Source organism: Rana temporaria, chromosome 3, assembly GCF_905171775.1.
Source record: "Rana temporaria chromosome 3, aRanTem1.1, whole genome shotgun sequence".
Classification (NCBI taxonomy): Eukaryota; Metazoa; Chordata; class Amphibia; order Anura; family Ranidae; genus Rana; species Rana temporaria.
In genome coordinates this window covers 222,451,496-222,715,294 of record NC_053491.1, presented here as the reverse complement: position 1 = coordinate 222,715,294, position 263,799 = coordinate 222,451,496, and the positions used below count along the sequence as shown (strand labels likewise).

At 43.1% G+C, this 263,799-nt stretch overlaps 2 protein-coding genes across 2 annotated transcripts; one reads left to right on the top strand and one right to left on the bottom strand.

Annotated features, from left to right (window-relative positions):
- Window positions 1-32,219: 32,219 nt before the first annotated feature.
- On the top strand, window positions 32,220-149,938 carry UTP20 (UTP20 small subunit processome component). Its single transcript, XM_040344316.1, has 63 exons — window positions 32,220-32,424; window positions 36,326-36,406; window positions 37,876-37,942; window positions 43,272-43,404; window positions 44,596-44,784; window positions 46,124-46,205; window positions 47,242-47,379; window positions 48,410-48,565; window positions 50,129-50,275; window positions 50,357-50,491; window positions 51,145-51,222; window positions 52,001-52,179; window positions 53,931-54,068; window positions 55,953-56,041; window positions 58,994-59,099; window positions 60,162-60,312; window positions 61,577-61,639; window positions 61,711-61,866; window positions 63,669-63,745; window positions 63,991-64,070; window positions 65,783-66,029; window positions 70,209-70,409; window positions 72,664-72,754; window positions 77,718-77,803; window positions 78,515-78,640; window positions 79,645-79,811; window positions 81,635-81,843; window positions 90,136-90,279; window positions 90,532-90,611; window positions 90,755-90,981; window positions 91,066-91,210; window positions 93,629-93,716; window positions 94,838-94,981; window positions 95,087-95,140; window positions 95,225-95,377; window positions 96,512-96,667; window positions 97,733-97,873; window positions 97,990-98,127; window positions 98,934-99,073; window positions 100,472-100,554; window positions 103,103-103,359; window positions 104,736-104,875; window positions 106,781-106,937; window positions 107,044-107,142; window positions 109,687-109,854; window positions 111,928-112,094; window positions 112,227-112,374; window positions 114,476-114,592; window positions 122,580-122,750; window positions 122,842-122,970; window positions 124,531-124,641; window positions 125,270-125,349; window positions 128,450-128,519; window positions 129,242-129,424; window positions 133,175-133,306; window positions 133,392-133,524; window positions 135,794-135,978; window positions 137,529-137,600; window positions 140,457-140,702; window positions 142,985-143,111; window positions 146,573-146,713; window positions 148,969-148,973; window positions 149,660-149,938. Exons 1-63 carry the CDS (start codon window positions 32,380-32,382, stop codon window positions 149,813-149,815), a joined length of 8,304 nt encoding a protein of 2,767 aa, XP_040200250.1. The 5' UTR covers window positions 32,220-32,379; the 3' UTR covers window positions 149,816-149,938.
- A 5,354-nt stretch (window positions 149,939-155,292) lies between these two features.
- ARL1 (ADP ribosylation factor like GTPase 1) lies at window positions 155,293-168,368 on the bottom strand. The gene is made up of 6 exons (XM_040344315.1): window positions 168,261-168,368; window positions 164,310-164,447; window positions 162,270-162,351; window positions 160,286-160,397; window positions 158,721-158,899; window positions 155,293-155,741 (listed from the first exon to the last, which is right to left on the bottom strand). The coding sequence occupies exons 1-6, from the start codon at window positions 168,262-168,264 to the stop codon at window positions 155,711-155,713; spliced, it is 546 nt and encodes a 181-aa protein (XP_040200249.1). The 5' UTR covers window positions 168,265-168,368; the 3' UTR covers window positions 155,293-155,710.
- Window positions 168,369-263,799: the final 95,431 nt, after the last annotated feature.

The following is a 263,799-nucleotide window of genomic DNA, read 5'->3' as shown; positions in this document are numbered from 1 at the left end:
TAATTCTTAGGAATAACTCACCTAAATCTGTCCAAACAAGAGTCTAGTAGACATCCCGGGTATGATAAAGTTTGAAACACAAAATTATAAATTATAATATAATAAATAACTATAAATAATTATAACATAACATAAAATGTAATTAAACACTGAAATTTGCTCAGAATTGTTGCTGTCGTTACTTTCAGTGTTTGATGACGAGTTTCCCCATGAATCACTATCGCTCAATTCTGCAAGTGATTCTAATTTATTATCGCTGTTTTCTAGCTGGGCTAAAACTGCTTTTGATGTAAAGGGACACTTTTTTGGTTGCTATGGACAATTACATAATTCTATCCCCTATTTTGCAGACACTATAACTTTTGCGCAAACCAATTAATATACGCTTACTGTGATTTCTTTTACCAAAAATAAGTAGAATACGTATCAGACTAAACTGAGGAAAAAAACTTTTTTTATATATATTTTTTGAGGATATTTATTATAGCAAAAAGTAAAAAATATAGAATTTTTTTCAAAATTGACGCTCTATTTTTGTTTATAGCGCAAAAAATAAAAACCGTAGAGGTGATAAAATACCACCAAAAAGCTCTATTTGTGGGGAAAAAAAAGGACATCAATTTTGTTTGGGAGCCATGTTTAATCGACGCAGTGCCGAATCGCAAAAAGTGGCCTGGTCTTTGACCAGCAAAATGGTCCGGGGCTTAAATGGTTAAGAGCTATGGGCGGAAGTGGCGTTTTTGACCTTGCTTCCATTCTGCAATGGTATGGAGCTGGGTGGGGGCCATATTCCCCTCACTCAGCTCTATACCACATAGGGGACAGGATCCAATCGTCTCCACCACTGTCGGCAGTTCCACTAAGCTGCGGAGGGTACTGTAGCGCGGCGGAAAGGCCCCTCTTCCACCACCAATAAAAGTGATCTTGCAGTGAATCTGCCGCTGAGACCACTTTTATCTGAAAGCCGACCGCCCGCTGAAGAAGTGGGTACTGGGGATATGGCAGCTAGCTGCTGCCATAGCAATGATATTCCACTTCAAACAGCAGACATATAATGACAGCGGGCGGTCAGCAAGTGGTTAGGTAATCTCTCCTCAAAGCATGGCTTCACCCCAGCCCTTATCAGGGAACACTATATTAACCCGTGCACTGCAAGCCAGCCCTGCTTATCAACATGGTGTGTTTGGCTTCCGCGTGCTCCTTGCTGTGTGTTCTACGTCTGTTTCTAGTTACCGATCTTAGCTTGTTCTTGACTGTTCTTGTCTGCTTCACATCCCGACCTTGGCGTGTTCCTTGACTAGCCTTTGTTGTCGCAGTCTGCTGCTTCCTCTCTACCTTCCTGTAGTCTACCGTGAGCGCGAGCTGGGAGCCCTGGGGGTCGCGACCTGGAGCCAGACTGCAGCTAAATCCATCCCCATCACTAGGGGCCTCTGGTGGCACTGAGATTCATGCTCTAGATCCCAGTGTGATCTGTGTTGGTGCTCCAGAATACCTGCTCTCCTAAATCACCTAGAGCTCCATCCGCAGCAGTCAGCCGTAGGGTCCACTACCTTGCGGTGCACTCCTGACCCCAACTGGGTGCATCTGTCACCTGGACTCAGGTGACCTGACACCATACATGAAGATATTCCAATCTCCAATATTCAACTTTCTATATATATCCTCTACTGCGTGCACACACTGCATGCAATTGAGTGCTCCCTCCACCATATGGACTCTTACCTTAGGAATATGACCCCCCGCCTAAGTTGGGGACTAAGATAACTTTTATCTCGTTCCCAGGTTTGCGATATGTCTGTAGCCTTACTCCATGATGTTATTCCCGATAATGCCTCTATTCTGCTATATATGTAAATAAAAAAAACACTGCACATAGTGTTTTACTGCTTAAAACCATATGTTTATTTATAAAACTTTAAAAAAAATTACTCACATGATGAGGGTGCTTCCACCACACTGTAATCTGCATCAAATAGTGGGTTTAGTCAAATTTCATTAACAGTGGGAGGGTCTTAAAGGAGCATTAAATATCAGGAGTGCATTACGTGCAGTGTTTGTGGGGGGGGGCTACACAGAGTGCAGCTTTCAGGTTGCGCTAGACACAGAGTGCAGTATTCAGCCTTCTTCCACAACTGCTAAGCTCTGCATTCCCCAACCATCTCACTTTCACCCCTCTTCAGATCTGATCTCTGCATGCAACCTCCTCTACTCCCCACATATTCTCCCTCCTTCCTTAAAAGCTCCTTCATCTTCCACCTCTCTTTTGTTGCTGTATTACGTTAAAGCATGCAGCTGGCTCTAGTACCCCCCCCCCCACACACACACACACACTGTAGGTGGCTCCACCTCTCTCACTTGCAGGGAGATCATCCATTGGGGGTGTCGGCATCCTCATTGCACCCCAAGCACCTGTATCTCCCTTGTCCCCATCCTGCATTCAGTGGTAGCCATTCAGGAGATAAGATAAGATAAGATGTATGTATACATTGTAACGTTCGGGGCTATAGCTCGGTGGGATTAAGTGCACAAACCGTTCGACCTGAACATAAAAAGGCTTTTATTCATAGGTCAACAAAAATTAAGGCTTTTCTCAGCACACAAGGAAAACTATAAACAAAAAGTCCGCTTAGCTTCAGCATTAAATAAAGTCTGCTTATCTTCAGCACCAAAAAGTAAGTCAAAAACAAAACACATACAGTTCGTTGGTAGCCGGGTCTTCACCCCCTGTATTCCAAAAGTCCTCACTGTATTGTGAACAGCAGCTATCAGACTCCCAGCTTGTCCTCACAGGTGCAATCTCCACACTCCTCCACACACCTCCACCATCACTTCCTGTTTAAATGGGTGGTTCTCTGGGAGTGTTAACACCTTGTGTGCTGGCTCTTCAGTGTTTAGGAGTGGAGGCTCTTTCCCACCCAAATAGCACTTTAGAGCCTCCAGAATTCCAGGTCCCAAATTACTCTATCAAAACAGACAGAACTGCGAGCCAGTCCTCTCTGGATTAATTCTTACCTGGAATCCTTCACCCACTTTGGGTGACCCCCTGAACACTCTTCCCGCTATTTAAAGGGACCATAGCCCAAATAGTGGTGCTGTATAGCACCCGTCCAGGACCCAACCCTGGCGTCCTGTACATATCCCCCCCCTCTGCCTCAACGCGGAGGTGTTGGAGGCACCAGTAGACACCATACAATGGACACGGGAGAGGGCATCGGCATTCTGATGTTGTCTCCCGGGTCTGTGCTCTACCACAAAATTGAACTCCTGGAGAGAAAGGAACCACCTTGTTACCCTGGCATTGGTGTGCTTTTTTTGTCTCATCCACGTAAGGGGAGCGTGGTCTGACACCAAGCGAAACTTCCTACCCAGGAGGAAATATCGTAGGGAGTCTAAAGCCCACTTGATGGCCAGACACTCCCGTTCCACCACTGCGTAGTTTCTCTCAGCTGATGTCAGCTTCCTGCTAAGAAAAACCACGGGGTGCTCCTCTCCATTGATTTCCTGAGACAGGACCGCTCCCAACCCTTCACTGGAAGCATCTGTCTGCACTACAAAATCTTTTTTAAAATCTGGAGCTACAAGCACCGGATCTTGGCACAAAGCTGTCTTAAGCTTTTGAAAAGCTGTCTCGGCCTCGGCGTTCCACTTTATCATCACTGACTTTCTACCTTTGGTCAAGTCAGTCAGCGGTGCAGCAATAGTGGCGAAGTTGGGGACAAACCTCCTATAATAGCCAACTATGCCCAAAAACGCTCTGACCTGCTTCTTGGTTACGGGACGGGGCCAGTCCTGTATAGCCTCCACCTTATTCATTTGGGGCTTCACCAGCCCTCTACCCACAATATACCCTAGGTATTTTGCTTCCTCCATCCCAATGGCACACTTCTCTGGATTGATGGTGAATCCTGCTCTTCTCAAGGAGTCTACGACTGCCTGAACCCGGGGAAGGTGGGACTCCCAATCAGTGCTGAAGATGACTATGTCATCTAGATAGACCGAAGCGTACCGTTGGTGTGGACGCAGAGTTTTGTCCATGGCCCTTTGGAATGTGGCGGCGGCTGAGTGTAGACCAAACGGCATCCTTTTATATTGGAAGTGGCCTTCCGGGGTAGAGAAGGCCGTTTTCTCCCTGGCTTCCATAGTCAGGGGGATCTGCCAGTACCCTTTTGTGAGGTCCAGCGTGGTGATGTACCTGGCAGGACCTAACCTCTCAATCAGCTCATCTACCCGTGGCATGGGATATGCGTCAAACTTGGAGACTTCATTAAGTTTTCTGAAGTCGTTGCAGAAGCGGAGGGTGCCGTTGGGCTTGGGTACCAACACGATTGGACTTGACCACTCGCTCTGCGACTCTTCAATGACTCCAAGCTCGAACATTCTTTTAACCTCTTCTGACACTGCCACCCTATGAGCTTCTGGGATACGGTAAGGCCTTAATCGGATTTTTACATTCGGCTCGGTCACAATGTCATGCTCGATGACATTGGTGCGACCGGGCAACTCTGAAAACATATCCTTATTTCTTTGTAAAAATTCTTTTGTTTGCTGGGTTTGGGGCCCAGTCAGGGTAGCAGCAACCTGCACCAGGTCGATCCCTGCATGGTCCCCTGACTGTACCCCTACTACCGCGGACACTTGTTCTCTGTCTCTCCAGGGTTTCAATAAATTAACATGATAGATCTGGTATGGTTTTCTTTTTCCTGGCTGGTGTACCTTGTAGTCCACCTCACCGACTTTCTCTACCACCTCAAACGGGCCTTGCCACTTGGCCAAGAATTTACTCTCTACCGTGGGTATTAGAACAGCCACCCGGTCTCCTACTTGGAACTGTCTAATTTTAGCCGACCTGTTATACACTCTTCTTTGGGCATCCTGAGCCTTCTGCATGTGCTCCCTCACCAGCGGCATCACCTTAGCCACTCTCTCTCGCATTTGAGAGATATGCTCTACCACCATTTTATGCGGTGAGGACTCACTTTCCCATGTCTCTTTTACCAGATCGAGTAATCCCCGGGGCCTTCGTCCATACACTAATTCAAATGGTGAGAAGCCCGTGGATGCTTGTGGAACCTCCCGGATAGCAAACAACAGAGCAGGGAGTAGCATATCCCAATCCTTACCATCTTTCTGGACTACTCTTTTCAACATGGACTTTAGGGTTTTATTAAACCTCTCAACCAGGCCATCGGTCTGAGGGTGATAGACGGACGTCCGCAACTGCTTAATTTGGAACAGTTTGCACAAGTCCGCCATCACCTTTGACATAAAAGGGGTACCCTGATCCGTCAGTATCTCTTTGGGGAACCCAGTTCGTGAGAACATTTGAAACAATTCCCTGGCAATGGCCTTAGAGGAGACTTTCCTCAAAGGGATGGCTTCTGGATACCTAGTTGCATAATCTAGGATTACCAATATGTATTGGTGCCCCCGGGCCGACTTTACCAGGGGTCCCACCAGATCCATAGCGATTCGCTCAAACGGGACCTCAATAATTGGCAAGGGTACCAGAGGATTTCTATAGTGGGACACTGGGGCGGTTAACTGGCAAATGGGACAAGACGCACAATACCTTTTAACCTCGGCTTTCAGCCCTGGCCAGTAAAACCGGTCGGTTATCCTGGCCTCTGTTTTCTCCGCCCCCAGGTGTCCTCCCAGTGCATCGTTGTGGGCCAGATCAAGGAGCATCCGCCTATACGGTTGGGGAACCAGCAACTGCTCTACAGTTTCCCCTCGGCTCTCAGCCACTCGATACACCAAGTCCCCCTTCAATGCAAAGTGAGGAAACCTCTGATCTGCGCCTGGCATTTGTGAGACCCCACCAATAACAGAAACCTGCTCTCGAGCATTGATCAATGTAGGGTCCTGTAATTGGGCGGTGCCGAACGCACCCCTGGATATATCCAGGTCTGGATGTACTGGCCTTGAGGATGCTTCCCCTTCCCCCTCCTCAACCTGGGAGAGCTCCTCATCATCCTCCCCCAGCATAACTTGCAATGGGAAGACTTCCCCCCCCCCTCAGAGATCAACTCGGTTTCTAGACCTGGGACAGGGGCATTATCCTCCATATTAGCATTCTCTGCAGTTTCATTATTGGTGACAGGTGTCTCCATATCGGAGGGGTATGTTGGGGAGGTTTCAGGTTCGGACCCCTCAGACCCTGTCCCTTCCAGGTCCAGTGTCCCCAGTTCTCCTGGCAGCCCCATCTGTACCTGGGTCCATAGTTCCAGAAATAGTGGACAGTCCCGCCCCACTATGATGTCATGAATTAAACTTTTTACCACCCCAACCTCCTGTGTAACTGAGGCATGGCCATAGGAAACAGTCACCGGGACCAAGGGGTACTCCTTGGTGTCCCCATGGATACACACTACCCGTAGTGTCTTGGTTACTGGCCCAAGCCTCCCAAGTACCCTGGCATGTACTAGTGTTACCATGCTACCGGAGTCCAGTAGAGCCCTGGCAGGAAGGTGGTTCACCCACACTTCACACTCAATCCGTCCTGCAGCCAGATCAAGATGAGTGGCACACACACTTTGCACATAGAAGGAGCTTCTCCGACCAATCCCGCAGTCCATAGGCTCCTCCTGCAGTGGGCATTGTGCCCGGGTATGCCCCCAGGACCGACATCGCCAACATTGTATGTCTCCCATCTTTGGTACAGGAACCGACCTCCGTGGTTCTAGGGCAGATGGTGTAAACCTGCGGACGCCAACATCTGGCAAGGCTTCTCTCCTCAGGTTGGTGGCTGGTCTGGGTGTCCTTGGCGTGGGTTCTCGACGCTTGGCAGGCCCAAGCAGGTCCTCCACCACGGTATACCGTTCAACCAGCTCGATCAGCTGGTCAGCATTAGTAGGGTTTCCATGGCTTACCCAGCGCTGTAGGTCATCTTGTAGGGACCGTAGGTACCGGTCCATCACCACTCAATCCACCATTTGTGGACCTGACAACTTTTCTGGCTGCAGCCATTTTTTAACTAACTGAATTAGTTCATGCATCTGGGACCTGGGTGGTTGGTCCGATTTGTACCGCCAGCGATGCACCCTCTGAGCCCGGACAGCTGTGGTCACTCCCAGGCGGGCCAGGATTTCAGCTTTTAGACGTTCATAGTCTTTGATGTGCTCAGCTGGGAGGTCAAAATAGGCCTTTTGCGGGTCACAAGTGAGAAAAGGCAATATAATGCCGGCCCATTGGTCCCGGGGCCACGCTTCTCTCTCTGCTATCCTTTCAAAGGTGGTAAGAAAGGCTTCCACGTCATCGCTGGGTGTTAGTTTCTGCAAAAAATGGCTGGCTCTAACAGACACTGGGTTGCTAACGGCAACGACCGCTTGCGCTTGTCCCTGAGCCAGCTGCTGTACGGTCTCCTGCAAGGCAGCCACCTGTGCTTGAGTGGACTCCTGCTGGGCCGTAAACTGGGCGGATAGCAGCCGTGTATTTTCCTGCTGCGCAGCTATAGCCTGTGCCAGGGCCTGCTGCTGCTGAGCCATCGCTTCCTCATGGCGACGGTTTGACTCTGCTGACGCTTGCTGCTGGGCCACAGTGGCTTGTGCCAAAGCCTTAACGACCTCCTCCATGCCTTTGTCTGCTGTTTGTAACGCCTGGGCTGACTTCACCCAAGACATGCCATAAGTATACTGTCTCTTTAAATGTCAGTTTTAAACGTTTTTTGCGCCTGCAAATGCACTTTGCCCGCATTCGACACCAGTTGTAACGTTCGGGGCTATAGCTCGGTGGGATTAAGTGCACAAACCGTTCGACCTGAACATAAAAAGGCTTTTATTCATAGGTCAACAAAAATTAAGGCTTTTCTCAGCACACAAGGAAAACTATAAACAAAAAGTCCGCTTAGCTTCAGCATTAAATAAAGTCTGCTTATCTTCAGCACCAAAAAGTAAGTCAAAAACAAAACACATACAGTTCGTTGGTAGCCGGGTCTTCACCCCCTGTATTCCAAAAGTCCTCACTGTATTGTGAACAGCAGCTATCAGACTCCCAGCTTGTCCTCACAGGTGCAATCTCCACACTCCTCCACACACCTCCACCATCACTTCCTGTTTAAATGGGTGGTTCTCTGGGAGTGTTAACACCTTGTGTGCTGGCTCTTCAGTGTTTAGGAGTGGAGGCTCTTTCCCACCCAAATAGCACTTTAGAGCCTCCAGAATTCCAGGCCCCAAATTACTCTATCAAAACAGACAGAACTGCGAGCCAGTCCTCTCTGGATTAATTCTTACCTGGAATCCTTCACCCACTTTGGGTGACCCCCTGAACACTCTTCCCGCTATTTAAAGGGACCATAGCCCAAATAGTGGTGCTGTATAGCACCCGTCCAGGACCCAACCCTGGCGTCCTGTACAACATATATCCCTCTGATGAAGCCACGTAACCCTGTGGCCTAACGCGTAGGGGATAATGTGTGTGTGTGTGAAATGGACCTAACATATTTCTGGGTTCTTTTGACTATTTTTACTGTGCCGTTGTTGTTCCGATTCAATTTGGAAACATGTTAAATTATTTTACACTTGTTTGCAGTGTACTGATTGAAAAAGGAAAATTGTATCCTATGTGTTTTAAAAAATGTCAGTTCACAGTCCTACCTATGAATAAACAGCCCAAGACTACCATTACAGTCCTCCATCTGCATTCTTGTTTAAACATTAATTGATTTCCACAGTAATAAACGAATTCCTAAGAAATGTGATAAATAATGAATTGTACTATTTGTCTGCTTTTTGCTGCTATTTAATAAATGATGTAATATTTTTAAATAATAGTTTGGTATAATTTAAAAGTTTGACAAAATGTTAGCACTAATTTACTACTTTGTGCCTAGTACTGCCCTTTTTTCCACTGCTGCCTTACCTATTTTATTCCCAGATGATAGGGCCCTCTGTTGATTGCCCTGATTGCTAATTGCTAAAGACTGCGAAGGCCTAACCAAGTTAGGCCTTTATAGTTATTCGAGAATTCCTTGTGGAAGAACCTTACAAGGCTATTAAATTTCACTTTATGACACTTTCAGGTCACATCCATAGGATTTGTCTCACAAGCAAGTGCCGGTGAGGCAGCTTACTGCCAAAGCAAATAGCTGACTCATTAGGCAGGATTATATTCCAGAAACAAAGACAGATGATGGCCAGATGAGTTCCAACAACATAGAAAGAAAATAAAGGCAACTGGCATTATGCCCGGCATGCTCACCAATGACCGGCACCAGGCGAAGGCCGAAATCCTGTGAAGAATTGAACATTAAGGCAATCCCCAACTCAGAGATGAGCCACTTGTGTGCAGCAGTAATGTACAGAGTTACTATGTGAGATGTTTTGTCCCTTGACACTACACACTTGTAAATGATGCATGTTTGCACTTGCAGAGCCTGCACCCACTCCACCAGTCTAGCACCCTCTTTTATCTCACTCCCAGTAACAGAATGATGTCCTGCACATAGCACATAACAGAGCCCAATGCATGCTCATCAGTGGCAGTGCGTCCATTAGGAGCGCACAGGCGCCATCCCCTCTGTCACGCCACCCCCCCTCTATGAATAATGGATAGATTCATGAAACAAACCTCTATTTCTTAAGAACAGAAATCTGCTACAAAGTTTGATAAACCTTTACAAAGTACATTGATCATCATCCAGAGGAGATGATTTCACCTACACAGGTTGAACTGGATGGACTGTTGTCTTTATTCAACCTTACCTACTACAGTATGTTACTATGGGCATTATTTACAAAAAGGCAAATCCACTTTGCACTACAAGTGCAAAGTGCACTTGAAATTGCACTAAAAGTGCACTTGGAAGTGCAGTCGCTGTAAATCTGAGGGGTAGATCTGAAATGAGGAGAAGCTCTGCTGATTTTATTATTTATATTTTATTTATTTATTTATTTATTAAAATTCTTAAAAGTACAAAATGGTACAAAACGCAGTCAGTTACCCGTAGGCCTTGATGCGCCGAGAACAACAATACAGCAACAACCAAAAAAAACACACAGGCAGCGGAACAAATCAAAATTTAAAACAGTTAGCCGATCAAAGAACTATAAAAACCTATGTAATATCCAATCATGTGCAAGCTAAAATGCTCATTTTATTTTCCTTGCATGTCCCCCTCGGATCTACAGCGACTGCACCTCCAAGTTCACTTTCAGTGCAATGTCAAGTGCACTTTGCACTTGTAGTTTGCACCTGTAGTGCAAAGTGGATTTGCCTTTAGTAAAAAAAAAAAACGATGTTTTTGTGTTTTATGGTAATATCAATGTTAGGATGAAATTTAGGTTGTATATTCATGGTTAAGATGGCTTCATAAAAATGCTATACAATGTTATACTACATTCAATTACTTCCAAATTCAGTGAGGTATATTTTCAAACATAATACAAAAACAATAAAAATGGATGAAGAGAACTAACAAGGATGAAGATTTAGGCTAGGTTCACACCACGATTTTACCATCCGATAAACGGACCGTTAAATCGGATGGAATCGTATGTGACAAAATCGTATGTAATCGTATGTCAAAATTTTCACTAAAAAATCGGATCCTGATTTTAAATAATGTCTGGGAAAAAGAAGATTTTTGAAGTTATGGATATTCAGGGGAACCCCGCCGGCAATTTAAAACAAAAATGACGTGCGGTTCCCCCTAAATATCCATAACCAGACCCTTCAGGTCTGGTATGGATATTCAGGGGAACCCCGCCGTCAATTTAAAACAAAAATGACGTGCGGTTCCCCCTAAATATCCATAACCAGACCCGTTATCCGAGCACGTTGACCTGGCCGGCCGCAGAAAAGAGGGGGGGACAGAGTGCGGCCCCCCCTCTCTCCTGAACCGCACCAGGCCACATGCCCTCAAAATGGGGAGGATGTCCCCATGTTGATGGGGACAAGGGTCTCATCCCCACAACCCTTGCCCGGTGGTTGTGGGGGTATGCGGGCGGGAGGTTTATCAGAATCTGGAAGACCCCTTTAACAAAGGGGACCCCCAGATCCTGACCCCCCCCTGTGTGAAATGGTAATGGGGTACACTGTACCTCTACCATTTCACGAAGGAAGTGTAAAGTATTGTAAAAAAACACACTGACACCAAAGAATAAAGTCCTTTATTAAAAAAAAAAAAAACATCCAGCGGTGACAAATCCACTCGTTCCCGGCTTCCTGCGTTGTCCTGATCCAGCGACGGCTGCGGGTGATCTCTCGCGATGAGAAGATCCAGCGTCGGGTGATCTCCGCTCCGGCGATGAGAAGATCCATCCATCCGGCGCAGCAGCATCCCGGACCTCCTCTCACCGCTGGGCACAGCCCAGCGAATGAGCGGCTGAAGCTGTGACATTTCTTATATAGAGGAGGCAGAGCCACCCGTCACGTGACCCCGCCCCCCTCTGACGTACCTCTGCTACGTCACTGGGGAAGACCAAGAAGAGGAAAGGTCTTCCCCAGTCACGTGACCCGCCCCCTCTGACGTACCTCTGCTACGTCACTGGGGAAGACCAAGAAGAGGAAAGGTCTTTCCTCTTCTTGGTCTTCCCCAGTGACGTAGCAGAGGTACGTCAGAGGGGGCGGGGTCACGTGACGGGTGGCTCTGCCTCCTCTATATAAGAAATGTCACAGCTTCAGCCGCTCATTCGCTGGGCTGTGCCCAGCGGTGAGAGGAGGTCCGGGATGCTGCTGCGCCGGATGGATGGATCTTCTCATCGCCGGAGCGGAGATCACCCGACGCTGGATCTTCTCATCGCGGGAGATCACCCGCACCCGTCGCTGGATCAGGACAACGCAGGAAGCCGGGAACGAGTGGATTTGTCACCGATGGATGTTTTTTTTTTTTTAATAAAGGACTTTATTCTTTGGTGTCAGTGTGTTTTTTTACAATACTTTACACTTCCTTCGTGAAATGGTAGAGGTACAGTGTACCCCATTACCATTTCACACAGGGGGGGTCAGGATCTGGGGGTCCCCTTTGTTAAAGGGGTCTTCCAGATTCTGATAAACCTCCCGCCCCCATACCCCCACAACCACCGGGCAAGGGTTGTGGGGATGAGACCCTTGTCCCCATCAACATGGGGACATCCTCCCCATGTTGAGGGCATGTGGCCTGGTGCGGTTCAGGAGAGAGGGGGGGGCCGCACTCTGTCCCCCCCTCTTTTCTGCGGCCGGCCAGGTCAACGTGCTCGGATAACGGGTCTGGTTATGGATATTTAGGGGGAACCGCACGTCATTTTTGTTTTAAATTGACGGCGGGGTTCCCCTGAATATCCATACCAGACCTGAAGGGTCTGGTTATGGATATTTAGGGGGAACCGCACGTCATTTTTGTTTTAAATTGACGGCGGGGTTCCCCTGAATATCCATACCAGACCTAAAGGGTCTGGTTATTGAATTTGCGGGGACCTCCGTTCGGGTTCGCTCAACCCTAGTAATAAAAAATCGGGTACGATTTATCGCACAGTCATCCGATTTAGTACGATTTACATTGACCACAATATAATAAAAAAACGGACACGATTGTAATACGATTTCAAATCAGGACCAAAAATCGTGGGCAGACACGTTTTTTGATACGATTTTAAATCGTATCAAATCGTATGCGGATCAAATCGGATGCACTTGGGGACCTAAATTAATGAATGGCAGTGAATGGATCCGTTTTGCCATACAGATTTGTACGATTTTAAAGCTAAAATCGTGAGTAAAAAACGGATGACAAAATCGTGGTGTGAATGCACCCTAAGAAATAAGCTTGGTTTGGATGTTTGAAGGGAGAGCACCAAAGAAAATTGTTTGCATGGACTAGAGGGGTGACTAAAGCTGACTACACATTGTACAATTTTCTTGTACAATTTACTTTTAGATTTACCAAAACATATAATATGAGGTCAAACCATAACACTTTCAACCGGAACCGCTGTACTCACTATGCAAAGTAAGTACAGCGATCTCCCCCGCTGAGCTTGTGTGCCCCCCCACCCCCCCCTAACCAGAACACTCCATTCAGCGCTCCACCATTGGCTGAGAGCACTGATCAGGAGTCGGACAGCTGCTGGTTTTCCAGCATGCTCATCCGACAGAGGTCGGCTTCTGTCGGAGAGACCGACATACACACGGGCCGAATGGCGGCATTTTTTTTTTTAACCGGCAAATGTCTCCCGACATTTAGCCTGTGTGCACCCGGCTTTAGACAAGAAAGATGTTAAATGTGATAGATACAAGATATGATGATGATGATGATAGAAGAGTCAAAGATGATGGAAAAAAAGTCTGCTGGAAAAGAAAAGAATGGAAAACTATCCCAAAAGATGCCAAACTCTACAAGGACTATGCAATACATTGCACTTCACATACCTGATTAATCACTTCAGGTTTAAAATGGTTATATGAAATACGCATAAATTGTTTAGTGCCCAGTACTGCCAGTTTTGGTAAGATAAAAAGGCCATCAGGATTTCTTTCGGTGTTCTGATACCTCATTAACTAGTCTAAGACAATTTTTCCAATTTCTTTTTTTAATTTAGGGCCCTTTCACACGTACGGACCATATGTGCGCATTTTCATCCGTCCGTTTGCGGATGAAAACGGGACATACATGGGTCCCTATGTGATTACTGGTGTCAGTGGATGACCATCCGCTGACACCCGTAATTGTCCGCCTCCGCAAAGATCCACATTTGCGGACGTAAGAAAACCCTATTTTTCTTCCGTCTGCCGGATCGGATCGGATGAACACGGACATACGGTCCGCGTTCATCCGATCCTCCATAGGGGAGACAGTGTGCGGGGACCGCCCTGTCAGCTGCCAGCTCAGCGGGGATTTTACGGAGGATCCCCGCTGAGCTTTTGAGGACACACGGAGCAGATCATTACTGATCCGCCCGTGTGAAAGGGTCCTTAATGCTACTTGCTGTGTGTATATTCTCATGACTTTTCAGTTTTTATATTACTCTCAGATCCACAATCAACTACTTAGTAACTTACTATATTGGTTTAGAACATTTGACAGTAATAAAGTGAGGAATATGACATCACCATTACCCTTTAAATATTTAATTAAAATGACTTGTGTACAACTACTGGAAGGTTAAAGCTAGCAAGACATTAGATGGTAGTCAAGTGGACAGGCGCAAACTGATTGCTAAAAGATTTTTTACAGATCCATGCATACAAAGCCATACTTGAATTACATAAGCAAGTATCACTATGCTATGCCAATGGACGAGCTAGATACCTCCTTCACGTCTCAGTGAAAAAAATTAAAACCTGATAATAATATCCAACATGACCATCTGCTATCATCTGAGGTACCCATAGAACAAGGTTTCCTTAACCAACCCAGTCAAAATCAGTAGACAACCATCCTATGCCTATGGGTACCATTTACAGTATATCATTGTTTTTTTTTTACAACATGATTCACATAATTGTCTATGACAGCCCTCAAATTTTCCATCGGCTACTCGCATTTTGCAAGTGGAAAATGAGGGCTGGCGAGCCTGGGATGCCTGGAAGTGGGGGGGGGAGCACCGCCTGCATGCGGGATTGAATGGGATGAATTGAATGTCTGCATGATGGACATAGACAGGCTGAATGATGGACACAAGTGGGCTGCCATGATGGACACAGGTAGGCTGCATTGATGGACACCGGTGAGGCTGCATTAATGGACACAGGTGAGGTGGCATTGTTGGGCACAGGTAGGCTGCAATGTTGGGCACAGGTAGGCTGCATTGTTGGGCACAGGTAGGCTGCATTGTTGGGCATAGGTGAAGCGGCATTGATGAATACAGGTAGGCAGCATTGTTGGGCACCGGTGAGGTTGCACTGATAGGCACTAATAAAGTTGTTGTTAATATTTATTTTTTATAACTTAATTCTTCATAAAACATTTAAGTGTCATTTCATGAGATAATTTATGAGGGTGTGTTTAGGGGTGGAATTAGGCAGGGTCAGGGATGTATTTAGGTTTTGTGCTGCCCTAGGCCTGGTGAAACTCGCGCACCCCCTACTTTATATATGACGCACCCCTTCCTTTTTAAGACCCGTTCTGTCATTTTCATGGGATGAGGACAGGGGGACAGGGTGGGATGAGCACAGGGGGACAGGGTGGGATGAGGACAAGGGGACAGGGTGGGATGAGGACAGGGGGACAGGGTGTGATGAGCACAGGGGGACAGGGTGGGATGAGCACAGGGGGATAGGGTGGGATGAGCACAGAGGGACAGGGTGGGCTTTTTCACCGCCCCCCGCAAAGTGCCGCCCTAGGCCTGGGCCTTGTCGGCCTAGGCCATAATACATCTCTGGGCAGGGTAGGGGTTGGGTGGGGCAACTGGTGGCGAGTAACCCTTGAGGCCTGGCTAGTAGCTCAGAACTTGAAATTTTTAGCCCAAGTCTATGATAATGGAGGAGAATTGTATCACATAGAGGAACATTAACATAGTGTCAGAAGCACTCATCAGGCTACAGAGAAATTTACAACTTGCTAAAACAACTCTATGTGTGATGGCCAAACCTTTTACGTTTCCATATAAAATGGAAGAAGTGTAAACCATGCATGTTTGACTAGTCTAAGCTAAGCTGGTAAGGTCATACAGATAATCATGACTCTTCACCCATTGTTCTCAATCAAACATCAACCTGTTTAATACAATGTTCAGCCATCCCAAGAATGCAGGAGACAGATAGATGAGTTAAGAAGAAAGATATTGAACTGATTATATAATTCCTTGACAGTGTTGTGGATGCTGCCCATTCAAATGAAGCTGACCAGAAAGTCACTTTAGCTGAGCATCATTGTTCTGCTATCAGACAGAAACCAACTTTGTGTAATGGATAGAGTAATCTGATATTAGGCTACTCTGACAAGTAACTGATGGATTTTGGACAAGTTTCAAATCAATTACGTCTGCTCTTATTTACTTGAGAAAATCATTAAAAACAGCTTTACATTCAAATGTTGATTGTATGATATTGCAGTCTTCATTACAAATGTCAATGTCAATATCAATAATAAAAAATAAAATAAAACAGCAAACTGTTCACACATTTGCACAGTTGTGGAACTAAAATGGCATTTTTTTTTCTAAATCTTTTTTATTAGAATGAAATTACAATTTAAAGAGTATCCGAACCCAATAACAAAAATGTTTTAGATTAAATGGTAGCATTCCTTACAGCAAAACATTTGCATTTCCCCCCTCATCCCAATATCTGGATTCTATTTATATAGCATAAAGCATTTTTTGTGTGAGTGTCTGAGGCCCCATACACACGACCGAGTTTCTCGGCAGAATTCAGCCAGAAACTCGGTCGGAGCTGGATTCTGCCGAGAAACTTGGTCGTGTGTACACTTTTCAGCGAGGAAGCCGACGAGGAACTCGTCGGGCCGAAAAGAGAACATGTTCTCTTTTTCCTCGTTGTTCAATGAGGAAAGTCGGCCCGCCGAGATCCTCGGCGGCTTCCACACTGAACTCGACGAGGAACTCGATGTGTTTGGCACGTCGAGTTCCTCGGACGTGTGTACGGGGCCTCATGCATTCACAGAGCTGTCACAAATCACTGTCATCATTTGTGTAATATTTTTACTTTCTATGGTTGCCTGCCCTATCACAGACAATGATGGCATTACAGTGAGTAATGCACTTTATTGATTAATTTTGCACATATCATAAGAAACATGTAATTTCTTTTGCATTCATGTATTTACATTCCTTAGACACACTATACTGGTAGTCAGTGCTTGGTATTGGTAGTCAGTGCTTGATAAGTAAACAGGCAGAGGAGGCACACACGTCATATTGAGTAGCATACATGTTAGCTAATGCAAAGTTAATTTATAGGAAGACAGAGGTGACAACACAGCCATATACTACACAATGGGAACATTTGTGTTTACCATAATATACTCTACAGTGGCATAGTGAAATGAATGGCACCAGTACAATATCCACTAACCTATTAAAGTAAATGTGAGACCAACATTTTGACCCAAATGAGTTTTACTGGCAAGGCCACAAATATATCTGCAAGGTGGTGACCTTAATTGTGACAGCCACAACTATTGCTTGATTGGTTGCAACCGGTTTATTACAATGTTCTAAATGACCTAGGGCATCCTTGGGCACCCTGAAGAGGGAAAAGCTAAAGAGTGCAAATGGTGACATCATGCTGGCTTTTGGGTTATGTATTCTAAATTCCCCCCTGATGAAGGTATGTCACATCCCAGTATCGACACGCGTTGGGGAGGGGACAGGGCGTTGCAGGAGACAGTTGATCGGTAGCAGCACAGAAAGGACACACCAGTTCAGCAGTCACAGCGTTTTGGGCTTTTAAAGAGTGGTGCACTAAAGCACCCAAGAAATGTGAGTACCCTATTAAAGGGGCTAGTGTTTAATAATAAAAATAGTTTAAATGATAGCACACTATCTAGTTTCCTTTGTTATACATGTATGTGCAAAACGTGCCAGCATTCATCCCAGGATCCCATCACAGATACTGAACCTAGAGGTGGTTCATGTGCGTGTATTGACCAAGCTTTTCTGCAAGGTCACACGCTCTAAGGTGAGCGCATATACTGAAGGGGGAAGCACCTGACTGGACAAAAGAACACGCTTGTTATCACCATTTTTTGATCTGATTATTGTTTTTTGGATTAGATTGGATTTTATTATATCAAAGCATGTCTCCACATGAATTTTTCAGCAGAGAACTTTGCACTTGCCACTTTTTTGTAAAGAATTTGAGCTCTCAATTAAGGACTTTTTCTATACATGATATATGATGATAAGAGTTTATACGTTGCATTATATTGTTGCACAGAGTCATTTTTTTGATAAAAGCATTGTCACTAGGGCACTTTATGAATTGTTTATATTTGTAGCACTTAAGATACATTTTGAGTATATGATTTACAGTGATTTGTGTAAGTTTACAAGAAAATAATAATTTATTTTGGTTATCACATGCCAATATTAAGATAGCGCAGCACTCTCCTTTATATTTATTACTTTTGCACGGTCATATGGGATGTGATCAGTGCTAGCAGCTATCCAGATAAAAGTCAGTATATGTTTATGGTAGCACACAAGATTTTTATTGTTTAGATGTATTCTAAATTGTTTTTATAAATTAAGAAATATTTGTATTAATGAACTTGTAATTTTTTTTTTATATTAATTGTAATGTGTAGCATTTTGTTAAAGCAAACACTTTATGGCATTGGTTGGTTTATTGCTCTAGACCAGTGGTCTCAAAACTGCGGCGAGGGGGAGGATGCGGCTATTTGCTTGCCTTTTTCCGGCCCATGGGACACTTGTTCTCCCACTGATTTAAAGCACTATTCCTCCCACTGACACCACTGATAAGAAACTATTTCTTCACTGATGCCAATAATAGGACATTATTTTTCTCAATGATACCATCGATGGGGCATTATTCCTTTCACTGATACCATTTTCTACTCCCACGGGCCACAGTTCAGTCCACCTAAGGTCTAAAGGGCAGTAAACTTGTCCTTTGTTTAGAAAGTTTGGAGACCCTTGCTGTGAACTAGCATCCAAAAGTAGTGAATAGCTCTAGTCTACTTGGTAAACTTTTCATACATTTCTACATGGAAACCTGATAACTGCAGGATGTTTACGTGAATGGATTACAGTCGTGTGAAAACAGCAAAAGCAGTGGTGTCCAATTTTGTGCCTGTTACATAATTCTTCACACTGCACTACTGAAAACAGATGACACCAAACTATGCAGTGGAATAACGTCCTTGCAGGATGTCTCCAATTTACAAGCCAACCTCAATGCTCTGTCTAATTGGGCGACTGAGTGGCAGATGAGGTTTAATGTTGATAAATGTAAAGTTATGCACTTAGGGAATAAGAATATGCATGCATCATACATGCTAGGGGAAGTACAACTGGGGGGATCTGTAGTGGAGAAGGATCTGGGGGTCTTGGTAGATCATAAGCTCAATAATAACATGCAATGCCAAGCTGCGGTTTCCAAAGCGAGCAAAGTCCTTTCTTGTATTAAGAGAGGTATGGACTCCAGAGACATATAATGTTGCCCCTGTACAAATCATTAGTAAGACCTCATCTGGAATATGCAGTTCAGTTTTGGGCACCAGTTCTCAAAAAGGATATCGGAGAACTGGAGAAAGTGCAGAGAAGGGCAACCAAACTGATAAGAGGCATGGAGGAGCTCAGCTATGAGGAAAGATTAGAAGAACTAAATCTATTCACTCTTGAGAAGAGGAGAATTAGGGGGGATATGATCAACATGTACAAATATATAAGAGGTCCATACAGTGAACTTGGTGTTGAGTTATTCACTTTACGGTCAACACTGAGGACAAGGGGGCACTCTTTACGTCTAGAGGAAAAGAGATTTCACCTCCAAATACGGAAAGGTTTTTTCACAGTAAGAGCTGTGAAAATGTGGAACAGACTCCCTCCAGAGGTGGTTCTGGCCAGCTCAGTAGATTGCTTTAAGAAAGGCCTGGATACTTTCCTAAATGTACATAAAATAACTGAGTACTAAGATTTGTAGGTAAAGTTGATCCAGGCTAAATCCGATTGCCTCTCGGGGGATCAGGAAGGAATTTTTTCCCCTGCTGTAGCAAATTGGATCATGCTCTGCTGGGGTTTTTTGCCTTCCTCAGGATCAACTGTGGGTATGGAGTTGGGTGTATAGGATTGTACTGTGTTTTTTATTTTGTTTTTTTATTTTTTGTAGTTGAACTGGATGGACTTGTGTCTTTTTTCAACCTGACTAACTATGTAACTATGTAACTATGTAACTATGAAAACATACAAACTGGGTGTAAAACTGGTTTCATTTATTAAAAAGATATGGCATGACACTTTCATTAACCTACTGCACAGAGGAATGAAAGTAAGTCAAATTTACACTTCTAATCTTTGTGCTCCTCCTTAGGGTCCTTTCACACTAGCGGACCGTTCGTCCGTTCATTACAAGTCCGTTAACGGACTTGTAATGCATCCCTATGGGAACGCGTCCGTTAGCGGATGGAGCATCCGCTAGCGTCCGCGTCAGTCGGGATCCGCTTTTCCGAACGGAAGAAACCCTATTTTTCTTCCGTTCGGCGGAACGGACCGGATGCAGACGGACAGACGGTCCGTCTGCATCCGGTCCCCCATAGGGGACAGCGGAGCAGAGACAGGGCGGTCCCTGCACTGTGTGCGGGGACCCCCCTATCCGCCGACAGCTCAGCGGGGATCCCCGCTGAGCTTTGGCGGACACACGGAGCGGACCCAGAAACGGTCCGCTCCGTGTGAAAGAGCCCTTAGAAATCCAGTTCACTGTACCTCTTTCCCTGCAATATTTTGTTTTGCTTAGATTTAGAGATTTAGCCATGTAAGTGTTAACTTATAGTTAATATATGAAAAAGATCTCACAATCATTTCTAGAAAAATAAGCATACATACCACTTGCCATCAAACTCCTATCTGTAAGTTAACAATTAACTGTTGGCTATAGATTGGCAGATGATGAACAAAAGAAGATGATGCATCTGCATATGCTGCCCAAAGCCTCTAACTGCCTTTTCAACCTTTTTAACCTCCAAAATAAATTTCAGGTTGTGGGGAACCCTCACTAAAACCAATTTATTGGAGGTCAATAGCAAAAAATGCCTCTTACAACAGTTGTCAATAGAAAGAATGTAATTCTTGCAGCAGTGGTCAAAATGGGGGGTGGACGTTTGGAGCCGTCCTGGCCACTGACAATAATCGCATTCTAAAAATCAGACATGCTGGTTATATGGTTGTACACAAGTCGATAGATGAATCGATTTGGGTACACTTAGTTTGAATCTCAGCAAGTCCTTGCTAATTCAGCTGAGATTTGATCTGTCTATGACCGGCTTTAGATACTGTTTACTGACTAGCTAGATAAAAGTAGACAGAATCCAGGTCTGCTTGAGAATGGAAACAATCCCAGGCTCCACAGTCACAGAGGAGTCGTCAGTAATAGCAAGTATGCTTCAAAGTGCTTCCACCTCCTATGCATGCCCCAGTAATGGCAGATTTTCATTTTTTCAAAGCCTTTTATTCCACAGAGACAGTCCTGATACCTTCCTCCCGCTCCATACTGATAAAATAATTTCCCCTTCCAGTTCAAGTTGGACAGCATGGAGCTGACTACTTCCTGGTTTTCCTGAATGTACAGCGATTCAGCACATCACACCAGAACCTTTCCCAGCTACCCGGATCGTGCAAGGAGCCTGTGGGACACAGTAGAACTGCCAGGACTACTTACTTATGATGAGTATGACTCCCACTTATATTTTTTAAGTGTTTTTAAATCCTGTGCAATAAATGTTACTGTTTTAATACAACACTTAGAGAGACGCCCCTCCTTGTTTCTTTTATATGTTTTGCAGAGTTGCTGGACACACTCTGAGGATGGCTGCCCCTTTTTAAATCACCCCCTTACCATGGTTCAACTTTGTTTTTACCTAAAGACTGACTAATCAAATGTACATTATTACAAACCAAGGGCATTGCCTCCTGGAGCGTCAAAAACCCAATTTACATTCAAATGTAATGGCAGATGATCAGCCAGCTGCTGCAACTGTATGTCTGGGGTGAAAAAAAATAGCAATTCCACCCCCCCCCCCAAAAAAAAAAAACAACTCTGTGTAGCGCCCCCTTTACTTTCAATAAGGGCACTACGCTAAAGTTAGTGGGAGAATGAGAGAGATAAGTTGCTCTCATTCTTAATTTTGTTAAATTTGGCTGTCGCCAAATTCTGGATTGTCCTGTGGGTCAGTCTGTGTGTCCAGAGATACGGTCTCATCTCTGGACGGCAGATGGCACCAGAGGGGATCCAGGCAGAGCCACTTCTTCCCAGCAGCCAATGAGAGGAGTTGAGCCTTGCTGTGCATGCTGGGAGGGGGTATTTCTGTGGCAGAGGCCGTTCTTGTTTTTTTTGTGGGTTCCTGGTTCCAGGTGCGGCACCCACCTTTAGGGTGTGCGCACATCGCGGGCCCCACCACTATGGCCTACCTAGCCTGGGGTCGCGGAGTTCCAGACTCTGGGCCCTTCTGGCCTGGAGCAACTGATGCCACAAAGGGGCCCCAGTGACTTACTGGGTCCCCCTTCTACTGAGAAGATCCCAGGCTTTATGCCGTTCGGTGGGGGATCGGCTTGAGGAGAACCTGGAGGCAGGTTATCCAAAAGGGCTTGAACGAACCATCGGGGATCTGGTGACCGGAGCATTGACATGTACACTTGCACTGTCAACCGGTGATCCTGACGTGATTTATTGGGAGGATTCGCTCTGCTGTTCACATTGTCAGCATTGAGCCTGTGGCAGAGGTTTCATCTGGCATCCTAATCAAATCAGAGCCAGGTCTGTGGCAGAGGCCTGTTTCTCCCAGCAACCTTAAAGTGGCACTCCGGTTGCCAGGCCTGTGGCAGGGGTCTGTTCGGGGGCACTTCACCCACTCTGACTGGAGTGGCGACGAACTGTGTTACCGCAGAAAGCAGGATTGTTTTCCTACCATCCAAAGCCTGATACCGCAAAGTTCCTTTACTTCATCAACCTTTTCTGTCTACCTCAAGTTGATGTTGGTTGTGATGGGCCAAGAAAATAAAGCATTCAGAAAACCTTATCTACGGATTGGACATTCGCTTATTGCTCTACTCACTACCTTCACCCCTAGACAACACATAGAGGTAACTTAATACACCGATCCCAAATCAATCAGCGGCTCCTGAGGGGGTAGTGCTACATCTGTTAAATATCCATCTTCGAAAACTGAAGAACCTGAGATGCTTCCTGCGGCCCGTGGACTTCTCCTGTGTATCAAGACAACATTTTCTAGTTTTGGATTGAGTAGGGAAAGATTAGTATCCTATTGGGTTTGACTGCTATCCAGAGGTGGGAAGTATACCTTTTCTCTATTTCCCGGCTGACAATGGTTTCACCAAACAGTAAGTGAGGGACAATCTACATCTAAGACCCAGATAGAAATACCAATCTGACAGGGGTTTTAGTACTCCTCATATTCTTCTAAAAAAAGCATTTTTTATGTTTGTGCTGCTGTTGGAGAGTACCCCCTCACTTCCTGTTTCATAGAATGTTGCCAACAGGACAGGAAATGTTTGAAATTTTCTCAAATGTAGCCCCGAGTAGTAATAAAAATGTGATGGGGGTTTTAATCCTTCTCCACTCTAAATCTAAAGCTAAGAGTAAAAAATATTTTACTAAACATACACATTAACAATTATTAAAAAATAGAAAATGTTCCTGTCTTTGGGTCCTTCATAATCTATTTACGTTTATTATTTTCTACCTCAGAAATACAGATTTCTTCCCAAGAAATGCATCCCTCTGGATAGTGAATGTCAGTCCAGATCCCTAATTAGATAACAACACATTAAGGGCTAGTTTACATTAGCATTAAACCAGGGTTCGACAAAATCTGGGCGCTCAGTCGCAATTGCGACTAGAATTAGCGACCTGGCACCCGGGGGAAGGAAGATTGGGCCTGTGTCTCCGTGCCTCATCCTGTGTCTCCGTGCGCCCCCACCTACCCGACGCACGTTCGCGGCGGGCCGCTCCGGCTGGTAATTGAGGCCGCGGCTTTGCGGCCTTCTGCAGGCCTAAGCTTCCTTCTGTGATCTTGCGCCATCTTGTGGTGGCCGTTGGCATGACAAGTAAACCAGCAATTCTAATGGAGCTTCCCCAGTGTTTTCACTGCCATCTCCTTCCCTCTAATTAGAACCCCCAAAACATTATGGCCCAGATTCACGTACAACTTACGCCGACGTATCTTCTGATACGCCGCGTAAGTTCTAGGATGCGCCGTCGTATCTAGGCGCCTGATTCAGGAAACAAGATAAGCCTGAATTTTGGGCGCATATTTACGCTGGCCGCAAGGGGCGCTTCCATTGATTTACGCATCGAATATGCAAATGACCGTCGCTGTAATCTACGCCGTTTACGTAAGGCGTACGTCCGGCGTAAAGTTAAGCCTCATAAAGCAGGGGTAAGTCAGGTTAGGGTATGGACCAGGGAACAGCCGTCGGATTTTACGTTGTTTGCGTAAGTCGTACGTGAATGGGGCTGGGCGTAGGTTACGTTCACGTCGAACGCATTGAGCCGTCGTATCTTAGGGCGTATATGCAACGTGATTCTGAGAATGCGAGCGCATGCGCCGTTCCTTCGGCCCTTCATTTACATGGGGTCACGGTTATTTTAAATGTAACACGCCCACTACCTTCCTACTTTGAATTAGGCAGGCTTACGTCGGCCAATTTACTTTACGCCGGCGCAAGTTTGGGAGCGAGTGCTTTGTGAATACTGCACTTGCCTCTCACAGTTACGTCGGCGTAGCGCATATGAGATGCGCTACGCCGGCATAAAGATACGCCGATCTATGTGAATCTGGGCCTATATATTTTTTTTATTCTAACACCCTAGAGAATAAAATGGCGGTAGTTGCAATACTTTCTGTCACACCGTCTTTGCGCAGCGGTCTTACAAGCGCACTTTTTTTGGGAAAAAATACACTTTTTTTAATAAACAAATAAGACAACAGTAAAGTTAGCCCAATTTTTTTTTATATTGTGAAAGATAATGTTACGCCGAGAAAATTGATGCCCAACATGTCACGCTTTAATATTGCGTCCGCTCGTGGAATGGCGACAAACTTTTACCCTTTAAAATCTCCATAGGCGACGATTAAAAAAATCTACAGGTTGCATGTTTTGAGTTACAGAGGAGGTCTAGGGCTAGAACTATTGCTCTCGCTCTACCAATCGCAACAAAGCTTGACCTAGGAGGACGAGGTCCATATGGAGTAGGAGGTTGAGGTGGCGGTGGAAGTGGCGGTGTAGGTGGAAGCGGCTTTTGAGGAGGACGAGGTAGCCAACACAGGTTTTTGTTTTTAATTTATTTATTTTTTAAATTAGGGTACACCCCAAAAGAGTGAGAAAGATCAGAAATACAAGAATGGCTGGGTAAGGCCGGCCCGGTGTCTATTCTGCACAAGGTACAGGCAAGTCCTGTGGGATCCATGCCTGGTTCATTTTAATGAACGTGAGCTTGTCCACATTGGCTCTGGACAGGCGGCTACGCTTGTCTGTGATAACGCCCCCTGCCGTGCTAAATACACGTTCAGATAATACACTGGCTGCAGGGCAGGCCAGCACCTCCAAGGTGTTAAGGGCAAGCTCAGGCCATGTGCCCAATTTGGAGACCCAGAAGTTTAAGGGGGAGACCCGTCATTCAGTACGTGTAGGCGTGTGCACAGATACTGCTCAACCATGTTGTTGAAATGCTGCCTCCTGCTAAGACGTTCCATATAAGCTGGTGGTGCTGGTTGTTGTGGCATGCTGGCAAAGCTTTTCCACATTTCGGCCATGCTAACCCTGCCTTCTGAGGTGCTGGCGGTGCCCCTGCTGCGTTGGCGACCTCTTCCTCCCGCTCTGCCTTCGCCTTCTGCTTCCACTGTGCCCCCGCTGCCAGGTGGGAATTGCACCAGCAGCGCGTCTACCAGCGTGCGCTTGTACTCGCGCATCTAAAGTGTTTATTCACACGTACAGATATGGAGGAAACACTGCAAACACTGGAGGAAACACTGCAAACACTGGAGGAAACACTGCAAAATATTTTTTTTTTGCCCTAAATGGGTGTTTTTTGAATAGCAAAATAGAAGAACAGTATCTAAAGTGTTTATCTCACACGTACAGATATGGAGGAAACACTGCAAACACTGGAGGAAACACTGCAAAATATATTTTTTTGCCCTAAATGGGTGTTTTTTGAATAGCACAATAGAAGAACAGTAGCTAAAGTGTTTGTCTCACACGTACAGATATGGAGGAAACACTGCAAACACTGGAGGAAACACTGCAAAAAATTTTTTTTTTCCCTAAATGGATGTTTTTTGAATAGCACAATAGAAGAAAAGTATCTAAAGGGTGTATCTCACAGTAACATATGCAGTGCTGGTGTAATTTGATTTCTGAAGCAGGACTGACTCCTATATATTTCTCTCCCTAAAAGCAAAACCAGGCAGGAACCTTTCCCTAAAGTGTCTAAAGCAGAGTGACTTGTTGTGCTATGTAGATCGCTGAGTAATTTGATTTCTGAAGCAGGACAGTCTGACTCCTATCTAATTCTCTCCCTCAGAGCAGCAGCAGCGCCAGCCTTTCCCTACCCTATCTAAAGCAGAGTGACGTGCTGTGCTATGTGCCTCTAGCTTACAGTTCGGGTTCGCTCAACCCTACTGATGAGGACTCTTCAACCCACTTCAAGCTTGGGACATGCTCCATACATAAAGCCACTGGGCTGGATTCACGTAGATCGGCGCATTTTTACGGTGGCGTAGCATATCGTATTTACGCTACGCCGCCTTAAGTCAGAGAGGCAAGTGCTGTATTCACAAAGCACTTGCCTCCTAACTTATGGCGGTGTAGCGTAAATGGGGCTGGCGTAAGCGCGCCTAATTCAAATGAGCATGCGCCGTCCGTGTACATATCCCAGTGTGCATTGCTCCAAAGTACGCCGCAAGGACGTATTGGTTTTGACGTGAGCGTAAATTACGTCCAGCCCTATTCACGGACGACTTACGCAAACAACGTAACATTTTCAAATTTCGACGCGGGAACGACGGCCATACTTAACATTGGCTAGGTCACCTAGGGGGCAGCTTTATCTTTACGCCGGCGTACCTCTTACGGAAATGGCGTATCTTTACTGCGACGGGCAAGCGTACGTTCGTGAATCGGCGTATCTAGTCATTTACATATTCTACGCCGAAATCAACGGAAGCGCCACCTATGCGGCCAGCGGAAAAATTGCACCCTAAGATACGACGGTGCAGGCCGTCGTATCTTAGCTAGGTTTAAGTGTATCTCAGTTTGAGCATACACTTAAACTTACGACGGGCTTAGATTCCGAGTTACGTCGGCGTATCTACTGATACGCCGGCGTAACTCTTTGTGAATCCAGCCCACTGTCATTAGACAGACATTAAACCAAATGGCTACATTTGTTGTAAATGGTACAGTACATAGTGAGACTAAAATCTTTCTGGTGTATGCAAATACATTTTTTATGACCATGGTTATTAAAGTACAACTACCGGCAGGGCTTTTTTTCAGCTGGAACGTGGTGGAACTCAGTTCCACAACCTCTGGCTCAGACCCTCTGCTCCCTTCTCACCACTATCACTTGTAAATGTGTCCAGCTTCTGTGTTTACAAGTGACAGCTTGGCGCCCACAGATCTTACCTCTCGAGAGGTACCCAATGATTGCATGATAGGGACAAGTGAGATGCAGTTTCCCAGAGCGCAGTGCGGATTCCGACAACCCCACTGGATGATCTCCCTGCAAGTGAGAGAGGCGGAAACCACCTACAATGTGTTTGGAGATACTAGAGAAGAAGAGGGTTGAAACTGAGATGTGGATGGGGAAAGCAGAGGTATGCCGCTGGGAGAGAAGACTAAACTCTGCACTCTGTGTGTAGCGCACCTCTGAATTCTGCATGCTGCATGCAGTGCACCCCTGAACTCTGCTCTACGTACGTAGTACACCCCCGAACTCTGCATACAGCACTGAACTCTGCACTTTTAGGTAGATTCAGGTACGGCCGTGCAATGTTAAGACGGCGTAGCCTAGCGTGTTTACACTACGCCGCCTTAAGTAAGAGAGGCAAGTACATGATTCTCAAAGCACTTACCTCCTTACTTAGGGCGGCGTAGTGTAATCGCGGCGGGCGTAAGGGCGCCTAATTCAAATTGGTTGGAGGGGGGCATGTTGTATGGTAATGAGGCTTGACCTCACGTTTTTTGACGTTTTTTGCTACTGCGCATGCGCCGGGCGCCTACATTTCCCAGTGCGCATTGCGGCTAAGTACGCCGTACGGGCCTATTGATTTTGACGTGGACTTAAACGACGTAATTCCCGATTTGCGGACGACTTACGCAAACGACGTAAAAAATTTGAACCTCGCGGCGGGAACGGCAGCCATACTTTAACATTGTTATTCCACCTCATAGGTGGAATAACTTTAGACCGCCTAAGGCCTTACGGAAACGACGTAATTCGACTGCGGCGGCCGGGCGTACGTTCGTGAATCGGCGTAAAACTCATTTACATAATCTACGCCGGCCGCAATGGAAGCGCCACCTAGCGGCCATCCGAAAAATTGCAATCTAAGATAGGACGGCGCAAGCTGGCCTATCTTAGATATGTTTAAGCGTATCTCTGTTTGAGCCTACGCTTAAACATACGGCGGCGTAGATTCGGAGTTAGGTCGGCTTATCTACTGATAAGCCGGCCTAACTCTTTCTGAATCGACCTATTTGTGTGTAACCCCCCCCCCCCCCAAACTCTGAACTGTACTAATCAGTACCATGCACCCTGTTAGTGAAATTTACCCACATCCACTATTTGATGCGCTTTGGAGGATGTATGTGTAGGTGGGGGTAGAGGGTTTTTGGGAATTTCTGCATTTGGGGCATACAGTATGTTACTGTATGTGTATAACTTTGTATATGAGTACTGCACAGAACATCATACAGCAGCATAGATATGCTGTGTATTACAGCACGTCATTGAGTTTGACAGGCTACTGGCAGCAGGGTGGACATTGCACCCGTGCCTTGCTGGCATCCAAAAAAACAATTTTTCATGCTCTATGGGCAAAAGGACCCATGTTCATGAGGCTTTAAAGATGTATCCATAGATAGATACATTCTTTATCATGCATGTGTTTAGTGTAGGTAAACAAGTTAAGAGAAGCATACTTGTCATCCATTTCTGTGAATCTGTTACTAAACTAAAAGTCACCTTGCATAAATTGAGCCTGGGAAAATTAGACAGAGCAATAAACCACTAAAGAGAACAATATTGCAATGCATGTCACCGAGATGTGAAAAAGTACATTTGCAGTGTAGTTCCATCAGTAGACAGCCAACTGCATGGGTGAAGTGAGGTTTTTTGGCTAGAGTTATGCCGCATACACACCATCACTTTATGTGATGGGAAAAAACGACATTTTCTGTGAAGTAAAAAACAACATTTTTTAAACTTCAATTTTCACAAACGACATTGCCTACACACCATCGTTTTTTCACAATGCTCTAGCAAAGCGAGGTTACGTTCACCACTTTTTTCCATTGAAGCTAGCTTCATAACTAGCTTCTGGGCATGCGCGGGTTTAAAAACGTCGTTTTAAACGTAGTTTTTTGCTACACACGGTCAATTTTTGTGAAACAAAAAACGACGTTTTGGAAAAAAACGACACATAAAATTGAAGCATGCTTCAATTTTTTTTTGTCATTTTTCACAAGACATAAAACGATGTTTTCCCCCACACACGGTCATTTAAATTGACGTTTTTAAAAATGTAGTTTTTTTCATCACATAAAGTGATGGTGTGTACGCGGCATTATAATACAATGGAGGCATAATGGCTTCTTTGTCTTGCAGTGAACGTAAATGGTGGATGTTCTTTGAGCTGTTAAAATGTTGCAAATCAAAGAGCTATGGTGGCTTTTTTTCCCAGGGTTTTTTGTGCCAATTTGGGCGCTTTTTTTATGCGTGACTTGTGAAAGTTTTTGAGCTTTGGAGTTTTTTTATCAGCCAATAGAAAACACTATAATCTGTTGCATCATTTTTTGCTAGGTATTTCAGCTTTTTTTTTTAGCTTTTAATTCTTGTTTAATTAGTATTATTCATTTATTATTATTTTTGTTAGGGTAAGGTTTAGGATCAGGGGTTAATAATTTTTTTAATATTACTTAGTATTCTTTATTGAATTTATTTATTATTTATTTATGATTATTTTTATTGTGTATTTATTTTACATTTATTTATTTATTATTATTAATTAATTATTAATATTATTAGTAGTAATAGTAGTATTAACACCTTAACCCTAACAAAAATAAAATATATAAATAATCCTATGTCAGAAAGCTAGTTCAGCTAATACTAATTTCCATACAGCTAATGCTAATTCTTCTGCAGCTAATGCTAATTCTTCTGCAGCTAATGCTAATTCTTCTGCATTACCTTACAAGAGAATTTGTTTTAGCAAATGAGCATTAAAGAGGAGGTTCACCCTAAAAACAACTTTTTCTTATTACACTGGCCCCCCACATTACAATACGATTATGCCTGTTAGTTTTTTTTTTATGCTGTACATACCTTGATACAGCATATTCACCCGTGGCTTCGGGGTTGCGAGTCCCGCGGGAGTGGGCGTTCCTATCATGCTGGTAATTGACGTTTTGACAAAAAACGAGCTCCCCCCGTCGCGTAAGCCGCGTCACGATTGCTGAAAGGAGCCGAACGGCGATGCGCAGGCGCAGTATAGCGCCGACTCGCCGTTCGGCTCCTTTCGCCAATCGTGGCGCGGCTTACGCGACGGGGGGAGCTTGTTTTTTGTCAAAACGTCAATCACCAGCATGATCGGAGGTGGATAGGGGAGGAATAAAGGGAGGGTGCTTGGAGGTGGGTAGGGGAGGAATAAAGGGAGGGTCCTCAGAGGTGGATGGGGGAGGAATAAAGGGAGGGTGCTCAGAGGTGAATAGGGGAGGAATAAAGGCAGGGTGCTCGAGGTCTATAGGGGAGGAATAAAGGCACGGTGCTCGAGGTCTATAGGGGAGGAATAAAGGCAGGGTGCTCGAGGTCTATAGGGGAGGAATAAAGGCAGGGTGCTCGAGGTCTATAGGGGAGGAATAAAGGGAGGGTGCTTGGAGGTGAATAGGTGAGGAATAAAGGGAGGGTCCTCGGAGGTGGATAGGCGAGGAATAAGGGAAGGGTGCTCAGAGGTGGATAGGGGAGGAATAAAGGCAGGGTGCTCGAGGTCTATAGGGGAGGAATAAAGGGAGGGTGCTTGGAGGTGAATAGGTGAGGAATAAAGGGAGGGTCCTCGGAGGTGGATGGGCGAGGAATAAGGGAAGGGTGCTCAGAGGTGGATAGGGGAGGAATAAAGGCAGGGTGCTCGAGGTCTATAGGGGAGGAATAAAGGGAGGGTGCTTGGAGGTGAAGAATAAAGGGAGGGTCCTCGGAGGTCTATAGGGGAGGAATAAAGGCAGGGTGCTCGAGGTCTATAGGGGAGGAATAAAGGCAGGGTGCTCGAGGTCTATAGGGGAGGAATAAGGATTAAAGGGAGGATGCTCGAAGACAAAGGAGACTTGAAAGGCAGAGTTCCTGCACCTACTCTCTGAAAAAAAGCCTTGGCTTTTAAGCTGGATACACACTATACAATTTTCTTTAGATTTTTTCCTTTAGATTTACCAAAACCATATATGAGGTCAAACCTAAACACTTTCAGTTTGTATGCAATCATGCAAGCCCTTGCACTGGTAAAGTCTAAGGCCGCGTACACACGGTCGGTCAAAACCGATGGAAACGGACTGAAGGTGTGGGCCCCAATCGGTCAGTTATCCTTCGGTCCAAAAATGTAGAACTTGCTTTAAAATTCAACCGATGGACGCCTAACCGATAGGTCAAAAACGATGGTTAGTACGCAAAAGCATCGGTTAAAAACCCGCGCATGCTCAGAATCAAGTCGACGCATGCTTGGAAGCATTGAACTTAATTTTTCTCTGCACGTCGTTGCGTTTTACGTCACCGCGTTGGACTGGATCGGTTTTTTAACTGATGGTGTGTAGGCACATCAGACCATCAGTCAGCTTCATTGGTTAACCGATGAAACGGTCCTTCAGTCCGTTCTCATTGGATGGACTGATCGTGTGTACAGGGCTTAAAAGAAGGTAAAGGTAAATCTAAAGGAAATCAAACAACAAAAGTTGTATAGTGTGTATCCAGCTTTACGATCACTTTCATCAATTTTTATTTAGCCATATCTAAAATAAAAAAAACATTAGTATGTCTTGGATGAAGATTTGATCTCATGTAAATGATATGTTGTCTAAAATATTTTATGGTTTCAATGCTAAACTGTCCTCTGAGAAAGTTATCTGTATATAATAGAGGGTATTAACATGTTTCAGTGCTCTCTTTATAAAGCACTGTATTTTATAACTCATTTAAAAATGTGATTTGGTGTGCTGCATTGTTCTTCCTGCATGAATTTCCACTCTTCTCATCTTGTCTCTGCTTCGATGCTATGTATGCGGCTTGTAAAGTCCGCCAACCACAACATGGCGCATGAATTCACAGCGTTCCGCCATGTGGTTGGCAACAAAGCAGCTGTTCGGGGTTTCCGGAAGTGCGTCTGGGTTACGTCACTTCCGGCAAAGATGGCGGCCCCCAGTGTCTAGCAACGTGTGTCTAATGTGGATGGGGATGTGCAAGAAATCAAAACATAAACAGCCATAACATAATAATACGAATTACAGTCAATTTGCGATCGATACGGAGTTACGGTTGTTGTGAACCATGAAGACGAAATCATCTCATCACAAGTCTGAGAACACATTTAAGGTATGTACTGCCATAGTGCTTATTACAGTGATCGCTTCTATGGGCACCAGCATGTAGGAGCTATCTCCGTAATTGTATTATAGTTTAGTCTAGACCTTGTGGAACTAGAAGTCTCAGCAGGCCTAGGCGGTACTCTTGCCACTATACTCTCATTTCTGATCCTTAGTCTGCAGCTTGTGTCAGCTACTTTGTAACATTACATTGTACATTGTGAACAGCAAACAGCAGACCATGTGTGGTCACATGTTATGTGTTTGTCATATGCTTATGATGTTTCAGGTTGGAACTGTTCGATCCCGATATAGAGGAAATAGGGTTAACTTATGACTTCTTGCTGGATCTCAAAGTACACCCTGTATAGATTAGCTATTATACCCCAAACCAGGCCTACTTTATTACATGATAAAATGTGTGTATGTTGTGTGGGAGCAGGGAGGGTGGTTCCATACATTGTTACTTTATTGGAGTATCTCAAAATGACACTTTATTCCACTCTATGCCAGACATCCCAACCTGCAAAAACTCATTTCAGGGAGGTGATGTTTTGCGCTGGCGCCGAACCCTACCCCCCCCCCCCCTACTTACAGCTGTACCTGTGCCTATTAAATGCAGCCTATCAGTGTCTATCCATGCCACCTCCTCAGTGCCTACCAGCCCATCGATGTCTAACAGTGCAGCCTATCAGTGACCATTAAGGATGAGCTCTGGCGTGTTCGCATGCTACACGTGCAGAGCCCGCCAGGAAGTGTGCACGGCGCTGCGCTAATCACAGCCAGGGAGACATTGTCCCGATGCTTGGCTGCAGAGATCGGGAAATGTCTCCCTGGCTGTGATTATCGCAGCGCCGTGCACGCTTCCTGGCGGGCTCTGCACGTGTAGCATGCGAACACGCCAGAGCTCATCCTTAGTGACCATCCGTGGCGCCTCATCAGTGCCAACTAGTGCAGCCTATCGGTGTCAATCAGCGCCCACCAGTGTAGCCTATCAGTGTCCATCAATGCCACCTCATCAGTGCCTACCAGGAAAGCCCATCGGTGTCCTTCAGTGTCGCCTCACCGGTGCCCACCAGTGCAGCCCATGAGTGTCGCCTCATCAGGGCCCACCCAGCAGTGCAGCCCATGGGTGTCGCCTCATTGGTGCCCACCAGTGCAGCCCATGTGTGTCGCCTCATCGGTGCCCACCAGTGCAGCCCATGTGTGTCGCCTCATCGGTGCCCACCAGTGCAGCCCATGTGTGTCGCCTCATCGGTGCCCACCAGTGCAGCCCATGTGTGTCATCGGTGCCCACTAAGGATGAGCTCTGGCGTGTTCGCATAGAACACGTGCAGAGCCCGCCAGGAAGTCTGCACGGTGCTGCGCTAATCACAGCCAGGGAGACATTGTCCCGATGCTCGGCTGCAGAGATCGGGACAATGTCTCCCTGGCTGTTATTAGCGCAGCGCCGTGCACACTTCCTGGCGGACTCTGCACGTGTTCTATGCGAACACGCCAGAGCTCATCCTTAGTGCAGCCCATGAGTGTCACCTCATCGGTGCCCATCAGTGTCACCTCATTAGTGCCTACCAGTGCAGCCCATGAGTGTTCTACAGTGCCACCCCCATCAGTATCCACCAGCAGAGCGCCCCCGGCTCTGTCCCGCCCCCTCCCCTGGCCACAGAGGACAGAGCAGCAAAAGCGGCCGTACTCCATTCGGCAGCTCTGTCCTCTGTTTGTGTGTGAGTGACAGGCCCAGCTGGGAGATCGCCCTGCGCTCTCGGGTGACTGGGAGCCCGCAGCCAAATGCGGGAGATTGTAAGGCGTCGTGAGGTGCGGTGCATAAACCGGCTGCTTATTTAAACTTTGACGCTACACATCTCAACGAGTCACATAGAAAACATTTGTGCAGAGAGGGCTCGTTCACTCCAGAGCGTTATGCGGGATACCCACGTTTCCCATACAGCATTTAAAACGCACTGCAGTTGCTATCTGCAGCAGGTGTCAATGTTAACTGTTATGTTACTCACACCCCAAACACAGGTCACAAATGTGTTTGCCTGAACCGGATCGCATGGTACAGTAGTAGTGCCATGCGATTTGCCCCTGTGGCTTTTATAAAGTAGTGCATCCACTATTCTTGGTGCAGTCCAGTGCAATTTCCGCCTGTTGAAATCGCACAGCACCCAGATTGCATTTGAATCGTACAGAAACATACAGCGCATTCCTGTGAAATTCATGCTGTGAACTGGTCCGTAGCTTGTGTTGATCTATGCAGACATGTTGTGAATGGGCCCTTAGACTGCCTCACTTTCCCCTGTGTGGGCACTGCATTTCCCCCCGGTGTCTGTTCTCCACTGCAACCACAAGCTTTATACAGATGAATGAAAGAACTGAGTTGGGCTCAGAGTTTGTAGCCATGCCTGTATAGTAAAGTGCAGAGAGTTGAGCAATGTAAAGGGGGACTGTACTGCTTATGGGGTCTGATTTTGGCTAGGGACGAGCTCTGGTGTGTATGGATTCTAGTTCAAGCCCACCCGGAAGCTGTCATCTGTGTTGGGCCTATTATCTGTGGCCAACACATTAGCCGCACATGTACACACCTCTTGTATGGATGCAGCTGTAAGGTGGGGAATGTTTGGCACAGTACAGTTGACAGATTCCTGGTGGTCTTGCACACCTGGATTTGGATGAGAATCCAAACACACTTGAGCTCATCCCAAGCCATAATCAGACCCCATAAGCAGTACATTGCAAGACACTCTGCATATCTCTATACAGGCATGACTACAAACTCTACTGGGATCAATGGATGAGCCCAACTCAGTTCCTAATACTATATATTATCTAATAATGAGGGTGGAGAAACCTGTACAGTGGTTATTTATTTATTTTTTCTTTTTCTGTCAAAGGTACACCTGTACTTATGGAGTAACCATTTAGCAGTCAGTTGGAATTCCTCTTGTGCGTGTCTTATGTCAGCCGAGGGAATTCTGATTGGTTACTATGGGTCCCTGCAACAGAAATGAGCCTGTAAGCATAAAGCCTCATTCACACTTGCGAATACGGCAGGACAGCCAATTGCAGCGACTGCTTGGCCCGTACAAAGCAATGAAAAGCTGACGAGAGCCACATTTCTCTGTTCACATGTATTCGCACATCTAGCATTTACCTGTGGTTAGGGACAGATGGCCAGCCCTGGGCTTAGGAAGGATCATCTGCCCCTAACCCAGGCACCTGCTAGGTGTGCAAACACATGAAAACGGCCATAGCTCCAATCAGCCTGTTTGCACACATTTGTGATTTTTGCCGCAGGAAATCCGGTGTCTTGTGTAAGGCTGGGTTCATCCTAGTGCGAATTGGATGCAATTCGCATGTCAGGAGATTTTGACTGGCGCTCTATGGAGCCGGTTCTCACATCTCTGGAGCGGCTCCAGCGTGAATTGCACAGGAGTCCTGTGCGTCTTTTGGTCTGTTTCAGGTCCGTATTCAGCCCAAAATTCGGGCTAAATTTGGACATGAAACGGTGAATGGAGACGCACTGGACTCCTGCTTTGATCAGTTCCGTGCTGCGGTGTGAACCCAGCCTTGATTGAATAAGGCCATATACTTCCTAAAACAGATGTTTTAGGCAAAGCAATGTGGCATGTTGTATGCACACATCTGACAGTCATATATGTTGAGATCTGTCATCAGTTACAGTGCAACCTTTGCAAACTGCCCTTTATTGAAACAATTGCATGTTCTGAAGGGGGCTTTTTGTTGCCAATGCATTAGGTAAGGTTATTGAAAGAAAGCAATCATTGAAAAGTGTAAACATGATTGGCTGAGAAGCATCAAATGCATATGATACATAGAAGCATCAAAAGGCTGAGAATAAATACTCTGATTGTTGTTTGATCATTCATATTTGGTATTTTTGTCTGCAGTTCCAGACCTTTTCAGAAAGACTAGCAAATGTGAACATTGATATTATACACCGTATTGACCGAACAGAGAGCTATTCAGAGGTAAGGATTTCTATTTCTCTTGTGTGCCCTGCATATTTTATATCTGACTTAACTGTACTAAGGCCCAAATTCCAAATGTGGGTAAAATGTAGTTGTGCTGTGCCTGTATTGGGAGAATATAAATATTTTATACAGTGCTATAAATACAAATGTAACACAAATAATTTACTCAAAGATGTATTGAGCTTTTTAATAGTGGGATTGCAATTTAATGAAACCGAAGACACTTTTTTTAATTATTTTTGTATTTATTTATTTTTTTACTTTGAGTGGTAGGTATAGCAAAATAGGAATGGCATATCTTGAGATTCAAGCAACTATGCATGCAACAAAAAAGTTAGAGCATAGGGGGAGAAGGAGGCAGATGTCAGGATTCTATCACCAGTAAAGTTGGTCATTTTGAATGAAAATTCTCAGTACATTTGATGACTTGACAAAAGTGCTTCAAAGTGCTGCTCTGAGTCTGCACCTCGCTGAGCGGCTGAGCCAGCTGCTGGTCCAGGCATCTTGGTGAATCCCAACATTAAAGTCGGGATCTCAACAGAACCTGGACTAGCTCAGCGACGTCAGCCAACAGTGGGCTTTAGCCTGCTGTCAGCTGAATATTGGCTCCTGCTGCTTTCATTCACAGAAGGGTGCAGGGGCTTCCGAGCCATGCTTTGTGCGTCTGGATACCTGCATGAGTGCCACCACAGCACTATGCTATGGGGCCACCCAGAGAAGAGGAGGAGCGACAGCATCAGCAGATGAAATAAGAGGCCACTCTGTGCACAGTAAGTAAGTATAACATTTTATTTTAAGAAAAAAAATTGTACCAACCACATTAACCTTTTGCCAGCTTCATAATCACTTAATTTCAATTTCTGTTATAAAAATAGTTGAAGTTTTTCCATCACTGCCTGAGGGCTGGTTTACACTGGGGGGGGTCGGGGTAAAACCCATGCAGTTAAGTCATGTTTTTTACTTCTCCCCATTGGCCCTCACTTAAGCTGCAAGGGCAGCGAATAAGAGTGTTCACTTGCTGCAATGCTTTTCTTTATGGTTGCAGCAAAGATGATCCCCTTGTTGTGTTTGGTGGCCAATGGCTGCTAAAATTCCATTTATATACGCCATGTTAAAGAAAAACTGTACTAAGAAATATTTAGCTCTTTGAACTCTCTCCTTTTGAGAATACTAGTTTTACGATTGTTATGTTGTTCCCAGAGGCTTCAGTACATTCAGTCACTGACCTGGAATAAGTATGTGACTCAGAAATTAGATTTTGCTGTGATTTTACTAGCTGCTTGCATGTTTCAGGTCAGTGACACAGCAAGTGTTGAGTCCAGAGAAGACAAAGCAACAAGCATTTTCAATAGATGATTGGCATTGGCAGCTTTCTGTTTTCTCTCAGTACTTTCTCTTTGTGCATTTGTAAAGCTAAAATCTTCTAAGAGTGTGTACCTGATTTTGGTATCCTTTGCTTGCATTAGGATGTTGAGACGTACTTCTATGAAGGATTGCAGAAATGGCGGGATCTGAACCATACAGAGAATTTTGGTATGTATATCTGTATGACCATTTTATTTTATTTTTTTAAATATAAGGATCTTGGCAAGACGGATAATACATATTCAGTCAGGAGCATACCCATGTTTGCCCATGCCATGTTCAGGGTAAAAGGTGAGATGTCTCACTGATTTAAAGGTAGTGAGGTATATGATTTTCCTATTCTAAAATCCGTTACTGCTTCAAGCTCCTTTGTAACTTGTTTGACAGATTTCAGCAGTGGTGAAATCATTCACTTTTCTGGTTAGCGGATTGGTGCTTCCTTGCACGTAGCTTTTTCAACAGTTAAGCAAATCTCTGGGTATGATGAGGAGCACTTGCGACCACTGAAAACCCTACACAATACAGTCCTTGTATATTATCCAGGAATAGAGCATATTGTAAAGATGAAGAGGTGCAATCACTACTCCCTACCCACTGAAGGTTCTGAGTGGAGTTGCACCGATACTGTTTTTTTTTTTTTTATCGGCGAGTACAGATACTTGTGCTTAAGTACTCGCCGATATCGAGTACCGAAACCTTTGCGGTACGATTTGAATGGGCTCAAATCGTACTGCAAACAATCACATGTGATTTGAACAGGATTGTGGTGCGTATCCTTTCTGACTCCAATGCAGTTTCCCGCACCGCTCCTGTGTGAACCCAGGCTGCAGTCCCGGTGCGGGAAACTGCATTGGAGTCAGAAAGGAATCGCACCGCAATCCTGTTCAAATCATGATTCTTTGCCGTGCGATTTGAGCCCATTCATTTTGAATGGGCTCAAATCGCACAGCAAAGGTACTGGTACTCGGTATCTGAGCATCTGCACGAGCACAAGTACTCGTGCAAATGCTCCTTATCGTTGAAACCTTAGTTCTGAGGAAGAGGTTAGAAGTTAGAAGAGGATCTACCTCATTTCATGCCCTCCTCAGCAGAAAAACAAATATTTGCCTTAACTCCTTCCCAACCAGCATAGGCATTTCACTAAATGGGTCTATACGGGGAGTGTGGCTGTCACATAGTTGGGAATCTATCCTGTCACCTCCCGATCATGAGAGAATGAGAGCTGTCTATGACTGCTCAGTCGATGTGCTTGGGAGCATGCAGTGCGCTTGCGCTCAGCATAGAAAACTTGGCTGTCCGTCGATGCATATTTGTGGCGTAGGGACATTAAAGCCTATCCTTTTTGCCTCCACACATATGCATTAGATAGAGGGCAGGTGAAAGAAAGCAAGAAAGAATCTTGCTTGCTGTTCTTCTTAAAGCCTTATAACTAGGGAAGCGGCAGAAGACAGCCGAGGTATTAGGGCATGTAGAGATGATATTCGGACATCAAAATGATAGAGCTTTTTGGGAACCTTGCCTTAGACCTCAGCTTCTGCTAGATGTTGGTAACACCATTGAGCTGTGTCATTCAGCCTTCGTTAAATAGACTGCGAAAATACATAGGGAAACTGTTTTACCTGCCAAAGGATTTGTAATTCAATGTCGTTGGTTTTGTGATTAAATGCCAGAAAGCACAGCCAAGTCCTAAATAATCATTGCAGCAGCATTACAGCTTGATTAAAGACTAGCTTATCAGAACACGTTCCCAGCTTGATGATGGGTCAGTGAAGCAGCATCAGCCCCCTGAGAAAGCATCCTTTTCTCTTGACTGCTTGTTCCCTGTTAGCACATGTGCGTGAAGTAGAGCCTGATTGGCTCCTATGGACGAAGAGGCTGAAATCAAGACAAATTCAGGTTACTTGTGCTAGTTCTTTGTAGAAATACAGTTAATTATTTAAAAAAAACACCACACTGCATTAAATATCATGCTTTTTTTTTATATCTGCCCTGTGTGTTGCTTTATTCTTGAATTAGGTCATGCCTATTTAACTAGATTGACGAACATAAAGTATAGATAAATATACATGAGATGATGAAAGTGTCTTTCTGTGAGGTTAGAGTTACTCATGTGCATTTAATGGATGTATATCATTTTGTAACCTGTATATTGACAATCAGTAGTTGTATATGTTCATTCACAGGAGAAATGTAGTCATGACCTGATTCTTGGTGCAAGAAATGGGATGTTAAGGAAGTATGGATTATTACTTCTGTGTAATCACCTTAATAAAACCTGGATGTGTTTTTTATGAGCCGTTAGTGACTCAGTCGATGGTTGTTATGCATCTTTTCTGCTTAAAAGATTTTTATTGAGTTTACAAAAAGAGATGTCAAAGTACAGATAGAGCCTCAAGTTAAGGTAACTGAGAAAACTGTAGGCACAAGTAGGTGTGTAACAAAGTAAGACTGGGGGTGTCCCATTTTGACACCCATGTTTTTTCTTTTTGTGCTATAGCACTTAAAAGGTGTTGGGTGCATTGTGCAAATAAAGTACTGGTTCATATAATATGTACATATTTTACAGACCCAGGACACAATTAAGCTCTCTTGAGGTTATAACTTAATCAAAACACTTTTTTCCGATAAACTTTTTATTTTTTTTACTATGGATGCAGAACTAAAAATGTAAAGCACTTGTTTAGGAGATATCCACTGATGGCAATAAAGGGGAACCAATTATCCATTTTATAATTTTGAAATGTAAATTCTGCACCAAATGAAGACAGCATTGCTGCTTGCTATTACCTTACCTTTTTGTTATCTACAATATCCTTTTCTGTGCCCCTCTGATTTCATATAGTCACTGAGCAGGATGAGCTCAGGCATGTTCAGATCCTTCCTAAGCTGTCCCACCAGCAGGTTATCATGGCATAAGCATCTGATGTCCCTGCCCCCACCTCCCCCCCCCCCCTATAGCCACGTGTATATGTGCGGCTGTGGGGTAGGATATACCTCAGCCACTTATGTTGGGTGGTGTGCAGTGAAGGCTTCCTAGCGAGGATAGCTCAGGTGGGTTCGAACTAGGATCCAAACACGCCCAAGCTCATCTCTATTAATGAGGTCTACCTTTCCATACCATCATAGCTGCATTGTCCAGTAAGGGTGCACCCATACTGGCCTCTGGGGAAGTGTCCTTGGTCAGTTGAATAGCGTTTGGCTGAAATGTTCAAGTTCTAACGAGCAGGGCCCTCTAACGTCTCTGGAATTGTATTGTAACTGTACGCCTTTATTTTGTAAAGCGCTGCGCGAGCTGTTGGCGCAATATAAATCCTGTATAATAGCCATAGAGATTTAAACAACAGTAATAATGTGAAACTTAAAGAGGAGCTCCAGTCTCCCCCCAAAAAATGTAAAGTCAGCAGCTACAAATACTGTGGCTGCTGACTTTTAATATAAGGACACTTACCCGTCCAGGGATCCAGTGATGTCCTCATCCGAAGCAGATTCTTCAATGGGTTTGGGTGCAGGCACCGTCATCTTAAAGGAGAAGTGCAGCTTGAGCTTGTTTGGCTGAGCTTTTTCTATGGGTCACAGGAGTGCAAAACGAACCCGTTTTCAGCAGAGAGCGGACTGAAGTTTGCTCTCTGCTGACATCACGGAAATCAGTCCAGGCACCGTGTCATCACGACAATAAAGTCTGTATCTGCCAGGTGCCTGGACTGTTACCCGTCTTGGCCTCTCAGTGAGCCGCTGAGAGCCAGAGGCCGCCTCCGCCCCTCCACAGCTCAACGCTCCAGTGAGCGTGGGGGGCAGAGCGGAAAACTGCTGACTGATAGTTAGTAGCTCTCTGCTTGGGGAGCTGTAAGAACCGAGCCATCGGCGGTGTTGGATGGCTTGGTTCTCAGTGCAGAGGCGCCGGGGGACAGATGCAGCACCGGTTCCATGCTGGATCCACCTAGGCAATTATAATGGGGGGGGGAAAGAAAAACCCATACTTCTCTTTTAAGTAAGGGAAAGATTCACGGCCTGTTTCCTACTGCATGTGTGTGAGCTGCCCTCACTCTGTGAATGGTCCCACAGTCTTGTGGGACCTGTGATGTGTCCCAAAAGGCTGCAGGGAAAGGGGGTGGGGCAAACTTCCGACTCTCCACGATGGAAATATATGTTTTAAAATGGAGTACATGCTCACTATATATTTCATATTGTGCTCTTATTTGGTCAGCATGTTCCTTTTTCTGCACATGTGCATTCAGCACACCTAATTGGCTGCTAGCGCTGCCCTTCCCACTTCCAGGCTCAGTGCTGCTGTATAAGGAATTACAGAAGGCTGATACTAAGTCAAATGTAGGTACTTACACTAGTTGCATTTAAAAATACACTTCATTATTTTATATGAATGCATAACTGCATTAATTAGTGTTTTCTTTAAATCTTCACTTTAGCTTTAAAGCAACTCTGTCACCAGAGGTTCTGTTTTACCCAATGGGTCACGTGTAAAAGAAATGTTAAAGCGGGGTTCAGGGCATAATTTAAAATTTTTTTTGCAAGCTAAAATTAATCACATTAAATAGTCCCTAAAACATATTATTTCTCCCGAATCGTTCCAGAAATCATTGCAAACACTTGCCTTATATCCTCCAGCTCATGTTGTGGCCGTATCCATCATATGTGTGGGCATGTGAAGCCCAATTCCTTTTTCTTCCTGGTTTTCAGGGAGAGGTGCATGCTGGGCGATTTTTAGGCACAGTAATGCCCAGAGACTCCTGGGAAATGAGTGTCATCATTTCCCAGGAGGCAATGGGGTCTTAGGACAGGAAGTTGAACCACCTATTACCAGGAACTAGGCAGATTACAAAATCTGCCTAGTAACAGCCAGATGGAAGTGAGTAAAAAATGTTTTTTTTTTTTTACATTAAAGGCAAGCTGTTAATAGGTAATTTTTAGGGTAGAACTCCGCTTTAAAAATGAATACTTACCTTTCTGGCAGCCTGTGTCTTGTAAAGCTGCAGCTTCTCCAGCCACAGCAGATGGTCTATACTTTTCCTACCCCACCAGCTGATATGGTTGCTTCCACCGGTTAATATGTCTCTACAGAGCAGGTGGGGAGTACTTAACTAATACGATGGTTGAATACTTGTAACGACTTGGGAACAGAAATGCTGCAGCGTTTTAATAAATAAGTCCCCAAACAGGTAAATGTATTAACAGTTTTACAAGTTGACTATTGGGTAAATGTGATCCTCTAGTGAGAAGTTTCGAAAATAGTAAATGTTCTTCAAATATTCTGTTTTTGAGGGCGTACTTACCTTGTGTCCATACCTGACATCTGGACACCTTTCTGCAACCCCTTATCAGCATGTTGGTGTTCAAGGTCATTAGACTGTAATGCTGTGCTAAACTCTTCATATTTTAAGTGTGGAATGCAAATGAACTTAAAGCAGTATTTTATACTATAACGTGGATCCGTTAGACTGTTAGTAATCCGAATGTAATGATGGCTGTTTTTTTTTTCCAGTAACATTCTACCGAGAAGTGTCCAATAAGTGCCAGTCATTCCATCTGCTGGTTTATAATCAGAATGCCATAGTCCAAAGCCTGAAGACCCACCTACAAGTAAAGAACAGCCTTGCCTACCAACCTCTGCTTGAGTATGTATACAATTCCTGCTGTAATATAACACATGGGAATCACTGTCTTCTCTTGTAAAAACTAAAACTGGAGAGTCCAACATTTGGTGCAGCTCTGCATAGAAGCCGACCGACTTAAATTTTTTATTTTTTTTGTCAAAGCTTAATTGAACAAACTGACGTTGGATTAGGATACCATGCACAGCTGCACCAGATTGAATTTTTTTTTAAATCAACCCAAATGTGCAGTTGAAGTAATTATTTTCGTTTTTTTTAAAATACCAAATGGCTTTTGTTTTTCTTTGTGTAGACAATGCTCCAATTTTCTTTTTAGATATAATTTGTATGGGTTAATTTGTGTCTAAAATGTAAATTTTCTAGCTGTATGCATGTGATGCATTCATGTGGGTGTATACTATGCTCATCTAAAACATTTGTTCTTAGTTTTGGATAAAGTGTGTGTTTTTTACTGCGAACAAGGACAATGTTAAACAGATTTGCAAGGATGTGATCAGCTTAGAATAACTCTACTATTAGCAAAGTTATACATATTGGGCTGTAGTGTACTCACCCTCACATGTTCCTTGCTGTGCGGTGTGGTTGGTACTACCTACACAAACTACTTCACAATAATCACAGTTGGGTTTTGATCCATAGATATGCTCTATAAACTCCATTTATTTCTGTAACGAGTTCGTTCTTTGCTTGTCCTGGTCAAGTTTGAACTCTCCTTAATATCTGAAGAACGTTGTGTAGCAAGAGGAGCCCTATCTGGTTTGGAGCAGAGGCTGAGCTGCACAGGAAAGACTACCCCACTAGTGGGATGATGGAGGGGATTGGTGCTCAAGAAGTGTAATTCCCTGTCAAGTAGAATTATGGTTTAAAAACATATTACAGTTGAGTGAGCTGTAAGGTTTATTATGCATTAAAGTAATTGTAAAGGATCTTTAAACAACAAAAAAACAAACGTACATGTTATACTTTTTTGCTCTGTGCAATGGTTTTTGCACAGAGCAGTGCCGATCCCCCTCACCTGGTGCTATCTATTATTTTACATTTATTTTAACTCTTAGCATAGTTTGTCTTAACTGGGTAATGACCCAGCTGAACTGAGTTCTAGGTATATTACAATGAAGAATACAGAATATAGAATCTCCTTAACTTTTTTCTGATATGGTAATGTAACACTTGTTTTTTGTTTTTTCCATACAGTCTGGTGGTCCAGCTGGCTCGAGATCTGCAGGGAGACTTTTATCCACACTTTAAAGATTTTTTCATAGCCATTTCTTCATTATTGGAAACAAAGGACACTCAATTGATAGAATGGGCCTTTACATCCTTGTCTTATCTGTACAAGTACCTTTGGAGGATGATGGTGAAGGACATGCCTACCATATACAGGTGCCTAGAAAGATGCAATTTGTGTTTTTTTATTTATTTATTTTTTTACGTTTGGTATTTTAAGTGTGCCTGTTCCAGAATGGAAAATGTTTGGGATATAGCAAACAGTACTGAATACTTATCCTAGGAAGCAACATATGTTGGAGAATAATGCAAATAGAATGACTGCAGGCAGTATGTGCTGAGGGTCTGGCAGAAGATAGTATGTGCAGGAGAAAGGAGCTGGATGCTTACGGGTTAACATATATTCCTGAGGACTAAATGCTAAGGAGATAATACACATGGACGGAGGAATGGACATTGAAGGGTTATCACATATTTTGGAGACAGGACAAGGGGGAGACACCTAAGCTTGGGAAGTGGACAATGCAAGGTTAATGCTTCTATGATGGGGACAGGATGCACACACAACTCGGTTCCGCCACCTCCAGCTCTCACCCTTCACTCCCCGCTCACTACTGTCACTTGTAAACACAGAAACCTTATGTTTTTTTATAAGGACAGCGTTCCCCTCAGTTGCTCCTGGCCGTGTCAGATCCCTGCCTGCCCTGTAAGGACTCAGGGTGGGGACAGATGCTGACCGATGATCTCCGTGCAAGTGAGAGAAAGAGACAGAGCCTACTCTGCCGGGAGGTACTAGAGCCTGGCTGGGGTAGGTGAGATGTGTGAGGAAGCTTCTTTTTTTTAGGGGGGGGGGTGGAGGTGTAGATCAGGACTGTGAAGGGAGGTGAGTGCAGAGGTGGGAGATGGGGGGAGAGTGGTGCAGAGGAGGGGGAGTGGAAGTTAGATGTGGACAGCCTGTGAAAGAGAGCTAAACAATGCACTCTTGAACTCTTCACTTAGCGCACTCTTGAACTCTCCACTCTGTGCCTAGTGCACCCCTAAACCTTGCACATTGTACGTAGCGTACTCCTGAAATGTATTTTACACACTCCTGAACTCTGCATTCTGTATGCAGCATACTCCTAAACTCTGCATACGTAGTCTTACAGATACAACCGGCCCTTTTAGGGCAACCATAGTGCTTATGCGGCCCACAATGAAATTTGAGTTTGACACACTTGTTACTGGAGAAAGACCAATATATGTGCCCTCCAGTGGCATGTCTCCCAGTAGCAAAAGGGAACATGTACATATTACCCTCAAAGAGGAGATTAAACTATCTTGTTAAAACTACAATTTTATCTATTTTTGATTTATTGTTGAGGCTGGAAATAATTTTATTGTGGTATAATGGTAGTTTTCTTTTTTTTACATATAAAGGAATATATAATTGTCTAATAAATGTTACCTTGCAGAAAGCAATCGTCCTGAATTCATATTTTTTTTTATACTGTAGTTTATACAGCACTCTGCTTGCCCATCACAAAGAACACATCCGAAATTTTGCTGCAGAGAGTTTTGCATTCCTAATGAGGAAGGTAAGTCACCCATGACTAGTCACTCTCCTCCAGGAGCTGCACAGCCAAACAAAGTAGTGTTCCTTTGTCACATTATCATATTCTCTGTTGGGGTCATTTGTATTCAAATGCAAAATGTATAGTGGAAAATAGGTAAACAAGTTCCACTCCGACAGATATGGAAGTTTTGTAGTTTGATCATTTACAGGCTGTTTTTTCATTAAATCCGGTGAACCAAACTGTGATCGTTGAAGATGTAAAATTATTGCGGGCAACTGATAGAATTGAGAGATGTCTGTCAAAAGGTTTTACCAGCTTCCCCTCCCGCCGCTTCTGAAAGAGTTTCAGCGGCATATGAGCCTCTTGGAATGCTTTTTAGAGTAAGCCAACCACCTGCTGAAAAAAAAATACCGGGGTTAAAACAATACTAGGGTTATGGCTGATATGTTCGGCCATAATCCAGCAAACCAAAATGTTATGTTTACGTATTATGGTCGGCAAGTGGTTAAACTGGAGATGTAACACACTCTCATACAGGTTTATAAATTAATATAGCCACAGTCCTGTCTGGCAGATACCCTCCATACATAGAACTTGGTAAAGATATACTGTTACGTTTAAAAAGTTTAAACATATACAGCTTTGGGAAAACATTAGTGGAACCCTTGGTGCCTCTATTGAATCCAATCACTCTGTTGAAGAGCTAGAGGTGCCCCTAGAGTCTTTAGAATCTGACAATTTCTGAGGTTGTCAGATTCCTGCATCTCCCTGGTGTTCACTTTCTTTCCAGCTGCTACCACATTACTTTTTCCCATTTGAGCCACGGGGGCACAGAGTGCCTCTAGCTCTCCAAGATAATGTTAAGCATTATAAATGTTATTTTTTTCAATGCCATGTTTAAACAATTTTAATATAACCACAGTGCATCATTAATCATTTATGTGCCTTAGGTTGATTTTATAAACAGTCATATGTAACTTATATAGACCTTATAAACACATAATTCTTATCTTTTTGTGTTTTTTTTTGCCAACCAAATTTGTTACTTTGGTCTAAGGTGCCTGATTTAGGTGGACTGTTGAACTTCATGTTCCTGGACCTTAATGAACATCCCCAGAAGGTGGAAGGTTTGGGGCAGCTCCTATTTGAGATGTGTAAGGGGGTCAGACATATGTTTCACTCCTGTGCCAAAAAGGTAACTATGTATTATTAGATGCAATGTATGAATAAATTATGTGAATGTAAGGCACAAGCATAAAATGAACTGCTATTTAACCAATGTAACTTATATTGGTCACAAGAAGATGACATTTAACAGGTAGGCCAAAATAAAAAAAAATTCTGTTTAAATAGCATGTAAATGTTGCAAACTAGGATATCACCTTTTTTTTTTTTTTTTATAAATGCATACATACAACTAAATGCACAAGTACAACTTAAAGTGGAAGTAAACCCATCCGTAAAACAGTTTCATTTCCAACACATGCCGGAAATGTAACGCTCCCATTGGTTGTGCTCTCAACCAAACTGTCATCATCCAATGGCTAGTGTCATAACTGATCACATGTGCAGCATCATGGTTGTTGTTGATTAAACAGAGGCAAAAATGGCAGCTTCCTTGGCTGAAAATGATAGGGGTGTTTACTTACACTTTAAGTGGGGTACACACTATGAGAAAATCGGAAGAAAAATTCCGTACGAAGCATGGTTTTTCCATTTTCATATAGAGTGTACACAACTTTCAACATCTGATTCCGATTTTGCAAATGAAAATTTCCGAAGGTACAAATTCTCAAATTCTTCTCGTATGTGAACAGACAATTTTCGTTTAAGAACTGTTTTCATATAAGAGAAATCGGATACAAAAGACTTCCCATGATCAGGAACAATGAACAATAACAGAAAAAAGCCTTTGTCGTACAAGAATCTTTGTACATTATTTCCACCTTTGGTTCCGACTTGCTATTAAACGTGGAGGAAAACCAGATGATCGTTCACCCGGTTTTCTTATACTGTGTACCAGCCATAATACCTTAGTTTTGTAGAGCTCTGTAAGTAAAAAGGATCATGTTATTTTTTTTTTTTTAACTGTAAACCTTATGTACATTTTCTCTCGGTACAAAGGTACACATTTGTTTTTAGGGTTTGATTTTTTTTGCTTCTTTATTTTAGAACCATCATGGCTTGTTTATTGTAAATGTTACATGCTTATTTCTATATGGCAGGTTTTGCAACTGGTTTTACAGAAAGTTGGACCAGTGACAGAAACTGAAGAACAGTTGCCCTGGACTTTAGTAGGCGAGACACTGAAACATTTTGTGGAGTCTGCTTCTTTTTACATTAACGGCGAACACATGGAGCCACTTTTTAGTAATATTCAGGTATGGTTAAATATGTGAAGATGACAGTCTTTGTTGTGCTATTTTTAATGTGTGGCAGAATAATGGCACCTTTAGGGTTATCAAAAGCTCCCACTAATTACTTTTTAACCACTTCAGCCCCGGACCATATTGCTGCTCAATGACCGGGCCCCTTTTTGCGTTTCGGCACTGTGTCGCTTTAACTGACAATTGCGCGGTCGTGCGACGTGGCTCCCAAACAAAATTGGCGTCCTTTTTTTCCCACAAATAGAGCTTTATTTTGGTGGTATTTGATCACCTCTGCGGTTTTTATTTTTTGCGCTATAAACAAAAATAGAGCGACAGTTTTGAAAAAAAAAAATATTTTTTACTTTTTGCTGTAATAAATATTCCCAAAAATATATATAAAAAAAAAAATGTTTTCCTCAATTTAGGCCGATACGTATTCTTCTACATATTTTTCGTAAAAATAAAAATCGCAATAAGCGTTTATTTATTGGTTTGCGCAAAAGTTATAGCGCCTACAAAATAGGGCATTGTTTTATGGCATTTTTATTATTTTTTTTTTTCTAGTAATGGCGGCGATCAGCGATTTTTTTCGGTACTGCGACATTATGGCAGACACCTTTGACACATTTTTGGGACCATTGTCATTTTTATAGCGATCGGTGCTATTAAAATGCATTGATTACTATAAAAATGCCACTGGCAGGGAAGGGGTTAACACTAGAGGGCGGGGAAGGGGTTAAGTATGTTCCCTGAGTGTGTTCTAACTGAAGGGGGGGTGGACTGACTGAGGGAAATGTCTGATCGCTTTTCAGGCATTTCTCCCCTGACAGGACTGGGAGCTGTGTGTTTACACACACAGCTCCCGCTCCTCGCTCTGTAACGAGCGATCGCAGGTGCCCGGGGGCGATCGCCGGAGTCGGGGGTGAGCGGGGGGCGCTCGTGCCCGGAGGATCGCTCGCACGCGCGCCCCTATTGGCTGCTCGGCAAGATGACGTATAGCTACGTGATCTCGCCCAGCAGAGCCGACCTGCCGCCATATAACTGAGGCGGCTGGTCGGCAAGCAGTTAAGGAAATCCTTTCAATTATTTAAAATGACTGTTATCGCAGGGTGGCAGCTAGGAAACTAGCATTTGCAGAATGGGAAGTAGCAGTGGCAGCCCCCATGTCTTTGTCAGAAACAAATTTATTTTAGTTTTGTTAACCAAAAAACAGTTACGGAGTGGAATTGTATAATAAATATGTAAAATATCGTATTCAAATGGGCTGTATGTACAAATAAATAAAAAAAACGCATTGTTTATACACACTGAGTTTGGTTCAGTTTCAACTGTGAAATTACAAGCTGTCAGTGGGATTGGATTATTCTTGTATAACTCTCAATTGGGGTTATTTTTATTTCCATGTCATCTTTTTTTTTTTTTATAAAACTAAAGTCATTTGAATAGGGATTGTAAGTGGCTTAGGCAATAAGAAGGAGGAACCTGGTGCTTGGGGGTAGATATAACTATTAAAATATCTTTAAAAAAACTGAAAATTCACAAATGTTTTTCTTGATTTGTTTCTCATTTTTTAAGGAATCTCTGCTGCAGCTTTCGGGTAAAACAGATGCCAATCACAGTACACAATGCTCAGATCAGATAGAAAGGCTACTAGAAGCTTATTCTATTCTGGTGGAACATGGTCAAGGGTCAAAGATTCCTCATCCAGAACAGGTGTCTAAGGTAAATTTGTCTCATTCTAACTGTTACCCTTCTCAACATTTCACAAAAATCTCCTTTAATCTCTATTTTGTTTTCTCCTAGACATTGACAACATTGTTACAAGTTCCCAACACTTCATCATCTTGTTGTCACAAACTTCTCAGTATTATCTCTACCTTACTTCTCAATGAGAATGTATCTTTGCCAGTGTCTGAGATTAAAGAAACAGTAAATAAGGTAATTTATATCCTGCACGCAAAATAAAAAAAATGAAGAATATATTAAAGATGAAACTCATAGAAAGTGAATGAGCAGCTTTCAATAGTTTTTGGATTATAAGCTATTGCAATTTGCACCTTTTGTTGGTAGTATTTTATATGAGTATAGTACTTCACAAGGACAAGGTGCTTTGTTAACTCTAAAGCCTCAGCTATAGCATGACAAACGGGGAACAATCATTTTTAAAAGCAGATATTGGCAATGGCAGCCTTCATGATTCTCAAATGAGTGAAACATTTTAATGAAGCCAGGTATAATCAAACAAATTTGTTGGGTATGTGAAAAGTGACATTATTTCATTGTGTTGTGACATAATGTAAATGGACTGTTTCAAATGTAATTTAAAACTAGGATTCAGTCTGTCTGTTAGCACTTTTCGTGGCCAGATTCATCCTGTGAGTAGTGTATCACCTGAGTGCAGTGGGACTGATAAAAGGCATAGCTGAATGTTTTTTGTGTGTTTCTTTTTTTTGCTAATCATTTGCATTTTGATTGAAAGAATGGGAAGGGGGTGACAAAAATGACCAGATTTTGAGGAGAGTGATACATTTTGTAAAGGTCATTTGTGTATATGTTAAACATATGTGAATTTACACCTTTTTTTTTGTAAGGTTTTTGACAGTGGATTTTCAAGATCATCACTGATGGACTTCTCAGAAGGGCTATTCAAAATGGAGCAGTTTGAGCAGGCAAGTACCTAATTGCTTTAGAATAGAGGCAGTATCACTCTGCACTATTTTTGTATTAATTATGAAAGTAAATGGTAAAGTATAAAATTAAAATCTCTGGAAGTGATGCCACCAGCTATGGAAACGTTTCAGCAGGTCACCTAATCCACCACCTTCAGTATGGTTTTCATACCCACAGCAAGAAGATCCTGTAAGTTTTAAAGGATTCTCCACCCACCACCCCCCAAGTTATGACAGGTACCTGTTCCCCCACTTCTGGTCAGATTGCTGCTGCAATCCAAGAGGAAGTTCACTCCCCTATTTATCCCACAGCCTTCTGGGGTCCCAGAAGTCTGAAGGACCATTCATGAAGCACAGTGGGAAGCCAGATGTGAAACCGCAAAGCTTTACTGACGGTTTCCCTTAGTTAAGATGCTGGCATCTGGACCCGAAGCCGATTGAGGAATCGTCTCCGATGAGGGGACAGTTCTGGGGCAGGTAGGTGTCCTTATTAAAACTCAGCAGCTATAGTATTTGTAACTGTTGAAGTTTTTTTTTTTTTTTTTTTGGGGGAGACTGGAGCTTCTCTTGAATGCCCCAAAAAATAAATGAATTTAAATTTTATATAAAAAAAAAAAGCCTAAAACAGTTCCATGTGGTCTTGTCCTATGCCTAGTTCTATTTTTAAATAAATGTGTAGATGCAAAGATCTTCATAAATGAATGCAGTTATTTTAAGTTGCTGTTTTAATATATGATATAAGATGTTTAAATTTATTACATTTTATTTTATTTTTCAGCATTTTCTTCCAAGCTTCCTGCAGTATACCCTGCTGTGTTTTACAGACAAGAACCCCTCTGCTACGAGTGAGGCCCTGGCAATTTTAACTAAGCTCATTTTGGAAAAAGCTGAACCCCCAACAGTTGGTTCTATGGCATTTGAAAAATATCCCCTTGTATTTGTGGAAAAATCTAACTGGTAAAATCATTTGTTGAAATTGCTAAAAATATAATGAAGGGAAAACTTTTTTATTTTTTTTAACCACTTCAGACCCACGCTATAGCTGAAAGACAGCTACAGCACAGATGTCTCATTTTGGGAGGGTGTCGATGGATGTCCTCCCAAAACAGTGCCCCCTGGGGCGGTGCTGTGTGATCACTGTGTCCTTCAGACACAGCTGATTCACAGATCGCAGTAAAGGGCCAATCACAGCAGTCCTTTACCATGTGATGAGCTGCGTCCAATCACAGCTGATCACATGTAAACAAACTTGCCAGTTATCAGCATTCTTTCCTCATGTGCTGTCACAGCATGAGGAGAGTAGAGCCGGTAACAGGCAAGTGTGACAGGGGACATTTACACAGATAATCAGGACACTGATTATAACTGAAGCCCCATCAGTGGCAATCGTGCCCATCAGCACTCATCAATGAAGGAGAAAAATTACTTATTTGCAAAATGTTACAACAGAAAAAATAAAAATCAGAGGTGATTAAATACCACCAAAAGAAAGCTTGATCTGTCTCAAAAAAATAAATTATTTCATATGGGTTATACATATTTGCATGACCGCACAATTATTTAAAGTGCTTCAGCACTGAGAGCTGAGAATTAGCCTGGGCAGGCAGGGGGTGAAAGTGCCTATATTGAAGTGGTTAACGCTATTTTATTTAAAACATTTTTTTTATAGTGCACACATTTTGTGCACAGAGATTGTTTAATATGACTGGGGCCAAATGAAAATACAAGTAGTAATTAAAGTGTTACTAAACCCACAACAGTAAAATCAGTCTGTATATGCAGTAACGTGTGCTTGTTAAACTTACTGTGAAAGGGGTTAATCCTCTGCATTGTCTAAGGCCCCGTTCACACTCAATTGGTTGCGGCTTAAACCGCATCCAATTCGCATAACATTATAAAATTTATTTTAATGAAGCTGGTTCACATATGTGCGATGCATTCGCACTGCGCATTGCCCAAAAACGTGTGCGTTTTCTAGGCATTGCGGTGCGGCTTAGGTGCGAATTCAGGCCCATTATCTTCTATGGGCACGCATCTGATTCGCAGATGTGTTCAGTTCTCATCAGGATTTCTCTCCTTCTCCTCAATACACTTCCCCCCTCCCCCTCCAGGTCTCCAAATTCGCAGCTAAAACTGAGATGATCTGCTGAACAGCTCTCTTATCTCTTTGCAGAGATAAGAGTGCTGGAATTCGCACCACACAAGTGTGAACCCAGCCTTAAAAGGCTGTTCAAGCCTGTCTTTTCTGATCCTCCCCTCTTTCCACTGTCCCCTAATAATTTCCTTATAGCAAAGAGTCTATGGAGTCAAGCTGCACATGCTCAGTTTGGTGTGTATTGCTAAAGAGGTTTTTTTTTTTCTTGGGAGGATGCATGTGATCAGCACAGGGCCAATCAGCACTGTCCAGACAGAGAGTCAGGGGCCCTGCAGTCTCATATGACAGTCAGTCAGAAATCTCCTCCTACAAGCTTTAACCAGTGCTTGGCTGGACACTGATAGAAGACAGAAGACAGCTATATACTGCTGATGAGAAAAGGTATTTAGCAGTTTATAGTTGCTAAAACTATTGCATTTCCGTGTACTGTGGGAGACCAGATATAGTGAAATGCAGTATCCTGGGTTTAGTATCACTTTAATAATGCATTTCTTGTGTGCAGTGTGATAATGTTAACTGTTCTTATGTGCCGTGTCTTGGTTTTCTTTCTTAGTTCAAAGTCGAAAGGTGGTCAGAGTAAGGGATCTGCAGTGCTGGATTACATACTGTCTCTGATTCATCTGTCACCTGATCTGGATGCCTGTGAAGTGTCACACTGTTGGGCTGCACTTACTGTTCTGCCTCATTTGAGGTAATTATACATATAGATTATGAGCAGTCTGAAGTTATTAAATTTTTAGCATTGCATATTCTTATTATATAAGGTTGTAATAAGGCAACATACATTATGATCCTTGTAATTTGTGTGTCTGATAAAAACATTGGTTGGAAGGATTTGTAGAGCTTTCCTGTGGGGAAGACATAATAGGCATTTTCAGCCACTGGGAGTGCTTGTTATAGCTCACAAAAATTGTGCCAGCAGATGCCTTTTCAGTGGCAGGCACAGCACGTACTGCTAATACCTGATTGGAGGTCCTGGTTTGAATGATAATGTGATCAAAGGTGGACAGTTGTTGCAATACTAATTTTCTTAGCTTTCGTTAGTTTAGCCATAGATGGACATAAAAAAGAAAAGTCGGCTCTATATGTTGTGAAGGAAAAAAGCACCTAGGAAGAGCTCTTTTTCACTGTCTAATGAACCCCCACCTAATACTTGCAAGGGATACTCATACCTGTTGCATCACTTGCTTTTATCAAGCTGTGGTCACCCATGTGAAACCTGTGGACATTAGATAATAACTAGGTGGTGTTTGGACAACCTCAGACCAGGTCTCAGGAGAAACTGTTGGACTGTTTTTTTTTTTTTTTTTTAGATAATTGCCTATCTTGTCTCCTTATTTCTGAGATAAGAAATGTGCCTGCTTTATCTGCTGTTAATGAAGACATGTTTGTTGGAGACAAACGGGCAAGCCTATGATTTTTTTTTTTTTTTGAGCAGAAGAAACATGATTGGGTTAGTTGAAATGTCCCGAAGCATACATTATATAGTTTTTACGGATTGAAGGCTTGAAGCAATCAGTCCTGCTAGAAAGCATGTCTAATTTTTAAAGTCCCCCCCCCCCTTTTCGTGACCCTTAGAAGCAGGTGTCAGGCTCCTGCTCCTCACATTTCTCTCCCCAATGTTGGCATACACTTGCTAAGATAATTTGCTGCACACAGATTGCTGCAAGGGTAGTCGGATATCACATTCACAAATTACCACCTAATAAAGCGTAATTTTCTCAAGAACATGTTTATTAGACTGGTTAGAGGTATGAAAATGTCATAGTAATCCACCTTTGAAACTTCTACAACCTGCCACAAACCTCTACTTGGCAATGCATGTGCAGTTTAATCTTCCTTAATTCTTACCAAACCCATTCTCAAATCACACCAACCATTTAATTCTTGTGAATATCCACACAGGTAACTAAATCACTTTGATGAAACACTTATCATTGTACCTATTTTGTTGACACCCTTTTGTTGTTGGACTTAAAGTGGTATTAAAACCAAAAATGACCCATTCAAGTGAATAAGGCTGCTCTGCAAGCATGTACAATACAGGTGGTTGTGGTGTGCTAGTGCAACATTCAAGGGGTTAAAGCAGGCGGTGAGGAGGTGATAAAACTACCTGTCAAATGCCCTCTGAAGAGTGATCTAAATGTGGATCATTCCTCTGACATCAAAACATATGTGAACATGCCCTTAGGGTGTTTGAACTCTGGATGGAGGAGCAACTGAGATACCTTTTTTAAACAGCATTATTGTCGATTTGTAGAGAAGGTAGTGTTAGATGCACTAGCAGATTTAGATGAACTTGACTAACCAATAAAAGCTGAACTCCAGCTAACCCTTTTTCAGCAGTTATAGCAGCAGCTTTGTTTTTTTTCTTTTAGGGATAAAGGTTTTACATAATTGAATAAAACAGTACATTGGGGTGTTTAACACCTTTGCTTGACAAAGCTGTTGGCTGGCCAGCCTCATGTGCCTAGCCTTGGATATTGGGATGTCAGAATGGAAAATTTGCAGATTGTAATGTAGAATTATACCCCTATTGTATGTACAATCATTAACTTTTCATTTTCTGTTTCAGACCCATGGATAAAGAACGAATCATGCCAATTTTATCAGACATTATAGGAAGCATTTTTTCTTTTATAAACCAAATACAGTTTACACGGGGTAAGTTAGGAAATGTAAAAAACTTTTTGATAGTTTAGTTTGGATGAGCAGAACTTTGAAGACAGTTTACATCTGTGTGCTCATTATATAAACTGTAAAAAGCAGCAAATTGTAGTAACTGTTAGCAGAATCTCTTTACTGAAGTCATACTAGTACAAGATTATGATTGTTTGCACTGGGAACTTAGTTTTCACCAGTGTCAATTCTTTTACTGTTTTATTGAATAACCCATTGGTATTTTTCTGTACTTAAATCATATGTCAAGGTAAAATAAAGAAACACATATGTAGTACAGTAAAACCTTGGATTGCAAGCATAATTCATTCTGCAAACATGCTTGTAATCCAAAGCACTTGTATATCAAAGCAAATTTCCCCATAAAAAATAATGGAAACTCCAATATTTTTTTCCACAGCCATTTATTCATAAGTCCTTCAGTGTATAGTCCATGTAAAAAGATTATAGCAATGTGTTTGGTTGTGTAGCCATAAAATGTCCATCCACAAATGGCAGCCTCCACAAGGGGTTTAGAAGCAAAATCCAGCAGGTGCTACAGAGTATAAAAGAGAAGAGAGGCACCTCTAAGTGTAGCAATATGGTTAAATTTAATGAAGGTACAACGTTTAGCAACTCACATGGTTGATGATTAAAACAGGCACATCTAAGTATGCAGGCATCCAGGGTAAAGCTGTCCACATCGACAAACCCGCACCGCTGCCAGTCTGCAATCGTGACCGGGAAGACTACCCTCCAGTAGAGAGATCTGAAAGCGAGGCTTGAAGTGCCCGTGGAGCGCAGCATGGAAGGATTGATGTCAATGGCAGTGCGGAGGATGGTCTATGTGGACAGTTTTACCCCAGATGCCTGCATACTTAGATGTGCCTCTTTTAAATATTCAACCATGTGAGTTGCTAAATGTTGTACCTTCATAAATGTAACCATATTCCTACACTTAGAGGTGCCTCTCTTCTCTTATTCTCAGTTGTGACATGACGCTACTTTTATATCAAGACATTGCTTATGTATCAAGTCAAAATTTATTTAAGAAATGTTGCTTGTCTTGCAAAATGCCATGGTTTTACTGTACTTTTCTGCGCTAACGTGCATAATAGTCCCAAGATTTCACTTTACAGACCCTGCAAGTACAGAAAAATACCTGTTGATCTGCTAGGAATGTGCTCAGTTTATTTAAAGTAATATTAAAGGATTTAAAAAAAATAACTAATGTATTTTTTACCTGCACTGTGTAATGGTTTTGCACAGCGCATCCGCAATCTTCCTATGGGGTCCCCCACCAGCGTTTCTGGCTCTTTTTGCATTTGAGTACCCCCATAGTAAGACACGATGTCTATTGACACACATAGTTCAGCTCAGCCCTGTCCCCACTCCCTCGCCACTGGATTTGATTGACAGCAGCAGGAGCCAATGGCTGGGCTCTGGATTGAGTATGGGTTTAGGTAATTATTTAGGATGACAGGTGGAGAGGAGCAGCACCTTAATGTAGAGAACCACTTTCATTTCCTGTTGTAAGCGGAGAGGACGCATTGTTGACGGAGTGGTCAATCGACTGGCTTGTTGTCTTGATAAATTTCTTAACCACTTTTAGGGGTGGATTTACTAAAGACAAATAAACTGTACCAATTGCACTCATTTTCCTCAGGGCTTAGTAAAAGTGGTAAAGCTCTTCGGATTTCCAATATCCAATCGTGTGCATTTTTTTTTCTTGCGCCTGATTGGGTATTCTTTACCAAGTGAAGCTTTACCACACTTACTAAGGAAAATGAGTACAACTGCACCTAGAACACGCATGGTTTATTTGCCCTTAGTAAATCAACCCCTTAGGCTCTGTTCACACCTAATGCCGATGCGGCTCCCAGTAGGGGTCCAGTGCGTCCTGGTTCACCGTTTCAGGTCCGATTTCAGCCGAATTTTTTTGGCTGAATTTGGACCTAAAACGGACCAAAAGACGCATTGGGCTCCTGTGCAAATTCGCACTGGAGCCTTATCGGAGATATGTGAACTGGCTCCGTAGAGAGCCATTCACGTTATCCTGCTATTGCATATTGGATTCGGGGATCTGAGTTTGTCTCTGAGTTTGTCAGTGGTTTTAAACATATTTACCGAACAGCAGTTGGACAGTGTCCAGTGTTTCTTGATGTGGAATTTGAAGTACCTATTGCTGATTTCAATGAGGAATCTGGCTTGAGCGGTACAGTTGTTTGGGCATTTCAATCCTATCCTAGTTGGAGCTTGCACAGAACAGATGGTTGTTTTCCTTAACTACAGGTGAAAACGCTGGTGCCAAGATTTGGTGATATGCGACAGGATGAATAGTAAATTACAAGGTGCCCTATACTCAGAAGTACGTGGTGCTCCAAGCAGCAGGAAAACAAATGTAAGAAAGGAGTGCAAAATGCTGTGAGAGCTGGCTTTAAAGTGAAAATCAACCTTTCCCCAAATTTTTGAAAATGGGCCCCCAGGAGCTTTAAGCCATAATGTACTAGTATGCACCGCATACTTGCCTGCCAATTGATCCCCTCCGGGGGCCCTGGTATCAGGGCTGCTGTCAGTCACAGGCACTTCCATTCTCCCCAGTCTTCTTTCCTGTTTCCAACTTTTCAACGATTGATTGGACAGGCTCCAATTACGTCATGGGGGTCACATCAGCATGTCACAGAGCTGTTCCATATATGTAAATTGAGCTGCACATGTGTAGCTCAGTGTACACAAACACGGACAGGCAGTGAGAAGCAGTTTTGACAGAAGAGACCAATAGTGTCTCCTGCCTGTCAGTCGTTCTTCATTTTTTAAATTTAATTCTACTTTAAACATTATCGTTTTTGGGTTTGGTAGACAAAATTTTAACCAATCGTTCTTTATTTATAGACCTAGAACTATTTTATATAGACTTTATGGTTCATTTGCACATTAACGGTCTTCTTTATTTTTTAGGAGTCTTGTGGATAGCTTGCCAGGCAGTGAGTACTCTCCTCAGTCTGGATGATTCTGCTGAAATTCTTCATGTGCTTCCAATGGAAAACATAAAAGACCTACTGCTGTAAGTTACGTGCATATTCTGCAAACACAACTAGCCTTCTGGTCCTGGCGGCATTTGTGCTTTACTGAGCTGATCTTTTATCACATATACTTGTAAGGGGTAGGAAAAGTATGTCTTTTAAATTTTTTTCTCTGTCCACATGGGATTTTTAAAATTAATCTGATCTGCACTAAGACATTTCTAAAATACTGTAACAGCAGTGCTGAAGTGCAGCCACCTTGTAATGCTTGCATGTACCTGTAGTAGTCCTTAAATTAAAATCCTCCTTTGATCCTATTCTCAGGCTGTACATGGGGCCCTAACTTCTACCCAAGTTGAGATTAACTCTGCTCCTGCCTGGGCTAAACCATGCTCCTGTCATTCAACCATCAAATGATGGAACTTCAGTGGACATCAGAGGCTATGACATATGACAGCTGGTGAAGTTTAGTAAATGGAGGGGGTGAGGCTTATACATAATATGGTTAGAAGTCAGGGCCTATTACCTCAAGCCCCGTACACACGATCGGAACTTCCGATGAAAAAAGTCAGATGGACTTTTTCCATCGGAAATTCTGACTGTGTGTATGCCCCATTGGAGTAATTCCATTGGAAATTCCGATGAATTCCATTGGAGTTTAGATAGAGAACATGTTCTCTTTTACTCTGATGGAATTCCGTCAGAGTTCCAATGTGATTTTGGTCGGACAAAGGTCTGATCGTGTGTACGGGGCTTAAGAGGCTTCATTGGCATGCTATTATCTATTTAATGGCTGTTATGGACAATACATACAGTTTTGGACACATCATGTTATTATATGAGCTTGCTAACATTCATTGATATGAAATGGAGGGATGGGAATACCTTTATTAAATTCTGATTAGGCAGTGGTAAAATAATGTACAACAGACTTGTATTGAGAAAAGCCTAATAAATATCTCATAGAGAAAATGTTATTTGACTGCCATTTTCTAAATCATAGACACCAATCAGTGATGCTTCTGATGTTTTGATCCGTTATGTAGCTTTTGTAATGAAATGTTGATGTCTAATCTTTTGTTTTTGCTTTGTATTATTTTCAGCTTATTCCCTGATGATCCAAGTGCCTTGCTCTTGGCAGATCTTTATTTCACTAGATTAGTGTTCTGTGGCTGCCAACAGAAGCTTTCACAGGATTTCCAAATGGAGATATTTTCAAAGTTGCAGTATAATATATCGGGGAACTTGTCAAAGGTATATCAATACAAAATAAATGCAAAGCTTTTTGAGATATTGATCCTGCCCTGTCATCCTTTTCAGATTTATTTGTTTATAATAAGTATGATGCTTACCAGTTTAAGGCCATCGTAACTCATTATTCTTTGCATATTAAAGGAAAAACAATTCTATATTAGCTTGCAAAGCCAGCATAGTGACCATTTAACATCTTCATCTTACAGACTCTCATTCCAAAGTTCACATTTAAAAAAAAAAGAAGCTGTTTGTATGGATTTGGGGTCAGTTCTCCCTATACAGAACAGCTGCTAGCATGCTAGTCTAATGTGCTTAACAGTAGAAATTCTTACCATTTTGGTAACAGGTGGGGTTAGTGGACTGTGGCTGGTAGTTTCAAAGGGAATGTATTGTGGTTTTGCGCATATTTTATTTCTGTGTTATGGTCAGGTCACTGCTAAAAGCATTTTTAAAATTCTCTTTTAACCAAGTAAATATGAAAGATTGCATGTTAATTTTATGCAGGCTTATACCCAGCTAGCATATGCAGCTCTAATGCTGTCTTTACTATTTGGCCATTTAATCTTTTGGCTGCTGAAAGAAACCCATTGTTTACAGCATTCAATGAGTTCTCACAAATGTGATCCATCCGTTACTAGAGGAAACATTTGTGAGGTGTTAATTGGACAAAGGGAGCTGTACAGCATGCAGCTCTGCTGTGTTAATCCATAGTATGTTTGTTTGGAATTCTGTATTACATTTTTTAAATCTGTAAATGAAAAAAATTATAGTATTTGAGCTGTGAATTATTGCATATAAATTAGATTTACCCCTATATGGAGCCAGTGAGTGACGTTTAGGGCTCCTTTTCATATTTTCTGTTTTCCCTTTCTCCTGTTTAAATACCCAGTAGTTTCAAGGGATCTATGGAACAAGCCAAAAAAATAAAACATGCATGTGAATAAGTGAGAGCACTTACACTCCTGGCTGTGTATGGCTCCCTTGAAGACAGTGGGGTTGATTTTCTAAAACGGGAGAGTGCAAAATCTGGTGCAGCTCTGCAAATATACCAATCAGTTTACATTTTTTTGTTTTTTTGTCAAAGCTTCATTGAACAAGGTGAAGTTAGAAGCTGATTGCCTACCATGCACAGTTGCACCAGATTAACCCCATTGTGACAGAAAAGAGACAACTTCTACTGTCTTCTTTCACACATTTCCAATAGGTCACAGCTAAAGGTCATTTAAAACATGTCTCTTATTGTGTATATATATATTTTTTTTAGGTGCGACTTCTTACTATAAGGATACTAAATCACTTTTCTGCCCAACCAAATATATGTCTGGAGGTAAGCATTCACATGAGTGGACTGTCAAATTAGAATGAATATTAAGTAAAGTCTAACCAGTTTTTCTCTAGGAGTCCAAAGGAGGAGAAAACCTTCATGTGTTTTCCATTCTACTGCAAGCTGAGCTTGTCCCAGCCACGGTCTATGACTACCGAGATAAACTTATTCATCTTCGGAAACTGAGGCATGATCTTGTGCACTCAGTTGCAAAGGAAGACTTCAAGGAGGTTGGTGTAGAATGTATATTTTATGACCTGTGGAGTACACATTGTCATATTAATGGGAAATGGCTAGAAAATAAGTGTAAATCGATGTAGTCCTATACTAGTTAACCTACCAAGTTGACATTTAATGTGGAACTGAAGTTTTGATAAGAAAAACCCCAAATACCCCAGCTCAAATTTTTACATTTCAATGATTTTAGGAAACCTAATCTTTTTTTGCCAATTTGGTTCTGTAATTAATGAACCTAGACGGTATACAGGGATGGTATACAGATCAGTTAGTTTTGAAGCAGTGGGGAGAGGAGCAGATCAGCGATAGTGAGAGATGACGGGCAGGGAGGAGAGGGGCGGTGGAGCACAGAGGAGACACAGGGAGAGCTGCAGATAGCAGCGTATGACAGAGGCACGTACTGACTCTGGGTGTCGGAGCTCTGCAACCCTGATAGATTGGAGTCAGCACAGAGAGGAGAGGGTAGAAACTGTCAGAATTAGCCAGGTATTTTAGGTGATACAGGGGGCCAAAATACACAAGCACATTGCTGTAAAAATGCTTTAAAGGAAGGAAATCTTTATTTTTTATTTTTTTGTTGGGTTGAAAAACACTTCGACTCCCCTGTGCATTTTCCCTTTTATACGCACCCCTTACCTGTTTTGCTGGATTCTCTTAAAAAAGGCATACTCACCTGCCCAGTGGATCCAGTGTTGTCCTGCAGCGATCCGGTGTTCTGGTGTTGAAGCCTCTGTCCCCCAAATTCGTCTTCCACAAGTGTCTTTTCTAGGTTTAGGCAACACGGCCTAAACCTAGAAACCTAGTAGCTCTGCCCCCCTGTTTGCTCTGTGAATGGGCTTCCACAGCCTTGTGAGATATGTGACAAGGTTTTCCCTGGGGGCTGGAGTAGCATGACACATCATTCTGGCTTAAACCAGAAAGATGGTGGGGCTACCATAAACAAAATAAAAGCACAAGGAATAGCCCCCCCTCCAACAAAAGTCCAGTTCTTGGTACTGTGCAGGTCGAAACGGGCCAGAAATTCCAAGTAAATTTCCACTCTAAAACTTAGAAGAGGATATGTCCTCTTTGGACAGATCTCTTACTTTTCGCTGTGTCTCTGTAATAGAAAACAAAGGGACATCTACTCCACAGTACATATAGACCAAAAAAGGAATCTTAACCAATTCTTACTCAATCCAACACTTGAAATAAAAAAAAAAAAAGGTATTGACTCTACGTATACTTTAACTGCACTGAGGCTCAGTTCACAGGTAAATTCATGTGGAGTCATTTTATGTAATTTTAGTAATTTTTTCACTACATATTTAATTTGAATAATATATTGTAGAACACATCATCCTCGGAGTATAGACCTTGGTTGCTTGTTTTGAACTGATATGAGAGGAGAAACATTCCTGCTGTATGCTCTAAAGCTTCTGCTCTTTAGATCATGTTCTGATTCAGATGTACCCTGGGCTCTTACAACATTCACGTGCACATTTTATAGATATTGCTGTCAAGAATTAGGGTTGACCTTTGAATGGCAGTGGCAAGCTGATTTGACAGTGCCACATCAACAGTCAAACAGTGTTTGTTTTTTGATAAACCTAATCCTTCAAACATTTTGGAGAGTTGAGTGTCTTTATTGCAGATGTGGGTACAACTAAATGGAATTTAACATATCCATCTCGTGGAAAGGTGATTCACGCACCAGACAAATGTAGTGCTTGTTCTTTTCCATAGCTGCTTCTAATACTCATCATGTCTTGTATTTTGAACAATTTTTAGCATTCATTCCTTTCCCTTTTCACAGGTACCGTTGAGGTATTTACTAGCAATGCTGTATATTAACTTCACCCCTCTGTGGGATCCGGCTATTGAGCTTATTGCGTAAGTAAATTATATTTATTCTGGCAATAACTGCCTATGACGTGACTTTTTTTTCCCCTCAGCTGTTGATGTTTTAATAAATAATCCAATTGTGATCATAACACTTCCTGATTGACACATTCTTGTGGAAAATGTTCCATTAATGTAACATTTTGTACTAGATGGCTCAGCCTGGGAAAAGTGAAGAATACTTTCACTGGCTGTGTTCTCAGAGAATGAACTTATCCCCATATTTTCTTTTATAGGTCTCATGCAAATGAAATGGAAAATAAAGCTTTTTGGAAGGTGTTCTACGAGCATTTGGAAAAGTCTGCTGTTCATGCTGGTAATGTTTTACTGACTTGAAAAATAACATTCAAATGCTATTATAATTGCCGTAGGAAAAATATTTTATTATGCAGGTGCTCTGGTAACTCCAAAGTGTAAATGTGTCAAAGTTGAATGACTTGTAAGATCCACTTGGCTGGTCCATCAGGGACTAATACTATACTTATTGCTTAGTGGTCAGAGATAGACCTCTGTTTGACATATAAAATGGGTTAGGACTGTGTCCACACTTTTCCAAAAGGAAATCACTGGTAAAGTTAAAGTAGAAATAAAGTAAAAACGTTTCCTTTTTGCATTTTAGATATCCCTGTAAGGTTTTGTTTTGCCCCTTTGGGAGATCTCCCTTGTTCCATAACCAAAACAGTAAGTGAGAGAAGATCTCTCTAAAGCAAGGGAATCCTTTGTTGTCACCCGGGTCACCAAAACTATTGTGCCCATTAGAATATGTTCCCACTCTTTCCAAAATTTGGGATTTTCTTTCAGTGATAATGGTAAACAGGCCAAAAAGAGAGGGTGAATCTCCTTATCAAGGGCATAGACAGACCGCAATAAAAACCTAACTTGACATGAGTTCTAATCCCTCTAACACCTCTAACTGGTAATCTTGCTTCGCACCTTGGCTTATCTATAAATTTATAAGAAAAAGACCAAAGCGGAGTAGTTTCCCATAACAACCAGTGCTATAGAAATGATTACTACAACTGATTGCCCAGTTTTTCTTTGCTCAGTCTTTCATAAATTTGCACTATTGGTTTAAAGTGTTATTAACCAAACCATCAAAAATGAAATTCATCATATTGCAGCCTACCAATTCTTAGATATGGTGGCTGCATTGTTATCTTTTTTAGGCTCTTTTCCATTATTTTCGCAAGCAAGTCTGTTATTTCTTAACTCCCTGTAACAGACCAAGCTGTGCTTAAAATTGTCAGTTTTTTTTTTTATGTGAAAAAACTGTTGCTCTTACTGCTCAAAAAGTGTTGGCTTAGTTAAAGTCCAACTAAATCTGCTAGTGCATCTAAAGCAGGCCATGCACGGTTGAATTTCGAACAAATTTTATTTTTAAAATCAGAAAGTTCATTTTATCTTGTGATCTGATGATGCCACCATCGATTTTCGAAATTCGGCCGACCAAACCTTCATGTTGCCAGGAATATTCTTTTCTCTCCGGGAATATTCTTTTCTTGCAAATGCGCATTTTTTTTTCTATTACGTTTCTCGCACGATTCTCACATCATTGATCAGAAAATCGTTCATTTTTCAAAAAATGTCCAACATGTCGGATTCCTCAAATTTGATTGCTGCACGAAAATCGGCTGTTGCTGCAGCCCACTAATGGTGCGAAATTTGTACGAAAATTCTTTGATACGATTTTCGAATGAAAATTCTTTCGAAATTCGAACCGTGTATGGCCGCCTTTACACTACCCTCTTCCCAAATTTACAATGCTGTTGTCCAAAGATGGCTATGTTGCTCCATTATATAGTGGAGCCACCCTAAGACCAGTGGTGTGTAACTGGCTAGATTACCAGGTGAAGAAAAAATATGTAATCTTTTAAATAATGCCACCACCACATATAGGCATTGGTAAGTGTAAATATATGACATTTTTGTTTCTTGGTTTAATTCTGCTTGAGTGCTAACATGGAAAGTATTTTTTCAGAGCTATGGTCATAAATATTGTTTGGAGACATGTTCCCTTTCTTTTTATAGAGAAGGAACTTGGGGATGAGCAGCTAAATGAGGAATCAACAAACGGCCAGTCCTATGGAATTGATGTTTCTAATGCTGGAGACGTTGGAATCTTATATGCTGATATGCTGAAAAGCAAAACTGATATAAATGACAGGACTGATTACACCAATTTCCGGTTCCTGCTTTGGAAAGCAATGTCACTGTTTCCAGACCGGGTGGAGCCGAGGTCCAGGGAACTTTCCCCTCTCCTGCTCAGGTTCATAAGGTAAGACTGTATGCTATAAAAAGAGCAGTGTATTTGTACCTCACACTTAGCGACAGTAGCTGTCTTCTGTATTTCAGTAAATGTTTTGATATCTCTCAAAGGGAACATTATTAATTTACCAAACATATTGTGAAGAAATCATATGCCTTAATGCATATGCATTTTATGGCTGGGATGGTTAATCAGCAAGAAAACATGTAAAAAGGAGGGAAAATTGTGGCGTGTACATGTCCGGTGTTAATTTGTCTTGTTTTCAGCGCTATGGTAATTTAAGGGGGCTTGTTGTTTGACGTCAGTGATAGGCAGATCCCTTGAATGCGCATTCGCACAAAATGCGTCAGTAGGGGCCTACGTGCTGACATCATCGCCCTGTCCTCGTGCTGGGAACGGCGGCCATTACTGTGAGTTTGGCCAATTTTATGCGGCAGCATTTGTATCTGCTTTTAACTATTTAATAAAATACTACACTATATTAGTACCAGTTGGGCTCCTGATGGTGAGTTTTTTTTACACAGCTTATGGCCTTTTTGGATTTCTCCATGTAATCGCTAAACAAAGCTGGGATACCACTTTGCTCCATATGGAGCAGTTCAAGGCATACTTTTGTCTGGCTACTGGTGAGTGTTTAGATTGGTGGAAGCGCACTATATAGGTTATTTTCACTATACCGGGTGGAGTGCAATGACAATTTAATGCTGCAATTTCACTTGTTTCTGGTGAGTGGTTAGATACACTACACTGTACCACTGGATGATTCTCTAAGCACTTGGAGGATTCTTAAGTCACGTCAAGGACTGTTTTAGCATTAATGTTTTGGGACTGTACCAATATATTTTGGATCACATTTTTTTTATACTTTGTAGTTTGTGTATGCATATTTTTTTTTATACTTTGTAGTTTGTGTTGTGGACTGCTGCGCACCATTTATGTGTATTGCATTTTTTAATACTTTGTAGTTTGTGTATGCATATTTTTTTATACTGTGTTGTTTGTGTAGTGGACCGCTACGCACCATTTATGTGTATTGCATTTTTTTATACTTTGTAGTTTGTGTAGTGGACCGCTGAGCACCATTTATTATATGTTCCATGTCAAGTAGAAAGGGCAGCAACCAATGGGGTTCTATGACATTTTTAAATATGTGAGCAGGTGATGGCAGTTTGCCTATGGCTTCATGTACACAGGTGTATAAAAATATTCCTATCTATGCTGGGTATTTCAGAAAAATCAAGCTTTAAAAATACATGTTTTGACGTGCTGCCTGTTTAGAAGCATATGCGCATATACACATTCTGTTGGCTAGAATATTCATCTATTCTGCCCACTGTAAGCACAATTACGCCAGCAAGCTCCTCTAAAGGCAAGGGGATTTTTTTTTTTTTAATGCTTCTGCATGCTAATCCACAATACAAACCTAAATGCCATAGTGGCAGGCATGAGCATTGGCTGAAAAAAAGTGCATGATACCATTAAAAGCTACGTTTTTGTGCCCATGTTCACAAGCCTAATTCTTGAGTACCCAGAAGTCCTCTGATATCCCTCAAAAATCCTTGTTCAATAAGTTCAGTTTTTGGACTCCAATGTCCTATAGTCTGATTAGATGCTGCAATTTACTTCAATTTATTACAATTTACTACAAATTATAAAATTGTTGCAAATAAAATTGTAAGATTGTATTAAATGTCAACTACAACCATTGGTATGAAACTCATTTGGACATTTGGGTCAGCTTTGACCAATGTATGTATGCATATGCCCTGATAGCAGACAGGGCCGCCATCAGGAATTATGGGGCCCCTTACACAGCTTCAGGCATGGGCCCTCCTGGAGCAGTGAACCGGGGGGGGGGGGGGGTGCTGCCGCGAATTGAGAAGCGAGGGAGGGGACCCTTTAAAGAAAAATATATCTAAAAAAAGGGGGGTAGCCATCCTGGGCCCTTCAATAAAAATAAATATATAGATATATAAAAGGGGGGTTGCCATCTGGGGCATATATATATATATATATATATATATATATATATATATATATATATATATATATATATATATATATATAAAAGTTTTTTTTATAAAAAAAAAGGGGGGTTGTCATCTGGGGACCTCCGGACCCCTAAAAAAAAAAAAAACCCTTACAGGTGTGTACTGCCTGTACCCCCCCCTGATGGCGGCCCTGATAGCAGAAAAACAAACACTCTTGCGCACAAGTGAGTCACCAGGTGGACTAGAGTCCCAGTGAATAATGCCACAGGCCTTGCTGCCCTCAAGGATAGGGGTATCCTAGCAAGCAAGAGAAAAGAGAGCGCACCAACCTTGTGCATTATTCTTAGGTATATTTTAATAAAAGTTACGTTAAAAAAACTACTCACAAACTGATGGAAAAAAACTTGCGATGCAAATGATCTCCGGATGACAGCAATTGGTCTAATGACAACAGACTCCAGATGGTAACAGAGGAGATTTCAAAGGCCACTGCTGGCTGATGCGTTTCGAAGGAATACCTTCTTCCTCTGGGCTCTGAGGAAGAAGGTATTCCTTTGAAATGCGTCAGCCGGCAGTGGCCTTTTAAATCTTCTCTGTTACCATCTGGAGGTTGTCATTATACCAATTGCTTCATCCGGAGATCATTTGTATCGCAAGTTCTTTCAATCTGTTTGCGAGTAGTTTTTTAACTTATCTTTTAATAAAATATACCCAAGGGTAATGCACAAGGTTGACGTACCCTCTTTTCTCTTTTTCTATGCATATTCCTTACCTGTGGGATCCCCATGAAAGCTGGCAATCGTTCTAATAGGTATCACTACTACAGTTATTGCCACAAACTAACTCCAACCAAACGGCTGCCCTGCTACATTATGAAAACAGTGGGTAGCTCATTCGGCATAGGCGCCACTTACAGAACACTTTGCATTTTCTCAATGAATGCAGAGCATTCTCTGATTGGATGAGTTGGGTGGCGACATCACATTCTCCATTTTACCTAATGAGAGAATTATTTGCATTCATTGAGAAAATGCACAGTGTTCTCTGTATGGTGTCTGTGCCATGCGGGATCTGGGAGATGGCGGCAATCACTTTAGTAGCAGTGCCTACTACAGTAAATTTCCAGCTTTCACAGTGATTGGCCAGATATAGCAAATGCTTACACTGGTCCAAGTTGGACCAATGTAATTATGCAAAAATATCCACACCTAAACCTTCGCTTTAAAACCATTATGGGGATTGGGTAGAAGTGTTGTTGCCACCACACTGCTAGGAATTAGGTTGTGATAAACCATTGACTACTTTCTCTAGTCATTGGTTAGAATGGCTGCCAAGGAAGACTAAGTAATAGATATTATGAAGAGGAACATTCCTTAGCATTCAGAATGTTACAAAACAAGCAGTTAAAAGCTCCTTTACAGACCTCATTCAGTTGTAAAATAGAGATATGTAATCACATATAAATATCTCCATATGAATTTTTAGGATTTATGGTGGAACTCTTGCCTTGTAAGTCTTGACATTGCCATACAAATATGTACAGTAGGGACAAAAGTCATTGAGTGTAGTAAAATGCCTATATTTGTTTTTCTGTATGTAGTAATGACCTTTTACAAGGTTTTGCTTTTGGCTGCTTTGGAGAAAGAGCTGTGCTTTCTGTTAGAGGGTCTTTGTGGCTCTCTGTGAATTTAAGTGTAGGGACTCTAAATGTAAATGATCTAAAGAAAAGAAGTTGCACAAAATTGTGATAAAAAAAAAAAGACTTTAAGCAAATCAAAATATAAACATCTTGTCTTCAGATCATTTAATTTGGCACCCCTATACTTTGATCTCTTTTGGGTTTAGAGTTTAATGATATATACATTACCTGTGATATCATTACATTTTTTTTGTGGATTTTTTTTTTGTAGGCTAGTTGGTTCCTTTTTTTATGTCGCCTGCTGCTTTTTTTTACTTTTAGATTTGAGCGCTATTTATTATTTCCTCCTTGAATGATTCTTAATTGGCTTTGGCGTAATGGATGCACCTAAATTCTTAATGTACTTTTGTTTTTAAATAAATATAGCTAGTTTTCTTTGTATGTATCAGATACAAAGAAAACTTTGTATATTGATTGCAAAAAGGTAAATTCTAGCCATGAGTCTTGCGGTAATTTTCATGTGATATGTAAACCGTCTGTTACAATGCTCCTTTTCAGCAATGAATATTACCCAGCAGACTTTCTAGTAGCCCCTTCCCAGGACATTCGCAAGAAAGGTATAGACAATGCAAAGAGCGGAGCCGAAGAAAATGCCACGGTAGACGAGGATACAGTTATGGAAGAGGAAGACAATGCAGAGTCTGACGAACCCAACAATACAGGGTTGCAAACAAAGAAAACAAGAAGGGCTGCCTCAAAGTGAGTCTGAATATGTGAAGGCTTTGCAATAAAAGGAAAATGAATTATGTTGGTACAAAAATGATTTACTGAGACCTTTTAACCCCTTCCCGACCGCCGCATGTACATATACGTCGGCAGAATGGCACGTACAGGCACATTGGCGTACCTGTACGTCCCTGCCTAGACGTGGGTCGGGGGTCCGATCGGGACCCCCCCCGCGACTTGCGGCGGTCGGGTCCCCTCGGGGAGCGATCCGGGACGACGGCGCGGCTATTTGTTTATAGCCGATCCGTCGCGATCGCTCCCCGGAGCTGAAGAACGGGGAGAGCCGTGTGTAAACACGGCTTCCCCGTGCTTCACTGTGTCGGCGCATCGATCGCGTCATCCCCTTTATAGGGAAGACACGATCAATGACGTCATTCCTACAGCCACACCCCCCTACTGTTGTAAACACACACACAGTGTACACCAAATCCTACAGCGCCACCTGTGGTTAACTCCCAAACTGCAACTGTCATTTTCACAATAAAGAATGCAATTTAAATGCATTTTTTGCTGTGAAAATGACAAAAATCCCAAAAATGTGTCAAAATTGTCCGAAGTGTCCGCCATAATGTCGCAGTCACGAAAAAAATCGCTGATCGCCGCCATTAGTAGTAAAAAAAAAATAGGTACAAGAATACGTATCGGCCTAAACTGAGGAAATTTTTTTTTTTATATATGTTTTTGGGGGATATTTATTATAGCAAAAAGTAAAAACTATTGCATTTTTTTCAAAATTGTCGCTCTATTTTTGTTTATAGCGCAAAAAATAAAAACCGCCGAGGTGATCAAATACCACCAAAAGAAAGCTCTATTTGTGGGAAAAAAAGGACGCCAATTTTGTTTGGGAGCCACGTCGCACGACCGCGCAATTGTCTGTTAAAGCGACGCAGTCCCAAACTGTAAAAACACCTTGGGTCTTTGGGCAGCAATATGGTCCGGGGCTTAGGTGGTTAAAGGCTAAGTTCACATTTTACAAAAAATAACAAATGCTCATGTTTTTCCAGGTAAAAAAATGTGCATTTATTATTTTTATTTCTCAGGAGCCTTAGTACAGGCTTTTTGTTTAAAAGCTCTAGGAAGTGTCAATGAACTACGAGAGTACTCACCAGTGCCCCTGCATTTCATATTCTTTACATGTTTCCCCCTTTTAAAATGATAGAATTGAAAGTATAATTGAAAATCGGCCTGTCATCTATTGTGTAACTAGCGGTTTTAAATATCCCTTTAAATCCATTTTGCTAGTTCTCCTGTTGTAATTTGAATATCTAGTGAAACTTTTTGAAATGCATCCTTGACTGGAGATTTATTAAAGGAAGGAACACCGTATTTTATTCCCTTTTACGTTCGCAAGAATGCAAACTCGAGGACCAATTGATTAAAATAAAAAAAATGCTTTAAACGGAAGGATTTAACTAGTTGAAGCTAAAATAAAATATTACTTGCATTATTATTACTGTCTATATAGACACTTTTATTTCTTTGCTGTGGAATCTTTATGCATTCGGTCCTCTGGGAGTATCGTTCCATTATCCTATACTGCTTTTTGACCATTTTTATTTAGAGCAGGTACATAAAGCTTTTTTGGGGTCACATCCTGCCTTCTCATTCCTTTCTTGTGGCCCTAAGCCAGTTCAGGAAGTTAATATGGCTCCAAGTTATGGAGTCTTTATTTCCTCACAACTAAATGCTTCCCTAATCCTTTTTCTTGAGGATAGACATTGTAGATTACACTTATTACTATGATATACATGTTTAAGTGTTATCTTTCTCTGGATTTAAGAAGGTGCAGCCCTGATAGAAATCATGTGGTCTCTTATTCTAGTTGGGTCAGTCAACTGCTTCCTGTACCTTTTGACATGTCTGATTTCAAGCATATTTCTGTCTCCCCCTTCTTTATCTTTTTGGTCTTTTATTTAAGATATTTTAATCAGTATACATACAGACATTTATAATTTGATAAAATGCATGTGTCTGCCAGTCTGTTTACCAGCCCACATTACTGGTGGCTATAACTTGAAAAATTTATTCTTGCAGCTTATCTGTACTAGTGCTGTGCCACACACATACATGAATCTTATTAACCCACATTATAGGGATTCACACATACTGGCATTGGTTTTCTTCTCAATATAATTTTAAGTAAAACATTTAAGTTCAGTGGAATACAAAAAATACAAATCATCCACAAATTCTGTCATATATTTACAAACTGACTTTTTATTTACAGACAGCTCATTGAACACCTAAAAGTGTTTTCAAAGTTTTCCAATCCACGTGCTTTGTTCTTGGAGCCCAAGTTACATGACCTCTATACTCAGGTAATCTGTTTTGACACGTTGTAACTGAAAACATATTGGTTTGTTGTTGTCTACTCCATTCATTTCCAATTTCAGTCCTAAAGTACCCTCAACAATAATCACTGTGTTCTACCAGCAGGGCCGGCTGGGAGAACCCAATAGCTCAGTGGAAGGGATTTCCCATCAATACTGACTTTTATATTATGCATTGTTGAAATTGCTGAATGTCCAATTAGAAACTGCAGTCTAATAGACAGTCAGCAATCCCCCTCTCTTTCACAGACAATGGGACAATGTGTAGTCAAATGTGGCTGCTTACAGGGACTTCCAGGTATTGAAGCAGGAAAAACCCCCTTTTTGGGAAAACCAGGAACAGATCAAATGGAATTCTTAGGCAATTACGTCACAAGCTATATTTCCCCTTACAGAAATTAACTCTTAAAAACACCTTAACATCTTTTTGCAAAAACATCTCTTTTCCCATTCAGAGTTTCCTGTAATGTTTTTTTTTTAATTTGCATATCTATCTGCTTTACAAATCAGCTAACAAGCTGCATATAGCGCGATACATCCTGTCTTTTTAGGGCCCTTTCGCACGGGGCGGATCAGTAATGAACCTCCGTTTGCTGACCGGGGATCGCTCCATTGATCCCCGCTAAGCCAGCAGATGACAGGGCGGTCCCTGCACACTGTGCAGGGACCGCCTGTCTTTTCTCCGCTCTCCCCTATGAGGGGATCGGATGAACACGGACCGTCTGCCCATGTTCATCCGATCCGCAGACGGAAGGAAAAATAGGGTTTTCCTCCGTCTGCAGAATCGGAGGAATGCGGAGGCGGGCGAGATCGGGTGTCGGCGGATATTCATCCGCCAACACCCGCAATCTCATTGGGACTAATGTATGTCCCTTTTTTATCCGCACATGGATGGATGAAAAAGCGGACTCACGGTCTGCAAATGTGAAAGGGGCCTAAGGAGCAAAAGAAGGAAGGGTCGAGTGATAGAAGCAAGTGTTGTTTTTGGGGACTTTTTTGCATGTCGGGAGTCTGCTTGTGTCTTTACGAGTGAAATACTTACCGTGTTTCCCTGAAAATAAGCCCAGGTCTTATATTAATTTTGGCAACCAAAAACATGGTAGGGCTTATTTTTGGGGTAGGGCTTGCTATTTAATGTACTGTCTTCTCTACCCCTCTCCCTCCCTGCCTGACAGGAATCCCCTGTGTGAAGTAAAGGTGGTTGTGGGCTGCTAGATTTCTCTCTCTATTACAGTAGTATGTGGTGGGAAAGGTGTGCGTTTCTGTAATCTATTGTGTCAGGTACCTTATTATAGCACCACTCTGGGCTTCCATAGCCAGCCTGAGCTCTCTTCCACTAGCCGAGCATTGCAGAAAGAGGGAGGCTAAGATCCCCTACTGACAGGCAGGAGAAGAGGAGACAATCACTTCAAACTAGGTCTTATTTTCAGGGTAGGGCTTATATTGCAGCCCTCCTGGAAAACCAAGGTAGGTCTTGCTTTCGGGGAAACACGGTATATATCAAAAATCACCCATCTCCTTCTCATTTTGTATGAGATTCAGCCATTTTGAGCTCCTTCCTTCTCTTACCACAGTATCATGTTTTGTGTCTTTGCAAGCAACACAGCCCCATCCTGCCTAGCCCGTCTGAATTCACCCTTGTCCTGTCTGACCCCATCCGATCCATGACATCACATGTTTTGGATCTTACTGGAGCGCAGTGCAGCTCCTCCCACCCACCTATCTAGAGGAGGAAGTACATCACTTCCAAAAGTTACATCCCTGTGCCCAGGTAGCAACGTCCATCAGCTGCCCATACACTATGAACTGGGACATTCTGGTCGCATGACAGCAAGGGAATGCAAACACAAAGGTACAAATATGGTGCTTCTAATGCAAGACTTTCCTTCCACTTAAAGCTAAAATCTAGGCAAATATTTAAATACACAGATGAATAATGTATAACAAAACCATTTTACACAACAGAGGATTTGCATTATTGTCCACCCAGCCATGAAATTTGCACAGCCAGAAGGTTGACACTACTCTAACATTTATGGAATACAGTGGTGGCACTTCCTTGCCTTTCTTAATTGCAGTTGCTCCTTCATTGTCAAAACTGATAAGGTTGAATCTTTGTTAACTTTGCTCTTCCTGTCAGCTTGTTCCTCATCATTCCTTTTGGTTTGGTTGCTGCTGTACATAAGCTTGCAAAAGAAAGAAATATAAGTCAAATCCATGTGCACAGGTTACATTTAAACAATACATATACCATTTTTTTTTTAATGTATGCCTTTTTACTGGTGCCAGCTTCAACACTTGCAGATGTGTGAACATGTACATATACATGGAGATAAACTCATGCCCTTTCAGGTGAAATAAGTCAATATCCAGTTTAGACATTTCTATAAACAAGTCCCTTTTGTGCTATGCATATCAAACTTAGTTTGTCACACCTCTAAGTTAACCTAGTATTTCTCAGTGTTGGACCTCATGAGAGCCTGACAGGGTTATAGCTTGTTGTTGAATTACCATATTTATCGGCGTATAACATACACTTTTTTCCTCTGAAAACAGAGGGTAAACAGTGCCTGCATGTTATACGCCCATATCATTTTTTCACCACTAGGGGGCGGGGATCGGGCAGTCCGCCCCAGGAGCCACCCATTGGGGGGGGGGGGGGGGGGGGTCAGACTGGCTGTCCCCACATCCTCTGGAACAATGCTACCTGCATAGTCTGAAGTTGAGAAAAAAAAAGTCACTTGCCAGCTCCTCCAGTGTCAGTGTCATTGTAAAACGAAGCTTGTAAATATCTTTATAGCTCCGTTTTTTTCTGGCTGCTCTCCTCCTCCTCTGAGTGTAGCTTTAATTGGAGGAGGAGAACAGTCACATGACCTACTGTGTAACATTAGAGGAGAGCAGTCATGTGACCAGGTCTGGGGAAAAAAACGGAGCTATTGGGGTAGATGGAAGCTTCAGTTTGCAATAGGAGTGACACAGGAGGAGCAGTGTGGAAGGGGCTGACAGTGATTTTTTTTTTACTTAACTGTAGAGAATGCTGATAACACTGTCCCGGGAGACTGGGGGTATCATGGGAGTGCAGTGTGGCTGTGTACTGGATGGGGGGATGTATAATGGATGGGGAGGCTGTGTACTGGGTGGGGGGGATGTATAGTGGATGGGGGGGAATGTGCACTGGATGGGGGGATGTGCACTGGATGGGGGGGATGTATAATGCACAGGGGCTGTATACTGGGGAGGGGGATGTATAATGGATTGGGGGGATGTATAATGTATGTGGGGATGTATAATGGATGGGGGGGGGGGGCTGTGTACTGGGGAGGGGGCTGTGAAACATTTTTTTCCTTAAACTCCCCTCATAAAATTGGGGTGTGTGTTATACGCCGATAAATACGGTAATTGGCCACATATTAAAATAAGCAAACTTTTTATCAGAATTTTATCTGTTGTGGAGATTTTAAAAACATTGCCTTTTAACATACTCTGAAGATTAGTTTAGGAAAGACTGAGTTAATGTGTATGTATTTTTTCAATAGTTTAGGTTATATAACTTTATAATCCATACTACTGTTTGTCTCTTATAACTAAACTGCCCTATAAACTTAATGACATCTGCACAATTTAGTGGCCCTGCTGTTTTCTAGTTTAATGACTTTTTGGAATGTCTGTCGTTGTGTACCTTGTTACATACATTACACTTCTACGGTTATTTATTTAGTATAGGTTAACCTGGTAAAATTGTTTTAATTCTAATAGAAATAAGTTAATAAAAAACAAGAGGGTGAAGAAAAAAAATAATGCTATAGACTGTGTTTAAGCCATGAAAAATGTTTAATTAAAAGGGAGATGCCATGTATATTATATTTCTACCGTTATTTAGCATAGGTTAACCTGGTAAAATAGATTTAAATATAATTTTTAAATCGGATAATAAAAAACAAGAGGCATACGAAAAATGAATGCTATATATGTAAGCCAGAAAAAAAATGATTAATTTAAAAGGAGATCTCACTGTAGTGTAATAGTGTTTCACAACTACCTCTAACAGCAAAGATTTGTATTTATTTTTTGTAACCCTGTTTGCAAATAAAGAAAGTAAATGAATATGTGTTGTGATAAATTGGAATTAAATTTTGTGTCCCAACCCACAGTTTGCATTTCTAGGTTACATGGTCTATAGCAAGACCCAATCCCACGGTTTATTACAGTTTCTCTGTAGCTTTATACTGCAGATTTGGACAGACAAGTTACACATTTTTTCTTTATCTTCATTGGCATTGTATTACCTTCAACGGATAGCATTTTATAGGTCATTGTGGCAAATGCTCTTAGGCCTCGTACACACACGATAGGTAAACCAGAGGACAACGGTCTGATGGACCATTTTCATCGGTCCAAACCGATGGTGTGAAGGCCCCATAGGTTACCTAACCATAGGATAAAAAAAAGGCAACTTGCTTTAAATTTAACCTATGGATTCCTAATTGATGGGAAAAAAACGATCGTTAGTAGGCACAACCATCGGTTAAAAATCCACGCTTGCTCAGAATCAAGTCGACGCATGCTTGGAAGCATTGAACTTCGTTTTTTTCAGCACGTCGTTGTGTTTTATGTCACCGCGTTCTGACACGATCGTTTTTTTAACCGATGGTGTGTAGGCACGACGGACCATCAGTCAGCTTCATCGGTTAACCTATGACAACGGTCCTTCAGACCGTTCTCATTGGATGGACTGATCGTGTGTACGAGGCTTTACTTTATCATTGTATTAATAAGGTTGTTTCTGTATCCACATTTGATGTGATTAGTGAGAGTAAATGTATCCTCATTTGGTGACTTCCTATATAAGAACTACAGTAAGTAACATGTACTATATTTGAAATGAGTTTATCCAGATATAATGTAGAAAATGCATTTTTATTTTATGAATATTGTCTTTCTCTCTCTTCAGTTATTGTGTCATCAAGATCAAAATGTACAGAAAGTTGCGTTGGATTGTGTGCTGAGCTACAAACACCCTCATATACTTCCCTATAAGTAATTAACTTTTTTTTATTAGTTCTATAATAAATACATTTCAACAAATTGTCTCTTTTACTTTTAAATAAATCTATATTGAGATAAATGTGGTGGCTGACTTGGCTAACCTTCTTCTAAGAATACTAGTTGGCCATCTTAGGCATTGATATTTTTTTGCTGGACAAATTCAGAATGAAGTTAGGTCACCTAGATCAGTTAAGATTGCCATAGACCTGAAGTGAAGATCTGATTCCTTTTTTCCTTTGAAAGCTTGGCCAACTTTACAGGTTAAGGGCTTGTCTTTGCACTTTAAATTACCAATTGAAAGTTGAAGCAGGGAATGGTTAAAACCTTTTGTTTCCAATTGGGAAGCTTCACCTTTTGTACCCTAGACATAGTAGGAACTGTGGAGATAGCTCTCCAAAGTAAGGGAAAATGTTCTCTTAGACAGATTATCAGGAACAGATGTCCCAATTGAAAGATCTACAATCTATTCCAGTTATGGCGAAACTCATTATTTTGGAATTACCCATACTTTTCATCTAATGGTCCCCTGAACACATAGTAAATCATTCTACCCTAGAGTCAAACAGACAACAGTGTAGACCTAACAGGGATTTTAACCCAACAGCACTATGTCCAAAACTTAAAATAGTGGCTTTAGATGCACCTTAAGGATGTTAAAAATAACCATTCTAAATTGTATTTTTGTTTTTCAACAATTTGTAGGGAAAATTTACAACGGCTTCTGGAAGACAAAAGCTTTAAGGAGGAAATTGTAAATTTCAGTATTTCGGAGGAGAATGCAATTGTAAAGCCAATGCACAGAACTGATCTAATGCCTGTGCTTATGAGGTATGTATTTAATAATTCCAGGAAGAACATAACATAATGTCTCTATAATAGCCCTCCAGTTGCTTAAATGTTTTCAAGTGTTCCCTACAATTCTGGATGGCTATCATCACCCTGCATATGCCAAAAAGACATGGGTCAGTGGTAAACAATGCCATTAGTATGCTAGGTGCTATTGTTGCTATTTAAATGGAATAAAATTAAGTTTGGTAGTCTGTTTCTACGTCCAATAACCTCATAAGATTTTTTTGGTGGCAATAACAACATGGGTATCAATAACTGGGGAAAAGATATCTAGGATAACTACTAGTCTGGTACTTTTGAAAAACAGTAGCCATTTACTCACCTGGATAATGCTAACCTGTTTTAAATAATCAGGATAATTTGTATCCTTAGTTAAAGTGGTTGTAACCTCTCTCCTATACCCATTGAAGTGAACAGCCTCAGATGATACACCGAAATTAAACAAATCTCCCTTCATAAGTTTTACATGTATATCTGCTATCTCCTCCTCTCTACACACTTTAGAACATGCAGATCATGTTATAAATCTTGTTTCCTCTTTCAGCAGTACATAGGGGTGGGTGTGGAGTCTGGGCTTACGCTGTGTGTGAGCTCATTGGAGGAAAGCCCCCCCCCCCCCATAGGCAGAGGAATGAAGGAACATGCAGAGATGTTACTGTGAACAGACAAGCTCACTGCTTATCTACCTCTAAGCTCCCTCCGCCAACACACATTTTCAGCTACTGTTTATCTCCTGTGTCAGAGAACTTGTCAGAAGTGACTCTGCTGATAACAGAGGAACAGAACAGCATACACTTAAAGCTTTGGAGAGGGATAAGTAAACACTACATATATATGTGCCTAGGTCAGATTTCATGAATGGGGTTTACAACCACTTTAGAAATGCTTTTCGCTGTATCCAAAATCGTAATTATTGTATAAGCTCCATTGGGACTGTAAGATTGTGTTGTAACTGTAAATGTTTTTGATTCCATTTTTTTAAGAATATTGTATGGCCGTATGAGAAGCAAAACTGGCAGTAAAACACAAGGCAGGTCAGCTGCAGGAACCCGTATGTCTATAGTTCTTCGATTCTTAGCAGGCTCGCTGCATGACGAGATCCGAATGTTCCTAGATCTTCTGTATGAGCCAGTGAAGCATCTGAAGGATGGTATGTCAGTCTGTATTAATACTCTTTTAGTGCATATATTAACACACATTTGGAAAAGAAAACCACTTAGTTGTTCAGTAGAGGGCAAACTGCAGTCTCTTTCAATTTTTTTTTTATTCAAGATACTTTTATTCAAATCAACACATACAATAGATTTTAAGCACATCAGTAAGGATAATTTTAGTGCATATGCCTTTCTGTTTGCGATATCAGAAAAAAAGTCAGCCAGCAAGATGACCTTTCAAATGTTTATAGGTGTATTAAAGCTGAACTCTGGAAATATATATATTTTTTTTATATTCCTCAATAACCATGAAGAAAAATTATCCACTTTATGTGAACTAAATGCCTTTGCTAACCCAGTTATTACCTTGTAATAACTCACTCACTGCAGGCTGCTTGCAAAAAAACTACAGGAAGGAGTGGAAACAAGACCATTCACCCTACACAAGATTTAGAGAGCAGCAGTAGCTAGTCTTAAAGTACAACTAAAGACAATTCTTTTTGTTTTTGTTTTGGACAGGGTGAAGAACAGTGTCCCCATTTGTATTACTGTCTGTGCCCCGGTAAGGGAGATTCACCCTCTCCATTTGTCCTGTTTACCATTATCCTTGAAAGTAAAAGAAAATCTCACATTTTGGGTTGTTCCCAGAAAAATAATAGAGGGGAAATCTTCCAATGGGGAACTAGCTCTGGTGACATGGGATTCCCCTAATTTGCAGTAATTTCCTCTCACTTCCTGTTTGGGCTATGGGACAGAATTTGAAGGAAAATCTCCCCAATGGGACACAGATGGCAAAACATAAACTGGTCAGGAAGACCCAAAATGAAAAAAATATATAGTTTTGCCTATAGTTCTGCTTTAATACAGGAAGCAAAATTTCACACTGGATTACTTGCCAGATCTGAAAGAAATACAAGAGAAAGTATATATACAAAACACATCAAGATTAAAGTAAGAATACACATGTTTCTTGTATTTAGATTTTTAATCGTTTACCCTAGAGTTCCATTTTAAGCTAGCTATTCATCTGCAATCAGTTTCTATAAATGGCTGAATGTTTTCTTTCCATACATCACTTTTTACACATCACTAATTACTTTCTGTACAAGAGTAGTAGCAAAGAGAAATACCAGAGTATCTTTTGAATGACAGCTCTGAGTCTGCTTAGGGCTGTGTACATCCAGCATTTTGGCTTCCAGCAGCAGTCTTGGGGCTTTTGAATTTCTACAAAAGAGAGGCGTTTGCAGCTAAATAACATATAAAATATGTTAAATGCACATTTCTTATAGAAAGATCCTTGTTGAAATTGGTGGTATGGAGACTGGGTGTCTTTAAATGGTCACATGCCTGCCTGTCTTTTATTCTATATACTGAGCAGTTTATTGGTATATTAGTTGTTAAAAGCCTAAAGTATTGGTATGTTTGATCTAATTATTTATACTTGCATGACAAAAGTTCAACTGTGTCTACATGCGTCTTTGGCATGGCAGGTCTTTTAAAAAGTACATGTCCTTCCGCTGGGCTTTTAAAGCATCCCCCAAAAGCCCTTGCTGAAGCAGAAAAGTGATGGCTCATGAGTTTGATTAGAAACCCTTTGAATAAGGCATTCACTCAATGGGCTTTTGTACATAGAGTTCCTGTTCTCCTTCTGGAGGGGCTTACTTGCTAAAATTTCACAAGACTTTCAAGCTTGTTTAAAGACAAGCGTTACAGTATTCGCGTACAATTCCTGTCTGCCTTTTGGGAAGACTTTTGCACAAAGTCACTAATTGTTGTCATACGATACCATTTCAGTGTCTAATTGCCATTCATTTAACAGGTGGTTGCTACGCTGCAGTTCAACAGGCTGTGGAACAAATAGACCTTTCAAAAGTCCTACCCCTGGGGCGCCAGCATGCCTTGCTCAACAGTTTGGAAGTGGTTCTGAAAAACCTTGGTAATCTTATCAGCCCCTACTTACCTGAGATGCTCCAGATTTTACTCTGCCTGACTGCCACTGCGTCACAGATTTTAGATCAGAAAGAAAAGGTAATCTGCTGATAGTTATTTGATTTTCTGTTATTTCATATTTCAATCAATAATGCTATCAAAGCTGTAAAAAATATGTCACAAAACAAGGGAAAAAAAGAGGTAAATCTGATTAACTCGTGTTAGCATTAATAAATAGTTGAGGGGACTGTGGAATAGATCTTGAATAAGAGAAGTATACAACACCACTTGGTTTTAGTCTGAACATGCTACATGTTTGCTGGTTTGGCTGTGCATGCATATGGCAAAATCTGTACAATCTGGTTCTTCAAAACACTATAGCTATATATAAAGTACAAGTCAATGTGGTTATAGTGTGATAACATTTTCCATCCAATCCAAAGAATATCAGAATGCATGAGTTGCTGGTCCATTTAAATATGCATTTGCAAAGTAGGTGTAGAAGTGACCTTTTGTTATTAGTTGACTCATGCAAGGCTACATTTATATTTTTGAGAAAGGCCATTTGTACAGCTTACATTTTGTACTTACATTTGAAGAATAACTAATCTACTAAATTTGTGAGAACAGCTGTTCTATTAAACTAGCAATTCACACTTGTTGGATCGTTATCTGATTTGGTAATAGTAGCATGTATACATCTTTTAAATATTCTGAGTCAGCAATTGCATACGTTGAAAGCTGTGGATACCAATGTGGGAGGGAGGAGGAATGAAGATGAAGTGATTACCTTTGGGAGTTCTAATATCTGTCCAGTATACTTCCCTCTCACTCAAGAGAGATAAGAGGTCTTCCCCTCCCCTCCCCTCCCCTCTTTTCTTCTCTCCTCCCCTCCCTTCTTCTCTCCTCCCCTCCCCTCTCTTCTCTCCTCCCCTCCCCTCTTCTCTCCTCCCCTCCCCTCCCCTCTTCTCTCCTCCCCTCCCCTCTTCTCTCCTCCCCTCCCCTCTCTTCTTCTCTCCTCCCCTCCCCTCTCTTCTTCTCTCCTCCCCTCCCCTCTCTTCTTCTCTCCTCCCCTCCCCTCTCTTCTCTTCTTCTCTCCTCCCCTCTCTTCTTCTCTCCTCCCCTCCCCTCTCTTCTTCTCCCCTCCCCTCCCCTCTCTTCTTCTCTCCTCCCCTCCCCTCTCTTCTTCTCTCCTCCCCTCCCCTCTCTTCTTCTCTCCTCCCCTCCCCTCTCTTCTTCTCTCCTCCCCTCCCCTCTCTTCTTCTCTCCTCCCCTCTTCCCCTTTGAACCTTGAATGAGTTTAAGCCACCATGATGAAAATCTACAAATGTTTATCAATATTGTTTCCAAAAATACTGTTGTGCTATCACATGATCATAAATTCATAAAGCATGTATACATCATAATATTATCAAACTAGAGTCCTGTAAAAAAAATCAAACTCAAGCAGTTCACCATGAATACAAACTGTTCACACCAATGTGCCCCAGCTACCTTTTACAAATAAAGGAGCTTATCAAACATTTAGACCCCACTTCTCAAGATGTCTTGCAGCATTTTAGAATATTAGTTCCCGTTGAGGTGGATGGATGGCTCCAGCTCCCTCTCTCACAGTTGGATGTGCCCCAAGCCTGTCACACTTCAGAACAGGTATGCTCCCACACAGCCACTGGATTTCTTCACATAAATTTGCCTAAGCAGCATTAACACATAAGCAGAAAGAAGCAAGACAATACCATAGTCAGGTACAATTAAAACCGATCTATTAATACAATTGATGGGTACTCATAAGCAAAACAATATCAAAGAGCATTTCGCACAGCCGCCAGCTTTAAAGACGAACGTGTCACCACCAAGCTCTGCCTTATGTACATTTGTCTGATGGGACGCCTTCCAGGGGCAGCAGAGTGAGTCTTTTTGCCCCTGGAAGACGCCCCATTGGACAAAACGTAAGTGAGAGAGTGAGCTGGAGCCATTCTTCTAGGCCAGATCTATCATTCTAAAGTGCTGTTACACCTCTTGAGATTCGGGATCTGAATGTTTTGTAAGCTGCTTTATTTGTATAAGGTGGCTGGTGCACATTTGGTGTAAAGTGTTTGTTTTCACGATGGATTACCATTTTTCTGGCCATAAACTGAACACTCAATGATAAGCCCTCCCTCAAGCTATCATCCCCATATAGAATAAGAAAATATCTACATACAATACCTTTAACGTCAATAAATTTGAGACTTAACAAGCAGAAAACACAGCTGGTTGTGTTTTTTTTTTTTTGCTAAACCTATTTTTACTCTGTTCCCTTTTCCTTTAATAACGTTTCTTGTAGAGTAGTTCTAGCTTAAGGATAGGCATTTTTAATAATCTCACAACTGTTACTGCATAGCAAGAACAACTTCTCTATTGTAACTGCTCTGCATTCTGTTCAAATTCCTCTAGGTAGGAACAGTTAGGGAACCTATTAAATTGGTACTTAGGAATGGCTCTGATGACATTCTCTGGGTGGCAGGTGTTTGCATGGAGCAGAGTTTCTTGTAAATTGGCTTCCTACATACTTGTACATGTATTGTTTTCTTCTCAAATGAGGCACGTATTGTTATATCTAAATAGTTAATGTGTGACTGCTGTTCCTTCTTCCCCAGTAAATCTGAGGTCGTAATCATTCCTATTTGGATATTCTAAAAATTTTCCTAGGTGCAGATATTTTTTTGTATGATAAACTAAAGGTCATTAATATAATGAGAAAAGAAGCTTATCACATCACTAAATGGGTTTGTATCTCAAAAGTGTTGATGCTTCTCCCACCAGGGCACAAAGCAGTAATAAGTGTTTTTTTTTTTTTTTTTCTTTTTTTTAAGTAATTGGTGCACTTGAGACCTTGTTACATGTTGACATAATCTTTCTAACCATTATTATAAACAATTTTACATTGTACTGCATGTAAATTCCACTTGCTGAGTTGTTCAACTTATTTTTACAGTGGGTTTTCAGAGTCAGTAACTCTTAGATATGCGTGTCAAATGTGAAGTTAATTTATCGCTTCATTAAACGCCAAGGTGTTAAAAAGTTCAATAAGTTAAATAGTACCGGCTTCTTTCTGGATAATGATTATGAAACTGTGAATGAATCACTTTAGAAATATGCTGGCATTACTGAACTGGGGCTGCTACAGCAGGATCAGTTTGGGGGGAAAAAGGCTCAAATTCCACATATCCCAAGGCTGTGCTACTTCAGACAATGAGAAATTAAACTATCAGATTTTAAACTTTGTGTTTGTGACTTAAGTGCTAGAACTCATTTACAGCAGTGCAGCCTTTTAAAATTCATGGCTCTGTAGAGGAGTCAAAGGTTTAGCTACTTGACCAGAAGCATGTGCTGATAGCTGGTAGAGAGCAATGCTGGAGCTGCTATTGTGCCATTTTCAAATAAAATGGTAATCTTTTTATAGCTTGTTACTTGTACTGGAATTTCTCTAGTGAAAAAAACATGGTTTCCCCCATAGCAATGTGACTTTAAAGGCACAAGAGTGTAACTTATATTTAAAACTTTTAAAGTTTTAATTTTATCAAAAAGATTAGCATGATGTAGACATTATATTTGATTTTTTTTTAAAAAAAAATACAATATAAAGATAAAAAGCGTAGGGTACACATTATAATTTTTATACATAACACCTGAACAGTGTATATACAGCAGTTACAAACATTGCATAACAAATGGAATTCCTATAGTAGTTCTACAATCTTACATTTGTGTACACAAAGAAAGTCTTTGAAAACCTGGTATTTTAAGCACAAAGAAAAGCACTGTTACCCACCACGTCCGGCTGTTGCCCATCGGGTTGAGTTATCAGATTTAAACATATATGTTTTGTAAAATTCTGAAAGGTAGCGATGTTCATGGAATTAACGAATTGAGGTGTATTAAACAATATAGACAAAAATAAAAGAAATGGACACGCTGAATTTTCCCCTTTAAACCAGTGATTCCTAAAATGGGAGATACTGCCCCCTGGGGGATAATGGAACAATCCAGGGGGGTGGTAGTAGCCTGGGAAAAAGTTAATCTTGACATTGCCCCTCCCGGCAAACGGTGCTTCACTATGCAGCCCTGCACACTTCCTAGTCTCCTCGCCCTTTTCTGGATGCTGCTCTGGGCTTGATGACATTATAACTCAGGACTTTAGAGTGCAGGGACCGATCGCAAGATCGGCTAAGTATATCTCCTTTCATCTTGTTCCTAGGACGTTCAGCTGTGCGCATAAGTTTACACACCCTGGCTTAATTAGTGATTTCTTGGCCATTTTTTAGAGAATATGAATGATAACACACAAACGTTTCTTTCACTTATGTTTAGTGTTTGGCTGAAGCCATTTATTATCAATCAACTGTGTTTACTCTTTTTAAATCACAATGACAACAGAAACTACCCGAATTACCCTGATCAAACATTTACATACCCCAGTTCTTAATACCGTGTATTACCCACTTTAACATCAATGACAGCTTGAAGTCTTTTGTGGCATTTGTGGATGAGGCTCTTTATCTTCTCAGATGGTGAAGCTGCCCATTCCCTTTGGCAAAAAAACTCCAGTTCCTGTAAATTCTTTGGCTGTCTTGAATGAACTGCATGTTTTGAGATCTTCAGAGTGGTTAATGATATTGAGGTCAGGAGACTGAGATGGCCACTCCAGAACCTTAACTTTATTCTGCTGTAGCCAATGACAGGTCCAATTGGCCTTGTGTGTTGGATCATTGTCATGTTGGAATGTTCAAGTACGTCCCATGCGCAGCTTCCTGGCTGATAAATGCAAATGTTCCACCAGTATTATTTGATAACATACTACATTCATCTTACCATCAATTTTGACCAAATTTCTTGTGCCTTTGTAGTTGGCACATCCCCAAAACAGCGATCCACCTCCGTGTTTCACAGAAGGAATGGTGTACCTTTCATCATAGGCCTTGTTGACTCCTCTACAAATGTAGAATTTTTGGTTGTGGCTAAAAAGCTAAATTTTGGTCTCATCACAAATGACTTTGTACCAGAAGGTTTGAGGCTTGTCTCTGCTGTTTGGCGTATTGTAAGCGAGACACTTTGTGGCATTTGTATAGTAATGGCTTTCTTCTGGCGCCTTGACCATGCAGCCCATCTTTCTTCAAGTGCCTCCTCATTGTGCACCTTGAAACAGCCACACCACATGTTTTCAGAGTCCTGTAATTCACCTGAAGATATTTGTGGGTTTTACTTTGCATCCTGAACAATCTTCCTGACAGTTGTGGCTGAAATTTTAGTTGGTCTACCTGACCGTGGTTTGGTTTCAACAGAACCCCTCATTTTACACTTCTTGATTTAGAGTTTGAACACTGCTGTTTGGCATTTTCAATTCCTTGGATATCTTTTTATATCCTTTTCCTGTTTTATACAGTTCAACTACCTTTTCCCCGCAGATCCTTTGACTATTCTTTCCCCATGACTCAGAATCCAGAAATGTCAGTGCAGCACTGGATGGAACATGCAAGGGTCTGTCAGGAGTTCAGAAACTCATTGACCTTTTATACACACACACTAATTACAAGCAAACAGATCACAAATGAGGATGGTTGCCTTTTAATAGCCATTCAACTTGTGTGCATGTTATCAGGCCAAAATCACCAGGTTGTGTAAACTTTTGATCAGGGTCATTTGGTTGGTTTCTGTTGTGATTATGATTTAAAAAGAGTAAACACAGTTGATTGATAATAAATGGCTTCAGCCAAACACTAACCATGAGTGAAAGAAAAGTTTTTGTGTTATCATTCATATTCTCTGAAAAATGGACAAGAAATCATAAATTCTGCAAGGGTATGTAAACTTATGAGTGCAACTGTAGGCATAAATACAGGTAATTTGTCACTGCATCTTTTTGTTCTTTTACCTTAAAGAAGGTAGATTTCCTTGGGTGGTGCATTTTTATGAAAAGGGGGCGGTAGGTCATATAAGTTTGGGAACCTCTGCTTTAAACAATTTAGCTCTGTGTTCAGCAAGAACTTGAGAAAGTAAATCTGGGTACTTATGGATCGAAATGTGTCCCGTTCGGTCTGTGTGTGGCCCCTCTGTTCTAACTGTTGACTTATTTTAAACAATCATACTGGAAAAGAATAATCTGCGGCTGCAGCTGCTGATCAGTGTATTCTATCAACATAACGTTCTGCTTTCAGAGTACAATGTCCTGGCGGGTGGGGGTTCCTTCATCCGCCTTGTTTGTGTGGATGGGGGGAATCTGTTTACTTTTTTTCATTCAGCCTGCCAGCTGAATGAAAAAACACTAAAGCCCCATACACACCGGCAGAATGTCGGGAGATATTTGCCGCTACAAAAATACCGGCTGACATTCTGCTTGTGGGTGTAAGTCAGTCTGTCTGACAGAAGCCAGCCATGCGTGCTGGAAAACCAACAGCTGATCGGAGTGTTCTGGTGGAGGGGCTGTCCCCCTGTCGGAACACAACAGCTTCACGGGGAGATCGCTAATCTAACCTTGCATGGTTAGTACATCGGCTCCCGACTGGAGCTGTCAGTTTGCTGCAGGTTGCACGAAAAAAAACTGTAGTGTGTATCAGATTTAACTGTGTATACCCAGCCTAATTCATGATGCATTAATTGCATGCCAATGCAAAACTGTTCTGTTTTAGGCATATTATTCACTTTTCATTTATGTCCAGGGAATTGTATCTAATGGCCTTTAGTGCCACACTAGAATTATGGTAATTCCAAAGGACTATAGAGGATGAAACCCCAATTTTGGCGGGATTTTTAAAGCATAACATACACAATTTGTTTAAATTACCCAAAAATGTATTACAAAATTGTTTTCGTAAAAGCAGCAAACAGTTTAAAAACATATATAGACATCATACAAAAACCTTTCCACAGAGCTATATGATTGGATGTTCAATTGGAGCTCTACATTAAGAGCCAATTTACAAGAAGCTCCCACAAACTTGATGAGTTTTTTGGATAAAAATAAACTTCATCAGGAGTTCATTGAAGGAGCATGTACACTAAATTGAAGAATGTGTTTATATATACACATATGAAAATTAATACCCCACTATTATTTCAAATAACAGATAAAAGGCAGTTCAATTATCAAAAAATCGGGATCAAAGTGCATAGCTTTCCAAATTGCCTGAACATCCAAATGCAATAAGAATGAACACCCATGCCACTGGGGATGGCACACACACAGAGCCCCAGACTAAGGAGGAGAGCACCACATCGAACTATCACAGAGAAAAAAATATTTGAAAACATTTAGGCTGCTTTCACACCAAGGTGCTATTGCGCTAAAAAAAAAAACGCTCCTTTCTCTCCAGTGTGAAAGCCCGAAGACGGTAAAAAAAAGTCCTGCCGGCCGCATCTTTGAGGCGCTGTAGGAGCGGTGAATACACTGCTCCTACAGTGAAATCAATGGGCAGCGCCTCCAAACTGCCCGCAAGGCAGACAAAATTTTATTTATTTTTTACGTTGGTTCAATCCAACCATTTGATGCTTAAAGTGGAGGTTCACCCAAAAACTCAATTTTCAACATTAGATTGAGGCTCGTTTTGTGAAGGGGAATCGGGTGTTTTTTTTTAAATCGAAGCAGTACTTGCCGTTTTAGAGATAGATCTTCTTACTATTTGATTGACAGGCTTCCGACAAGCTTCCGACGGTTGCATACAACGCGTCACGATTTTCCGAAAGTAGCCGAACGTCGGTGCGCAGGCGCCGTATAGAGCCGCACCGACGTTCGGCTTCTTTCGGCTACTCGTGACGCGATGTATGCGACCGTCGGAAGCCTGTCAATCAAATAGGAACGCCCAGTCCCGAAGACCATACCCGGAAGCGGCGGAGAAGATCTATCTCTAAAAACGGTAAGTACTGCTTCGATTTAAAAAAAAACACCCGATCCCCCTTCACAAAACGAGCCTCAATCTAATGTTAAAAATAGTTTTTCGGGTGAACTTCCGCTTTAAATATTTCAGCTACACCAGGTGTATCAAAAATGGCTACTGCGCAATGTGCGAATGTCCGGACCTGGGCATCGGGACAGGAGCATAGCAATGAGGGCCCTTGTGGTCGGAGGCGCATGTTTGCGAACAGGCAGAGACTCACGTGCCTCAGCCCAAGGATAGTACTAACCATCCTCCATAGCCATAACCAACCTTTATGTCCAGTGTCCTGCCTGGTGTGCATTCAGCATATGATAATTCTGTCTGCATCGTGCATATTTCTCAGTGCATACATAACTGTTTGTAATAAATTAGGACATTGTACTGAATGTTTGTTTTATTTGAGGCTGTATTGCTTTTTAGCTTGATAATTCAGATCATGCAGGAATAGTTTTCACTTAACTGTTTATCTTTTAAACAGATCCAGTTAAAATGTATAAATCCATTAAAGAACCTGAGGCGCCTGGGAATGAGACGTATGGTGGATTTTTTCACTGATTTTGAGACGTACCCCTTTTCTGCTGAAGAAATCGATGCTTTATTTATTGCTGCCATCTGGCCACAGGTACAGAGAAACATAAGTTGCTACTTTTTGTTCTTCGTTCTAAATTTAAATAAAGTGTTTCTAATCTAAGTGAACCTAACAGGATGCCTAACTGCACCCATCAGTAATGTATTCTGTTTTACTAAATTACTGTATTAATAAGCCATTTTTTGTTAAACACGTTTTTTGATTGTGTTCTCAATTTACCACCTTCAAATCGGTTAGGTTAACCCTAGAAGGCAGAGGAAAATAACTTTATCTTCTCTATTACAGATCGGCAGATTGGCTTTGGAAAGTCAGCATTCTCCTTCACTTGTGCTGAAGCTTGTCCATATTTGGAGTCAAAATTCTAGGTGAGCTTGCCTTTAACTCACCTATAGTGTCAGTGATTTTGTAAATATTGCATGTTATAATAAAGGAAAAAAAAATCCTTCTTCTATCTATAACAATTTGTTACTAATGTTAGATATATGGATGTGGTTTGTTTTGTTTACAGATATTTTCCTTTACTTGCTAAACAAAAACCCGGACAGCCAGAATATGATGTCTTGGCTAATACATTTGCTCTTCTTGCCAAAAAGGGTTTATCTCAGTCAACAGCAAGTATTGTTATAGATGTAGCTTCTAATCTGCTCAACACTCCGGACTATGAAGAGTCAGAAGGTCTTTCCCCCTTAGTGGTTAATGATTGTGTTGTTGCTGACACCCCAAATAATGATGAAGGTAAGACGCAAGCAAAAGGGTTGTTTTCACTGAGCATATTCTATAACTTTTACGTTTAATATATTCATCCTTGATTTCTTTCAGAGTCTGCAAGCATCGGTGTGAAGCTGGTGTTAGTACATGTCCCCGCAATTCTCGGGTATTTGAGTAAAAGCATGCTGAATTCAGAGAAGATGCGCAAGAAGAAATATAATACCCAAGTTAGCAAGGAACTCAATATCCTCTCAAAGTAAGTCAGAATTCTGTTCTACAGTTTCGCCAAATGAAAATTTGAAAATGCAGAGTACACACTCAAGCAAATTCTATACCTCTCTGTGTCTTATCAACTCTGATTTGGGACCGTCAACATAGTATTCCTCTATTCTATTCTTGCATAAGTCCATTATTGCCATTTCCTGGCAATCCAGAATCCCCCCCCCACCCCCCGTACTGCCGCTAAGGGCTTTTTTTTTTCTTCCAAAAGACTGATGTTACTGACTCAACAGGTCTGAAACTCTTGACACAATTGAATGAGTTTTTACCCTGTCATTCAAGTAGGTGGTTATTGTATTTCCAACTCTGACTTTTATAGGTGACCTTTATGTATGCAACTTGATCCCCCCATGCATACTTTTTCTTTTCTTTATAACCTTCTAACCAAGATTTTTTCTGGCACACCTTATTTTGTGAAATGGGAAAGGGAGCTAGGTGTTACTTTAGCAGAGGAAGACGTTTGTAAATCTTGTATATTGACTCATAAATTCTCTGTTGCGAGTAACGGACAGGAGAGAAACTATAACATTATTCCGAGATGGTATTGTTGTCCTTGGATATTACATAAAATATTTCTAAGTACATCAGACCAATGTTGGCAATGTTTATCCCATGTAGGCACCACATATGGTGGAATTGCCCCATTTTGCATCCATTTTGAGATAATGTTTTTAAAATATAGTTTTTGCCCCAAACACTGTGCCCCAAATAGCATTATTATTCATGTTCCCAGAACCTGTTTTAATTTTAGGAAGCAGATTTTATTTCTTTGTAGTGGCTGTCAGGGTGGCAATTCCAAGATATTGGAAATCCCAATGTATACCCTCTATAACAGACTGTATAATTGAATTAAATAATCTTATGAGAATGGAAGAACTATCTGTGCAGTTACTTGACCGGTGGTCTAATTTCCAGGAGAGATGCCTCCCCTGGATATCTTTTATGAATAACCCTAATTTTGCAACCCCGCCATCTTAGAATTCCTCTACCTGACCTCAAAACCCAGAGGAACTCCACCTTTTTATATAGTATTGGACACCTTGCCAACAGGCCTACTTTCCTTTTTCTTCTTTTCTCCTCCAGTGGACCTGCCTGTATGCTTGGTCACCATTTTCCGATTGAGTACCCAGGTTCAGGCATTTTAGAGCAAAAAAATACAATGTTTGCATGTTCCTCCCAGTGGCTGCTTTAAACAGAATCTACAACTTTGACCATTAAAGCGGAGGTCCGGAGAAAAAAAATATATAAGCCAGCAGCTACACATACTGCAGCTGCTGGCTTTAAATAAATGGACTGTCCTGCTGTCCCTCGATGTCGGGACTGTAGCTGATGTTTCCATCAGCTGTCGGGTACTCATGCTGCCATTGCGGGTAGGGAAACCCGGCAGTGTAGCCTTTCGGCTTCACACCGGGAACCCTACTGCGCATTCGCGAGACCCCGCTCCTCTCTCCTTTCACTGCTGCGTCATGGCCGCTGCCGGACTCCCGGAAGTGCGAAAGAATACCCGTCAAAGACAGGTATCCTGTCCTCCCTCCCCCGAAAGGTGCCAATTGTGGCACCGGAGGGGGGGAGGAATCTGATGAGTGGAAGTTCCACTTTAGGGTGGAGCTCCACTTTAAGAATGTGTTGTGACCCTGTCGGGTACATTTGTGTGTGACAGGATTAACAATACGGGTGAAGTGCAGGCACATTGTGGTGCCTGCACACAGTTAACCCTTTGATCGCCCTAGATGTTTAACCCCTTTCCAGCCAGTGTCATTAGTACAGTTCATATTTCTAGAACTAATCGCTGTATTCTTGTCACTGATTCCCGCAAAGTGTAAAAAATGTCAGATTGTCCATCGCAGTTTCGCACCCCCACTATAGGTCACCAATCGCCGCCATTACTAGTATAAAATAAATAAATAAAAATTCCAGTATCTATCCCATAGTTTGTAGAGCCTATAAAGTTTAGCAGAATACACATTGGCTTAAATTTATGAAGAAATTCGATATAAAAAAAAAAATTATTGTGCATGTTTTATAGCAGAAAGTAAAAAAAACAATATTTTTTATCCCAAAATTTTCACTCTTTTTTAGTTTATAGCGCAAAAATGTTAAAACCGTAGAAGTGATCCAATACCACTAAAAGAGAGCTCTATTTGTGGGGGAAAATGTAATTGGTTACAGTGTTGCAATTGTCCGTTAAAATAACGCAGTGCTGTATCGCAAAAAGTGGCCTGGTCATGAAGGGGTGTAAAAGTGGTCAAGTGGTTAAAAAGTGAAAAAACATTTAGCACAGCTGTTCTTTAATTGACACTATTACTGGAAAACCTTCACAAAGGAAAGAATAATATTCCTTTTTATAATTGTTTTTTAATCATAATGATATGTGTTCATTCTTCTTGATTTTCAGGATTAGCAAGTTTATTCAGGACAAAGAACAAAGCAATGTGCTCATTGGGTTACTTATATCCTATTTGCATAAAAGTAACGTAGCTGAGGTAAGGATTACTTTGTATGTTTAAATTGTATAAGATGGAATCACACAGGGTTAGTTTTACTCTTAAAGTGTTACTAAACCCAGGACCCTGCATTCACTATATCTGGTTAAAGTTTGTAGGAGGAGTTTTCATACTGCACTGACTGTCCTGAGGATGCAGGACCCCTAACCCTCTGTCTTGACAGTGCTGATTGGCCCTGTGTTGATCACATGCACTCTCCCAAGAAAAGGGAAAAAAAACACTCTAGCAATACACACCAAAGTTAGCATGTGTAAACTGACTACTAACTCTGTCTTATCCGGAGATGTTTTGGGGACACTGCATACAGTATCAAACAGCCTTTTTACACAATGCAGAGGATTAATCCCTTAGGTTCCACAGCGAGTGCTTTACTGCATTTAAAGACTGATTTTACTGATGTGGGTTTAGTAACACTTTCAACTTTCTATAGACTATAGGTAGTTGTTGGTCAGCAAACAGCTAAGTCTCACACAACCTGTAGTGGTCAGTGTTTGTAGAATAGTTACAACATAATTAAACAAGAAAATGTTGCTTTATAAGGATTTCAGTTTTACATTAACCTGTGGACTGCTGTTGCTGATCTCCTGAGGATGTCAGTTGCCTGGCTGTCCTCCTGGCTCCAGGCAAACATGCACTTTAGAAAGTGAAGTCAGAAATCCTAATCTGTATCCTAGTTGCAAATAGGGATGAGCTCCAGCGTGTTCGCAGAGCCCACCAGGAAGCCAGTGCTGCGCTAATCACAGGCAGGGAGACATTGTCCCGATGCGCGGCTGCAGAGATCAAGAACTGTCTCCCTGCCTGTGATTAGCGCAGAGCGTGCCGACTTCCTGGTGGGCTCTGCACGTGGACTATGCGAACACGCCGGAGCTCATCTCTAGTTGCAAACCAGTGCCTCAGAAAAAGTTGAAGCCATTGGAACCGGACAGTTGGGCAACTAGAATTTTATAGGAAGATGGGTCAGCAATGGATGTTTCCATATTATCTTGCTTTAGGTTTTCTTTTAAGCACAACAGTCATGCATGTGTATATGTTTTAAGTATGAAAATACAAAATTAAATTAAAAAGTTGTAAGATATAATTATTTGGTGTTATTAATATAGGACACAGAGGTTGACATCTTGGAAACAGTACAAAATCTACTCAGACAGTGTGTGAACCCTGCAAGTTTCCTGAAGCCATTGGGCAAATTATTTGCTGTAACCCAGAACAAGCTTTCCCGGCAGACACTTTGCACAACATTCCAGGTACAGTATGTGTTTAATCAATGTGCCCATACAGTCACTTTCACACATGAAAAGACTGTGCGTAACTGTTGCATTATTGCTGCTAATGTTTTTGGTTTGTTTCAGGTCCTGTCTGAATTGGCTCCTGAGTTGGAGTATATCACTGATGTTGCTGTTAAGGTTTGTAATATTTTATAATTTTTTAACCATTCTCCTAATTTAGGCAAAGCAAACTTTGATCATCTTGTGTTTCTTTCCCCACAGTTAAACGCATTTGATCGAAGGCATTTGGATGATATTCACTTTGATGTGCGACTGACAGCTTTCCAAAAAGCAAATTCTTTTATTAAAGAGATGAAGACAATCGATATGAACTATATTCTTCCACTTATGCACAACTGTTTCTACACCATCCATGTGAGTGTACTATTTTTCTATATTATTTTTATGATCATCTGATATTAGCATTTGATAATTCATTACAAATACCCCCATCAATTTCCGTTTTATTTCGATGCATTTTTATTGAATTTTTTTACAAACAAATATAAGGGTGGTAATGCAAAAGATACAAAGAAAGGAGAACAGTACTATACAGCCAATAAGTCGCAGTATAATATATTTACTAATAAATAGAACAATTAAACTCCAAAAGTAGTCATCTTAAATCTGCCTTATTGTTATTACACCAGTCTACCCAGGGTTGTCATCAATTCAGAAGGGTAACATGGGAGTTGGAGCTCAGAGACAACATTTTCATGTATGCAAAATTGGTTCTCTTTAGAGAAATGGCTTCCCACGTGTTTGGTTTTTTTCTTTGATGGTTCTGGCTGCCAGTAGAATATGGGTAATAATATAGTATATATTGATGAATAGCTTTCGATCCCTAAGTTCAGAAGTGCCAAGGCTGGATTAATGGGCAGTAGAACACCCGTAATGACTGAGAAAATTCAGAAATCAGTTTGCATTTTAAAAGCAAGTCTTTGCAAGCGCTGTCCTAAATGGACTTTACCAATGATCTGACATTGATAGGACAACCATGCCCTTTTGCTCCAAATCTTACCCTACCAATGATTATGCATAGACATGCAGGTAGTATAGCAATGGTTTTAATTTTCTGTGATACTTATGCCTCATATACACTATCAGGGTTTTGCCCGGCCAAACTGACATTGTAATTCCGACGGAATTCCATCGGAGGAAAAGATAACATGTTCTCTATGTAAACTCAGATGGAATTCCTCGGAATTTCCGATGGGGCATACACACGGTCGGAATTTCCGATGGAAAAAGTCTGTCTGACTTTTTTCATCAGAAATTTCGTTTGTGTGTACGAGGCATTAGATGTAATAATTATACTTTGTACAGTCACAGCCAAAATAAAATGCCACGATAGGACATTAAAAAGCATCTTCTTTCCCATATCACTAGGGAAATTGACCCCTTTATTTAATATTGTGCAGCTGCACTAAAATTATTGTCTATAGTTCATAACATGTTCTGCGTTACAAGTATGACAATATAACAAAACTAAAATGTTCTTTTTTTCAGCTTGGTGATATGTCCCTATGTGACAATGCAGGCCTGTGTCTCGCTAGTATTATGAAACTTCTGGCAACAGTGAAACACAATGAGGGGGAATATCGCGAGATCATACAACGTACCCTGCTAGAAAGCATGAAAAGTGGACTCAGAAGTAAAGTGGAGGTATGGTAATGCAAACAGACACTTGAAGTACTGCTACCCAGGAAACGTAAAAGAGCATGTTTTTAAGTGGACTTAAACTCGTGAAGTCAAATTTTCTGTTACAGGGAACTTTTAGATATGGTAATTGTGCCTAGGCAGAACCCTGAAAAATCTTTTGTCTTTAATTACTCATTAAAAAATAGCACTTCCTGATATGCAAGCGTGCCTAGAAACTTCTGTGCCCTACAGCCTCAGGTGTATATCTGCAGTGTGATATCACTGCTGCTTTTGATTGCATGTTTCACAAGATGTGGCGTGAGATTTGATGTCACTACCAAGCTTCTCACTCTTTATCTTGCTGGAATCTCTGAAATGAGGAAGCTTACTTTTGCCAAGGTGGCTGCCTCCACACAGAGAAGCAAGGCAGAACAATGCATAATAAGACGGTATTGTGGAAAATTTTTGCTTTGAATGCGGGTTTGGATTCCAAAATGTATTTATTTATAGGGATGCAGGAAGTTGTATGCATTATGAGAACTACTATATTTTTGAACAAGTTCTAAGTGGAATCTAAAAAACAAAACTTCATTTAAGTTGCAACTTCATTAGAAGACAAAATACTACTAAACCTAAGTTTTAACCTACATTTTTTTATATTGGCTTTTCGTTAATAGACAAACTTTTTTAAATTGATCTTTTCTCAATCTGAAATTTTTAAAAGAAAACATTCTGCTTAATGATGAACTCTACACAAGGCTTACGGTTGCCTTTTATACCAGTCACATTGTTACTGGCACCTGACTTTCCTTTGCTCAATAGCGAAGTTCCACCAAATGCCTCCCCCTTATATGCCCAATGAGAGTACCTTTGCCGGACACTGAGTTACTTTCATTGGATAAATGGCTGGCGCCTAGGAAAACTCCTGCTGGCTCCTGGTTTGGACATTCTGATTCCTGAACTCCATATTAATTTGTCCATGCCTGTGTAAATGGATTTTGCCTGTTTTGTGAAATGCGGAAGACCACATGACAAAAACATAGCCTTAAGTGTTTGTTTATGGCTAATAAGCTTTCTCTTTATCTACAGAGTGTTCAGCAAGACTATACTACTTTACTTTCCAATTTGATACGGACATTCCCAGAGCATCCTGAGTTCTCCGACTTGGTTCAGCTCACGGATTACAATGATCCTGAGATGGACTTCTTTGAGAACATGAAACACATCCAGGTAATTATAATGTATTGCTGTATTTTCTCCAGTGGATATGATCTCTCTGAATGAAAAACAAGCAGAAGTAATGGCTAGCTATTGAAAGAATAATGTTGGTATGTTTATTTCCTTAGATCCACAGGAGAGCCAGGGCATTGCGGAAATTAGCCAAACATATCACAGAAGGGAATATGACGCTCTCTTCCAAATCTCTCCAGAATTATATTATGCCATATGCCACCAGCACTATATTTGATGAAAAAATGCTCAAGGTAGGTTGCCTTGGATACCTTTACCCTAGATAATTGATTTGTTTTTGCCTTTTGGTGAGAATGCTAATATTTTGGGCTCAATTTTATTTTCATTATTTTTAAGCTGTTTTGTTTCTAAACTATCATTTCATATCTGATTTTATTAGTAATATTTATTATTATTTATATTATTATTATTATTAATATCTTTCTCTTAAAATAAGCATATGTTTAACTTTCAATGGGAAACATCCAACCTTCCCTACCTAGAAGTACACATTCCTAATGCTTATTACTCTCTGTACAGAGCGACTTATCCCTCCCTTAATAAACTGAAGTCATTATTCTCCAGTTGGATCACATTTTGTCTCTCTTGGTTTGACCGGATTGCTGTCATCAAAATGGCTTTACTACCCAAGTCACCATACCTCTTTGGGGTCCTCCCAGTCTATGTTCCTTCTCATATTCTTTCCAAAGGAAAATTAGCAGTTTTATATGTGGCAAATTCAGGCCTAGACTTCTGCATTTATGAGATTTGCAAATCATTGCATTCTGTTGTTATGTAGATTTTACACAGCTTTCCAACTTTTTGCCAATCGGGATTGTAAATGCACAATTTCTTTCCTGCAAAAATATGTCCATATATTGGTGAACTTAGCCTTTTAATATCCAATATTTCATATCTACCAGCCTTCATATCTACCAGGCCTAAATAATATATATATTATTTTTGTTTATGACCATTTTTAAAGAAAATATCTGAAATATTAATTGTGGTGTTAAGCTGTGTCAAGCCATCTATGAAATTGTTCTCTGTTCCCTTTCAGCATGAAAACATGGTTAATGCATCGGTGGAAATGATTGGATCAGTATGTAAAAATCTCCCTTGGTCTGCCTACACGTATCAATTAAAACATTTTATTCACGTGCTTCAGACTGGGCAAGTCGATCAAAAACTGGGTGTCAGGTACTGTCTATAGTAAATTCTTATTTAATTTCCATTATGTTTTGACTTCTTTTTGTCACAGTATGAACATGTATGCTGTGTTCTGCTTTTCCTGGAATCAAAAATAAGGACATATGTGGCATATAGTTGTTCCGCAAAACTATAGCATTTTATCATTCTATGCATGTATAGATACAGAAGATCTTAACATGAATCAGATATGTTTTTTTTTTTTTTTTTTTTTTTTTGCCATCTTGCAGTTTGTCTTTGAATTATTATTTACTCGCAAACGAATTTTTATAGCGTGTTAATTTGTAATAGCTACTGGCTGTAAGGTAGAAGTAGAGGCATTTTTTTTTCATTTTCGAGCTATGAAGGATTTAATAGCCCTTGCTGTAAGTTTTTTGCCATCTTTGTTACATTGGGGAGATTTTGCTTAATTTCCTGTTCCACAGTCAAAACAGAAAGTAAGAAGAAATCTCTCCAAACTTTGTGAATCTCTGATTGTCAACAGAACTAGTGCCCCCTTTGTAAGAATTTTCCTATATTCCTGTTCTGCTGTCAACGCCGATTTTTTTTTTTATTCCCACTTTTATTTCTTAATGATAACGGTAAATGGAACAAAATTTAGAGGGTGAAATCTTGCTAACAGAGACAACTGAAGTACACTATTACAAATTTAAAGGGACTTCTGGTTTAAACAAAAACAATACATTCTTATTTTGGTGTTTTTTCTGTGTTAAATGGAGGAACCTAAACTACCATAGTACACTTGTAACCAAAAATGGGTCTACTTTTCTACCAATAGCTGTAAATACTCTTCTTTTGCAGCTTCCAGTCCTGGCAAACCTTGGGTGGCCTAGGCAGGGCTTTGTTACTTCACTGATAACTGACCTGCTTTAGGAATCATTTTCCTCATAATGGTACATATCATTTATCACAAGTAGCTTAGGACCTGCATTTAGTTGTCTGAAGAAGAGCATTTTGCTCTTGGCAGTGTACAAGCACAAATCTTTGGGATGGTCAAACATAGCTCCTTATGATGACTGTCTTGAAGTAAAGCAATCTTTGATAGGAAAAAAAGATGTATATTGAATGGTTCAAATCAAAAACATTTTATGAACTGAATTAAGATGAAGCATACAAGCTATCAGGTTCATTATTGTAAACAAAGTCTAGTCTAGTCTAGTCAGGTTGGAGCTACATTGGAAATTTGTATTTCTAGTAGCCGGTAAATTTTACCATGTCCTGGCAGCTACTTAATTTGCTGGATACTGTAATTAGTGCACAGATAACTGCATGGTGGCCAACACCTAGGTTAAATCTCCCTTCTGCAGGAGAATACATTTGCCAGTTTAGCTATAGTATAAAACCACTCACATTTTTATATATGAAGTATTTTTTCTCCTGCTTAAATAGAATGCTGGTGACTGTACTTGATGCATTCCACTTTGATTTTGCCACCCTGGAGAAGCAGCTTCAAGAAGCCAAGAATCGTGAAGGTGAGTAGACAAGTCTTGATTCCTCCTTTGAAGCAGTTGGGGCTGTCTATAATAAAGAACTGCATGCTGATAATACTTTTAAAGAAAGCAGTGTAAGTACCTAGGTTTGACCTGGTGTCAGCATTTTGCAGTACCTGTACAGCAGAGTCATAGTATAAGAAGAAGAAACGGCATAAGTAACCAACCTGTTCATGTGCTGACAAGCATGCTGATGGGAAGATGAATCAGAGTAACAGAGATGAGCACATCACTTTACTACTTTTTCTTACACTGTCCAGTAACAGGTTTGGGTAAATCCAGGATGACCTCAGCTCAGAAGAAGTGGCTTGAGTGATACTGGCCTTCAGACTGAGGACGTGTAGTAGAAGAAAAAAGTACTGGGGGATGGGGAATCACTAGATTGAAAGTGAATATTGCAGCAAAGACTGCTTTAACCACTTCAGCCCTGGACCATATTGCTGGTCAATGACCGTGCCCATTTTGCGATTCCGCACTGCGTCGATTTAACTGACAATTGCGCGGTCGTGCGACGTGGCTCCCAAACAAAATTGGTGTCCTTTTTTCCCCACAAATAGAGCTTTCTTTTGGTGGTATTTGATCACCTCTGCGTTTTTTTTTTGTGCGCTATAAACAAAAATAGAGCGACAATTTTGGAAAAAAATGAATATTTTTTACTTTTTCCTGTAATAAATATCCCCAAAAATATATAAAAAAAAAACTTTTTTTCCTCAGTTTAGGCTGATACGTATTCTTCTACATATGTTTAGTTAAAAAAATCGCAATAAGCGTTTATTGATTGATTTTGCGCAAAAGTTATAGCGTCTACAAAATATGGGATAGTTTTATGTCATTTTTATAAAAAAAACGTTTTTACTAGTATTGGCGGCGATCAGCGATTTTTATCGGTACTCCGACCTAATGGCGGACACATCGGACACTTTTGACACATTTTTGGGACCATTCGCATTTTTATAGCGATCAGTGCTATAAAAATGCATTGATTTACTATAAAAATGCCACTGGCAGGGAAGGGGTTAACACTAGGGGGCGAGGAAGGGGTTATTATGTTCCCTATGTGTTTTCTAACTGAAGGGGGGGGGGTGGGAATGACTAGGGGAAATAATTTGACTGATCGCTGTTCATACATTGTATGAACAGACGGTCAGGCATTTCTCCCCTGACAGGACCGGGAGCTGTGTGTTTACATACACAGCTCCCGGTTCTTGCTCTGTAACGAGCGATCGCGGGTGTTCGCGCCCGCCGGGCACACATGTCGGCACCAGGGGCGAGCGGCGGGGCACGCGCGCGCCCCTATTGGCTGAAATGTGAGATGACGTAATATTACGTGATCTTGTGCAGCCGAGCCGACCTGCCGCCGCATGGCTGGTCGGCCAGTGGTTAAAGTACTTTATGCATATTTTTTTTTTTTACCTGTAAACACCCCCTCTTGTGTAGACACACAAAAGCCATGAGACTGCTACTGGGCACCAACATCTTGGAGTTGATTTTAAAAGCTGAAGCAGATTTATATCTGTCACTCAAGTGACAATCTATAGTATTCAGCAAAGTGGGGGGTGTAAGTTGAGGGGAGGGGCAGAGATACTGGGCCAGAACAGAATGTGATTGGAGACACTCAAAAGAGTAGAGGGATAGGATGTGCAAGGAGGGAGGGAGATTGGCTAGGGAATTGACTCTCCTGGAGAAGTCAAATCCTCTAGCAAATGTAGCAGGACACTACATGAATACACAGTATGTCCCCTCAGATATGTTTTATATCCTGATGGGAAGTGAGGGTAAATTATTCTACTAGGAGCATAAGTGTCCATTAAATTCTGACAGATAATCTAACTTTCTCTGCACTATCCAACACATAATAAAATATTTTGGCATGAATTGAGCTGTAAATATGTATGCATGTACAAATGTATTCCTTCCCTTGTATTTTCCAAGGCCAACTCCATGTAAACAGCAAGAAAAATGCAGTTCTAGGATTTACCTACTTTTCATGATCCACCCCCTCTGCTGTGATTTTTGTGACTGTGGTAGAACATTTCTGAACCTGCTATTAATGCAAAATTAATGGACTGCCATAAAGTGTAGTTTTAAGGCAGTCAAATTTGAGAAAGCCCCACTACATGTTGTATGTTCCCATTCACACAGCATATCTAAAAATTATTAAAAAAAATATTTCTTTTTAGCTGTTTGTGTGTTTGGAGGTGGGTTATATACAGGACACTGTAGGTGGCATATATTGCTTTGTTGTTCATTAACATACAGCCGTTTGACCGGCTTCTGACGATGGTGCATGACTAAAAAAGGTTGGCCAATTGCTGAGAGTGCTGACGGGAGTGTTCTGGTGGGGGGCTGTCCCTCTGTCAGAACACAATAGCACAGCAGGGGGAATTCTGTACTAACATCGCATTGTTAATACAGTGGCTCCCCTAGAGCTGTCAGTTTTCTTTTTGTTTAGCCGCGATGGGTTGAACGTAAAAAAAAATAGTAGTGTGTGTACTAGACTTTTATACAACTGTCTTTTATTGTTCTAAAGGTACAAAGAATGCTGAGGAAAATATGGAGGATGAAGTGATGGATTTAGATCCAGAGGATGAGCAGATGGACACTCAAGACAATGAGAATTCCACCCAACAAGACCCATCTGAAAAGGCTGATAATAGTTTAAAACAAAAGATGCCTTTAAACTCCCTCCCAAAAACCAAGGAAGAGTTGACATCTCTAATAAGTCACATTCAGGAGACAGTGAGCGGCAACATCCTGCCTAAGCTGCAGAGGTGCCTAGATGCCAAGGTTGGTATTCTCCGTTTTAAATTCAAGCCCAAAGGCTTAAAGACTTAGAAGATGAATAGATTAGTATATAACTGAGGAAATAAAAAAAAAAAACACAACTATAAGACTTTATGATTTTGATGTGAAAAAAATTGCTATGATAAAAAATAAGGAACCTTTATAAAATGTGGTTTTGTGAATAAAAGAGGAAGTTTGGGCAAATATACGGTACATACGTAATTAAAGCGGTGGTTCCCCCTAAAACAAATTTCTAACAATAGATTCGTAAGACCCGTTACACTGCGGGTAGGCTGGCTTTTTTATTTTTTTTTTGGTACATACCGAGATCTCCCCGTCTCGTCCCTTGGCGGTGGGCGTTCCTAGTTGATTGACGTTCCTCGGACGGGCGCATACGTGACGTCACGACTTTCCGACAGAAGCCGAACGTCATTGCGCAGGCGCCGTATAGAGTCGGCTCTATACGGCGCATGCGCAGCGACGTTCGGCTTCTTTCGGAAAGTCGTGATGTCACGTATGCGCCCGTCCGAGGAACGTCAATCAACTAGGAACGCCCACCGACAAGGGACGAGACGGGGAGATCTCGGTATGTACGAAAAAAAAAAAAAAAAAGCCAGCCTACCCGCAGTGTAAGGGGTCTTACGAATCTATTGTTAGCAATGTGTTTTAGGGGGAACCACCCCTTTAAATCTGTTCCGCTAAGACCGATAGCTAATCGGCAGCTCTCTGTCTCTGCATCCAGAGATACCTCCGCTGTGTTTCCCCCTTTGCTCTGTGCTGCTTCAGTGCTGACTAGCGTGACAGGGGGGAGACGATGGTTGCTGCTGATTCTGGCTCTCAGCCGCACATTAAGAGTTAAAGCTAGCTGTCAATCAGACAGCTTTTTGACAATGGCTCATCTCTTTCCTTTCAGCTGCTAGTGGGTAAAAGCCCACTATTAACTGACTTTAGTAAATGTAATCTTTTGACTAAAATAAGAAGTATACATTTGTTTTTGGCTTTACTTCTCTTTTAATGCTAATAATGCTTTAGTAGAATTTAAATGGTTATGTTTCTGTGAGAAGACTGGCAGGCCCAATGTAACGCAGGTATTTTATTGGTTTATTGCAGCTTATTTTATATTAATGAACTATGAACTGTTCAGTTGAAGAAAGGGAAAAAAGCATGGCAAAGTGCACATAAATCTTAAGTCATCGCAGCCTATAACATTCTTCTTACTATAAAGAATAGTGATTTTTTTACATATTTAAAACTTGTCACTTTGGATTAAAAAAATGTTTGTGTTTAATATCTTTCTTGTGGTAAGACATTGTTAAAAGCTCACATTACAATGGCAGAAATGCACTTTGTCATGTATATATTATTAATTGTGTGCGCAGATAAAGAGCGAGGAAGAGCACAAGCTGGTGAAAACCAAAGCTGTAAATGAAGAGGAAGTGGTCCGTATCCCTATAGCATTTGCCATGGTGAAGCTAATGCAGACACTTCCACAAGAGGTGATGGAGGTCAATCTGCCCAGGTATGAAAAAAATATCTTTATTTGCAGGGCATGCTGAGTTGCTTGGACCAATCAGTCTTGTAGTTGTTGTTTCAGGTTAGCTGAATATTTCATAGTGCAGAGGCTTTAGAATCTCAGTTGTATTTAAAGTGTACTGTATGTCAGGGCACAGAAATGCACTCAACTCTTAAGTTCTGTTCTTAGATAAGAATAGACAGCAATTTTGTAGAGTGATGTTGGTCCTACCCAGTGTTCTTTTGCTAAACTACCTAAACCCTTTCACTCTCCCATCTCCAGAACATAATGTTTTTCCCTGAAAATAAGGCCTGGTTTTAATTAATTTTGACAACAAAAGAACACAGTAGGGCTTTTTTTTCCGGGGTAGGTCTTACTATGTAATGTTCTGTCTTCTCTCACCCACTCCCTCCCTGCCGGTCAGGAAACCCCAGTGTGAACCAAGGTAAAATGCTTGTAAAATCCTATAATCCACTCTGTTTATAGTAGTATATAATGTACAATGTGTGAGTTTCTGTAATAGAATTTTGCCAAATACCTTCGTTATAGCGTCGGAACTCTCTTCCCCGCTCCGAGCACTGCAGAAGGGGGTTGAGATCCCCCCGCTGACAGCTGGGAGAAGAGGAGGAGAGCAGCGGGAGGTCAGCTGAGCACCAAGCGGCACTGTACCGAAGGTGTTGGGCACAATTCTACTACAGAAACACACACATATTGTACATTATATACTACTGTAATAGAGTGGATTATAGGATTTTACAAGCATTTTAAACTGGGCTTTTTTCCAGGGTATGGCTTATATTGCAGCCCTCCTGGAAAATAACAGTGGGTCTTATTTTCAGGGTAGGTCCTATTTTTGGAGAAACACATAGGAAACAAATTGTTCTGTCATCGAAAATGAGAGGCAATTACTCTCCTTGAGATGACACAGGAAGTGTGCACAGGACAACTCTGAATTTTTTGACATGATCAAGGGGCATTTTGAGAATATTTGAACAGATAAAGCACACTTGATGGTAAATTTAACAAACCAAAAGGTAAAGAATTTAATAGAAGTTTGTTGTCAGGGTTTAAATACACTTTTTTTTTCCGAGGGAGAAAAAAAAAACAGATTCTGGTGTTGGCTTTGTGAATTGAGCCTATATTAACCACTGGTGGTTCAGTTATCCTGACTGGGCGTCATATGATGTCCAGCAGGATAACAGCCGCTGCGTGCCCATGGGGGGCGAACATCGCGGCCATCGGTGGTGCGGTGTGTCAGTCTGACTCACCGCTACACCGATCTCGGTAAACAACCGACAGAGCTCTTTACCACATGATCATGTCCAATCATGGCTGATCATGATGCAAACAGGAAGAGCCATTGATAGGCTTTTCCTTACTCGCCTCTGACAGAGGCGAGTAGAGGAAAGCCGATCGGCTGCTCTTCTGACAGGGGGGGTCGGTGCTGATTGTTTATCAATGCAGTCCCCCCTCGGATGCCTGCCCAGGACCACCAGGGATGACTACCCACACTGGACCACCAGGTATGTCACCCTAGACCACCAGGGATATGCCAATCGCTGCCCAGGCAGCTGCCAATCTGTGCCCAAACTTATTTACAAAATTTTATAACAGAAACAAAAGAAAAACGTATTTCTTTTTTTTCAAAATATTCAGTCTTTTTTTATTTGTTTAGCAAAAAATAAAAACCGCAGAGGTGATCAAATACCACCAAAAGAACGCTCTATTTTGTGGGAACAAAATTATAAAAATTCTGTTTGGGTACAGAGTAGCATGACCGCACAATTGTCATTTAAACAGTGACGGCGCTGAAAATTAGCTTGTGCAGGAAGGGGGTGTAAGTGCCTGGTATTGAAGTGGTTAACATAGACTATAATAATTTATACATTTTTTTCCCTATTACTTTGCCAGTATCCTGATAAAGGTATGTATCCTCCTGAGAAACCGATTTCAAGAAATCCGTGATCTTGCAAGAAACACTCTAATTAAGATTCTGGAAACCCTTGGGCCTCGTTATCTGCACTATGTGTTAAAGGAGATGCAAACTGTTTTAGTTAAAGGATACCAGGTAATGTTAATTTTTAATATCAAATATGTTATGTTATTATTGCTAGTTTCCATATCTAATAATTTCTCTTTTTTTTTTTTTTTTTTTTTTTTTTATCCAATTCAAGGTTCATGTGCTGACGTTTTCTGTGAACCTGTTTTTAAAAGGACTTACTGCCAAGCTTAAAAGCGGCGACCTTGATGGCTGTATAGAAACTTTGATCCAGGTAAATAAAACAAATCAAGGAATGAGACTGTAGCAGAGAAGGTGAACTCCTCTGTGTAACTCCTTGGATTTTAAACCAAGTGGTGAGAGGGTATTTTTTTGTTTGCTTTTTTTGGCAGTCAGTTGTAAAGTTTTACAGGAACGTGTTGGCCGTTATAATTTGAATAAACAAGATATCTGAGTACCTTATAAAAAAAAAACATTTATTGAATATACCTGGGTAAGGCAATCACAAATAAGTGTTAAAGGATAAGTTCACCAATTTTTTTTTGCATGTAAAAAATGTGCATTTATAAATTTTTTCGTTAGGAGCCTGTAAAGCTTTGCAAATGGTCCTGCAAGACTGTCTGTGTAGCTGTCTGCCCGTACCTCTGATACAGGCAGGCAGTTACTGAATGACAGGAAGCTCAATGAACTACCTTTCGAGCGCTCATCAGCGCCCTGGTAGTTTAATGATAACTACAAGCTGTCAGCCGCAAAGGCTGTCGGCACATGTAGTTAATTGATTCACAGGGATCTGTGAATCAATGATACGGCTGTGTGGGCGGAGCCTCCTACGGCTGCACACTCTTTCAATTGTGACAGTGAGTGTGTGGAGAAGATCCCTGGCTCACTGTCACAAGGGGGAATCGGAGGGGGGGAATCTTGGGGAGAATGTCAGATGCAAACATGTTACACCCTAAATATGGGTGTAGCATGTGGCATCTTTAGAGAGGTGAACTTAACCTATAAGCAGCCCTGCCCTGCTCTATTAGCAGTCGACAAGTGATCATATGATGATCTTTTTTATCATTTTCAATACCAGTAGGTTGTACTAATAAACCTAACTGGGGCAGATCCACAGAGAGAGTACGCCGGCGTATCTACTGATACGCTGGCATACTTTCAAATTTCCCACGTCGTATTGTTGTTTTGAATCCTCAAAACAAGATACGACGACATCTGGGTTAGATCCGACAGGCATACGTCTTCGTACGCCTTCGGATCTAAGATGCAATTCTTCAGCGTCCGCTGGGTGGCGTTCCTGTCGCGTCGAGTATGCAAATTAGCTATTTCCGACGATCCACGAACGTACGAGCGGCCGGCACATTCCTTTACGTCGTCTTTAGTCGGCTTTTTTCGGCGTATAGTTAAAGCTGCTATTTGGTGGCGTACGCAATGTTAAGTATGGGCGTCGTTCCCGCGTATAATTAAAAAAAAAAAATTTTTGTTTGCGTAAGTCGTTAATGGGGCTGGCCGTAATTTACGTCCACGTCAAAACCAATGACGTCCTTGCGACGTCATTTAGCGCAATGCACAGCGGGAAATTTAGGGACGGCGCATGCGCAGTTCGTTCGGCGCGGGGACGCGCTTCATTTAAATGAAACACGCCCCCTACTCGCCGCATTTGAATTGCGCGCCATTACGCCACGAGAGATAGACTACGCCGCCGTAACTTACTGCGCAAATTCTTTGTGGATTCGAAGCTGGCAAAAGTAAGTTGCAGCGGCATGGCGTATCTCACATACACTGTGCCCATCTAATTGTATGTGGATCTGCCCCATTGCGGTTAAACACAATTAGTTAAAGTGGATGTAAACCCTCCGTACACCCAGTGAAGTGAACAGCCTCAGATGATACACAGAGATTAACCAAATCTCCCTACATAAGTTTTATATGTATATCTGCTGTGTTCACATTTATATAGTGTTTAGAAAGTTCATATTTTGTTAGATTTTCTTTTCCTGGTTAACACAGAGTGTGATGTCTGGGCATACATACAGCCAAGATAGCTAACATTGCTGATTGGAGGAAAGGCACACACCCCCTCTCATCATAGGCAGAGACTCTCAGAGCTGGTTTGTAATAGGAGCTGCTCTCTGCTAATCTATTTTTAGCAACCTCCTTTAACAAAAGATTCAGACTGCTTTTGTCTAAAAAGTAAAAAAATATGTCGAGTTCTCAGGCTGATAACAGAGGAACCGTTCAGAAGAGAGCTATAAGACTTGGCTCATTAAAAAGATAACAAAATACTGCAGATATGTGCCCAGCTCAAATTTCATGAATCGGGTTTACATCCACTTTATACATATAATGATGACCACAACATACAGGGATATACAATGTAATACTGACACAAAATCACACACATAGGTTGGACTTGTGTCTGCTAATGATGTCAGTGCATGATGAGAGTGTGATGAAAATATATTATGTTCAACAAAGGAACAGTGCATGTATATAGATGCCAGTGAGTCCCATTATGAAAAGTACATTCCACAGAGACTAAAAAAAAAAAAAAAACAATATTACAAGCCACAGACATTACAAGGAATCGTTAACTATTACAAGAACACTCAGTGAGGACTAGCATCCAAAAATGTCAGACTTTTTCCCAAACCCATGTCTGCGAGGATAACACTGAAAGGATGTTTATATTGTAAAAATATATTTAGAACATCTGTATAAGAATAACATGTAACATTTAATAGCTGCATATTTTATCAATGGCATCAACTTAGACACAAGTCAGATGTTTACCATGCACATTTTGTGTTCCCTGAAGATTTTCAACAATGAGCTGTTTGGAAACATCGCAGAGGAAAAAGAAGTGAGAGGGATAGTCTCTAAAATAATGGAAGCTCGAAGCAGCAAAAGTTTTGATTCCTATGAACTGCTTGCTCAGTTTATTGGAAAAGACCAGGTTGTAAAATTGATCCTGCCCTTAAAAGAGGTAAGATGTGTGTAACTGGAACAGCATGCGTGTTTTAATCTTACAACAGAATTGGAGCTATGCCGTATTCATTTATTGTACTGTAGATATATTGTAATATTTCTGTGACATTTAGAAAATGATGATTTAAAGCATTCTAACAGTACAAACAAATGGCCACTGCCCCCACGTATAACTGGCCTTTACAGCAAGGAGCACTGGAAGGGTGATGCATGTCAAACGGCACCATAGAGATTTCCAAGCTCAACTTACCAACCAGCCTGCGGCCAACAGATTTATCCTGTCTAACAATATGCGTTAAAAAGAGGGGTTTAGTCTGCACACATTTGCAAATGTGTAAGCTACAATCCCCGTCTAGGCACCCCAAGTACTTGGATTTGACCTGGTATCAGCCTCTTGCAATTCCCTGTACAGGGAGAGGAACAAACTGCACAATGAACAAATGAATTGTGCTGCAATGCTTATGTGATAACAAGAAGAGAGATCAGGGAGATGAGCTCATTGGTCGGCTGATTCTCATTTAGTCCTCATGCACGCTACAAAAACCCCACTTTTGAATAAATAATTATACTATAAGGAAGAAAAAAGCCACTTTTAAGGGTGTTAAAACGCCCCTTTCACCTTTTCAGACGGAAAAAAACGCTAAATACGCATAAAGGTGTGTAAGCATGTCTAAATGCGCATAAGCACTAGGTGCATTAAATAATCGTCTAAACCCATGACGTGCCTAAACACGCTTTTAACGCTGCCTTTCTCCTGCCGGGAGAAAAAGGGTTCAGAAGAGCTGGGCAAATGGGGTGCTTGAGGCCTTACTGTCCAGTCACAGACTGGGGGTGAGGAGGAGCAAAACCCTTAATTGCTACTTAACTGGAACTGAGAAAATGTAAGTCTCCTGCTCTGTCAGAAAAGGGCTGTGCTGTATGGCAGACCTTTAAAAAATCTCAGAACTGGGTGAACAGAAATACAAATCCTTTGGGAGGTAAAACCACGCAACGTATATTTATGTGTGTTTACCTGTTCAGGCCAAAGGCCAGCTTTAAAGCGGGAGTTCATCCATAAAAAAAAAATTTACCCTTAGATTGATGCTCATTTTGTCTAGGGGAATCGGCTAGTTGTTTTAAAACCGAAGCTGTACTTACCGTTGTAGAGAGCGATCTTCTTCGCCGCTTCCGGGTATGGTCCTTGGGACTGGGCGTTCCTATTTGATTGACAGTCTTCCGACAGGCTTCCGATGGTCGCATACATCGCGTCACGAGAAGCCGAACGTCGGTGCGGCTCTATACTGCGCCTGTGCACCGACGTTCGGCTACTTTCGGAAAATCGTGACGCGATGGATGCGAGTGTCGGAAGCCTGTCGGAAGACTGTCAATCAAAATAGGAACGCCCAGTCCCACAGCCCATACCCGGAGAAGATCGCTCTCTACAACGGTAAGTACAGCTTCGATTTTAAAACAACTAGCCGATTCCCCTAGACAAAATGAGCAGGAATCTAATGCCACATACACACCATCACTTTATGTGATGAAAAAAAACGACATTTTCTGTGAAGTAAAAAACAACGTTTTTGAAACTTCAATTTTCAAAGACGAAGTTGCCTACACACCATCGTTTTTTCACAATGCTCTAGCAAAGCGAGGTTACGTTACCACGTTTTTCCATTGAAGCGCGCTTCATAACTAGCTTCTGGGCACGCGCGGGTGTAAAAACGTCGTTTTTTGCTACATACGGTCAATTTCTGTGAAGTAAAAAACGACGTTTTGAAAAACGACACATAAAATTGAAGCATGCTTCAATTTTTTTTGGGCGTTTTTCACAAGGCATAAAACTACGTTTTCCCCCACACACGGTCATTTAAATTGACGTTTTTAAAAATGTCGTTTTTTTTCATCACATAAAGTGATGGTGTGTACGCGGCATAAGGTTAAAAAATGTTAGTTCCGGGTGAACCTCCACTTTAAGATTGATGTAAGCTGATGTATGACTTTTTAGCCTTGTTGTGTTTACCTTCTTTAAATACTACTGTGTTTATAGACATTTCATTGGCAGAAATATATGGTTCCTAATGTTTTGCAGATTTTAGAGAAGACAACAAGTTTGAAGATTGCTCGCAAAGTACATGAAGCTTTCCGTAGAATTGTGTTTGGTTTAGTAGCCAATGAAGATATGTCTGCAGAATCCATTCTTTTACTGAGTTTTGGTCTGATCAGTGAGAACCTTCCACTCCTAACAGAGAAAGACAAGTATGTTATATTAAAGGGGTTTTATACTTTGCTTGTTAATGAAGGTAACTCCAGCGTTAACATCTTTCATGCATGTTGTTGGGAGAGAGGTTCTAATATTATTGTACTGACATTCTTATCTTTTACTTTCAGGGATAAAAACTCAGAAATGCTTCCTCCAGATCCACGCCTTCAGCCTCAGAGCTGTTTGATAATTCAGCCGCCTCTTCCTCGTGGAGGGCGCAAAGCAGCTGTTAGCACAAAGACCAATATGCATATTCTTGTAGATACTGGACTCAAGGTTAGTGATAACAGACAGTACAAATGTTCTACAAAATCAATCAATCCATATAAAACAAATGTCCCATATAAATTGTAGCAGCGCTCTTTGTTCAAATGGGAAATGAACAAACTTCTTTATGCAATAATTGTCATAAAGGTAAATGATTGTCATAAAGGTAAATGATAGACAAAAGGGAGAGGTGCTCAAGCTTGTGTAAGCTCTAGATGAAGATAAGAGCGGTGAGATAATTCCTCTTCACAGTCCACCCATCACCGGAATGTCACCATGTGCAGACAAGAAACCCCTCTTGGGTATGCACTTACCACAAAGATAAGTAAACCAAGCCTTCAAAGATCTGCTCTTATCCTTTTCTCGTTACTATAAACTCCACACGTTATACAGAGGATGGGGTCCACTTTGGCTCATGCAAACAATAAAAGAATGCTCCACATAGCGTGACACTGTATATATGTTTAAAACTTGTATTGCTTGTCCCTGTGCCCCCCTCACACTATATACGTACACAATATAAATCAAAAGACAGCAGAGATGCAGGATGCACAATTGATTCTCCGAGCTCTAATTACCGGTACCACCAGCTGAAATGCCGTACACTTCAGGGGATGCCTCTGGGAGATGCAAACCGTCCCTGTCTGTCTATCTCGAGCGATGAGAACACTGCCCTGACGTTTCGTCCCTCTTGGACTTCCTCAAAAGGCGCCTTTTGAGGAAGTCCAAGAGGGACAAAACCTTAGCGTAACCACTTCCGGACAGCCCGCCATAATTTTACATCACTACTTTGAAGAGGAATCCCATTGTTATGGTAGCAACTAACTACCATAACCCAGGTATCCTCTTCAAGAGTGGGCGGTTCACTTCAAGATAAAAGTAGTCTCTGCGGTAAATTTGTCATGAGATTACTTTTATCGGCGACGGGAGAGGGGCCTTCTGCCACTCTCCGGTGACCCCTCCCCCCACTGCTTACCGGAGCCGTCAGGAGTGGCTGAGGCAATCGGGTCTGCTCCCTAGGCTGACATGGAGATGAGTGAGGGGAAGATGGCCCCCACCCATCTCCATATCATTGCAGAGCGGCGAGAGTGACGTCAAAAGGTCAGTTCTGCCCAATGCTCATTAAGGGACACTTACTTTTTTTTTTAAAAGACATTACATTTTTATTTTTTATTTTACTTTTTTTTGCATTTTAGTGTAAATATGAGATCTGAGGTCTTTTTGACCCCAGATCTCATATTTAAGAGATCCTGTCATGCTTTTTTGTATTACAAGGGATGTTTTTACAAAGAACAGTGTAAAAAATCTAAGTAAAGGGTAAAATAAATTATTAAAAACATTTAACGCGCCCCGTCCCGCCGAGCTCGTGTGAAGAAGCGAACGCATACTTGAGCAGCGCCCGCATATGAAAACAGTTTTTAAACTACACATGTGAGGTATTGCCACGATCAAACCACACATGTGAGGTATTGCCACGATCGTTAGAGCGAGAGCAATAATTCTAGCTGTAGACCTTCTCTGTAACTCAAAACTGGCAACCTGTAGAATTTTTTAAACGTTGCCTATGGATATTTTTAAGGTTAAAAGTTTGTCGCCATTCCACTAGCGGGCGCAACTTTGAAGAGTGACATGTTGGGTATCAATTTACTTAGCATAGTCTCATCTTTTATAATGTATAAAAATATTGGGCTAGCTTTATTTTTTTTAATTAAAAAAAGCGAATTTCTTCCCCAAAAAGTGTGCTTAGAAGACCGCTGCACAAATACGGTGTGGCAAAAAGTATTACAACAACTGACATTTTATTCTTTAGGTTATTAAAAATATATATATAATGTTTGTGGGTTCCAAGTAATTATTCTAGCAAAAAAAAAAAAAAAAATTTTAACTTGCAAGCACCAAATCTCAGAAAGAGGCTCGGTCCTTAAGTTGTTAATGACTCTTCAAAGTAATAAGATGACAAGCAGGTGCGACTTATTTTGTGGGCCTAAATAATATGAGCAGGTCCAAGTTGCTTACTTATCTTAATGTGGTAAATATTTTGTCTGGAAGTAGATATTTTCAGTGTTTTTTAGATCTTGTGCCAATTTATTTGTGTGTTTCTATGGTACAGCTGCTTCATGTGAGTTTGAAAAAATCCAAAGTAAACTCTTCTGAGGAACATGCATTGGAAATGCTGGATCCCTTTGTGCAGATACTGATTGGCTGCCTACAGTCTATGGATGTAAAGGTGAGGATATGAGCTGATATATCTAGAATATCACATGTGTGTTTAATAAGTAGAATCAATGTGTGCTTTAAACTGAAACTGCAGGATCAACTAAAGGTGTAGATGATTTGCATACTATATACTGTATATGAACTTCATTACCTGCCCAAGGTTTTGTAACTGTGTTTAACCCATCTTGTAATTTGTACTCGTTCAAATTGCACTTACAGGGTCACTTTACTGTTGCCTAGTTCAGCTTCACAGCTTACTATATTTATTCATGCATATTGTGCATTTATCTGCGTGCCTGGAGGTCTCTGGTATCAAACTCGTTGATAAAATATTAAAATCTTTGTACAAGGGATGGGTACAAAAAAAAGTGTATGAAAGATTAAAGGTTCAATTATTTTTTTAATTAACCACTTAAGACCCGGACCATTACGCAGGTAAAGGACCTGGCCAGTTGCGATTCGGCACTGTGTCGCTTTAACTGACAATTGCGCGGTCGTGTGATGATGCTCCCAAACAAAATTGGCATCTTTTTTTTCCACACAAATAGAGCTTTCTTTTGGTGGTATTTGATCACCTCTGCTGTTTTTATTTTTTGCGCTATAAACAAAAATAGAGCGACAATTTTGAAAGAAATTCAATATTTTTAACTTTTTGCTATAATAAATATCCCCAAAAAAGATATCATTTTTTTTTCTCAGTTTAGGCCGATACGTATTCTTGTACATATCTTTGGTAAAAAAAATCGCAATAAGCGTTTATCGATTGGTTTGCGCAAAATTTATAGCGTTTACAAAATAGGGGATAGTTTTATTGCATTTTTATTAATATTTTTTTTTTCGTGACTGTGGCATTATGGCGGATACATCGGACACTTTTGACACATTTTTGGCACCATTGTCATTTTCACAGCAAAAAAATGCTATGAAAATGCATTGTTTACTGTGAAAATGACAATTGCAGTTTGAGAGTTAACCACTAGGCGGCGCTGAAGGGGGGTTAAGTTTGACCTCATATGTGTTTCTTACTGTAGGGGGGCGGGGCTGGACGTGTGATGTCATTGATCGCCTTTTCTTTATCGTACATCACGGGACACAGAGCGGCATATTCATTACTATATGGGTTATATGGAGTACCTTCAGGTGATGGACACTGGCAATCTCAAACAGGAAGTGCCCCTCCCTATATAACCCCCTCCCATAGGAGGAGTACCTCAGTTTTTACGCCAGTGTCTTAGGTGTTGGTCATGGTTTAGCTTGCCTCCACATCCTTGGGATTAAGGTGGGCTAACCGGTTCTGTCCAAAGGCCTCAGCGCTAAAGTGGTCAGTAACCGGACCCCAAACCAATGGGGTATAGCCCATAATGCTTTCTTTTCAGAGAGCTGGACCCTGGGCCCAGAACTTAGAAACCTTTGGGGGCCTAATGTTTCTGTTGCCAGAGTGCTATATGGGCCCAGGACAGTGGATCCTTCATAGGAACCCAGGGCCTGAAGGTCAATGCCCCACGGAGATGGGGGAAGATTGGGCCTCTTGCTTTGCAAAGTCCTGCGGCATGGAGCAGGTAAGTGAGGGGAAACTTGCGGAACTTGGTTCTTAGCAGGTTTTTCTGGGGGGTTCACAGGGGACATGCCTATAGTTATGCGCTGCATCTGGCAAGTAAGTCACATGTCTTATAGATAGGATGGCTTTATGTGTTATTTCCCCATAAAAGGTGACCTCCCTGGTAGTATTTAAAAGCATTGAGAGGCTGTGTGTGTGTTCATGAGAGCTGTGCTTACCTGCAAGCCTCCAGGCGATTGCTGCATAGGTTCTCCTCCTAGCCTGGATGACAGGCAAACACTGACCTCCTCGTGTGGCTCCCTTTCGTCCCACCACCCCACCCCCCGTCGGCGCGCGCGCGTCCCCGTGTTAAGGGCGCAATTTTGCGCCGTTAGCTGAGGGGGGAAGGGCGGGCCAGTAGGTTTAAGGAAGGGGCGGCCCTTCCATTCGTTCCCAGCTCAGTGTATGCTGGAACTGAGGAGGAAGAGACCAGAGCGGCAGCACGGGGCGCCGAGGACACACAGTGGCCAAAAAGGAATACTACAGCCTTAAAGACTGTTCTGAAGCCTAGAGATAGGCTGTTCGCTTTTTCTCAGCAGTTTTTTCTTTGGCAATACTACTAAGGGGGACAGAATGTTTTTTCTCTCTTTGGTTTAAAAAAAAAAAAAAAAGAAAACTTAAAAGTAGAGAAGGCATTTTTTGTCTCCCGAAAGGGTTTTGGGGTAATAATTTATTTTCCAAACACCGTTAAGTTAGCGGGCGTACCTCGGTATTGTACCATGGCATCTGGTTCTGAGGGTACAAGAGGTGGGGATTCCCCCAGACAGTCTGAGGTCTCGGACAAAGTTATGCCGCTGCTTTCCCGAGAGGGAGCCTTAGTGGGACCATCGGGATCTGGGGCTGGAGCTGGCACGGGTCAGTCCAACCCTAGGGTGGTCACGGACGAGGTACTATCCACCTCCTTAAAAGAGATGGAAAAAAGAATGGAAAAAATGATAGCCAAGGCTATGCGGGGCAGAAAACGGAATAGATCTCCGTCGCCCGAGCGTGGACCCTCAGAGGAAGAGGTCCTTTCCGCAGGGGAATTGGACGACCTCTTGGACAAGGACCAAGCAGGTTCGGGGATCGAGGACCCGGATACGGAGGAGTCTGGGGCAGCCTCCCAAGGGGAGAGCTGGTGGGTTCAAGCCTTAACGGACTTGGTCCATAGAGCATTTAACTTGCCAGTACCAGATCTCCAAGTATCGACGGTTTCAGCTTTGGGCTCACTAAGACCGCCTCAAAACAACGCAGTTTTTCCGATCCATCCTCTACTAGAGGAAGTTATGTTCCAAGATTGGACCAAGCCAGATAGAATCTTTTTACCACCTAAAAGATTCTCTGCCTTATATCCTATGGAAAAGAAATTTTCCAAGAGATGGGCAACCCCGGCGGTGGACGCAGCCATCTCATGTGTTAACAAATCTTTAACATGCCCTGTAGAAAACATACAGGTGTTCAAGGATCCGGTTGATAAACGCTTGGAAACGCTACTAAAAAACTCCTTCACCACTGCAGGGGCAGTAGTGCAGCCAGTTGTGGCTGCGATTGGGGTTGCACAAGCATTATCGGATCAAACTAAGCAGATGCTTAAACTTATTCCTGCCCAACAGGCAGAAGAATTTTTGGATGTCCCTAGGGCCATACGCTTTACGGTAGACGCAATTAAGGATTCTATCCAGCAAGCGTCACGTTTGTCGCTATCCCTTATCCATATGAGAAGACTCTTATGGTTAAAGAGCTGGGAGGCAGAGCCCCCATGCAAGAAGCTCCTGGTAGGGTTCCCCTTCCATGGAGAACGACTCTTCGGAGAAGACCTGGATAAATACATTCAGACCATTTCAAGCGGCAAAAGTACTCTTTTGCCAACCAAGAAAAAGTTTCGAGGACCTGCGTTTAAACGACAGTACTCCCCTGGGCAGGGGCCCTCTAATACCAAACAGTATCGACGGCCTCCTGCAAGATCAAACTTTAACTTTAACAACAAATCGCAGGGACAGGCCGCCGGAGGCAAGAAGCAGTGGTTTCGCAAACCAGCAAAACCAGCCCCCAAGCCGGCCTTATGAAGGGGCGCCCCCACCCCCGAGGGTGGGGGGAAGGCTGCGCCTCTTCTCAGAAGTTTGGGAGGCCAGCATTACCGACAGATGGGTACGGTCTTCCGTGGCTACAGGCTACAAACTATACTTCCTAAAGTTTCCTCCTCCTCATTTCCAGGAGTCAAGGGTACCAAACGATCCGAGGAAGGGAGCCGCATTAATGGCGGCATTGAATCTTCTACTCTCCCAGGAGGTAATAGTAGAGGTACCAGTCCAAGAACAAGGGCTGGGTTTCTACTCCAACCTATTTATCATCCCAAAGCCCAACGGCGATGTCAGGCCAATCTTGGACTTAAAGATGGTAAATACATACCTAAAGGTCCGCTCGTTTCGGATGGAATCCGTGCGGTCAGCAGCTGCCACACTCCAGAAGGACGACTTCATGGCATCCATAGACATAAAGGATGCCTATCTTCATGTTCCAATTTATCAGCCACATCAAAGATTTCTACGCTTTATGGTGGCTTTGCGTCATTACCAATTCGTGGCGCTTCCTTTTGGGTTGGCTACGGCCCCCCGGGTATTCACGAAGGTCCTAGCCCCAATCCTAGCCAAACTAAGGATCCAAGGGGTCACGATCCTAGCGTACCTGGACGACCTCCTAGTCATAGATCACTCGTCTCCTGGCCTGGAACGAGCAGTGGCCCTCACGGTTCAATACCTCGAGAGGTTCGGCTGGGTCCTAAATCGAGAAAAGTCAGTATTCCAGCCCACAAGGCAGTTGGAATATCTCGGCATGAGGTTAGACACAGAACAACAAAGGGTGTTTCTACCTCTGATAAATGTCAAAGCCATCAAGGAGTTAATCCTATTGCTTCTAAGCAAGAGAGAACCAACTATTCGCCTATGTATGCGGTTGCTAGGCAAGATGGTGGCCACATTCGAGGCGGTACCATACGCCCAGAGCCACACTCGCATCCTGCAGGCAGCCATCCTGTCAGCATGGAGCAGGAGGCCACAGGCCTTGGATATCCCTTTGCCGCTCTCATCAAGAGTCCGACAAAGTCTGTGTTGGTGGTTAGACCCTCAGAATCTACTGAAGGGGAAGTCTTTCAGCCCAGTGGCTTGGAAGATAGTAACCACAGACGCCAGCCTGACAGGCTGGGGAGCAAATTTGGACGGTTGCACTCGCCAGGGTACTTGGGCAAAGCCAGAGAAGCAGTTGCCCATCAACATCTTGGAGCTCAGAGCTACTCGACTAGCCCTCAGGGCTTGGACGTCCAAATTGCAGGGGTTCCCGGTGAGAATTCAATCCGACAATGCCACGGCCGTGGCATACATAAATCACCAAGGGGGAACCAAGAGTCAAGCCGCTCAGAGAGAGGTGAACTTGATTCTCCTGTGGGCAGAGGCTCATGTGCCCTGCATATCGGCAATATTCATTCCAGGAGTGGACAACCTTCAGGCGGACTTCTTAAGTCGCCAGACTCTGTTGCCGGGGGAATGGTCTCTACATCCACAGGTCTTTCAGACACTCTGCCAAAGATGGGGAGTGCCGGACGTGGATGTCATGGCATCGAGACTCAACAAGAAACTAGACAGGTTCATATCCCGCTCAAGGGATCCGATGGCCTGCGGAACCGATGCGCTGGTTTGCCCTTGGTATCAGTTCAAACTTCTTTATGCATTTCCCCCGCTCCAGTTACTACCCCGCCTGCTGCGCAGGATCAGGGTGGAGCACATACCAGTCATCCTGGTAGCTCCAGCATGGCCCAGAAGGGCATGGTATTCACTAATCCTGAAGATGGTAGTGGGAGACCCTTGGACTCTTCCTCTACGGCCAGACCTGCTATCGCAAGGTCCGATCCTCCACCCTGCCTTACGGCATCTAAATTTGACGGCCTGGAAGCTGAATCCCTGATTCTCAGGGGTTAGAGGTCTGTCTCAGAAAGTAATCTCTACCCTAATCAGAGCCAGGAAACCGGTCTCTAGGGTGATTTATTACAGGGTCTGGAAGGCCTATGTAGGCTGGTGTGAGTCCAAGCGATGGCTTTCTCGCAAGTTTACCATCGATAGAGTATTACGTTTTCTCCAGCTAGGAGTGGATAAAGGACTGGCATTAAGCACAATCAAAGGACAGATTTCAGCTTTGTCAGTGTGGTTTCAGCGGCCGCTGGCCACCCACTCGCTGGTTAAGACCTTCCTTCAAGGGGTCTTACGTATTAATCCTCCAGTTAAATCCCCACTTTGCCCGTGGGATTTAAATCTTGTTCTGTCAAGTTTACAGAAACAACCTTTTGAGCCGTTGGCTGAAATTCCTTTGGTTTTACTGACAAGGAAGTTAGTATTTTTGGTTGCCATAGTTTCCGCCAGAAGAGTATCGGAACTGGCAGCCTTATCCTGTAAGGAACCATATCTTATTTTTCATAAGGACAAGGTCGTTCTCCGCCCTCATCCTTCCTTTCTACCAAAAGTTATATCCAGTTTTCATCTAAACCAGGATTTGGTATTACCATCCTTCTTTCCTAAACCTACTTCCAGAAAGGAAGGGTTGCTGCATACCTTGGATATTGTCAGGGCCATGAAGGCCTATCTTAAAGCTACAGAGAAGATCCGGAAAACAGATGTGTTGTTCATTTTACCGGATGGGCCCAAGAAGGGGCAGGCAGCTGCAAAATCCACCATCTCAAGGTGGATTAAACAGTTAATCACTCAGGCCTACGGCTTGAAAGGGTTGCCTCCTCCGTTATCATTAAATGCTCATTCTACTAGGGCCATAGGCGCCTCCTGGGCAGCACACCACCAGATCTCTATGGCTCAAGTTTGCAAGGCGGCAACCTGGTCTTCTGTCCACACGTTTACAAAATTCTACCAGTTGGACGTAAGAAGGAATACTGATACAGCCTTTGGGCAGGCAGTGCTGCAGGCTGCAGTTTGAGACCCTCGGATTCCGGGGGCTCCCTTTTGAGTTAAATTTAAAATTATTTTTCTCAACTAAGTTGGATTTATTATGATTTGAATATATCTCTAAATTAAATCCTTTTGTCTTGGGAAGATGTTCTCCCTCCCCTCATTGTAAGCATTGCTTTGGGACATCCCATATAGTAATGAATATGCCGCTCTGTGTCCCGTGATGTACGATAAAGAAAAAGAGATTTTTAATACAGCTTACCTGTAAAATCTTTTTCTTGGAGTACATCACGGGACACAGAGCTCCCACCCCTCTTTTGGGGACCATTTTGGGAGGCATACTGCTTGCTACAAAACTGAGGTACTCCTCCTATGGGAGGGGGTTATATAGGGAGGGGCACTTCCTGTTTGAGATTGCCAGTGTCCATCACCTGAAGGTACTCCATATAACCCATATAGTAATGAATATGCCGCTCTGTGTCCCGTGATGTACTCCAAGAAAAAGATTTTACAGATAAGCTGTATTAAAAATCTCTTTTTCCTATGTCAGTGAACAGACGATCAATGACAGCGCCACAGTGAAGAATGGGGAGAGCTGTGTTTACACACAGCTCTCCCCATTCTTCAGCTCTGGGGACCCACCGCGGGACTCCGGCGGCGATCGGGTCCCGCGACCCACGGCTGGGCACTTAAAGAGGACGTACAGGTACGTGCTTGTGCCCAGCCGTGCCATTCTGCCGACATATATGTGCAGGAGGCGGTCCTTAAGTGGTTAAATGGCAAACATGTTATAGTTACCTGCTCTGTGCAGTGGTTTTGCACAGAGTGGCCCCTATCCCCTTCTTCTTGGGTCCCCTGCTGGCACTCCTGGCCCCTGCCCTCCTACTCAGTGTTCCCATAGCAAGCTGCTTACTCTGGGGGCACTTGAGCATGCTCATTCTCGAGCCGCCTCTGTCTGAGACACACAGAGCGTGGCTTGGCCCCACCCCCCATTCCATTGTCACTGGCTGTGATTGACTATCACTGCTCTGTCTCAGCCAATGAGGAGGCAGAGACCCGGGAGAGCTTCTGCTCTCGTGCACATCGCTAAATCAAGATCGGGCTTAGGTAAGTATTGGGGGGAGCTGCACACTGAAGGTTTTTAACGCATAGTATTCATGAAGGTAAAAAAAAAACACTTCAGCCTTTACAACCACTTTAATGTGCATTTCCTGCATTTGTTCATAAACTCGGTAAACAGCACAAGTTTCCTTAAGACAGACTCCATATTGTTCAGTGGTATGAAATCCCTGCTCTTATCGCCTCTTCTTTATGCAGCTCTTCCGGGACAGATCAGAGTAATGCTGATTTGTCAGCGCCATCACATAGTATAGCTCTGATCTCTCTCGGAAGCCCAAGATGTCATATTCAGAACTAAGCAAAAATATCTGTGCTGTGCAAAAGGCAACGTGTTGAACATTTATCTTCCTATATAGGTCATCACTGGAGCTCTGCAATCCGTCATCTTGATTCTTAAGTTTCCGTTACCCTCTATAGAGAAGAACACAGAGGAGCTGATCAAACAGCTTTTCCTGTTGTTAAAGGATTATGCAAAAGCAGGTGCTGCCAGGGGTCAGAATTTTAATCTGGTGGTTAGCTGTTTCAAGGTAAGGACTTTTTCTTTTTTTTTTTTAGAGAACACTACATACAAGTATCACATGATATATCATAGTATAACTATTATTTGTATTTTTACAGGGTGTCACTATACTGGTTCGAAACATGACGGGAACCATTACAGAGAAACAGCTGCAAGTGTTGCTGGGTTATGCTGAAGAGGATCTGTATGATTCTTCACGACAAGCCACTGCGTTTGGTTTGTTAAAGGTTGGTTCTACCAGCATTATTGGCCAGCACAAGGGGTCCACTCTCAATGTGTGTTGAATATAACGTAAAGCAGACTGCTTTAAGTTATGGTGGGTCCTGTAATAATTCAGCAGCCATTATGTTACTGTGTGATGATTTCTAATATTAAAGCAAAGTGTCCTTTTCAAAGAGTAAGTCCAAGTAAAATTAAATTGTGATCTGGTAATGCTGAACAGGAAACGATACAAAGTTCACATGATTTACATTTTTTTTTTAAATAATCCTTGAAACCAGAATCCTCAGTCTTTTCATAGTGTTTATATATGGAAATTTTCAAGGAAATGCTTAAATGTGTATCCTCACAGGGGGGCACTGTGGATGCACTGGTATAAATGTGCCAACGTCCCGATATGTTGAAATGGACACTATATAGACTAGGAGATTGGATTTAAAATGGCACACAGGTAGTTAATGTAAAAATCTAAGGGTTTTATTATAGAAATCTATATAAAAATACATTCATAAATATCAGTGTAACAATTATCGATATATGGCCCAGAATAATGCTATAATATCACTTCCAAAAACTACAATAGCATACGTAAACTCAAATTACAAAAGATACATATCCAACAAACAATAATGGTTGAACAGTGTGCATATAAAGTGTATAGCCTTAATCATGGGTCCAGTATGCAGAATGCTTTTCTTGCTCTGCTCTACATGTTTCGCACATCGTAACGCTTCTTCAGGAGCATGATGGTAAACAGGTCGTACCAACGCACTGGCAGTATATCTAAACCAGATAGCCACTTAGGTTTGTAGAAGTCATAATAAAAGACAGCAGGGTATTGAACGAAGCACAGTCTGCTGGTAAGCAGAAAAGGGATTCCTTCCAGGTGTATTTAACTTCTAAATGCCAGAAATTATGCACTAATATAGACCTGGTGCATGGGCTAGGGAGGGATAATCTGTCCAAGGAATTGCCCAAAAAAGGGTAACGTGGCCAAGCTTAAGACCTGGCAAAATGGCGTAAAAAAGAATCCTGTAGGGAACCTCTCCTCTTTTGGAAGTGATATTAGAGAATTACTCTGGGCCATATATCGATGATAATTACACTGATATTTATGAATGTATTTTTATATAGGTTTCTATAATAAAACCCTTAGATTTTTACATTAACTAACTGTGTCCAATCTCCTAGTCTTTTAGTGTCCATTTCTATGTATGGAAATTGTGCCACTCATCACATGGTTCTGTGCTGCGGTGCTTCTAATCCTGTTTTAATGTGAATTGGGGAGATAAACTGGGCTCAAAGAGAGGTTAATGCTGGCCTGTGTTTTTTTGCATGTTTAAGGCCCCTCAGAGGGTGACAAGAACAGTGATATTTTGTGCAAGTTAGTCAGATATTAATGATGGATGGTAGGATAACTCAGCAGTTTATATTAAGCACAATCTTAATGCCTGTATTATTCCTACAGTTGAGTGCTTTTTTTTTCCTTTAATAAATTTGTTCCAGTGTTACTTTGCTGTTTATATACACAATATTAAATGTAATAATTTTGTTTTGTTTTTTTAAAGGCTATTGTATCTAGAAAGCTGATTGTTCCTGAGATTGACGATGTCATGCAAAAGGTAGCAAAGTTGGCAGTGACTTCCCAGAGTGAGCAAGTGAGAGTTCAGTGCCGACAGGTGAGGAGACAGGCTAGAACTGTATACATCTAATAAAAGTATGTTCTTGTATGTTAGAAAAAACAAAAATGCATTTATAAAAATGTTCACGAAACTAAAACTCTTTAGAATTAAAGTAGCCAACGCAAATTAAAGCAGAGTTCCAGCCGGGCGCTCACTGCTGCGCTGCGCTCTAGGAGTGGACAGGCGATCTCCTGGGACCTGTCACGTGTCCTAGATCGCCTAGAGGGAGGGTCCGCCTAAGGGGAGAGGAGGAATCGCCTAGGCGGTCCCTGGGTGGAAGGAGGAAGTGGAACAGGAAGTCCCACTCCTACCAAAGCACCCACTCCCACCCCCAAAAAAATGACATGCCAAATAAGGGGAAGATGATTAAAGCAGAAGTTCCACTTTTGGGTGGCACTCCACTTTATTGATCCAAATAAGCTGTATACAGTTTCACATCAACATGTATTATTGTGTGCATTCTCAAATTAACCTGCTCCAGCTATTGGAGCCTATGGTATTTAAGCATTGTGTTTTCCAATCCTTCGTTCTCCCATGTCATTTACATGAGGGATTATTCTTTGTTACACTGTTTCTTTGACCTGCTTACACCACCAATTTGGTTGTCCTATGTATGTCTTTCCAGATATTCCTGAAGTATTTGCTTGACTATCCTCTGGGTGACAAACTGAAGCAAAGCTTAGAGTTTATAATTGCACAACTAAGGTAAGTTGAATTGTTTTATTCCAGCCAACTATTCTTATTTTGATCAGATTTCTATAGTAGCCAGTGAAATTATAGCCTTTTTTGGTATTGATTAAAAATCTCAGTACTTGTGTTTTTTGTTTTTTTATCAGTATTTTCATATTATTATGCTTATGATGCAAACTTAGCATGGAATAAATCTGGCACAATAAATATAAATCCATTACAGCTTCAATATATTTTAGTAATCTGTCTTCAGGGTCTGGTAACCTACCGACCTTGGGAGAAATACTGAGGCTGCCATTGTTAAAAAAAATTCTACAATACAGATTCTAACATCACTGACCTGGGCGATGTGTAGTAATAAGGAATTCTGACTTTCAGACCAGTGGCTCACAGATACTGAAGCCAGAGACAGTCAGGCAAGTAATATTCTCAGGAGGCCAGTAGTTTTAGTCTACATATTTCTCTTCCAACTAGTCTAATTTAACCTTTTTTTTTTTAAGTTAGAGGAAAATCTGATTTGAAAAGTTAGGTTATTGGCATCTTGCAGTTGAACGGTGGTAAAGGATGTAGGGACAGTTGCAGTGAATATAGGCATTGGATGATATGCCAACATGGTTCCACTGCCCTTGGTTTGTGCATAGACATGAATGCTCCTATCATAGCAGTGTGTATCTCTCAGCACTTAGCAGTTGCACCCAGTGCTGGCATTATTCTGGCAAGTAACTGTCAGCCTTAACGCGTAATAGACCGATTTCCAATACTGAGATTAATCTGAGTGCCTACTGGAGAGTGCCCATAGAGAATTTGCATAACTGGGCAACTGTTAACTTTTGCAAATCTCACTGACTGACCATAGGCATTTATCATTGTTTTATTTATTGAAAGGATAGAATCTTATGCTGTTTTTTATCTTTAGTAGTGGATAAATCTTCCACTTTTTGGAAGTATACCACCAAAAGCATTGTTAATTTTTTGATGCCTAAAAGCAAACCTGTTGGGGAGTGCAGGGACGTTGGAGGAATCTGGCCTTCCAATCAAGATTTTGAAATCTTCTGTCCCTCTATATGGCTCAAGTTCACTGTAAAGAGATCACTCTCTCGGATGCTTGCTTGTAGTTTGTGCTGTGCATATCTGATTCGCAACCACTGAATCGGAAGTCAGTCCGGAAGTCATCTTTAATGGCTTTTATATTTTAATTTTTTTTTATAGTTTTGCATCTTGCCTTTTTTCACACATCCAAACACATTTAAACACTTTAAAGTGAGTAAACAAACAGCATTTTTATAGATCAGCCATATGCCCTGTTTTATTAGACCACTTAGCGCTATTATTCACATACTTCATATTTAGTTGCTAAGCAAATTCATACATTTCTTCATGGTTAATCACAGGATCAATTCACTGCATTTTTTTTGTGTTAAGGTATATTATGTGTGGAGTGAGGAAGCATTTAGAATACATTTCCTGTTCTTTATTGTTACTATGCAAGCATATAACGTATAAAAAGGTGTTAATAATGATGTTTGTATACTTCAGCTACTGATATGGTGCTTTAATGGACATGAAGCTTACTTTACAAGTCACGAAAATAGTTTGAAGGAGTGGGGTATATCAGTTTGATTAAATCTGTCTTTTTCAGTTTCATATTACTCTGTTGCCTCCAAAATATTCAACCATTACTTGATTAGTAATACAGTAGTAACAATGCACTCCATTAGGTTGACTTAAGGATACAGGCGTTTGGCCATACACTAGTTGAATTTAATTCAAAATGTTTAGTTTAAGAATATTTGGTCAGTTTTATAATTAATAATGGGGTCAAATCAACTTTCTTTTTCGACCGCAGTGACAGTGGTATTTATTCAGGAAAGTCCATTCATTCCACAATCAAATGTTAAAAAATACATTTTAAAGTATTTTTAAATGATATAGTACTGCTATTTAATACCACAAACACACTATCTGTCAAAAAAAATGATACAAGACTAAATTGGGTACAGTGCTGCATGACTTGTCAGTGAAAATATAACCGCCCTCAAAACTGAAAAAAAGCTTGGGAACAATGGAGTATTACAGGCTGGTACTCAAGTGGGTGAAGAGAGATTAGCCTATGTTGACTTTTAAGATGACATGCAGGCACATTTTAGCCACATTACTGCTTGTTATTAGAAAATGTAGGACCTGGTTCACACCATGGGATGTTCATTACACATGTGGTGGCATACGGTCTTTAACATGTGCTGTTGTGCACTGCCAATGCATGTTGCAGTGCATTTTTTATTACTGTAGTTGTACACAGAAGTATTATTTAAGAAAGCTAAATTTGAGCAAACCTCACCAGAAGTAAAGTACCGTATATACTCGAGTATAAGCCAAGTTTTTCAGCACATTTTTTTGTGCTGGAAATGCCCCCCTCGGCTTATACTCGAGTCACCTTTTTGCGCCTGATCTCCCGGACTTTGGGGACCGGTACCGGCCAGCTGTAGGTCCCCCTGGACCCAAACTTGGCACACATGTTACTCCACTCTTCCTATTCAAGTGTGCAAAGTTTGTTGGCCGGGGAGCACCGATTTTTTTTTAAAGCTAGGCACCCCTTCCAATAGACTCCCATGTTAAATGGTCATTTCTCTGGTGACTTTGGGGACCTGGTACTGGACGGTCGTAACTTGGCACACATGTAGCTGGGGAGCACCTATTTTTCAAAGCCGAGCACCCCTTTAATAGACTCCCATGTTAAACGTCAGTCTAGTCATGGGCACAGTGAGGCATGCACATGGACACAGTGAGGCATGCAGATGGACACCCTAGGCTTATACTACACCTATACGCTTATTTTCACTGTTTTTTGTGGTAAAATTAGGTGCCTAGGCTTATATTCGGTCGGCTTTTACTCGAGTATATACGGTAATTATTTTGCTTTCCAATAAATCAAACTTCAAGACATCACCTTGGTTGTATCGAGATCTGTAGTTTGTTCAAAATAATAAAAAATAAATAAAAGAAAGCATTTTTCCAACAATAAAGAATTACATCGGCCAGTATTAGTTGGTTTGCAATATTAAACTACCATATTTACAAAACAAACATATTTATTAAATTGTTTTTCTCGACACAGTTATGAATATGAAACGGGACGCGATTCTGCCTTGGAAATGACAGCATTTCTTTTCCAGACATTCCCAAAGGTAAGACCTGTATTTTAGGTTTGTAATATTTTTGTTGATCTCTATGTAGCCCTATTGAAGAAACCTTTTCACTACTTTTCACTACTACAAAATGTTTTCACTGCGTTTAGCCTTCATTTGTTCTCACAGTTTGGTAAATAAATTTGCTTTTTATTAGATGGACATATAACTCATTTTGTGTTCAGTCTAATATTAAAGAAAACGTTTTGACATACAAAATAGAAAAACGCCAGACATACGCCCCAATAATCTGGGGCCAGTACAAAATATAAATAAAAAATAAGAACAAAACACTAAGTGGATTGTGCAAAAAAACAAATAATAATTTAATAAAAAATGCAACAATATTCCAAAACAGGGACATTTCCAAGGGGCCAGTAGGATTCTTACAAAAGATAAATGGGCCAGCATACAAGAACACAGTGACAGGTGTCAGAGTATGACCTGTGTGGTCGTGACCAAGAGCAATAGATAAACAGTCCATAGACTGTTGAAGCCCCCATATTTCCACCTGCAGGATAGAACTCATTTTAAAGAAGCTTTAAAATGTATAGTTTAAATTATTACAGCAAAGATTCATAGTATGCACAGTTGTTAGTGTGGCTGGTCTCTTTGCTTTCAGATGGCAGTGAGCAAAGCACTCCTGATTATGTAAGGTATTACTTGTGAATATGTAATGGTGCAGCCATCACTATAAAACATGTTCTTTGTTTCTTTTTTAGGGAATACTTAACCAGTTCTGTGGTCTCATGTTTGTCCCACTTGCTTTGATGATGGTCAACGATGATTCTACAAAGTGTAAGAAAATGGCTGCCCTGGCAGCAAAATCTCTTCTTGGCAAAGTTGAGACAAAGCAGAAGGACTTGATGTTCTCATTGGCTAACCAGTGGCTCAATAATGAAAAGGTGAGAAAATGATATACCCAAATGTTGGATACAGACTAATTCTAGCTCTCTTTAGTGTTACACGTTTCCTTTATAACGCTATGTCTAAGACGAGCCATACAATCGCATGTTTTGTCAGTTAACAGAAAATGTTGCACACTGTGTTGTATTTCTGCACAGTTCAACGGAAGTGTTGGGCTTTGGTGTGTGTGTGTATTTTGCCTTTGGCCCAGCTTTGTGTGCCCGGAGTTAGTGATTAGTGCTCTACTTTTGTCACTTTTTGTATGAAGCTGCTAGAATGATAACTAGGTCCAACCAAATCGCATCAGCTTTGAAAACGCTTCCTATCAATCTTATCTGAAAAAACACAATTGCTCTTTATAGGACTCCAAAGGCAACTTCTAACCCAAAAAATAAGATATATATTTTTTTTTTACTCAATATAAAAGGGCTGAACCACATTTATTACATCACATGTTATATAGTATAAAATATTGTACAAAATTGGGTTACAAAATCAAGAAGTGTGATCCAAATGATACCCCCCAAAGCTGATGATTTCACTTGCAGTTATTGGCTTACTGGTTGGCCCACTTAGCTTAGGGACTCCACCACATTTTGAAATATTTATAAGTGTTATCTTCAGGGATTAAATACCACCCTGGAATATAAATTATATTTTACAATTCATGCATAATAGTTCAACCATCATAATACAAAAAGAAAACTTACATAATTTGTCACACCAGTCCTATATGGAAAAAGGGGGAAAGTCTGAATCCATATAAGTAGACTCCCAAGTCATGGGGATCACTGGGTTGCATGCAGAAACCACAACTCATATTGCAGGCTGTTTAGGCATATATAATAATAATAAATTATAATGTCTTCCACTTGATTCCCATGGCATAACAATGGTACTATGTTTATGGGGGGCATATCCAGGCCCACCCCAACCCAGGCCCACCCCAACCCCTCTAGTTGAAATCCTAAAACTGTTCCATAGGATCATATTATCCCACATCTGACTGCTGGGACTTAGATCTAATGTCCTATAAAGTCAGACATAGATATAACATTGCATGTACTCAAAAGCTCTCTATTTAAAATATCATTCGAGTACGGATGTAATAGTGTAGTATAATACTTCTAAATGCATCCCCAAAACAAGGGGAGAGCTAACTTTTAAATTTAAAAAAATTGTATTAGACAATGACTAGATGTTGGACATCCATCCACCAGTATGTCCGATAGACTTGTGAGATCCTGATCCAGGACGGTCATGGGAGATTTTATAGAGATTATAGTTAAGTAACTGCAATATATGTTGGCTGCAATATCTTATCCCCTACTTTCCCAGACACCTGGAAAAGAAGGATATCTGAATCGCCATGTCCCCATTAGCTGAATGAAAAAATTACGTCCCTCCCTATTATCGCACATACGCGGACGTGAACCGCAGCTGCGTCACTTTCGATTCCGATTAGATGCCATTATTGGCATCAGAAATGTGTCACTTCTGGAGACCGGGTGGGCGCTTTTAAACCATGGTTATCTGTTTAAAATTTTTAAAGCAATTGCATCCCTACAAAATACAGAATGTACAGTCTTTCCTGCTAAAAGCAGCGTAGGGCATGGTTCCACCCCTCTTAGTATGTACTTGCCGGTCTCTGGGAATTGAACTGGAACATTTCCCTTACAGCTTTAATAGAAGTCTGTCACAAAGCAAATACTGTGTGATAAGACTCTGTTGTTAGCATTGTTTCCTTAAAGTAGTAGGAAAGGCTAATGAAACTCTGGTTTAAAACATTGTTTCCCCCTATCATACACATGCTGCATACTGTTTGTAAAATAGCTCAGTGGTAATACCTTTTTTTTTTCTCCTCTGGTATGGTCATGTGTTCGCTAAGCTCCGTTTCCTGTTGAATGGCTGATGTAGCTGTTAAGTCTCGTACACACAATCGGATTTTCCGCGGACAAAGTGTAGGACTTTTGTCTGAAGGGCGTTGGCCAGGAATTTGTTCTGCAAAAACGGCAAAGAATTGTCAGCCAACAAACACAAAACTATGTGGTTTTTCAGCTCTTTAGCGCCACCCTTCGGGCAACTTCTGCTAATGTTGTGCTATGGTGCGCATTGCTTCCGAGCATGCGTGTTTGTACTTTGGAGTTTTGTTCAATGGACTTATGTACACACGCTCGGAAAATCCGACAACACACAATTGTCGGAAAATTTTAAAGCATGCCATTGTCTGATAGAGCATACAACCAGTCAGATTTTCCGACAACAGCCTGTCATCACACATTTCCCATTGGAAAATCCGATCCTGTGTATGAGGCTTTAGAGTTCTGAAAATGGGGTAGCAATGGAAGGCGGCTGATGACATCACAGGTGTGTGTGAATTCAGCTCCTCAGTAACACAGGAGAACTAGAGTTTAGTGATCATGTGACTGGACCAAAGGAGACTAAATAAATGGTATTTATACTGAGCTACATTATAAACCATATTCCGCTTGTGTATGAGCAGGGGGAGGCAACTTTTTAAACCTGGGTTGTATTAGTCTTTGCTTTAGTTGGTGCATATTACAGTAGTGATGTAAATCTGTTCAGTGATTACTGTCCTGAAACTATTCATAATCTTTTAGGAAAATTTCTGCATTTAGAAGAGCTTAAAGTAGAACTATAGACAAAACTTTTTTTTTCATTCGGGACTGAGAAGGGAGGGCTATAACCCCTGTCATATTTTTTTTTTGCTATCTTTGTCCTATTACAGAGATTTTCCTTCACTTCCTGTCCCATAGCCAAACAGGAAGTGAGAGGAAATCACTGTAAATGAAAGGATTTTCTTTGGGGACCCCCAGGTCACCAGAACTAGTGTCCCCCATAGGAATATTTCCCCTATATTACTTTTCTGGGGACAACCCAAAATGTAGGCAATTTGACTTTCAATGAAAACAGGACAAAAAGAGATCATGAATCTCCTTAGCGGGGACACGGACCTCGCTGAAGAGTTCTAATCCCTCTCCACTCTATCCAAAACTAAAAAAAAAGTTTTGCCTTTAGTTATACTTTAATCACAAAGAATATGATGATTTTTTGTCTGTCAACCAGTTGGGAGTGTTTCTATGTAGCTGCAATGTAGGTCCCAGACCTGTCTATGCTTATTGTCAGGGGTGCCTGGATCCAGGGCTGGGACGATGGGGGGGGCATGGGGAGAGTCTGCCCAGGGCACAGTTTTATACTGCAGGGATGGTGGCACCACCACTCTGACTATATGCCTGACAGGAGTAGCATTACCAGTCCTGTTAGCCAAGCGGTGGGACCAGTTAGGAGAGCAGTAGAGTGCCAGGAGGCTGTGCTATCTATCTCCTATATGCCACAGGGGTCTCCCACAATGCACAGCCTCAGATCTTGCGATGACTGCACTGGTAATAAAGATCCTCCTATTGACAAGTGGATTACTGCTGGGGGTAGGATACCCTAAGCGCATATAAAATGGTGGGGGGGGGTTTGTCATCTTTGCCCCCTGTTGGGTGTTGGATGACCTTGTCCTGGCATTGCTTGGATTGGATTGTTAAACAAGTTGATGGATTATCCATACACTTTGATGGAGAATCCATTAGGTTACAGGAAACACCACCTGACAAAGAGACACGGTTATAGATTTGCTAGTTTTCTTTCTCAGACAGGTATGCTGCATCTGTCCAAGCCTTAGTGCTCTTTATGATCATATGAAATGTAGTAGTTTATATATGACTCTTTTTATATTTCAGTCTTCTCACAAGAGGTTGGGTGTCCTGGCCTGTGGCTTGTTTGTTGACGTTGAAGGAGTTGAGTTTGAGAGCAGACTGGAAGCTACCCTTGTGACTATTGAACGGGAAATTGACCCCTTACAGTTTGAAGATGTGAGTATCTTAATATCTTCACACGGTTTCAAGAGATCTCTTGCAGATTGTTGTGCAATACTGAGTTTTTGTGTGTTTATTGTAGTTGAAGGAAGAGACCGAAGAAAAGGCAGCTGACAGACTGTTATTCAGCTTACTAACCCTGGTTGCCAAACTCATCAAGGAGTGCAATATTACACAGCTCGCAAAGCACAGAGAGATTGTACATAAAATATGTGGTAAGACATTTCTTCTTACAGTAATGAGCCATCACACTTGGCTTTACAACCTAACTGAGAATGAAAATGTTTGGGGCAAATGTTGGGATTAAAATAATAATATTTAAAGGTAAGAAACTGTGGCTACACATTTGTCATATCAAAGTATTATTTACCAGAAAGTAATTTTTGATGTGACATTTTACATGCTGATTATATTTCATATGCAGCTTGCAGTTTCCCCCCTCTAGAGACTTTATCTGTTAGCAATAACAGTCAGCAACACTTCAGAACAATTATGATTAAAAATAAAGTTACTTGATAAGCCACATAAAGGTCATTCCATGTATGATTAGATTAAAGTGGTATTAAAGGTTCAGCTTCTTTTTACAAAAACAAACATGTTTACTTACCTGCTCTGTGTAGTGGTTTTGCACAGAGCAGCCCCGATCCTCCTCCTCGGGTCCCCTGCTGGTGCTGGTACTCATGGCCCCTCCCCCTTGGCCAGTGCACCCAATAGCAAGCCACTTGCCATGGGTGCACTGGTGCATACTCGCTCCCAAGCCCTGCTCTGTGTCTGAGACACATAGGTTATTTATGAAAGGCAAATCCACTTTGCACTACAAGTTCTACTACTACAAGCACTACTACTACTACAGCATTTTAGCCTACACATGATTGGATGATAAAATCAGCAGAGCTTCCCCTCATTTCAGGTCTACCCCTCAGATCTACAGCGACTGCACTTCCAAGTGCACTTTCAGTGCACTTTGCACTTGTAGTTTGCACTTGTAGTGCAAAGTGGATTTGCCTTTCGTAAATAACCCCCATAGAGTCGCAGTTTGGCCTTTCTCTCTCCTCATTGACTCACTGACTGTGATTGACAGCCAACGAGACATTTGTGCACAACGCTGGATTGTGAGGGGGCTCGGGTGGGGGCGGGGAGCAGCAAACAGTTTTTTTTTTTGCCTTTATGCATCCTTAAAAAAAAAAAAAAAAAATACAGTACCTTGGAAACCAGATCCCACCCAGGCCTATTGTGGGCTGAGTGAAAAAGGTTTCCTCCATCCATGCTATAAAGTGTGGATGCAAAAATCGCTTGCTGAGGATAATGTAGTATGGCAGCCACAAATGTATATTATTGTATTGCCAGGTTAATTTGCTCCAGCATGCTTTCGTTGATTCTGGTTATACAGATTTGGCTCAAATGCATATATATAGGGGAACACAGAGAATTTGCAGTGTACTTGTTTAAACTGCAGCTAAAAGAACAGGGTTAATATGAAGCGACTTCGGCAGGGAAGAAGATCCAATAACAGTGGCCAGTACTGTATCTTTTTCCAATTTGTGGGGTATTTGTGTTCTAGTCGAGCATAGATGGTGGCACAAAAGCCAGAGGGTAATTGTTTATAATTAGGGCTGTGCATTAAACGCGATATTAACGGCGTTAACGCAAACCCATGTTAACGCCGTCAATATTTTTATCGCGCGATTAACGCAGGAGCCCTCGGGGTGGACATGCAGAGTGTGCAGCGGCGCGGCTTACCTTCTCGCTGGATTCACAGGCAAGTTACTCACCTTGTCCCTGGATCCAGCGATGCCACCCCGCTGTGTGATCGAGCGGGTCCTCCTTGCTTGGCGGGTCCTCCTTGCTTGGCGGGTCCTCCTTGCTTGGCGGGTCCTCCTTGCTTGGCGGGTCCTCCTTGCTTGGCGGGTCCTCCTTGCTTGGCGGGTCCTCCTCGCTTGGCGGGTCCTCCTCGCTCGGCGGGTCCTCCTCGCTCGGCGGGTCCTCCTCGCTCGATTCACAGTGCCTGTGTGCCGCCGAGCTCCGTTCCCTGCGACGTTACGACGCACGGGAGCGGAGAACGGCGCCAAATTTAAAAAAGTAAACAAACACAATACACGCAGTATACTGTAATCTTATAGATTACAGTACTGTATGTAAAAAATACACACCCCCCCTTGTCCCTAGTGGTCTGCCCAGTGTCCTACATGTACTTTTATAAAATAAAAACTATTCTTTCTGCCTGAAAAACTGTAGATTGTCCAAAAGTGTCCCTTTATGTCAAAAATGGTTTTAGATCAGCTAGAAAACAGCGATAATAAATTATAATCACTTGCAGAATTGTGCGATATTTGTGGGGAAATTCGTCATAAATTAGAGCGATTAATCGTGAGTTAACTATGACATTAATGCGATTAATCGCGATTAAAAATTGTAATCGTTTGACAGCACTATTTATAATGTAATGTGTACTGAATAGATTTGATCTTTTTATTATTTTTCTAGCTCATGCTCAGGCCCATTTGAGGTACCCCCACAGTTGGGTCTGGCTGACCGCATCCCAGATTTTCGGATTGTTGTTTTCTCTTCAAAAACCTGAAGACCTTGTGAATAAATGGATGGGCCAAAAGGCAAAGAAGGCTCGGACAGAGGTCTCTGAAGTCTACCTAGTGGAAAATCTGGAGATCAAGGTAATCAGATACATGGTTCTTTCACACACATTAAAATCGAATTATAGCTAGTTAAAGAGGTTTTAACCCTTGAAAAAAAGAAAAAAAAATCCTGTTCCCTTATAGCATGTTACACAGCACAGTGCTTGTTTTGTCTAATCTGTACCTTTCTATGCTGTAAAAACCTGGTTGATCCTGCCTGTTCCTGTGTTCCCCCTATGTAAACTGATCATGATAATCATGGCTGCTGATCCATGATACCATGGTCAGTATACGTGCCTCCATCATCCCGCTGCTCTCCTCTCTCCCTCCCCTCCTGCTACTATTAATAGCTGGCAGTAAAGTCAATGAAAGATTACTGCCAGCCCCTCTGTTCTACTAAGCTGTACTACACTGTGTACATGTTTTATATAAAATTATGCCTCCTAAATATTCTTTTCAGATCTTTCTGGTCGGTCAAGTGACCTCCGGCCGCTCTCCTCCCCTAATCTAAGGGCTACAGCGGGAGGGGCTGAATGGATAGCTCGGCACTCACGCGACCTCCCAGGTGACATTAGAGGGGGATCTCAGCCCCTCCCTCTGTAGCCCTTAGATTGGGGGAGGAGAGTGATTAAAGGACTAGAAAAGATCTGATTATATAATCCACATTTTTTATTTTATTTTTTAAACTATAGTACTTTGAGGGCATAATCTGTGTTTGCCAGACAAAGACCTTTAAAGCAGGATTAAACCTTTTGCCGTCAGGTTGGTACGGACCTAATGGCGGGGGGTATCACACACAATCCAGTTGTTGCAGACACCGGGATTGTGTGTGAAACTGACAGGCAGACTCCTGCCTGTCAGGTGAGAGCATTCCAGCATTCGCTCTGACAAATATTTATTATATTGCAGCTTGCCAATTCTTCGATGTGATGGTTGTATTGTTTTTGTTTTTTTAGACTTTCTTTTCTCCATTTTCTTTTGGCAGGGGTTCTTTAAAATGATCAGCTTTTATTTATTTATGGAAAACCTTTATCCCAAATGCATAAAAATTGTTTGTTGTAACTGATTATAAAATGTGAGCTGGAGTTTAGTTACAATTTGTTAGTGGATCTAAATCTGCTAATACATTTATCACTGACAATGCTGTTGTCTGGTGTGTGTCCTATGCTCATTCCTCCAGATTTGTATCTCACTGATACAGGAGGTGTGTTATGAGCCAGTTCACTAGGTGAAATAAGCCAAAGAAAAGAAAACTGATGCAGGCACAATATCTAATAATTTTTAAGGTGCAATAAAATACATTTTTTGTAGGGTTTTAGTGCTTTAAGGACATTTCTGCTGGTCAGGTTTTTCCATATTTACCAAAAGATGACCCAAAAAATGAACTGCCAGCATTTTGCTGCAGTGAAAAATGTATGTGTAGTGTTGGGTATATCTAACTCTCCAAACTAACTGTATACATACATTTGCCAAGGCTGTCAATATTCTGAATACTGCATTTTATTTTACCTTGCATTATGTGTTTCTGCTTTTGTTTTGATCTTTTGATTTATTATACCTGTTGTTTAATCATTCCATTGTATTCACAGATGAAAGATCTTGCTTTCGCTTTTTACCATCAGCTGCAGTCAAAATTTCTTGACCAGACCCTGGGAGAACAGGTATGTGGAAGAACGCTTCTCTCATAAAGTAAATCTGTTATGAGATAAACATTGATGCTTGGCTCTCATATTCACCTTGTTGCTTCATTACAATCACAGACCTGGAAACACGTATTCAGATTTGGACTAAATTTGGACAGATTTCTCTAAATTTCTTAAGCCTTGTACACACGGTACGATTGTTGGCCAACCGAGCGTCTGATTTTTGTCAAAAGGGCGTGTGCCAGGATCTTGTCTTGCATACTAACGCTACACAATTAGTAAATAGAGGAAGCAGACTGCGCAAAAAAACATACAAAAAACAAAGCAGCTGAACACTGAAGGTCAATAAATCCTTAAACAGAGTACATAGAAAAAAGCAGTGCAGCGCTACAAACAAAACACACAATAAAATAAAAATGGTAAGTCCAAAAAATGATCAATTCGAAGTGAAGAAAGGGTTAAACTGACTCCTGGAACCTCACTGTGTTCAGATGCAAACTCCTTAAAACACAGCAAACAGATATCCTTAAATAGAAGTGCAAGCCGCTCATCTGAACGTATTGACCTGTGTGTGAGCAGCAGGTCAAATGCGCTGTCCCTCAAATGAGGGGGGATATAGATATAACGGTGCCTCCTCGGATGGTCCCTTTCTCCAAACGATTCCTGAGGATGGATGGTCATCCGATACACTCTCACGTGGAATGGTGTCATGGAAGGGTATAAAGCAGACACATAGTGCTCTCCGTATGATCACAATAACAACAAAATTTATTAAAGATAAGGTACTCACAAATAAAGCACTATATCCTAGTGCATGGAAAATGAGCGTACAACATTAAAAAGACCAGGTAGGTGGCTGTCCTGACATCAAATGAAAGCCCCCCGCACGCGTATCGTCCCAAGGTACAGGACTTCTTCAGCGGATTCCTACTGTCATGTAAAATATATTCTTGGCTTAGATAATGAGATTAGTTCTACTTATGGTAGGTTTGAGTTAGCTGTAAGTATAGACCTATTGCTGTCTGATCACAGGTAAATGACAAAAAAAAACAAAGCAGTAAAAATAACTGTTTGGCTGTTTTACATAATTAAAAAGATTACTACTAGCAATTAGAGTTGAGCGAATATTAAGGGGAACCCCGTCGTCGATTTAAAAAAAAAAATGACGTGCGGTTCCCCCTAAATATCCATAACCAGACCCTTCAGGTCTGGTATGGATATTAAGGGGAACCCCGCCGGCAATTAAAAAAAAAATGATGTGCGGTTCCCCCTAAATATCCATAACCAGACCCATCATCCGAGCACGTTGACCTGGCCAGCCGCAGAAAAGAGGGGGGGACAGAGTGCGGGCCCCCCCCCCTCTCCTGAACCGCACCAGGCCACATGCCCTCAACATGGGGAGGATGTCCCCATGTTGATGGGGACAAGGGTCTCATCCCCACAACCCTTGCCCGGTGGTTGTGGGGGTATGCGGGCGGGAGGCTTATCAGAATCTGGAAGACCCATTTAACAAAGGGGACCCCCAGATCCTGACCCCCCCCTGTGTGAAATGGGAATGGGGTACACTGTACCCCTACCATTTCACGAAGGAAGTGTAAATTCTTGTAAAAAAAAAAAACACACACACCGTAAAATAAAGTCCTTTATTAATAAAAAAAAAAAAACTCCAGCGGTGATAATCCACTCGTTCCCAGCTTCCTGCTCCAACGATGTCCTGATCCAGCGACGAGTGCGGGTGATCTCCAGCGATGAGAAGATCCAGCGATGGGTGATCTCCGCTCCAGCGATGAGAAGATCCATCCATCCGGAGCGCAGCATCGCCGACCTCCTCTCATCGCTGGACACAGCCCAGCGAATGACGCGCTGGAGCTGTGACATTACTTATATAGAGGAGGCAGGGCCACCCGTCACGTGACCCCGCACCCTCTGACGTACCCTCTGCTACGTCACTGGGGAAACCCAGGAAGAGGGAAGACTCTGGGCTTCCCCAGTGACGTAGCAGAGGGTACGTCAGAGGGTGCGGGGTCACGTGACTGGTGGATGGATCTTCTCATTGCTGGAGCGGAGATCACCCATCGCTGGATCTTCTCATCGCTGGAGATCACCCGCACTTGTCGCTGGATCAGGAAGCCAGGAACGAGTGGATTATCACTCCTGGAGTTTTTTTCTTTTAATTAATAAAGGACTTTATTCTACGGTGTGTGTTTTTTTTTTTTTGTTACAAGAATTTACACTTCCTTCGTGAAATGGTAGGGGTACAGTGTACCCCATTACCATTTCACACAGGGGGGGGTCAGGATCTGGGGGTCCCCTTTGTTAAAGGGGTCTTCCAGATTCTGATAAGCCTCCCGCCCGCATACCCCCACAACCACCGGGCAAGGGTTGTGGGGATGAGACCCTTGTCCCCATCAACATGGGGACATCCTCCCCATGTTGAGGGCATGTGGCCTGGTGCGGTTCAGGAGAGGGGGGGGGCCCGCACTCTGTCCCCCCCCCTCTTTTCTGTGGCCGGCCAGGTCAACGTGCTCGGATAACGGGTCTGGTTATGGATATTTAGGGGGAACCGCACGTAATTTTTTTTTTTAATTGATGGCGGGGTTCCCCTTAATATCCATACCAGACCTAAAGGGTCTGGTTATTGAATTTGCAGGGACCTCCGCGCATTTTTTTCCCTAAAAGTCCGTGTCCCATTGACTACAATGGGGTTCGGAGTTCGGGTTCCCGAACCCAAACTTTTTTTTTTTAAAGTTCGGGTTCGGACCCGAACATCCAGGTGTCCACTCAACTCTACTAGCAATCTCTAACGTTATCATGATTGTCCAAGACTTTTAATGACAGTCACACTTAAACAATCCTGTTTTCTGCCTTTTTAAGGTGATAAAGAATTTGCTGTTTGTAGCCAAAGTTATTTACCTCCTCCACCCAGAGGAGGAGAATGCAGAAAACCACCAGGAGGAGAAAGATAATGAAAGTGTTCAGCAGGAAGCTTCTGGAGGAGAAGAGGATGATGCTGACAGGCAGATGGAAGAAGAGAAGGGTGTCACTCTCATGTGGCTCGTGAGAAAATTGTCAATGCTAGCCAAGAAAGAAGCTGCTCATAGTCCTAAAAATCCTCTAAAAGTAAGTTTGACGCTTTCAATAAAAAATTTTTTTTTTACACACACACACACACACACACACACACACACACACACACACACACACACACACACACACACACACACACACACACACGTAAAGAAATAGAAAAAAGTGCATCATTTGAACTAATGATTCTATATAAATTGTACTGTCAAGATAGGCAGAGCATGCTCAATCAATGGTCAAAACAATATGTTGAAAATGGTTGCCTTGATGAACAAAGTGCAGGATTCCGCAATAGCCAACCACAAAGTTTGTCTTGGTTGACCTCACTACAGTAATGGTGGCCATACAGTAGATAAAAAAATCATTCGAAAATCTGTCATTTGGACAGTTCATTTGTTTATCGTCTAGTCGATGGGCACGAATCAAAAATCAATTGTGGCGTTTTTGAGCCGAATAATCGAAGGCAAAGTTTGGAAAACTTCAGCCGAACCAACGATAAATTGAAAGGTTAATGTGTTTCTCGCCCGAACAGTTTGCACTGGGCTTACGTGACAAAACAAACGCAAAATGTATTCATTTATGTCAGTAGAAAGATTTATCGCTCAGATTTCGTGTTCACGTTTGCTCTCATGACCATGTGCTCGTTATTTTGAAAACTCGTTCAAACGATTTTTCAATAAGTGTATGGCTAGCATAAGTTTAAAACTGTTTAGTTACTATGCATTAGCACACTTTGGACATCCCAATGTTCTTTGCATTGCTTTACATTAGGTCCTTTAAAGCACTGGTTGTCAACTAATCGCGGTATAATGAACCCTAACTGTGACCCATCTTTAGAGGGCCAGGCATAGTATTCAGTATATGTAATTCTACAAAAGACTGTTGGAAAGAGGAAATGGTCACAATCTGTGGACATGTTACTGCTATTTTTGTAGACAGGCTGCAGAAGACAGTCAGATATTATGGACATGTTACATGAGACTGATGGAGATCACTGACATTACAGCCCTTCTACAAATCGGTGCTTCCACCATTGAATGCTGAGGGTCTAAGGGCCCCAAAAGAAGTACCAAAGGGACACTAGGGCTTTAAAGTGTCTGAAGGAAAAACATTTCCGACTGTTTCTCGATGGTGTCCAGTTCAGTAATTTATACCCCTGCTGTCACAGCTATTAAAGCACGTATGAGTCCGGTTTGTTACTGTGAGTCAGCACTTATGGTGCAACTGCTTTGCTTTCATAAAGCATGATAAATGAGACCAGTGCTCGTGGATGATATAATGTTGTTTAGTTTTTATTGTTGTATTAAAGAACCCTAGTCACATACTGTTAGTAGAGCTCTGGACCCAAAAGTAGAAAAGATAGGGCGCCGCAGATCTGATGCAAGTCCAGTAAGCCTTTATTTCACATGACAAGAAGTCAGAAGAGCAAGCCAAGACATATTATTGGCTGAAAACATCCCCCACCCCCCTTCATCAGGGCTAAAAAATAAGATGGCATTAGGTATCTTAAAAAAAAGCCTCTAAAAGAGCACATTTTAAAATATCTTAATGTCCATGATCATATTTATATTATACATCAACAGGATAGATGGTGATATTATGATTGCAAAGAGTGGTAAAATCATTAGGAGTGATCAAATATAACGGAATAATGGAACCAAAATGATAATGAAATAATTCTAAGCATTAAAATATACACTGTAAACTAGGATCATATTTTACAGTATAATTATGTACTTGGGGTAATGGTTCGTAAAAGCTATCCATAAGTAAAATTATTACAACAGAAACCATAAAATAGAATATCCATCTTATAATAAAATAATTTATCCCAGTTCATAACATAATAAAATAATTATTGGCGTGACCCAGATACATTGGTAAAAAATATATGTATGATGGGTACAACGATTGAAAAATGATAACCACATGTCTTAAAAATAGTATTTATGCTATAACCAATGGTATATACTCTGTATCCTACATGCTGGAGTACTTGTAGAGGATCCTGGACAACCAATTAAAAAATAAAAGTATCTGATATTATTACTTTTATATTTGTTAAAAATGAAATACCTGCACTGAGAGAAACGTAATGGCTGTCATTGTTGACCTTTCCTCCTACAAATACTGGCTGCCTGGCTGCAACTGTGGCTTCAGTAGCTTTTGGGTCAGGGACCCAAAGTAAACAGATCAGAATTCCATCTTTACTGGCCACACTCTCTTAAATGTCTTTGGATGTTGCCCAAAGTTGGTTGTCATACATGTAACTGTTACTAATTTCCTTTTTTTTTTTTTTCCCCTGTTAATTACAGAGAACATGTGTATTTAAATTCCTGGGAGCCATTGCAGTGGATCTGGGAAAAGAGAGAGTGAAGCCTTTTCTGCCATCTATCATTGCTCCGCTCTTCAGAGAACTGAACAGTACCTACTCGGAGAACGGTAAAAGGCTGGACAAAATAAATATCCCTGTCTGCCACACCAGATTAACCATGTTAGATACCTTCTATTGCTAATCTCTTCTTTAAGCTTCAGGAGTTCAATCTTTAGCTGGATGCACCTGAGATTCCCAGGGGTTATTTGTAGACTAATTTAGTCCTAATATTTGGTGGGCCAAATTCAACCCATTGCTGCACAACATACAATACTGAAATATACTGTTATGTAGCCCAGTAATAACAATGTATCACAATTTCTTTCTGAAAAAATGTAAATAGGGAAATTAGAATTTGGGTTTATGCACACTGGGTTTAAAAAGTGCTGCTTCTACAGGAGTTTTGCTATATGCCTGTAGAAAGGAGTTCAATGTTATCCCTATGTTTCCATGCACATTAGGACGTTTAGATGCATATTCTAAGCTCAGCACAGTATTGGGACAGGGTGGTCCAGCACCCAGGGCAAGGATACAGAATTACGCCCCTCTCTCCCACTGTTAATACATGCCGTAGAATGCGTGTCCCACCTTATGTCAGCTCCACCTCCTGCCCACCCCTCGTCCCATCCTTGTCTCTGGTTTTTGCGTTTTGCATTTTTGAAAAGAGTTTGTTGGGGAAAAAAAAACAAAAAAAAAACCCTAAACACTCCTTTAGGCCTATACAAAATCACTCTATAAGAAGGCGTTTTTAAGCCCAGTGTGCATGGACCCTAGCTCATTGCTAATGTCATTAATAATAACATCTCTAATGCTTTTGTTGTTTGATTTAAAATCTTTAATACCTTAATTTATACTGTTAACATCCAGTGGTTGGAGAAATAAAATACATACATATATGACCTTGTTATCACAATGCTAAAATGACCATAAATGGAGGAATATCAAAAGTAAAGATGGCCAATACAATCACTTGGTGAACAAAATGCCTGTAGCTGGTGTACAAATGAGAAAATAATGTTATGTAAAGTAGACTTGACTGCAAACTTTGAGCAGTGTCTCTTTCTTCTCCACTGAGTGATGCAGTATCATAGGAGAAGATGCACTGTGAATGCAAACTATTACAAACACGTGTAAAATAATGGGGGGAAATTTATCAAAACTGGAGCACACAGAATCTGTAGCAGCATGTAGCTTGTTCAGTTAAAGTGGATTTCCAGCCAGAACCTTACTAGCTTGGCAACCAATCGGCATCCATCTTTCTTCTTCTTTTTTTTTTTTTTGAAAGCTTAAAGCGGTGTTCCGCCTGGGGGGAAAACAATTAAGTCAGCAGCTACAAATACTGTAGACAGGAATGGACTGGCCATTGGGACTACAGGGAGTTTCCCGGTGGGCCGATGGCTCAGTGGGACGGCCGGCTTCAGTGACAGCGGACCACCGCCCCCCTCCAATCCTCTGTCTCTACCTTCCCGCAGTGCTCACCTGGGGGGAACAGAGAAGCAAGGGGCCAGACAGTTGACCCAACAGCTATGGCCTAGGAGTTTCTCACTTCTGCCTAATCTTGTCCCATAAAGAGGGGCACCAAACTGATTATTTTCCCGGGTGAAATAATGTCTAGCTTCCCCAACGGTACTGCCTATAAAAGTACCAGTACCAGCCGTTCTACTCTAATAAAGTAGAACGGCTAGTGGCTAGTGAAGGGGAAGAGGGGGCTTGGGTGGCCGGGGGAGAGGGGGGGTGCAGGAGTTGTCTGGCTGCCATGGGAGAGACCTGTCAAAGTGGGCCAGTCTGGATGAAGTCCAGGGCCAAATTTTTGTCCCAGTCCAGCTCTGACTGTAGATGCTAACTTTTAATATATAGAGACTTATCTGTCCAGGGAGCCCACAATGTCGGCATCCCAGCCAACTTTTAGATTGGCTGTTGGGTGCTGCCGCCGACATTCGTCATAAGGGAAACCGGCAATGAAGCCTTTCAGCTTTACAGCCGGTTCCCTACTGCGCATGTCTGAAGCATGCTGCTCTTCCTAATTCGCTCGGCGAGGGAAGGAGGAGGGGGGCCGAACTTCTGAGGGATAGGCGCGTCTCTCGGAGATCAGCGGATGTTTTTCTTTCAGGTGCCAAACTCTGCTTTAAAGTTGATGTTTACTCAAAACCTACTCTCTGCCCACATTCTAAGCCTAATCTATCTAGCCATGTAAAGAAAAACAGTCACTGTACTCAACCTGTTCTACAGGCGCTCCTTTCCGGTCCCAGGCTGAGCTGATCAGCGGCAGCTTCAGTGTGTAGGGTGGCAGGCCGAAACAGAAAACCCCATCGAAGTCTATGGGGTGACGTCACTTCCCAGGCATTTCACAGCCGTTGTCCGTTCTCTCCTGCACACAGCTTCTGCTGCTGGAGACCAGAGTGGAGCAGTTGCAGAACAGGTCAGTATAGCGATTTTCTTTTTATTACAGGGCTAGATAGATTGGGCTTAGGATGTGGCTGAAAGCAGGTTTAGAGTTGGGTTTTGACTAAACTTCCACTTTAAACTTAAACAGTAGAAGCAGATTGGTTGCCATGCACAGCTTCACCTGATTTTGTCTGCTCCAGTTTTGATAAATATCCCCCAATAAATGCAAGATAAAGGGTCATTGTTGTCAATGGTAGACAATTCCAGTGGCCATTGAAGGCTAGTCTACACATTTGTAACAAATAGTATAATTGAAAAAATCAACTAGTAATTTCATCAAAACATACAGCGGCGCTAGAAATCATTAAAGTCCTTAATATGATTACTCTTTCTTATGTAAAACTGTACATAAAAGGGGAAAACAGGATCTCCAGAAGTTGATGGGTAAGTAAAGTCCAGTGAGAAGGGTGTTCCAGAAAAGTGCAAGCAGATCAGCGTGTAGTACGACTCATCAGGATGAGTCGTACTACACTCTGATCTGCTTGCACTTTTCTGGAGTTGGAGAGGATCGGGATGATTTGATGTTCAGAGCCTATATTTACCTACTTTCTGGTGAGTAGACCCCCTTGAAGGGACATCTTGGAGTGGGGCTTGCATCGTGTGATGTCCCTCCGGCAGCAGAGAGCTGAACATTTATTTCAGGAACACCCTTCTCACTGGACTTTACTTACCTATCAACTTCTGGAGATCCTGTTTTCCCCTTTTATGTACAGTTTTACATAACAAAGAGTAATCATTTAAGGACTTTAATGATTTCTAGTCGCCGCTGTATGTTTTGATGAAATTACTAGTTGATTTTTTCAATTATACTATTTGTTACATTGTTTCTATATTTTGAAGTGGCTGCTTGGGCAATATTTAAGATCTATTTATATTGTCCTTTCTCTGCATACGTTGCTAATACCTTGAGCCCCATGGCGCCGAGATTGTGAGATTGGGCCATTATTTTCACTGTTTGTATATTTATAGTCTACACATTTGGCTACATTTTGTGCAATAAACTGGAAGAGCATCATGAAATTTGTAAGTAGCTGTTCAGGTGGGAAAACCTATTTACCTGTGCTTTTTGTTTTTTTGTTTTTAGATCCGACATTGAAAAATCTCTCTCAAGAAATCATTGACCTTCTGAAGGGTTTGGTTGGCTTACAGTGTTTCTCGTTGTGCTTTTCTGGTGTACAGAAACAAGCCAATCAGAAGAGAGCCATAAGAAAAGCAAAAAGGCTCTGCAGGTAATGTTGAATATTGCTAGCATTTTACCTTACCAGTTATACCAGAACACGAAGGCTTATATTTATAATGGCCAGTTGTAACGTATATAATTCATCCGTGTTCTTAAGTGACACTCTGCAAGTATTGTTTGTCATCATTTGTGGAAATTATACTCAGAACACCGATCCATTAGAACTGAACACCAGACTGCAGCACAAAGTGTGAATAGACCCTTCAAGTCAAACTTCACCCAAAAGGGAAGTTCAGTTTTATCGTCTTCTCCCCCCATGTTATTTTTGGACATTATTTTTTGAGGGGATGGAGGGGGGAGGGGGCTGGTAACTAGTTTTGACAGGTACCTGCTCCCACTTCTGCTCTGATCTCCTAGGTGATCTAAACAGAGAAGTTTGCACCCCCTTTTTTTTGCTCACAGCTTTCTGGGACATGTCACAGGTTTCAGATAGCTGGGGACCACTTACAAAGCGCAGTGCAGCTTGCTCATGTTCAGTGGGAAGCCGACTGTGAGGTGCAAGGAGTCATAGCGGGCTTCTTTTAGTAAACATGCTAGCACTGGGGACCTGAAAACCAGAAAGGAACCAGCCAAGGGGGTGACCGCACTGGATCCCTGGACAGGTAAGTGTCTTTTCACTAAAAAACTGCAGCTACAGTATTTGTAGCTGCTGACTTTAAAAAAAATTGGGGGGAGACTGAAGATCCTCTTTCTTCTTTGGCTGGTTCAACAGGAATGGCCAAATTTTGAGGAATGCATAGGCTCATGCAGACTCTTCCTTCAGTTTCTTGTGTGTACCAACTTTTAGTTGGAGAGCTGGAGGAAAAGTCAATGGAGCCCCTCAGAGCTGCGCCAAATTAAGTGAAAGCTGCTGCCGGGGAAAAGAACCCCCCACGCTGTCAGAGGAGGGGCGGTTAGGGAGTGGGGGGTGTCAGCTTGCAAGTATGTTATACTCTAAATATTGGTGTAACATACTCTAAAACAGTGGTTCTCAACCTGGGGGTCGGGACCCCCTCGGGGGTCAAATGATGATTTGCCAGGGGGTCACCAAACCCCTGGGCTGTTCCAGAAGACCACTCTCTCAGCCTTTTTGCCGCCGCCCAGCGTGGCTGTTTCTGGAACCCGCGGCCGCCCACTCAGCCTCTTTGCAGCCGCCCATTCAGTTCACGGCATGGCTTGGGGGGGCAGAGACTAATCACCTGACTGGTGAGGAATGTGAAGTGGGAGGGGCTGGAGGAGACCCCATCTCCTGATTTCGGCAATGGTGTCACTGCTACAAGACACCGCACAGGGGTTTTATTATTGTACAAGTGGAAAGGAACCTTGGGAGCTCTAAGGCCTGGTACACATGATAGGATTGATCCGCGGATACGGTCCGCCGGACCGTATCCGCGGATAAATCCTCTGAGGATTTTGATCCGATGGAGTGTACACACCATCGGATCGAAATCCGCGCCGAATTCCCATCGCGGTGACGTGTTGCGCCGTCGCCGCGATGATGACGCTGCAACGTGCTCGACGCTGTCATATAAGGATATCCACGCATGCGTCGAATCATTACGACGCATGCGAGGGATGGGTTCGGACGGATCGATCCGGTGAGTCTGTACAGACCACCGGATCGATCCGCTGGAGCCGATTCCAGCAGATAGATTTGTTAGCATGTCTACAAATTTTTATCTGCTGGAAAACGGAAATATCCACGGATAAATATCCGCTGGAACGTACACACCAGGGGATCTATCCGCTGAAACTTTTCAGCGGATGGATCCTCTCGTGTGTACGGGGCCTAAGGGCCAGATTCACAGACAAATCCGTTGCGCAGCGGCGGCGTAACGTATCCCATTTACGTTACACCGCCGCAGGTTTACAGCGTAAGTGCCTGATTCACAAAGCACTTACCTGTAAACTTGCGGCGGTGTAACGTAAATCCGCTCGGCGCAAGCCCCGCCTAATTCAAATTGGGCGGGCACCATCTAAATTAGGCGCGTTCCCGCGCCGAACGTACTGCGCATGCGTACATCCAATTACCCGACGTGCATTGCGCTAAATGACGTCGCAAGGACGTCATTGGTTTCGACGTTAACGTAAATGGTGTCCAGCGCCATTCACGGACGACTTACGCAAACGACGTGAAATTTAAAATTTCGACGCGGGAACGACGGCCATACTTAACATGGGTTACACCACCTAGAGGGCATGCTTAGTTTTACGCGACGCATCTCTACGGAAACGACGTCAATTTAGATCGACGGGCAAAGTGGACGTTCGTGAATCGCCGTAACTAGTCATTTGCATATTCTACGCCGACCGCAATGGAATCGCCACCTAGCGGCCGGCCTAGAATTGCAGCCTAAGATCCGACAGTGTAAGTCAATTACACCTGTCGGATCTTAGGGCTATCTATGCGTAACTTATTCTATGAATCAGCCGCATAGATGCGACGGGCGGATCACAGAGATATGACGGCGTATCAGGACATACGCTGTCGTATCTCTTTTGTGAATCTGGCCCTAAATGTTCATAGGTTAGGGGCGCAAATTACCCGTCTTGCCTTTGGTGCTGACAACCCACGCTATGAAAATAATTTTATTGTTAGGGGTCCCCACAACCTGGGAAATTTTATCAAGGGGTCACGGCACTAGGAAGGTTGAGAACCACTGCTCTAAAAGGTTAAGTTGTCTTTTAACTTTGGCTGGAGATGGTCTTGTGTGGTGGAATCTTACGCCTCATTTTTTTCTCGGCCAAACATACCTGCATTATATGGTTTGGAAAATTACATTTATATAGCCTATTCTTCACCATTGTTTGGGTAAGATTTTGGAAACGGCTAAAATACAACTTTGTGGAGTGCATGGGGGAACCAAAGCACTAATTGAAGTACAACACAGGCACTGGTACTTGACTGATTTTTGGTGTAGATGTAATCGTATACATTTTTGTTTGTTTTAGGCTGTGGCCAACCCTGATGTGGCAGCCAGGAAAAAAATCAAGAAACACAAAAACAAAATTGAGGCAAAAAAGAGGAAGATTGAGTTTTTAAGACCAGGATATAAAGCAAAGAGACTTCGCAGCCATGCTCTCAAAGACTTGGCAATGGTGGAATAAAACTATATGCTGTTTAATCATATAACAATCATTGTACAGTAGGGTGCAATACTCAATTTTTTGTGTACAGTTTAATGCATTGTCTTTAGTTTTCAAATTAAAGTGTTTTCTAATTAACTTGCATGTATTAGTTACCTTTTCCCTTTCTCCTATAGAAAATTTTGACCAATTAGACTGAGTGGAATAACCAAGGCATATTTTATATGAAATATTGTCAAGGCTATAGTTATGAAGATTATTTGGATAAATTGTATTCCATTTAAATTAGCAGAACAGTTGTTTCAGTTATGGAAGTTCCACCTTTTTGGACCTGTTGAGGTTGTATAGACACATGGTCACTTGCTCTATTCATTCTCAATATAGCTTTTGCAAAGTGACAGTTATATGGATAACCATGGCAATAATGGTTATTGCATTTTATAAAGACTCTAGAGCAGTGGTGGGAAACTGTGGCCTTCCAGCTGTTGCGGAACTGCAAATCCCATCCTTTGCTCTGCCTCTGAGTCATGCCTCATGCCTGTAAGAAATCCTCACTGCCTGTTCTTCTGTCTGTAACTCCACACAGTAATGCAAGGCTTTCTCCCTGGTGTGGAGTGTCGTGCTCGCCTCCTCACTTGAACTACAGGAGAGTCAGGACGCCCACTAACACACAGCTCCTTTTTCTATCTGCAACGTAGAGAGCGTCCTGACTCTCCTGTAGTCCAAGGGAGGGGGCGAGCACGACACTCCACACCAGGGAGAAAGCCTTGCATTACTGTGTGGAGTTACAGACAGAAGAACAGGAAGTGAGGATTTCTCAGAAGAAATAAGGACATTTGAAAGCAAAATGGAAGGATGAGGTAAGTGAAGGAGGACTGCACTGAGGTAAAGGAAGCTATCTAGGGGGAAAAAATACCTTTATGTACCTTTACAACCCCTTTAATTAAAAATTGATTCAATTCATTATTATCCTCAAAATTCAACAAACAATAACCCATAATGACAATGTGAAAGTAGTTTGAAATATTTGTTTGCAAATATATATATATAAATTGACGAACAAAATCACATGTACATGTATGCCTTTGCCATGACACTCAAAATTGAGCTCAGGTGCATACTCATTCCACTGATCATTCTTTAGATGTTTCTACAACTAGATTGGAGTCCACCTGTGATAAATTAAGTTTATTGGCCATGATTTGGAAAGGTACACGCCTTTCTATATAAGGTCCCACAGTTAACAGTGCATGTCGGAGCACAAATCAAGTGATGAAGTCCAAGGAATTGTCGGTAGACCTCCGAGACAGGATTGTATCAAGGCACAGATCTGGGGAAGGGTACGGAAACTGTTCTGCAGCATTAAAGTTCCCAATGAGCACAGTGGCCTCCATCAGCCGTAAATGGAAAAAGTTTGGAACCACCAGGACTCTTCCTGAAGCAAGGCTGCTTGGCCAAACTAATCGATTGGGGCAGAAGGGAGGTGACCAAGATGGTCACTCTGACAGAGCTCCAGTGTTTCTCTGTGGAGAGAGGAGAATCTTCCTGAAGAACAACCATCCCTGTAGCACTCCACCAATCAGGCCTATATGGTAGAGTGGCCAGACAGAAGCCACTCCTCAGTAAAATGCACATAATAGCCCGTCTGGAGTTTGCCAAAAGGCACCTGAAGGACTCTCAGGCCATGAGAAACAAAATTCTCTGGTCTGATGAAACAAAGATTGAACTCTTTTTCCTGAATGGCAAGCGTCATGTCTGGAGGAAACCAGGCACCGCTCATCACCTGGCCAATACCATCCCTACAGTAAAGCATGGTGGTGGCAACATCATGCCGTGGGTATGTTTTTCAGCAGCAGGAACTGGGAGACTAGTTTTGTACATTACTGCATTCATCTTTTCCTCTCTACTGAGACATCCTTGATGAAAACCTGCTCCAGAGTGCTCTGCACCTCAGACTGAAGTGAAGGTTCATCTTCCAACAGGACAGCAACCCTAAGCCAAGATAACAAAGTGGTGGCCAAGGGACAACTGAGCAAGTGGATACGCATGTATGGATCTCACATACATGTGAAAGGGGCCTTACGGCGCCTTGAGGACTGGAGTTGAGAAACACTGCTTTAGAGGAAAGCACATACTATAGAGAGGTGTGCTTTGTTCATATTTCATGTCTGAGGTTTACAAGCACTTAAATATTTCTTTAAGAATAAACACTGAATGCTCTATTTTAATGCTTGAATGCACAAACACATATACAGGAAAGCAGAAAGTACATTTGCCAATGACCACATCATTTAGATCAGGGGTGGCAAACACAAGGCTTGCGGGCCGAATCAGGCCCGCCAGGCCTTGCCATGTGGCGCGCGGCGGATGCAACGGATTGTCACCGATCCGTGACACCATGCGATCCGCTCCGGAGCCTCGGCCATAGGAAAGTCCCCGGCTTTGGCCTAGCTCCGGAGCGACGGCCATCTTAGTACACCCGGCGGCGGCTGTCTCGTCAGGAAGTGACGTTTTGCCGCCGCCATCTCGCTCCACCCCAGTCTGCTTGCCTAGTAACCAGTGCAAGGCGTGACACTCTGCACCGCCTCAGCTCACTGTACACAGACCCGGGACCACAACCGCAGACATTAGGAGAACAGAGATCTGCAGGTAGAAGAGACACCATCACCCGGGGAGCATGGCTGTTGTACATGGCATATTGTACTGAGCGGAGGAGGGGGACACCTGTGACACCAGAGAGGAGAGGAGGGGGGCCAGTGTCACTGGGGTCCCCAACCTCTCTGGGGTCCCCCTCCTCTCTGGGGTCCCTCTCCTCTCTGGTGTCCCTGAGGGGGTCCCCAGTGACACCAGAGAGGAGGGTGACACCAGAGAGAGGAGGGGGACCCCAGTGACACCAGAGAAGGGGGGGGGACACCAGAGAGGAGGAGGCAGCGCACTCCTGAACCCTGCGCTCCCTACGCAGCGCAAGAAAACTGGAGTGCAGGTACAACCGGCCCTTTGAGGGCAATCAAACTGCTGATGCGGCCCCCGATGAATTTGAGTTTGCCACCCCTGATTTAGATGAAAGCTGTTTTTTTACTGGATTTTATTTCAAGGATCTACCACCATTTCTGTTGATGTATATAATATTTACAAATCATTGCCGCAGAGGTCACAAAGAAAGAAAAAAGACTAGTCTTTGGAATACCAACCATCACAAAGTACATAATCCAGCTTCTGGAAAAGTGTGCTCCTAGTGATCAGAAGAAACAAGTGAACATTTCACATTTCTTTCAGTGTCTTTAGTATTCATCTGTTGCACAGCTGCATGAAAAGCATGCATCTTCCATGGAAGCATCCTGTGTTTTGTCCTGAACAGGTTCCCCAGACTCTCTTAAATATTAGTTAAGACATAGCGCTACCAATTTACAATTTGGTCTTCTATAAACTACTTATCTGTAATATGGTTTTCTGAATGCCCTTGTTTCATAAAGCTCTCTGGACCATTGTCTCAGCTGGTATTTACCTCTATCACAGCAGCAGAAGGTACAAAACATTCCTCTATACAATCATTACAATGGAATCAGGCATCACCAATACTTAATTTATAGATAATAAGGTCACATAATTCAGAAACTTCACAGCCTCCTGTTTTAGCAGCTCTCCGTGTAAGGCCTCCTGCAAAGCAACTGAAGGGAAAACCTAGCACAGCCAAAAGAAAAAAAACTTCATGAAGCCTGTTGCTGCACATTACAGTATTTTCCATACAGAAAACCTGTGCCAGGAATGCATATACTGGTTGAAAATGCTGACTGTCTCTGGCTTCTGTGCTTAAAGGGGTTGTAAAGGTTTGTTTTTTATTTTCTAAATAGGTTCCTTTAAGCTACTGCATTGTTGGTTCACTTACCTTTTCCTTCGATTTCCCCTTTGTCTGAATTTCTCACTTCCTGTTTCTCCTCAGTAAACTTGCCCCCATCATCCGAGGGTGGTTTGGCAGCCAGAACAGCTTACTGAGGAGGAACAGGAAGTGGGAAATTCAGACAAAGAAAAAAAACATTTAGAAGGGAAATCAAAGAAAAAAGGTAAATGAACCAACAATGCACTAGCTTAAAGGAACCTATTTAGAAAATAAAAAACAAACCTTTACAACCCCTTTAAAGCTCCCCCATCACCTTTTTATCTCTTGGTGTCAGAAAAGGCTCATACAGATAAGAGGAACGAGGCAGCAGAAAGAAATCACACTCAGTGCTTTAGATTAGCGTTTCTCAACTGCAGTCCTCAAGGTGCCCCAACAGGTCAGGTTTTCCATTATTTTGCACAGGTGATTTGATCAGTTTCATAGAATGCATAAAGGTAAAAAGCCTTGAAGTCAGACCTCCTAATAAGCATGCACGTGTTCCACGACAAGTACTAGCGACAGAGAGGACCTGCATAGCATACAAGCAATTGCCATTTTCTGAAAAAGAGCTCACTTATGGAAGCCTATATCTTAAATAAGAACTATAGGCAAAATTCTTTCTCCTCCCCCAACCCATTTTGCATACAGTAAAGGGAGGGTTAAAACCCTTCAGATTATTTTTTATTTGCGTCCCATTGGGGGGAAGTGAGAAGAATCCCCTGCAAATTAAAGGCATTCCTTTGGGACCCCCAGGTCACCAGAACTAGTCTCCTTATTTGGATAAGCATAAACAGTTAAAGCAATTATTACCCCAACACGTTATACTCTTGATATGTGCCTGCTGTACCATGTACTTGTATGAGAAAGTCTCCCGTTCTTTGTATTACATCCCTGGTGTTCCTGCCAGTCCCCAGTCCCCATGCTTAACTATTAAAAACTGACCACATTTAGCAGATCACATTATGGTCAGTTCTCTAGCTGTGCTGGGAAATCAGTGTGCTCTCCTCCAATGATCAGACTTGTCCTGACGCCCCTGCTGAACAGCCATTTACTGTGAAGCTTGATGTGCTATTGCTTCTCTTCGCCCCAGCTCTTATGCAGCTGAGAACAAAGGGAATGTGATCACTTAAAAAAAAAAAAAAGTATATATAATGTGTGTGCGCGTGTGTATATATATATATATATATATATATATATATATATATATATATACACACACACACACACACACACACACTATAAATAAATGTTTTGCTTTTTATTTCCATTTCAAATTGCATGGGTTGTTTTACAAGGTGATCATTTACAATCACTTTAAGTGCCCTTTGGTATGTGTGTTCACAGCCACCACTGTTGCCAACACAGATCTTTGTCTTTGGAGTGAGTGGTGGTTAAACACAAGTTCATTACAATGTATCACTTAGTCCTGTGTTTTTCCAGGAGCCATTTCATTTCCACAGCAGGTAACCTCAAAATCTGAGGTACTGAAGAAAGATCCCAATATGGGTACCATTCTAAATGTGCTGAATAGTGTGACGTGACACTATTTTAGGACATACATAGACTATGTAGTCACCAATTTATTTTCTTAAACTTCAGAATTTTTCATAAGAATAGAGACTTCTAATTATAAATGTTTATTTATACATTTGGTCTTCATAATAGAGACAGTTCACAGCTATGAATCAGTGTTACAGGCCCAAATCTCAGTCAAATTTTTGAAATCCGAAAAAAACTGTCAGTTAAGAGGGAAATAAGATCTCCGATACATACGATATGCATCTTCCAAATCACCATCATTAAAAAAAAAAAAAAAAAAAAGGATATAAATAAGTTGAAACTACAATACATAACAGGCACATAGAGAGCAGTATTATACAGTGCTACTGGAGAAGAGGACTCATGGAATTTAACGAATAAACCTTTTGCATTCAAGTTGGATCAATGTCAGGTTGTCGCTGTGCAGATGTATGTACATCCAGAGGCATTCTTCTGAGGAGTGGTGACATTTACAGTATAGAAGGGAAAGTACAAGGAGCTCACTGCCTGCTCTTTAGAGCCTCCACCAACCTGCAACACAGAAGAAAAAAAAAATGTACACAAACTGTAATAGTAACTTTGTAAAGCAATACTGTACATCGAGAAACCAAATAACGTACCTCCAAAGGATTTTCACATAAAGTGTTGGTTCACCTTAAAGCGGTTCTCCACCCTAAAGTGGAGTCCCGCTGATCGGAACCCTCCCCCCCTCCGGTGTCACATTTGACACCTTTCAGGGGGGAGGGGGGTGCAGATACCTGTCTAAAGGCAGGTATTTGCACCCACTTCCGGCCCGGCATTCACAGGCAAAAGACGGGCATTCCGTCGCCCCCCCCCCCGTTGTGTGCTGGGAACACTCGGCTCCCAGCACACAGCGGGAGCCAATCGGCAGGCGCGACACGCGCATGCGCCGTAGGGAACCGGGCAGTGAAGCCGCAGCGCTTCACTTCCTGGTTCCCTCAGCGTGGATGGCGGGGGGGGGGGGAGCAGCAGAGAGACGAGCGATCGCTCGTCCTCTGCTGCGATCGGCGCTGGACTCCAGGACAGGTAAGTGTCCTAATATTAAAAGTCAGCAGCTGCAGTATTTGTAGCTGCTGGCTTTTAATATTATTTTCCCATGGCACATCCGCTTTAAAAAGGAGAAGTTAACTTTTTTATTTTTTTTAAATAAATGCACATTTGTTTTTTGCAGGTAAAAAAAAAAAAGTGCATTTAGCATTTTTTTTTTGGAGCCCGGAAAGCATTGCACCACTGGTCAACAGATTGCCGATGCCATGCAGGTCTCCTGCAGATTGTCAGTATGCGCTGTCTGTCCCATTCATCGTACAGCCAGGTGGTTTCACACTGACAGTAAGACTCAATGGACTACCACAGCGCTGTGGTAGTTCATTGAGAACTGCAAGCCGACAGCCACAAAGGATGACGGGGCTTTCTAGTTAAATCACGGCCGTGCTGTTTTTAACTTCTCCCTGTACTGCTGTCACAGGAAGAGGAGGGAATGGCGAGGGACTGCAGCATTGAGAACATATAACGTGTTCCCAAAGGTGAACTTAGTCTTTAACCACTTCCCACCGCCCGACGTCATATGACTGCGAACTTTGAGCGGTGATATCTGAATGATGCCGATCAGCGCCGGATGTTGACCATAGAGATTTTCGGTGCGCCAGATGGTCCCCAAAGTCTCTATGAACGTTTGGAGGCTGGGCGCAATGTTATGTCACGCCACAGCCTCTGCATTTGAAAAAAAATGCCGCCGCCTCGACTGAAAAGCCAGGATTGTTTTTTTATTTTATGCTTCCCAGCCTAGAGGTGAGATCTGAGGACTTATTGACCCCATATCTCACTGTAAAGGAGGACTTGTCATGCACTATATATATTACAAGGGATGTTTACATTCCTTGTAATAGGAATAAAAGTGATCAAAAAAATTTATAAAAAAGAAAGCATCAAACTAGAAAAAAAGTTAAATTACCAATAAAAACCCTGCATGCTTGCTCGCAGAAGCGAACGTATACGCAAGTCGTGCCCACATATGTAAACGGCATTCAAACCACACATTTGAGGTATCACCGCAAATGTTAGAACGAGAGCAATAATTCTAGCTCAAGACCTCCTCTGTAACTCAAAGCATGTAACCTGTAAAAAAGTTAAAGCGTTATCTATGGGGATTTTTAAGTACCGAAGTTTGGCGCCATTCCACGAGTGTGTGTAATTTTGAAGCATGACATTAGGTATCTTTTTACTCAGCGTAATAGCAACTTTTTTGCATAATGTGAAAGATGATAACTTTACCGTTTTGTTTTAATGCATGAAAAAAAAAAAATAATTCCCCACAAAAAATACGTTTGAAAAATTGCTGCGCAAATACCGTGCGAGATAAAAAGTTGCAACGACCGCCACTTTATAGGGTCTATGCTAAGGAAAAATATATAATGTTTGGGGGTTCTGTGTAATTTTCAAAAAAAAAAAAAAAAAAAAAAAAAAAAAAGGATTTTTACATGTAGGAGAGAAATGTCCGAATTGGCCTGGTAGGCAAGATTTACCCAAAATCCTGCTATGCAATTCCATAAGCCCCCTCAACAGTTGCATGTTTAATAAGCGGATGTGCACCACTTAAAACAGAGGTGCGTTATGTACTATTTAGAGCATATGGAACTGCATTGGGGAATTTGGGAAACATTTTGCATGTTCTCTTTAATTACATGCTATTTTTTTCTATCTTGCCTGGTAAATTACCCTTACCTCAAAGGAATATTACAGGCAAGATTAAATATGGCCATACATGAAACACTGGTATTTACCCTTGTTGTCCTAAGGGTACAAACATTACTCAATAAAATGTAGAAAAAAAAAAAAAGCTTTAAACTGCTGCTCACCATAGCTCCATAGCTGACCCTAGTATGGATGTATACATGTAAAAGCCTCAGTCAATGTTGCTACTTGGGCCATGCCCCCTGACATGTGTCACCCCTATGATTAAGCCCCAGTGGGTGGGGTGAAACATGCCAGGGGGCATGGCTTGAGGAGCAACATTGACCAAGGCATTCACATGTATACATCCATACTAGAATCCGCTATGGAGTGGCAGTTTCAAGCTAAAATGTTCATTGCTGACTGGATTTTTTTCTCTTTCGTTCATAGACGGACACAGCCTTCATTGACCTTAGGGTTATGCTTCTTCCTACCAGGTCTCCTGGTAGGAAGAAGCATAACCCTAAGGTCAATGAAGGCTGTGTCCGTCTATGAACTCAGAGAAATGGATTTTACGGTGAGTACAAAAATCCTTTTTTTTTTTTTTTACACACTGGCATCTCTAATATTTTCAATGCCAATGGGGCTCTTCACCTTGCCTGAAGCAGCACCACCAAGTACTTATGGCCTTATTAAAAAAATAAATAAATAAAAAAAAGCCGGAATATGATATGCAAAATATAAACACTAGACCAAATACACGTCTGCATCCATCGGCGTTCCCATTTTTTTTTTAGATTGTGTGCAGACACCACCTACCATTCCATAGCTTCATCAAGGCCTGTTCCCTTTGTAGCTGATGTCTTGAAAATTTGCCATTTGCGATCTTTTAAAGCTGGTAATCCCAGTGAGTTAGCCACTTCTGTGGGGGTCATTGCCTGATCCATGTCCTGCTTGTTTGCAAACACCACTAAGATAGCTTTTTTCAACTCCTCCTCCTAAAATTAAGACAGTACCATTTAGAACACAGATATAGTAAAAAAAAAAAAAATGTAATGAATCACTATTAGGGATTTTCTGTATATCGGTTAATTTTTCAGTGTCGGTTTTTTGAAAGGTTTACCTATCCTTTAGTACTATGATCACAGAATAACATTTTGCTAAAATGTTGAAATGATGCAGATTAAGAAGTTCATTACAAATATCACTTTTAAATGTATGGCAGTTACGGTGTCCTTGCCTGCCCCATGCACTGCTTAGGTGTTTCAGTATTCCAATAAGGGCCTGTGATGTCAGCTGTATGGATCAGAAGCAACTTGGTTCATAACTGGTCAGGCTGCTTTTAGAAAAAAAAAAAAAAAAAGTAGGGGAGCCTTAAAGAAGGGCCTTTGTGTGTACTGTATGCTGGCTTTTGTTTTTTAAATACTTAAAGCAATCTTTTCCTTTAACTGTAAAAGTCTCTCTCACTAAGGCCCCTTTCAGACTGGGGCGGGAGCTGCGGTGGCGGTATAACGCCGCTAAAAATAGTGGCGCTATACCGCCGGAATTGCCGCGGGTATCAGCCGCTAGCGGTGCGGTATTAACCCCCGCTAGCGGCCGATAAAGAGTTAATATCGCCCGCAATGCGCCTCTATAGAGGCGCATTGCGGGCGGTATTGCCGCGGTTCCCATTGTTTTCAATGGGAAGGAGCGGTGAAGGAGCGGTATACATGCCGCTCCTCTCACCGCTCCAAAGATGCTGCTGACAGGAGATTTTTTTGTCTCCCGCCAGCGCATCGCCTCAGTGTGAAAGCCCTTCGGCTTTCACATTGAGGTAGCTGGGCAGGAGTTTTTCAGGCGGGATAGCAGCGCTATTTTTAGCGCTTTACCGCCTGAAAAACTCCTCAATGTGAAAGGGGCCTAAAGTTCCTCGAGTCTGACAGCAGCATACATTAGAGATAATTAATCCTTTTGGACTCTGAGGTCTAGACTCTGCGGCTTCTTAAAATCCCAACAGCAGCTCACAAGGTCACTATGGGTGGACAGCATGAAGCCTATGCCATGTAACTTCCTCTCTCTCTCTGCTTGTTATATTAGTAATGACTTAATTTCATACAAACTGCTATGATTTTAACACAGTCTTTCTGCATGAGACATAGCAAGGAGTTCACCAACAAAATGTAGTTGGGTGAACTGGTGCACTACAGCGATGCCTCAATGAAACATTGAAGTACTGAGCAGGTATGCTAGTGCTCCCTGTATGCATATCAATGGTACAATTTCATGTAGCTTCCTTATATGTAATGCACATGTTTTGAGATGCGGATACCAGGACTTCATATACAAGTTCTGTATATAAACCATTCTTTAAGTAATAAAAGTTGATTATTTATTGAAATGTTTACCTCCAACATAGCAACCAGTTCAGACTTGGAGATACCAATCCTGTCTCTGTCACAGCTGTCCACCACATAAATTACAGCATCTGTATTGGAGTAGTAGCAACGCCAATATGGTCTGAAACAGAACAAAACACATTGTATTATAGTTACGTACAACAGCACAGAACTTGTTTATATATAATACACAAGGAAAGCAAATTCAGATTGCAAAAAAAAAAAAAACAGTCTCTTGTCACATGATTCTGTAATATGCACGATCTGATTCAAGCTCAGATATACACGAGGAAGGTTGTGGTGGGCTCAGGGCGAAGGTGGTATTTGCACCAGCAAACACACTCTGAAATTCAGTTTTGCTTTATGGTGCAGAACAAGAGCACACTGCATCAGCAAACTTAAGGCTACTGTAACCCACAGGCTGACACTAGGATTCAGGATATTGTAAAGCAGAGGTTGAATTTTATCTTTAGGATACTGTAACACACAAGTTGAAGAAAAGCTCTAGGCTGTTGTAATAGCCAGGTTAAAGCGGATGTGCCACTAAAAAAATATATTAAAAGCCAGCAGCTACAAATACTGCAGCTGCTGACTTTTAATATAAGGACACTTACCTGTCCTGGAGTCCAGCGCCTATCGCAGCAGATAACGAGCCGATCGCTCGTCACCCTGCTGCTCCCCCCTCCATCCACAGTGAGGGAACCAGGAAGTGAAGCGCTCCGGCTTCACTGCCCGGTTCCCTACGGCGCATGCGCGAGTCGCGCTGCGCCCGCCGATTGGCTCCCGCTGTGTGCTGGGAGCCGAGTGTTCCCAGCATACAACGGGGGACGGACGGGAAGGAAGGAAAAAACCCGTCCTTTGCCCGTATCGTAGGGCCGGAAGTGGGTGCAGATACCTGTCTGTAGACAGGTATCTGCACCCCCCTCCCCCCTGAAAAGGTGTCAAATGTGACACCGGAGGGGGGGAGGGTGCCGATCAGCGGGACTCCACTTTAGAGTGGAGATCCGCTTTAAGTAGGTTAAGGTCATGAAGTGATGACATTGGGGCCTGACCAAACAAGAGGCTGGAGAGAGTGAACATGGAAGACGGTGTTAAGATGGAAGCAGACAGGACCTACTGGAAGGGTGGTTTGACAGGTAGATCTGCATTGTGCTAAAACCTCCGGGAGGCCCATTAAAAAATAAATAAATACAATACTGCATTAAAATGGGCATGCAGGCACAAAATATCCATTATCTATAAATATACTTACAAAAAACAGTATAGCATGACTATATATAATAACCAAAACAAAAATATTTTTTTTTTATAAATCTGTCAGTCCAAAAAACTTTGACAAACTTCAATCACTGTGATGACATTAGGGTTGTCCCGATACCACTTTTTTAAGACCGAGTACAAGTACCGATACACCTAACCCCCCCCCCCCCCCAAGTACTCGCCCATAACGATTACTGATACTTTTTTTTAAATGTCATGTGACAGTTTCTCAAAGCACAATACAGATTAGGTGGCACCGATAGGATTAGGTGGTACTGATAGATGGCTGACTGGCAGGTGGCATTTATGGGCACTCGGCCGCACAACAGCGGCCATCTTGTTACACCCAGCCCAAGCTGTATGAGCTGGGTGTAACCAGATGTCCGCTGCTGGCATATTGTGGCCAAGTGCAGGGTGTACCAAGATGGGCGTCTGACGGCAACACGGAGCGTCACTTCCGCGACCGAATGTGACGGCTCCGGTCGCCCTGAACTTTTGATGCACTTGAACGCATCAAAAACACGCATGCAGAAAAGCATCTGGAACTCATTTCTATGGTGTGAACTGACCCTAAAAGAACGAACACGTTTTTTTTTTCAGGATAGATCATTATTAATAAATAGCAAAACAAGAACAACAAAGACGTACATATGTTAGGGAAAAAAAACATGGCTTTGAAGGAAGTTATGACGCAAGAGCATGCAAATAGTATTATGGAAAATGTCATTAATACCTGATACTTGTTTGTCCTCCCAAGTCCCATACTTGAAACTTAAGGTTCTTGTAAGTTACTGTCTCAACATTAAAACCGATTGCTGAAATAAATAAATAAATGGAGCTTATAAAAACAATTATTGGATATAAATAATGTGGAAAGGACCTTTAATATTTATACCTTTCCATCACTAAATGACAAAGCTTACACCAACCTGATGACGCTCTCCTAAACAATAGCTCTTGAGCACACTTGTCTGGCTTCAAAGCAGAGAACACAATATCGTGAAAATTGGTCTACAACTTTGGGGTTACAGTCAAAAGGTGTGTGTTTGGAATGTAACACAAAGTCATACAAATAATTAGCTATATTAAGTAATATAGCACGGCTAATATCTCACTTATGTGCTAAGAAAACCACTATCAATAATAATCTTAAAGCTGAAGTTTTGGAATGGCAATTTTTTACATCCAGCTGTAAATATGTATGTGCCATACCGGCGAGATCCCTGTGAAAGCTGGAAACCACTGTAGTAGGCACAGCTACTACAGTGATCGCCACTAGCTTCTGGGTCTAATGCCAAGAGGTTGGCCTGCTGCATTGTGAAAACAGGTTGTCTCCTGTAAATTTGCATATTCTCAGTGACTGCAAAGGATTCTTGAATTGGACAAGGTGTAGGGGTGACATCATGATTTCCACCTCGCCCAATCAGGGAACACTTTGCATTCATTGAGAAAATGCAAAGTGTTCTGAATGGGTACCAGTGCTGACTGGGCAACCTTCAGTGTTCAGTAAGCAGCCTCTCAGTATGGGAACTAGAAGCTAGTGGAGATTATTGCAGGAGGGGCTGTTTCCAGTGCGATCTCACAGGTATGACACATGCATATCTACATTTGTCCAAGATGTAATTATCTTAAAATGACCATACTCAAATGTAAGCTTCAAGGAGGTTCTTCGCTCCAGAAAATAAAAAAAGTTAGCAGCTACAAATGCTGTAGTTGCTCACCTTTAATAACAGGACACTTACCTGTCCAGGGATCCAGTGCTGTCCTCACTCAAGCTAGTTCTTCGCCAGCCTTCGGGTTCCCGGTGCCAGCATCTTACTCTGTGTGCAGCTGGCTGTGGGGGAGAGGGGCGGGCGGGGGGGGGGGGGGGGGGGGGGGTGGAGAGAATAATAGGAGAACTTCATTTAGGATTTTCTAGGTCAGTGTTGGCAAACCTCTGCACCCCAGATGTTTTGGAACTACATTTCCCATGATGCTCAGACACTCTGCAGTGTAGTGGAGCATCATGGGAAATGTAGTTCCAAAACATGTGGGATGCCGAGGTTCCCCATCACTGGTCTAGGTGAACAGTGGAAGTGGGACCCTGTACCTGTCAAAACTACCCGCTTTTTCAACCCCCCCCCCCCCCCCCCCCCATCACACACACTTTTGGGTGAAGTTCTGCTTTCAGCTTCAAGTTTGCTGAATGAGCATACATTTTTCACTTAGGCCCCTTTCACACTGGGGTGTTTTTCGGGCGTTTTTCAGGCGAAGCTTCATCTGCAATCACAATGTGAAAGCCTGAGTGCTTTCAGAGCCCTTTCACACTGCCAGCGCCCGAAAAACGCTGGTAGAGCACCGATAAGACCCTAATGTTTTAGGGCGTTTTTGCAGTGCCTCAGTGTGAAAGGGCAAGGCGTTTTTACAGCGCTTTCAATTCATTTCAATGAAGAGGGGCGTGTTTGGAGCGTTTTTTTTTTTTCAGCGCCCAAAAGCTGCTTGCAAGACTCAGTGTGAAAGGGTCCATTGAGATGCATGGTGAGAGTTTTATCAGCTTTTTTTAAATGGCGCTATTTTTAAGGCTAAAACGCTGTAAAAACGCTTCAGTGTAAAAGGGGTCTTATTCCTCATATTTCCTCCTAATGTCACTTGAAACTGCCCTCTGCATAATGAATACGTTCAGCTATCTGCACACAAAAGGCTAACTTCTTGTCTTTATCACAGCTAAAGAAGCAAACTGGGGGGGAACAGCACGTTCACTAAATGTTAGAAAAGTAATAAAGGCCATAATTACTTGGAATGGTAGTGACAACTTCTCCTACTTGCAACCTGTAAAGTATTGTGGTCTTTCCAGCTCCATCAAGACCCAGAATCAAGATTCTCATCTCTCGTGTTCCAAATAAGCTGGAAAAGATGCTTGAAAAGAAACCCCCTAAAAACAGAAAAACGATTCAATGTAAGTAATCCAAGAAATCTACTTGCTATACAAATACAAGAAATGGAAACCCAGTACTACACAGCTTAGCAACATTACATTTGTAGAGAAAGCTGGTAAAACTTTTCCATAGGTAGGCTGACCCTAACAGAGGATTTACCAGGATCCAGCATTTTCTAAAGCCCTGTTCACACTGGAAGCACGGTCAACACAAATACAATACAAAACAAAAGGTGTATATTTATAAAGCAGTGAATGTGACATTTCACCAATCATTCAGTGCAGGTGATTCTTCTGTTGCCTAGGTTACAGCAGTGTCTCTACACATAGAAATGTTATAGTTGTTTCAGTTGTCTCTGAAGCAGGCAGTGACAGTAAAGCCCCTTTCACACGTGCGGACCGTTCAGATCTCTGTCAGTTTTTTCAGGTGGACCTGAACGGGCCCTCCATACATCTCTATGGAGCGAGGGATGTCAGCCGTGACATGTCTGCTGAGATCCGATCTGCCCCGATCAGATCGGCTAAATCCAGACGGATGCAAACCCTATTTTTCCATCCGTCTGTCAGATCGGATGACTACGGCCAGACGGTCCGTTTTCATTCGATCCCCCATAGAGGAAAGCGGAGATCTGACAGGTCCGTTTCTGCACAGTGTGCGGAGACGGACTAGTCATCCGTCGGCTCGGCGGGGATCAAACGGAGCGATCCCCGCTGAGCAAGCGGATGTCTAAAAACGGATCCGCACGTGTGAAAGGGGCCGTAGGCTATTTTCTGGTGGGGGACAGATACAATATCGGGGTGAGGCTGCATCCACCTAGGTGAGTATAAGGCCCACACGGTGCAGACTCAGTTGGAATCTACCTGCTCAGCGGGGAATCTGTCCACTGATCCCCGCTGAGCAGGTAGATGGCTGGTTTGTGTCCGCTCTGCTTATGCAGAGCACACAGCTCACTCTCCTATCAGCGGTCCGATGAAAACAGACCACCATCAGACGGATTGGGGAAGGATGCCCATCTGCCTGTTTTTAGAGGATAGCATCAGATGTCAGGGGGTGTCCAGGGACACATTTGTCGACTCCCGCCGCTCCATAGTGGAGACTGGAGGGTTCCGATCAGGTCAGCTAAAAAACTGACAGGCGGACCCCGATTAGTCCGCTAGTGTGAAAGGGGCCTAAATGTTTGGTTTTTGTTCAGTCCGTACTTCTCTCTTTAAAAAAAAAAAAAAGAAACTGTCGTGATCGGCTTTCGAAAGCTGTGTACTAATGATCTGTATTTTTCCTCGATTTTCTGATCGCGTGTACTGGCCAATAACAGTTGTGAGAATGAGCCCTAAGAGGGGTGCTCCCCTCACTATGGAGTGATTTCTTCTAACTTTATGTGGGAACTCCAGGACAGGAAGTAAATGGAAATCTATTAACAGGACCAACAGCAAAAGTAGACAGTAGAGCTGCACAATTATAAAAAATAAAAAAATTGCGATCTCTATGCAAAATTTCCAGATTCATTGAAGTAATAAGTGTAGAGAGTTCTCTGCTCATTCAGCTGTCAAAAGAAAAAAAAAACGGGCAGCCTGCCAAGTTTTTCACAACACTGTGGTAACTTTTCCTTCTTAGATAAAAGGAATTAACTTCAACTGTAAATGAGGGAAGTTTAACCACTTAAAGACTATTAGCCAGATTCAAGTAGGTCGCCGCATCTTTAAGGCGGCGTATCGTATTTACGCTACGCCGCCTTAAGTCAGAGAGGCAAGTACTGTATTCACAAAGCACTTGCCTCCTAACTTACGGCGGCGTAGCGTAAATGGGACCGGCGTAAGCACGCCTAATTCAAATGAGGATGGGGGGCGTGTTTTATGTTAATGTTTGGTGACCCAACGTGATTGACGTTTTTTTTACGAACGGCGCATGCGCCGTCCGTGTACATATCCCAGTGTGCATTGCTCCAAAGTACGCCGCAAGGACGTATTGGTTTCGACGTGAACGTAAATTACGTCCAGCCCCATTCACGGACGACTTACGCAAACAACGTAAAATTTTCAAATTTCGACGCGGGAACGACGGCCACACTTAACATTGGCTACGCCACCTAGGGGGCAGCTTTATCTTTACGCGGCGTATCTCTTAGGGAAACGGCGTATCTTTACTGCGACGGGCGCACGTACGTTCATGAATCGGCGTATCTAGTCATTTACATATTCTACGCCGAACTCAACGGAAGCGCCACCTAGCGGCCAGCCTAAAAATTACACTTTAAGATACGACGGCGTAGGAGACTTACGCCGATCGTATCTTAGCCTAATTTAAGCGTATCTGGTTTCCAGAATACGCTTAAATTTAGGACAGCGTAGATTGAGAGTTACGTCGGCGTATCTACTGATACGCCGGCGTAAATCTTTCTGAATCCAGCTGTAAACCTTTTTCTGACACTTGTTTCTTACAAAGTTAAAATCTGTATTTTTTGCTAGAAAATTACTTGGAATCCCCCAAACATTATTTTTATATATTTTAGCAGAGACCCTAGGAAATAAAATGGCGATTGTTGCAATATTTTATGTCACACTGTATTTGCCCAGTGGTCTTCCAAACGCAATTCTTTGGGAAAAAAAATAATACTACAATAAATCTGCTCCTCTTGAAGAATTGGCACCTTTGAGGAGCGGGTACCCGATTTCGATAGGTACCTTCTCCCACTTCTGCTCTGACCGCCTAGGCGATCAGAAGTTATCCTCCCCCCTGCAGTCTTTTGGGATGCGTGACAGGCGTGCAGTGGGCACCCGGCTGAGAAGCAGCAAGCTGTGACAGCCAGATGCCCATATAGAATTCAAGCAATCCAGCTATACGTGGGGTGCATGCTCTGTCATTGCTGCAGAGTACATATGAAGAAAGAAGATCGGAAGGCTGCACACCCATATGATGCACATAAAAGCTTCTTTATTCAAAAAAAATCATCAACAAAAACAGGCACAAGGCATATTGGCAGGGGAAACATAGGTTGACGCGTTTCACACGTTTAATTAAGGGCCTTGTCAAAACCGTCAATTTGAAAAAGCACGTATTAAACAAAGAATTGTTTTTACTTCTATATCTTTTATCCACGTCATATAGGTGTGCAGCCGTCCAATCTTCTTTCTTCATAGCTGGGTACCCATACTTAAGATGCCAGGGAAAGTGGAGAAGAGGAAGCACTCTAACAACGAATGGAACACACGGCCAACGGGTGGGCCATAGTAAGCCTATGGATGACCCCACCGCTGCAGGCTTTGCCAGCCATTGTAGAACGCTCTCTCTCCTCTCCCCTGCAGCTGCCGCTGGCTGACACAGGGGAGATCACATGACTGGAGTGGCCTTAAAATAGGTAGGTATACAGATCTTACTAACACAGGTTAGTCAGTATTCATGGGCGCCCAACTTGTGGCAGAACTACAAATCCCATGAGGCATTGTAAGGCTGACAGTTACAAGCATGGCTCCCAAATGCAGAGGCATGATGGGACTTGTAGTTCGGCAACAGGTTGAGTGCTCATGGTATAGGTGTCAGGAGGGAGCATTTTTAGGATCAGTTGGGTTTAAGGTGGAATTCTACTGTAAGTAGACATTACTCTGCACGGCCAGGCTCACACAGAAGAAATAGAAGAGATTTTTCAGTATCCCATCCCCTGAAGTGAAGGTGCCCCTTCCCACACTCTATGAGGCTGTCACATATCATGCTGAGTTGTGAATACTATATAGAAAACACATACAGAGTTTATCCGTAGACACAAGCTATGTACTAATAGTAGAAGACTAGCACTATCTCTAGTAATGGTGTCTCACCCATGGTAGACGGAGAAGCGGGCACTCCAGGCCTCTATCACTCTCCTGGCAGAAGATGAAGTTTCCCCTTCTATCCCGGAAGCGGAGCTCTGAGTTCCACGTCACACCTCAGCGCACTGCGCATTCCTCACACAACATTCCACACCGAGAAACCGTCCTTCACCCGGGAAAAATAATTGTACAATATGGAATGCTTCTACTGCGTGCTAAAGGACATTGAGAGACTGCCACAATCCATTGGCTCAACGGGTTTATTTTTTTTCTTGTTTAACGAAACTGAAGATTTAAGAAAACATGCCGTGTGCGCGTGCGCGATGTAATGTACGGAAAAGGGAAGTTGTGGCATGTTGATGGGCTGGTAGAGCTGGTTGTACTGACTCCTGGATAGACTATGGTTACATGACACAAACACACTAAACAACCGTCCTGTTGTTTTCAGTCCAGGTTAAATATTTGGGCGGGATTGAAGGGGGGTTAGCGATGTGAAAGGGATAAACTCCATCTGTCTCCAACATAAATCCACCTTTTCTTAACCATTTGCCCCCCAAGCCTATTCTGACACTTCTCTCCTACATGTAGGAATCATCTTTTTTTTATTTATTTTTTTGCTAGAAAACTACTTAGAACCCCAAACATTATATATATATATATATATATATATATATATATATATATATATATATATATATATATATATATATATATAAGCAATTTAATGAGTTTTATGCGCAAAAACACAACATAATAGTCAATTGTTTAGTAAGACCTAAAAGATGATGTTACGCCAAGTGAAAAGATACTAAACATCTCACGCTTTGAAAATTGCATACACCCGTGGAACGGCGCCAAACTTCTGTAACTAAAAATCTCCATAGGCGACGCTTTAAAAGCATTTGCAGGTTACCAGTTTAGAATTATACAGTCTGGCGCTAGAATTATTGCTCCCGCTATTACATTCTCGATGATACTTCACACGTGTGGTGGAAACACTTTATACATATGCGTGCGCAACCTACGTATGCCTACCTACTACCTGCATTGTTAGAACTTTATGGAAGTGCTATTGTAGTACTTGTTGGGCCCATATGCTGATGGGTATTATAGTATGATTTATGAATTTTTAATATACATTTCTACAATAAATATCTATAGATTTTTACAATTTATTACCCGTGTGCTGCCTAAAGTCCATCTTTCTAGTCTAAATTTTCATTTCCAACCTACGTATGCGCTCGCATTTGTTCACGAGCACAGGAGGGCCCTTTCAATTTTTTTTATTTGATTATTTATTATATTTAAAATTTATTTTTAATTTATCTATTTTTTTTTTTTAAATCAACTTTATTGCTCTCATAAGGGATGAACAACATCCCTCGTGAGAGCATGGGCCGTGACAGGTCCTCTTTATGGAGAGATCTGGGGTCTGTTAGACCCCAGATCCCTCCCTCATCTGGCCTCCAAACAGCCAGTCAGACACAGATCAGTCTGATCAGCTGCTTTACTGGCCACCACCTGACCAGTAAGGCCTCTTTCACACTTGTGCGACTTGTCATGTGACTTAGGACTGCAAAGTCGCATAACACATCGTACCCCATGATTTCCGATGATTACCATTTATATCTGTGCGACTTCTAAGTAGTTTCTGCATTACTTTGGTGCAACTTGAGGTCCATAGAGCTCAACATGATGCAGGCATTGCTTCAAGTTGCGTGACTTTCAGGTCGTACAAGTGTGAAAGGGCCCTTAACACAAAACCAAAACCAGAAGTGACAAAATACTTGTTTCTTCCAGTTTCTCAGACCATAGAGATCATCGGGGACCTTCCCTTAAAATTGCACTAACCCGTGAAATGTAAAACAATATGGTACCCAAAATTATCCATCGGCCACCGGTTGGGCACCCTTGTGGTGTATGTTCCACCTGTATTTTGGTGTTCCCTAAAAACTTTCCAGAGAAGCCTATCCTGCCTTCACCTAACAACTGTACTTTAATTTTCTTCATCAGCTCATCCCCGACAGTTATTACCTTTTGTATCACTTGACCCTCCGTCTTAGATTGTAAGCTCTAATAAGCAAAGCCCTCTGATTCCTTCTGTATTGAATTGTATTGCAATTGTACTGTCTGCCCCATGTTGTAAAGCGATGCGCAAACTGTTGGCGCCTATATAAATCCTGCATAATAATAATTTAGGGTGGAACATTTTACATGTTCCAGCTCCTGCCACCAGTTCCACCGACCCCCCCCCCCCCCCCCGTGTGACAGTGGGTTGGGAATCTTCTCCCCATATCTGCTGTCACTTTTTGAAAAGATCACGGCTGTTTGGGGTCTGCCAACACAGACACATCATTCATTCACAGTTTCCTGTGAGTGAAGGAACTACAAGTACCATCATTCACCGTGGCTGACAGCTTGTAGTTCTGAATGATCCGCTGACCGCCCATATGGTGGTATGGGCAGAAAGTTGTATAGCTTGTCTGCAGAAGCCTTACATTTCACTCTTGATCCACTGATCAAGGGTGCAATGCTTTCCAGGCTCCTGTAGGAAAAATCTGCAAAAATATACGCATTTATTATTTTTTTCTGGAAAGGTGAACTTGCCCTTTACATTTATACTATACTTTGAATTTTTGACACATTTTTTAGTTTAACCACTTCAGCCCGCACCATTTCGCTGGTCAAAGACCAGGCCACTCTTTGCGATTTGGCACTGTGTCGCTTTAACTGACAATTGTGCGGTCGTACTACTTGGCTCCCAAACAATATTGACGTCCTTTTTTCCCCCACAAATAGAGCTTTCTTTTGGTGGTATTTGATCACCTCTGTGTTTTTTTGCATTATAAACAAAAATAGAGTGCCAATTTTGAAAAAAATGCAATATTTTTTAATTTTTGCTTGAATAAATATCCCCAAAAAATATATTAAAAAAACTTTTTTTCCTCAGTTTAGGCCGATACGTATTCTTCCACATATTTTTGGTAAAAAGAATCGCAATAAGCGTTTATTGATTGGTTTGCGCAAAAGTTATAGGGCCAGATTCAGGTACAAATGCGGCGGCGTAACGTATTGTCTTTACGTTACACCGACGCAAGTTTTCAGCGCAAGTGCCTGATTCACCAAGCACTTGCGTGTACACTTACGGCGGTGTAACGTAAAGCCGTCCGGCGCAAGCCCGCCTAATTCAAATGGGGCGTGTACCATTTAAATTAGGCGCGTTCCCGCGCCGAACGTTCTGCGCATGCTCCGTGTGAAAATTTCCCGACGTGCATTGCGCGAAATGACGTCGCCCGACGTAATGTTTTGGAATGGTGACGTGCATAACGTACTTTCGTATTCCCGGACGTCTTACGCAAAAAAAAAAAAATTTTAAATTCGACGCGGGAACGACGGCCATACTTTAACAGGGGCTGTCTAAAATTAAGCCATGAAAAAGCAGGCCAAACCTTGCGACGGGAAAAAACGACTAGCGACGGCGTAACGAACGTGCGTACCTTCGTGGATCGCCGTAAAAGCTAATTTGCATACCCGCCGCTGGAAAACGACGCAAACTCCACCCAGCGGCGGCCGAAGTATTGCATCCTAAGATCCGAAGGCGTACGAAGCCGTAAGCCTGTCGGATCTTAGCCAAATGCCATCGTAACTTGTTTTGAGGATTCAAAACAATGCTACGACGTGGCAAATTTGAAAATACACCGGGGTATCAATAGATACGCCGGCGTATTACAACTGTGAATCTGGCCCATAGTGTCCACAAAATAGGGGATAGTTTTATGGCATTTTTATTAATATTTTTTTTTTACTAGTAATGGCATCGATCAGCGATTTTTATTGTGACTGCGACAATATGGCAGACACATCGGACACTTTTGACACATTTTTGGGACCATTGTCATTTTTAAAGCGATCAGTGCTATAAAAATGCACTCATTACTGTGAAAATGACACTGGCAGTGAAGGGGTTAACCACTAGGTGGCGCTGTAGGGGTTAAGTGTTTCCTGATGAGTGCTTCTAACTGTAGGGGGGATGGGCTACACGTGACAAGACAGTGATCACCGCTTCCGATTACAGGAAGTGGTGATCACTGTCATAGCCCCCAACTGTCCCTGATTTCGAGGGACTGTCCCTGATTTGGAGCAATGTCCATCTGTCCCTCATTCCTCCTAATTTGTCCTTCATTTTGGTCAGATCTATATAGATGTATATAAAATGCACTTTTTATCTATCAAAAAGTATTTTCCAGCGCTAAACCTTTCATCTGATTTCTAAATTGTTGCATTTGTAAGTTCCAAAAGCCAATATAAAGAAATAGTATTGGTAAAAAAAAAGCACTTGTGGGTTTAACTATCTTGTTTTTTTTTAACAAATCTCCTTTAAGGGGGTGTGGTATGGGGTGTGTCCTATGCCTGCATACTTTTGCTGATAGGTGTCCCTCATTCCCATCTCAAAAAAGTTGGGAGGTGTGCATTGTCACTAGGCAGAGCGGGGAGATGCTTGTTTACATAAGCATCTCCCCGCTCTATCTCTCCGTGAGACGATCGCGGGTATCCCCGCGACGATCGAGTCCGCGGGACCCGCAGTCAGACTCACAGAGAAGGCGCCAGGGTCGCAAGGACGCCACCTTCGGTGCGCCACCACACGGCGGCATCTTAAAGGGGGCGTACCTGTACGTACTTATGCCTGTCCGTGCCATTCTGATGTAAAAAGTCGTGAGATGGTCCTTAAGTGGTTAAAGCGTGTTACCCCAACATTTCATATTCCTGATATGTGTCTGTTATACCATGTACTTGTATAAAAAAAAGTATCCTGTTCTCTTTGAATTATTGCTTCCTATTGAGTGCAATACCTGGTGGTCTTTCCAGTACCCCTGCTTTCCTGTTTCAATCTGACCAGGCATGGAAGTACATCCATCTCAATGTGGCCAGTTTTCTTTGTATTCTGCTTGGGATCCCAGCCTGTGTATACTCCATGTAAGGCATTGGGTGGGACATCAAGTAGATGGTAAATCCTGACCTTTGGAGCACATGCCAGATGGCTCCTAAGGTGACCAGATTTTTAAAATGAAATCCGGGGTCATCTTTTTTTTTTTACTAGTAATGGCGGCAATCAGCGACTCTCCGCCCGTTGCCCCCGCCGCACAGCCTGTCAAGCCCCGGCTACTACTGGGTGGGGAACGGAGGAAGATCACTCCGCCAGGGAAGATGAGGAGATAAGCTGGAAGGCGGCTGGCCAGGATTTGAGCCAAGGCAGAAGAACCTGCGAGCGGAGCGGAATGGGCATGCACCCGAAACTGAAGAAATATTCCCTCCGCTCCGACCAGCACATGATCATCAGAAAGGGGCACAGCTAATGGAAAAAAATACACCCCCCTATGCTAGTAGGAGCGGAATAATGTAATTCTGTAATTCAGAATTTTTTTTTTTAATTCTGCACTGACTGTCTTTGAAATTGCCCCAGCCCCTGTTCAAATCCAATCCGGGGACAAAACCAGGGACCGACTTGGTTCGAGGACAGTTGTAAATGCACTGGCTTTTATATTTTATATTCAATAAACAGAACTTCACTATAGAAAGTTTTCCTCTCTTTTTCTGTGCCTATTATGTTCCCCTCTGCTTGGAATATGAGTAATTGTATCCTCTTATGTGACAGCGTTGAAGCTCATTGAGACCATCAGAACCAGGGCCGCTGATAGGGCAGTACAGCCAGCCCTACTGTACTGGGCCGGACCCCATCAATTTAAAAACGGGGCCCGGGTATCTGCTAAGCAGGAGGTCCAGCTGTACTGCCTTATTGCAGACACCAATCCTATTCTGCCTTCCCTTGTAGCACTGCCAGCTTCTCCTCTTCTTTCTACCTCTGGCTTCACTGCAGGGGGATTGGATCTAACACATGCACCCCATCCATCTGCTGTCCGGGCCCTCCTGTGTGCCCCTTTCCCCCGCAGCACTTCTGGCTTCCCTCCTCTCCTGCCGGCAGCTGCTTTTTTTTTTAAATATCGCTCTAAAAAATAATATCTCTCAATTTCCTGTTCCCTGCTATTTGTTGTTTGTCCACAAGATGGTGGGATTTTATAATTTCAGTCTTTTCAGACACAAAAAAGGCTGCAGGAGCTCAACAGTGTTGAAATGGTTCTGAAATTCATAATAATTTAGTGAATATATTTTTTATTTTAAGGTCTTTTATAGATTTGGTATGTTTTTGCAACATTTTATTGAGCATTATGGAAGGATTGATCCGCAATGAACATCCCCTAATGGGCGGACTTGTATAAAAGCGGACCTGACGTTCATGATCACATGACCCATGAAGATGTTGGTGTGCACCAGCGAAACCGGTAGGGTGCTTGATTGTGATATGTCATTTCCACATTTTTTTTAAGCGCAGCTGGAACGCACCACGGCGTCTCCATGCACATGAATTTTTAAGCTGCAAGCATTTGCTGTTTTACCTTGTTTTTATCAGTTTTTTTGAATAAAATGGTGACATACTTTACTATGGAAGCCCTTTCTTTTAGATTTTTCCCATTAACCATTGGACAACTCTCCTCAAATGGTTTTGGGAAGGTGCCTGGGAATCTGGATTCCTTTTGGTGTGAGTGTCCTGGAGGTCGGTTAAATGCTGGGATCATCATTGGGATCGTGTACAGCTCCTGCTGGATATACCCATATGCGCTTTATGACTACCTGTAATAGGGGTCATGGAAGTCTGGTGAGTAGGATGTGCGGACAGGTGATGGTGGTGGAAGAAATTTCAGTCAAATATACCTACTGTCCAGCAGGTATTTGAAGATTGTGTACATCTGAAAAATGTAATACATTGTCTGAGGACTCTGATACATTGTTTGAACATTCACTAGTTGCACTATTGAACTAATTTTGTGTTTGGACTTTTTACACACATATTATCGTATTATCATGTTGGTGTTTAGTTTAAATCACTTTGCACGTTTGCACTTTAATACGGAAGGAGCGCGGTTTAATCAATTTAGTATTGATTTCTATTAATTTATTTTCTCTTATACAATGTGCTGCTCCTTATCAATACTCACCTGTTTAATTACTTTAATTACTCTAGTTGTTGTTACTAATTATCTTTCCACTTTGCGCTGGTTCAGGGTTTTTTAACCCCTCATTCACATTTTTACTTAGGGGGATGTTTCAGGATGGAATGTGGGGGAAAGGGCCGGTAAATATGTAATTTACTGGCCTCTTTCATTTCTGAATGAACACAGTGAGCTATCAGTATCAATCACTCTTGTGTCTATTCTTCACCGAAGCATAATAAACTGCTCACTACGCTTCCATTTGTGAATGAGCAGGAAGCCTCAAAGTGCTTCCTATTCATTAATCTCTGCATCTAAAGGCTACAGAGAAAGGGACTAAATAAATCTATATCCTTAGTCACTTTCGGCCAGGTGAAGGGGGCCCTGTCAGGTAGGCTGTATGGGGCCTCATGATTTCTAACAGCAGCCCTGATGAGGACCATCCACCTTTGGAGGCTACTTAGCACACGTTAGACTCTCTTGTTGGCCAAGGAGACATACACCTTTGGTGAGTGGGGGAGAAGTTGGGGGCCATGTGGAGTGTGCACTAATGCATGAATTTGGAGTACATCAGATGGATTGTGTTCCATGATATACATATTTTGCACTGTTTTGGAATGATTGGGAGTAGCACGCTACACTGAGCCCTCATTGTTGTGGACTTTATTTAAATAATCACAGATTTTTGTGTAGTACTAGAGTTTGCATCATATACAAGTATTGTCACAATATTGTTTGTGTAGCATTTTTCTGTATAAAGCTTGAGTGGATAGCGCTGTACCTTTCTTAGGTTTTACCATAGATGATCTCCGACTCTGTCCCACTCCCTAGTCCAATGGGATTCCCTATGCCATACAAAGGCTATTATTTCTGCTGATTGTCAGCTCTTCCATTCTCAGGCCCCATACACACGAGAGGATTTATCCGCAGATACGGTCCAGCGGACCGTATCCGCGGATAAATCCTCTCGAGGATTTCAGAAGATTTCTATGCGATGGCGTGTACACACCATCGCATTGAAATCCGCGCTGAAATCCTCTGCCGATGACGTGTCGCGCCGTCGCCGCTATTATGACGCGGCGACGGGCGCGACGCTGTCATATAAGGAATTCCACGCATGCGTCAAATCATTACGACGCGTGCGGGGAATCCCTTTGGACGGATGGATCCGGTAAGTCTGTACAAACGAGCGGATCCATCCGTTGGAATGGATTCCAGCAGATGGATTTGTTGAGCATGTCAGCAAATATCCATCTGCTGGAAATCCATCCCAGGGGAGATTTATCCGCGGATAAATATCCGACGGAGTGTACACACCATAGAATCTATCCGCAGAAACCCATTTGATGGGATTTATCTGCGGATAGATTCTATGGTGTGTATGGGGCCTCAGACTTGCACCATGTGAATCGGAGGTTTGAGCCTGGCACTCTGCATCTGGTACTTATATAGCACTGTCAGTTTACACAGCGCTGCAGCTGTCCTGCGAGAGAGGAGAAAGACGGCGGGTCACGTGATCACAGATCTGCGCTCTGTAAACAAGTCCGATAATACATCTTAAGGCTTGGTTCAACAAGCCAACAAAGTCAATAACACGTATTGCCTGTCTTGAGTCTCATTGGATTTGTCAAATTAACTACATTTGAATATCATCTGTGATTGGAGGTCGTGGATTCCCACTTTAAGACATGAAGCAGAAAACCAAAATTTAGAAAATACTTAACAGTCTCCAGAGTGGTTTTGGCTGTTTGCCTGCTGTCTAATTTTTACAATATCTTGTGGTCATTCCGACATCTCTACAAGAGAGAAGAGAAACGGTCATTAACATCTACAGTAGTAGAACTACCACAAAGCAGCGCTTCTAACTTTGCACTCAGGAACAACCACAACAGCAGCTCATCGTGATTGTTTCTTACATGCATGGTGGACAATGTTACTGCTGAAATTTTCTTGAGGAACAAGATCCAACAGGACCGTATATCCGAAACTGTGAGATTGGGACCTATTATATGCTGTTTGTGATCCCCTGTAATAAGGGATCATGGGAATTCGGTAAGAAGCCATTTTATAAGTTTGGTGGAGGAGATATCACGTTTTCCTTTGGACACATTTACAACCAATCTGTAATGTGACACAGATGCACGGGTGTTGGACACACTATCTGCTGTTTAAACTGACTTTTTGCTGTCAATATTTTGGACTATTAACTCATTTATAGCCAAAGTTCATATTTAGGCAATGTCCTTTTGATCTAGTGTCTGTTATATTATTAATATTTTTTATCTTTTTTGTTTTACTTGTATATTACTATCACCATCACTGGTGTGGGATTTTGAGGTGGCTGCATGCTGCACCCTAGTGGCCATCAGAGGTCGCTCTTAACATAGCAGCCGCCTTCTTCACTTTTTATCACTGTAGATCACCCACTTGCACACGCCTGTGTCTAGCAAGCAGGGTGTTTGAGGTAGCGCGATTTATATTTTTTCCTATTATTTCTCCCTATACACCCTTAGCTCCTCTGTTTAGAATCCTATTTTTTGCTCTGGTACTGTCTTTACAAAGCTTAAGGCCTCATACACACGATAGGTTAAACAGAGGACAACGGTCTGATGGACCCTTTTCATCGGTCAAAACCGATCGTGTGTGGGCCCCATAGGTTATTTAACCATCGGTTAAAAAAAAAGCCAACTTGCTTTAAATTTAACCGATGGATTCCTAAGCGATAGGTCAAAACCGATCGTTAGTAGGCACAACCATCGGTTAAAAATCCACGCATGCTCAGAATCAAGTCGACGCATGCTTGGAAGCATTAAACTTCGTTTTTTTCAGCACGTCGTTGTGTTTTACGTCACCGCGTTCTGACCCGATCGTTTTTTTCACCAATGATGTGTAAGCGTGACGGACCATCAGTCAACTTCATCGGTTAACCGATGAAAACGGTCCATCGGTCCGTTCTCATTGAATGGACTGATCGTGTGTATGAGGCTTTAGATGGTGGTGAGACAAGGGCCTACAGTGGGGATCGAAAGTTTGGGCACCCCAGGTAAAAATTTGTATTAATGTGCTTAACGAAGCCAAGGAAAGATGGAAAAATCTCCAAAAGGCATCGAATTACAGATTAGACATTCTTATAATATGTCAAAAAAAGTTAGATTTTATTTCCATCATTTACACTTTCAAGATTACAGAAAACAAAAAAATGGCGTCTACAAAAGTTTGGGCACCCTGCAGAGTTAATATCTTGTACTGCACCCTTTGCAAAGCTGAGACCTGCCAGTGTCATGGATTGTTCTCAATCATCGTCTGGGAAGACCAGGTGAAGTCAATCTCAAAGGTTTTAAATGCCCAGACTCATCTGACCTTGCCCCAACAATCAGCACAATGGGTTCTTCTAAGCAGTTGTCTAGAGAACGGAAAATAGTAGACGCTCACAAAGCTGGAGAAGGCTATAAGAAGATAGCAAATTTTTACCTGGGGTGCCCAAACTTTCGATCCCGACTGTATATCTCATAGAGTAATTTTTCACTGCTCAAGGCCCAGTCTCTTTAATATATTGTTTAGAAACACTCAAGTTACCACCATCTGAGCATATCAAGTTCCACTAATTACATTACTTTATATACTCTATCATTCACTTTGGTAAATAAAGAGCAACCTGTGCTGACAGCTTATGAGAGGTAACGTAGTCAAGCCAGGGGTCAGAGAGGGGGTATATCAACTATTTGCTTAGTGCTAATAAAATGCCAGACCAAACTATCATATATGACGACTTGGGAATCGGAGGTAGGTGTGGCCAACGATATTGATACTTGCCATTCTCATGCTGTAAAGTCTTTGTGGTATTTTGAATGTATATCCTATTGAAGCCAACTTTAGAGTTATGTTCAGATGGTATTTGGTACCTACTAGGCTTGCTGAAATGTATCCAAGTTCTTCTCCCTAGCATTTCAGGGTATGCGAACTCCAGGGATCTATGATACACGTCCAGTGGGGATCAGAACATTTTAGAAATGTTGAATGTTGGGGGCGTGGCCAGGACAGGCATGTGAGAGGACGCATCTCTCACAGCTCCCAGCGGTGATCCGGTACCGATCCTCCCCCGGCCAAAATTTCGATCCGAAACCACCCTATGCTGGCAGCTGACGACACCGGGATCACAGCGGTACCACCACCGGCGCTCTGTACCAGGGGGATGACCCGCAAAGGACAAGGAGAGACCGCAGGGCCGGAGATCCAAGATGGCGCCGCCGCGCTGGCTGTGAAGGGGACGCCTCGTGGAGCGGAGAAATCGGGGCCCAAGCACAGTAAGCAGGTCAAGGCCTCGGGCAAAGACCCCCCTAAGGACATGCTTTATTATGCCCAAAAACTGTCGGGGGCTGGGGGGCAGGAACAACTGTCCCGCTCTGGGGACACACACCAGGCCGGGCCTGCTATGCAGGAAGATACTGCACAGCTGCATTGGGGAGAGGAGGTGGATGGGGATCAGGCCGGCTCCAGGCCGGATGGTGACCAGGCCGATACACTACAGGCCGCGACTGCAGTGCAGCCCACGCTGGCGGACATATTACAGGCTGTGAACAAATGCACTGCCTCTGTTGACACCATTAAGGAACAGTTTGGCCTGCTGCGGCAGGATATGCAAAAAATCCGCGAACGCACCACGGCGGTGGAAAGCAGGGTCAGTGAGGTGGAGGACCAGATGCACCCCATGGCCCAGGACACCAGGGCTGCTTTGCAGATGGCAAGGGAGGCTTATGACCGCGTAGAAGATATGGAGAACCGTCTCAGACGAAATAACGTCCGCATAGTGGGCCTACCGGAGAGGGTGGAGGGCAAGGACCCCACCACGTTTGTAGAGAACTGGCTACTGGAACTTTTTGGCAAAAAAACACTGTCACCGTTCTTTGCGGTGGAACGGGCCCACAGAGTCCCTTCGCGCCCACCGCAACAGGGGGGCCCCCCCAGATCCATCCTGGCTAAACTACTTCATTACCGTGACAGGGAGGCAGTGCTCCGCCAGGCTCGGGAACGAGCAAATATTCAACATAATGGAGTGCGGGTGTCCTTCTATCCGGATTTCTCACAGGAGGTACAGAGGCGCAGGGCGAAATTCCTTGATGTGAAGCGACGGCTGCGAAACCTGCAACTTCCCTACGCCATGCTCTACCCTGCGAAGCTCAGAGTAGTGGTCAGGGGCCAAGCCCAATTTTTTTAATCCGCTAAGAAGGCCATGTCATGGCTGGATCGTAATGAACAATCCTTACAAAGACGAGCGCAGGAGGAAGGAGAGTGAGCCCTGAGACTGGGGTGGGAGGTTTGTTGTTTGCCTTCGGGCACCTATCTTGCACAAATGAGAGAATGTCTGAGTTGATCCTGTTTAGGGGGGAGCCCCTACTTTCTACCTATTGATTTCCCTTTTCAGACTTTTGTGCTCCAAATATAAAAATTCTTTCTGGTTTTTTTTGGTTCTTTCTTTTCCCTCTTGACCGGGGACATGATAAGTGGCAGCAAGATGTGAGGAGAGATGCTCTCAACAAAAAGTGTGCTATGCTGATGGTTAATGCGAACAGTGATAGTCGACCAGTGGTCGCAAAAAGAGTTGGAACCGCCCTGTTGGTGGTACGTGGATATTTGGGGCCCGTTTGGTCCAAAGGTTACACTAATTTCTTTCATCTTTTCAGTTACCATCCGTGGAAAGAGGTACATCGCACGAGACTTAGGCCTTCGGCCCTTTTGCAAGGTAGTATGCAGATGTGGACAGTCCTGAGGATGTGTCTGCCTTCCCAGTCAAGGGTCCAGAATATGTATTTATGCTCACCAATGTATAGCTATATGATTTTAGTGGAGGACTCTCATGGCTAAGGTGCCTATTGTTTCATGGAACGTGAGGGGTATGCATTCACCACTAAAACGTACAATGCTGTTTATGTGCTTGAAGAAGTATTTGCCAGGGGTGATCTGCTTTCAGGAGACTCACTTAACGGCGGAGACCGTGTGCTTCCTGAAATACGCATGGGTGGGTAAGGCTTATCACTCTACACACACCTCCTTTTCGAGGGGGGTGAGTGTACTGGTGCATAATGCAGTGGATTTTCAGGAGATTACAAGTGTCATAGATCCAGAGGGCCGCTATGTATTTGTCCACTGTAAAATCGGTACCTTAATCTGTGTTATAGCATGCGTTTACATTCCCCCGCCCTTCACGGCAGCGGTGCTCCGGCTCCTCCTTTCTTTTTTGGATGGCAGGCCGGATGCTCCGCTGCTCGTGTTGGGAGATTTCAATTGCTGTTTGGATCAGGTGGCGGATAGACATCCGGCCCCTAGACCCTCTGCTAGGAGTACTCCCCTGGCGCGGTTGTTACAAGAGGTGGGCTGGGTGGACGTCTGGAGACACCGTAACCCAGGAGGCAGACAGTTTACGTGCTTTTCAAAGACTCACGGCTGTCTGTCCAGGATTGATTTGGGGGTGGGTAATCTGAGCATGCTTCCGCTGATAGCGGACCTGTCACACAGGCCCCGCAGCGTGTCGGATCACTCAGCTCTAGTGGTACAGCTCTTGGTGGCTCCGCAGGGGAGCTTAGTTAAGGCACCATGGAAATTGAATGCGTTTTGGTTACAGCTCATCCGTTCACATGGGGAGATATTGGAGGAGGTACGGGGGTACTTTGCAGCGGGTGCAGGGATGGCAGTGGAGGTGGAACACTGGGACGCCTTCAAGGCGCATTTTCGAGGCATACTCAGCAGGGAAGTGAATGGGGTTAAAAAGGCCTCTGCAGCTTTATTGATTGATGTGGAGAACAGGGTTCAGGACATGGAGAGGGCTTACATAGCGGATCCTTCTGATTCGACCAGGGACACCTGGCAGGCCGCTCAGTCGGCCTACCAGCAACTTCTCCTCGTCAGCTGAGAAAAAACGCTTTTTTGCAAAGCAGGCGTTCTTTGAGGAGGGTGAGAAAACCGGCCGTATATTGGCGCGGATTGCGAACTCCCACCAACGATCGCCGGCTATAGGGGCCATAAGATCTAGTTCTGGAGGATTAGTTTCACAACCAGAACAAATTATGCAGGAACTGGCGGGTTTCTATGAGACCCTGTACAGCTCAGGCACGGCATACACTCAGGGTGATCTAGAGCTATACCTAGCCCAACTGGCCTTCCCAGAACTGACTGCTGGCCAGCGTACTTTGCTGGATAAGCCAATCACAGTGGAGGAAATGGTGGGGGCAGTCGGCGCTTTCCCTAACTGCAAGGCCCCGGGGGAGGACGGGCTGCCCATGGAGGTGTACAAGCAGTACTCTGAAGTATTACTCCCCCAATTACTGAAGGTCTTTAACAAGGCCAGGGAAAAGGGGAATTTACCCCCGTCCATGACTAAGGCTAACATAGTCCTGCTACTTAAGCCAGGCAAAGACCCTGTAGACCCAGGTGCGTACCGCCCCATTTCCTTATTGCAAAGTGACATCAAGATACTGGCTAAGGTGCTGGCCATGCGGCTGAATGGGGTGATAACTTCAATTGTGCATGGAGACCAGGCTGGTTTCATGCCCAATAAATCCACGGCGGTCAATCTTAGGAGGCTGTTCCTTAATATGCAGGCACGGGCGGACAATATGGGCAGTAGGGCGCTACTATCCCTAGACGCCACAAAGGCGTTTGATAGTATAGATTGGAACTACCTCTGGACGGTGTTACAGAAATTTGGGTTCGGCCTGTTTACATTTCCTGGGTGCGTTTGCTATACTGCCAGCCACAGGCGGCAATAAGGACGTTTGGCTCCCTGTCAGGGAGCTTTGCACTGAGGAGGGGTACTCGGCAGGGGTGCCCCCTGTCCCCCCTCCTCTTTGCTTTGGCTATCGAACCGCTGGCCATTAGTATCAGAGCCAACCCTCGCATCACCGGTTTCTGCTATGGAGACGAGCAGGAAAAGGTGATGTTATATGCGGATGATACCCTCCTTTTGTTGGGAGATACGGACACCTCCCTTAGAGAGGCTATGGTAGCGATCACAGAGTTTGGCCGATTTTCTGGTTTACTTATTAACTGGTCAAAGTCGGCCTTGCTTTTGTTGGACGGTGATAACACGCAGGTAATTAATCCCTTGTGCCCTATTCCCATTACTCCCTCCTTTAAGTACCTAGGGGTACAGATCACGGCTCAGCCACGGGACTTCATTCATCTCAATATATCCCCCCTGTTACTACGGTTTAGGGACAAAGTTAAAACTTGGAAGGCCCTGCTGCTATCGGTTGCAGGCCGAGTGAATTTAATCAAGATGATACTTATGCCACAGCTATTATACTTCCTCCATAACACCCCCATGGTCATCCCCTTGAAAGTTTTTCGCACGGTTAATAGTATCTTTCGCGGCCTCATCTGGAGAGACGGGGCTCCTAGGATCAAATTAGAGCACTTACAGAGACCTAAGGATAGTGGGGGATTGGCATTGCCAAACCCCTGGCTATACTATCTGGCGGCCCAGATGCAGCAGCTGGTCGGTATGTTTCGGCCGGCGGTGCGATCCTCTGCTCAGAAACTCCTGGAGCACACCGTGGGCAGAAGTCCGATTCCTGAGGCGCTGGAGGCACAGGCCTTTGCTAAACCACATAAGAAATACCCCACTTTTAGTCTAACCCAGAAGGTATGGAACAAGGTTAAATATGTTCAGAATGCGGAAGGATACACGAAATACAGTCCAATATGGCAAAATGGCACCTACACTGAACTGGCCAAGTTGCAATCGGGGACCAGATGGAAAAGATATGGGGTTACACACATATTCCGTAATGGAGTGCTACGTACGTTCCCTGCGTTGCGAGAGGAGTTTGGCTTGCCGCAGTCAATGTACTTCTCATATCTACAGCTGAGGCATGCAGTGGTGGCGCAGGGTCGCTCTTCTGAGTGGTGCCTGTCGCCTACTCCTGCTTTTGATCTTTTGGGGGATGCTGAGACGTCGAAAGGCTTTATCTCCCAGTGCTATACCATTCTGTTGCAATATGTGATGAAGCAGCATCCCCTGAGGATAAGAGAGAGGTGGGAAGCGGTTGCAGGAGAGTTGGATGGGGAACAGTGGGAGGAGATTTTTCAGGCGGTGGGCAAGTGCTCCTTGAATGTATCACAAAGGCTCACCCAGTTGTATATCCTGTTACGTACCTATTACACCCCGCACAGACTTAGTAAGATGAACCCGCAACTTGACCCTACTTGTACACGTTGTAAGAGAGACCATGGAGATTTGATTCATATGCTATGGAGATGTCCCAAACTCCACACTTATTGGGCAGGAGTAGTGAGTACCATTAACTCAACATTTGGCGTGGCTCTTCCACAGGACCCGAGGGCATGTCTCTTGGGGGCTCTGGAGGAGTACGAATGGGAGGAGGTGGACAGGGAAGTGATTCACAGGGTGTTGTTCCAGGCGAGGAAACTCATCATGGTTCATTGGAGGGCTGAGGCTCCCCCGACCCGTGCTGAGTGGATCGCCAACATTGGGACAACGATGAGGATGGAGAAACTGGTATACCAACACAGGGGCAATGCCCACAAGTTTGAGAAGCTATGGGCAAAGTGGCTGGATGTACCAGGCCTAGCCCCGGTGGACTTGGTGATGGATAGGTTGCTGGGTATTAATGTTGGGTGAGACTTGGAATGGGAGCGGATGCCACGAGAGCTCTGTCCGGAGTGATGGCGGGGGGGGGATTTACCTCCAGATTGGGATTGCTATATCTGTACATGTTAGTATGGCCTTGATTTTTATCTCTACTTTGTGTTTATGTCCCCGACATGTCGAGGGGATTCTGTATGCCTTGTACCTCTGCAAACTAAATAAAACTTTTGTTGGATTTAAAAAAAAAAGAAATGTTGAATGTTATCTTTAAAGTCACTAATATATGGGTTCCTTAACTACCTCAGTACATACTGCTCAGTAACCCAATCCAGGGTATATCCACACATTCTCAGTTCTTGACTTTTACAGTAGCCAAACACAAAATAACCTGGATCATGGCATATGAAAAATTAGCTAGCATCCTTAAGGATGAACAATGCTACTTTGAGAAGTTGTTGAACCCCTAGATTGAATTTATTACCAAGCCTTAAATGCAGTGGCGGAATTTTCATAGTCGCAGCAGTCGCCGTTGCGACTGGGCCCTGTAGTCCGGGGGGGCCCGCCCGCCGCCCGTGTGAGGGGCCCACCCACCGCCTGCCAGTGTGAGGAGCCGTTCCGCTGCGGGGATCGGGTGCCGACAAGGCAGTAGATGCAGGGGCGGCATCGCAGCAACCCCCCCAAGACCCGGCATCTCCCCCTGCACCTCTGGCTGGCCGTTTAGAGTGCAGTGGGGAGATGTGGAAGGCAGCGATTGGCAGCTCTATGGTGCCTGTGTGGGCAGCGGGATCTCTTTGGGGCTTGTAGTACTCGAGTATCAGTGTATACAGAGGAGAGGGGGAGGGGCCTCTGACCCAGGCAGGTATCAGTTTCACTTTCACTCTGCTTGCACACTGTTGTTGATGCCCCTCCCCCTCTGCTGTATACATGATTCGGAGATAGAACTACAAGCCCCAGTGAGATCCCCCTGCCTGTGGACACCATAGAGCTGCCGATCGCCACCTTCACCAGCCAGGTACAGGGGAACCTCTGCAAGGGGGAGTCAGCTGTTTGGGGACACTCTTACACTGATGTAAGAGGGGGGCCTCTGGGGACACTAATGTAAGAGGGGGGCCTCTGGGGACACTAATGTAAGGGGGGGCTTCTGGGGACACTAATGTAAGGGGGGGCTTCTGGGGACACTAATCTAAGAGGGGGGCTTCTGGGGACACTAATGTAAGAGGGGGGGCTTCTGGGGACACTAATGTAAGAGGGGGCTTCTGGGGACACTAATGTAAGGGGGGGCTTCTGGGGACACTAATCTAAGAGGGGGGCTTCTGGGGACACTAATGTAAGAGGGGGGCCTCTGGGGACACTAATGTAAGGGGGGGCTTCTGGGGACACTAATGTAAGAGGGGGGCCTCTGGGGACACTAATGTAAGGGGGGGCTTCTGGGGACACTAATGTAAGAGGGGGGCTTCTGGGGACACTAATGTAAGAGGGGGGCCTCTGGGGACACTAATGTAAGAGGGGGGACACTAAGTAAGAGGCGGGGCCTCTGGGGACACTAATGTAAGAGGGGGGCCTCTGGGGACACTAATGTAAGGGGGGGCTTCTGGGGACACTAATGTAAGAGGGGGGCTTCTGGGGACACTAATGTAAGAGGGGGGCCTCTGGGGACACTAATGTAAGAGGGGGGACACTAATGTAAGAGGCGGGGCCTCTGGGGACACTAATATAAGAGGGGGGCCTCTGGGGACACTAATGTAAGAGGGGGGGGCTTCTGGGGACACTAATGTAAGAGGGGGGCCTCTGGGGACACTAATGTAAGAGGGGGGCCTCTGGGGACACTAATGTAAGAGGGGGGCTTCTGGGGACACTAATGTAAGGAAGGGGGCTTCTGGGGACACTAATGTAAGGAAGGGGGCCTCTGGGGACACTAATGTAAGAGGGGGGCTCTCTGGGGGCCCTGATGTAGCGGGAGACTCTCTGGGGACCCTGATGTAGGGGGAGACTTTCTGGGGACCCTGGTGTAAGAGGAGACTCTCTGGGGACCCTGGTGTAAGGGGGGCTCTCTGGGGACCCTGATGTAAGGGGAGACTCTCTGGGGACCCTGGTGTAAGGGGGACTCTCTGGGGACACTAATGTAAGAGGGGAGACTCTCTGGGGACACTAATGTAAAAGGGGAGGCTCTCTGGGGATCCTGGTGTAAGGGGGGCTCTCTGGGGACCCTGATGTAGGGGGAGACTCTCTGGGGACCCTGATTTTGGGGGGGGCTCTCTGGGGACCCTGGTGTAGGGGGGCTCTCTGGGGACCCTGGTGTAGGGGGGGCTCTCTGGAGACCCTGATGTAGGGGGAGACTCTCTGGGGGCCCTAATGTATGGGGAGACTCTCTGGGGGCCCTGATGTAGAAGGAGACTCTCTGGGGACACTACTGTGAGAGGGGAGGCTCTCTGGGGACACTAATGTAAGGGGGGCTCTCTGGGGACCCTGATGTAAGGAAGGGGCTCTCTGGGGACACTAATGTAAGAGGGGAGGCTGTCTGAGGACCCTGATGTAAGGAGGGACTTTCTTGGGACACTAATGTAGGAGGGGAGGCTCTCTGGAGACACTAATGTAAGGGGAGGTTCTCTGGGGACACTAAAGTAAGGGGAGGTTCTCTGGGGACCCTAATGTAATGGAGGCTTTCTGGGGACCCTGATGTAAGTAGGAAGGCTCTCTGGGGAGTCCCCCTATGTGATGGTGTGTGTGTGTGGGGGGGGTGGCATTGAAGGGCCTGGCCTTGGGGCAGCAAAGGGAATAAATCTGGGCCTGGGCAGAGGCAGCGCTGAGACTGGGGGTTGACACCAATGAGAGAAGGCGGGGGAGGAGCTTTCCTCTCTGTGTGGAGTACCTATACCGTCTACCCATGAGACAAGAAGGCATCCTGGCGGGAGATTAGAAGGCACAGTGATGGTGACCGTAACTGATCGAATGGAATTCCCAGGGATTCAATTGATTGACAGTAAGTAAAATTTTTCAGAGCTGAGCAATCGATGCCAACCTCCACCACCTGTGCCTCTTACTGCCCCCCCCCCCCCCACCACCACTGATCTCAGCCCTATCCCCCCTATTACTTCTACAACAGAGGTGATGGGGGATAGGGCTGAGATCAGTGGTGGGAGGATTGGATCAGTAAGAGGCACAGGTGGTGGTGGGAGAGGATGGACCCCCCCTCAAGTACCACCACAGCCACCCCCCTCAAGTACCACCGCTGCCACCCCCTCAACACCACCACTGCCACCTCCCTTTAACACCACCACTGCCACCTCCCCCTCAAGTAACACAGCTGCCACCCCCCCCTCAACTACCGCCGTTGCCACCCCCTCAAAAAAAGTATCAAAATCATGCTTTTTCGGGGGGGGGGGGGGTCCTTTGTGATTTCTTGCACCCGGGCCCAGAAGTTTCTAGTTACGCCTCTGCTTAAATGGATTTTCTGTAACAACCTCAGTGCCTTATTCCTGTCTAGGTAAATGCACAACTCTGTGTTTTCTCTTCTCCTCTTCTCTTCTTTTCTCGTTCACTTGCGCTTTTGTAATCACATCCACTTTCACTTTCTCTTTCGCTTCCTGTCATCCTCCTCTATGTATGTCTTATCTTTTTGTTCAGTTTAGTATTAGTAACTTAGACAAATTCACCTGGTTTATTGAAATATAAAGAAATAATAAATATTTCAAATGAACGTGTTTCTGAGGGCATTATTGTCTCTATACCTGTACAAACAGTAAAGCACAATAAAAATATTAAATGTAAAAACTGCATGACTGCAATTATTTTTTTTTTAACTCTTTTTTTTATAAGCACATAAAAGTTTGCACATACAAGTGAAAATGTCACATCTACAGGAGGGAGAGGGAGGGTAAAAGGGGGGGAGACAAGAGGGAGTGGAGGGAGGGGTGGCAGTTGAAAGGGAAAAGTGGTGTGGCAAGGAGACCACCACCTCACCTTCAGGGAACATCAGGCTGATTCGGTGAAGAGTCCCCAGTTGGAAAAGAGGAATGTGTAGAGTTGTGCTTGCGCTTGTCTTACATCTCCAACATAGATCTGAGGTATATGGGGAACTGAGTTTTGTATCACCTCATAAGGATCTTAAAATTCATTTTCTGAGTTGATGTGCAAATTGAAGATTTTTGGGCAAGGTACAGAATCCTATGTCTTTGCTGTTGTGAAAATGTAAAGTTAAGATTATCTTCCCATTTAGTTAAGAGTGGGGGCTGTATTCCTCTTCTGGTTGAGAGATGAGGGAATATATGATCGATAGAGAGCATTGGATGAGTCGCCGTATTTTGCACAAAGATTCAAATTGGGTGAGGGGTCCTTGGAAGACAGGCAGGGCAGAGAGCTTAAGAAGGAAATGGCAGATTTGGGAGGCTCTCCAAAAGTATAATCGGAATGGGCCATATTCATTGGAGAGGGTTTCTAAAGAAGGCCATCAGGTGTTAGAGATCAGGAATAGGGGGAGATTGAGCAGAGCAAAGTCTATATTTCTGGAAAGCCCTAGCAGAGTAAAAGTTTGTGGGGGCCGATACCAGTGGTGTGACTTCAGTGATGGGGCAATGTGGGAAGTGCACCCCAGTAGGCGACATAACAGAAGGTTAGTTTTGGATTGTTACAGGGTGACCCACTCTTTCAAATTTGCCATGTCTGTGCCAATCCGCTAGTCTGGTAAGTTGTGCAGTGACTTGGTACGTTTTGAATATCCGGGAACACCAGGCCTCCATATTTTTTATGGAGGGCTAGATAACTGCAATTCTTTTAGTTCTGCAATCTTATTCCCTTGTGTTAAAGAGGTTGTAAAGGCAGAAGTTTTTTTTATGTTAATACATTCTGTGCATGAGATAAAAAGCCTCCTGTGTGCAACAGCCCCCCCTAATACTTACCTGAGCCCTATCTAGGCCCAGTGATGTCCACGAGTCCCTCGGCCATCCGGAACTCTCCCTCTTGATTGGCTGAGACACAGCAGCAGCGCCATTGGCTCCCTCTGCTGTCAATCAGGAGAGAGAGAGAGACAAGGCCGACCTGCAGCTCCATGTCTGAATGGACACAGTGAGCTGTGGCTGAGCTCAGGTTCCCCCATAGCAAGCTGCTTGCTGTGGGGGCACTCAACATGAGAGAGAGGCCAGGAGCAGCGAATAGGGACCAGAGAAGAGGAGGATCCAGGCTGACCTGTGAAAATCCACTGCACAGAGCAGGTAAATATAACATGTTTGTTATTTAAAAAAAAAACTTTTATAAATCACGTTAAGGCAATAGGATCTGAGCTTGTGGGTGTATATAATGTAGAACTGAACCGATCACTGGGATCTGTACTGGTCACTGTTAGGGCACTGGAATCTGTACTAGTCAGTGCTGGGGAGTAGGACACTGAGATTTATACTAGTCACTGCTGGGGACGCTGCTACATATAGAGGTCACTTCTGGAAAAGCTCAGATATGTACTGTTTACAGCTTGAGATAAAGAAATCAATACTGGTTATTTAGGCTTTGTGGTTACAAGGACGATGACCTATGTGTGCAGTGTTATGGGGAAAAGGCTTATGTTATGTTTAATCACCCGCCTTTAAGCCACTCCAACTGTTATGGACAATTTTTTGCCAAACCACCCATTTGATGCGGGGCATGTAGCTCACTGCATCACTTGTTTCTGCCTTTTCTTTAGAGATGTAATTGTTTGCAGAAGTTTTCAGTTATTAAATATATGTTCCCCAAAAATGTAAATCTTTACTCTAAATTTTCCCTTTCCCTTTTTTTGCTTCTGAACTCGTCACAATATTGAAATGTTCATTAGTTTATATGATTATAATATTCATATATATTTTATTCTCCCCAGGTAGAAAAAAGCCTGGGACCACCCCCGAGAATGCTGATCATCAGGAATCTAGTAGCGTGCTTACAGATGAATGTGGAAAACACCCTTTCCGTGTCCTGCACTTGTCAGCTAAATAGTTTTTCACTTACAAAAAAAAACCTTAATGAGTATTGTGGGAACTGTAGTCAGAAAATGCTGACCCACAGATCTAGAGGAAATAGTTTACTGCTGCAAGAATTTTTATTTTAATAATGACTTCTGAAATGTTGTGAGAGATGCTTACCACAGAGAGGAAGTACACATACATTCCTCGCAATGACACCTCATTGAGAATAATCTTCTTTTGCCACTCTGTGGTTTTCATGCAAACATGCTGTTAGCGTACATGTCTTCCCTCAGGACCTGTGCTCTTAGTTGACTTTTTGGGGATATTTTTTGTCATAAGTGAAAAGACATTAAAATGTTTTAGAATTGCTTTTTTTTAAGTACACATTTTATTGTCATTTCTCTTTAGTATAAATACAGTATGTTATGTCTTTATTCCACCAGGTGGCAAACTTTCTTCACCAAACCCCCAACTTACGTTTATACAGGAATAGCCATGGACCATGTATTGCATTGACTATTACCAACATGCTTAGATTTACTCTATGCAGTCTGAATAAATAACTTTTCATATTAGGCTGTATCAAAAAAAGAAGCCCATTGGCCACAAAAAATTGTCTACGTAAATCAACCTATGAATTCTTACTGTAAATGAGGAATCAAACTTTATATATTTTTTAATGTATTGAAATGGTAATGGATACCTGTTTTTTTATTTAGAACAACACAAATGACATACAGTAAGGCCTCGTACACATGACCGAACATGTCTGCTGAAACTGGTCCGCAGACCAGTTTCAGCGGACATGTTCGGTCGTCTGTACGTCCGACCGGACAATTTTCCGGAGGATCGGACAGGTTTCCAGCGGACAAATGTTTCTTAGCATGCTAAGAAACATGTCCGCTGGAAGCCTGTCCGTCAGACATGTTCGGTCGTCTGTACGACTTACCGGACATGTCTGCTCGGCCGAAAGCCCTCGCATGCGTCAAAGTGATTCGACGCATGCGTGGAAGCATTGACCTTCCAGGGTCGCGCACGTCGCCGCATCATCGTCGCGGCGACGGCGCAGCCACATCACCGCGTATCCTGTACGCGGGGAGTTTGGTTTGATGGTGTGTACAACCATCAGACCAAAATCCGGCAGCGGACATGTCCGATGAAAACGGTCCGGCGGACCGTTTTCATTGGACAGTCCGTCCGTGTGTACGAGGCCTAACAGGTCAAGAGCTTTTCTTTTCTTTTTTTTTGGTCTACCCAATTTAAACCTCTTAATGGTATTATAGATGTCTGAGAATCCCCAGGTTGAAATATGTCATAATACTTCTTTTCTTACCTTAGCAAAAATACTTACTTTTAGTAAACAGTAAATTTTAGGCAAAATGAAAATTTACCTAATTTCCTTAACATTTCTAGGGTATTTACTAGAGACAAGTAAATAAAACTCAAACACCTACCTTCATCGTCAGCCAAGGGTTGAAAATATATTGTACGTGGCATATATAAATGAAGTGTAATTTCTATAAAAACTTGTTGGATGAAACAAACATTGAAATAACTTGGGAGTAATAAAGCATATGGGAAAGATCTTAAGAACCTCATCTAATAATCAGAGGAAGAATTTTACCTCTTCACATTATCCTTAACAGACAAAAGGGCAGCAAATAAGGGAAGTTCATTGTTGGAGTTAAATTATATTTACCCTGTCGTGGCCAGAGATTTTTTAAGCTTAGATATTGGTATACAATGGTATAAAGGATGAGGCCCCAGTAAGGAACCAATGTCAGGTCAGCAGAGAAGCCCATCAAATAAAAAGGTGCTTACAAGTGGATTCTTGAGCAAGTGTTTGCAATCAGATTCATTGAACAATGGTAGAAAGTATGAGGCCCCACGATGCAACAAAAGTGTGGTATTTAATGGGCATCTCTGCTGACCACACTTTGGTTGCATTGTGGGGCCTCATACTTTCTATCATTGTTCAATGAATCTGATTGCAAACATCTTAGCGCAGTTCATGAATTTTCCAGACGAACTTCAAGCACAACCACCCATACTCTGTGTGGAGACCATCATATATTCCACCTAAAATAGGTTGCTTGACCCTATGACGGGTATCTAGCAACCTTATGAATGTGAGTATATACTTACTACACTTTGTTATTATTACTGAATACTACCCTAGTAGTTACATAGTTAGTCTGGTTAAAAAAAAAAAGAAACAAGGCCACACAAAAAAAAACACATACATAAATAGAAAACGTCTATATACACAATCCTATAACTATAGTTGATCCAGAGGAAGGCAATAAAAAACACTAAAGAATGATCCAATTCGCTCCAGCAGGGAAAACATTTTTTCCTGATCCCCAAGAGGCAATCGAATGTTCCCTGGCTCAACTTTACCTATAAATATTCGTATTCTTATATTTTCTGCATTTAGGAAAGAATCCAGGCCTTTTTTTTAAAAAAAAAAAACAATCTGCTGAGCTGGCCAGAACCAGCTCTCGAGGGAGTCTATTCCACATTTTCACGGCTCTTACTGTGAAGAAGTATTTCTGTATTTGGAGATTAAATCTCTTTTCCTCCAGATGTAAAGAGTGCCCCTTTGTCCTGTGAGGACCTTAAAATGAAAAACTTTAAACAAGTTCACTATATGGATCACTTATGTATTTATACATGTTGATCATATCCCCCTTAATCTCCTCTGCTCAAGAGAGAATAAATTGAGGTCAGGTAATCGTTCCTCATAGCTGAGCTCCTCCATACCTCTTATCAGTTTAGTTGCTCTTCTCTGCACTTTCTCCAGTTCCCCGATATCCTTTTTGAGAACTGGGGCCCAAAACTGAATGGCATATTCCAGATGAGGTCTTACTAATGATTTGTACAGGGGCAAAATGATATCTCTCTCTCTGGAGTCCATACCTCTCTCAAGACAAGAAAATAATTTGCTCTCTTTGGAAAATGCAGCTTGGCATTGCATGCTATCATTAAGCCTATAATCTACCACAACACCCAGATCCTTCTCCACTATTGACTTCCCCTTTTGTACTATATCCCTTAGAAGGATCTCTCTTGTGACTTTTTGTCCCTCTATTTCTCCTTGTCTCTGCTCATCTGGAGCACCACTGACCCATCAGCATTTGTATATGTCAGTAACTTTCCTTCTTGAATAATGCTGTGATCTGTGAGGTAGGACATGAGAGGTTTGGACTCTTTCCGTAGGTGTGACTGGGTGGGATTAAATGCTAATTAGGATGTATTTTGTCCCACCTAGCATCAGAACTTTGAAGGAAGTTACATCATTTCATGTCTCAAAGACTACAGAGGGGTGTACTTTAGGCTCTAGCTGCTGCAAGAAGTGGCTGTGGTAGGGACACAGTCTATCAGCAGGATATGCAGAGTGTCACATGATAGAATGCCACAACTAAGCCTAGAGTATCAGGGGATCTTCAGACCACAAAGCAACATGGTACAGAGGTATGATCTATGCTGGGCTTGATCATTCCCTTCAGTTTTAGTTAAAAAAAAGTTGGAGTTTAGCTTAAAAGGATACATTGTTAAGGATTCATTAGTAGTTAATCATTTTCCAATAGAGTAACCTTAAATTTGTTGTTGGAAAACTTGATTCCTGCAATGTCAGGAGTTTTGCGATTATGAAGAGTTAAAGGTTCAATTGAAAGCCCAAAAAGTATGGTCAAGAACATTGTTTCCTGTTGAACAGTTTTGGGAATAGGTCAGGAACTATACAGTATCTTATATTAGATTTAGTATTTTTCTAGTGTTAGAAGCTTGCCCTTGGGTAATCTTTTTTTTCGAATGGAACTGCCAAGGAAATAGTTAAGATAATTTTCCAGGACAGCTGTAAATAGCTTGAGGTCTGTATTTAGCAATGTGGTTGGACAATAGTTTTGAGCATCAGAGGCCCTGGTTCAGTTTTGGTATTTTTTCTATAGAGGCTTGTAACTAGAGAGGGGGGTTTCCTTAAATGGAAAGTTAATAATTAAAATACTTTTTTTGTACTAAAGGTTAGAGTGGGCTTCAAGGCCAGGTTTTTTTTTTCTTCAAATAATTTTGTTGAAAATTAACAAGCATTTACAGAAATCTTGAACAACAGTAATACAAAGTGGAAATACACAGTCACAAGATAACGTTACATAGGAGGTGAGAACACTTCAACATAAAGTCAATTTTAAAATGAAATGTGTGAGGGTGTCAGGGTTTAATCAATGGGTCTATGCAGGAAAAAGGAACCCTGGAAATTATAGTGCAAAGATGGGGTCCGTTTATGATCAACTGTTGCCAAAGGAGTCAGGGACTATATTATGGAGCAGGGAACATTAATCAGGAGGCGCTATTGAGGAGGGGGGGTTTTAGCATTTATAAACTTACGACTGTATTATTTCTTATGAAATATCATTGTTTAGAGTAACTGCATCTAAAAGAGAAAGGATAGTTACCTCATTAAGAAAGCCATTCTATGTGGATTCTGAAGGGTTTTAACTTTGTAAGGATCTTGTTATATAGCTAGATTCAGAGAGGGCGTCCTAACTTTGCGGCGGCGTAGCGTATCGTGTTTACACTACGCCGCCGTAAGTTAGCGAGGCAAGTACATGATTCACAAAGTACTTGCCTGCTAAGTTATGGCGGCGTAGCGTAAATCGGGTGGGCGTAATGGCGCCTAATTCAAATTTTGTGTTTTATGTTAATGGTGCTTGACCTGACGTGATTGACGTATTTTACGAACGGCGCATGTGCCGTCCGCCTACATATCCCAGTGTGCATTGCGGCAACGTACGCCGCACGGACCTATTGGTTTGGACGTGGACGTAAATGACGTAAATCCCTATTCACGGAGGACTTACGCAAACAACGTAAAATTTTAGAATTTCGACGCGGGAACGGCGACCATACTTTAACATTACTATTCCAGCTATTTGATGGAATATCTTTAGGCCTGGTAATGCGTTACGTAAATGGCGTATCTGTACTGCGTCGGCCAAACGTGCATTCGTGAATAGGCGTATCTAGTGATTTACATATTCTACGCCGACCGCAATGGAAGCGCCATCTAGCGGCCAGCCTAAATATTGCACCCTAAGATAGGACGGCGCAAGCCGTCGTATCTTAGATAGGTTTAAGTGTATCTCTGTTTGAGAATACACTTAAACTTAGGTCAGGGCAGATTCCGAGTTAGGTCGGCGTATCTACTGATACGCCGGCCTAACTCTTACTGAATCTAGCTAATAATGTACATATATTTTACTAAGGAAGTAATTTGTCCATTTTGTATCCTTATTCTGTAGATATTCTTTCACACATTTTAATTTAGCAGGCAACCATTTATGCAAAACTGAAATAGTCAGATATACCTATTATGAAACATAGAAAGGGGGGGGGGGCATATCTTCACATGTCTGGAGATATAATTTGTTCAAAGAAGATCCATGTACAACTTACCTGCAAACTTAATTCCAAAAACCAATACTATGCAAAAGGATAATAAAGAAGGCTTGACTTTAAAGGTCAAAATGCAAACTGGAATGCAGGCAGCTTCTTCTCTAGGAAGCTAGTGGTACATGGTGATAAGAAGAACATGCTCAAGTAGAGACTTATCTTACAGATAATAGACTGTTTAGGCAATCTTAAAACTTGTTATTTGGCAATAGCCATAAAATCAATGTGCAATATGAAAGAAACCCACTTTTATGCCGCCTTCTGTTGGGTAGAAGTCCTGAACACCTGGAATAAAGCATATGGTTTTATTCCATCCTAGCATCAGGCAACATATGTATTAATTTAATGTCTGCTACCTAGTTTGTTTAACCTACAGACTAATTTTTCCATGTGGCTAATGGTGCTGGAGTGTGACCACTAAAATAAAAGGATGGTATTCAGGGTATTTTTTGTCTACTGCTGCTTTGCCCATATATGGAATAGGTTTAAGTCCAACGCATGAGTGATTGGATATTATCTTGACATCCTTCTTCTTTAAATCTTATAAAGCAGATTTGATAACTGGAAAAGGCATTGAGAGTGATTTATCCTTTCCCACTACATAAATTGGCTCCAAAAATCAGGAAATCATGGGCTACAGCTGTGCACACAAGTTTTGCACCCCTAAAGTGTTATTACACCTGTTCTGATGACATGGCCACTTTGATTTCACGAAACACGTTGATAGTATATAGTACTGTCTGACCAAAAAATACCTACCCTTTGAAGAGAAAACTTAAAAGTTTCTTCTTTTACTACAGGCGCCTCTGTTGACCTCACCCATGTTCTTCTTAGGACAAAAAGTTTTCCAGCACAAGCATTAAAAGTATTGTCCTGTGTTTTAAACATATTTTCTAAGTCAGCCTCACTGTGTCTTTACATTAAAACTGGTGCATTAAAATTCAGAAACGAATGTCCTTTTTTTGTTTGAATGCTTTGTTGGGGGGTACCAAAATGATTTACCAGTCATATAATAGGCTTTTACTGCAGCTATTTCACAACAGTGATTTAGATGTGCCTGTTTTACTGTACTAAACCCAAATTTTGTGTTTGTGCTGGTGGGTGGAATCGATTCTCTTAAGGATTAAAGCTGTGTTGGTACCTGTACCAATTACAGTATCTTATCTGACCTACAGCAACTGCCTGCAATAATGTCTGTAGTTAAAATATGTTGCTTATCACAGGCCCAACTTTCACAATATGGACCTATGGATTAGAGTTCATGTTCAAAGAGTGCCCCATGTTTGATGATGTCTAGGGTAACATACACAGAAAATGAATAACATAATACCTTTTTGTTATTTCAACTGTATATTTTAAATCCTAGATGACCTGGCTGCTAAGAACTTCTCTATATGATTATAGCCAACAGAACAAGTGTACACAATGAAAGAGGAACCATGGCTTTGTGATCCTTGGCACTGGGACCTAGTGCTAATTGTTCCTGAAACTTTATTGTTACTTTATCAGTTGATTTTTATTGGCTAGGTGTTGGTATATGGCTCACAACTTTACTCAGGTTTCTGTTCTTATTCCCAATGAAAAAAATAATAAACTGTATGGATCACACATATCATTATGACACATTATTTTGTTTTCAGATAAATATAAATCCAAGTAAATTCTTCAGAAATGTAGATACATTAAGTGACACAAATCCGAGAAAATAAACCACATGACCCATACAACTATCAGTTAAGACATTGGTTTAGAAAATGAAGGCATGTCTGAGTGCTAAATAGTATACTCGCGCTCTAGATCTGCTCTCTGGCAAGCTTTTTTCTGTAGCTTCACCTGAAAATACAGGGACCCATGCCTCTAAATTACCAGGTTCAGCTCAACATGTCTCCTCTCTCACCCAAGTCATTAGAGCATACTTCGAGGCCCATAAAGCCACTTCCACTCTGAGCTTCATAGGAAAGTTGTTCCCTTGTCACCTCAAAAGCTGTTGCACCACACACCTAAGTGGTGCCCAGGATGCTCCCGAGCCTTGCCCTACTGCATGTTATTATCTTCCTTGGCCTGTGCAATCAGCCTCTACCCACAATGAAGCCTATCCTTAATATACAGTGAGAGATCATGGACCAAGAAAGTCACTCTCTCCACCCAACCAGCACAGCTTTTATAAGCTTGTAAAAGCTGCTTTAGGCAGACACCATAGTCTTCCCTGCCACACTCTGCATTGGGCTCAGAAAAGAGAACTTCGGCCTACTCAGGTAGCCAACAACAGGTGAGCCATCATATTTCCTCCTATGTCTTTTTTCCAATTTTCACAGACCCAATACAGAGGGGTTATTAGCCCTGAAGCCCATTGCAACCCCAAAACATCAGATGGGCCCCAAGTATCAAGACCCTATCGTTATAGGTTGCTGCTAGCATACAACCTGAAGTATATGACATACCCCTTCTGGCAATAGATTGTAAGCGCTAACAAGCCGGGCTCTCTGATTCCTAATGTATTAAAGTGCATTGTAGTTGTACTGTCTACCCTCAAGTTGTAAAGTGCTGCATAATAGCTAGTTGCATGGTGTGAGCATTGGGACAGTGACCCTAGCAGTACTCACAGAGCCTCTACCAAAAACATGCATTTCCACAGAGAAGAGGTACACAAGCAAACTTTTAACTGCTTCCTCCCTCTATCCTGGAAGGATTATATTAAATCCATTCCTACAAAAAGGACTTTTTGCTTACTTACACAAAAAGTGTGAGACACAAACTGCACTTAAATGAAAGCCTTACAGGCAGATTTTTAAAATCCTAATTAAAGAGTTAGACATATGCAAGATGAACTCCACTCCACAAAACAAGAAGTACACAAACTCCATATCCAAAATATCACTTAGTGCTCTACTATGTGACATCTGAAGTCACTCAGAGGACTTAGATAGCAGAGTTTTCAGAATTAAAATCTGAATCTAAAGCCTACTAGAGGATACCAGCTAAGAAGACACTCGAAAGGAAATTTCATTCACAAGGCACAAAACATCAGATAAATAAGAGGGAGGAGATGATGGACAGCCGCACTCCAATAAAGTGTAAAAAATGGTGCCTTTTATTCCAGTAAAACGAAAACTACCACAGCAAAAAAAACTGCAAACAGTGGGGTAACAGAGCTGACGCGTTTCACATCGATAACCGATGCTTACTCATAGCTACGGTTATCGATGTGAAACGCGTCAGCTCTGTTACCCCACTGTTTGCAGTTTTTTTTTGCTGTTGTAGTTTTCGTTTTACCGGAATAAAAGGCACCATTTTTTACACTTTATTGGAGTGCGGCTGTCCATAATCTCCTCCCTCTTATTTATGCTTTGTGCATTGCCTGCACCCATCGGGTTTTGAACCATACTCACCGCTGAAGTGCATTTGTCTGGAGCAGCGGTTTTCTTTCTCTACAAAACATCAGATGAGACCAAAATTTTACTTTTTGGCCTAAAAGCAAAACACTGTATGTGGCGGAAAACTAACACTGCACATTACCTTGAAACATGGTGGTAGCAGCATCATGTTGTGAGGATGCTTTTCTTCAGTAGGGACAGGGAAGCTGGTCAGAGTTGATTAGAAGAAGTTCAATGCTTCCAAGCATGCGTCGACTTTATTCTGAGCATGCGCGGCCTTTTGACCGATGCTTTTGCATACTAACAATCGGTTTTGACCCATCGGTTAGGCGTCCATCGGTTAGATTTTAAAGCAAGTTCTCTTTTTTTTGACCGAAGGATAACTGACCGATGGGGCCCACACACGATCGGTTTGGACCGATGAAACGGTCCTTCAGTCCGTTTTTATCGGTTTTGACTGATCGTGTGTACGCGGCTTTAGAGTCTGCAAAAAAATTTGAGACTGGGGCAGAGGTTCACCTTCCAGCAGGACAGCGACCCTAAACATACAGCCAGAGCTACAATGGAATGTTTTAGATCAAGGCATATTCATGTGTTAGAATGGCCCAGTCAATGTCCAGACCTAAATCCAATTGAGAATTTGTGGCAAGACTTAAAAATTGCTGTTCACAGACGCTCTCCATCCAATCTGACAGAGCTTGAGTATTTTGCAAAGAAGAATGAGACAAAAATATCACTCTCTAGATGTGCAAAGCTGGTAGAGACATCCCCAAAAAGACCTGCAGCTGTAATTGCATCAAAAGGTGGTTCTACAAATTATTGACTCAAGGGAGCTGAATACAAATGCATGCCACACTTTTCACATATTTGTTTAAAAAAAATTAGAAACCATTTATAATTTTCCTTCCACTTCACAATTATGTATCACTTTGTGTTGGTCTATCACATAAAATCCCAATAAAATACATTTAAGTTTTTGGTTGTAACATGACAAAATGTGGAAAATTTCAAGGGGTATGAATAATTTTTCAAGGCATTGTACTTATTGGTGAGGCAATCCTGAAGGTCGTAACTTGGTTACAGCTGCAGTGAAGAAAACCAGGACCGCTCTCTCTATCTTGACCTTAAAAAGCTCTGGTGAAGACCAACTGTTACTCTGTCCACCATACCTCAGGTGAGGCTGTGTCACCTGCCATGGAACCACCATAGCAGTATGACATGGCTATGTTTCTGGCTACCACATTTCGCTTGAGTAACTCTGTACACATATTTCTGAACTCAAGATTTCTGTCCAAACAGTCCAGAGAGGCTACTGTCAGTTAGCAAATGACCTCCAATTCCTGTCCGTACCATCTGCATCCTCTTCCAGCCCTGCTTTTGCTGCAAACTTGCCTAGCTTGCCTGAACACAATCTATACCAGACTGATTCTTGTGAGACAGCTTTCAGTTCGGGGTGTTTTTTAGAACCCGCTTCCGTTACTTCTCTCTGCAACCCAAGACCACTTGTAATGAGCGCATTAATGTAGGTGCTATTATCACCCTTCTTTAGAGTGAGCTGCAAGCCTGGGCATTTTTCTCCACTGATTAGGGAAGTGAAGTAGTGGACTGTAACTCTTTTCCCGGTTGAACTACTGGCTGAAGTCTATGATAATCATCGTTGAGCTGCCATCACAGACTCAGCGCTATGTAATCTTTGTCTGGGTTGGTGGCCTATCAAAGTATATATCTCTATTATGGTACATAGGCATCCAACTCAATGATGTTGCACTCAAGCACCAGCCCTGCTTGGACCTCTTGGAACAGTAAAAGATGAGCTAGCTCGCATTGCTAATAGTGTTGACCTAGCTAGTTACCCAAATTGACTGTCATTTCAGGGTGAAAAAATTGGAGAATCCCCTTCCAGGGTTACTTAATTATCTTTGCCTGATGCAGCAATACCTTCTACTTTTCAAAAACCCACTCCTGAATCAATGCTGCTAGGCCTGGGCCAACCAGCCCTGGCTCCTGAAGAGCACCTAAAGCATGTTAAAGACAGCTTTTGCCTCTACTGTGGAACCCTGTGTGATTTCCTTCAAAATTATTCTGTTAGGCCAACACGCGAGGAAGCCATTATTTCCGCTAAGTTCACTCTGGCCCTGTTTGAGTCTCCTATACAACTTACATTTGGCCCTGAAAAGGTTACTAACATAATATTAACTTGGTTGCATGTGTGTGCTTTTTAGATACATCCCTTGCTCATCAGCTTGACCTGCCTCTCCGCCTCAAGACCCATTCAGTTAGCCAATGGTTCTGCCATTAAGATGGACCCATTACACAAATAAACCTATTCTCTCCTGATCATAGACTGTCTAGGTCACCAGGAATTTTGATATGCAGAGATCTCATTTGTTTGAGTATATACCATTTACATATATGGTGGGAATGCCCCATAGTTTGCACCTTCTGGACAGAGGTATTTAAGATCCTTTCAACCTTGTTTGATTCTCCAATGTCACCTGAACCAGCAATTGCAATTTGAACAGCAAACCACAGGCTCTGACATACTGCCAGTTCAATCTCTTACTCCTTGTCACAACTGCAGCGAAACAGACCATAGCGAAAGCATGTAAATCCTCCACACTCTGTATTTTAACCATAAAACATAGGATCACATGAGCCATGATCCACGTCAAAACAGAAGCAACTATACTGCACAAAATAACCAATTATGAGAAACTATGTAGACCCTGGATCACCCACTTCTTACCCCCTGACCTAGATGACTTCTTTATACTCCCCTAGAAGTACTCATACCCCCACAACAGATGTGTGCATGGTTATAGAAACTAGGATAACGAGATCCTCACTAGGGAACCTCGCCCCACCCCCTACACTCCCTCATGTGACCCCCTTTAACCCAGGGCTGTGGAGTCGGTAGATAAATGTTCCGACTCCGACTCCGACTCTGACTCCTTAGTTTTATGTACTTCCGACTCCGACTCCGACTCCTCTGTCAAGTGGCTGGATAGTAGCAGCAGGCATAAACATCAGAAACAGGATCTTTACCAGTTCAAAAATACAAACCACATTATTTGGTTGTTTTAGAACAAAAACAAAGCTTATCTGTAGGGTTAGGGTTATCTGTAAAACCTAGAAATGGTTTATATTAATCTTGAAATGTAGTTATAGGCTTAGCAAATTCAAATCAATTGAATGAAGAGTTCTAAGGAAGAGAATTGCCTCTGCCAGATCCTCTTTCATAGAGGCTCTTAAGTCAGACTTTATTATTTTTAGGGCTGAAAATAATCTTTCGACACTGACTTGGGTGGGTGGCATTGCAGTAACTATTCTGGCCACATCACTAACGATCTCTGGATAAACAAGGATGGCTTCTTCAACAGTAAGTTTTGATGAGCGATCATACTTTTCAACTTCTTTTAGTGCTTTATAAAACTCCTGTTGGAATTTTTTTATTTGGACACTTACTGGTTCTCTAACATGCGTTCCCTGTGAAAGCAGAACACAACACTATGGAAAGTATAAGTATTGCCGCTCCTAATTGTGCGTTGCGTGCCATATAGTGAAGCACATGAAAAGCATGCTTCTTCACGGTCACTTAACGTGTTCGTTTTGCGGTTACGTGAGGCACTGCATGCATTGGTCTTTATTCTTACAGTAGAGAAGTCATTAATTATAACTTTTTGTGAATTGGGACATTTAAACTTGCTTTTTTTTTTTTTAATTCCAATCTAAATTTAGTAGGAGTCGGAGTCGGGGTCGGTGCATTGTTTGCCGACTCCGACTCCAGGTACCCAAAATTTCCCCCGACTCCGACTCCTCGACTCCGACTCCACAGCCCTGCTTTAACCCCTCCTTTTTTTTCTCCCCCCCCCCCCCCAGATAGTTGACTTCCTGCTAATCCTGCCCCTCCAATAAGACCATATACATATCCTACCACTCCCCCCCCCCCCTGGAATATTTCTCGCACATAACCATAGGACCGAAACTATACTGCACCCAGCCTACCATAAACGGTAGGCACTTTTGAAACGATATACCAAGGATGCCCTCATGACCTATTCACTCAATGTTAATTAACAGTTGACCCTCTCCCAAGGTTATATACTAATTTTCTAAGACGGCAACCTGTTTGCTATTAGCAATGAGCACCCTAACTATATTGTTTCCCTTCCTTGCAGACCATAGATAATCATGTTTTTATATACTGACTGCTATTGTTTATTATCTATTTACCACAAAATGTACTACTTTCACATTGTACTGTACTGTTCAATCAATAAAAACTATTTGAAAAAAAAAAAGAGTATATAACCTGTCTGAATCCAAACAGGAAACTCTCAAGGACTATGGTAAATGAACTTCAAAAAGATTTCATCCAGCCACCCATCTCTCCAACAGAGATGGAGTCTTTTTTTGTTTAAAGGAAGGACAGAAACTTGCGACCATACCTCCATTACCAGCCTCTTAACAAAGTTACTATCACAAATCATTATCCCCTGCCATTCGTTTTTAACTTTTTCCAAACCATAGATCTGTCAAGATCTTTACTAGGTTAGACCTACACTGGACTTATAACTTCATTAGAATCAGGGAGGGAGATGAGTGGAAAACAGCTTCCCACACTAGAGTTGGACTCACTAGTTGCCACAGCTCAGACCTGTAGATTCACTCAGCTGTCCCAGCTCTCCCCAATCCTATGGGTGAAGAGTCTCTCCTACATGGAGTTTTGTTTCCCAAGTGGATCACCTCTCTTGGCTGGAACACACACCTCTCCAAACAAGGGAACACACCTATCTCCGCATAAGGGCCTTCAAGCCCCTGGTCCCAATCTGGGATTACAAAACCTGGAGAAAGCTGTAAACATGGTTTTCTCCACTCAAAATAAACAATTCGGAGCTCTGCACTCTGCATAAGTGTGAATACAGTGATGCCCTTTTCTTAAACCCACACCATGGCAGGGCCTCACACTGTCACAATACGCTTTAAATATCAATGCATTTAAAAAAAAAATAATGTATAAAATTATTTATCTGATTATTGTAACATTGCTTCCAAAGCAAAGTGCAGTTTCTAACCACATTGAACAGAATCTGCAATTTAGTATAGGTTGTATATATGGGATACATTCTAAAGCTAAGGCCCCATGCACACGAGAAGCAAATGCAAACTCATCTAAACACAAGTTTTCAAACGCAAAAACCGGCGTTTAAAACGCCCGTTTTTGCCGCGAATTTCGTGGCGTTTTACCGCGATTTACCGCGTTTGCATTTATAAGCATTTGGTTAAGAAACATCATAAGACCCTCCCTAAGCTCAAAAAACAATATTATTTAACCATTTCAGCTATTTTGTGAGACCAGAGCAGCTGAGAGAGCAGCAGTGTACGTGTATTTAGCGTGTCACTGGCCACGTCACCTGCCACATCACCTGGCCACATCACCTGCCACGTCACCTGGCCACGTCACCTGCCACAAGTTGTGGATTGTCCACTGGCCACGTCACCTGCCACATCAACTGGCCACGTCACCTGCCAAGTTGTGAATTGTCCACTTGCCACATCACCTGGCCACGCCACCTGCCACAAGTTGTGGATTGTCCACTGGCCACGTCACCTGGCTATGTCACCTGCCACGTCACCTGGCCACGTCACCTGGCCACGTCACCTGCCACAAGTTGTGGATTGTCCACTGGCCACGCCACCTGCCACGTCACCTGCCATGTCACCTGGCCACGTCACCTGCCACAAGTTGTGGATTGTCCACTTGCCATGTCACCTGGCCACCTCACCTGGCCACATCACCTGCCACGTCACCTGGCCACGTCACCTGCCACAAGTTGTGGATTGTCCACTGGCCACGTCACCTGCCACATCAACTGGCCACGTCACCTGCCACGTCAACTGGCCACGTCACCTGCCACAAGTTGTGGATTGTCCACTAGCCACGTCACCTGGCCACGTCACCTGCCACATCACCTGGCCATGTCACCTGCCTCAAGTTGTGTATTGTCCACTTGCCACGTCATCTGCCATGTCACCTGGCCACCCCACCTGCCACAAGTTGTGGATTGTCCACTGGCCACGTCACCTGGCCACGTCACCTGCTGCAAGTTGTGGATTGTCCACTTGCCATGTCACCTGGCAACGTCACCTGCCATATCACCTGGCCACGTCACCTGCCACAAGTTGTGGATTGTCCACTGGCCACGTCACCTGCCACGTCAATTGGCCACGTCACCTGCCACAAGTTGTGGATTGTCCACTGGCCATGTCACCTGGCCACGTCACCTGCCATGTCACCTGGCCACGTCACCTGGCACGTCACCTGGCCACGTCACCTGCCACAAGTTGTGGATTGTCCACTGGCCACGTCACCTGGCCATGTCACCTGGCCACATCACCTGCCACGTCACCTGGCCACGTCACCTGCCACAAGTTGTGGATTGTCCACTGGCCACGCCACCTGCCACGTCAACTGGCCACATCACCTGCCACAAGTTGTGGATTGTCCACTGGCCACGTCACCTGCCACATCAACTGGCCACGTCACCTGCCAAGTTGTGAATTGTCCACTTGCCACATCACCTGGCCACGCCACCTGCCACAAGTTGTGGATTGTCCACTGGCCACGCCACCTGCCACGTCACCTGCCATGTCACCTGGCCACGTCACCTGCCACAAGTTATGGATTGTCCACTTGCCATGTCACCTGGCCACGTCACCTGCCACGTCACCTGCCACGTCACCTGGCCACATCACCTGCCACGTCACCTGGCCACGTCACCTGCCACAAGTTGTGGATTGTCCACTGGCCACGTCACCTGCCACATCAACTGGCCACGTCACCTGCCAAGTTGTGAATTGTCCACTTGCCACGTCACCTGGCCACGCCACCTGCCACAAGTTGTGGATTGTCCACTGGCCACGGCACCTGGCCACGTCACCTGCCACATCACCTGGCCACGTCACCTACAACAAGTTGTGGATTGTCCACTTGCCACGTCACCTGCCTCAAGTTGTGTATTGTCCACTTGCCACGTCATCTGCCATGTCACCTGGCCACCCCACCTGCCACAAGTTGTGGATTGTCCACTGGCCACGTCACCTGGCCACGTCACCTGCCGCAAGTTGTGGATTGTCCACTTGCCATGTCACCTGGCCACGTCACCTGCCACATCACCTGGCCACGTCACCTGCCACAAGTTGTGGATTGTTCACTGGCCACGTCACCTGCCACGTCAACTGGCCACGTCACCTGCCACAAGTTGTGGATTGTCCACTGGCCATGTCACCTGGCCACGTCACCTGCCATGTCACCTGGCCACGTCACCTGCCACGTCACCTGGCCACGTCACCTGCCACAAGTTGTGGATTGTCCACTGGCCACGTCACCTGGCCATGTCACCTGGCCACATCACCTGCCACGTCACCTGGCCACGTCACCTGCCACAAGTTGTGGATTGTCCACTGGCCACGCCACCTGCCACGTCAACTGGCCACGTCACCTGCCACAAGTTGTGGATTGTCCACTGGCCACGTCACCTGCCACATCAACTGGCCACGTCACCTGCCAAGTTGTGAATTGTCCACTTGCCACGTCACCTGGCCACGCCACCTGCCACAAGTTGTGGATTGTCCACTGGCCACGCCACCTGCCACGTCACCTGCCATGTCACCTGGCCACGTCACCTGCCACAAGTTGTGGATTGTCCACTTGCCATGTCACCTGGCCACGTCACCTGCCACGTCACCTGGCCACATCACCTGCCACGTCACCTGGCCACGTCACCTGCCACAAGTTGTGGATTGTCCACTGGCCACATCACCTGCCACATCAACTGGCCACGTCACCTGCCAAGTTGTGAATTGTCCACTTGCCACGTCACCTGGCCACGCCACCTGCCACAAGTTGTGGATTGTCCACTGGCCACGGCACCTGGCCACGTCACCTGCCACATCACCTGGCCACGTCACCTACAACAAGTTGTGGATTGTCCACTTGCCACGTCACCTGCCTCAAGTTGTGTATTGTCCACTTGCCACGTCATCTGCCATGTCACCTGGCCACCCCACCTGCCACAAGTTGTGGATTGTCCACTGGCCACGTCACCTGGCCACGTCACCTGCCGCAAGTTGTGGATTGTCCACTTGTCATGTCACCTGGCCACGTCACCTGCCACATCACCTGGCCACGTCACCTGCCACAAGTTGTGGATTGTCCACTGGCCACGTCACCTGCCACGTCAACTGGCCACGTCACCTGCCACAAGTTGTGGATTGTCCACTGGCCACGTCACCAAGCCACGTCACCTGCCATGTCACCTGGCCACGTTACCTGCCACAAGTTGTGGATTGTCCACTTGCCATGTCACCTGGCTACGTCACCTGCCACGTCACCTGGCCACATCACCTGCCACGTCACCTGGCCACGTCACCTACCACAAGTTGTGGATTGTACACTTGCCACGTCACCTGGCCATGTTACCTGCCACAAGTTGTGGATTGTCCACTGGCCACGTGACCTGCCACAAGTTGTGGATTGTCCACAATGCAATGCAAGCAATTACATTTTTTATGTTTTTTTTATGGTTTTTCATCATTTGCCATCATTTTTGATATTTCTAATGTAAAAAAATAGGTCACCTTTAAAAACGCCTATAAACGAAATCGCGGCAAAACGCCGGTACCGCGTTTTGCCGCGATTTGCCGCGATTTGCCGCAATTTGCGTCTAAAACGCGAAAGCTGAAAGCCTCTGAACCCAAAATTTTGGGTTTGGAAAAACGGCCCTAAACCCAACTGCTTTGAAACGCCAAAAAACGTGATTGTGTGCATGGACACATAGGATAACATTAAATGTGTTCAGGGGCAGTTGAAAAAAATGCCCAAATGCCTCTGAACTCGAGTTTAGCAGCGTCTCGTGTGCATGGGGCCTAAGGGTAATGCCCCGTACACACGATCAGGCTTTTTTCCAGCCAAACTCACATCAAAATTCCAACGGAATTTCATCGGAGTAAAAGAGAACATGTTCTCTATCTAAACTCCAATGGAATTCCTCTGAATATCTGATGAAAAAATTCAGATGGGCATACACACGGTCGGAATTTCCGATGGAAAAGTTCATCTGACTTTTTCCATCGGAAATTCCGATGGTGTGTACGGGGCATAACACCAAAAGCATTAATTGCATCAAGCTTCCCTAATCTGGCCTATGACTAGAATCATTGATTTTACAACCATTTACTCAACTTGTCAGTTGTCACAGAATGTGTTTTGTACGGCTTGTGTGTTTTTTGTCAACATGTATCGCATCATTAGGTCAGCTTCTTTTTTTTTGCCTTTCTTGTTCACAGAGCATGTTTGCTATCAGACAAAACTTGATCAACAATGAGAAGTTTTTCATATTGTAACTTGCACCTGCTTTATATTTGCATAAAATACCTGTTTTGGCTACTGAAAATATTCAACATTTTATTACTGTGTAAAATGTTGTTTATTTGTATTGTTTGATTGGCTCATAAAGATTTTAGATGTATTGTAAATAATCTATGGAATAAGTGCTTCTATAAATACACAGTAAATTATGTCTGGGTTACTCTAAGTGCAAACATATTTTATTGTATTTAACCACTTAAGCCCCTGAACATTTTGGTGGTTAAAGACCGGGCCACTTTTTGCGATTTGGCACTGCATTGCTTTAACTGACAATTGCGCGGCCGTGCCACGTGGCTCCCAAACAAAATTGACGCCCTTTTTTTCCCACAAATAGAGCTTTCTTTTGGTGGTATTTGATCACCTCTGCGATTTAAATTTTTTGCGCTATAAACAATTTTGAAAAAAATTCAATATTTTTTACGTTTTGCTATAATAAATATCCCAAAAAAATATATAAAAAAAAAGCCGATACGTATTCTTCTACATATTTTTGGTAAAAAAAAATCACATTAAGCGTTTATTGATTGGTTTGCGCAAAAGTTATAGCTTCTACAAAATAGGGGACTGTTTTATGGCATTTTTATTAATAATTTTTTTTTTTACTAGTTATGGCGGTGATCAGTGATTTTTATCGTAACTGCAACATTATGTCCGACACATCGGACACTTTTGACACCATTTTGGGACCATTGTAATTTTTACAGCGATCACTGCTATAAAAATGCACCGATTACTGTAAAAATGACACTGGCAGTGAAGGGGTTAACCACTAGGTGGCGCTGCAGGGGTTAAGTGTTCCCTAGGAAGCGATTCTTACTGTTAGGGGGCGTGACTACACATGACACATCACTGATGACCATTCCCTATGGCCCCATACACACGAGAGAATTTATCCGCGGATACGGTCCAGCGGACCGTTTCCACGGATAAATCCTCTCAAAGATTTCCGCAGATTTCGATGCGATGGAGTGTACACACCATCGCATTGAAATCCGCGCGAAAATCCTCTGGCGATGGCGCGACGCTGTCATATAAGGAATTCCACGCATGCGTCAAATCATTACGACGCGTGCTGGGAATGCCTTTGGACGGATGGATCCGGTAAGTCTGTACAGACGAGCGGATCCATCCGTTGGAATGGATTCCAGCAGATGGATTTGTTGTGCATGTCAGCAAATATCCGATCTGCTGGAATCCATCCCATAGGAGATTTCTCCGCGGAAACAGATCCGCTGGCGTGTACACACCATAGAATCTATCCGCAGAAACCCATTTGCTGGGATTTATCTGCGGATGGATTCTATCGTGTGTATGGGGCCTAACACGGGAAATAAGTGACTGTGTCACTAGGCAAAATAGGGGAATGCCTTGTTTACAAAGGCATTCCCCCGTTCTGCTCTTGCCGACCGAAATCGTGGGACTCCTGGGAACATCGAGTTCCCAGGACCCGCAGTCGAAATACCTGTACGCCAATCTGCCTGCCCGTGCTATTCTGTCGGCGTAAATAGGCGTGCAGCGGATCGGCAAGTGGTTAACCTCAAAATTGATATACAATTCTGACAAGATCTAATGATCGTACACTATACAATCTATTGCACAATCTCACTTTGATCTACCATCCATTATTTAGTGCAAGGGCTGGCCTAATGGGATGAAAATGTAATGGATTTTATCAGTGCATGTACCTCTGCACTTAGTTTAAATATCACGTGAACACTGAAGAAAATTTAGGAAATAAAAAACAAACCTTTACAACCCCTTTAACTACTTGCCGCCCGATCACAGTAGATCAGTAGACAGGCAGCACAGGTAGGCTGGACAACATACCTGTTGCCAACTGTCTTCTGGGTCAGACACAGCACGAGTTTGGCAGCAGATTTTAGCCAATGATTTTTGCTGAAGTCAACTGCTCGGCTGTGTCCAATGACACACAGAGTTCTGAGTTCACAAACACACAGAACTTTATGGGGCAAATCCACAAAGCACTTACGCCGGCGTATCTCGAGATGCGCGGCGTAAGTGTAAATATGTGCCGTCGTATCTATGCGCAGTATCCCCAAAACGAGATACGCCGAAAAAACAGGTTTTTACGACCAACGTAATTTTTCTACACCGGCGCATCGTGGGCGCAAAAATACGCTGGACGCACCATTGTTTTGCTATGCAAATATGCAAATGAGGGAGATACGGCGATCCACGAAATTACTTTTGTCCGGCACAGGCTATGCGCGTAAGCTGTACGTCCGGTCTAAAGTTACCCCTCATAAAAGCAGCTTTAACTTTGCACCAGACGTGTGCAGGTCAGCTTCAGAAGCACCGTTAGGGACGAGCTGAGCAGCCACACTTGCAGGACAACAATCTGTATGCCAACATGCCAGGGACATCCATGGTCATAGCTATACTACTGGCTTTAGATGCGCGCAGAAGGAGGAGGGCACGGAGGAGGAGGGCACGGGAGAGGATCTACCGACTGCGCATAAATGTCTTTGGCATGGGTGATTCGGAGGTGTATCGCATCTTCAGATTCAGCCCTACTGCCATCCTGGAATTAACCACAACCCTGAAAGATGACATCACCAGCCAGACACATCGCTCACATGCAGTGGAGCCACTGGTCAAGGTCCTGGCAACACTCCATTTCCTTGCTAGTGGCTCGTTTCAGCGTACAAGTGGAGTTGTGGCTGGGATGGCACAATCCTCCATTAGCAGATGTGTGCACCAGGTTGTCCCCGCAATCCTCAGACGCATGGCCAACCAAATCATCAGACCCACCCAGGAGCATCTGCGGGTGAAGGCAATGTGGGATTTCTACAGAATTGCCAGATTCCCACGCACTGTGGGGGCCATTGATTGCACCCATGTGGTACTACGGCCCCCCCGTGACACAGAGCACCTATACCGCAATCGTAAGCACTGGCATTCCATCAACGTACAGGTGATAGCCGATGCCCAATGCCTCATATGGCACGTCCGTGCCAAACACCCAGGGTCCAGCCACGACAGCTACATATACCATCAAAGCCCCATCCCAACAGAATTTGAACAGAACGTGTATGGGGACAGCTGGCTGGTTGGTGAGTGACATGGGGACATGGGTGTCAGGCATGTCTGCCCCCCCCCATGATGCAGACATCACGAGGGGCAAATGCATGACTAACATCCTCCTGTCTTTTCCCTTCCAGGTGACTCTGCATATGCACTTGGGCCCCATCTCATGATTCCATTCCGGGATCCCCAAACCCCAGGAGAGCAAAGATACAATGATGCACACGCACATACCCGTGGAGTGGTGGAACGCACCTTTGGCCTCCTGAAGTCCCGTTTCCGATGCCTGGATAAGTCTGGGGGTACCCTGTTGTATTCCCCAAACTTTGTGTGCCAGATCATCGCTGCATGTTGCATGCTGCACAACTTCGCCGTGAGAAGGGGCCTGGAGATTGAACTACGTGATGACCTGACCCCCGAACCAGACAATCCCCCCCTAACCGAGGCTACCCTGTCTTCTGAGGGAACAGCAGTCAGGAGATGCCTCGCAGTAGGCATCTTTGCACATTAAACACACACATTCATCATGGCACAAGGAGAATGCACGCATGCACACCACTGTGGTCCCTAGCACACACACCCCACATCCTCATCAAATTGGATTAGCTCAAGTCCACCATTCAGAACTTGTGAGCAGCTACGCCGCGCCAAGGCTCCAATTATGTTGCTGGACATTCATACACCATTCACACAGACCTGGGGATCACTTCTCCCTGGTCCTGGGGATCCCTTCTCTACCACAACCGAGGGTGACACCCCTTTTCCGGCAGGACTGTCACCCCCACATTCATACATCAGTCACACTGTAGCCTGCCTGGGCTACAAAAAATTATAAGAACTCATAACATGAGTAAAATAACAAAGAAACATAAAACACTCATAACCTGAGTAAAATAAAAAAGAAACATAAAACACTCATAACCTGAGTAAAAATAAAAAAACAAAAAAAAACTACCGGCGCTTCCGTGCCCCGCGCCTGCGGCGGCCATAGCCCCAGCCCCGGCTACTCAGGGGAGACTCATGGGGGGGGGAAATCAGGAGAAGGAGGAGCATCCCCTGGTCTCTGCCCACCTGGCGGCCTGCCCTCCAACGCCAGGGCGATGTGGGTGAGGACCACATTGGTGTCCTCCTGCAGCCTCACCCCCGCCTGGATGGCTGCCGTGTTGGCCCGGACAGCCTCGGTCAGGGCGCGCACCTCCTGACCCACGCCTGCTGTGGTGGTCTGCAGGTCAGTCATGCAGGTTATCACAGCCGAGGAGTTGCATGCCACATCCTGCACAGACTCCTTTATGGAGGCCATGCTGTCTGACATGCGCTCCATGGCGGGTCTGGCGGGCCTGGTCCCTCCGCAGGTTTTCAGGCAGAACTTCTGCCACCCCTCTTGTCTTCCTGGTCGCCTTCCTGGCTCCTGATGTGGCTTGGGGCTTAGGAGTAGGGAAGACCCTTGGGGGGGAAGCCCTGTTGGGGGAGGAGCGGGAGGGGCTACCCCTGATGGAGGCCTGACTGGTGCCAGGCATAGGGAAAGCCTCCTCCAAATGGAGAAGGACCTCATTGGCACTCAGCACCTCCTCCTCCTTAACCTCCTCCTGAGGAGAGCTGTGGCCACTCCCCTCCACAGATGACTCCTGACTTGCCTGGGGGTCTGCCTCAGACTCATGTCCGGGGGAGGCTGTGGACTGGCCAGATGGCCCAGCACCCTCCTGCAAATCTGTGGATGACACAAAACATTCACATGTTGGAGGATCCACACACTTGTCACATGTTCCCTCCCCCCCCCCACACATGCTACACACCGGATAGGAATTAAAACACACTTACCTGTCCTCAAGGCCTCCTCAATGGAGTCATATCCAGGAACTCCCTCCACTTGATGCCTGTGGAGGCACTGGGCAACCACCCGCTCCTCAGCACTGAGCCTGAGAGTGGTTGATGGTCCCCCTCCAGTGCCCCTGGCATGGGTGGTCATCTTGGCCAGCTTACCTCGGACGACGCACCTGAGATCATTGATCTTATTTAAGATCTCATTGGGGGTCCTGGCCTCACTCCCCAATGCGCTGACATTGTCTGCTATCAGTTGCAGGATCTCCCTCCTCCTGGCCGCGGTGGTGTTGGCACTCTCTGGCCCATGGAGGTATCTATCATATTGGGTCATGGCCCTGACAATTATAGCCCTCTCCTGTGGGGAGTAATTCAGCTTCCTCTTTTAACAAGCTGCTGACATGGCTCCAAAAAACACACACCGACAAACACCTACAAACACCTACAAACAACAGAACAAAAGTACCTTGCTTCAGGGGGGGAAACAAGAGGATGTACTTTTGCACTGGACGGGCGCATGTTTGGGCGTATTTATGCCCTGGGCGTATCTCACTAATTACGCTGGGCCTAGTTCCTATCTCACTAATTATGCCGGGCCGAGTTCTGAGCATGCGCAGAGAGGCACTGAACATAGTCAGCGTCATTGCGCATGCGCCGTCCGTTCGGCCCTTCCTTTGCATGGGGTCACGGCTTATTGCAATGGAACACACCCACTTCCTTCCCACTTTCAATTACGCCGGCTTACGCCTCGGAATTTATGTTGCGCCGGCGCAAAGTTGGGCGCAAATACTATGAGGATACAGTACTTGCCTCTCTAAGTTGAGCCGGCGTAACGTAAATGAGATGCACTACGCCGGTCTATATATGCGCCGATGTACGTGGATCTACCCCTGTGTGTATAGGAACAGTGGTCTGGCTGCTTCTTCTTCCTGAAAAGCAGGGAGAAAAACAGCCAGATCAGAAATTAAAAGCAGCACACACTACACATTGTTAGGCACACAGTTAACCCCTTTCCAGACAGTGTCATTAGTACAGTGTCAGTGTACAGTATTATCACTGATCACTGTATTAGTGTCACTAGCATTATCAGTGTCAGTTAGTGACCCTCCCAGATAGTGTCTGTTAATGCCTGATTGTCCCCCATCCTATCACAGTCCCACTATAAGTCGCTGATCACCGCCTTTACAGTATAGCGTCTATATCTGCGAAAATTCCAGTATCCAGTATATATACCATAGTTTGTAAATGCTATAACTTTGGCACAAACCACGTATGATATACTTATTGGCATTTCTTTTTTTTTTTTACCAAAGACATGTAGCAGAATACATGTTTGCCTAAATTTATGAAGAAATTAAATTTTTTTATTTTTTATTTTTATTGGATATGTTTTAAGAAAGTAGAAAAACTGAAAATGTATTATCAAATACTTACCGTAATTTTCCTTTCCTGATGGACTCCATGGCAGCCTAAGTGTGGGTTAACCCCGCCTCCTCTCCAATGCTATAGGACCCCATACCCATAAAAGTCAGCTCACCTCTCAGTACTGTGTTCCATAACTAGCTGACTCTTGGACACTTACTTTCCCTTTTAAATTTTCATTTAGGGTGGGAACTCCGTCTGCCATAGAGTGCATCAGGAAAGGAAAATTATGGTAAGTATTTGATAATACATTTTCAGTTTTCCTGACAGACTCCATGGCAGCCTACGTGTGGGAAATAACTAGCCAAACCACACGGGTGGGTATGCAGAAACGAAATAAATTTTATTTGACCCGTCAACCGACATGGTTTACGACCAAAGGTCACCAAAGATGACGAAGCTGGCTTAATACAGAAAGAGATATAAAAGGTATTAACGGAGGCCCTTGAGGCCGCTTTACAGATAACGTCTGGAGTCATATGCCGAACTGCCGCCCATGAAGCCGCTATACTCCAGGTGGAATGTGTTTCACCAGCTCCAGAGGAGCCAGGCCTTCAGCTGTACAAGCCTGCTGGATGAACTGGAAGATCCAGGCCGCCATCGTTTTGATCGAGGCTCACTTCCCTTTGTTACTGGCAGCGTGCAGGATGAAACAGGTAGACAGAGCGACTAAAATGGAGGAAGTAGCATGCATGTATACACCCAGAATTTCGTCTACGTCCGGAGGATAAATCTTAGTGAACTCCTGGGTCCTGGATGGAGGAAGAACGATTTCTTGGCTCTTATGGAACATTAAGGTAATTTTTGGATTTGAGCTGAACATAGAAATAAGGCTCGCCCAGTCTGGGAAGAAGGACAAAAAAAGGTTCTTTATAACCTAGGGACCCGATCTCCAAGATCCTCCTAGCCGTGGTAACGGCTATATAGTAAAGTGTTTTAGCTGAAAATATTCTGAACTTTTAGATTTCTACAGGAACTGCCCATAGAGGATGAGAACTTGGCAGACATGGCTCATATTCTCCTAAAGAGTTAATTCGTGCCCATAGCGACTCCCTGTACCTGGAGGAAGTGGGACCCATCGAATGAGAATATCTTTTTTGTAAGAATATGCACCAGCAATTTTAGAACAAAGGCATTGAGTTTAAATTATTTTGGGCCTCTCTCAGCACAGGCTATCCCCCGGGGAACACGACGCTCGTCACATCTCTGGGCAAGTACTTCTACCCCATATATTTTCTCTCTCTCTGTTTGGGCCATTTGGGCCACTTGTTACCATCTAGACCTGATTATTTATTTACTCGTTTTTAGGTATCTATTCCATTGAGATTCTGCTGGTTGTCGGTCTGTTGAGGTTTTCTCTGATCCAGGTTTGATACACCTGGCTGTAGTATAGCGGACATATGTTTGTTCTGACTATACTCCCTTCTTTCCGCCCCGGTATTAACGCTCATTGGTTCAATATTAGGTATTTATTTTATATTTATCTATGACAATTTGGTAACTACTGTGTCTTTCCTAATCATTAGTGGCATATATATTTGTTATTTCATCTTTTTTCTATTTAGAATCATTCTCTATATATATGGTGTAACTGCCAATAAAGACAGAGGAATTATTTTTTCGGGTATGTTACCATACTTGCTGTATATCTATTTTTCTCTATTTTTTCTTTTCTTTTCATTTATTGTATGCATTTTCTTTTTAGTGCTTTTTGGAGACCTATTCCACTGTTTTTGGAACCCTGTTTAAATAAATAATTCTGGCATATGCATATGCGATTCAAAGTGTTTCATGGCAATTTGGAGGGCCGGCATCCGCTTTGGTATTTGTGGAGACTTTTTGCACATGTTTATTTTAATATATTTTAAACCTGTCTTTGATAAATTTGTTAATATAATATGTTTCATTCCAGATAATGAAATATATATTTTTCTACTGCTAAATCTCTTCTGCTCGTCCTGAGGAAGCCCAAAGGCGAAACGCGTAGACGATGCACAGAGGATATTTTCCATATCATATATCCTATATGGTTTGTTTTTATTGATTTGTTTATGTAGAAATTTTGTATACTTCTTGTAATAAAATCTATGTATTTTTGATATTCCCACCTTGCCTCAAAAGTCCGTCCATCAATTACTGCCCTTTGAGTAATTTTTTTTCTGTCTTCAAAATTTACAGATGTTGGCAAATGTGAGTGCTCCCCCCCTCCCGCCCTAATTTTTTTATTTAACTTCAATGGAAATTACAGTTTGGAAAATCAGAATTTTAGAGGTTCACAAATTTAAAAAGTTCAGCTGAACTTTAACCAGTTAACCACCAGCCGCCGTCATATAACGGCGGCAAGGTGGTTGCTTAACTGGGGGTTGCCGTTAATTAACGGCGCCCCGCAGAAGCAGCAATGCGCGCCGCCTCGGGCGCGCACACAGAAGATTCTGTGCGCGCCGGGTCTATGAGACCCGGCGCTACACAGATCAGGGAAATTGACCAGTAACAGTGGTCTTTTTCCATGTGATCGCGCCGTCCAATGACGGCGCGATCACAATGTAAACAAAGCAAGGTCAATGAAAGTTTATCTCCTCTCCTCTCCTCACACAGTATCAGCGAGAGAGAAGAGGAGATAAACTGTGAGTTTTGCCATCCATACCAGTGCCCCATAGTGCCCATCTGTGCCCATATTGCCCCATAGTGCCAAATCTGTGCCCATATTGCCACATCAGTGCCAAATCTGTGCCCATAGTGCCACATCAGTGCCACATCTGTGCCTAAAGTGCCACATCTGTGTCCATAGTGCCACATCTGTGCCCAGTAGTGCCACATCTGTGCCACCTGTGCCACACCAGAGCCGCACCAGTGTCACCGGAGCCGCACCAGTGTCACCAGAGCCGCACCAGTGCCACCAGAGCCACAACAGTCCTATACCAGTGCCAAAACAGTGCCGTACCAGTGCCGCCTGTGCCCACCAGTGCCGCCTGCGCCCACCAGTGCCGCCTGCGCCCACCAGTGCCGCCTGCGGCCACCAGTGCCGCCTGCGGCCACCAGTGCCGCCTGTGCCCACCAGTGCCGCCTGTGCCCACCAGTGCTGCCTGTGCCCACCAGAGCCACCTGTGCCCACCAGAGCCACACCCGTGCCACTACAGTGCACATAAGTGCCGCCTTCTTCTAATCAGTGCACACCAGAGCCACCAGAGCCACCTGTGCCCACCAGAGCCACCTGTGCCCACCAGAGCCACCTGTGCCCACCAGAGCCACCTGTGCCCACCAGAGCCACCTGTGCCCACCCGTGCCACTAAAGTGCACATAAGTGCCGCCTTCTGCTAATCAGTGCACACCAGAGCCACCTGTGCCCACCAGAGCCACCTGTGCCCACCAGAGCCACCTGTGCCCACCAAAGCCACCTTTGCCCACCAGAGCCACCTTTGCCCACCAGAGCCACACCCGTGCCACTACAGTGCACATAAGTGCCGCCTTCTACTAATCAGTGCACACCAGAGCCCCACCAGAGCCACCAGAGCCACCTGTGCCCACCAGAGCCACCAGAGCCACCTGTGCCCACCAGAGCCACCTGTGCCCACCAGAGCCACACCCGTGCCACTACAGTGCACATAAGTGCCCACCTGTGTCCATCAGTGCCACCACAGTGCTCTGCAGTACAGCCTCACCAGCCACCAGTATGGCAAAAAAATTCTTTACCGGTGAGCAGGCCGTACATCTTCTACTTGCCATGAGCGATGAGAGCAGCGAGGAGTCTCTGTCCGATTCGGATTCGGCCTATGAACCAGTTATAGACAGTGGGTCGGATTCAGAATCTGAAGAGGAACGTGGGCCCAGGAAAAGAAGGGGTGCTGGCGTGGAGAAGCGGCCTACTCCCAGACGCGCAGGGCCGTCCACCTCAAGCGATGTGCCGTCCGCCTCAAGCGATGTGCCGTCCGCCTCAAGCGCTGTGCCGTCCGCCTCAAGCGCTGTGCCGTCCGCCTCAAGCGCTGTGCCGTCCGCCTCAAGCGCTGTGCCGTCCGCCTCAAGCGCTGTGCCACTGCAACAAAGGGGCCATGCCAGCCTTCCCTATGGCCTTCAAAACCCCCTGTGGCTTCCCCCTAATTCCGGAGCAGCAAATATCCCCCCTTTCACTGCCCAGCCAGGTGTCCAGGTGAACACCGAAAACTTTTCAATGCTTAATTTTTTTAATTTACTTTTCACCGAAGATTTGCTATCCTTCATTGTGGCCCAGTGCAATCTCTACGCACAACAGTACATAAGAAGTAACCCTGGTTCCAGATATGCCCGCCCCTTTGAGTGGAGAGAACTAACCGTGGACGAATTTAAAATGTTCTTAGGCCTAACCTTTACTATGGCACTTTCAAAAAAAAACCAATTGTACTCGTACTGGTCCACCAAACCCATTCACCACATGCCACTCTTCTCCTCCCTTATGCCAAGATCCCGATATTTAATAATTATGCGGTTCCTCCACTTTAACGATAACGCCCAGTGCCCTCCCCGAAATGACCCTGCTTTTGACAAGCTATATAAAATTAGGCCACTTCTAAATTTTTTCGCTCAACGATTTCCCCAATTATATACCCCTGACCAGAACATATCTGTGGACGAGTCCCTTGTCAAATTCTCAGGCAGGCTGGGCATCAAGCAGTTCATCCCCAGCAAAAGGGCCCGATATGGGGTCAAAATGTACAAGCTTTGCGACAGAGCCACAGGGTACCTCTACTCATTCATGGTGTATGAAGGGAAGGACTCGCAACTGCATCCCCCTGAATGTCCAGAGTATATGGGAGTCAGCGGAAAAGTGGTCTGGAATCTGATGTATCCACTCTTTGGAAAGGGATACCACCTTTATGTGGATAATTTCTACACCAGCTTGCCCCTGTTTCGCTGTCTTTACCTCCGGAATACCCCAGCATGTGGCACAATAAGACCCAACAGGAAAGGCTTCCCGCAAAAACTGGTGGATCAAAAGCTCAGACGAGGGGAGTCTGCAGCATTGAGGAACCAGGAGATATTGGCTGTCAGGTGGAGGGACAAACGGAACGTCCACATGCTTACATCAATCCACGACGACACCTGCGTGGAAGTCCCCCAAAGAACCGGCCCAATCCAAAAACCAAAGTGCATCTATGACTATAATTTGTTCATGGGGGGAGTGGACTTCAATGACCAGATGATAGAACCCTACCTGCCCACAAGAAAATCCCGCCACTGGTACAAGAAAGTGTCCATTTATTTTTTTAGTTTGGCCTTTTATAACTCCTATGTAATCTACAAAAAGTCATCAGAGAACCCCGTATCATATCTGGACTATCAAGAAGAAGTCATCACCGCCCTTTTGTACCCCGAAAACCCACCGGAAAATATTCGCTCTGATTCTGTGAGCAGACTCCACGAGCGTCACTTTCCTGAGAAAACCCCCTCCCCTGAAACAGGCCACAGAAATCAGAAGAGGTGCCGGGTGTGCTCCAGAAGAGGAATTCGAAAAGACACTGTGTATTACTGTCCCGATTGTCCTTCCCAACCAGGCCTCTGTATTGGAACATGTTTCCGCCGTTACCATACGTTTCTTCATTATTAGGGACGTATGGTAAACGCAATTCTAATTTCCTGTAATTTCCCCCCCACACCCCTTATGCCACTGCACTCATACCTCTGCCTTCTCCGGAACCGACCATGGCCTGTTATACAACCACTCTTTTGCCTAACCCTAAACATACCTCTGCCTTCTCTGGAACTGACCCTGGCTTGTTTTACGACCACTCTTTTGCCTAACCCTAAACTGTACCTACATCTGCCTGCTCTGGAACTGACCCTGGACTGTTTGACCACGTTTTTTGCCTGCCCCTTGGATTGATCTTTTACCCTGCTATACTAGTGGGAACACAGGGGTCTCACATATGTGAGGGGCTCCAGAATTGTTTTTCTGGATGAAAAAACTAATTTTTTAGTTTTCTCATTCCCGGATTAGGGTCTGGTTGCCCGGAGGCTTCAAAGAGATTTGGGTGGGAGAAGCCTCTACCCCTGTCCCCATTCCCCTACCCATAGCCCGCTACTTGGACCATGTTCCTACCAGGACGAATATTTTTCCTGACTATGGACAATATTCCTGCCTGCTGCCTGCTGCCTGGACAATTCCATTCACTGTCGCTGACCAGTGACCACGTCCCTGCCTGCTGCCTGGATCGGGGCTCTCCTTCTGTGGACAATTGCACTACTAAAACCACAGGTAATCTTCTTTTTTTTTTACCCATTACTCAGCAGAATGTATTTTAGGGTGTAATTCTTGGTATGTACATGCTGTGTTAGAAATATGAAGGCCCTTCAAAAATGTGATAGATTGTAAGGAAATTGGATGTGTAATTTATGTCCCTAGAACACCTGATGGTGCTTCTTGGATGTTGGGCCTCTGTATGTGGCCACGCTGTGTAAAAGTCTCACACATGTGGTATCGCCATACTCAGGAGGAGCAGCAGAATATATTTTGGGGTGTAATTTTTTCTATGTACATGCTATGTGTTGGAAATATCCTATAAATGGACAACTTTCTGTAAAAAAAATGCGTTTTTATTTTTTTCCACATTTTCCAAGAACATCTGGAAAAAAATGAACTGTTCAAAAGACTCATTATGGCTCATAGATTATACGTTGGGGTGTTAGCTTTCCAAAATGGGGTCACTTTGTGGGCGTTTCTATTGTCCTGATGCTCCAGGGCCTTCAAAAGTGTAATAGGTGGTTGAGAGATTAGATGTGTAATTTATGCTCCTAGAATGCTTGAAGTTGCTACTTCGGTGTTGGGCCTCTGTATGTGGCCACGCTGTGTAAAAGTCTCACACATGTGGTATCGCCATACTCAGGAGGAGCAGCAGAATATATTTTGGGGTGTAATTTTTTCTATGTACATGCTATGTGTTGGAAATATCCTATAAATGGACAACTTTCTGTAAAAAAAATGCGTTTTTATTTTTTTCCACATTTTCCAAGAACATCTGGAAAAAAATGAACTGTTCAAAAGACTCATTATGCCTCATAGATTATACGTTGGGGTGTTAGCTTTCCAAAATGGGGTCACTTTGTGGGCGTTTCTATTGTCCTGGTGCTCCAGGGCCTTCAAAAGTGTAATAGGTGGTTGAGAGATTAGATGTGTAATTTATGCTCCTAGAATGCTTGAAGTTGCTACTTCGGTGTTGGGCCTCTGTATGTGGCCACGCTGTGTAAAAGTCTCACACATGTGGTATCGCCATACTCAGGAGGAGCAGCAGAATATATTTTGGGGTGTAATTTTTTCTATGTACATGCTATGTGTTGGAAATATCCTATAAATGGACAACTTTCTGTAAAAAAAAATGCGTTTTTATTTTTTTCCACATTTTCCAAGAACATCTGGAAAAAATGAACTGTTCAAAAGACTCATTACGCCTCATAGATTATACGTTGGGGTGTTAGCTTTCCAAAATGGGGTCACTTTGTGGGCGTTTCTATTGTCCTGGTGCTCCAGGGCCTTCAAAAGTGTAATAGGTGGTTGAGAGATTAGATGTGTAATTTATGCTCCTAGAATGCTTGAAGTTGCTACTTCGGTGTTGGGCCTCTGTATGTGGCCACGCTGTGTAAAAGTCTCACACATGTGGTATCGCCATACTCAGGAGGAGCAGCAGAATATATTTTGGGGTGTAATTTTTTCTATGTACATGCTATGTGTTGGAAATATCCTATAAATGGACAACTTTCTGTAAAAAAAAATGCGTTTTTATTTTTTTCCACATTTTCCAAGAACATCTGGAAAAAAATGAACTGTTCAAAAGACTCATTACGCCTCATAGATTATACGTTGGGGTGTTAGCTTTCCAAAATGGGGTCACTTTGTGGGCGTTTCCATTGTCCTGGTGCTCCAGGGCCTTCAAAATTGTAATAGGTGGTTGAGAGATTAGATGTGTAATTTATGCTCCTAGAATGCTTGAAGTTGCTACTTCGGTGTTGGGCCTCTGTATGTGGCCACGCTGTGTAAAAGTCTCACACATGTGGTATCGCCATACTCAGGAGGAGCAGCAGAATATATTTTGGGGTGTAATTTTTTCTATGTACATGCTATGTGTTGGAAATATCCTATAAATGGACAACTTTCTGTAAAAAAAAATGCGTTTTTATTTTTTTCCACATTTTCCAAGAACATCTGGAAAAAAATGAACTGTTCAAAAGACTCATTACGCCTCATAGATTATACGTTGGGGTGTTAGCTTTCCAAAATGGGGTCACTTTGTGGGCGTTTCCATTGTCCTGGTGCTCCAGGGCCTTCAAAAGTGTAATAGGTGGTTGAGAGATTAGATGTGTAATTTATGCTCCTAGAATGCTTGAAGTTGCTACTTCGGTTTTGGGCCTCTGTATGTGGCCACGCTGTGTAAAAGTCTCACACATGTGGTATCGCCATACTCAGGAGGAGCAGCAGAATATATTTTGGGGTGTCATTTGTGGAATATACATGCCATGTGAGAGAAATAACCTGTTATAATGACAATATTGGTATGAAAAAAAAAAAAAAAAAAAAATCTTAATTTTGCAAAGAATTGTGGGAACAAATGACAACTTCAAAAAACTAACTATGACTATTACTAACTACCTTGGAATGTCTACTTTCCAAAAAGGGGTCATTTGGGGGGTATTTGTACTTTATTGGCTTGTTAGGGTCTCAAGAAATGAGAGAAGCTGTCAGTACTTCAGGTGTGATCAAATTGTTCAATTTTCAGAAATTGGTACCATAGCTTGTAGACCCTATAACTTTCACCCAGACTAAATAATATCCACATTTTTTTTTTTTTTTTACCAAAAATATGTAGCAGTATGCATTTTAGGCCAAATGTATGAGGAAAAATTACTTTTTTACAAAATGATATGATAGAAATGAAGAAAAATTCATTTTTTTACAAAATTTTCGTTCTTTTTTCATTAATAGCGAAAAAAAAAAAAAACGCAGAGGTGATCAAATACCACCAAAAGAAAGCTCTATTTGTGGGAAAAAAAGGACAAAAATTTCATTTGGTTACAATGTTGTATGACTGAGTTATTGTCATTCAAAACGTGAGAGCACCAAAAGCTGAAAATTGGTCTGGTTATTAAGGGTGTTTAAGTGCCCAGTTGTCAAGTGGTTAAAGAAGTATGATCATTTCTAATGTAACATAGACAAACTGGTAATGGTCAAATAAAAAAAAATGCAATTGTCCACTTTGTGAAAAGTTCCTTACTCAACTGACTACCCTGGTACACTGGTGTCTTTGGTAAATTATGCACGATAACTCGCTCTCGCCTTTGTCAAATTATAGTAAAAATGAATAGAGAAATCTCTCAAAGCAGTTTCTACAATAATGTAAAACTGGCACTTAACACTTCTTACAGATTTCCTGGCATTGGATTGTGTAAAAAGAACAGTGTGTTTACAAAAACTTTGACACCTCCCACTCACCTCACTTACCTCTTTGACACCTCTTGTCACTTGGACAATCAACATCTCCCTTGACACATTCCATGGTGATTTGATCAAGGTTACAAAGTTACCCATGTGGCTATAAATGCTGGGGTGTGTTTCTAACACTCATTAGAATGCAAAATATCTTCAGTATTACAGAACAAGTCCAGTTAATTATAAATAACTAATAATAGCAAGTTATATATTTGAGTATTATTGAATAGGAACATATAGTATTGAATTGTATTGTATCTGTCCTGTTTGCCCTCATTTTTTAAGGTGCTGCGCAAACTATTGACACTATATAAATCCTGTATAATAATAATATAAGCTTTATCCACCAAGCATCACATATGCTGAAAATCTATTCTACACATTTTATATATATATATATATATATATATATATATATATATATATATATATATATATATGGCAATTAAAAGTATATTGCACAGTTAACAAGTTTCAAATCCCCCAAAAAAGGAGAACTTATTTTATTAATATACATTAGGATGTTCATTCTGTTTTTTTGTTTCCGCTATAACTCAGTCATTGCTAAGATTTTCCCATGATCCCATTAGTTTATTTTAAATTTAGTAAGACAATTTTTTTAAATGTGTCCTTGCTTTGCATTTTTTTTGCCAGTTGTGTAGTTGAGTATGTTCCACAGGTTTTAGTTTTCATTAAAGTGATACAAAAAAAATATCATTATTTCTCACCACCCAATGACCCTGTAATCTGTTTTTCATTAAGTAATTTCTTACTGTGTTTTTCTGCCCCCTTAGGGGCCTAAAAGCAAAATGCTATGTGAGGCAGAAAACTAATACTGCACATCAACCTGTACACATTATGCCCACCATGTAACGTGGTGGTGGCAGCATGATGTTGTGGGGATGATTTTCTACAGCATGGACAGGGAAGCTGGCCAAAGTTGATGGGAAGAGCCAAATATAGGGCAATCTTAGAAGAAAACATGTTAGAATCTGCAAAAGACTTCCAACAGGACAACGACGACCATAAATATACAGCCAGAGCTGCAATGGAATGGTTTGAATCAAAGCATATTTATGTGTTTGCATGGCCCAGTCAAAGTCCAGACCTGAATCCAACTGAGAATCTGTGTTAAGACTTTAAATTTGCTGTTCACAGATGCTCTCCATCCAATCTGACAGAGCTTGAGCTATTTTGTTAAGAAGAATGGACAAAAATGTCACTCTCCTAGATGTGCAAAGCTGGTAGAGACATACCCAAAAAGACGTGTGCCTGAAATTGCAGTGAAAGGTGGTTCTACAAAGTATTTATTTAGGGGGGCTGAATACAAACACACGCCACACTTTTCACATATTTAGCTGTAAAAAATGTTGAAAGCCATTTTTCATTTTCCTTCCACTTCACAATTATGTGCCACTTTGTGTTAGTCTATCACATAAAATTCCAATAAAATACATTTACATTTTTGGTTGTAGCATGACAAAATGTGGAAAATTTCAAGGGGTAGGAATACTTTTCAATGTACTGTATTCTTCCAGGTAATGTTGAGTTGTATTCAGGCATGAACTTATATTTGGGGACAAAATGGGCACATACTACAGGTAAAAGTGTGCTCAAGGAAGGTTGAGTTTCAGCCAGACCAGCCTGGACCTTTCCCAGTGCTTCTAGGGGTGAAGTTTGTGCATTTCCCCCTAGTTAATCATCAAGCCTCTGGGAGAGCCCAGGGAGCTACAGGATTCCACGAGGAAAGCCCAAACCAAGTATGAAAGAGTTAATATTCTTGCATGTGTTCCTGCTACATAACACCTCCATTTCACAGATTCTACTTTCATATTAAATCAATAAACATGGTTTTGTATACAGCAGAAACATACCGTATTGTATGCCACAAAACTATTTACTATATAGTCCGACATAAGGTTCTTAACAGCATTTGACAAATGTATTTCTTTGTTTCCACTGCAATGCCTCTAATTCACCATATTTGCAACTGTCAAGTCCCCTATCAGTCTTTCACTCACGTTTTCTTTCACTTTTAAGAAAGGAGTTTTAAAAGAGGAAGGTCATGATTTTGTTAATCATTTTGCTACTTCCCCATAATTTATTGGCATAAAGCATTCACACTAACACAATAACTGTGGTTAAGGGGAGTTGCCGTTAAGAAAGGTACAGGATTACATTCCTGCTTGGAATCAGGTTTTAATTTGGTTGGACTGATTTACCAAAGTAGCACCCAACTAGAGCAGAGGACTAAAAATAACAGGGCAGTTCATGATAATTACTTGAAACGAGCTGCTGATGTTTAAGGCCGGGTTCACACTGTCGCCGCATGCGGCGCTCAGCAGGGGTCCGGTGCGTGCTGGTTCAACGGTTCAGGTCCGATTTAAGCCCAAATTTTGGGCTGAAATGGAACGTGAAATGCACCAAAAAAGCATTTTTGCAGCACACTGCACCGGACCCGCTTCGGAGATATGTGAACCCGCTCCATAGAGAGCCAGTCACATTCTCCAGCAATGCGAAAATGGAATACGGGGAAACCCGCATTCAATTCTCATAGGTGTGAACCCGGCCTCAATGTTAAAAGTGGAAGCTTGAAGTAAGCTGCTTGTGATTAGATGAAGTAAGCACAACTTCAGTTTATTGACAAAGCTATGTGTTTTTTTTTACTCCTTTAGTAAATCAATCCCAACTTATTAGCTTGCGAGATATCACAGTAAATGAGGCATTTGACACAAATTTGCCCAGGGTAAACACTGGTACGAATGGTTAACTCTAGGGCTTCTTCAATGAGACATCCTGGTTGAAGGTCCAAGCTCTGTAATCCATACCTCATACATAGCAAAGCCCAGCAAAGGACTTTAATTTCACCTTCTATTTATTCTACATACCCAATAGTAAGACTGAGACCCTTTGTAATCGCCATGCCAGGGGTTATGAACCCTGCATAAAAAGAGAAACATCAGATCTGGATAGAGAAACCATACAAGAGTACATTTTTAAAATATAATTGATAAAGAACAAGATTCGACAGCTGCAACTGAGAATCAGTAGATTCTTTCTGGCAGTACTAAATGCACTCTGAGTGTGATCAGGAGCAGAGGTCAACAGTGGCGGTCAAATCTGTACTCTGTTTAAATCAATAGCTGGCGTTTTCGCTCTTTGCATGTAACCACTCATTTGAGTGGTTACATACAAATAGAACCTCAGACCTCACACAAACTGGCTAAAGCAAATCAGCACAAAGTGTTTAGCCACCTCTAAATGCAGCAAACTATCCATAACGCCACGTAAATGTAGCCTAAAGGCCCGTACACACGATTAAAAATTCGTACAAATTATTATTTTTTATCCTTTTTTCTTTTAAGTCGTATTGTGCCTTGTCAACCCGTGTGTTTCTTTGTTTTTTTCTTGATATGTAATCAATGTATTGTTCTGCTCTTACCCAGAATGATTTGTCATGTACCATTTTTGTGTTTTTCCCAATAAAGACCAACCTTGTTGTTAAAAAAAAAGAAATTCGTACAAAAAATACTGCTTTCAAAGTAATTGTATCATAATCTGATCATTAGTACACAGCTTTTGTCCGAAAATTTCTGAAACAGTGAGGAACACAACACTTTTTCTCCTACAATACCAGATCGTACGATTTTCATTTAATCAGTACAGATTTCGTCCAGAAATAAAATACAGTACATTACATCACTTCCGAATTTTTATTCTGTTGTATGAGAATTTTTTTAATACTTTAGTAACCTTAATTTTCGATATGGAGACTAGCATGCAAAAAAAAGACGATCATTCGATTCAATGTCCGCTGGTGTCCTGCGATCGGGTCACAGAGCTGCAGAACGGGGAGAGGCAATTGTAAACATGCATCCCCCCATTCTGCCTAGTGATACTGTCACTGACTGTCTGTTCCCTGTGATCGGGAACAGCGATTAGTGACGTGTAGCCACGCCCCCTCACAGTAAGAATCACTCCCTAGGGCACACTTAACCCCTTCAGCGCCACCTAGTGGTTAACCCCTTCACTGACAGTGTCATTTTCACAGTAATCATCGCTGTAAAAATGACAAAGTGTCTGATGTGTCTGCCATAATGTCGCAGTCACGATAAAAATCCCTGATCGCCGCCATTACTAGTGAAATTTTTTTTTTATAAAAATGCCATAAAACTATCCTCTATTTTGTAGACGCTATAACTTTTGCGCAAACCATTCAATAAACGCTTATTGCTATTTTGTTTACCAAAAATATGTAGAAGAATACGTATAGGCCTAAACTGAGCAAAACAAAATGTTTTATATATTTTTTGGGGATATTTATTATAGCAAAAAGTAAAAAATATTGCTTTTTTTTTTCAAAATTGTTTCTCTATTTTTGTTCATAGTGCAAAAAAATAAAAAATGCAGAGGTGATACCACCAAAAGAAAGCTCTATTTGTGGAATAAAAAGGACGTATATTTTGTTTGGGAGCCACGTCGCACGACCGTGCAATTGTCAGTTAAAGCGACGCAGTGCCAAATCGCAAAAAATGCTCTGGTCTTTGGCCAGCGAAATGGTCCGGGGCTGAAGTAGTTAAACGTAAAATGTAAAGGTAAACTAACACTGTACACCCTCAACACACCACCCCACCACCATTCCCTGATGTATCATCCCAGAAGTGCTGCACAGAGAAGACGGAGAAGAGGAAGAAGAGCAGGGATTTCAAATCCCTGGACCGCTGGTCAAGCTGCTGGAGGCACTGACAGCTCAGCATCCCCAGAGGTAAGTACAGTGGGGACTGGGAGGGTGGGGAGGGTGTACAGTGTTAGTTCACGTTTACATTTTTTCTGCAAAGATTATTTAACATTTTAAAAGACCACTATCATGACAATATTGTACTATAATAACTGCATCTAATCGTACTTAAAATAATATTCAAAATCACAATTTCTTCTTTTTCCATACAGAAAATGTAATTTCACAAAAGTGACAGTAACAGAAGGACTAGCATGACACTTACAGTATGTTACAGTATGCAACAAATCCTTTTAACGGAGACATCATGGTTCTAAATAAGCCCATAATGTCATCACTGTGTGTTCTACAGATGATCAGGGTCAGAGAGTACCTAAATTTCCCAGCCTCTACTTTGTTTTCCCATCCTGTTACATACCCATCAGTATCTTCACCAATTACTAAATGCACATTGTGAGTACAGTCAGTGCTGTACTGTTGGTCAGAGCCTAGCAGAGCCCCCAGTTATAGCTTCTTATTCTTAAGCCTCGTACACACTCTCGGTTTACTCAGCAAGAACCAGCAAGAAAACTGCTGGCAGAGCTTTCTTGCCGAGTATACCAAGCGTGTGTACGAGGCTTTCAGGTTTCTCGACAAGAAAACTGCCCAGAATCTAGACGAGAAAAATAGAGAACATGTGCTCTATTTTTCTCGTTGTGATATTCTGGGCAGTTTTCTTGCCAAGAAACCCGAAAGTGTGTATACTTACCTGGTCGCCGTGGAAACCCGCGCATGCTCAAAATTACTTTGGTAGCTTTGGCAGCTTCCTAGGCATAGGTAGTGTGCAGCAAGATGGCGGCGATGGCATTGAATGTGACGAGTGCATGCTCGTCATACACAATGACGTCACCGTGTTCTTTCCTTTCAAGAGAACCGCGGTTCTTTTGAAACGAGAGTCTGTACACTTGGGCGGCAAGAGATTCTTGGCAAGAATCTCGTCAGGGAAAACAACGTGCTTCACTTATAATTACCCTTAATGCACCCACTGTGCATTACATTGCTTTGGCTACAGCAGCTGTCACACTGTTTCATCACTTATTTTTAACTCATTTGTGAAGCTGTCGCAGGTATGTGCTAATTGGCAGTTGCAACTGTCACAAATTCTTATTGTTATCTGCTCATTTCTTTTAGAGGCTCAGAGTGGTGACAAGAACATTGTTACATACACAAAACCTGGATTAGACAAGTTCACTGTCCAGAGATCAGCAAGCACTGATCAGCTTTATTTAAGTGACTGCTGGCTCCTGGTTACACAATTTCTAATTTAGTTTTTGGCAGTGTGCTGAGAAATAATAGCCCTGTTGTTTCTTAACCGCTTAAGGACCAGCCGGCTCAGTTATACTCCAGCAGGTTTGCTCCCCTGCGCGAATCTGCATCATTGTACGGTGGCTCGCGCAGTCGCAGTTGCAGGTGGGCGTGCACTGCCACGCTCTCAAGCCTTCTGCACGCTGCGGGAGTGTGCCTGTGGGTTAGGAAGACTAGATTTCTGGAGGCAGCCCGCAATCGCCTAATACAGAGGTGTCCTTTCTGACATGTCAGAGATCTATTGTTCCCAGTGATCAGAAACAGTAATCTCTGTCATGTCCCAGGCAGCACTTCCCCCCTTAAAAACATCTCCCAGGGAACACAGGTAAACCCTTGATCGCCCCTAGTGTAAACCAATTCCCTGCCAGTGTTATTTTTACATTGATCAGTGCATTTATTTATTTTTTAAAAAAATTTTTATTGAGGTCCAAAAAATATACCCTACATATTGATATGTAACTTAAACCACATATGTCGGTGGTGTTTGACTTATATGGAATAACATATAACCATTGTGTAGTACAGAAGTCTGTTGTCAAGACAGAAGGAACAATTTCCAAATGTAATAATCCGTGATATGGTATAAAAAACATGACCAAACCATGCAAGGTAAAACAATAACATAACAGGGGGAAAAAAATGATTTTTTTAAGAATCTCCAGCTCAGCAGGAGGGAACCCCGCGGGGAGGGTCACTGATTTTGATACGTTCACCGAGAGGCCAGAAATTTTAGCAAAAACTGATAAGGTTTGCAGAAGATTCGGTAATGTGGTCAGAGGGTTGGTGAGAAACAATAACACGTTATCTGCATACATTCAGTAGTTCGAAGACATTTTGCTATATCCAGAAATATCCGGGTGTTGCAGTATCGCTATGGCAAGGGGTTCAATCACCAACGCAAATATGAGTGGAGATAATGGGCACCCCTGCCTAGTGCCCCTGCCCAACCTGAAGAACTCTGAACTACAACCTTGAGTTTTGACCCGTATTTTGGGGTTCTGATAAAGAGCTTGAAAGGTCTGTAGGAATTCTCCCTGCAACAGAATAGACACATAGCTCCAAGACACACTGTCAAAAGCCTTGTGAATGTGACAGTGTGTGAATAACTTCCTGGAGAATAAGTTTGTATCCTGTATATCATCTGTGGCTAAGTGAATATTGTCTGTAATAAGTCGATGAGGGAAAAAAACTGCCTGGTAAGGAGATATCAACAAGGAAATTACCCCTGCTAGTCTATCTGACAAGATCCTACTGAAGATTTGTAGGTCATTGTTAATGACTGATATAGGCCTATAATTCTGAGGGAGCATGTGATCCTTATTTGGCTTAGGGGTGAGGGACATGTTTGCTAACAGCATCTCGTTCAGAAATCCATCGCCTTGCCGGACAGAGTTGAAAAGCTGAACCAGTCTGCGGATAAGTTGAGAGGAGAATTTTTTATAATATATAGAGGAGAACCGAGCCTGTCTTTAGTGCTTTGAGATTGGTGAATTAAGTTTCTCCAATTGAGAGATGGTGAGAGTGGGGACCGGGATGGCATTAAACCAGGCCAAATCCTCATTTGAGGGTTCCGATTGCAGAGGCACAAGCAAAGAGGAGTAGAAATTTTTGAAGATTTTTAAGACTTCCTGCGGGCGAGACGTAGTCAGGCCCGAGTGAGTAGCCAATTTATAAGCGTGTGGAGAGCGCAGAGACTGGTTCAGTTTTCTTTCAAACATAGTTGGGGAGGTGTTACTATGTAATAAGAATTTAGCTTTGGACCATCTAAGGGTCTTCTCAACCTTAGCTGAAAGTAGAGAGTCTAGTTCGAGGCGTTTTTACTCAATAGAACGTCTGGTAGCCTCAAAGGTCAAGGCTGCAGTGTTTTTGTAGTTTGTCCAGCTCAGTCGTGAGCAAAACGATTTTTTGCCCATTTGTTTTGTTGGGGGATGTTGATATACTAATGATTTTGCCTCCTAGTACCGCCTTATGGGCGACCCATACCGCAAAGTTGGGAGTCTCCGGTAGGGTATTGAGAGCAAAGTAATCCTCTATGCCTGAGAGACCTCCGGTCAGTGCATTTTTATAGCACTGATCAATGTAATAATGTCACTGGTCCCCAAAAAGTGTCATTTGGGCCCAGATTTGTCCGCCGCAATGTCACAGTCCCACTAAATATCGCAGAGCCCTAAATCTATCCCATAGTTTGTAGACACAATAACTTTTGCGCAAATCAATCAATATACACCTATTGTGATTTTTTTTACCCAAAATATATAGAAGAATGTATATCGGCCTAAACTGATGAATACATTTGTTTTTTTTATATATATATTTTTCGGGGATATGTATTATAGCAAAAAGTAAAACAAAAAAGTATTTTTTTAGAATGATCGCTCTTTGTTTGTTTGTTCTCTGTCTGGGAGACCCAAGTGCATTATAGAGCCTGCTGGCAGCAGCCTGTAAGAATCAATGACAGGCTGAAGAATGCAATAGCTAGCTGTACACTGAAATACACACATCCAAGCAATTGAATCAGAGAAAACGCTTGCTCCTTTGATGGTGGAGGTGAAAAATAACAGCTGGTGTTGTATTTATTATTATTGTAGAAACAGGACTGTACAGATTGGTGCAAACTCCTCTAATCCAAACAAATTTCCCACAGCAACTTGGAGTAGCATTTATTGGATCCCAGAACAGATGACAAAGTCCAGCAGAGTACTAATAAATAATACAATGTGTAGAAGCCCCCAATGTCCAAGAGTCCAATGTCTTCTGTCAATACAAGCATATGAACACTCCACCCATTCGTTCAATCTATAATATGCACCTAGGTGGCTTCCATGCAGGGAGTATTGTATATTATATTCTAGAAATTTCCTTCCATAAATACCTTTTTAAGCAATCAAACATCCTTCCCTGATATACAATTTCTTCCACCATCTATTAAGATATAAGGCAGCTGATTAGTTAATCATACAATTTTGACCTTAACATGAAAAGGCCACTATAGTGTTTACAACCCTTCTTGCTTATTAACATCAATTAACTTTTTTCTCATTACAGTTACAGTTTGGTCTTAGAATTAGCATAGGAAGACTCTGCCAACTTTATCAATCTTCATGATTTCCCTTTTTAGGGCTAGTTCACACCACATGCATTCCAGTGCTTTTTTTTTCTGTATCTGAAATGCATAGAAAGTAGGTTACATGGATTTCAATGGCATAGTTCACACCAGTGTTTGCAGATCAAGTGTGTTCTTGTTCCAGAAAAAAAAGTAGAACGTGCTGCATTTTTTTGCACAGGACTGTACTGTAACGCTGTTAAACTCATAAAACACACCAGAACGCACCATAATGCATCAACAATGCACAGGACCCAGTACAGTGGAAAAACAAAACAGAAAAAATAAGAAACAAAATCATCTATAAGACATCCTGTAATGCATCAAAAACACACCAGAACGCATCAAAAATCTTAACAAAATGCGCATGCAGAAGCTTATCGGGAACGGATCTGGAGTGCATTTTTTGTGGTGTGAATCAGGCCTTAAAGCAGAACTTTACCCATAACAGTTTAATCACAATTAATGTTCTTTAACAAAAGAACATACATTCCACATGAATAATTATGCTACAAGCATTGCTCCTGTTTCTTCTTGCTGGAGGCCACCATTTTGTCCAGAGCCTTCACTTCTGTGTTGAAAACTCTCCTTGATCTCAAAAATTATACGTCACTTTCTGAAAATAAAATCTGTGAATTTCCAGCATTGATTGTGTGTCTTAGCTCAGATAGAGAGGAAGGCTGACAGATGCTTTACACAGTACCGCTGCAGGAGAAATTATCAGGGAAATAGGATAAGACACAATCCTTGTAAGTTTAAAGCGGAGTTTAACCCAAAAGTGGAACTTCCACTTATCTGAGTCCTCCCCACCTCCGGTGCCACATTTGGTACCTTTCAGGGGGGTGGGGGTAGGGGAGCTGGTACCTGTTTTTACAGGTACCCTGTCCCCACTTCCCGGGAGACTAGGCCACAGCAAGGTACATCAGCAGCTTGGCCCCCTTCCTCCCTCCCTTTCTGCCGGGCCAATGAGAGAGCGCAGCTTGCTTTACTCAGGCACAGTAGGGACCTGTTCGTGAAGCCGAAAGGCTAAACTGCCGGGTTCCCTTACCAGCAATGGCAGTGGCAGCACCCGACCAGCCGATGTAAACATTGGCTGCGGTGCCGACATTGCTGGAATCCAGGACAGGTAAGTGTCCTAACATTAAAAGTTAGCAGATACAGTATGAATAGCTGCTGACTTCCAATTTTTAAAGGGGTGGGCGGACTTTTTTTTAACTCTTTTGTGTTTTCCTGGCAGCAGAGTTTGTCATGTCACCTTTCCAGCTTTTCTTTTCTCTCTCCCTAATCTGTTTCCTCACACAGTCCCATTCCTCCCCTCTCAACACCAATAGCCAGATTCAGAAAGACTTACGCCGGCGTATCTACAGATACGCGGCGTAAGTGTAAATATGCGCCGGCGTATCTATGCGCCGTACCCACAGAACATCTGAAAATAGGCGTGTCGCCGGCGTGTCGTGGGTGCATATTTATGCTAGATGCATCTGGCGCTCCCATTGATTTCCTATTCAAATATGCAAATGAGGGAGATACGCCGATTCACGCATGTACGTGCGCCCGACGCAGGCTACGCGCGGTGTGCATAAGTGGTACGTCTGGCCTAAAGTTATTCCATCAAAAAGCTGGTTTATCTTTGCACCAGACGGGCACAGGTCAGCTGGAGAGCAGCTACAGCAGCACCTTTACGGACGAGCTGAGCAAGCTGAGCAACCCCACTTGCAGGACAACACATCTGTATGCCAACATGCCAGGGGCAGCCGTGGTCCTAGCACTACTATTGGGTCCACCGACTCGTAGGAGGGCACGGGAGAGGATATACCGTACTCGCATGAATGTCTTTGGCATGGGGGATTCGGAGGTGTATCGCATCTTCAGATTCAGCCCTGAAGCCATCCTGGAATTAGCCACAACCCTGCATGATGACATCACCAGCAAGACACACTGCTCACATGCAGTGCAGCCACTGGTCAAGGTACTGGCAACACTGCATTTCCTTGCAAGTGGATCTTTTCAGCGTACAAGTGGAGTCGTGGCTGGGATGTCACAATCCACCATGAGCAGATGTGTGCACCAGGTTGTCCTCGCAATCCTCCGACGCATGTCCCACCACATCATCAGACCGACCCATGAGCATTTTTTGGCAGAAGGCAATGCAGGATTTCTTCATGATTGCAGGATTCCCACGCACCGTGGGGGCCATTGATTGCACACATGTGGCACTACGGCCCCCCCATGCCACAGAGCACATATACCGCAATCGAAAGCAGTGGCATTCCATCAACAGACAGGTGATAGCCGATGCCTCATATGGCACGTCCGTGCCAAACACCCAGGGTCCAGCCACGACAGCTACATATACCGTCAAAGCAACATCCCAACATAATTCGAACAGAACGTGTACAGGGACAGCTGGCTGGTTGGTGAGTGACATGGGAGTCAGGCATGACTGTCCGACCCCATGATGCAGATATCACGAGGGGCACATGCACGACTAACATCCTCCTGTCTTTTCCCTTCCAGGTGACTCTGCATATGCACTTGGGCCCCATCTCATGACTCCATTCCGGAATCCCCAAACCAGAGGAGAGAGAAAATACAATGAAGCACACATACGCACCCGTGCAGCAGTGGCTCCTGAAGTCCCGTTTCCAATGCCTGGATAAGTCCGGGGTGTACCCTGTTGTATTCCCCAAACTTTGTGTGCAAGATCATCGGAGCATGTTGCATGCTGCACAACTTTGCCGTGAGAAAGGACCTGCAGATTGACATACGTGATGACCTGACCCCCGAGCCACACAGTCCCCCCCTAACCGAGGCTACCCTGTCTGCTGAGGGAAGAGCAGTCAAGAGATGCCTTGCAGTAGGCATCTTTGCACGTTAAACACACACATTCATCATGGCACAAGGAGAATGCACGCATGCACACCACTGTGGTCCCTAGCTCACACACACCACATCCACTTCACATTGGGTTAGCCCAAGTCCACCGCACGGGACTTGGGAGCAGCAACGCCGCGCCAAGGCCCCAATTATGTCGCTGTCCATTTATACCACATTCACACGGTTGTGGGCATAACTTCTCCCCGACGACCCAGGGTGACACAACTTACTGGCAGGTATGTCACCCCCACATTCACACACCAGTCACACTGTAGCCAGCACTCCTCACCGTGTGCATTCATAAATAAAAAAAAAGGCTCCTGACCTGAGCATAAAAAATAAAAAACTCATCCTGAGCATAGGAAAAAAAAATATACTCAAATCCTGAGCAAAAAAAACAGCACTCATTTGGCCTGACGGGGACTGCACCTGGTGGCACCTCTCTGGTTTCTCAGCTGCCTGGGGGGAGCCTGGGGTGGGGGGTTGGGACATCCGGAGGTGGCTCATCCCCGGGTGTGCCACTCCTGGCCACGGCAATGCGGCTCAGAAAATGGTTTGTCTGGGCCTGCATCCTCAGCTGGCGGGTGAGGTTATGCCGCTGGTTGCGCTGCCTCTGCCTCCCCTATTCCTGGATGGCAGCCATGTTGGCCTGGACGGCCCCAGTAAGGGTCTGCACCTCTGCCACTAAGTTCGCTGTGGTGGCCTCCAGCTCCCCAACGCAGGTGACCACTGCTGCACTATTTGCATTGCCATCCTGCACTGCATCCAAAATCTGGGCTGTGTCTTCAGCCACCCGGTGCAGGTGCCCGGCTATTTCCCCCATATGCCGGGTCTGCCGGCCCTGGTCCATGGCAAATTGGTCCTGCACACATTGAGGAACACCCCTAGTCTTCCGTGTCGCCTTCCTGGGGGCAAGAGACGCTTGGGAGCGGCTGTAAGGTGTGGCCCTTGAGGGGGTTCCCCTGCTGGGGGCTGAGCCAGAGGGGCTTCCCCTGATAGGGGGGGGTAAAAGAGGGCCCAGACACAACAGAGGCCTCCTCTATATAGAGGCAAACCTGGCCAAGGTCCACCGTCTCCTCCACCACCTCCTCGAGAGGAGAGGTGTGGCCACTCCCCTCCACCGATGGATCTGGGCTTCCTAGGGGGTCAGGCTGAGGCTGTTCCGGGGAAGATGTCGTGGGACGGCCACCGGCAGCAGATGGCCCCGCTCCCTCCTGCACATCTGTGGACGACACAAAGCATTCACATGTTGGTGGACCCACACACTTGTCACATGTTCCCTTCCACCTCACATGCTACACACTGGATAGGGAAGAAAAAACACTTACCTGTCCTCAAGGCCTCATAAAGGGAATTAAAGCCCTCCACGCCCTCCAACTGCTCCCTCTGCAGACACCGGGCGACCACCTCCTCCTCCGGGGTCAAACTCACATTACATGGTGGTCCATCCCTCGTGCCACTCTGGTGCTTCCTAATGGCGGCCAGCTTCTCCCGAACATGGAGCCTCAGGTAATTTCTTTTTTTATTTATGTCCTTAGCACTTCGGGTCTCATTGCCAAGGGCATTAACCTCTGTCGCAATGGTCTCCAGGATGACCTGTTTCCTGGCCCGGCTGGTATCCTGACTCTGGGCACCATGGAGGAAGGTGTCATATCTCTCCATGGCAGTGATGAGGACTGCCTTCTCCTGGGGTGAAAAATTCCTCTTCCTCTTCTCTTTCTGTACTCTAGCAGCCATCGCACAGCAAAATTACCTTGCTCAGGAGGGGAAAAGCAGGATGTAAATTTGCGCTCTGTGAATACTAGGGTTGTCCCGATACCACTTTTTTAGGACTGAGTACAAGTACCGATACTTTTTTTCATGTAGTCGCCGATACCGAATACCGATACTTTTTTTAAATGTCATGGGACTTTTTTCAAACCACAATACAGACTAAGGATATTTTCTTTAAAATTATGAAGAACTCTAACTCAAGACATTATAAAAGAATAAAAATGAGTAAAAATGAATAAAAATGTTTTATTTGCTTGTCACGCAGTAGTAAAAAACTCAAAGAATTTTCATAGAACATGTTGATAAATACAAAAAAAGTATTCTATTTAGGTATCGGGAGCATTTGCGCGAGTACGAGTACTCCCGCAAATACTCGGTATCGGTCCCGATACCGATACTAGTATCGGTATCTGGACAACCCTAGTGAATACTGTAGTTACCTCTCTGACTTATGCCGGCGTAGCGCATATGTGTTGCGTTACGCCTGCACAAAGATGCGCCCATCTACCTGAATCTGGCTACAAATCTGTAGGCAGATCGGCCTTTAGTGGCTCATTGATTATTGGCACAGCGTTGAGAATGCAGGACAACTGAGGCTGTGCAGAGCAGGGTGAGACAGTGGCTTACTGGATTTTAAACAGTATAGACACTTATTTTTACATACCTATACCTGCAACAGGGGCCAGCCTGAAGTGATCTATAAGGGCTTATTTTCTGATTAAAGTTTAACTTTAATGTGTAAATGGACTGTTACCTGTCTATGCCTGTACAATTAGAAACACACTCCTAGCACAACGCAGGATGGGGTGATGCTCTTAGGCCCCGTACACACGAGGAGACATGTCCGATGAAAATGGTCCGTGGACCGTTTTCATCGGACATGTCTCCTGGGAGCTTTTGGTCTGATGTGTGTACACACCATCAGACCAAAATCCCCGCGGACAGAGAACGCGGTGACATAGAAGACACCGACGTTCTCAAACACGGAAGTGCAATGCTTCCACGCATGCGTCGAATCAATTTGACGCATGCGCGGGATTTCGGGACGCTGGTTACACGTCATAACCAGCGGACATGTCCGATTAGGTGTACTAACCATCGGACATGTCCGACGGACATGTTTCCAGCGGACAAGTTTCTGCTAAGAAACTTTTGTCCGCTGGAAACCTGTCCGCTAGGCCGTACACACGGTCGGACATGTCCGCGGAAACTGGTCAGCGGACCAGTTTCAGCGGACATGTTCGACCGTGTGTACGCGGTCTTAGGCCCCGTACTCACGACCAAACATGTCTGCTGAAACTGGTCGGCAGACCAATTTCAGCAGACATGTTCCCTCGTGTGTACAGCCGCGCGGACAGGATTCCAGCAAACAATTGTCTGACAGACCGTTTCTGAGCAGACAACTGTTTCCCGGACTTGCTTTAAAACAGTCCGCTGGAAACCTGTCCGCCCGGACATGTACGGTCGTCTGTACAGACCTACCGTACATGTCCTGCCGCCCGCCATCCCTCGCATGCGTCGAATGACTTCGACGCATGCGTGGAAGCATTTTCAAGGCAGGCCGCCCACGCCGGCGCGTCATTGTCGCGGCGACACCGCGTCATCGACGCGTCGACACCGCGGACACGCCCCACGTATTGTTTACGCGCGGTCTTCTGTTCGATGGTGTGTATAGCCATCGAACAGAAGTCGCCGGGCAGTCCCCGGCCAGACATGTCCGATGGAAACGGTCTGCAGACCGTTTTCATCGGACATGTCCTGCCGTGAGTACTCGGCCTTAGAGTTTTTCAGTCATGCTTCAGTGGGTATGTAGATGGTCTACACCTATAGCAAGGGCATTATTCAGTATTGGTCAAAGCTGCACAGTTTGTTTTTATCTATAGAGGCCCTTTACCTGCACAAGTAGTTTTAAATGGGTGCTGTAGCAATCACCAAAAACTGGTGACAACATGCATATGCATGGCATCACAGATCCCAAAAGCAATGACCAACCATTCCCCAAAGCAACCACACCACAATAGTGAAAGTGTAGCGTTCCATAGCCACACCTTGTGGTCCTGAAATGCCACACTCCCAATACCACAAAACGATCGCCTCAACAAACAGCTGGACACCATCCTCAAGATCCACAGCTTGCTGGGGTCATGGGATTTACCACTTGCTCTTGACTTCTTGCCAGCTCCAGATGGGATCAACTTCAGTCCAGTTAAACTAACAAATCTATGAAAACATCCCCTCTAATGGCTATCATATTCAGCCAGGAAGTTTGCTAAAAATGTTACTTTAGAGTGCCCCTTTTTGGTGTTCTGTCCAGTTCAGGTATTGTTCTCCCTGCATGCAGGACTACTTAAGATGACTGGTTCCATTCACTAATGTCAGATACTCCAAGTTAACTGACAAGCTTTGGCTTCATTGGAGTCATGGGAGTCTTGGCTCTCTCTGGAGTCTATGATGCATCACCCCATTAAGGTATAGGGGTAATTCACCCAAGATACATTGGAGAAGGTCTGAACTGCTGAGATCTGCATTCAAGAGAGCTGAAGATTAGCCAAATATCCAGGCTGGTGTGTAGGAAGCCTAGAATGTACTGGTCCAGAATGTCGTGTAGAGGATTAAAACAACAGAACTCAAAAGCAGCCATACGGTAACTGGATGTAATTTATTCAAATCCTGTTGTAGGCTATACTAGTGCATCCTTTTCCTGGAGTATAGATACATCTGTTAGTCAAGAACTAGAGGAGATTAACAAGAGTTGAGTATTGCACCCTGCAACAGAATATCTCATCCGAGAGACTGAGGGAAAGCCTGTTTGACAAATAGGAAAACACTACTGTACAACAGTTTCCATTGTTTTTATTAGTCTTAAGAATTTAATTATGGTTAGGGCTGGAAGAAAAGTATACCATTAAGGAAAACTCTCAGGCCCCATACACACCATAGAATCTATCCGCAGATAAATCCCATCAAATGGGTTTCTGCGGATAGATTCTATGGTGTGTACACTCCGTCGGATATTTATCCGCGGAGAAATCTCCCCTGGGATGAATTTCCAGCAGATGGATATTTGCTGACATGCTCAACAAATCCATCTGCTGGAATCCATTCCAACGGATGGATCCGCTCGTCTGTACAGACTTACCGGATCCATCCGTCCAAAGGGATTCCCCGCACGCGTCGTAATGATTTGACGCATGCGTGGAATTCCTTATATGACAGCGTCGCGCCCGTCGCCGCGTCATAATAGCGGCGACGGCGCGACACGTCATCGGCAGAGGATTTCAGCGCGGATTTCAATGCGATGGTGTGTACACGCCATCGCATAGAAATCTTCTGAAATCCTCGAGAGGATTTATCCGCGGATACGGTCCGCTGGACCGTATCTGCGGATAAATCCTCTCGTGTGTATGGGGCCTCAAAATTTGCAATAGTAAAGAGATGCAGACAGATCTAACTCTATAATCTCTGGAATCTTGTGAAGGGACAGCATCCATTTGAAGGAGCCTGGATGTAGAGGCCACTTATTGTCATTTAACCTCAATCTATGTATTTATTGCTTGCTAATTTCCTGTTTGTAATATGCTGTGAATGTTCCCTTTGTCCCAATGCATGCTGTAAGCGTTTTATGCTTCTTTTTTGGCCTACATGCATATTTCCAATAGCCAACCTCTCCAACAATCTATCCTCGGCCCAAACACACCTAGCCTAGTCACTTCCCCAAGTATTTTGTTGGCTCCATTGTAGTACTTGCCCAACCCCCCCCCCCCTAAATGTGTGCATTTTAAAAATGTTGTTGAATTCAGATAGAGTGCTATTTTTTTTGTTTGTTTTTGAGGTCCCCAACTCATCTTGACCCCCCCTCCCCATAAACATAATTTTTTTGGGCCATCAGAGGTGGTGATGAATCTGATTAGTGATCCATTATTATTTGTGGCTCTTAAAATACTCCTTCAAATTAATGATATCCTGTTGTTTTTGGCAAGAATGTTTTTAGCTAATCTGATTGCAATGTTTGTTTGAATTTTTAATTTTTTTTCTCTACAGTTCCCCACCACGCCACAGGAATGGCAGACTGTGGCAGCGGACTTCGCGCAGCGTTGTAACTTTCCAAACTGTGGAGGAGCCATTGATGGCAAGCATGTCGGCATTGTGCCACCACCCCGGTCGGGATCCCATTACTTTAATTACAAAGGGTTCCACAGTGTAGTGTTGATGGCGGTGGTGTCGGCCAATTATGAATTTGTATTTCTCGACGTTGGGAAAAATGGGCGGATGGCGTATGGCGGGGTGTTTGCCCAGACCGAGTTCGCCCAACGGCTTCAGTCGGATGACCTTGGATTGCCACCTTCGGAGGACAATGAAGATAGGCTACCTTTCATCTGCGTTGCTGATGAGGCGTTTGCCTTGGGTCCCCACCTCATGAGGCCTCTTCCCCAATGTACCCTCACCCCTGAGAGGAGGGTTTTTAATTATCGGCTGGCCAGAGCCAGGAGGGTGGTCGAGAACACCTTTGGCATCATGGCCAGCCGATTCCGTTTATTTCAAACTGCTATCAACGTGGCAGAATATAAATGGAATCATGTCATAGTTTGCTGCTGCATATTGCATAATTTCCTGAAGAGACATTCAACAAACTACCTGACACTTGTGCCTGATAAGGCCATTGATGCTGTTCCAGTGGCGGCCCGTAAGGCTGCCCCTACAGGCTTAGCCCCCCAAAGCGCCCGTGCTGTGCGGCAACATTATGTTGAATATTTTATGGGTAGGGGGACCATTCCAATGCCAGATCTTGGCTGAATAAATAATATTTTTTGGGAAACAAAAAGTCTGTTATTTTTCTTTGTTTGATTATTTTCTAATTTGGGTTTATTTTATCTTTCTCCTAGGTTATCATAGTGCCATGTTTATTTTCCTTTACTAAATACTCATCATTGTCAATGTAAACACCACAAATCTAGATTTGTTCTTTTAGGCTGCATTGATATAATAAGCCACACATTGTTGAGTATCCAAAAATATTTATTGGTTCACATTAAAAAAAATAAAAATTATTATTCCAAAAATATCTTGTTTGAATTTTTTTTCCAAGATATATATTTTTGGCTAGAAATATTTTTCAACATAATTTTTTATTTATTTTTTTAAATCATTTTTTTTTTACTTTTTGTTAAAGAATCCCCCAAAAAAAAAACTTTTTAGCATTTGTCATTGTTCATGCGTTTTAGCCAGAAAACTTGAGATTCCACTTTTTAAAAAAAAAAAAAACATGCACATAAAACACATAAAACATTTCCAACAGCATTAAAAGTATCATTTTTTTAAAACCCTCCCCAGAACATCCATCAAATTTTTTAGTCGTCGCTCCACCTTTTTTGTTTTATCCCTCATCTGCCCCAAACATGTATGGATGTCCTCTATGTCAGCCCAGCAGGCCATCACCTCTCCAATTAACAGCTGGGCGCTGTATGTGTCCAAGCCGTCCCCAGCCCAAAAAGCTCCTGAAATTTGGAAACAAACCATGTATTAAAAATATGCAGGCCTACATCTATTACCTGAAGCTGTGGTGTATGACACCGACCTGTTGTGGTGGCAATTTCCACTTTCTCCACATCCCGCAGGGGTGGGGTTTGGGTAGGATGTGTGGAGTTTCTCTGCTCCTGTCTGGAAGCTCGATCACGCCCTATGAGATTGTAAAAAAGGGAAACATGATTCAAAAAGATTAGAGGCCTGAAAGAGGAATATGAATCATTCTTTTTATAAAGTGTGGTACAATTGTCTTTTTTTACAATCCTTCTAAGCTGAACACAGGATTGTATCCATTACCAAAGCTGCTACATTTCTCTATCTTTGGTCAAGTTTCCAACATGGAAACCAAAAAAGTATCCACTGGTTCACCTGTGTGACACCCTAAATAGGTTGTTCTTGTGGCAACACTTGTGCTGCTGAGTCCACATGTGTAACCAACTGCTGAGCATACTGTCCTTACTGTATGTTGACTTCAGTTTGATTATTTAAATCTAGTTAAGAACACATCTACACACACAAAAAAAAAGTGGTCTCACATAAATAGATCAAAATGTCTCAAGTTTCATGTTTGTGGGAACAATAATTGGTCGTATGAGTCGTCATTCATTCGCTCACTATTAATGAAATACGATCTCTTTGTCTGATACAGTGTTAACTCCATTTGTCCATGCCTAAATAGGCATGATATTTCCAAAACACTATCAGAAAAAAAGATTGTATTTTATTATTAGTGAGCGAATTACGACGACTCCTATGACCATTTATTGTTCCCACAAACATGAAACTTGAGACATCTTGAATAGGGTTGAGCGAACCCGAACTGTAAAATTCGGGTTCGGTACGGACTTTGGATTTTTCCCGGACCCGAACCCGAATAGTTGGAAAAAGTCTGGGTTCGGGTTCGGAGTTCGGGTATGTTTTGGCGCACTGCATGGCAGCCAATCGCCATTTGATTTACTACTGTGACTGCGAACTGATCACAGCTATGCCTACTTATGGCATGGCTGTGATTGGCCAGTGCAGCATGTGACCCATCATGTGACCAGCCTCTATATTAGATAGAGGCACACAGCACAGATCGTCACTCTGCTTCAATTAGGATAGGGAGAGGCTGCTGAATCTGCTGCATAGGGACAGTTTTAGGTGTATCCTGCTCCAGAAATCTCAAGAAGCACACTTTATTTCTTTGATATCTGCATCATCTTATGGTATCTGGCTCGTTGTCACTGTGCTTCAATTAGGATAGGGAGAGGCTGCTGAATCTGCTGCATAGGGACAGTGTTAGGTGTATCCTGCTCCAGAAATCTCAAGAAGCACACTTTATTTGTTTAAATATCTGCATCATCTTATGGTATCTGTCTCGTTGTCACTGTGCTTCAATTAGGATAGGGAGAGGCTGCCGAATCTGCTGCATAGGGACAGTGTTAGGTGTATCCTGCTCCAGAAATCTCAAGAAGCACACTTTATTTCTTTGATATCTGCATCATCTTATGGTATCTGGCTCGTTGTCACTGTGCTTCACTTATGATAGGGAAAGGCTACTGTTGCTGCTTAGGGACAGTGTTAGGTGTATCCTGCTCCAGAAATCTCAACAAGCACTCTGCTGTGCTTCATATAGTTTAGGAATTTTGTTCAGCTATAGGGGCAGTCAGCAATCTATAGGTGACTCTGAATATTTCAACAGCACTGCACCTGCCACCACCTGTTCACCTGTGATATACTGTGTTTTTCTGTCAAGTACATAGTTCAGGGACAGGTTCCAGATATTTTCCTATAGGGGCAGTCAGCATTCTATAGGTGACTCTGAATATTTCAACAGCACTGCACCTGCCACCACCTGTTCACCTGTGATATACTGTGTTTTTCTGTCAAGTACATAGTTCAGGGACAGGTTCCAGATATTTTCCTATAGGGGCAGTCAGCATTCTATAGGTGACTCTGAATATTTCAACAGTACTTGCCATGCTCTTCCCGACATTTTGCTGCCATTTGCAGCCCTCCAGCCCTTTCCCTTAGTTTTTTAGAGACATTTTTGTAGACAAAAGTCCGGGTCCCCATTGACTTCAATGGGGTTCAGGTTCGGGTCAAAGTCCGGGTTCGGGTTCGGTCCCGAACCCAAACTTTTTTTTCAAAGTCCGGGTTCGAGTCCGAACCCGAACATCCAGGTGTCCGCTCAACTCTAATCTTGAACTGTATGTACAACATGAAAGTAAAAGCACATGCAGCACAATGATAATAAAATACTAATCTGAGTACACAGTAAAATTACTTACTTTTTCTAATGAGTCTTTTAATCTTCTGCATTTGCTCCGGCTCCCTTAATTTTAGGTCAGACCATCTTTTGCGGAGCTGTTCTTTTGATCTGCGCACCCCAAATTTTTGGTGGAGACTTTTCACTGATTGTCTGATTGCAGACAAGTTGAAACTCCTAAGGTTTGACCTCTTATTAGATGGTTTTGGTAAACCTAAAGAGAAAAACCTGCAGGAAAACTGATAGTGTGTATGGGGGCTTAGCATCAGGTAAAATCAGAAAGCTGCACAGCAATGGTATCACCCTTGGCAACACACCAGAAATTAACAAGGCAACAATCCAAACACCAGTCACAACAGCCACACAAAGAATCTATTTAAGCGTCCATAAAGCGGTGTCTCTTCACTTCCTGTCCCATAGCCAGTATAGGAAGTGAGAGGAAATCCATCCAAAGTGAGAGACTCCCTGGTTGTTACCAGGGTCATCATAACTAGTGTCCCTGTTGGAAGATTTCCCCTCTATTACTGTTCTGAGGACAACTCAAAATTGTTATTTTTATTTTCAATTTGACTTTTGGCGAAAACGACAAACAAGACAAATAGAGAGGGTGAATCTACCTAATGGGGACACAGACAGCAATAAAGACCCGACAAGGGTTCTAACCCCCTCTTCATTTTTTTTTATGTAATAAAAAAAATTATACTTTAAATAACATCTAGTTAGGGCTTCTATTTACATTACTTTTGTATATTTTTAATCTTATGGAAGCTCAGTGTGGAGAACACTCCCTGCCATGGCATTTGTTTGACCATAGTGTTCTTTTTAAATATCCTTAGGTAGATTCACGTAGAATGGCCTAAAATTAGGACGGCCTAGCCTAGTCTTTTTAGGCTACACTGCCGTAAATTATTTAGGCTATTAGTGATTCTCAAACCACTTACCTTCAAATTTTCGGCGGCGTAGCCTAAAACGAGTGGGCGTAAGGGCGCCTAATTCAAATGACTGGGAGGGGGGCGTGTAGTATGGAAATGAGGCTTGACCTCACGTTTTTTGATGTTTTTTTACACTGTGTATGCGCCGGGCGACTACATTTCCCAGTGCACATTGCGGCTAAGTAGGTCGTACGGGCCTATTGATTTCGACGAGTACGTAAACAACGTAAATCCAGATTCGCGGACGACTTGCGCAAACGACGTAAAAAATTCGAACCTTGTGGTGGGAACGGCGGCCATACTTAACATTGTTATTCCACCTCATAGGTGGAATAACTTTAGGCGGCCTATCGCGTACGGAAACAACGTTAATCGACTGTGGCGGGCTCGCGCTCGTTCGGGAATCGTCGTAAATTCTCATTTACATAATCTAGGCCGGCCGCATTGTAAGCGCCACCTAGCGGTAAGCCAAAACATTGCAATCTAAAATAGGACGGCGCAAGCCGTCCTATCTTAGATATGTTTAAGTGTATCTCTGTTAGAGAATACACTTAAACATAGGTCGGCTTAGATTCAGAGTTAGGTCGGCTTATCTGTAGATAAGCCGGCCTAACTCTTTGTGAATCTACCTACCTGTGTTTATTATATAAGATGCAAATAATAGTAACCTGTTAGTGTATTTTGCTTTTTCTTGAGCATCCAGTTACATTTAAAATTGCGCTGTTTGTTTCGTAGTATGAGTATTTCAGACAAATGTAAAGTTTGAAGAAAAAAAGTAAGGAAAAACGATTCTGGAAAATCCCCCGCTGCCACACTTCCCTAAAACAGTTCTGCGCTAATTATTTATTCTGAGTTCAGCAAAGCTGCATAGTTGTATGTGAACATGTTTACCATTTAAAAGAAATATGAGTTTGAATGGATTTTAATCTCCAGGTAAAGTTGCACGTTAACAATAACGATATTTAACTGTTATGTAATATGATGTGTTTTACTACTGGAATAATAGATACAGTTTGTGTGAAAGTGATACTTGCCAGCTGCAGAGAAAAAACTTGTGAAGTTAAGCAAATTAGTTGTGTCGGTAAATAGTAACAATTGCATCTTAAATCTGGCACATTTTATGGCTCCCATGGAACTGACTTCCAATATACAGTATGCAAACAGAGGCAGCTGATAGGACATGTGTACACATTGCCCCACATGAATACTGCTAAGGTTTTGTTAGCTACTCTATTGTGTTTCTATTCTAGAAAACTTTCCCATGTCTTTTAAAGCTGAACTCTAAGTTCAAACACTATTAGAACAAAACTTGTTGGGACTTTTCAGGTGCTACAATGATAAAACGTGTCAAAGAGATCATAAAATCTATATCTGTTCAAAATATACAATGACATAAAAATAATTGTATCTATACACGGGCCCTCCTAATCCCCTTGTGTTGAATTTTATTACTATACTGTCTCCCTGTATAACGTTAAGCTTTGCACAAACTGTTGGTGCTATATAAATCCTGTATAATAATAATAATAAAAAAAGTACAGGATTTGGAATTAGTTGCAATTACAGCATGGAGTATTTAAAACAGAGATTCCCAACCTGGGATACGTTTAATCTCAAGGGGTGTAAGATGGAATTTTGGAGGTTGTGACAGAGTGGCTTGTATCCGTTAGCCAGTGTGCAACATCTGTTATAATCATGATTGTTTCACTTATAAATGTATATTTTTACACATACAATTTGGTAAATATTTTGCAGCTGGAGACCTGAAGATTTCAAAAGTATGGCATGTGTTAAAGTTTTTGGTTAAAAAAACACAGCATCTCCCCGCAGGGATGTAGTCCCAAGGGAGGGGGCGAGCACGCTGACTAACCCCCAGCCAGAACAGCTTGGATGATGGGGGCAAGCTTACTGAGGAAGAACAGGAAGTGAGAAATTCAGACAAAGAAAAAAACATTTAGAAGGGAAATTGAAGGAAAAGGTAAGTGAACCAACAATACACTAGCTTAAAGAAACCTATTTAGAAAATAAAAAACAAACCTTTACAACCCCTTTAAACGCAATATTTGATTTGTAGGTTGTAGAAACGTTAATCAAAATGTCCAAGGGGTGTGGAGCATAGAATAGGTTGGAGCACAGTGATGGAGTATTGATTTTAAGGGGTGATTTTAATTTTTAATATGATCCATTGTTAGATGTCTCAAGGGGGACATCCCATTTATCGTTTTCCTATTTAAAACGCCTGAAGGTAGAGCTAAATCTTCTTCAATTGGTAGATGTATAACACCCCAATGACAGGTATTCTACTTTTTTCTCTCCAGTTTACTCAACATATTTTAGATTTGATTACTTTTTCCTTACACATAAAGACTTGGACAGAGTCCGAGCCACCAAATCGAACCAATTCTGCTCTCTGATCACAGACCAGTTCATATGGAGTTAGACCTGAATATAGTGGCCACAAAAACCTTGTCTTGGAGGCTTAATGATGCATTGCTAGAGGACCCTATCACCATGTCTGAGGCTTCACATAGATTAGAAGCCTTTTTTAGCCTGAATGAACTTAATACCTCTCCGACAATACTGTGGGAGATGCATAAATGCTTTATCAGAGGAATCTTTCTTAAACACGGTGCAAGGATAAAAAAAATTGAGGCGCTCTGAAACCGATTCTCTAATCTTAAGGATTAGTAAACTTGAGGCTACCCATAATAAAACACTTGCTTCGCAGACACAGAAATAATTACTCTGTTTGTGACAGCAGTACAACCAAATCGCAAAATCGGAAGGGGGAGAGAAATTGTGTTGACATAAACAGTCTATCTATGAGCATGGAAATAAACCAGGTGTACTCATAGCTAGGGCACTGAAAGGGTCACAAATGAAACCGTTTATTACTCCAATTACGGCTAAGTCTGGCTCTAAATTGTTAGATTCTGTGGCTATAGCTGAGGAATTTCAAAAATTCTATCAGAGACTTAATAATCTTCATAACATCCAAACTCAGCACTGTCCCATCCATGTAGACCAGATTTTAACCTTTTTGTCTTCTTCGGGCATGCCCTCTCTCTCGCCACAGGTAATTGAGGAGATGGAAGCTCCAATAACAAATAAAGAACTGGTCATGGCGTTAGAATCTTCAAAACCAGGGAAGGCACCCGGTCCCGGTGGGTTAAATCTTACTTACTATAGAACCTTCCACAAAGCTCTCTCTCCTTATTTTTTGTGCGCGTACAACTCTACTTCAGCTGATGGTAAGCTACCAGATGACACCTTAAAGGCTCACATTATAGTGATCCCCAGGGCTTTTTTTTCTCATAAAAAAGGTGTAGGAACTCAACCAAAACCCCCCTTCCCCCACCTATCCACACAAACCCTCCAAACTGCATCAAATATTGGGTGTGGTCAAATTTCATTAACAGTGGGAGGGTCTTAAAGGAGCGTTAAATACCAGGAGTGCATAGTGCAGTACAGAGTTCAGCCTTCTTGAACAGCTGCCTACCTCTGCATCCCCCATCCACATCTTACTTTCACCCCTCTTCTTCGCTAGTACTCACACACTGTAGGTGGCTCCACCTCTCTAACTTGCAGGGAGATCATCCAGCGGGGGTGTCAGCATCCACACTGCACCCCGGGTACCTGCATCTCCCTTGTCCCTATCTTGCACTCACTTGTAAACACAGAAGCTGGATAGTGGTGAGCAGGGAGCTGAGGGTTTGAGCCAGAGGTGGTGAAACTGAGTTCCACCAAGTTCCAGCGGAAAAAAAGCCCTGGTGATCCCCAAGCCAGAAAAAGACCATACAATGTGCAGGAATTATTGGCCTTATAGCCCTCTTAAATGCTGACCTGAAATTATTTTCCAAGATTCTTGCGAATAGGTTACTGCGACAAATCTCCCATTTTGTACACGCAGACCAGACAGACTTTATCTCTCAGAGAGAGGCCAGGGAAAACGCTATAAGGGAAATATATTTGATTCACTTTGTCTGCTGGGAGGCCTGACCCCTTCTGCTTTTATCAACAGATGCTGAAAAGGCCTTCGACCCGGGGAAATTGGCAATTGTTACGATCCACCCTTAGACACATCGGCTTGGGGGAACGAATGCAGGCCAGGATACAGTCATTATATACTGGTCCTACAGCGACAGTGTTGGTTAATGGTGCCTGATCAGAGTATTTTTCTTTGTCCAATGGGATGAGACAGGGCTACCCCCTCTCTCCATTGTTGTTCTCCCTAACTCTAGAACCTTTTTTCTGCAAAGTCAGATCGGACCCCACGATTACCAGACCATGGGTTTCAAATATAGAGCATTACATTTTAAGCCCTCTTAATCCTCTTGCATTTTATTGTATTACAACTGTATTGTCTCCCCTGTAAACTGTTGATGCTATATAAATGCTGTATAATAATAATAATAATAATAATAATAATAATAATAATAGATCGCTGCTTATGCGGATGACCTTTTATTCTTCCTTACCAACCCGGAGGTTTTGTTACCATCTTTACTCTAATATATTGATCAGTACGAGTATCTCTCAAATGTTTCTATAAACTACGTTAAATGTGAAGCGATGAGCATTCTTCTCTCCACGGAGAGTATTACTAAGTTACAAGGCAATTATCGGTTCAATTGGGTTCAGTAGATTACAAAATATCTGGGGGTTAAATTGACTCTTGACACTGACCTATTATATGATATGATTTCTGTCCATTGCATCTTCAATTCTGGCAAACTCTTATGCCTCATAGGCCCCGTGAAGCCGCCGAGGATCTCGGCGAGCCGAAATTTCCCATTGAACAACGAGGAAATAGAGAACATGTTCTCTATTTCCTCGCCGAGGTCCTCGTCGGCTTCCTCGGCCGAAAGTGTACACACGGCCGGGTTTCTCGGCAGAATACAGCTCCGACCGAGTTTCTGGCTGAATTCTGCCGAGAAACTCGGTCGTGTGTACGGGGCCTCACACACGACCGGTTTTCCTGACGGGAAAACTGTGAGGAGAGCTTTCGGCTGGGAATCCTGGCCGTGTGTTTGCTCCTCGCAGTTTTTTCAACGGGAAAACTGCCCAAAAACTACCGGACAAAAAAAGAGAACCAGCTCTTTTTTTTTGTCGCCTTGAAAACATGCAGACTTTTGCCTGGCGGTTTTTGGCAGTTTTCATATAGGAAAAAATGCGATGGAGCGCACACACGGCCAGGATTCCCGACCAGTGGCGGCTGGTGCTCAACATTTTGGGGGGCGCAAACAAACGAAAAAAAAAAGAAAACATCAATTGCAGCCTCACTGGACCCATTCATTACCGCCACTGTGCTCATCAATTGCCGCCGCTGTGCCCATCAAACGCAACCACTGTGCCCATCAAACGCAGCTATTGTGCCCATTAAACGCAGCCACTATGCCATAAATTTGTCGCCACTGTGCCATGCCATCAAACCCAGCCACTGTGACATGCAATCAAACGCAGCCACTGTGCCCATCAATTGTCGCCACTATGCCATGCCATCAAACGCAGCCACTGTGCCATCAATTGTCGCCACTGTGCCCATCAATTGTTGCAACTGTGCCATGCCATAAATTTGTCATCACTGTGCCATGCCAAATGCAGCCACTGTGCCATGCCATTGTCGCCACTGTGCCCATGAATTGTCGCCACTGTGCCATGCCAAATGCAGCCACTGTGTCATGCCATTGTCGCCACAGTGCCCATGAATTTTCGCCACTGTGCCATGCCAAACGCAGCCACTGTCCCATGCCATTGTCGCCACTGTGCCATGCCAAATGCAGCCACTGTGCCATGCCATTGTCGCCACTGTGCCCATCAGTTGCCGCCAGTTTGCCCCCTAAAATTCCGGCAGATTGCCCCTTAAAATGCCGCCAGATTGCCCCAAAATACCTCTAGCACTTACCTTTCTCAGTCAGCCATCCTCCTCAACGATCCCTCGATGTAGTCCCACCCTCGATGTCGCTTCAGCCAATCAGGTTACTGGTAACCAGATCTGGTGAACCTGTTTGGCTGAGATGCGTGTCAGTGTTAACCAGGGAATACACACCCCATGAGTCCCCTGGTTAACTATTTGGAAGCCGATTACAGCCCACAGGCTGGCTCTGATAGACACTTCCACAGCCAACCAGCTGCCGTTATTCAGATGGCTGGCGCTTGCCAAGGGGGCGGCCATCTGAATAGTGGGCGGCATTGCTTATATCAATAAATTGGAAGGGCTCTCGCGCTATCGGTGCTAAATACTATGGGGGGGCACTGCTGCAGTTACCTGGAACCGGTCCTGGCCAGAAATATGTGAATGAAATAAATGATGGTGACTGCGCTGTGTGAGGAAGTGGAAAGAGCAGATGCACAGGGAAGTGAGTAGCAAAAACCCACCACTGAGTAATCGCTAAAACCAGTGAGGGTGGGAGGTCTGTGGGTCAGTAATGGTGAACAGCAATAAGCATAAATTAAATATTAACATATACTATAATTAAATTAAATAGTGAACATCACAAACATGAGAAGCATGTAAATCCAAACAGCTTAGTAGATGTGGATAGTGCCAGAAAGTTCAAATATAACACAATCCAAATGGAGTCCCAGAAGTCCCAGAAGAGGGAAGATGTGGGACCGTAATAAGGTAAAAAAGGCAAACAATATAATAGAGGCCCAAGGGGGTATCCCGTGGTTGAAGAGCAGACTTCGGTGCGCACACCTCTAGTGGTGTAAAAGGCTCACCTCCAGGCCATAGCACGGACAGCCTAAAACCAATTAAACACTGTATGTTCACAGGCTCAGCAGGGTAGAGGTGACATCAAAATCTCCACATCAAATGGTCATGTTGAAAGTGAAAGACAAGGGCAGATATGGCATAATACTGTGACTGCAGGTATGGAAGATAATATATCACATGCACATGCACTCATATGGAGGCCTATAGCAGTGGGCCTATGTCCTACGAACGGCGAGTTCGTGCGATCCGTCTTGATAGGTGCACTTCCTCTATCTTTCGTTACCACCTAGGCATCCACTGGGTGTTGGGTGCTCGGAGGGGTATGTAAACAAAAAACAAGAGGAAGGCAATGGTGCAGCTCCGCATAAAAGGTTTAATATAAAAGAAAGGGTAAAAAAACTTACATTTCCAGTGGTAAGGTGTTTCCAAACAAAACGAGCGCCGTGCTCGTGTTCCTCCCGTTAGGATGTGTGGGGTCTGGTACTTCCTGTCCCTACGCGTGGCGTCACATCACATGACTTCATCAATAACACTTTATTTGTGTTATTTGACTTTTTTACCTTATTACGGTCCCACATCTTCCCTCTTCTGGGACTTCTGGGACTCCACCTGGATTGTGTTTAATTTGAACTTTCTGGCACCATTCACATCAACTAAGCTGTTTGGATTTACATGCTTTTCATGTTTGTGATGTTCACTATTTAATTTAATTATAGTATATGTTAATATTTAATTTATGCTTATTGCTGTTCACCATTACTGACCCACAGACCTCCCACTCTCACTGGTTTTAGCGATTACTCAGTGGTGGGTTTTTGCTACTCACTTCCCTGTGCATCTGCTCTTCCTCACACAGCGCAGTCACCATCATTTATTTCATCGGCATTGCTTATATGTTTTGTAATAAGAAATTAATAAATAGTTATATGTTAAAGAAAAAAAAGAATAGGTTGGTAACCGCTGATTTAAACAATTACAATTACAATTACATTTTTGCTACTACATCAATTGAATACCCACATCACAGTCCCACCAGTCAGAATTTCACAGATGCAACAGTATAAATAGATTTCATATTTCATATTTCTTATATCATGCTAATTTTTATGGTGGGATGAGGGTAATACTCAACACATTTCTCTGACATAAGCATCTGCTTCATCAGGAGATGAAAATAGCATGTGTAGATCTAAATAGGTACGATATCCAATATGGAGAAGAAGTGGCTGCACTCACCTTACCACTGTGCAGATCTAATATCATACAACCTAACATGCAATGCATATAAATCTGGTTTAATTATATATAAACTAAATATATATTTTTTTACAGTCCAAATTAACCTCTTCCGGCCCGCGCTATAGCCGAATGACGGCTTCAGCGCGGACCTCAAAATCCAAGAGGACGTCATTTGACATCCTCCTGTTTGTTCGTTCCCCGCGCGCGCTCCCGAGCGCGCTGCGGGGAAATTCTGTGTTGGCCGTGTCCCCTGGACACAGCCAATTACAGATTGCCGCAAACGGCCAATCAGAGTGGCCGTTTGCGATGCGATCTGTGTGGCCAATGAGAGATGATCTCAAATGTAAACATATGAGATCATCTCTCATTGCCGCCTCTCCCTCCTCACACAGACAGCGTGTGTGAGGAGAGAGAAGGTCTGATTACTGTCAATTACTGTGAAAAGTGCCCGTTTACAGTGCCCATCCCAGTGCCCATCCCAGTGCCCATCCCAGTGCCATCCCAGTGCCCATCCCTGTGCCATCCCAGTGCCATCCCAGTGCCATCCGTGTTGAACATACAGTGCCATCCCTTTGCCACCTCATCAGTGCCAATCAGTGCCCACCTGTGCCGCCAATCAGTTGCTACCTGTGCCGCCAATCAGTTGCTACCTGTGCCGCCAATCAGTTCCCACCTGTGCCGCCAATCAGTTCCCATCTGTGCCGCCACATCAGTGCCCACCTGTGCCGCCACATCAGTGCCCACCTGTGCCGCCACATCAGTGCCCACCTGTGCCGCCACATCAGTGCCCACCTGTGCCGCCACATCAGTGCCCACCTGTGCCGCCAATCAGTTCCTACCTGTGCCGCCACATCAGTGCCCACCTGTGCCGCCACATCAGTGCCCACCTGTGCCGCCACATCAGTGCCCACCTGTGCCGCCACAACAGTGCCCACCTGTGCCGCCACATCAGTGCCCACCTGTGCCGCCAATCAGTTTCTACCTGTGCCGCCAATCAGTTCCTACCTGTGCCGCCAATCAGTGCACATCTGTGCCGCCACATCAGTGCCCACCTGTGCCGCCACATCAGTGCCCACCTGTGCCGCCACATCAGTGCCCACCTGTGCCGCCACATCAATGCCCACCTGTGCCGCCAAATCAGTTCCTACCTGTGCCGCCAATCAGTGCACATCTGTGCCGCCAATTAGTGCACATCTGTGCCGCCACATCAGTGCCCACCTGTGCCGCCACATCAGTGCCCACCTGTGCCGCCACATCAGTGCCCACCTGTGCCGCCACATCAGTGCCCACCTGTGCCAATCAGTGCCCATTTGTGCAGCATTATCAGTGCACATCTGTTCAGCATTATTAGTGCACATCTGTGCAGCATTATCAGTGCCTACCTGTGCTGCCAATCAGTGCCCACCTGTTCCGCCACATCAGTGCCCACCTGTGCCGCCACATCAGTGCCCACCTGTGCCGCCACATCAGTGCCACCTCAGTGCCCACCTGTGCCAATCAGTGCCCATCTGTGTAGCATTATAAGTGCACATCTGTGCAGCATTATCAGTGCACATCTGTGCCGTCTCATCAGTGCCCATCTGCTCCGCCAATCAGTGCCCATCTGCTCCACCTCATCAGTGCCGATCTTCTCCACCTCATCAGTGCCCATCAGTGAAGGCTTAGCACACACCTGTGCAGTTGCATCAGCAACCATGTCCAAAAGGTCCAAAAGGTCCTATTCCCTTCAGGAGGCATTCCAAATCATTTCTGCCCCCGACGAGAGCAACGGGGAGCTCTCTCTTTCAGAGTCCCTTTCAAATTCAAATTCTGAGTTGGACGTCAATTATGAGCCCGCCCTCAGTAGCGGAACACTGAGTGACTCAGAGGAGGAAGATAGCCGGCCGGCTAAACGAAGGCGTTCTAGTGAGGAGGCAGTGCCATCCACCAGCACCGCAGTGCCATCCGCCAGCACTGCAGGGCCATCCGCCAGCACTGCAGGGCCATCCGCCAGCACTGCAGGGCCATCCGCCAGCACCGCAGTGCCTCGGCAACAAACTTCCAGGACCCATGCCAGCCTTCCCTATGCCCTTCAGAACCCCTTGTGGCTTCCTCCTACTTCAGGAGAAGCCAACATTCCCCCTTTCACGGCCCAGCCAGGAATCCAAGTGAACACGGAGAATTTCACCCCAATTGATTATTTCAATCTAATGTTCACAGAAGACATGCTATCCGAAATTGTGGCCCAGTGCAACCGATTTGCACAGCAATTTATTGAAAATAATCCCACGTCATACCATGCCCGTCCCTTCCAGTGGAGAGACCTTACGGTGGAGGAGTTGAAATTTTTTTTAGGCCTAACATTTTGTATGGGACTCAACCCAAAAAACACTTACCGTGCCTTTTGGTCCAAAAACCCGATCTACCACATGCCCATCTTCTCCAGCGTAATGCCCAGATCCCGATACTTTGCCATAATGAGATTCCTACATTTCAACGACAATACCCAGAGCCATCCCTGAAATCATCCAGAACATGACAGACTTTTCAAAATTCGGCCCTTACTGAATTATTTTTCAGAAAAATTCCCCCAATTATATACCCCGGACCAACACATCTGTGTGGATGAATCGCTTGTTAAATTTAGTGGCAGACTACAAATAAAGCAATTCATCCCCAGCAAAAGAGCCCGCTATGGCGTGAAGGTCTACAAATTGTGTGACCGAGTCACAGGATACCTGTATGCCTACAGAGTATACGAAGGCAAGGACACCCAGCTCAATCCCCCTAATTGCCCAGACTACTTGGGATCAAGTGGCAAAATTGTTTGGGAACTCATTAACCCCCTATTGGAAAAAGGCTATCATCTATACGTAGATAATTTCTACACCTCTCTTCCCCTGTTCCACAACCTGCACCGGAAGCAGACCCCGGCTTGTGGCACCATCCGAAACAACAGGAAAGGCTTTCCTCAAAGCCTGGTGAACACAACGCTGAAAAGAGGAGAATCAGCAAGTCTGCGTAACAATGCGGTTCTGGCGGTGAAGTGGAAGGACAGAAGAGACGTGTACATGCTATCTTCCATCCATAATGATACCGTCGTTGAAACCCGCAGAAGGCGTGGCACCACCATCCGAAAGCCCACTTGCATCCAGGACTATAATTTGTTTATGGGGGGGGTCGACTTCAACGACCAGATGCTTGAACCCTATCTTTCTACAAGAAGAACGTACCATTGGTACAAAAAAGTTGCCATTTATTTTTTTCAATTGGCCATATACAATTCTTATGTAATTTACAGCAACTCCACCCAAAACCCCAAACAGTTCCTTGGCTACCAAGAGGACCTTATCACTGCCCTTATTTTCCCGAACGGCCCACCCCAAACCATCCGATCTGATGTTTTAAGTCGTCTCGCCGAACGTCATTTTCCCGATAAGATCCCTCCCACAGAAACAGGCCGACGACGTCAAAAAAAATGCAAGGTATGCGCCAGTGATGGAGTCAGACGAGACACATCTTTCCATTGTGTGGATTGTCCTTCCCAACCAGGCCTCTGTATAATTAACTGTTTTCGCCGTTACCACACCAAACTAAAGTATTAATCCTCCGTTCCTGCCTTCACACACCTTCACACCCCTTATGCCACCGCCTGCTCTGTAACTGACCCCGGCTTGTTTTTTGACCACGATTCTGCCTAATGATTTTGTAATACCTCTGCCCGATATGGAACTGACCCCGGCTTGTTTTTTGACCACGATTCTGCCTAACGATTTTGTAATGCCTCTGCCCGATTTGGAATTGACCCTGGACTGTTTTTTCGACCATTCTTCTGCCTAACGATTCTGTACTGCCTCTGCCTGATCTGGAACTGACCTCGGACTGTTTGACCATGTTTTTGCCTGCCTCATGGACTGATCTTGTACCCTGCTACTGAACTAGTGGGAACACAGGGGTCTCACATATGTGAGGGGCGCCAGAAAAGTTTTTCTGGATGAAGAAAACTTTTTTGTTTTCTCATCCTAGATTAGGGTCTGGTTGCCCGGAGGCTTCAAAGAGATTTGGGTGGGAGAAGCCTCTACCCCTGTCCCCATTCTGTCCTGAACGAGGCCCTACTTCTGCCTGCTGCCTGTAGGACCTATGCCATCATGCCTCTGCCTGTTGCATGAACTGACCACCTGCACTAACCCTGACGGGACAGTATCCCTGCCTGGACGTTGCTGACCAAGTCCCTGCCTGCTGCCTGGACCAGTGCTATCCTGCTGTAGAACTGCGCTACTATTACCACAGGTAATCTTTTGTTTACGCTTTGCTCAGCATAATGTATTTTGAGGTGTAATTCTTGGTATGTGCATACTATGTGTCTCTGGAACACCTGACGGTGTTCCTTGCATGTTGGATCTCTGTATGTGGTCAGGCTATGTAGAAGTCTCACACATGTGGTATTGTTGTACTCAGGAGGAGTAGCAGAATGTATTTTGGGGTGTAATTTTTGCTATCTAAATGCTATGTGTTGGAAATATCTTAGAAACATACAACTTTGTGTAAAAAAAATGCGTTTTCATTTTTCTTCTCATTATGCCTCATAGATTATACGTTGGGGTGTTCGCTTTCCAAAATGGGGTCATTTTGTGGGTAATTCCATTGTCCTGGTGTTCCAGGGCCTTCAAAAGTGTAATAGGTAGTCAACTAGTTAGATGTGCAATGTATGCTCCTAAAACCCCTGATGGTGCTTCCTGCATGTTGGGCCTCCGTATGTGGCCAGGCAGTGAAAAAGTCTCACACATGGGGTATCATTTTACTCAGGAGGAGTAGCAGAATGTATTTTGGGGTGTAATTTTTGCTATGTACATGCTATGTGTTGGAAATATCTTATCAATGGACAACTTTGTGTAAAAAAAATGCGTTTTCATTTTTTTTCCACATTTTCCAAAAACTGCTGGAAAAAAATAAACCGTTCAAAAGACTCATTATGCCTCATAGATTATACGTTGGGGTATTAGCTTTCCAAAATGGGGTCACTTTGTGGGTAATTCCATTGTCCTGGTGTTCCAGGGCCTTCAAAAGTGTAATAGGTAGTCAACTAGTTAGATGTGCAATTTATGCTCCTAAAACCCCTGATGGCGCTTCCTGCATGTTGGGCCTCCGTATGTGGCCAGGCAGTGAAAAAGTCTCACACATGGGGTATCGTTTTACTCAGGAGGAGTAGCAGAATGTATTTTGGGGTGTCATTTGTGGTATGTACATGCTATGTGTTGGAAATATCTTATCAATGGACAACTTTGTGTAAAAAAAATGCGTTTTCATTTTTTTTCCACATTTTCCAAAAACTGCTGCAAAAAAATAAACCGTTCAAAAGACTCATTATGCCTCATAGATTATACGTTGGGGTATTAGCTTTCCAAAATGGGGTCACTTTGTGGGTAATTCCATTGTCCTGGTGTTCCAGGGCCTTCAAAAGTGTAATAGGTAGTCAACTAGTTAGATGTGCAATTTATGCTCCTAAAACCCCTGATGGCGCTTCCTGCATGTTGGGCCTCCGTATGTGGCCAGGCAGTGAAAAAGTCTCACACATGGGGTATCGTTTTACTCAGGAGGAGTAGCAGAATGTATTTTGGGGTGTCATTTGTGGTATGTACATGCTATGTGTTGGAAATATCTTATCAATGGACAACTTTGTGTAAAAAAAATGCGTTTTCATTTTTTTTCCACATTTTCCAAAAACTGCTGGAAAAAAATAAACCGTTCAAAAGACTCATTATGCCTCATAGATTATACGTTGGGGTATTAGCTTTCCAAAATGGGGTCACTTTGTGGGTAATTCCATTGTCCTGGTGTTCCAGGGCCTTCAAAAGTGTAATAGGTAGTCAACTAGTTAGATGTGCAATTTATGCTCCTAAAACCCCTGATGGCGCTTCCTGCATGTTGGGCCTCCGTATGTGGCCAGGCAGTGAAAAAGTCTCACACATGGGGTATCGTTTTACTCAGGAGGAGTAGCAGAATGTATTTTGGGGTGTCATTTGTGGTATGCACATGCCATGTGAGAGAAATAAGCTATTACAATGACAATTTTGAGAAATTTTTTAAATGAAAAATAAAAATCTTAATTTTGCAAAGAATTGTGGGAAAAAAACACAACTTCAAATAACTCACCATGCCTCTTAATAAATACCTTGGAATGTCTACTTTCCAAAAAGGGGTTATTTTGGGGGCATTTGTACTTTCCTGGCTTGTTAGGGTCCCAAGAAATGAGATAGGCCTTCAGTACATCAGGTGTGATCAGATGTGACAATTTTTTATGATTTGCACTATAGCTTGTAGACTCTAAAACTTTCACACAGACCAAATAATTTCCAAAAATTTTGGGTTATTTTTATCAAAGACATGTAGCAGTATAAATTGTGGCCAAAATTTATGAAGAAATATTAATAATTTGCAAAATGTTATCACAGAAACTAAGAAAAAATCATTTTTTTTCCAAATTTTCGGTCTTTTTTCATTAATAGCGCAAAAAATAAAAAACCCAGAGGTGATCAAATACCACCAAAAGAAAGCTCTATTTGTGGGAAAAAAAGGACAAAAAAATAATTTGGGTACAGTGTTGCATGACTGAGTAATTGTCATTCAAAGTGTGACAGCTGAAAGCTGAAAATTGCTCTGGGCAGGAGGGGTGTTTAAGTGCCCAGTAAGCAAGTGGTTAAAGTGCTGTGGTGCCAAACAAAGTGCAAAAATGTGTGCCAACTTGTTAAAAAAGTGCTTTAGTGATCCGTGCAAATCCACTTCAATTTCTTCTACTCCCTGTGTTAACCTGTATTCCCTATAGGGTCTAGACTCACCAGAGGTTGTTGAACCCCTGAGCTTATACAGAGGGAGGTAAATGAAGGCTTTAGACACAGACAAACTGTGTATTATATAAATGTGAGGGGGGAGTTTTAGGACTTTAAATGTGGCACAATGAATGTACTTTCATCCCTGATTCAGGTAAATACGAAAGGAAAGGAATGTGGGACTGAATGAAGCAATTGACTCTGGAGGCAGAGTGGTTAGTAAACATTATTTATTTGTGACAATAGTATGAAACAAGTAAAAAATGTTTTTCATATACAGTATATACATACATACAACAACAAAAACCTGGGGAATGCCCAGGGAAAAACCAAGCCTACTTACCGACCAGCTTGCAGAAAACCAATTAACCTGTCTACAGTATGCGTTAAAAACAGGGGTTCAGTCCGCACGCATTTGCAAACGCATGCGTGAGCCACAGAGCCGCGCCAAGGCACCCTGTAATATCTGTGGTCCTAACACTAAACAATGAGCGTCCCCACAGTGGAGGCACATGCATTTTAATGGATAGACAGGGGCAGGTGAACTGAAGGGAAGCCACCCCTCCTTTAAAGGTACAAGAGCACACCAAGCACCCAGCATATAGCACAATGGCTGCAAAGGTGTTGGTGCACTGATGGACCAATATAAACACCACAGGTGAAGCATAAACATGTCCACTGCCCCCGTCTATAGCTGGCCATAACAGTAAGTAGCATTGGAAGGCTAAAGCAGATAACAACAAAAACCTGGGGAATGCCCAGGGAAAAACCAAGCCTACTTACCGACCAGCTTGCAGAAAACCAATTAACCTGTCTACAGTATGCGTTAAAAACAGGGGTTCAGTCCGCACGCATTTGCAAACGCATGCGTGAGCCACAGAGCCGCGCCAAGGCACCCTGTAATATCTGTGGTCCTAACACTAAACAATGAGCGTCCCCACAGTGGAGGCACATGCATTTTAATGGATAGACAGGGGCAGGTGAACTGAAGGGAAGCCACCCCTCCTTTAAAGGTACAAGAGCACACCAAGCACCCATCATATAGCACAATGGCTGCAAAGGTGTTGGTGCACTGATGGACCAATATAAACACCACAGGTGAAGCATAAACATGTCCACTGCCCCCGTCTATAGCTGGCCATAACAGTAAGTAGCATTGGAAGGCTAAAGCAGATAACAACAAAAACCTGGGGAATGCCCAGGGAAAAACCAAGCCTACTTACCGACCAGCTTGCAGAAAACCAATTAACCTGTCTACAGTATGCGTTAAAAACAGGGGTTCAGTCCGCACGCATTTGCAAACGCATGCGTGAGCCACAGAGCCGCGCCAAGGCACCCTGTAATATCTGTGGTCCTAACACTAAACAATGAGCGTCCCCACAGTGGAGGCACATGCATTTTAATGGATAGATACATGCACACATGGCATGAACATAATGGATACATATATGTCAACACATGAGAAGTAATGAATATTGATAAAATAGTATAAATACAAATATGTACACATGTCATAGAAACAGCATTTGGCAATAAGATGAATAATATCTTGAGCATGATTGGTTGTAGATATAATACAAGATATTTTCTATTAACAGGCATTGGTACACCATATGTAACAGAGCTGCTGTAAAAACAAATAAGGATACACATACACATTAATAGTTAAATAGTAC

Excerpts from the sequence above, each read along its gene's own strand:
- UTP20 (XM_040344316.1), top strand. The coding sequence starts at position 32,380 with ATGAAGACGAAATCATCTCATCACAAGTCTGAGAACACATTTAAG. Across the intron at positions 78,641-79,644 it reads CTAATGCCTGTGCTTATGAG|AATATTGTATGGCCGTATGA; the intron begins GTATGTATTTAA and ends CATTTTTTTAAG. Across the intron at positions 107,143-109,686 it reads GTATAGAAACTTTGATCCAG|ATTTTCAACAATGAGCTGTT; the intron begins GTAAATAAAACA and ends TGTTCCCTGAAG.
- ARL1 (XM_040344315.1), bottom strand. Across the intron at positions 162,352-164,309 it reads AGTTGTCACTACCATTCCAA|CAATCGGTTTTAATGTTGAG; the intron begins GTAATTATGGCC and ends TATTTATTTCAG. Across the intron at positions 155,742-158,720 it reads CTTGATGAAGCTATGGAATG|GTTGGTGGAGGCTCTAAAGA; the intron begins GTAGGTGGTGTC and ends TCTGTGTTGCAG.